Raw genomic sequence first — 285,934 nt, 5'->3', positions numbered from 1 at the left:
GTATTGTTCCAGAATGAAGGTGAACGGGACATTGGACAGACATGTCAATTGCAGGACAGTCCCGGGCAATCCGGGACACGTGGGCACCCTAATACTAAAAGTAAAAAAGTGACCCTTTCTCATATAGCATGTCAGGTAACCACACAACACCAGTGATGGGGGGCCCTTCTCCCATTGACACCAATCCCCATCTCTTCACTCTCCCCATGCATCCACCCCTTCACGGCAAGGTTCCCCTACACTCACCTCTCCATGGCATGGTCCTCCCACACCCACCCTTCCATGACATGGACCCCCCGCACTCGCCCCTCCATGGCACGGTCCCCCCCGCACTGAGCCGCTCCGCAGCTTCCTAGACTTCTCCTCCCAGCCAACCCGATCCGCCTCCTGATCTGATTTGCTGGGGGTAGAAGCCGGAAGGCAATAGCGAATATTGATTCGCTGTCATGGAAGGCGTTTCAGCAGTGTGCCCATCAGCAACAATAGCAGTGGGATCCAGGTCCAGCGCGTGTGTGGTGGCGCACGTCTGCGCGCGTGTGAACGCGCCTGGAGTGCGCGCGGCGCGATTGGCGGGAAGCGCGCGCGGTGATGGCACTTGGCGCCAAAATGCCCTATTTAAATAAGCCAGGTCTACCACTGTCTTGCTGTCCAGTCTAGAGCGTGTCCCTGGAGATTCCTGTTTGCATCTGATTACCTGACCTAGCTTTCCCTGACCACTTCTGCCTGCCACTTGTCCCAGATCCTGGCTACTAGGGATAAGCCGAACACCCCCCCGTTCGGTTCGCACCAGAACCTTCAAACGGACCGAACGTTTGCGCGAACATTTAGTTTTTAAAACGGTCGTTTTCTCTGGAGCAGCGATTTTAATGATGCTTAAAGTGAAAAAAAAAATTGAAAAATTCCTTTAAATATTGTACCTGCTGGGTGTCTATAGTAGTGGCACATGTTTAGAACTGTCCCTGCACAAAATGAGATTACTATAAGAAACAAGTAATTTAATACTGCTTGCGGCTTTAATGTACGGTTTGGTCCCTGCAATATGGATGAAAATCACTGTTAAAAACAGCATGGGTTTCCCCGTCCCCCTCCCCCAGGTCATTACAAGCCCCTTTGGCCCTATATACTTTGAACAGAAGTATACAGGCGGTGCAAACAAGACAGGGACTGTAGGTTTGTTGTAAAGTAGAATCTGAACCATGTCATACTTTGCTGCTGCATATTGCACAATTTCCTAAAGAGACACTCAACAAACTACATGACACTTGTGCCTGATGAGGCCATTGATGTTCCAGTGGCGGCCCGTGAGGCTGGCCATACAGGCTTGGCCCCCCAAAGCGCACGTGCTGTGCGGCAACAATATGTCGATTATTTTAGGGGTAGGGTGGGCCATTCCAATGCCAGATCTTGGCTGAATAAATAATTTTTTTTTTTAAAGAAAAATTCTAGTATTTTTCTTTGTTTGATTATTTTCTAATTTGGGTTTATTGTAGCTTTCTCCAAGGTTATCATAGTGCCATGTTTATTTTCCTGTACTAAATACTCATCATTGTCAATGTAAACACCACAAATCTAGATTTGTTCTTTTAGGCAGCATTGATATAATAATAAGCCACACATTGTTGAGTATCCAAAAATATTTATTGTTTCACATTTAAAATGTGTCATTATTATTATTTTTTTAATCCAAAAATATCTTATTAGAATTTTTTTTTTTTTTATTATCAATGGCTAGAAATATTTGTCAACATAATTTTTTTTTTTTAATAATGTTTTTTTTTTTTTTTAGATATCTTTTTATTTATTTTTTTCCTAGATATCTTTTTTTTTTTTGGCGTATTTTGTTTGAGAATCCCAAAATTAAATTTCTGGTTAAAACGCATGAACAATGAGCAACTTTTTAGAATTTGTTCATGCGTTTTAGCCAGAAAACTAGAGATTCCACGTTAAAAAATTTAAAACCAAACATGCATATAAAAACAAATAAAACATTAAAAGTATTTTTTTTTTTTAAACCCTCCCCAGAACATCCATTAAATTGTTTAGTCTTCGCTCCACCTTTTTTGTTTTTTCTCTCATCTGCCCCAAACATATGTGGATGTCCTCGATGTCAGCCCTGCAGGCCAATACCTCTCCAATTAACAGCTAGGCACTGTATGTATCCAAGCCATCACCAGCACAAAAAGGTCCTTAAATTTGAAAACAAACCATGTATTAAAATTATGCAGGCCTACATCTATTACCTGAAGCTGTGGTGTATGACAGTGACCTGTTGTGGTGGCAGTTTCCACTTCCTCCACATCCCGCAGGGGTGGGGCTAGGGTAGTATGTGTGGGGTTTCTCTGCTCCTGCCTAGAAGCTTGATTGCGCCCTATGAGATTGTAAAAAAGGGAAACATAATTCAAAAAGATTAGAGGCCTGAAAGAGGAATATGAATTATTCTTTTTTATAATGTATGGTACAATTGTCTGTTTTTACAATCCTTCTAAGCTGAACACAGGATTGTATCCATTACCAAAGCTGGTCAAGTTTCCTACATGAAAACCAACCAAGTATCCACTGGATTTAGGGTGTGTGACACCCTAAATAGGTTGTTCTTGTGGCCACATTTTTTGAGATGCACCAGTATACACATTTTTCACATTGCATGCACCTGACGTAAAAACTATGTCTGACAGTAGGTCCACTTTAAATAGTTGACTCTGTGGCCTTTAGTGAAAAAAGCAAAGAGCCATATTGAATGTACAAGAACCTATAGCACACAGTCTAAAGTTAGCTGTCCAAGACTAATGCAAAATACTATTATTAATATAGAGGATTTATAAAGCACCAACAGTTTGCGCAGTGCTTTACAAAATTAGGGCACTGTAGGGGATACTAAATGCAGGTATCCAGCAGGGATGACCAGATCAGTGGGCTACAGTGGTCAGCAAACCAAAAACAAAAACCCAACTATCATACCCTAAGTACACAAATGGAGGGGGCTCTGATGAACAGGGCAGGATCAGAACTGGGACTGGGAACAAGGGGAGCAGAGTAGGATACAGGGTACTGGGTTCAGGGTACAAAATACTGAAGGCAGGTCACAGGATACAAGGCACAGGATGAGGCAGGAACACAGCTCATAGGCAAAACCCTGAGTCACAGACATAGGCGTGCGCATGAAGTGTTCCGGTGTGCCTGATCACACCCTAGGCACCCCATGCTGCACTGATTACCTTTGTTACATGCCCCCTCCCCCTCGGTCCCCTTCCTCCACAGTGCTGTTGGTTTCCCTCCTCTAATTTCCACTGGCTGCTGCTGCTTCAGGCACACAGGGGGATGTTTCAGGATTAGAGGGCGGTACCGATTACTGTGTTCAATGATAACTGAAGCATAGCAAACTGTATTTACTATGTTTCAGTTTGTAAATGAACAGAAAGCTACTCAGTGCTGAGTACTTCTCATTCATTCACTGTCCAGTGCAGCTGAGGCTGCAGGGAAAGGGATTGGGGAATCTCTGTCCTCAGTCCCTTTCTCAGTTTCAAAGTGATTTATTCCACCAAAGCCTCCTAATGGGGTTCCTAAAGGAAAAAAATTATAATAATATTGTAGAAAATAATAATAAAAAATAAAATTGTAAAGAATAATAAAAAAACTAAATAACATACATGCACAAACACTGTCTACTGCCCTTCTGACAACAATTTCTGCCCTACTGACACAGCCTGCTGCTCTACTGACACCTTCCACTGTCCTACTGACACCAAACTCTGTCCTACTGACATAGACCACTGCTCTACTGACAGACACCATCCACTGTCCTACTGACATCAGCCTCTGCCCTACTGACACGTCCACTGCGCTGCTGACACCATCCATTTCCCTATTGACACTGTCTACTGCTCTTCTGCCACCGTCCATGTTTTAATACATTTTAAAATGTGTGGTTACATTTATTTATAACTGTGTGTGTGTGTGTTTATATATTGTATATAGATATGCACATACATGCATGTGTTTTTGAGCTTTTAGGTTGCACATCCTAATGCAATATGCTATGCATGCATATTATTTAAGGGAGGGATACTTTCCCCGCAGCCAGTATCAGGTGGAGCCTAATTACTAGAATTAGTTGGCTCTGGGAGACAACCGCTGGTGGCCTTCGGCTCTGAGAATAATAGTGCCACCAGCAGGTGATCCAAGTCCTGACACGAGCCCTGACAGGCAGACAGAACAGTTACAGTACAATTCAATACAAGAGGAATCAGATGATCCTGCTAAGATTGGGGTCAAGTGATACAAAAGGTAATGACTGTGGGGGCTGAGCTGTTGGAGAAAATAAAAAAAAGCAGTTTAATAATTTCCCGCCCATACAATAGCCGAAAGATGGCTACAGTGCGGGCCTTAATTACTGGGAGGGCATCCATGTACGACCTCCCGAGAATGCGCCCTGATCCCAGCCCCTAACCACGTGATCATTTGTCAGCCAATGACAGCTGATCACGTGATGTAAACAGAAGATCGTAATCGTCTTTTTTTTTCTCACGGTGATAGCGTAAAGAGAGAAAAAGTCGATAAGCGGCTTCTGTCAGAGGGGCATTGGTCTCGATTTGGAACCTTCTCCCGTTGCCTTTGAGGAAGTCCACTGTTCTTATTACCTTCAGAAAGGCTCTGAAAACTTTCCTCTTTGGGGCAAGTTGATTATGACCACGCCTAATTAAACAGACCTGGCCCCTCCTCCCCTCACCCTATGTCCCCCTCACTCCAAACCCCCTTGCTACCGTTTGTTTTTATTGTTGATATTTTATATGGTTTCTCTTTTCTTTTATGTACACGAGCCATCAGTTCGTCTACGAAGTCTTTTTTCTTTTTTCTCTTGGATTGCTTTTTGGTCCAGAATAGACCAGCGGACCTCCTTCCAGCGCTTAGAAGCACCCTTCAGGGTGTATGTGGCGCTGTAAAGAAATATTAAAATCAATCAATCAATCGATCATCGAGAGCCACTGCTGCTATGCATTGCCCACTAGTGCCACCTGCCAGTGCCCACCAGTGCCACCTACCAGTCCATTAAAAGGGCTGCCTATTAGCACCCACCAGTGCCACCTATCAATGCCCATCAGTGCTGCCAATCAGTACCCATCAGTGCCTCATCATCAGTGACACCTATCAGTGCTGCCTATCAGTGTCACCTACCAGTGTCCATCAGTGTCACCTATCAGTGCCCTTCATTGCCACCTATCAGTGCCCTTCGGTGCTGCCTATAAGTGCCACCTATCAGTGCCCACCAGTGCCACCTCAGCAGTGCCCACCAGTGTCACCGATCAGTGCCCATCAGTGCCGTCTTATCAGTGCTTCTTAGAGATGGGTTTTCAGGGATTGCCTAAAGGTGCATAGAGTAGCAGATAGATCTGAAACCTCATACACACGACCGAGGAACTCGACGGGCGAAACACATCGTTTTCCTCGTCGAGTTCCTTGTTAGGCTGTCGAGGAACTCGACAAGCCAATTTTCTCCATTCCCGTCGAGGAAATAGAGAACATGCTCTCTTTTTGGCTCGTCGAGTTTCTCGACAGTTTCCTCAACGAAAATGTACACACGACCGGTTTCCTCAGCAAAAAAATATCTCCCAGCAAGTTTCTTGCTGTTTTTTGCCGAGAAACTCGGTCATGTGTACGAGGCTGAGAGTTTTCAAATATCAAAATATTTTTTGCTTTCTGTGTCCCACTACAGAGATATCCTATCACTTTCTGTCCCGGAGATACAACAGGGAATAAGTGGAATGCTCTCTGAAGTGAACAGAATTTCCAAATGAGAGAGTTGTAATAGAAACATTTGTCTGCATTGGAGAATTTTCCCTCCCCTCTTGCTCTGATGACAGCTCAAAATCTTTTGGATTGACCTTCACTTTCTGTCTGGTCCAGTCCCCAGGATAAGTAAAGGGGTGAACTTTCTGAGGGGGGACAGAGATCGTAATAAAAACTTGACAAAAAGGTCTAACATTTCTCCACTCTATCCAAAGCAAAAAATAAATAAATGAAAATGCAGTTACGTACGCTTTAAAACTGTTTCACAAACATTTGCCTTGTAGTAATAAACAGATGTAATTAGAGGTAATTACCTTTACTGCCATATGCCTTCACCAAGCTTTTAAAAATGGAACCCGAGATCTCTTACAAGGTTTTCTGACACGTAGCATGCCAACAAGGAAGTGCTGTTTTACTGGCACTATACAGAGTAACTAGACTGTAAAGAGCTGGCACAGGTTATGGTAGATAATGCATGTCTAAAAGACAGGATAAAAGGTAAAAAGAATCTATAAGTCTATAATGGTTTATTTGCTGCAGTGTGATAATGGATGCTTTGTAGAAAAACTGAGAAAAGGTGTGTAGCACTACCCCTGTAGGAGCTGCTAGTTTCGTTTTGGGCCTTGCACGTTACCTCGTTCTTCGTTGTCTAGGGGATGAGATGAGAGTCTAAGAAACTTCAATGTCCACACAAGTTGTAAATCCCTTTTCTGTCAGGTTTTTATTTTCACACAGACTTGTATAGGTAGAGGGATGGAGGGTCAGGGGGAAGGTTCAGGCACACAATGCAGATCACTGGGGAACTTCTACGATTTCAAAAGTCAACTCACCACTTTCATCAGAGTGGGTATTGCTTACCCGGATAGGCCTCTCTCACTAGCCTAGCAGCCGGGATGATGCACAGACAAAAATAATACAGTCTCTGCCACAGACCTTTCTTTGAAAGTAGAAATAAACTGTTCCAGAATCCTCTGCGACAGGATTTAGTACCCGGATCTACAGCCGTGCAGTTTAGAGCCTTTAAGCCGACCCGGCAACAATGCAAGGCATCATAGAATACGGTGCATCCTCCAATAAAGTTACCAGGCCTCTCCCGAGATACCAGCCTTCTGCTTGGTCCTCTCCAGGACAGGTCCTCCCCTGGTTTCCTCCATTGAGTGGCTTCCTCCCGCAGGACAGACAGCACAGGATCACCTTCAAAGTACAGACCCCAGTCAAGACGACTGGGCCTACCTGAAGGAATTGCACCCTCGGGCCAATGTGGTCCCGGGGCTAAAAATGGACCATCACATACCTCGAGCCAGGAGGACCACGAGGCAAAAGGACCTAAGAAAATGGTGTCTGCCCCTTAAGTATCCTTCCACAGTATGCCCAGCGGGGAGACCACTCCCACTGGGCTGTTCCCATGGAAAGACACCCAATACACTCTGGCTTGCCTGTGTTCCAACATTAGCCTGTGGTGGTAATGCCACCTACAGGCAAACAATGGGAAAACCCTCCGAGCACAGCCATAGCGGGAACCGAGGCTGATTTAGTTTTAATCATCAGAGTCTGAGCTAACTACCAGCTCAGACACCCACTAAATTTAAACATCAGGAGCAGGGCGCTACAGGTGGTATAATGTGCAGATTATAGATCTGCACTTTACGAATATTTAACCTTTTTATCTGCTAAAAATGTTAAAAACATCTCACTTAGCCTTCCCCATTTAAAGTAGTTCTAAAGACAGAAGTTTTTTTTATCTCAATGCATTCTATGTATTAAGATAAAAAAACTTCTGTGTGCCTCAGCCCCCCTAATACTTACCTGAGCCCAATCTCAATCAGCAATGTTGCATGAGAGCCTTGTCTGTCCAGAACTCTCCCTCCTGATTGGCTGAAATAAAGCAGCGGAATCATATTGCTACACTCAGAGGTGCCTCTCTTCTATTTTGTACTCAGCTGTGACATGACGCTACTCTTATATCAAAACATCGCTTGCATATCAAGTCAAAATTTATTAAAAAAAAATTCTTGTCTTGCAAAACGCTCTCAAACCAAGTTACTCTCAAACCAAGGTTTTACTGTAGAGTATTCTTTTAAGTCCATAATCACTAGTAGACAGCTGTTCCTGAATTAGAATGTGTAAAGACAAAGCAAGCATATAGACCAGAATTGACACCTAGGCCCAGATTCTCTAAAAAACGCCTATCTTTAGGTGGGCGTAGCGTATCTCAGATACACTACGCCGTCGTAACTTAGAGCGGCAGGTTTTGTATTCAGAAACATCTTCCGCTCTAAGTTACAGCGGCGTAGCGTATCTGATACGGCGTAAGCCCGCCGATTTCAAACTAGGCTGGTAGGGGGCGTGTTGTATGTAAATGTTTTGTGACCCCTCGTAAATGACGCTTTTATCGAGCGGCACATGCTCAGTATCACGTCTATTTTTCAAATTAAATTGCGCCCACTCAATGCCTAGTCGACGTGAATGTAACTTACGTCCAGCCCCATTCACGGACGACTTACGCAAACGACTTAAAACGTGAAAAATTTGATGCTGTTCCGACGTCCATACCTAACATTGGTACGCCTCATCTACGCCTCATAGAGCAGGGGTAACTTTACGCCCAAAAAAGCCATACGTAAACAACGTAAAAAAAATGCGCAGGGCGCACGTACGTTCGAGAATCAGCGTATCTAGCTCATTACCATATTCGAAGCGTAAATCGACGGAAGCGCCACCTAGCGGCCAGCGTAAATATGCAACTTCATTACGACAGCGTAAGAGACTTACGCCGGTCGGATCTAAGACAAATCTATGCGAAACTGATTCTAAGAATAAGGCGCATAGATACGACGCCTCACACTCAGAGTTACGACGGCGTATCTGAAGATACGCCTGCGTAACTCCTACGAGAATCTGGGCCCTAGATTCCAATAAAATGCTCCTATCCTTGAAAATATAAATAAAGGTAAAACAAACTATCACCTCCCTGAGCCTCATAGGGAAGATTCAGCCAGTTCATCCACAAGTCCAGCAGGAGACAAGGCCTTTATACCCTGAAGGCCCACAAATGTCTACCTGTCATTGAGTTACAGTATGTCAGAGATCTGAATACATTTTATTTCTTTACAAAAATTTAGTTGCAGAGAAATGAAAATAATTGCTTCTGATCATACACATTTTGGAGTATATGTACATGTAAAAGTGTATTTGTAATGTATAAAGAATCCATGAGAAATCCACAAATCGTATGGAGTCTGATCTTGACAGTCAGGTGGTGATTGGTCTTACTGCAGACTGATGCCCTGGTGTGGAAAATCCTATCCTGGACCCAACCATTCACGGCCCATTTAACTCTAGTCACTTCAGATCACAGAACTGTCCAATGGACTGGGAAGGTAACACTCCCCAGGATTGAGAGGCCAAAGGCTATAAGTCCAGCCCATATCACAATAAATTGAGGAGCATGAGCTAGTCTTAATTGCACAAAGTAAGCTCCCCCTATTTTCATCCTACCCCAGTCAAGGGCTTCGCCCTGGGTTAGGTAGTCGCCACAGGCTTGCATCCTTGACAGCTGAAAGTGTGATTTTTAAGTAAGGGTGTATTTTGATGGCTATGTAGTAAGCCATGCTGTTATGTGGAGTGTTTTCAAGAAAAAAATAAAATTTAAAAAAATAATAATAACATTCCTCTAATTGTCTGTTTACTGTTGTATATGGTTACTATTTCCACTGAAACTACTAAAGTAGAATTATTATGAATGATGTAATTCAACCCACAAGACTGAGGACATCCAGTGGTGGAAAAGAAATACAGCGCCAAAGAGGAATTGAGTATTGCAGTCAGAGCTGCATTTTAAAATTTTAACACCAAGGAGTATATGTATAAAAAATAAATAAAAACAACACACACAAGTGGGGTGTAAGTGAAACTCCAGTTATAAGTACATATTTTAAATACTTATATGTTTACTGTTCTACCTGCCCAAAAAAATTTAAATTCTGTGCAAGTAATCTTTTTATTTACGCAATTCTGCCACATTTCACAGTCAGAGGGGCAATTGTTAATTTCCAGTTTTAGAATTGTAGTAGAACCAGGGAGTAGTAGAGTGATTACCTTGGCTGTACATTATATAAATAAATGTACAAAAGTAAAACATTCAGTTCAACTGTGTTTTTACCTATTTGCTTGATGTGCAACCTAACATATTTAGAACAAACCAAAAAGGAACAATGCAATATGTACAAACTGGCAATCAACAAACTCTTACAATATTTTGAACAATAAGGAATAGGGTGGGACTTTAAATGAGGCATGCACCCCAGGAGAGTAACAATAACAGTGGGATTTGGACAGGTACGTGATCCAGCAGAACCAAGCAAATAACATGAAAGCATTGCACGGATACAAAAAACAGTCAGTTATTTAATAGTATAAAAATTATATATACAGTAGATACAATAGTAGCATGGTAGATCTGTTACAATAATCAAAGAAAATTGCATACATTTCAACAGTTCATGGTAACAATGGTAGGAATAAATAAATATAATAGGTTCATGCTGGAAACGATATCAAAAGAGGCCAAATCACTGGAAAGTATCTCCATGATAAATGAATATTGATACGTTGGTACACTCCACTGGTGTAGAGAGGAAATTAGTTGGTAAAAGATATCATATATAAACCAGAGGGGCTTCTAATGGCTCCTAACAGTAAAAGTTAATGCATAGTATAAACATTAAATGAGATCAAATTCGTTGGAATAACTCCACAGTAATAGTGACCACAATCGATCATATAGTCGATGTGTATGATAATAATTAGTACATTAGCAACGGGCATGGGGGGGGGGGGCATCTGGTGGCTCCTCCATAGTAATAACACCCATAGTTGAGAAGTATATAAAATACAATCGAGCTGTAGAACGTTGGTAAAGGTGTAATGGCAACGAATGAGAGGGGGGGGCGTCTATTGGCTCAACGTGTTTCGTGGCTAGTGCCACTCCTCAGGAGCAGAGTATGAGGTAGATGTCTGTAAATATCAAAAAACATGATTTAAAATGAGGGTATATATAATAGATCCAGTTATGGAGAGAAAGGGAAAAGGGATCATAGTAGTAACTAATCCCCAAAGTACTTACGGGTGTGTCAAAACCGAAGGTACAGACTAGGAGGGCAGAAACGTAGCCGGGAAGGTAACAGCCCACGGGAGCTGAGGTGGGCCAACCCCACCACAAGGATGGAAAATGATCCAGTATAAAGCTAGATGTCCAAGATGGCGGCCTCATGGATACATGGAAGTAATGTGCCTTAACATAAGTATGATGATCTGTGAAAATTAAAAATTGTAGAAGCTGATAATAGCTATATCGTGAACAGTTGTAATACAAAAATATGAAAAGATGATAAATAAAAAATATAAAATATAAATATTAAACATGAAAAATTGTCTAAAGGTGTAGGGCAAGGGATAGTAGGGTTGTGATCGTGAAGGTACATAAGGTGCACTGTGTCCCAAATGTGGTAATAACCATAAAGGAAGGGCTGTGAGTGGACCCCAAACAATGGGGTGGTATGCCAAAAACAGAACCCAGTTATGACAGAGGGACAAAATGTAAGGAAAGGATGAGTAGTGGGTAAAATAGGGTATAACGGTCTAATTGTACATCTAGCTTTATACTGGATCATTTTCCATCCTTGTGGTGGGGTTGGCCCACCTCAGCTCCCGTGGGCTGTTACCTTCCCGGCTACGTTTCTGCCCTCCTAGTCTGTACCTTCGGTTTTGACACACCCGTAAGTACTTTGGGGATTAGTTACTACTATGATCCCTTTTCCCCTTCTCTCCATAACTGGATCTATTATATATACCCTCATTTTAAATCATGTTTTTTGATATTTACAGACATCTACCTCATACTCTGCTCCTGAGGAGTGGCACTAGCCACGAAACGCGTTGAGCCAATAGACGCCCCCCCCTCTCATTCGTTGCCATTACACCTTTACCAATGTTCTACAGCTCGATTGTATTTTATATACTTCTCAACTATGGGTGTTATTACTATGGAGGAGCCACCAGATGCCCCCCCCCCCCATGCTCGTTGCTAATGTACTAATTATTATCATACACATCGACTATATGATCGATTGTGGTCACTATTACTGTGGAGTTATTCCAACGAATTTGATCTCATTTAATGTTTATACTATGCATTAACTTTTACTGTTAGGAGCCATTAGAAGCCCCTCTGGTTTATATATGATATCTTTTACCAACTAATTTCCTCTCTACACCAGTGGAGTGTACCAACGTATCAATATTCATTTATCATGGAGATACTTTCCAGTGATTTGGCCTCTTTTGATATCGTTTCCAGCATGAACCTATTATATTTATTTATTCCTACCATTGTTACCATGAACTGTTGAAATGTATGCAATTTTCTTTGATTATTGTAACAGATCTACCATGCTACTATTGTATCTACTGTATATATAATTTTTATACTATTAAATAACTGACTGTTTTTTGTATCCGTGCAATGCTTTCATGTTATTTGCTTGGTTCTGCTGGATCACGTACCTGTCCAAATCCCACTGTTATTGTTACTCTCCTGGGGTGCATGCCTCATTTAAAGTCCCACCCTATTCCTTATTGTTCAAAATATCGGGGATGGAAGTGCTTGGCTCTATGCCTTGCGCCTCATTTAAAGTCCCACCCATTTAGTTTCTTGCATTTACAAACTCTTACAATAGTCATCATTTCTGCAGCAACAGGGGAACCCACAAGACCAATAGGCCCATTGGACTATATGTAACACATAACCAGGGCCGCCATCAGGGGGGTACAGGCAGTACACCTGTAAGGGGCCCGAAGGTCCCCAGGGGCCCGGATGGCAACCCCCTTTAAAAAAAAAAAAAAAAATATTTTTTTTTTTTAGATTTTTTTTTTTTTTTTTTTTAGATTTTTTTTTTTTAGGGGTCCGGAGGTCCCCCAGGGGACCGGAGGCCCACAGGGCCCCATATGGAAACTCCCCCTTTTTTTATTATTTTTTTATAAAAAATATATATATTTTTTTTAAATATATTTTTATTTTATTTTTTATTAAAGGGCCAATTTTTTTATTTTTTTTAGAGGTCCAGAGGTCCCCAGGGGCCCGAAGGCCCCCAGGGCCCCGGATGGCAACCCCCCTTTTTTTTATATAAAAAAAAATTCTAATATATATTTTTATTTTATTTTTTATTAAAGGGCCATTTTTTTAGGGGTACGGGGGGCCCGGAGATCCCCAGGGCCCAGGATGACAACCCCCCTTTTTTTTATAAAAAAATAAGTATTTTTTTATATATCTTTTTATTTTATTTATATATATATATATTTATATATATATTTATTATTATTATTATTATTATTATTATTATTATTATTATTATTATAGGGCCCAGAGGTCCCCAGGGCCCCGGATGGCAACCCCCCTTTTTTTTAATTAAAAAAAAAAAATTATATTATTTTATTTCTTTTTTTTCTTGTATATGTATATATATATATATTTTTTTTATTAAAGGGCTCAGAGGTCCCCAGGGCCCCATGTGGAAAAACCCCCTTTTTTTTTTTTTTATAAATGTTTATTTTATTTTTTTATTATTAAAGGGCCCAGAGGTCCCCAGGGCCCTGGATGGCAACCCCCTTTTTTTTAATAAATGTTTATTTTATTTTTTTATATATATTTCTTTTTTTATTAAAGGGCCCAGAGGTCCCGGATGGCAACCCCCCTTTTTTCTAATTTATTTTTATAAAAAAATAAAAATCTGAGGTCCCCAGGGCCCCGGATGGCTACCCCACTTTTTTATATATATCTTTCTTTATTTCTTCTTTTTTTTGTAAAGGGCCCCCCACGCTTCTCAATTCGCACCAGCCCCCCCCCCGCTTCTCAATTTCAGGCGGCACCCCCCCCCCCCCGGTTCTCTGCTCCAGGGGGCCCATGCCTGAAGCTGTGTAAGGGGCCCCATATTTCCTGATGGCTGCCCTGCACATAACCAAAGAGTAATGCTTATTTCGGATTGACTTCAAAGTTCAAAGTGCAGCGCTAAAGTTGACATTTCATGAAGTGCATGTATATAGCATGTGATAAACTGTAAAGTGAAAACGTGCAATAAAAAATATGCAATATCAACTATGACTGATATGCAATAACAATGCAAACATGTAAAAAGTAAGAAAAAGTTAACACAATCCATACAGTATTTAGCATGTAATGAACCATGAAATGCAAGCGTGCAATAACAATAGGCAATACCAACTGGGACCAATGTGCAATATTGAGTGACAGCATAAATGATGAAACGAGAAAAAGTTCATATATGGCTGATATTCAGTAAAAGAGATCCCATAAAAGATGTGGAACGTTGATCAGATACTTGGTAGTGTGATACCCATCACCATAGTGAGATAAAAGGCTTACCAGAAAGCCTGTGACCACCCTTACTCAGGGGGTCACAAAGTGCTTTGTTGGAACAAAGATCCACTGGAGAGGTAAGCGTCTCCCACCATAAGCCTCTGTATACACCAGAGCTATGGTCAAAAGCCTGAAGATCAGACAGCCCCAGCAACAGGATGTTTTGAATATACAAAGAGACAAGAGGCTCCAAATAGCGTAATATTGTCTCCTTAAGCGGTTTTATTGACAATACTGCAGTGCTGTAATGCTGCATACACAGGTTCAAACTCAGATAATATCTCCAAAGCAAACAAGCCAAAAAGCAATTCCTTGCAGGTTACAAGTCCATAAAAGTGATCGTGCAAAGCGTGTGTGCGTAGCGTCCAGACGATTGTTTCATCAGACTTGACGTCATCAGGAGTACGCCCACACGCCTACTCCCACGATGTATATACTCTATTAGCAAGACAAGGGAGCGATGCCATTAGTAAACAGAATGACCCAAGGGCACTCATTGGATGCTCAGACATGGCCCATCATAGATGAGACAAACAAACAATCTGGGCAGCCATTGGTAGAACCATGTATCCATCATCTCGGAAGCACAAGGCCTTGAATTAAACCACAATCCTACAACAATAGGAGTGCACATCGTCATCTTGTGGAAGAATAAAAAAATGTAAAACCCACGTAAAAAATTACATAGGCTTGCTTCCCTGTATTGCCAATAGATCTTATACTTATTTGACAATAAAAATAAAAATTACATTTTTTTTAATCAGGTAAAAATCTTTTTTTTAACACTGCTGTTTACAGAGAAGTTTATCTAAATGTATTAATACTAACCAAACATACAAAAAATATCTGTTTAGAACTGGTATTATGAACTGTAGTCGTATCTCATTATTTTAATGCAGTGAATGACATGAATTTTAGTTGATGCATATATAGACACATGGTACACAATTACTCTCACGCTGTGTAGCCCACCCAGTAAATAATGTTCACTGCTGCAAAGGCAGCTGGGAAAACTGCCCTTGAATAAACATCAATGGTATCTGCATCTATGGGCTTCAGAAAAGTCTTCTTTCGTCGGTCACCTTTTTGGTCAGGTTTCAGCTCACGAGAACACAGTTTAATTGCCCTTCCTGTACATTTGCGCCCACCTATTAGCCCTGAAACATTAAGATTCACTCCCAGTAATGACAAGGTGAGCAGGACTATGGCTTCATTGCCATCCTTCATTGACACCTAAAATGACACAAACAAATACTAAGCAAACGAATTCTTTATTGAAAGTGCATAAAAATACAGAACTATTTTAAAATATTAAAAAATATATAAATTTGTAAAGTGAAACACCACCACTGTGTAGTGCAAGTGCCTGTCTGGATACAAATTGATAAGGTAAATAAGGTAGGTCCTCATATTACATAGTGTTGGTAAATACAGTATAAAGTTGAGTGTACAAAAATTGACCCTTACAATGACCACCAAGCCAAAATGTTTGGGTGCTAGACCAGGATGCTCTAACTTACAGTTGGATAACGTATAAGGACCAGCTGTAGGGTTCGTAATTGTACATATTATATAAAATGTATAATCTCAACATAAATATTAAGTAGTTTACATAATGAATATAAATTATCTTCAATTTATTGGAGGACATATTTTTGCTCTAGATCATCACCTACTGGGCATAGTGCCACCAGAAAAAGTAGGATGCTAGTAAAACTAAAAAACATTAGACATCCCGGGGGCGGCTCCTGGTGGTGACCAAAACCCAATGCTGTTTATTTTGCATTTTGTTTTTTCCCACCCTGTTATGGCACTGTTTTAGAACATTCCAGTAGTTCTAAAGCAGGGTTGTGTTCTCCAAAGCAAAGGGAAAAAATAAGATTTTTTTTTTTGCACACTGGTTAAATCCTATTCTGTGTCTATTAAAGGATGTAGCACCTCTCTCTGGCTTTGATGCTGCAGGTGTGTTTAAATACTGCCCTGGGCTGTCTTTTGCTTTTTAGTTGTACTTAGTGTCGTACTCTGTACTTGGTGTCTTGCAGGTGGCACTATATCCAGTAGGTGTAAATCTAAAGTAAGGATCTCCAAACTACAAGGCATATAGGCCAAACCCAGCTTACTACAACATTTTATCTAGCCCGCAGCTAGGGTCATTGGCCTCTCACACAGGTCTTCAGGTCAGCCTATGGTCTCTGTTTCACCCCATTATCCACAACCCGCTTTCCCTACAATCTCCAGGACAGGTACCCTTAGTTGTGCTATCATTGTGCCGTTATTGGTTGCTAGGAACGTTGGGATCCTAGCAACCAATCACCTGCTTTGCCCAGCATTGATAAGAGTATGTAATTCCTTCTGTCCAGACCTGCTCTGCCTCCACCTCCTGCTACAGCCAAGCCCCTGGGTTCTCCAGGCTTCCAGCTACGCTGTAAGTGTGTATGTTAGGGGTGGACTCTGATGGGGGCATTATTTTTTGACCCACAAATATTAATAAAATATAAATGTGGCTCCTATCCTGAAGTTTGGAGACCCCTAATCCAAAGAAGAGCTGTGGCTGCCACTGAACCCAGTGAAAATTAATCCTTTGTTTTATGGTTCTGTTTTTTGTAACATGGCTCTAAATTTTGTGTTTTCCTTATTTAAAACTTTTCTAACCTTACGCACTGCCTTCTTCTTATTCTTCTTTGTGTAGTCCGCATTAAAGTGAGCAAATGCATACTCCACCAAGGCAGCGAACACAAAAACATAGCATATGAGGAAGTAGACATCCAGAGCTTTGATAGCAGACGCTCTGGGCAGAGAAGATCGAGCGCAGTCCATCAGAGTGGTCATTGTGAGTACAGTGGTGATACCTTAACAGAGAAAATCATTTGGTAATGTTTGTGTGGCTTTATACAATAAAGATTGTACAGAACAAATGACAGCTTTAATCAGTGATCCAGTGAATGATGTCAGAATTCCTGATCTGTATACTGTTCTTGTTTTTGATCAATGATAATCAGTGGTTAAAGAGATTTGAAAAGAAACACAATGAAAAGAGATGGATAATAAACATTTACTGAAAAGTTGATTATCTCACTGTTTTGAGACTCAGCCCACACTGGTGCGATGCGGAAACACTGCGAGTCCAGTGCAGGTTTCCGCATCCCACCTGATTCACACAGTGGTTCGAACTGAGATCTGCAAACCGCTGGGGGTGTCAGTGTAAAGTTAATGACACCATCAGATCGGTTCACAGATTGCAGTGCAAACTGTGAAATGGTGCAGGAATCGGATCGCATAGATGTGAACACCCATGCAATCTGATTCCAGTGCGGACCGAAAAAGGGTCCTGCACCATTTTGGTGCGAATGCGATGCAATTTTAGCCATAAAGCTTGTATGGGTGAAATCGCATCTCACAGGCATCGCATGTGTTCTGCACAGCAATGCAGTGTGAATCCCATGCAATGTCTGTCATCGCACTAGTGTGAACCGGCACTGGTCAAATCTGTTACAATGAGCAGTAACCTTTCAAGGAAATTTGACTTACTTGCATACAGTTTCATAAGGTTATCACACCGTGAATGTAATTTCTGCAGCCATTACCAATTACCTAGTGAAACTCTTGCAGGAACTGCCGACTGACTGATCCAGAAAGAGACCCATGACATGGTCACCAGTAAAATGGATGGAACATAAGACTGTATAATGTACATTCCTCTGTTCCTCTTCATCTGGAAGCTTAGGGTCAGCCGGGGAAACTGACCCGCTGAAAAATAAAACAGTCAACATTTTCTTTTCATTTGTAATTGGCTGCATCCTAAGAAAAGCAGATCTTGCTTCTCTTGATCTTTGTTAGAAAACATTTTCTAACAAATAGTAGGCATGGGAGGGTATGAAAAAAGAAAGATATCTATAATTGAATCATTATTAAGTGATAATAAAGGAGTATATATTCACCATACCAGTATAACATAAATGTATCAGATGTTCAAACTAATTTAATTGATGCAGGTAAAAGAAAGTCCCCATGATCATTTCATACTGTATAGCACACTTCATCAAACATTTTGGGAACTCCTGCAACACAGACAGTATGTGATACTGTAAAAGGCACTACCTTTTACCCAAATCAATACAGTCAATAACAAATAACATTTTGCTGCATTGATATGTTAATTACAGGATCCTTCAGTATTTCTTATGGATTCATTTTTCATTTTGGAACCAAACACCTCTGATTATTTGTCATTTAAACCAGTGGGCCCAAACTGCATCCCACTGGCTTTGGGTCACCATACAGTATCTAACACTTTGACCAACAATATGTCACTATTCCTCCCATTGACACCAACAACAAGTATTCCTTCCAATGATCCCATTGATGGTGCACTATTCCTTCCACTGACCCTATGAGGCATTATTCCTTCAGCCATCACTCCAGGTAATTTTTTGGATTCCCCATCATTTTATCCAGGTGACAATGGTCACAAGGCCAAAAAGGAGGATAAAACTCCTTAGCTCGGTCCCAAGCAGCAGTCAAAACCAGACACAAATACTGTACTTTAAACCTTTTTTTCAAAGACAGAACAGCAAAAACATGCTGTGCTGAAACTGTTTAATCTTAGGGGAGTAAGAACAAGATTTAGTTCGGTAGGGAGATAGTAAAAGGAAGGTATTTTGGACAGCCTGCACCAGAGGAGACAACAAGGTTTTTTTGGGGGGGTTTTGTCCCTCTCTTCCCATTTCTCCACGTATAGTGGAAATGGGGAGTGGAGGGGATTGTGGTCTCGGGAGGGGATAAGGGGCTAGGGAACGAGGAAAGGGAAACAGGGATTGAGAAAAAATTGAGTTAAGGGAAGAAGCGGCTAAAATAAGAGATTAAAATTAGGAAAATATATGGATTAATTAAGGCTTTTGGATGTAATCATAGGGGTAAAATAAATACAATTTGAAGAAGGAATAGTGATTGTGTTATTAATTGTCCTCTAAACTGGAATTCAAAAAGGCCTTTTGGATGTATTTTTTTTTTCTTGATGTATTTTTTTTATGTATTTTTTTATTTCGTTTTTTGTATTATATGGGTAAAAACAATATAATTTGAATAGTATATGAGATATTTGCCGTCTTCGAAACTGTAATGTAATATCTATATACCTTGTTTGTTTAAAAAAAAAAAAGAATAAGGAAAATAAAGAATAAAAAAAAAATTATAAAAATCTTAAAAGTGTATATTTTCTTTACAGTTTAAGCATTATTCCACCCTAGGCTCAATGGCGTTGGGGAAACTTTTTTTGGGGGGGGGGCGGCAAACAATATAAACCCCCCATTGGTGGGCATCACTAATCCCATTTCCAGCAGCTGCCCCTTGCTCGGCAGCGTCAGCGGCCTCCCATTCTCCTGCTCTCTATCACCGGCGGCCTCCCATTCTCCTGCTCTCCATCATCGACGGCCTCCTGTTCCCTTGCTCTCCATGGCGGCAGCTTCCACTGCTCAGCGGCCTCCTGTTCTCCTGCTTCCCATGGTGGCGGCTTCCGTTTTCGTCTCACACCCGCTTCTGATTGGCCAGATTGAGGATCAGTGTTTCAACAGCGAATATTCATTAGCTGTTGTAAAACACCTGGGGGATCTCCGATGGCATGCTCTGCAACCTGAACCCACCCGATTTTGAAGCCTATTAGAGCCGCTGTAATTCATGCGCCCAGTGCCCTGAAAGGGGCCAGACGCATGAATAGGGGGTGGATATACAGTAGGGGTAAAGTGGAGAGAAAGGGCAGCTCCCGGGCAGCCCTAATGGACAAACCACCACTGCCTAGGCTGATATTTTTTTGTAGAGATACTATTGTGCTGAATCACCCACCAGCTTGTTGCATCTCTTCAAAGTTCTGTCTCTGGAAGTGATAGCTACATCAACTGTAAACAGCCATTTATTTTGAACTACAGATAATGCATTAAGACCACGACTACATGAATGAGATGTCAGCAAAGCATTCCATAAACATTATCTATATTTGCTGAGCATTCATGTCAATTGAGAGGGTAGTTCAGGGTTTCTCAACTGGAGTTCCTCGGAAAACCCTAGTGTTGTGCGAGAAACCCCCAGGGGTTCTGAGACAAATCAACATTGTAGTGAACGTACTGTATATCCACCCAATGTTGTTTTCAATGCACACTGACAGTGAGTACTATTAGCACACATTGATGCCCGGTGTCCCCTCTGTAGTTCCAGCTTCTGTAAACTGAGACAGCTGCTCCTGGAGGAGTGGAGAGATCGGGAGCACATTGCTGAAGTAGCAGGTGAAATGCTGTGTATGGGGTGTGATCAAGGGTCAAGTCCTGGGGAAAAAAGTGTGGGAACTCCCACCCGAGATCCACTCCCCCACCAAGAAAAAAAAATGATACGCTCATATGCATAATTACTAAACCGCATGTTTTTTTAGAAAGAAATCCCACGATAACTTGCGGCAGACCTCCGCAATGTCTCCTGGGAACAATGACAAAAGCTCCCAGGAGACATTGCGGCATCGAGGAAGTGACGGTATACCCACACACTACCCGATGAATCCATATACAGGAAGCGGCCAGTAACATAAAGGATTACTAAGGTTCGCCTGCCCCTGACAGTGACTCGAGCCGGGCATCGCCGCTTAGTGAAGGATTGGCTCGGGCGGCTCGGCTGCTCTAGTCCTGTAAAGGGAACTGCGTTCCTGCTGTGAAAAAAGTGCAGGAACTCCGTTCCCACGCGTTCCCGCAGGACTTGAGCCCTGGGTGTGATGCTCTATATGTCAGCACTGAATGCAGACTGCAGAGAGCGGTAGCACCTTGCTGAAACAGGAGGTGACATCCTGTGTATGGCAGTGCTGAATGCATACTGTGGAGAGGGGGAGCAGATAGCTAGACCACGTGGCTGGATGTAGCAGGAGGTGACATCCTGCGTATGGCAGCACTGAATGCAGACTCCATGTTGTCTCCCAGGGGGCATTGCGAGGGGGGATGACGTGCTCAACGCTCAGGCCGCGGCTGGAGGATATCTATAAAACGAATAAAAATGTGAGTTTAAAAAAAAAAATATATATATATATATATATATATATATACCAAATTCTTTTAAGGGGACTGAGCAGCAGGGGATGAAGAGGAGTTGAAAAGGAGCTCCACTTTAAAGGTAAAATATTTGTTGTCCTCTCGTTTTACTTCCTATAAGGAACCCTGCTGTTCTAATGAAGAAGGAACTGCTGATCTGCTGAATAATGTGAATAATGAACAGCTCAGGATATTGATTGCAGAGAACTGATGTATACAGTTATAGGAGATGTCTGACAAGGGAAATTAGATACACATCTTGCAGATCTCACTCATGAAAGAAAGCCATCTCTTGTGCAGAAAATCTGAGCAGCTGTCAGGGCAAATGTGCTTGCTGTGATTCATTACTATTAAAATGTATTATGATATTAATATGTTATAGGCAGAGAATGCCTTCTGATAACCAAGAACACAAATGTACAAAAGTATTTTCCCCCCTTCTGATTTTTTATTTGTTTACATATTTGTCACACTTAAATGACTCAGATCATCAAACAAATTTTATTATTACACAAAGACTACCTCAGTAAATACAAAATTCAGTTTTTAAATGATGGTTTCATTTATTTAAGGCAAACAATCTCACCAAACCTGCCTGGTTTTATGTGAAAAAAGTAATTGCCCCCTTAACATAACTGGTTGTGCCACCCTTGGCGATAACAACTGCAATCAAGCGTTTGCGATAACTGACAATGAGTCCTTCACATTGCTATGGAGCAATTTTGGCCATATTGGAGGGTTTTCCAGCATGAATGGCCTGTGTAAGGACATGATACAGCATCTCAATTGGATTTAAGTCCGGCCTTTGACAAGGCCACTCTAAAGGAAAATGTTGCTTTGTTTTAACCATTTGAAGGTGGACTTGCTGTTGTGTTTTTGGATCAGTGCCCTGCTGCATAACCCAAGTGCACTTTAGCTTGAGGTCACAAACTGATGGCCGGACATTCTCCTTTAGGATTTTCTGGTAGAGCTCAGAATTCATGGTTCTATCAATTATGGTAAGTCGTTCAGGTCCTGAAGCTGCAAAGCATCCCCAGACCATTAGACTACCACCACCATGTCTGACTGTTGGTATGATGTTCTTGTTATGAAATGCTGTATTAGTTTTATGCCAGATGTAATCAGTCCACAGAATATTTGCCTAAAAGTCTTGGGGATAATTAAGATGTTTTTTGGTAAATGTGATTCTTTTTGGTCAGCAGTGGCTTTGGCCTTGGAACTCTCATGGATGCCCAGTATCTTTCTAATTGTTGAATCATAAACACTGATCTTACCTGAGACAAGTGAGGCCTGCAGTTCTTTAGATGTTGTTCTGGGTTCTTTTATGACCTCCTGGGTGAGTCGTTGTTATGCTCTTGGAGTAATTTTTGTAGGCCGGCCACTCCTGGGAAGGTTCACCACCATTCCAAGTTATCTCCTGTAACGGTCAGGGGTTAACGCCATTTACGATATTCCATTCGAGCCCAAGACAGCTTATCGACACTCCACAATCCGGCAGATGAACATGGCCCATACAGATTCCCCAGAAACGAGACACACAGCTCTGTTCTCTGGTTCAACAGGAATAGACACTTTAACTACTTGCCGACCAGCCGCCGCAGTTCTACGGCGGCAGGTTGGCTCCCCTGCGCGAGAGCCCGTAGCTCTACGTCGGCTCTCGAATCGGCCACTAGGGGCGCGTGCGATCGCCACCGGGCACCCGCGATTGCTCGTTACAGAGCGAGGACCGGGAGCTGTGTTTAAACACACAGCTCCCGGTCCTGTCAGGGGAGAAATGCCTGACCGTCTGTTCATACAGTGTATGAACAGCGATCAGTAATTTCCCCTAGTGAGGCCACCCCCTCCCCTACAGTTAGAACACACCCAGGGAACATACTTAACCCCTTCCCCGCCCCCTAGTGTTAACCCCCTCCCTGCCAGTGGCATTTTTATAGTAATCCAATGCATTTTTATAGCACTGATCGCTATAAAAATGCCAATGGTCCCAAAAATGTGTCAAAAGTGTCCGCCATAATGTCTGCGATTTTTTTACGAAAAATATGTAGAAGAATACGTATCAGCCTAAACTGAGGGAAAGAAATTGTTTTTTTATATATTTTTGGGGGATATTTATTATAGCAAAAAGTAAAAAATACATTTTTTTTTCAAAATTGTCGCTCTATTTTTGTTTATAGTACAAAAACAAAAAACCGCAGAGGTGATCAAATACCACCAAAAGAAAGCTCTACTTGTGGGAAAAAAAGAACGCCAATTTTGTTTGGGAGCCACGTCGCACGACCGTGCAATTGTCAGTTAAAGCGACGCAGTGCCGAATCGCAAAAAGTGCTCTGGTCTTTGACCAGCAATATGGTCCGGGGGTTAAGTGGTTAATGGGAAACTCAGACTTTTAGAAACCACAATGATCAATGACCCAACTCCACCCACAACCTAATACAATGAGCCCAATACACATCTTTTAGTCAGACTTTCTGGCACCAGGTCTGACACAATCCACATGAGCTAATTAGCTACAGCTGACAAGTCAGACATCATGACTAAGGCTTCTCTCACCTGCTATACAATACACATTCCTTTAGTATACATAAGTCAGACATCTGACCTTTAGACTGTGCTAACTCACAATACACATCTATCATCAATAGAACTTTCACACAATACAGTGTCAATTAGCATAACTCAATGAAAGGTCTTAGAAGCCAGACTAAAGTTAATTTACATGACAGTAGCAGACTTAATTACCACCTTAACAGTCTATGTTCCCACATTGAATGAGTCACTCTTCTATTGACCTGTTGGGTTCAGAATCAACAACCTGTAAATAGCTCTTGTAGACATTCTTGAATATATCGTGGATTTAAGACCCATGTTAAAACAATCCAAATATGTCCCTTATTTCCTGGCTTAATCTGTGTAAGAGCTCCTGGGTCCCACGGCCCTCCCGTTACATCTCCATTTGTGGATAATGGCTCTCCCTGGGGTTCACCAGAGTTCCAATTGCCTTAGAAATGGCTTTGAAACCCTTCCTAGACCGATACATGTTTATTACGTTGTTTCTAATCTGTTCTTGAATTTTTTTAGATTGTGGCATGATGTGTGGCTTTTTGTCATCTGTTAGCGTGCTTCACTTTGTCAGACAGCTTCTATTTATGTGATTTCTTTATTTAACAATTTTGAAGTAATTAGGCCTTGGTGTGGCAAGTGAAATTTAACGCAGCTTTCCAAAAAATTGTGGATAATTACAGTTCATTCATGATTCAGCACGGGAGGGGGCAATTACTTTTTCACATAGTGGCAGCCAGGTTTGAACAGTTTTTTTCCCTTAAAGTTTTCACTTTCAATGTAAGTGGCTAAGAGCGCTGATCGAGAGACGATAGACAGACCTTTTATGGTCATGACCCTTCGACAGAAGCCAGCCTGGCTGCCGTACACACGGGCCAAAGTTTGGCTGGCTTCTATTGAATCGGCTGGTGTCATCCGACATTCAGCCCATGTGTACTAGGCTTCAGTCACACACAAACTGACCACAGTTGATCAGCCAGTTTGGCCATGTGGCCAAAGCACAGAGTGTTGCTGCATCCAGAGTTCTGCTGGTGCTAGATGACTGCCATTGGACTTTGCACTGTTTTTTTTAATACGTACAAACAGCTCATGCCCTTACCAGATTTGAAGTTTGTCACCTTTTTGGTGAATTTATAGCCTGTAATGGTGAATTGCGCAAGCTCAAGTTTATCCAGGCCGTGGATCGTCTCCTGTTTCTCCGACCAGTGGTAGAGAATGTCCTCTGCTGAGTAGCCATCTGTTTTAGAGTAATATTAGTTTATTATGCAATGCCATATTCAAGCATTGTCAACAATTATTCCACATTTTCTATTTCAGTGAAGCACAATGCTGAGTAGTGACACTTTGATTCTACAGCTACATTCACGGTTTTGCTCCAGGTAAAAAAGTGCCACTTTCTCTCTGTCACACAGACAAATCTAATGAATTCAGCTGTCATTTATACACTACATGATGCTGAAACACATTTATGTACAAGCTGATTCCAATATTACTGCAATGTTTCATTTCCATATTTATGTTTTTTTATTACTATTAATAATAAAACAATTACACTTTGGTTTTTATATATAATTATTTTTTTCCTTGCTTGTCTTCTATCTATATCCTGGATCCTTAAAGGAAACTTGAACTGAGAAAGCATGGACGCTGTTCTGGGTAACCTCACCCTCCTCAAGTATTAGTTCCCTTAATTTCTTGCTGATCTAGTGGCTTCATTTTTGCAGTATGCAAAGTTTAATTTTCTAAAACTGGAGAGTGCAAAATCTGGTTCTCTGCACAGCTTCTGGGTTTCATTATCAAAGCCTAATTGAACAAGCTGCAGTTAGAAGCTGATTGGACACCATGCAGAGCTACACCAGATTTTGCACTCTCCAGTTTTAGTAAATCAACCTCATGGAGTTGAACTGCATGACTGTTCTGTCTCAGAAATGAATGGAACTAAAGAGAGCCAGGATAACAGAATTTTCAGAACCATGTCTCAGTGTGAAATGCTGCTACTATAATGATGCCCAGCTCTGCCCTTTTGTTGAGTTTACATGTAAATAACCATCATTCATATGTAAATAACGTGAACATGTATATGTAAATAGAGGCATCATTCATATGTAAATAGCGGAGGCCGGTGGCATTCATATGTAAATAAAGGTGGCATTCATATGTATATCATGCCCCTCTGCAGTAAAAAGATGATGTGCTGTAACCTCTTGCAACCAATCAGTGAGCAGTATTACTGTACAGTAATCTCTAGAAACCAATCAACAAGAAGAAATCATGTACTGTAACCTCTAGAAACTAATCAGTGAGCCGTAATGTGTGCTGTAACCTCTAGCAACCAGTCAGTAAGTGGTAATGATATGCTGTAACCTCTGGCAACCAATCGCAATCACTGCCTGATCTGTTACAGTAAACTGATTTTAATTCTAGCTGATATTTATTGTATGTCTCACAGCAGGTGGAGAGCAAAATTGCATGGGGGGGGGGGGGGCAAGAAAAATTTTGCCCAGAGGCGATTCAGTTCGCATGAGTAGCGCTATACAAGTCATTTATTCATTCAATCAACTTTAAAGACGGCCCAGACCTAACTTGCCAACTGTGCCAACAAATATCACTCTGATCAAGAAGAATCGCAAGCTGCAAAGAAAACTGGTAGTTCCAAGGGTTTCAATCTGCTTTGTCCCTCACAAAACCCAGAAGTTCCCCCTATAAAACCCAACCCAATATCACCACTATGTCCTTAGGTTCTAAATCACTTACAGCTCTCGAGGTCAAACAAGCACTCCTGCTCGTCCATTGGATACTTTGTTAAGTCCATGTCACAGGAAACAGTTGATGTTATTCTGTAAACCATAAAGGGCTTGACTTTAGCAATACCATTCTCTTTGTACAAGGTGGGTTTCATTTAGATCATGTCACAAAAAAATGATATTGATTAGGAATGAAAAAGCAATCATGTTATGAATAAAGAATGTCAGTTATGGCATTTTCTTACACTGGTTCAGCAAAAGATGGTCCAGCTTGATCCAATGTAACTATGCCATAGGTGTGCACAGCCTATTGCATTAGGGTGTGCACCGCAAAGCATAAACACGTTGTCAGTAGAGCAGTAGAGCAGTAGACAATGTTAGTAGGGCAGAGTTTGGAGTCAGTGGGGCAGTGGACGGTGTCAGTATCTTTTATTTTTACTTTTTTTTTTTTATTACTTTTTACTATTTTATTTTTATTTTCATTATTATTTATTATTATTTTTTTTTTAATAATTGTTTTATTTTTTTTTAGGAGCCTCATTGGGGGCTTTGGTGAAATATCATGGGTCTAAACAGGGGGCATCTGCAGCATACAAGGTAATTAGGGTGTACCCAGGCACACCTGGCACACCCTGTGCAAACGCCTATGCGTATACAATATTTGTGAGATCCCTAGAGAAGTTGGAAATCACTGTAAGCCTCCAATCACAGCAGTGCAACTTTAAAATCACGCTACTTCAGCGCGATTTCAAAGCCGTACACGTCAGTGCGATTTGCACTGCCAATTTCATTGTGGCTTGCGATTTCATTTAAAGGGGTTGTAAAGGTTCTTTTTTATTTTCTAAAAAGGTCCCTTTAACCTCCCTGGCGGTATGATTATTTCCGATTTTAGGTGCTGAAAGCGGTACCATTATTTGCAAGGAAATTTGGCGTTTTATACTGTAGGCCTGTAATTCAGGGTTTGACAAATTTGCTTGGAATCTAGGAGCCAGCTAAATAAGTTAGGAGCCAGAAAACGCACCCCTTCCCGACGGGCTTGCGCGCACAAGCGAACACATACGTGAGCAGCGCCCGCATATGTAAACAGTGTTCAAACCACACATGTGAGGTATCGCCGCGATTGGTAGAGCAAGAGCAATAATTTTAGCCCTAGACCTCCTCTGTAACTCAAAACATGCAACCTGTAGATTTTTTTAAACGTCGCCTATGAAGATTTTAAAGGGTAAAAGTTTGTCGGCATTCCACGAGCGGACGCAATTTTGAAGCGTGACATGTTGGGTATGAATTTACACGGCGTAAAATTATCTTTCATAATATTAAAAAAAATGGGGATAACTTTACTGTTGTCTTATTTTTTAATTGTAATTTTTTCCCAAAAAAGTGCGCTTGTAAGACCGCTGCGCAAATACGGCGTGACAGAAAGTATTGCAACGATCGCCATTTTATTCTCTAGGGTGTTAGGATAAAAAATATATATAATGTTTGGGGGTTCTAATTAGAGGAAAGAAGATGGCAGTGAAAATAGTGAAAAATGACATTAGAATTGCTGTTTAACTTGTAATGCCTAACTTGTAATACCAACGGCCACCACCAGATGGCACCAGCTCACAAGCGCCAGCGCTCGCGACCCACGGCTGGGCTCTTAAAGGGGAAGTATATATACGTCCATGTGCCCAGCCGTGCCATTCTGCCGACGTATATCGTTGTGCGGCGGTCCTTAACCACTTGCCCACCAGGTGAATTCTGGCACTTCTCTCCTTCATGTGAAAATCACAATTTTTTTGCTAGAAAATTAATCAGAACCCCCAAACATTATATATTTGTTTTAGCAGACATCCTAGGGAATAAAATGGCAGTCATTGCAATACTTTTTGTCACACCGTATTTGCGCAGCGGTCTTACAAGCGCACTTTTTTTGGATAAAAATCACTTTTTTGAATTAAAAAATAAGACAACAATACATTTTGCCCAATTTTTTTATATATTGTGAAAGATAATGTTACGCCGAGTAAAATGATACCCAACATGTCACGCTTAAAAATTGCGCCCGCTCGTGGCATGGTGTCAAACTTTTACCCTTAAAAATCTCGATAGGCGACGTTTAAAAAATTCTACAGGTTGCATTTTTTGAGTTGCAGAGTAGGTCTAGGGCTAGAATTATTGCTCTCACTCTAACGATCGCGGCGATACCTCACTTGTGTGGTTTGAATACCGTTTTCATATGCGGGCGCTACTCGCGTATGCGTTTGATTCTGCGCGCGAGCTCGTCGGGACGGGGCGCTTTAAAAAATTTTTTTTTGGTTTTCTTATTTATTTTTATTTAGTTTTATAATTTTTTACACTGAAAAAAAAAAAAAAAAAATTGATCACTTTTATTCCTATTACAAGGAATGTAAACATCCCTTGTAATAGAAAAAAGCATGACAGGTCCTCTTAAATATGAGATCTGGGGTCAAAAAGACCTCAGATCTCATAATTAGACTTAAATGCAAAAAAAAAAATAAAAAAAAAAAAATGTCATTTTTTCAAATGACAAAAAAAAAAATGTTTCTTTAAGAGGCTGGGCGGGACTGACATTTTGACGTCACTTCCGCCCAGCAGAGCTATGAGGACGGGTGAAGGAGATTTCTCCTTCAGTCCCGTCCCCGCTCAGCTGCCGGACACATCCGATCCCCTCCGCCGCTACCGACGGCTCCGGTAAGCGGCGGAGGGCGCGGGAGAGCGGCGGGAGGGGGGGGGGGGGCCCTCTCCCGCCACCGATAACGGCGATCTCGCGGCGAATCCGCTGCGGAGACCGCCGTTATCGTGTACACCACCGCCCCCTGAAAAGATGAATATCTCGGTTGTGGCAGCAGCTGCTGCCGTTATCGAGATATTCAACTTTAAAAAGAGGACGTCTTTTTGACATGGGGCGGTGGTCAAGAGGTTAAGTGGTTAAAGGAACCTATTTAGAAAATAAAAAACAAACCTTTAACAGAAATCTATGCAAGTTGCAATGACATTGGTAAAAAGTAGTGCAGGAACTCTTCATAATCGCAATGTAGTGCGACTTTTCATGCGATTTGGAAAAATCGCATGACAAATCACACCAATGTAAACGAAGGCTTATAGTCACTGCTACTCCAGTGATCTCCACTAGCTTCTGGGTCTCTTGTGAACACACAAGATTAGCTGCTCTGCAAGGGCAGAGAATGCTTTGCATTTTCTCAATGAATATGGATCCTATGACTTCATTGTTTTCTGAGTCCCTGCCTTGTAACAAGGAGTTCTAAATCCCCATACTTCTCATAACTTGGTTCCTTTAGAAGGGCCAGTAATTATTATTATTTCAATAGTCAGTAAAGAGTACTTCAAGTGCCGTTATCCCTTTTTAAACACCTGACATAGGAAGTTACATTGTTTGGATGATTAATTTATAACAGTGTTCTTAGTAGAGGTCATTAAAGACAATTGCTTACCTACTGCTGTATAGGATGACACCATCTGGCTGGAGTCGGATTAGCTTGTTTTCCACGGTCACATCATGAAACCAGGCATTCTTGGAATTTACAATAAAGGTATCTGGAAGCCAAAGTTTCTCAACAAATCTACTGTCAAAGCCAAGAGTTTTGTTGGTATGGTTGTAAGAAAGCCTTTCATCCCTCCAGCTCTGACGCAGGAAAACTGTCATTGTGTATTCCTAAACAATAACAAGACTGACTGATGGTTTCACAAAGCACTCTACAAAAAATTAACATTAAACATCATTTTTCAGGATAAGATCACTTTCAAAGCAAATGCAGGATAATATTCAAAAGGTGAAAGGCCTGCTTAACCTCTTGGCGCCGGCCGCAAGCAAATATGCGACCTCTCGGCAGATGGGCCTTGACACAGAGCGGGCGCATATTTGTGTGCATTAGTGCTGAGAGCGTGTGCCCTGCGTGCTGCTGTCACAGTTAGCGCCGGCTAACGGAAAGCTCCCAAGCGCTTTTTGCGATCAGGAGCTTTCTGATCATGTGATCGCCATGATCGGCGGTCACATGGTCATAAACCGGATGCCTGGAGGCGCCGGCGCCAAGGGGTTAAGAGCAGACATCACAATATGCCTCCTTGAGGTTGGGCTCACAGTTATGCAAATTGGATGCAGGTTTCCACGCATCCAATTCGCATGACAGGAGAGTGTGCCCGGTTCTAAATGGAGCCAGTTCACACATCTCTGTGGCGGCTGCGGAGTGGATTGCACAGAGGTCCTGTGCATTTTGGCTCTGTTTCAATGTTCTGTTTGAATTCAGGCAAAAACTTGGGCCTGATTCGTCCCTGAAACGGAGAACAGCAATGCCCCTGCTGTGAGTCGCTCCACACAGCAGTGTGAACCCAACCTAATGCCTTGTACAAACTATCACGATTTCCAACAAGAAAACAGTGGTTTTCTTTTCAGCAGGAAAATGGCTGAAATTTGTCTTGCATACACACAGTGAGGCCTCGTACACACGACCAAGTTTCTCGGCAAAAACCAGCAAGAAACTTGCTAGGAGATATTTTTTTGCCGAGGAAACCGGTCGTGTGTACATTTTCGACGAGGAAACTGTCGAGAAACTCGACGAGCCAAAAAGAGAGCAAGTTCTCTATTTCCTCGACGGGAATGGAGAAACTTGCCTTGTCGAGTTCCTCGACAGCCTAACAAGGAACTCGACGAGGAAAACGATGTGTTTCGCCAGTCGAGTTCCTCGGTCGTGTGTACGAGGCCTCACACTAATCTTGTTTGAAATTCCAAACGTCAAAAAAACGGTGACGTAGAACACGTACGACGAGCCGCGATCAATGAAGTTCAATAGGCAGTTTGGCTCTTCTGCTTGATTCTGAGCATGCGCAAACGCGATTTGCGACAGGAATTTTTCCTGTCACGAAAATTGAGATCCTGCTCTCAATCTTTTCTTGACTGAAAAATGCGATGGAGCATACTCACGGTCAGAATTTGCGACAAAAACCTCACATCGAACTTTTCTCTTCGGGAATCGCGATCGTGGGTACGAGGCATTAGACTTTACTTATAATATGTCCCTCTCTGATTTAATTTCAGTTTGGTAATGCAACCTGACTTTTTCTGACTTCCTCGCTAAGCCCTATCAACTCTAAATTCACTATCCAATAGGACTATTTGATTGGACAGTAATGTCACTCTCGTTGGAAGATTATCACTCAGACCTGCCTCTTGAAATCCTTGTCAGAGTGACTTCCACTATAGGTTCCAATTGTCTGCATCTTAACCTCATATCAGGTATCAGGGCTATAGAAATCTATTGGGGCACCTTGGGAGATCAATGATAGCATTTATACACCTGGATGGACTTTGGGGGTTATTTACTAAAGGCAAATCCACTTTTCACTACAAGTACAAACTACAAGTGCAAAGTGCACTTGAAATTGCACTGAAAGTGCACTTGGAAGTGCAGTCGCTGTAAATCTGAGGGGTAGATCTGAAATGAGGGAAAACTTGCTGATTTTATTATCCAATCATGTACAAGCAAAAATGCTGTTTTTTTAATTTTCCTTGCATGTCCCCCTTGGCTCTCCAGCGACTGCACTTCCAAGTGCACTTTACCCTTGAAGTTTGCACTTGTAGTGCAAAGTGGATTTGCCTTTAGTAAATAACCCCCTTTGTTTGGACTTTATTTTTTATTTTTTTTTGCATGAGATTGCGCACTACTAATATTTTTACGGAATTTGTGTGCTTTAGTATTCAGCTTATTTTTAGTGCAGCAGTCTCGCTTTAATTGTGGCCAAGCACAAGTTCCAGGAATTTTTTAACAATTTTTTTTCTTTACAATTTGTACTTGTGTTAGAGACTGATGCCGCATACACACGATCATTTTTCGGCATGAAAAAAAATGTTGTTTTAAAAAAATATCATTTAAAATGATCGTGTGTGGGCTTCACATCATTTTTCAGGTTCTGAAAAACGACAAATTTTTTTTCGAACATGCTGCATTTTTTAACGTCGTTTTAAACAATGTCGTTTTTCGGGTTGTAAAAAATGATCGTGTGTGGGCTAAAACGATGTTAAAAACCCGCGCATGCTCAGAAGCAAGTTATGAGATGGGAGCGCTCGTTCTGGTAAAACTACCGTTCATAATGGAGTAAGCACATTCATCACGCTGTAACAGACAAAAAAGTGCGAATCGTCTTTTACTAACAAGGAATCAGCTAAAGCAGCCCAAAGGCGAATAGAAGTTTCCCTTTATAGTGCCGTCGTATGTGTTGTACGTCACGGCACTTTGCTAGATCATTTTTTAAAAATGACGTGGTTTTAATGATGAAGTTGGAAAAACATAGTTTATGCTGAAAAATGATCGTGTGTACGCGGCATGAGCCTCCACATGGGTGGGAAAAAAGGGCCCGGATTTACGTAGATGCGCGTATCTTTGTGCGGGCGTAACGTATCCTATTTACGTTACGCCTCCTCAACTTTTACAGGCAAGTGCCGTATTCTCAAAAGAAAGTTGCGGCGGCGTATCGTAAATAGGCCGGCATAAGCTCGCCTAATTCAAATGTGGTAGATGTGGGCGTGTGTTATCAAAATCCCAGTGCGCATGCTCCAAATTAACCCGCAAGAAGCCAATGCTTTCGACGTGAACGTAAATGACGCCCAGCCCTATTCGCGAACGACTTACGGAAACGACGTAACATTTTCAAAATTCGACGCGAGAACATCGTCCATACTTAACATTGTTACGCCTCATGTACGCCTCATATAGCAGGGGTAACTTTACGCCGGGAAAAGCCTAACGTAAACGGCGTATCTGTACTGCGTCGGCCGGGCGTACGTTCGTGAATTCGCGTATCTAGCTGATTTACATATTTCTAGGCGTAAATCAGCGTACACACCCCTAGCGGCCAGCGTAAATATGCAGTTAAGATCCGACGGCGTAAGAGACTTACGCCGGTCGGATCTAATAGAAATCTATGCGTAACTGATTCTAAGAATCAGGCGCATAGATACGACGGCTCAGACTTAGAGATACGACGCCGTATCTGGAGATACGCCGTCGTATCTCCTTTGAGAATCTGGGCCTAGGACTTTATTCTACAATTTTTCTGGCAGTGCCTCCACTTAGTTGCCTCTTGTAGTAGCAAGTAGGATCTCTGATTGAGACGACCTTGGCTTCATGTAAATTCACTTACCCAGATCTTAAAACAGAAATTTACTCATAACACCTTGATAAAAAATAATGTTCTTTAGCAAGGAACATACTTTACACTTAATATTTACGCTACTACCGGTAAGATTAGTGTGTGCTGTAAATTGCCTCCAGCATTGCTCTTATTTCCATTTTGCTGAAGCCCAGAGTCCCTGAGCAGCAGTAAATCATAAAGCAGAACTAAACACATACATTTAACGGTTTCCAAAAACAATTACATTCCTGGATTGCTGTGATTGCCAACTGTCACATTTGCTTGTGTCCTCAACCAAACTGTCAAACCATCAAATGGCTGTGTCATAACTGATCACACGTGCAGCACCAAGGTAATTGCAGATCAAACAGAAGCAGCTTCCTTGGCTGTAAAGGATAGGAGGGCTTATTTCTGGTCAGCAAATCAGCCTCTACAAATTCGGCAGTGCCTAAAAATACCTAAAAATGGAGAGCACATGAGCAGCCAAGGGTAAAACAGTTCATTACTGGATTGTACACAGGATAGGCACTTATTTTTAATGTTTTACATACCTGCAAAAGGGGCCAGCCTGAAGTTATCTAGCAGGACTTAAAGCGGGGGTTCACCCTTAGAGGGCACTTTTTCCCCTTAGCTTCCTGCTCGTTTTCTCTAGGGGAATCGGCTATTTGTATTAAAATATGTGCAGTACTTACCCGTTTTCGAGCTGCATCTTCTTCCGTCGCTTCCGGGTATGGGCTTCGGGAATGGGCGTTCCTTCTTGATTGACAGTCTTCCGAGAGGCTTCCGACGGTCGCATCCAGCGCGTCACGATTTTCCGAAAGAAGCCGAACGTCGGTGCGCAGGCGCAGTATAGAGCCGCACCGACGTTCGGCTTCTTTCGGCTACGAGTGACGCGATGGATGCGACCGTCGGAAGCCTCTCGGAAGAATGTCAATCAAGAAGGAACGCCCGATCCCGAAGACCCATACCCGGAAGCGACGGAAGAAGATGCAGCTCGAAAATGGGTAAGTACGGCTCATATTTTAATACAAATAGCCAATTCCCCTAGACCGAACGAGCAGGAATCTAGGGGAAGAAAAATTTTTTTTTTAGAAATGGGTGAACTCCCGCTTTAATTTTCTGACTAAAGTTTCAGTTTAACAAAAGACAGCCCAGACCTAGAATGCCTTTTATATATTTATTGTAGAGCTTGGGGGATTGACTGGAGTACCAAAGGAGATAAGGTAGCAACAGTTTTGTTTCAAGTTGATATTCCCTGAATGAATGCTCAGTCTTCTATGCTCTAGGTCTGTGACTGCACAAAAAACCTGAGGAGGTTCTTGTGAAACTTCATTACATCCAGATCTAATAGAGCCATTTTATTCTGCAAGAATGCCCCAACATTGCCTGCATGTAATTGGATGCAAGTGCTCTCCAGCTGGAAATTTTCCAACAGGCTCCTTTGACAAAAGTTTATTGAACAGTTGACTATATTGAATCAAATGGTGTCGCCAGAGAAATACAGTACAAAACAGGCCAAAACTACGCTGTTCAATAAGAGTCAACTGTCATTGTATGTTGGCCAGTTTTCAGTGACAGTGGACTTCAACCAGTGGCTGAGCTAACACAGACAGATGGATCCCAGACAGAAATCAGAGCTCCTAAGTGCTAAGGACCCTTCCAAAATGCTGCATATACTTTTTGATTCTATTCCACCCCCCCCCCCCCCCCATGAATCTTCCACATAATCTAAAGCAGTGGTCTCCAAACTGCGGCCCGGGGGCCAGATGTGGCCCTTTGCTTGCTTTTACCCGGCCCGGGGCCATAATTCCCCCCCCCCATGACACCAATGAAAGGGCACAATTCATCCCAATGAGACCAACAATGGGGCCCAATGACACTCAATAATTGGGGCCAAATTCCTCCCAATGAGACCAACAATGGTGCCCAATGACACCCAATAATTGGGGCCAAATTCCTCCCAATGAGACCAACAATGGGGCCCAATGACACCCAATAATGGAGCACAATTCCTCCCAATAGGGCCCGGTGACACCCAATAATGGAGCACAATTCCTCCCAATGGGGCCCAATGACACTCAATATATGGGACACAATTCATCCCAACGAGACCAACAATGGGGCCCAATGACACCCAATAATAAAGCACAATTCCTCCCAATGGGGCCCAATGACACCTAATAATGGAGCACAATTCCTCCCAATGGGGCCCGATGACACCCAATAATGGAGCACAATTTTTCCCAATGGGGCCTAATAACACTCAATAATGGGACACAATTCATCCCAACGAGACCAACAATGGGGCCCAATGACACCCAATAATGGAGCACAATTCCTCCCAATGGGGCCCAATGACACCCAAAAATGGAGCCCAATCCCTCCCAATGGGGCCCAATGACACCCAATAATGGAGCCCGATTCCTCCTATTGGGGCCCAATGACACCCAATAATGGAGCCCAGTTCCTCTCATTGGGGCCCAATGACACCCAATAATGGGGCACAATTATTGAGACCCACAATGGGGCCCAATAATAGGGCACTATTACTCCCAATTAAACCAACAATGGGGTCTAATGATGGGGCCCAATTTCTCCCAATGACACAAACAATTGGCCCCATTGACACAAATGATGGGGCACAATTCCTCCCAATGGGACCCAATGACACTCAATAATGGGACACAATTCATCCCAACGAGACCAACAATGGGGCCCAATGACACCCAATAATAAAGCACAATTCCTCCCAATGGGGCCCAATGACACCCAATAATGGAGCCCAATTCCTCCCAATGGGGCCCAATGACACCCAATAATGGAGCCCAATTCCTCCTATTGGGGCCCAATGACACCCAATAATGGAGCCCAATTCCTCCCATTGGGGCCCAATGACACCCAATAATGGGGCACAATTCCTCCCAATGAGACCCACAATGGGGTTCAATAATAGGGCACTATTACTCCCAATTAAACCAACAATGGGGCCTAATGATAGTGCCCAATTTCTCCCAATGACACAAATAATTGGCCCCATTGACACAAATGATGGGGCACAATTCTTCCCAGTGACACCAAGAATGGGGCACAATCCCGCCCCCCTCCCCCACTGACACCAATGATGAGGCACTGAAACAAACGATAAGGCATTTTTTCCTCCTCACTGATGTCAGAACTTTTTCTACGCCCGATGGTCACAGTCCGGCCCCGTAATGTCTAAAGGACAGTAAACTGGCCCTTTGTTTAGAAACTTTGGAGACCTCTGATCTAAAGCCTCGTACACACGATCGGATTTCCATGGGACAAAGCTGTGGAATTTTGTGCGAAGGGCGTTGGCCGTGATGTTGTATTACATACAAACGGCAAAGAATTGTTGCCCAACATACACAAACGTAGTGACGTACAAGACGTACTACGTGGTTTTTCAGCTCTTTAGCGGCACCCTTTGGGTAACTTTTGCTAATGTTGTCCGACAACAATTGTTCGATGGAGCTTACAAACGGTCAGATTATCCGACAACATCCTGCCATCACACAATTTCCATCTGAAAGTCCGATCGTGTGTACGGGCCTTTAGATTTGCACATTATTAACAGAACTGTGAGAAAAGCTTAACCGTTTTTTTCATTGTTTCAAATTAAGAAAATACTATTACTAAAGAACCTTATAAACGAACACAAAAGATTAATCAAGGCAGCAGTGGGATTTTGAGACTTATTGAACATGTCAGACAATGCTATAATGAAGATTCCGTCTGTGTGACATTTGCAGATTTACATACCGTTTGCAGGTTGGGGAGCAGGGGAGACTGATGACTTTTCCTATTAAAAAGAGAATCACAATGGATCTCCTGAGATGAAGTCTTTAGGGCTAAATGATTGAAATAAATTACATGCACACTGTATAATGAATTAATTTTTTGTTAAGATGGACGAACACACTTATTAAAAAACACACCTCCTCTTCTGTTATAGGTTGATTAATGAGTCTACTGTTCTTAACCACTTAACCCCCGGACCATATTGCTGGTCAAAGACCAGAGCACTTTTTGCGATTCGGCACTGCGTCGCTTTAACTGACAATTGCGCGGTCGTGCAAGTGGCTCCCGAACAAAATTGGCATCCTTTTTTTCCCACAAATAGAGCTTTCTTTTGGTGGTATTTGATCACCTCTGTGGTTTTTAGTTTTTGCGCTATAAACAAAAATAGAGCAACAATTTTGAAAAAAAATAATATTTTTTACTTTTTGCTATAATAAATATCCCCAAAAAATATATAAAAATATTTTTTTTCCTCAGTTTAGGCCGATACGTATTCTTCTACATATTTTTCATTAAAAAAAAATCGCAATAAACGTTTATTGATTGGTTTGCGCAAAAGTTATAGCGTTTACAAAATAGGGGGTAGTTTTATGGCATTTTTATTATTTTTTTTTTTACTAGTAATGGCGGCGATCAGTGATTTTTTTTCGGTACTGCGACATTATGGCGGACACTTAGGACACTTTTGACACATTTTTGGGACCATTGGCATTTTCATAGCGATCAGTGCTATAAAAATGCATTGGATTACTATAAAAATGCCACTGGCAGGGAAGGGGTTAACACTAGGGGGCGGGGAAGGGGTTATGTATGTACCCTGGGTGTGTTCTAACTGTAGGGGGGCTGGCCTCACTAGGGGAAATGACTGATCGCTGTTCATACATTGTATGAACAGACGGTCAGGCATTTCTCCCCTGACAGGACCGGGAGCTGTGTGTTTACACATACAGCTCCCGGTCCTCGCTCACTGGGCACCCAGCAATCGTGGGTGCCCAGTGGCGATTGCGCCCGCCGGGCACGGGAGTCAGGGACGAGCCGGCGGCACACATACGCCCCTAGTGGCCGCTTAGAGAGCCGACGTTATACTACGGGCTCTCGCGCAGGGGAGCCGACCTGCCGCCGTAGAACTGCAGCGGCTGGTCGGCAAGTAGTTAAAGTGTAAGTAAATCCCCCTATTGTTTTTAGTCAAGGAAGCTGCCATCTTTGTCTATGTTTAATCTACAACTGACATGATGCTGCACATGTGATCAGTTATGACACCAGCCATTGAATGGTTTGACAGCAGTTTGGTTGAGAGCACAACCAATGAGAGTGTTACATTTCAGGCACTTGGCAGAAATGAAACTGTTTTATGGATAGGTTACTTCCGCTATAAATGGTAAGTTGTATCATGAGGAGGCATGAGTGACAGAGTACTGTGTGACACATAGGCACAGGGGCGGACTGACAACTCATGGGGCCCCCGGGCAATAGAAGATTATGAGGCCCCTGGGCCTACAGATAGCCATCACGCCAGGTGACGGGGCAGCTAAAATCTCAGGATTTTCACTTTAAAAGCATGTCTTTATCGGACATATCAGGGACAGATGTAAAAAAAACGGATTTTTACATACTGTCCCTGGTTTTACTGAGCCTGGCAACCCTGATGGGGCCCCCTAGTGGCATGGGGCCCTTGGGCAGTGCCCGAGAGCCTGAATGGTCAGTCCGCCCCTGCACAGGCATTAGATTGTCTATGGATCTGGTTGTTTTGAACATATACTGTATGTGATCTGTCTCCCAACACGTGTAAAGGGTAGTGAATCACAGGCTAGTCTAACTCTAACAATGCATAGGCCTCAGTAGTTTACATTACCATGTTTACTTCAGATATATGGTCAATGCTGGTGACTTCTATATCTACTGCAACAATTACAGGAGGCCCTGAAAAATGAATAAAGACATACGTAAATACAGCACAGTCCTGTTGTACAAAATGGAATTAGAAAAAGGGTGCACCGACTGCTATCAAAGTGCAAGGGACTCAGAAAGCGAATCACATCTTCTCATCAGTGTATTAACTTGGGTGTAAATCAGTGGTCTCCAAACTGCGGCCCGGGGTCCAGGTGCGGCCCTTTGCTTTCCTCTATCCGGCCCTTAGAACATTATTCCTTCAACTGACACCAAAGATGAGTCACCATTTCTCCCACTGACACCATTAATGGGACACTATTCCTCCCACTGACACCATAGATGGGGCACTACTCCTCCTGCTGAGACCAATGATGGGGCACTATTCCTCCCACTGACACTGTTATAGGGGCACTATCGCTTCCATTGATACCATCCATGGTGCGCTATTCCTCCCACTGACACCATTGGCAGGCACTATTCCTTCCATAGAAACCAACCATGGGACACTATTCTTCCTGCTAAAACCAAACATTTTAAAACTAATGATGGAGCAATGTTTACTCTCACTGATGCCGGCACATTTTCTACTCACACTGGCCACAGTTCGGCCCCTGTAAAGTTTGAAGGACACTAAACTGGCCCTTTGTTTAAAAAGTTTGGAGACCCCCTGGTGTAAAGTATATCTACGAATACTAATCTGTAGACATGAGTTGCATTTTAACACTGTGCAAATCAGCACTTAAAATATATGAAATCTTATAATTGTCCTTTTAAAATTGCGGTTTCATCCGTGTGGTGGCTCATGCAAAAAATGGGATCCTCATTGTGTAGTATTTACAAAAATGTGTATAATGCCAGCTGCTGAAATCCTCCTTTCTCCAAAAAGATCTCAAAATGTAAGTCCTTATTCCCAGCACTAGAATATGCACATGTGCAAAGTTCCTTAATGAACAATCCTCTTAGGCCCCGTACACACGTCCGAGAAACTCGATGGGCAAAACACATTGTTTTGCTCGTCGAGTTCCTTGTGAAGCCGCCGAGGATTTCGGCGAGCCGAAATTTCCCATTGAACAACGAGGAAATAGAGAACATGTACACACGACCGGGTTTCTCGGCAGAATACGGCTCCGATCGAGTTTCTGGCTGAATTCTGCCGAGAAACTCGGTCGTGTGTACGGGGCCTGAAAGTTATCTTCATGGCAATATCTTTAAAGCTCACCAGATAGTAGGACCCCTCTTGAATAATGAATCAAATCACACTTGTGCTTAACAAAGACGTGTGACGGGAACCGGAGGTTGCGGTGCAGCCATCTTTGAATGGATGTGTGATCTTTCCCTTATACCAGGGGTCTCCTAACTTTCTAAACAAAGGGCCAGCTTACAGTCCTACAGACTTTAAGGGGGCCGGACTGTGGTCATTGGGAGTAGAAAAGAACTCAATGTCAGTGGGGAAAAAGCAATGCCCCATCTTTGGTGTCAGTGGGAAGAATATTGGTGTAATTTCAAGGAATTGTGCCTCTTCATTAGTGTCGGTGGGGGCAATTATGCCCCATTTTTGGTATCAGTGGGTGAAATAGTGCCCCAAGGCCGAATAAAACCATGCAAAGGGCCGCATCTGGCCCCCGGGCCACAGTTTGGAGACCACTGCCTTGTACAGTATAAGTAAGCATATTGGAAATAACCAAATAAATGAATGTTGTCGAGCCTGTCTCTTTAAAATTGTGTGTTAATCATTATAAACATATCAATTCAAATGCATTATCATATATATATATTCAAATGTGACAGGGATCTTCTAAAAATCCCCCAAAAAAACATAGTTGGTAAATATATATATTATGCTCCATCCTATGAATAAAAGTCAATCAAAAACACAGTGAACAACATAAAAAATTGCAACTCTCAAACAGTCCTTAAAATTAAAATCATGTGATACAGTTCATTAGTGACTTCCCACCACCTTTCAACTTATGTGCTCACCTTTCCTTTTGACCTCTCTTACTAGGTCAATCCACCCTTCCCTCTATGTTGGGGGTCACGCTTCCCCCTATGTTGGGGGTCACGCTTCTCCCTATGTTGGGGCATGTAATATTGGACTCCTCTGTGCCCCTCTTCCTCCTCCTTTATGCCCCTTGGTATCCTGACCCTCAATCTGTGATCGGGTGTATGGCCCTTTAAAATTGCGGTTTCATCCGTGTGGTGGCTAATGCAAAAAATGGGATCCTCATCAGGGGCGGACTGACAGTTCATGGGGCCCCCGGGCAAAAGGAGATCATGGGGCCCCCTGTGTCTCCGCCCATGTGTCCCCGCCCACGTTAAAGCTACATTCACACAAAGTCCCACCTACATATTGCACTGCCCACATTGCAGGCGTTCAAAGAATTTCTCTACACACTGTTCAAAATAAATGTTTATTATAGGAATTAAAACATTCTTCCCACTGATGATCACCAATGTAAGGGACATTCTTCCCACTGATCACCAATGTAAGGAACATTCTTCCCACTGGCCACCAATGTAAGGGACATTCTTCTCACTGATCACCAATGTAAGGAACATTCTTCTCACTGATCACCAATGTAAGGAACATTCTTCTCACTGATCACCAATGTAAGGAACATTCTTCCCACTGATCACCAATGTAAGGAACATTCTTCCCACTGATCACCAATGTAAGGAACATTCTTCCCACTGATCACCAATGTAGGGACATTCTTCCCACTGATCACCAATGTAAGGGACATTCTTCCCACTGATCACCAATGTAAGGAGCATTCTTCTCACTGATCCCCAATGTAAGGGACATTCTTCTCACTGATCACCAATGTAAGGGACATTCTTCTCACTGATCCCCAATGTAAGGGACATTCTTCTCACTGATCACCAATGTAAGGGACATTCTTCTCACTGATCACCAATGTAAGGGACATTCTTCTCACTGATCACCAATATAAGGGACATTCTTCCCACTGATCACCAATGTAAGGGACATTCTTCCCACTGATCACCAATGTAGGGACATTCTTCCCACTGATCACCAATGTAAGGGACATTCTTCCCACTGATCACCAATGTAAGGGACATTCTTCCCACTGATCACCAATGTAAGGAACATTCTTCTCACTGATCACCAATGTAAGGAGCATTCTTCTCACTGATCACCAATGTAAGGAACATTCTTCTCACTGATCACCAATGTAAGGGACATCCTTCCAACTGACCACCAATGTAAGGGACATTCTTCCCACTGATCACCAATGTAAGGGACATTCTTCCCACTGATCACCAATGTAAGGAGCATTCTTCCCACTGATCACCAATGTAAGGGACATTCTTCTCACTGATCACCAATGTAAGGAACATTCTTCTCACTGATCACCAATGTAAGGGACATCCTTCCAACTGACCACCAATGTAAGGGACATTCTTCTCACTGATCCCCAATGTAAGGGACATTCTTCTCACTGATCACCAATGTAAGGAACATTCTTCCCACTGATCACCAATGTAAGGAACATTCTTCCCACTGATCACCAATGTAAGGAACATTCTTCTCACTGACCACCAATGTAAGGGACATTCTTCTCACTGATCACCAATGTAAGGGACATTCTTCTCACTGATCACCAATGTAAGGGACATTCTTCCCACTGATCACCAATGTAAGGGACATTCTTCCCACTGATCACCAATGTAAGGGACATTCTTCCCACTGATCACCAATGTAAGGAACATTCTTCCCACTGATCACCAATGTAAGGAACATTCTTCCCACTGATCACCAATGTAAGGAACATTCTTCTCACTGATCACCAATGTAAGGAGCATTCTTCTCACTGATCACCAATGTAAGGGACATTCTTCCCACTGATCATCAATGTAAGGGACATTCTTCCCACTGATCACCAATGTAAGGAACATTCTTCTCACTGACCACCAATGTAAGGGACATTCTTCTCACTGATCACCAATGTAAGGGACATTCTTCCCACTGATCACCAATGTAAGGAACATTCTTCCCACTGATCACCAATGTAAGGGACATTCTTCCCACTGATCACCAATGTAAGGGACATTCTTCCCACTGATCACCAATGTAAGGAACATTCTTCTCACTGACCACCAATGTAAGGGACATTCTTCTCACTGATCACCAATGTAAGGGACATTCTTCCCACTGATCACCAATGTAAGGGACATTCTTCCCACTGATCACCAATGTAAGGGACATTCTTCCCACTGATCACCAATGTAAGGAACATTCTTCCCACTGATCACCAATGTAAGGAACATTCTTCCCACTGATCACCAATGTAAGGAACATTCTTCCCGCTGATCACCAATGTAAGGGACATTCTTCTCACTGATCACCAATGTAAGGAACATTCTTCCCACTGATCACCAATGTAAGGAACATTCTTCTCACTGACCACCAACGTAAGGAATATATATAGGGAATAACACTCACTTAGGCTGGATTCACACCTATGGCATTTTTAGTGCATTTTGCAGATTTGCACTACAGAACGTGTTCCATAGGAAACCATGTTAAATGGATTGTTGTGCAAATCTGCAAAATGCACAAAAAATGCCATAGGTGTGAATCAGCTTTAGTCCAGGTTCGCACTGACAGCGGGAATGAAATTGTGCGAGACAGTTCAGCTAAACTCGCATGATTTCATACCCGCATATCAGTGCGAATTTGGCGGGTGATTTCAGAGACATCTGTGAGGGTTGCAGCACAGATGTCTATGGAAATTGCACCAAGAAGTCGCCAAAAGTTGTACAGAAACTACTTTTGGGAATCGGCGCCACAAATGGGGCATCGCACCGATTTGGTTAGTGCCATTGCCATGCGATTTGACATGTCAAATCGCATGGTAAATTGCTTCAATGTGAACCAGGTCTAAGTGCTATTCCCTATATATAACACTGATATCTACACACTGAGTGGCATTCAGTGTACCAGATATCAGTGTGCAGGGGCGGATTGACCAGTCAGTCGGTAACTGCCCGAGGGCACCGTGGTGGCAGGGCCCGGGCCGGCTCAGTCCGCCACTGGAGGTGCCCGCAACAGTGGCAGCTTATCATACACAATAAAAAAAAACTGAGTCTGTTCCCCCTGAGAAAGCAGTGCCTTGAACCATTAAATCCCACTAGCTAGGTTGATGTGGCTGTTGTATATGAGGGGGTCGGGAGGTATGAGCTGGCCGGTGTCCTGACGATATGGTTCCTCTATCTGATAGTTTCCGACCTCAACTGTGCATGCTCAGTCAGAGTCTACGGAAATCTCTGAGGCTGAACAGCTGTTTGTCCGCTGTAAATGGAGCATGCGCAATGCGCTCGCTCCCGACCCTTGGGGCTGGTTATACACGGCTCCTCCACTCGATGGCCAGTGCTTTTGTCAAAGGGGTGGATGTCATATTGAGAATATCAACAAACTGGGGGTGTGTGTAACCAGCACCAAGCATTGGGTCGGGAGCGAGCGCAGTGTTCATTGCATATGCTCTGTTTACAGCTAACAAACAGCTCTTCGGGCTTGGAGATTTTCGTAGCCTCCGACTGCGCAAGTGCAGCGCCTGCGCAGTCGAGGTCGGAACCTATCCGATAGGGGAACTATCTCAACAAGACACCGGGATGGATGGCTCAACATGTGCACTAGTGAATAGCCCCTGACATGACCTGCTACCTGGTAAATAAGCACAGACACAGCACAGGACAAGAAGGTAAAGAAACAATCAGCATGGGCATGGCTCTTATTACACAGATTAGACACTGTCACGGTAACTGCAATCACAGGGCTTTCATTATTTATGACACTGACCTGCTAATCTGCACACAACACAAGGCAGGTCATTGTGAATGCCATTCGTTCCTGTGTCTGTGCAATTCAGTCAGCTCTCCTCTCCAGTCCAGCAGCAGCAGCTCCTTCACATGCAGTCCTCCGAGGCAGTGACTTATGGCCCCGCCCCCTCAGCTGAAGCACAGGGGAGAGAGGTGGCCGGAGCGCCTGTCATAGTGTCACTGTACATCCCCACACGCACGGCTCACGGCTCTGATGAGCCATCCATCCTGGGAAGCTCATAACTCCCGAGCGAGCCTCTTATACAAGGCATCTCGGGGATACAGAGTACAGACTACGTTTTTTTTAATTGTGTAGAAGCTGACGCTGCTGCGGGCACCTCCAGGGACGGACTGAGCCAGCCCGGGCCCCCCCACCACGGGGCCCTCGGGCAATGACCGAATGACCGAATGGTCAGTCCGCCCCTGATCCTCATTGTGTAGTATTTAAAAATCAAATTTATCATAAAACGTAGTAACTTACATTCAAGGTTAAAAACTTCCAGCTCCTAAAAACTGACAGCAGGGCTCTGAGGTGGCCGTATCACTTCTGGTATTCGGCAGTGTCTTGGAGCCCGTTGTCAGTTTTTAGGAGATGGAAGTTTTTAGGGGGAAGCATGGATTGACCTAGTAAGAAAGGCCAAAAGGAGAGGTGAGCGCATTGGGATGAAAGGTAGTGGGAAGTCACTAAAGCACTTGCACTTTATTTTGGAAAAGTCTTTTGTGGATTCACTAATAAACTCATGATTTTAATTTTAAGGATATTTTAGGAGTTGCAATCTTTTATGATGTTTACTGTCTGTTTGATTCACTTTTATTCACAGGATGGAGCATAATATATATATTTACCAATTACCGTATTTATCAGCGTATAACACGCACAGGTATATTAAGCCTCGTACACACGATCAGTCCATACGATGAGAACGGTCTGAGAAGGACCGTTGTCATAGGTTAACCGATGAAGCTGACTGATGGTCCGTCACGCCTACACACCATCAGTTTAAAAAACGATCGTGTCAGAACGCGGTGATGTAAAACACAACGACGTGCTGAAAAAAACGAAGTTCAATGCTTCCAAGCAGTGCTTTAAGTGGGCCAAAAGAGGTGCCGGTACTCTATTAGGCGCCGGTGCGCCCCCACCCCCTTCCCGCGCCCCCCCCCCCCACCATCATTAAAAAAATAGCAGGTCCCCTCACCATTGCAAGCCAGTACCCCCCCCATCAAAAAAAAATAGCAGGTCCCCTCACCATTGCAAGCCAGACCCCCCCCCCCATCATCATTAAAAAAATAGCAGGTTCCTGCACCATCGCAAGCCAGCCCCCCCACCATCATTATCATCAAAAAAACATCAGGTCCCCCTCACTCAGCTGTGACTCACGCTCACGGCGGTCATCTGTCACGATGCTCCCCCACTGGGTTCTGGCGCGCTGATACATGTCCCGCCCTCCTCCTCTAGACCAGCTAGTGTGACAGACAGCGCACTGGCTCTATCACACGTCACAAGCTAGTCTTCTCTAGGAGGAGGAGGGCGGGACATGTATCACAGCGCGGCGTGCTCTTTTTTAAATTCTCTGCGGCCCGAAGCCGCAGCAAAGGTACAAAAGAGCCGCATGCAGGCTCCGGAGCCGCGGTTTGCCGATACCCGCACTAGACACTCGGCGGCGGCGGCGAGAAAAAAAAAAAACCTTGGTCATCCTGGGGCTGCGTTCCGGTACGGGAAACCCACGTACTGGGCGCACGGAGAGGTGCTGGTACTCTGAAGGGCCATTTTTGGAAGTGGCGGTACTGAGTACCGCCGCGTTCCGGCCCAGTTAAAGCACTGCTTCCAAGCATGCGTCGACTTGATTCTGAGCATGCGTGGATTTTTAACCGATGGTTGTGCCTACTAACGATCATTTTTTTTCCCATCGGTTAGGAATACATAGGTTAAATTTAAAGCAAGTTGGCTTTTCTTTAACCTATGGTTAAATAACCTATGGGGCCCACACACAATCGGTTTGGACTGATGAAAACGGTCCATCAGACCGTTGTCCTCTGGTTAACCTATCGAGTGTACAAGGCCTAAGACGCACCCTAACTTTAAGAGGGAAGTTTCAGGAAAAAAACTTTCCACAGCCCCCTGCGTATAACACGCAGGCACAGTTTTCCCTCTATTTTCAGAGTAAAAAAGTGAGTGTTATACGCCAATAAATACAGTATGTTTTTTGGGGGATTTTTAGAAGATTCTTGTCACATTTGAACAAATATGATAATGTATATGATTTGATATGGTTGTGAAAAGAGCTGCGCTGCAAAATGTGAAAAAATATCAACGTGACATTCAAATATAAATGGGTGCTACATGCACAAACCACTAGTGTAATCTGAGATAAACCAATGAATAGTGCAAAGTCCATATGAGTGGAAGAATCGTAGAGAAAATCAAAAGAAGGCAGAAAATTCTCCAAATGGGTGAAAAGTATCCTGGCAGTATCCCGTGAATCTGTAAGACAGATGATAGTGTCCTCCACCAGTATATCCTAGCTGCTTACCAGATAATTGAAATAATCAAGCATGTAGCCAAGTAAAACCACCGAGACAGTTTCCAGGATCTCCAGGGTACGTTTTTCACTTTCACAAATCAGACCACTCAATCTCCATAGTATAACCCAAAAGAGAGAAGGCTGACATAGTGTATTACCATAAAAAGGGTTTTTATTATTAAAAAGTATTGCACTTACAATTATGCAGTAAAATCGTGCGTGTAGTGTGTTTAGCCGGCCGGCTGTACTGTCCGCTCGTCCTTCCGGATAGACAGCGCAAATCGTGGTGACGTCAGCACGCCGCTCTTCCCAACGCCGTTTCGTCCAATGACTTCTTCCAGGGGTACGAGCGGCGTGCTGACTCACCACTCTTTTAAAGCAAAAAACAACGCCCAGGACCGCCCAGCTCTGAGCTTCGGTGATCGCGGGCGCAAGCCGCCATATTTGAATTGGGATCCTTGCCCTTATTACACGGCAATAGAAAAAACTCAAAGGCAGACATTAAAGAACCAGAAGGTATATTAACACCACATAATTCTTGTAATCTGAACAACTGAATGCTCAAACAAGCTAAATTGAGAAGCTAATTAAAAAAGGGGTTAGGTTATGTGAAAGGTATAACGCTCTACATAATATCCAACCCTAAAAAATCAAGAGGAAATATGAAATTAAGAAGTAAAAAATTACATCAATTATTTTATAATAAAAAAGAAAATCCACAAAAATATAAAATGAAAATACTAAAAAATGTGTATAAAAAAGACCCTCTATATATACAACATTATATACAACATTATTGCTGAATAGATAGCAGTTGGAATACTGCCATCTTGTGGCCACAGCAATAAGTTGAACATTAAAACTTTTTACATAGTAATAAAAACCTGGAAGGTCAAAAGATTAGAGCCTCTAATTAAGGAGGATCCAAAATGTTAACACTCAAGCATCAAGAGTTATATTCAATCTATCTGTCCCTGTACCGCGGTACATTTTAAAAAATGGATTATATAAATATCCATATCTTTGATAAAATCTTGGAGAAAAAATCAAATTAAAGGAGACCATGAAGACAATTTTGAAATATAAAAAGCCCAGATGTACCGAAACTCAGAGCTGGTTTACAAAGGATAATAATACAAATATCAGAATCAACCATTATCTATAAAGGCATTAACATCAGTCTCTATGTTTAACCCAAATGGGACATATGTACGAATTTTGTATATCCAGGCCATTTCGAGCCTGGATAGTTCTCTCACCAATGAATTACCTCTCCAATGGGGGTCGAACTTGTCGATCCCAATAAAAAGAGTGCCTTCAGGGTTGCAGTTATGGTATTGTTCATAATGGCTGGACACGGAATGCTGTAGGAATCCAGACCTAATATTGGTGATATGCTCACCCAATCTAACATTCATTGGTCTTGCCAATGTATTGCAACCCACATGGGCATTCTAAAAGGTAAACAACACCCGTCGTGCTGCACGTAATGAAAGGTTCTATCTTGTGTTCTTTCAAAGTGCTGGTTGAGACAAAAGATAGGGTTTTCTTAGATTTAATCTTGTTCACCTTACAAACTGTACAGTTTCTACACTGATGGTAGCCCTTAATGTCCCGTTGGAAAAAAGAAACCTTTTTGGTAGGGGGGTCCACAACATTGGGGGCAATCTTGTCCCGCAATGAGGGTACACCTCTATAAATCACATGAGGATTTTCTGGTAAAAAGGTATTGATGATCTTATCGTTGGATAACAGATGCCAATGTTTTTTTAACAATTTTTTTATGGCGTAGTGCTGGCTAGAATAGGTAGTAATAAATGGTACCAGAGGTCTGTCCCCACTCAGCTTAGCAACAGATGTCAACAGTGTGTTCCTATCAATTGCAGCAACTTCATTATAGGTGTTATCTAAGGTTAAAGGGTCATAGCCCTTCTCCAATAATCTGCCCTTAAGTATACCAGCTTGGGTCTCGTAATCCTTCAGGGTGGAACAGTTACGCCTCATCCTGATGAATTGGCTTTTAGGCACAGAATTTAGCCAATTCTCGTGGTGACAACTTCCTATTGGAATAAAAGCATTCCTATCTGTTTTTTTGAAAAAAGTTTTTGTCAAAAAGGAGTCATTCTCTCTCATGATGGTAAGGTCAAGATAATCAATAGACTTCTGACTAGCTTCAAAGGTCAGACGTATACCTCTCTCGTTGTTGTTGAGAGAGGCCACAAAGGAATCAAGTTGTATCTTGTTGCCAGTCCATAGGAGGAGGACGTTATCTATATACCTTGCCCACAACTTAATGTGGGGATGGGGATCAAGGTAGATGACGTCCTCCTCCCACTTGGCCATGAACAGATTGGCCAGGCTGGGTGCGTATTTGGCACCCATGGCAACTCCACGAATCTGTTTATAGTAATTATGATCGAACCAGAAATAGTTATGGTCCGCAGCATACTCCAATAGTTCCATAATATAATTTTTCTGTAAGGGTAATAAATCTGAAGAGAGATCCAAGAAATATTTCACAGCTTCCAGACCCAAGTGATGAGGGATGATGGTATACAAAGATTGAACGTCAGCTGTTACCATCCATATATCATGTTCAACCTTTATTTGGGAAAGCAGATTAATGACCTGCTTGGAGTCCTTAAGATGCGATGGCATTTTCTGAACTAAAGGCTGGAGGTAATAGTCAATGTACTTGCCCACCCTGGATGTGATCGAATCTATGCCGCTGATAATTGGGCGTCCAGGGGGGCAAGTAAGACTCTTATGTATTTTAGGCAAGCTGTACAGAATCGGATTTGATATGTTTATAATGAATGATTAACAAGTTTAATCAATAAATTATTATGCCCATTTACAGGGGGCCTACCAACATATCTTATGGGCATGTAAAATATTTCAGTTTTGTGTAGATGCTAATGAATTGATCCACACACAGACTAGTCCAAAGGTCCCCCACAATACATAACAAACCCTTATTGAGCGGCTAGATATTTTATTGGACCGTTGGGGTCTGTGTGCCATTTTTTTGTTTTAAAAAAATAAACCAGGAGGGAGATATCATTTTCTGGCAATTTAAAATGTGTTTTTCCTTTTTTAAATATCAGTGCTTTAAAAAAAAAAATCAGTGCTCCTGGCAGAATCTTTTGACATCCCTTTGCTTATTAGCTAGTTATTTTTAATTTGGCAGATTCAACTACTCTTGATTTCACTGGGGTTTAGCATCCAAACCTATTTAAAATTTGCCAGGCCATGCTTGAATCAAACCCAGGGCAGTTCCACTCACCACTAGAAAGAGGACCTGCCTTTGTTGCCTAGAGAAATCTATCAAATTTCCTCTTCTGTTTTATAACCTGCTTTAGAAATGTTTATTTCTCTGTCTGTTTCAGGATAATTGCCAGCATCCCTGGAAAAAATGTGGGTCGCATTCCAATGCATGTTGCTGTTGTAAAGATATGAGGCATCAAATATGAGGCATCAACTAACGCTCATTAGTACAAGTACACGCATGTAAATAATTCATAGTACAGTACCTCCGATCCCAGGCCTGAAGTTCCTTGCATATCCTTGCATTAGTCCATCTAGGTTGGGCACCCATGATATCTCTATATTGGACCCAATGTATTCCCCAATGTCTTCAGTATTGCTGCTAAAGTAAAAAAAAAAAATAAGCTACTAATAGGTTGTTTACTTAATTTTTTTTAATCAATACGTTTTTTATTTGTGAATTGCTCTTTTAATGCATACAATGACAGCAGTAGGTAAGTAAGGACAACATATGGGACAAATTGTCCCAGGTATAGACAAGGGGTGAGCAATAACAGAAGACAATACAAGTATAGTGATTTTTCAACTAAACCACAAACTAGCACTTAAGACCAGATGTATATCAGTATTAAACTATTTGTCAGCCAACGGATTATGCAGAGTCTAGTGCTTCATATTAGAACATAACATAACCTGTTTTGCTACCTCTTTCCCTCTCCCTCCCCCAGGTATTTTTGGTGGGTCACTACCGAAGGAGCCTATCCATCACCATTTGTGGTGGGGCAAGGCTCGGGTCATCTAGCCAGGGTTGCCAAATGAGGTCAATTTTCACACAGCATTGCGGCAACGGTAGGCTAGTTGTTCCCTAAGAAGAAGGGAGTTAACATAATTGATCCATTGTTTCCCTGTGGGAACCGTAGATTCCATCCATTATCGAGCTATACGTTTTCTAGCCAGGTATACCAGCCTGGTGGTCATGTAATACATTCCCTTCGGGTACATCTCCACATCAATTGCCCCTAGCAGGTACACCAGGGGGGTCAGGGGTACAGGTATCTGAACTAATCTGGAGATACAGTGGAATACCTCCACCCAATATTGGTGGAGTTTTGGGCAGATTCAAAGTGTAAAAAATCCCCCTGGTGCACCTTACATTTTGGGCATGGGGGGGGAGTCCCTCCGATCCCAACCATCTGTATTGGCGTCCGATAGGCCCTGTGCAACATAAACAATTGTGAAAGCTTATGGTAGGCCGAGACAGATACTGCGGGTATCGATTCTAAAGCCATGTCCCATTGATCCCAATCTATATCACCAATGTCCTCCACCCACCAGGTTTTACATTTTAAAGAGGCGTGATTCTGGACAGAGGACAACAATTTGGAGTATACTTTAGATATCTGTCCCTTCCGGGCATTTGCCCAGAGGACTTCCATCAGCAGAGAAGAGGACGACACAGCCAAGGAGTGCATTTGTTGTTGAGCCTGCAGGGCATGTCTAAGTTGGAGATATTGATAAAAGCCTTTCGAGGGTAGCATGAATTACATGCATAATTGTTCATATGTTTTCAGAATGGTCCCCTCGTAGATCTGTGGGAAGAACCAAATCCCCCTCTGCCTCCAAGAAGAGAATCCCCTCAGTTTATGGAGCTCTGGATACCTGGAATTAGTCCACAGAGGAGTAAACGCCAGTGGGCCTTTGATAGATAGAGCTTTCTGACATGCCCTCCATACTTTCCTGAGGAGGTCACCTGTTGGGGCAGAGGGAGGGATGCTCAATAAATCCATCTCCATATCGGTTAAAATCTTTAGCCATTTGTATATGCATACATAGCTTTATGTAAATATCTATCAATATAGGTTAAAAAACTTCTATCATATGTTCAATTTGCAAATATTTATCTATACAGGGGCAACCAGATATGCTCCATGTTTGCAGAGACTCTGCTTCCTGCTTTGCAGAACTATACTGTACAATAGTTGTGTTTTACTACTTCTCAAAATGCAATGCTTGGCCAACTTGTTTAAAACAATGCACACCATGTGCAGCTTTTACCTTATTCCAGCATCTGGCAATAGTGTAAACATTTTAAAAATACCACTTAAAGAATATGTAAACCCAACATTTCATATTCCTGATATGTGCCTGCTGTACCATGTCCTTGTACAAAAAAGGTTTCCTGTTCTCTTTGTATTGCTTTCTTTGTGTGAAATCCTTGGTATTCCTGCCAGTCCCCCTGATTTCCTATCAAAAACTGACCACACCAGGCATGAGAACACAGCCTGTTCGGTTCTGTAGCTATGCTGGGAACTCAGCCTGCTCGCCTCCGATGATCAGATTTGTCCTGACTCTGCCCCCACCCTGCACAGCCCTTCACTGGGAAGCTCAGTGTTCTGCTGTTTGTTCTCCCCCAGCTCTTATGCAACTGAGAACAGAGGAAATGTGATCACTTATAAAAAAGGGGAAAATAAGTATATTATAAAGTTTATTTATATATATATATATATATATATATATATATATATAAAACTAATGTTTTGCCGTTCATTTCTATTTTAAATGGAATGGGTTGTTTTACAAGGTGAGGGTTATCAATCACTTAACCTCCTTAGCGGTATCCCTGAGTGTGGCTCGGGGTGAATTTTCATTACCAAAAGCGGTAAACCAGAGCCACACTCGGGATCACATTGCAGGATCCATGTACAGGTTACTAACCTTAACCCCTGGATCCTGCCCACTGGGAGGAGCCAGTGACATTACCCATGGTGCTTGAATGTGCTGGATGTGGAAGGAGAGGGATCCTGCTGTCTGCACTGATCACTCTATAAGTATTACACCATGAAGTTAGGTTCAATAAGTATTTATTGTAAATTTTAGACAGGTATAACAGACATAACAGAAGAAATCTGATCAAGCTACCAAAAAAAGGGTGACACGATCAATAAAAGTAGAAACAAACAACAGTTACATTGCCATACCAAGTAGACAAAAAGGTACAAACAAATGTTTTGTAGGCATTTTGGTGATACAAACAGAGATATACAACGCAGCCCAGCGTCGGGCAGAGACTACCCGTGGCCTGGACGCCCCTTTGGGAGCCTGCTGCGGCCAGGAACCAGGACAGTAATAACTATGACATAAATAATGTCAGGGCTGGGATGCTACACCATGAAGTTAACCACTTGAGATCCGCGCTATGGTCGAAAGACGTCCATAGCGCGGCTCTCAAGTGCCGGGAGGACGTCCACAGACGTCCTGCCGTTGTTGTTCCCTGTGCGCGCCGCTGGGGGCGCGCAGCGGGGAAACAACGTGCCCGGCGCATCGCTCGGGAGCCGATGCGAGTGCCTGGCGGCCGCGATGTCCGCCAGACACTCGCGATCGTCGGGAACACAGCTGGTAACACGGCAGGACGTGGAGCTCTGTGTGTAAACACAGAGCTCCACGTGCTGTCAGGGAGAGAGGAGACCGATCTGTGTCTCTTTACATAGGGACACAGCATCGGTCACCTCCCCCAGTCACCCCCCTCCCCCCACACAGTAAGAACACTATGAGGGAATACATTTAACCCCTTCCTCACCCCCTAGTGTTAACCCCTTCACTGCCAGTCACATTTATACAGTAATTGGTGCATTTTTATAGCACTGATCGCTGTATAAATGTGAATAGTCCCAAAATTGTGTCAAAAGTGTCCGATACGTCCGTCGCAATATCGCAGCCCTGACAAAAAAATCGCAAATCGCCGCCATTACTAGTAAAAAAACAAACAAACATAAATCTATCCCCCATTTCGTAGGCGCTATAACTTTTGCGCAAACCAGTCGCTTATTGCAATTTTTTTTTTTTACAAAAATACGTCGAAAAATACGTATCGGCCTTAACTGAGAAAAAAAATAGTTTTTTTTTTAAAAAATTGGGATATTTATTATAGCAACAAGTAAAAAAAATATATATCTTTTTTTAAATTGTCGCTCTTTTTTTGTTTATAGCGCAAAAAATAAAAACCGCAGAGGTGATTAAATACCACCAAAAGAAAGCTCTATTTGTGGGGAAAAAAGGACCCCAATTTTGTTCGGGAGCCACGTCGCACGACCGCGCAATTGTCAGTTAAAGCGACACAGTGCCGGAAGCTGAAATTTCGCCTGGGAATGAAGGGGGTTTATGTGCCCAGTAAGCAAGTGGTTAAATGTGAGTGTAGCTATCCAAAGCTCCTGTTCCACTTTTCCATAGCAAACCCGCACAATGATGATGTCTTAATTTCTCTTTGAGAATCACTGCATTTGGAGAAGTCATGATACAATTATCCACTTTATATGAATAGTGTCAGTCTCTGATGTGAGTTTTCTATCTGGAGAACTACCCCAGGGATTTCTTTCTCAATCAAGATAGATGTGTGTGTTTTTTCCTTTCTCTTGGCAATCAACTAATTAACTGTTAGATGAGCAGTACACCCACTAATTGGTGGTGGTGAATAATTGTTTACATATTTGACTTTCATGGCTGTAATTTAATTGTACACCCATTGGGCCAGATCCTCAAAGAAGTTACGCTGGCGTATCTATTGATACGCCGCGTAACTTCTAGTTTGCTCCGGCGTATCTTTGTTTTGTATCCACAAAATAAGATACGCCTGAAGCTGGGCTAGATCCGACTGGCGTACGTCTTAGTACGCCGTCGGATCTAAGGTGCATATTTACGCTGGCCGCTAGGTGGCGTTTCCGTCGATTTCCGCGTTGAGTATGCAAATTAGCTAGATACGGCGATCCACGAACGTACGTCCGGCCGGCGCATTTTTTTACGCTGTTTCCGTAAGGCTTTTTTCAGCGTATAGTTACCCTGCTATATGAGGCGTACTCAATGTTAAGTATGGCCGTCGTTCCCGCGTCTAATTTTGAATTTTTTACGTTGTTTGCGAATAGGGCTTTGCGTAGAATGACGTTCACGTCGTAAGCATTGGCTTGTTGCGGGTTAATTTCGAGCATGCGCACTGGGATACCCCCACGGACGGCGCATTCGCCGTTCAAAAAAAATGTCATTTACGTCGGGTCAAGACGTATTAACATAAAACACGCCCCCATCACATCCATTTGAATTGCACGCCCTTACGCCGCCAAAGTTACACTACGCCGCCGTAACTTACGGCGCAAATTCTTTCAGGATAAGGAAAATACGCTGTAAGTTACGGTGGCGTAGTGTATCAGAGATACGCTACGCCGGACGCAACATTGCGCCATGCTACGTGGATCTGCCCCATTGTTTTTATGCCATTGGAATTTGTATAAGTTTATGTAATATTGGATGGTTGATTTTAGCGCATTATTACTTTATTTATTCAGCACTATATGGTGATATCAGTACACTTTTGAAATAGTTGCTTAAGTACACAATTTTTATATAGTTTCTATTTTCACTATATTATGAATACTGTTCTTTCTGCCTGTAAACCGTAGATTGTCCATAGCAAACAAAAAGTGTCCGTTTACGTCAAAAGTGCTTTTAGACCAGCTAGAAAACAGGGATAATAAATTAGAATCACTTGCAGAATTGAGCGATAGCAATTTGTGGGGAAATTCGTCATCAAACACTAAAAGTAATGACAGCGACAATTCTTCAACTGAGCAAATTTCAGTGTTTTCGATTTGATTACATTATTAAATAATTTGTATTATTATTATATTATTTGTTATAATTATTTATAGTTATTTATTATGTTATAATTTATGATTTTGTGTTTCAAACTTTATTATACCCGGGATGTCTACTAGACTCTTGTTTGGACAGATTTAGGTGAGGTATTTCTAAGAATTACAGGCCTACAATATACAACGCCAAATTTCCATGCAAAACAATTGTACTGCTTTCAGCATCAAAAATCTGACATAATCATACCGCCAGGGAGGTTAAATACAGCAAGTAAATCTGAAACTCATACAAAAAATGACTTTGACATGAACCCGTGCTTTCAGAGCAAACTGGTTTACTTTAATTCCCTCCTCCCCATCCTCTCATCAGTGGCAGGCCGTAATGCAGAGCGCAGGGGCGCCACCCCCCTAAGCCATTCGTCCAGCCCCCTAATCTGCACGCGGGATGCCTACCGCATGGATTCTAATGTTTTTGTTGTTGTTTTTTTAGAAGCATGTGATTAGAGCCAGAGGATCTAATAGGCTTCAAAAAAGAGCACTGCGCCCCGATCCTACCCAGTTGTGTGACAATAACTAATTAATATTCACTATTGTCTTCCAGATTCGCCAATCAGGAAGTGGGTCCTGACACCTTTCACCCGATTGACCGAGAGGAAAAGCGATCCTATTGGCCACCAAGGAGGAGGAGGAGACGCAGGAAAGCTGCCGTAAAGCACCAGGAGGAAGAGATGCCACCCGGAGGAAACGCTGCCCACGATCTAGATGCCTGCTGGGGCCCAGCCGCCACTGCTCCTCATACTCTTTTTTATTTGATCCCCCACAATTCTGTTTAGTTACCAGAAGCACCACTGCACCTACCATCCCCTCCTCTTGCGGCCACGGGCTGCCTGTCTGTGCGATCCCGGATGTCACACAGGCACAGCTGAGTGAAGCCGCCTCCCCCTCCTCTCTGTTTATGTGTAAACAGGGGGAGGGGAACTGCTGTGCATGTGCCGCCGCGCTGATCTGAGGTACTGAAGGGGGGGCTGCAGTGAATGGGGGGGTTCACTGGACGAGGGGGATACACTGAAGGGGGGGGACTGCACTGAATGGGGGGCTGCACTGAACGAGGGGGGCTACACTGAACGAGGGGGGCGACACTGAACGGAAGGAGGCGACACTGAACAGGGGGGCTACACTGAACGAGGGGTCTGGATTGAAGATGTGGATACACTGAAGGGGGGTCTGCACTGAAGGGGGGGTCTGTGTAACATCAGGGGGTCCAGAGCTGCAGGGTTCTGTGTAATGTAAAGGGGTCCAGTGATGCAGGGTTCTGTGTAATGTAAAGGGGTCCAGTGATGCAGGGTGCTGTGTAATGTAAAGCAGTCCAGAGATGCAGGGTGCGGTGTAATGTAAAGGGGTGCAGGGCGCTGTGTAATGTAAAGGGGTCCAGAGATGCAGGGTGCTGTGTAATGTAAAGGGGTCCAGAGATGCAGGGTGATGTGTAATGTAAAGGGGTGCAGGGGGCTGTGCAATGTAAAGGGGTCCAGAGATGCAGGGTGCTGTGTAATGTAAAGGGGTCCAGAGATGCAGGGTGATGTGTAATGTAAAGGGGTGCAGGGGGCTGTGCAATGTAAAGGGGTCCAGAGATGCAGGGTGCTGTGTAATGTAAAGGGGTGCAGGGGGCTGTGTAATGTAAAGGGGTCCAGAGATGCAGGGTGCTGTGTAATGTAAAGGGGTGCAGGGGGCTGTGTAATGTAAAGGGGTCCAGAGATGCAGGGTGCTGTGTAATGTAAAGGGGTCCAGAGATGCAGGGTGCTGTGTAATGTAAAGGGGTCCAGAGATGCAGGGTGCTGTGTAATGTAAAGGGGTGCAGGGGGCTGTGTAATGTAAAGGGGTCCAGAGATGCAAGGGGCTGTGCAATGTAAAGGGGTCCAGAGATGCAGGGTGCTGTGTAATGTAAAGTTAAATTAAAACAAATTATTTGTTACAAATATTGTTTTCCTCTTTGTGTATGTTTAGGTGACCAGGGGGCGAGGGGTGAAGATGGGGGGGGGGGGGGGGTGCCACAGGATTAGCTCGCACAGGGCGCCTGAACACCTAAGGCCGGCCCTGGTTCTCTCTCCCTTATGTAACAGTGCCAAGCTAATTAGAAAGCACCAGCACTGTCACATGGAATCCTCACATGCTTCTCTATACCTGAAAGTACTGATTTGCTCAAAAGCTCCCCTCCCTTAGCAGTACTCTGTATTGCCTTTTCTCCACCACATCTTTGTTCAACTGCCAAGAGCAAAGAAATAACCCACTGCCTAATAATATGGAGGAGCAAGCAACGCACCCCTTTTGACAGTGCTGGTGCTTGGGAACTGGCCCAAGACTGTCACTTTGGGGTTTATTTACTAAAGCTGGAGAGTGAAAAATGAGGCTCACTTCTGCATAGAAACCAATCAGCTTCTAACCTCAGCTTGTTCAATTAAGCTTTGGCAATAAAACCCAGAAACTGATTGGTTTCTATGCAGAAGTGAGCCTGATTTTGCAATTTTCCAGCTTTAGTAAATAAACCCCATGGTGACAGGGAGATAGCCAGCTTAGTACAAGCTCCAACTGGAGATACAACCTGAGCTTACTCTAGAATCTAGGGAATCCAGCTGTTGCAGAACTACAAGTCCCATGATTCATTGCAAACCACTGACAGTTACAAGCATGACTCCTAAAGGCAGAGGCATGATGGGACTTGGAGTTCCTCAACAGCTGGAGGGCCACAGGTTGAGGACCCATGCTGATTGTCTTTCACTCCTGGTAGGAGTTGGGGTGAGTGATATAAGGCCCCATGCACACGAGATGCTGGTAAACTCGAGTTCAGAGGCATTTGGGCATTTTTTTCAATTGCCCCTGAACACATTTAATGTTATCCTATGTGTCCATGCACACATTCACGTTTTTTTGCGTTTTAAAGCAGTTGGGTTTAGGCTCGTTTTTTCAGACGCAAAATTTTGGGTTCAGACGCAAACGTTTTTGCGTTTCAAAGCTTTGGGAGGGTCTACAATGTCTTTGTTATGAACGCTGATAGCCGCAAACGCGGTAAAACGCAGCAAAACGCCGTGAAATTCACGGGAAAAACGGGCGTTTTAAACACCTGTTTTTGCCTTTGAAAACTTGAGTTTACATGTGTTTGCATTTGCTTCTCGTGTGCATGGGGCCTAAAGGTGAAGGAGGAATAGGGAATTGGAGGAAACACTGCAATAATAATCAAAATGGTGGTCTTAAAATGTGCTACTGCAATAATAACCCAAAATATGGGTTCAGAATGTGCTATACTTCCTTTATAAACAGTGTAGCACACCCAAATAAATTGCTACAAATTCAAATACAACTTTACATATGACAGTGTAATAAGAAAGAACAGTCGGAGTTGGTTGCAGTGGAAATGACAGTTGAAGAATGGAAGTTTGAATAGAACAGAGTTGCTATGGAGCCCTTCAGATAATTCTAACTTCTGAATCTTTTATACATGGCAATGATATATCTATGGGTTACGTCAAAGTGGATAACAGTTTTCAGTCTTTAGGACGGAAGGTACTTGTCATGTTAAATCACTTCTTAGCCAATCACAGGTACCCTAACTGACAAGTGACCATTTGGACAAGAAGGTTATTGGTCCTACTTATCCTTAGCAGATATAAAGAATCCAACACTTAACTTTTTAACTTATTTAAACTAGTCTGAAGTTATTTGCATAATAAGTGCACTAATAACATATTAGAAAGAAATATAATAATTAGCAATTGTACATTACCTGCGGCATGTTATCTGTTGGAAAATTGTGACAGCAAAGAGCAAGGTGCGGGTGAAATATCCCATGACCAAATCCTGAAATAAATGGACACAAACTAGAGCAGAATTCCATGACAATGCTACAGATCCTGTTATAGGAGGTCTGTGCCGACGTTAGCTGCCAATACTCATCCCTGGATGCCAACGAAGAGCAGTGCCCAGTAGATGAACAGCTCAAAGCACAGGTTGCAGGACCATCATATCCGCGCTCTCTGCTGTGTTGACTCATCCGGTCCATACACGTGGAATTAAGTTCTGTACTCTTGCCAGAGAGCCGAATTATTTTCCACAGAAGTATAATCTGACACAGATTTATTCAATAATGCAAAAAGCTGTACAATCAACAAACCCGTAGAAGCCAACAGTTTATATTTCACAGATTAAACTCTATCATAGTTGCCAAGTGTCGCTCTATTTTCACGATAGTTCTCCATTTTTAAATTTGTCTGGCGTCTCCCATGTGCAGGGGAGGGCTGGCAGCCTTAGGCCTGGGGGGAAAGTCCAGTCAAGTGAGCCATAGAACGTGGAAAAATGATGGATCGAGGAAAACGGTCTAAGATTTTTCATGATCACAAGAGTCCGCACAGAGGCCCCCCTTACATCAGAGTCCGCACAGAGGCCCCCCTTACATCAGAGTCCGCACAGAGGCCCCCCTTACAGAGTCCTCACAGAGGCCCCCCTTACATCAGAGTCCGCACAGAGGCCCCCTTTACATTCAGAGTCCGCACAGAGGCCCCCCTTACATCAGAGTCCGCACAGAGGCCCCCCTTACATCAGAGTCCGCACAGAGGCCCCCCTTACATCAGAGTCCGCACAGAGGCCCCCCTTACATCAGAGTCCGCACAGAGCCTCCCCTTACATCAGAGTCCTCGTGTCTGTGCAGAGAGGGAAGTGGATGTCAGCGCTGGTGTGTGCTGAGGCTGAGCTATGTGTGAGACGAGACATAGCTCAGCTCTGCAGCCATCTACCTCGGAACTGACACAGGCACGGCTGCACAGTGGGAGGTGAGCAGCGGTCGTGACCTGTGTTAACAGAGCTCCAACAGGCATATTCCTGGCTGTGCACAGTGTCACCAGCCCGGGGGGAGATTTCCACCCTGCCAGCCCTCTCCTGCCCATATGCATACTATGCATGATCAATGCATACAGCAATGTCTAAGCAATCAACTTCTATAACTGGCAAAAGGTGGCACAGATGCCACCATTGCCACAGTCCGACCATATGGGATGCAACCAGTCCTAACAGCTCATAAGTCATTTGGTTTCTAAAGAACTCTGCATGAGCCTGTCGAGTTTTATAGTTCTCTTCTGATTTGTGCACATTGACTTTATAAACTGGATTGTTGATGTGCAGTAGTCCAAAGCAAGAACCAGACATCATCTGTCAGTCATCTGAATAGAATATTTACTGGCTGCTGAGGAATCAGCCCAGAACTACACGGGAGAAGCTTATCAATGATCTCAAGGCAGCTGGGACCATAGTCACCAAGAAAATAATTGGTAACACACTACGCCGTGAAGAAAGCACAAGTACAGGCCCAGCTGAAGTTTGCTAATGAACATCTGAATGATTCAGAGGAGAACTGGGGGAAAGTGTTGTGGTCAGATGAGACCAAAATGTAGCTCTTTGGCATCAACTCAACTCATAGTTGCTTTCTATGACCCCAAGAATACCATCCCCACTGTCAAACTTGTAGGTGGAAACATTAGACAGGACAACTTCATCGCATCAAAGGGACAACAGACGGGACCATGTACCGTAAAATCTTGGATGTGAACCTCCTTCCCTCAGCCAGGGCATTGAAAATGGGTCCTGGATGGGTATTCCAGCATGACAATGACCCAAACACATGGGGGTAGATTCAGATAGATTAGCGGATCTTTAGATCCATGTAATCTATCTGATTTACGATCCGCCGGCGCAAGTTTGAGAGGCTAGTGCTGTATTCAGAAAGAACTTACCTCAAAACTTGCGGCAGCGTATTGTAAATCCCCCGGCGGAATTCAAATTCCGCGGCTAGGGGGAGTGTAGTATTTAAATCAGGCGCGTCCCGGCGCCGATTTAACTGTGCATGCGCCTGCTAATTTTCCCGGCGTGCATTGCTCCCAATGACGTCGCTAGGACATCATTGGTTTCGGCGTGAGCGTAACTTGCGTCCAGCGCTTTTCTGAAAACGACGTAAAAATTCAAAACTCGGCACGGGAACGAGGGCCATACTTAACATAGGATACCCCTCACATAGCAGGGGTAACTATACGCCGGAAAAAGCCGAACGCAAGCGACGTAAAAAAAAAAAGGGACGGGCGGGCGTTCGTTTCTGAATCTGCGGAAATCGGCATTTGCATATTCGTCGCTAAAAAAAAAACGATAGCCATCGCCCATAGATCTGTAATAGAGACCTTAGAAGCCAACTCATTCTCTGTGAAAAATCCAACAGTAAAGATGGTGGTGAGAATATGGCAAGCAGTAAAATCAGCTTTGGGCTATAAAGGATTATCAGAATATTCCCCATTATGGGATAACAATAATTTAAAAGAAATATTGGCTATGGGGAAACTAAAAGAATGGGAGAAAAGAGGAATAACCAGAGTGGAACAGCTGTACACAGGTAGCACATTAAAACTCTTTTCAGAGCTAAGCAGTGAATTTAGCCTTCCAAACTCTATGTTTTTTACTTACTTACAGGTTAGACATGCATTACAAGCCCAATTTAAATCACAGCCGGTAAGCTGGCAAAGACTCACGAATCTCCAAAGACTTATTAAGACGGGGGTTCTGAAAGGTCTCATATCAGAACTATACGAACGGATTAGTGATCAGTTAATAGGAAAAGAGAAGTTGAGTAGGAATAAACAGAGATGGGAGGAGGATATTGGACCATTAACGAACGACCAATGGGATAGGATACTGGAACTAGGGATGAGGGTCTCATTAGCCCCGTCACAGCGGGTCTCCCATTTATTCCTCCTACATAGAGTCTATTATACCCCAAAGAAATTATATGGATTTGGTTGGAAGCTAGATGACAAATGTCCCAGATGCCAAGATACAGGGGACCTCATCCACATGATGTGGAAATGCCCAAAGTTGCATAGATACTGGGTTGGAATTCTGGACACTATAAATGCAACCTTCGGTACCACCCTGGAACTCGAAGCCAGGGTTTGCCTATTAGGATGTATTGAGAAGAGAATGGGGCAGAGGGACACATTAGAAGCAGTTATAAGATGCCTGTTTCAGGCGAGGAAATTAATAGCACTAAAATGGCAAGCACAAAACCCACCCACAGTAGAGGAATGGCTTAACGTAATAAATAGCACAATTGGGAAGGAAAGGGCAACATGGATTAGAAGAGGTAACCTTAAAAAATTTAAAGCAATATGGGAACAATGGTTATGTAAAATAGGCCGCTCACTTTAAATTAAGGAATGATGGGTAATAATCAAAGAAAAAGAACAGTACTAAAAACGTGTATGCACTTTAAAGTAGGATAGGGGGAGGGAGGGGTGGGAGGGAGGAATGGGACGAATGGTCACTTTTAATGTTTGTAGTTAATCTACTGTATGCATATGAAATGTACTAAGTATGGAAAAAAAAAAACGGATTTGTAAATTCCTTTTTGTATTTGTATGGAAACAATAAAAGAAAAAAAGTATTGAATAAAAAAAAAAAAACGAAGCGCCACCTAGCGGCCGGTGGGGAATTGCAGCCTAAGATCCGACGGTGTAAGTCACTTACACCTGTCGGATCTTAGGGAGATCTATGCGGAACTGATTCTATAAATCAGCCGCATAGATCCGACCGTCGTATCTCTATCTGAATCTCCCCCCATGGTCAGTTCAACAAAGGCGTGGCTCAAGAAGAAGCGGATTAAGGTCCTGGAGTGGCCTAGTCAGTCTCCAGACATTAATCCCATAGAAAATAATCCCATAGAAAATATGTGGAGGGAGCTGAAGGTTCGAGTTACCAAACTTCAGCCTCGAAACCTTAATGACTTGGAGAGGATCTGCAAAGAGGAGTGCGACAAAATCCCTCCTGAGATGTGTGCAAACCTTGTGGCCAATTACAAGAAAGGTCTTACCTCCGTGATCGCCAACAAGGGTTTTGCCACCAAGTACTAAGTCATGTTTTGCGAATAATTATTTCACTCATTAATGCAAATCAATCAATTTATCCGTTTTTTTAAATGCGTTTTTCTGGATATTTTCGTCTCTCATTGTTAATATAAACCTACCATTAAAATTATAGACTGATCATTTCTCTGTCAGTGGGCAAACATACAAAATCAGCCAGCGATCAAATACTTTTTCCCTCCCTGTATATATAATATATATATTCTAAGTTTTCCTTATATCAGTAGCCTTATAGCATGGATGTAGAAATTGCTCTGGTCCATAAGGGGTATAGAGAATAGTATAGCTACTATGAGGTCTGAATGCACAGATGGCAAGACTTCACTGCCCACTAATGCGGGGCTCTTATGTACATAGTTAATTGGCCAGCATTAAAATGAATAAATAAATAAAGTATGTTGAGTCATGCACTACAAATCCCAGCATATGATACCTCAGGCCAACGCTCTCTATACAACACTCAGCTCTCTGTACAATACGCTGCTGGAATGCTGATCCTTTTATACTGGAACAACCCATTCTGCAGCACGGGGGGAGGGGGGGCGTCGATTTCTGTGACAGTACTTGAAAGCCACTTCTTCTTCCTCAAATGTTTTTTTCGAAACACGACTATGCTTTTTTCTTTTTTTTTTAAACACTTTACAAAACGTGTACATAGCGCTTCTGTTTCCAGTAACGTTCATTACCCCTCCGTGTAATGGTTGTGTCGGTTTCCATGGTTCCGCGTCTCGTTGGTGTTTCTCTCAGGAGGATGAAGGGACGAGGCCTGAACTATTTCTAAGTTTTCCTAGAGCGGCGCTTCGGGGATTCACTTGTCAGCTGCAGGTACATGTGAGCCAGCCGAGGGCATAACCTTTCCTATAAAAACTCTGCTCCCATATATTGTGTATTGTAGTGTAAGTGTACTGGTTGGGGTACACATGTGTGTATTGTAGTGTAAGTGTACTGGTTGGGGTACACATGTGTGTATTGTAGTATAAGTGTACTGGTTGGGGTACACATGTGCGTATTGTAGTGTAAGTGTACTGGTTGGGGTACACATGTGCGTATTGTAGTGTAAGTGTACTGGTTGGGGTACACACATGTGTGTCTTGTAGTGTAAGTGTGCTGTGACAGACTGACCTGGCTTTTCACCAGCCAAACCGAACACTTTAGCAGCGCAAAGCAATTTTTTTTTTTTTTTTAAGTTTACACTATAGGATTGTAAAAGACTTGGGACACCTTTGGGTGCCCCAATAAGAGTAGTATTGCAGCGCATGTAGCATCCGTGATGAACAGTGGGTGTGGCCAAATTGTGTTATTATTGGGAGAAGCTAAAGGAGTATAGTTAAATCAAACAAGGTCAGTCTGTGCCCAGTACATCCCCCCCCCCAGGTCAGTCTGTTCTCCAGTATAATCCCCCTTTGATCAGTATGTCCCCCAGTATAATCCCCCCTGGTCAGTCTGTCCCCCAGTATAATCCCCCCCCAGGTCAGTCTGTCCCCCAGTATAATCCCCCCCCTGGTCAGTCTGTCCCCCAGTATAATCCCCCCCCCCCCCTGGTCAGTCTGTCCCCTAGTATAATCCCCCCCAGGTCAGTCTGTCCCCCAGTATAATCCCCCCCAGGTCAGTCTGTCCCCCAGTATAATCCCCCCTGGTCAGTCTGTCCCCCAGTATAATGCCCCCCCTGGTCAGTTTGTCCCCCAGTATAATGCCCCCCAGGTCAGTCTGTCCCCCAGTATAGTCCCCCCCAGGTCAGTCTGTCCCCCAGTATAACCCCCCTAGGTCAGTCTGTCCCCCAGTATAATCCCCCCCCTGGTCAGTCTGTCCCCCAGTATAATCCCCCCCTGGTCAGTCTGTCCCCCAGTATAATCCCCCCCTGGTCAGTCTGTCCCCCAGTATAATCCCCCCTGGTCAGTCTGTCCCCCACTATAATCCCCCCCTGGACAGTCTGTCCCCCAGTATAATCCCCCCCAGGTCAGTCTGTCCCCCAGTATAATCCCCCCCTGGTCAGTCTGTCCCCCAGTATAATCCCCCCCTGGTCAGTCTGTCCCCCAGTATAATCCCCCCCCCAGGTCAGTCTGTCCCCCAGTATAATCCCCCCCCCTGGTCAGTCTGTCCCCCAGTATAATCCCCCCCCTGGTCAGTCTGTCCCCTAGTATAATCCCCCCCCTGGTCAGTCTGTCCCCTAGTATAATCCCCCCCAGGTCAGACTGTCCCCCAGTATAATCCCCCCTAGGTCAGACTGTCCCCCAGTATAATCCTCCCCAGGTCAGTCTGTCCCCCAGTATAATCCCCCCCCAGGTCAGTCTGTCCCCCAGTATAATCCCCCCAGGCCAGTCTGTACACCAGTTAAAGCACCGCCCCCCCACCAATATAATTAAAGCTGACAGGAGGGGAGAGGGGGATAGGAGGATTGGTGCTGCAGGGCTGCCACTGATGTGTCCGGGTTTCAGATGGACTTAAAACCTGGACACAGGATCTAAAACCCGGACTGTCCAGGTGAATTCTGGACAAGTGGCAACCCCACTATCCAGAAGTGGACAAATCTGACAAGGGAGCCGCAGGGGCCTCCTGAAGCATGGGACTGGGTTGCAATTGCGACCCCTGCAACCTCTTTAGTTACACCCCTGCTGACCCCAGAATGATGTGTTAGTGGTCCTGCTACCTCATGGGATACTTAAATCACATCTCCCAGGGGACTGCGGCATTGGCACACAATGCAGCTGGGGGGTGAGCCCCACACATTAGCAGAGCTGACTCTCTGCACCCAGAATATGCAGCTAACTGAACAGGACCAAGATGGTGGCACTGGATGTGCTGTATGGGTGGCTATGGATTGGTAGCATATTGCAAAGGCTGGGTTCATAAAGCATATTCTCTTTTAGATCCATTAGGAAACAGAGGTGGAGAAATGGAGGATTCTATTGTTTCTGAAAGGCCAGAAGATGAATCAGAGATGCTGTTTTTGGAGGAAGAGGAAAATCCACCGGGATACATCTGGACTCAGGAAGAACACGTGAAAGGTAACATTACCAATACCACTGACATGACCTTGTGTGGTTGCTGTTGGATTTCAAATCTGGAACCTTGCTACCACCATTTCTTCCACCATTTCTTCCACCATTTCTTCCACCATTTCTTCCACCATTGCTTCCACCATTGCTTCCACCATTGCTTCCACCATTTCTTCCACCATTGCTTCCACCATTGCTTTCCATTTGGCCTTGTCTTTTACCAGGTTAATATATTGTCTTATGTCAGGGTTGTCTATCATTTCCCTGGATTTCCTCCTCCATCGTGTCCTTCTTTTCTCTTTCTTTACCATGAAAGTTAACATAACAATATATTTGACTGTGGTATATGCACAGTACATGAGCTGCAGCCTCTAATATTCTTCAAAATAAATCAGTTTGAAGGCATACTGTATATGCAAGATGCAGGCACTGAGACCATAAGTCAGTGTATGAGCTAAATGGGCCTCAAATGTGGCCCCTGACATCACCAAAGGACCACACATAGGGGAAGATTACTAAAGCTGGTGCAGCTGTGCATAGTAACCAATTAGCTTCAGGGTTTTAGGCCGGGTTCACACTGGTACGACACGACAGTCGTACGACTGTGGATTCGGCTTTTACCTGCAACTTAAAGTCCGACATCCATCCGACTTCAATGAACGGGGATCCGACTTTGGTCCTGACAATATCAGGCACTTTGTGTCTGGTATGACTCATTAGGGAAAACTCCACACCAAATGGGAAAAAAAAAACAGGCATGGGGTTCCCCCCCCCCCAAGAGCATACCAGGACCTTCGGTCTGGTATGGATTTTAAGGGGAACCCCAACACCAAAAAACTCAAAAATCCATGCCAGACCTTTATCCGAGCACTCAGCCCAGCAGGTCAGGATAGGGGATGTGGAAAAGAGAGGGGGTGGGTGCGTTGGTGCAGATTTACGTTGGCAGAATGGCACTGCTGAGCACAGGCACGTACCTGTACGTCCCCTTTAAGTGCCCAGCCGTGGGTCGCACACGGGCACGCGCCCGCAACCCGGTCCGTAGCTCTGCGGCCGCGAAACCCGTGGACCCGATCACCGCCGGTGTCCTGCGATCGGTCACAGGAGCTGAAGAATGGGGAGAGGTGTGTGTAAAGAAACCTTCCCCGTTCTTCACAGTGGCAATGTCACTGATCGTCTGTTCCCTGATATAGGGAAAGGCGATCAGTGACATCACACGTCCAGCCCCACCCCACTACAGTTAGAAACACATATGAGGTCACACATAACCCCTACAGCGCCCCCTAGTGGTTAACTCCTAAACTGCAATTGTCATTTTCACAGTAAACAATGCATTTTTATAGCATTTTTTGCTGTGAAAATGACAATGGTCCCAAAAATGTGTCAAAATTGTCCGATGTGTCCGCCATAGTGTCGCAGTCACGAAAAAAATCACTGATCGCCACCATTAGTAGTAAAAAAAAAAAAATATTAATAAAAATGCCATAAAACTATCCCCTATTTTGTAAACGCTATAAATTTTGCGCAAACCAATTGTTAAACGCTTATTGTGATTTTTTTTTGCCAAAAATATGTAGAAGAATACGTATCGGCCTAAACTGAGAAAAAATAAATTGTTTCTAGCTTTTTTGGGGGTATTTATTATAGCAAAAAGTAAAAAATATTGTTTTTTTTTCAAAATTGTCGCTCTATTTTTGTTTATAGCACAAAAAATAAAAACCGCAGAGGTGATCAAATACCACCAAAAGAAAGCTCTATTTGTGGGGAAAAAAAGGACGCCAATTTTGTTTGGGAGCCACATTGCACGACCGCACAATTGTCAGTTAAAGTGACGCAGTGCCGAATTGCAAAAGCTGCCCAGGTCCTTTACCTGCATAATGGGCCGGGTCTTAAGTGGTTAAGGCAGCTCTGGTGTGTCTTCTGATTTTCTATTTTCCCCTCTCCAGCTCTTCTCCCTCTTCTGGCGATTTCTTCTCCCTCTGCCGGTTCTCCTCCACTCTCCGTTGACTTCTAGCCCTCTTCGGATCTTCTCCTCTGTCTGCTATGTTCTTCTGCCGGGCCTCCTCTCTCTGCTGTTTCTCTCTCTGTTCTTCTTACAATGTTTACTCAACACTCTCTCCCGCTCTAATGCTTGGGCTGCCATGTGCCAATACTTATATTGGAATGGGGTGGGGCCACCTGCTGATGTCATTCGGAGGCCCTGCCCCTTGTGACATCACCGCCTGGCACATGATGGTGGCGGTGATGACACAAAGGGGTTGGGGCCTCCGTATAATATCAGTGGGTGGCTCCACCCCATGTCAATATAAGGTCCCACCCCATGCCTTTTGTTTTTCTTTTTTGGCTTGGAGTTCCCCTTCAAGATCCTCAGATAATGCCGAAATCAGATCAGTTAAGACGATGATCTGACTTTGATCTGCCTTCAATGATATTCAATGGGCTGAAATAGGATCAAAATCGGACCAGTTAAGATGGCTCTCATAGGGAGACATTGATTTGCATACGTCATGCGGCATGAGCTCCCACTGTTGGAGCGTTTGTCGTACAAGTGTGAACTCTGCCTTCTTGTCAAAGCTTAATTGCACAAGCTAAAGTTAGAAGCTGATTGTGACTATGCACAGCTGCACCAGATTCTGTGTGCACCAGTTTTAGTAAATCCCCGCCGTAATGTTCAATAAATGTTAGGGATGCACCGATATCGGTATTTTCACGAGTACTTGCGCTCATGAAAATGCTCCCGGTACCGAAACCGATACTTTGCGGTGCGATTTGTGTCCTTACAAAATGAATGGGCTCAAATCTCTCTACAAAGAATTGCGTGTGATTTGAACAGGAATGTAGTGTTATTCCTGTCCGAATCCCATGCGATTACCCCCACCTCACCCGTGTTTAAACCCAGTAAAGAAAGCAAAGCACCGTCTAGTACAGCAACGGGCAGTTTATTAAAACAACTCACAAAGAAAATATCTAGTCAAATACATATCTGCAGCGTCCCCATCCCACAGATTATAGCAAACCACGGTCGCTGGAGGTGCTCACAGGGCTAGGGGAGATGTCTGGCTGTCCTCCCCAAGCTCACATCACTTCCTCCTTATACCCATTGTAGTCACGGAACTTCTCCTCTACTCACCGATAAGAAAAAACGGTATTGGTCCCCACTTGCTATGGGGGCACTGGTGCGTGCTCACTCCCAAATTTCGGCTCTATGTGTCCATAAGACACATAGAGCTGTGGCTCGTCTGCGCCTGTTCATAAGACACATAGAGCTGCAGCTAGCCCCCGCCTCCAACTACCTCCTGCTGCTGTCTCTCATCCAGTGAGGAGAGAGAGAGACTTGGAATAGCCAAGCTCCCATGCACATCTCTGAATCAAGAGGGGGCTCAGGTGAGTATAAGGTAGGGGCTGGGGGGGAGCAGCACATAGAAGGTTTTTTACCTTCGTGAATAGAATGCATAAAGGTGAAAGCCTTTACAACCACTTTAAATCCGTTCTGTGTTTGGTACCCATGTACCCTTAAATAATAATTCCAGACATGTTTATATCCCAGATAGCAAGCAATTGTGCTGAAAGTTTGAAAATGACTTGCTCAGCTATTGCTAGTCTTGCGAGGCTTCACAAGTTTGTTGCACAATTGCAGCAAGTCTGCATTGCATGACTCCAGATCAACTTTCTTTGCAAACATTCTGCAAGTCTGCTGTAAGTTCTGGTTCAGTTATGTTGTGCAATAGTCATCCCACCACATGGGTCACTGTGGCTGAATTTTCATGCTGTAGACTTGCAAAGGTCTTGCTGTAGATCCACCACTGCAACTTTGCTCATGCCAGAGACTTGCCACGCAAATTTACCACAAATTGGAAAAGTGTCAACTAGAACTTGTGCTTCAAGTGCTCTGCAAGTGTACAATTTGCCAGTGAAAATGTGCAGCAAGTTAACAGACTTGCAATTCAAAACTGCCACAAAATTGTGGCAAGTTATCCTTACTATCTAGGATATAGTCACATTGGTCCAGCTTGGACCAATGTAGCTATGTATATAAACCATTCCTGGCCAATGTCCCCGGTAGCTGGAAATCACTGAAACAGACACTGCTACTCCAGTGATCACCACATGCATCTGCGTCCCCTGCTGCATGGCTGCACTTCTGCTTACTGAACACAGGGGGTCAACTGCTCAGCACGGGCACCATTCAGAGAATGCTTTGCATTTTCTGCATAAATGCAAAGTGTTATTTGCTTGGATGAGGCAGAGAGGTGGGACATCATGTCAAGTTCTCCACCTCGTCCAGTCAAGAATGCTTTGCATTTATTCAGAAAATTTTAAATATTCTCTAAATGGCACCTGTACTGAGCAGCCAACCTCCTGTGTTCACAAATGTATCGGGCTGGCCGCTCAGCACAGGAAGCAAGTAGACATCACTGGAGTAGTGGTTTCTGTTTTAATGATTTCCAGTTTCTTGGGGCATCGGCCAGGTATGAAATGTACATGGTTACATTGGTCCACTTGTAACTATATAAAAATAAACCATGCATGGGATTATTTTTTTAATGGTGCAGTTCTGTTTACCCTATATACTCGAGTATAAGCCAAGTTTTTTCAGCAAATTTTTTGTGTGCTGAAAATGCCCCCCTCGGCATATACTCGAGTCACCTTTTTGTGCCTGATTTCCCGGACTTTGGGGACCTGGTACCAAAACTTGGCACACATGTAGCCCCACTTTTCCTCTACAAGTATGCAAAGTTTGTTGTCCGGGGGACCTACGTCCGGGGAGCACCGATTTTTCAAACCTGGGCACCCCTTCCATAGACTCCCATGTTAAACGGTAATTTCTCCGGTGATTTGGGGGACCCGGGTTCCGGCCGATCGTAGGTCCCCTGGACCCAGAACTTGGCACACATGTAGCCCCATTTCTCCTCTACAAGTGTGCAAAGTTTGTCCAAAGGACCTACGGTCGGGGAGCACCATATTTTTATTTTTTTTCTTCAAAGCCAGGCACCCCTTCCATAGACTCCCATGTTAAACATCAGTCTAGTCATGGGCACAGTGAGGCATGCACACGGATACAATGAGGCATGCATATGGACACCCTAGGCTTATACTCGACACAATACGTTTTCCCAGTTTTTTCTGGTAAAATTAGGTGCCTCGGCTTCTATTCAGGTCGGCTTATACTCGAGTATATACCGTAATTAAAAGCTGTGTTAACGGAAGAGTTTCTGGAGAAAATGCTGCTTTGCAGAGACACTGGGCCATATTCTCGTACTTTCTGCGGCGGAATCGCGTAAGCTATTTACACTACGCCGCCGCAACTTACTGGAGCAAGTGCCGTATTCCTCAAGCACTTGCTCCGTAGTTTGCGGAGGCGTAGTGTAAAAGGCCCGGCGTGTCCATGCATATTTCAAAGGGGGCGGCTTATATTTAAATTAAGCGCGCCCCCGTTTCGATAGAACTGCGCATGCGCCGGGCTAAAAATAGCCCAGTGCGCATGCTCCAGTTCTCGGCGGAAAACGTCAATGACGCCGACGTGTGCGTCATTGACGTAAAGTCGTATTCAAGAACGACTTAGGAAAACGACGTACCCGACGGGAAAAGACGACGCGGACCTGACGCCATACTTAACATGGCATACGTGGGACTGGCGTAAGGTTACCCCTCATATAGCAGGGGTAACCTTACGCTTACGCAAACGACGTAAGCGACGGTTACGCGACGCAATTTTGTTCGTGAATCGGCGTATCAGGCTCATTTGCATAAACAAATGAGACCTGAGCGTAAACGCCACCTAGCGGCCGGCGGCAAATTACATTTAAGATCCGACAGTGTAAGTGACTTACACATGTCGGATCTTCAGCGTATCTATGCGAAAATGATTCTAGGAATCACTCGCATAGATACGCGGGTCAAAATACAGAGATACGACGGAGTTCCCTGAGATACTCTGTCGTAACTCTACTGAGAATATGGCCCATCGTCAGTTTGTCCTGCCTAGGCAAGGTGACAGTGTCTCTTTTAATGATGAAAATGTGAGTAATTTGCAAGTATGGAGTCTTACTGCAAGGGTTTTCTGTTTTCTATGTGTATTCACTGTATAATTGCCTTTGTGTATCAATGCATCCAGCGCTTCTTGTTTTTGCCTTTCAAGATGATGAATTTCCATATGGAGACACAGCAGACAATCTCCAGGATGACGATGTCCTTGATGTAATAAATGACAGTTTTGATTCTGACTCTGACTGGTAAGCACAGTATGTGACATCTGCCTGGCACACACAGTCTCTGCTTGTCATGTGTTGGCTGTGTTTTCAGCCTAGGTTTATGAAGCACACAGAAAAACAAAATGCATGCAATAACCATTTGGTCTGCGTTCAGTGCCATTTTTATGTGTTCTTCCGAGTAATATTCTGAACTGAGATGAGCCTGAATCTCCATAACTGCCTTTTCCGAGCAGTAGCATGTTTATTTATTGATTGTAAGAGAATAGAAAAGATAGAGTGTTTTTTTGCTTGAATTGCTCTGTGTGAGACAGATGATTCTTAAAGAGTATAAGAGAAGGTCTAGCAAGGGCAACAGCGCAATTTAAAGTGCATCATGTGGGAAAAAAATACATTTATAAAAAAAGCCTTTTACAAACCGCTGAAAAAAAATCCAAGTATAATAATATCTTTAAGCTCAGTCTGTTTAAATTGTATATTCTGCATCCCTTTTTTAAAAAAAAAACGTAATTTTAACGTTTGAAGACACATGACTGGGTTTCTGCAACAATCTGAATATCCAGTTTTAACTTTTTAACACATAAAACTGTGTTTGTTTGTTTTTAGAAAGCAGCCACAGCCAGAGTAGAAAAGCCTGTCCCCTGTCATCATGCGGCAGAGAAGGACCCCTGCTCTCTGTGTGGAAGCCGTGGTTTCTGCACATGCTCATCATGCCTTCTGCCAAGTCGGAGCTAAAGCTTTACAATCAGCAAGGAGCGTAAGCTTTGCTTATTGCAAAACTGTGGGTCTGACTCAGCAAGGGGGTGTGATGGACCTCTACGGTGAGACCACTGATTCCATACAGGGAGCAAAGGTCCATCTATGCAGCATGCTGGAAGGGAACAGGCTTCTCTATTCAGGATGTCCTGCTTTCTAAAGAAAAGACACTGCTCGGAATTTCCAACAAATGTTCGTTCGATGGGAGCTTGTTGTCGTAAATTCTGACTGTGTGTAGGCTCCATCCGACATTTGCTGTCGGAATCTCTGACAACAAAAATTTGAGAGCTGGTTCTCAAATTTTCCGACAACAAAATCCGTTCTGGTAAATTCCGAGCGTGTGTAGACAATTGCGACACACAAAATTCCACGCATGCCCTGAATCAAGTACGAGACGGAAGCGATCGGTCTGGTAAAACTAGCGTTTGTAATGGCGATAGCACATTCGTCACACTGCAAAGAGCAGTAACGGACTGAAAAGCACGACTCGTCTCTCACCAAACTTCTACTAACACAAGATTAGCAGAAGGAGCCTAAAGGGTGGCGCACTTGGTATTGAACTTCACTTTTATAGTGCCGTTGTACGTGTTGTACGTGACCGTGTTCTTGACGTTCGCAATTTTCCGATAACATTTGTGTGACCGTGTGTATGCCGCATGTACCTGGAAGTTATTTAACCGGTTTGAAACGAAAGTTCAGCTGGGGTTTAAAATACTACCACTATGGACACTTGTAAAAAATTTTTGTATATGCCCCACTACTTATTGTCAGGGTGAGAGGTCAGCTAAGGTTGGACAGTTGCTGCTGTTGCAGGCCAGCATTCATTTTAACCACTTCCATACAGGGCTTTTATACACACCTCCATACCGGGCCTATTCTGGCACTTCTCTCTTACATGTACAAATCATCATTTTTTTGCTAGAAAATTACGCAGAACCCCCAAACATTATATATGTTTTTTTAGCAGACACCCTAGGGAATAAAACGACGGTCATTGAAACCTTTTATTCTGCACGGTATTTGCGCAATTATTTTTTTTAAACGCCTTTTTTTTGGAAAAAAATTGTTTCATGAATTAAAAAAATAACAAAACAGTAAAGTTAGCCCAATTTTTTTGTAAAATATGAAAGATTATGTTACACCGAGTAAATAGATACCTAACATGTCACGCTTTAAAATTGTGCACACTCATGGAATGGCGCCAAACTTTGGTACTTAAAAATCTCCATAGGCAACGCTTTGAAAATGTTTACAGGTTACCAGTTTAGATTTACAGAGGAGATCTAGTGCTAGAATTGTTGCTGGCACTCTAGCGCACGCGGCGATACCTCACATATGTGGTTTAAACAGCGTTTACATATGTCGGCGGGACTTGCGTGTGCGTTCGCTTCTGCGCGCAAGCTACTGGGGACAGGGGCGTTTAAAAAAAAAATGTATTTCTTTTTTTTTTTTTTTTTTTTAAATATTTATTTCTTTTTTTACACTTTTTTTTTTTATTATCACTTTTATTCCTATTACAAGAAATGTAAACATCCCTTGTAATAGGAATGTGTGTGACAGGTCCTCTTTATGGAGAGATGCGGGGTCAATAAGACCCCACATCTCTCCTCCAGGCTGGAAAGCATGAAATCTGTGAAAAAAAATTCACAGATCTCATGTTTACCGTTGCTTAGCAGCCGCAATCGCGGCTTTGTTTACTTACGGGGACCCGGGCGTGACGTCATCACATCGCGCCCGGGTCCTCCAACGGTCATAGAGATGACTGGTGACCATCTGGTCACCAGTCATCTCTATGCTTCCTGCGAGCGCCGGACGATTCGTTCTCCGGGCCCCCGATGGCACGGGAGAGCCCGGAGAAGCACCGGATGGCGGCGGGAGGGGGGGATGTCCCCTCCCGCCGCCTGTAAGAACGATCTAGCGGCGGAACCGCCGCTATGATCGTTCTTACGTTGTGCAGAATCGCCGGCACAAGAGAAGGATATCTGAATGATGCCTCTAGCTGCAGGCATCATTCAGATATCCCCCCCACAAAGCCCAGGACGTCATATGACGTCCACTCTGAACGGCAGAGGTTCTTCGTGGACGTCATTTTACTATGGGCCGGTAGGGAAGTGGTTAAAGGAGCATTGCTCTAGTATGGAGGCAATGTGTTTTTATTATAATTTTATTCTTAATTTAGTGGAATGCGTCAAAATGCAAAAAACATGACTTGACGGATATATAAGGTATAGACCACGCGTGCCCAACCAGTGGCCCGCGGAGCCCTCTGATGTGGCCCGCGACCTCCTGCTCTGAAATGGAGTAGAATAGAACACTGTTATTAAAGGTCAGTTTTATTACTAAAATCACATGGCCAGATTCAGGTAGGGCAGCGTAACTTTGTGCGGGCGTAGCGTATGTTATTTACGCTACGCCGCCGCAAGTTAGAGAGGCAAGTGCAGTATTCACAAAGCACTTGCTCCGTAAGTTGCAGCGGCGTAGCGTAAATGTGCCGGCGTAAGCGCGCCTAATTCAAATGTGGAAGAGGTGGGCGTGTTTTATGTAAATTAACATTGACCCCACGTAAATTACGTTTTGAACGAACGGCGCATGCGCCGTCTGAGGACGTATCCCAGTGTGCATGCGTCGGATAGAATGCCTAAGAAATGTCGAACACTGCCTACGACGTAAACGTAATTTACGCACACCCCTATTTGCCTACGACTTACGTAAACGACGTAAAAAGATACGCTTGTTCCGACGTCCATACCTTGCATGGGCTGCGCCACCTAGAGAGCAGCTTTATCTTTAAGCCGGCGTATGTCTTACGTAAACGGCGTAAATAATTGCGACGGGTGTATGTACGTTCCTGAATCGGCGTATCTAGCTAATTTGCATATTCGACACAGAAATCAACAGAAGCGCCACCTAGCGGCCAGCATAAAAATGCACCCTAACATACGACAGCGTAGGAGACTTATGCCGGTCGTATCTTAGCAACAGAGAAGCGTATCTCAATTTTAGCATACCGCTATTTTAGCATACGACGGCGCGGATTCAGAGTTACGACGGCGTATCTACTGATACGCCGTCGTAACTGTACCTGAATCTGGCTAACAGTGTATATCTGGGCATTACTGTTCAGCAGTGGTTACTGGGCTGCTTTCAAACTGATCCGCAGGTGCAGAGCAGTTTACTTGCAGGTTACCTTCACTGAGCCATAGACTCCTGTTATTACCTGCGAGTTTAATGAGCTTTCTGAAAGTGCACCAAACCTGCAGAATATAATAGAAGTCTATTGCAAAGTGCAGGAAAGCCAAAGGTACACTGCAATGCACCAGCAGTGCGGGTAAACTGCAGCGCATCTGCGTGAAAGCAGTCTTAGGCCCCTTTCACACGGTCAGTTCGACCCAAATGAACCCTCCATTAACCTCTAAGGAGTGGCAGATGAATTCTACCTCTAATCCAATCCGCCAAAAAAATAAAAATAAATATACAGAGCAGACATGGACCTGTCATATGCCCGCTCCGCTCATTGTGGCCCGCGACCAGTTACCAAGTCGCTTAAGTGGCCCTCGCTCTTCAAAATGTTGGGCACCCCTGGTATAGACAGACCTTTGGAAGCATTTTGTGTGGAAAGGGCACCTTAAAACTATGACCTTCCTACGACCAGCATACAATAAATGGTACAGTTTTACATAGGAGGCTCACACAGCGAGCAGAACTGCTGGCAGAGTGTATGATACAAACAAAGATCATCAAAGGTACACGGAAAAAAAAAATAGATTGATAGCTCAACAAGCTTAGGAGAAAGAGCATAGGGGGTAGCAAATGTGTATGTACCATAAACAATACAATATAAATGAACAGTGCCTCCAGTAGGTCATACCTTTGTAGTAAACGCAAACCAAAAGCATTTTTTAAAATTTTTGGATGGAAAAGGTGGCATCCAGACAGGGAAGGGAAACAAAAATAAAGAGGGGTAAGTGAGGAGGGAAAGGGAGGAAAGTGAGGGGGGAGGGTAAGAGAGGGGACCACGGTGTGGGTTTCCATGATGAGGAGAGGGGAGACTAATTCAGAGGTATGAGAGGTATTCATCAGAAAAACAAAACTGGTCCCAATGGAGCCAGCGTGCATTGTGCTTCTCTGTTTTGTCCCTGTTTGTTTTTTACCAATGTCTGTGCTATTAGTCTAATGTCTTTCTTACACAGTGCATGCACAGTAGCGCATGTTTATTACAGTATGTGGTTCCATCTGCTGGCCTCTATGTCAGTACAGCACACAATAGGGACTCATTTGCTGCTGGATGTGACCACCACACAAAGCGGGGGGCAAGGCATTTAGCACACCTAGAAGAGTGTTCGATCCCGAAACACCTGCTGCCAGCGGCAGCTTTGTATTTCAAGAGAAGGCGGATTTACAGGAAAGGTAAGTATAAAGTTTCATACACACGATCGGATTTCCATCGGACAAATCCGTGGATTTTTGTCCGAAGGGTGTTGGCCGTGAACTTACAGATGGCAGAACTTTTTCAGCCAACATTCACGAAACGACGTGGTTTTTCTGCTCTTTAGCGCCACCCTTTGGGCAACTTCTGCTAATGCTGTCTTTATGGTTATCATTGGGTCAGAGCATGCACGTTTGTACTTTGGATTTTAGTCCGACGGACATGTGTACACACGATCGTATATTTAGACGGAACACATTTGTTGTCGGACAATTTGAAAGCATGGCCATCCAACATTTGTTGTCGGAAATTCGGACAACAATTGTCCGATGGAGCATACAGACTGTCGGATTATCCAACAAAACGCGTCCATCACACAATTGTTGTCGGAATATCCGATCGTTTGTACGGGCCTTAAGGATAAACAGTCTTTTTACCAGGTTATTGTTAAAAACATTTTTTACATTGGCAACAGAGGCAGGTTGAAACATGCAAAATACAAGATTTCAAAATCTTATTAAATGCCCTGCACTGGAACACATCGATACATGCATGCTTCTTTAAAATGAATTGCTTTTACACCAATTTTAATTTAGAAAGGAGTTGAAAAGAATGTCAGCAGATCCTAAAGTAGAAAAGGGTAGTTCTAGGCTTTGGGGTTGGGAAAAAGGAACTTCTGCACAGGGCCGGCCCTATGATGGGACCGGGTGGTACCATGGGTACCAGGCCACACTTTTAGGGGGGCAGCATACTGTTGCCCACCAGCCTGTTCCGCTACCCAAATAAAATTGATGTCCTTTTTTTCCCACAAATAGAGCTTTCTTTTGGTGATATTTGATCACCTCTGCGGTTTTTATTTTTTGTGCTATAAATCTATATATTTTTTAACTTTTTGCTATAATAAATATCCCCAAAATTTAGAAAAAACTTTTCTTCAGTTTAGGCCAATATGTATTCTTCTACATATTTTTGGTACAAAAAAAAAAAACACAATTAGCGTACATTGATTCGTTTGCGCAAAAGACATTGTGGCTGCCAGCAATTCACAGATCCCTTTATACTCCTGGATACATGTATAGAGCCATAGCAGGTCCTTTTATACGCCTATATGCATGTACAGAGCCATGACGGCCCTCTTTATACATCTATAGAGCCATGACAGGCCCTCGTTATACTCCTTTATACATGTATAGAGTCATGACAGGTCCTCTTTATACTCCTATATACATTTATAGAGCCATGGCAGGTCCTCTTTATATTCCTTTACATGTAAAGAGTAATGATCAGTCCTCTATATACATCTATAGAGCCATGACAGGTCCTCTTTATACATGTATAGAGCCATGACAGGCCCTCGTTATACTCCTTTATACATGTATAGAGTCATGTCAAGTACTCTTTATAGTCCTATATACATTTATAGAGCCATGACAGGTCCTCTTGATATTCCTTTACATGTATAGAGCAATGCCAGGTCCTCTTTATACTCCTTTATACATGTATAGAGCCATGACGGGTCCCCTTTAGTTATCATGATATAAAATAATGAATGTGGGGGCCTTTTGGTTGGCGTGATTTTATTTCTGGGGGGGGCAGCTTTTTATTCTTGGTCCAAGGCAGCACAATGTCTTGGGCCGGCACTGCTTCTGCAATATCTGTGCAATGAATTAAACTGACATTGCTTTTCTGAAAAATGACTGTTTTAGAGTGTGAATTTTCGTTTCTGTCAGGTCCAGTGAACAGCACACCGATCGATATGAGATAGTTAAAAGTTCCAGCTATCTAGATAAGGTTCAGATGTTCCGACTTCGCAAAAAACTGAACCAGCTGGACACCTTCCAACAGGATAAGGAATTAATGCTTCAGAAAATCAGGTATGTTTTTTTTACAGACTTCGCTAGCAAGAGATTTAGTCTAGCAGCAGTAAATATACATCATGTGCTTCCTTAGGCAGCGGCTCTGCAACTGCTATAATTAAAGTATCTGCACTTCAGTGTCTTGTGTATTAATTCTTGTTAAATGTTTATGTTAACATTTTTGGTAGAGAACGTAATTGCATTGAGTCTAATTATACTGATTGACAAATCTAGTCAAAGCACTCATTTCAATTATTTAAAAATACATATTTTTTGAATAGTAAAGTTTTAGTCTGGGACCAATATAAGGCTTGGATTAAATCATTTTTATATGTTTAAACGAAAAAATACTAAAAGCCAACAGCTACACATACTGCAGCTGCTGGCTTTTAATAAATGGACACTTACCTGTCTTGGAGTCCAGCGATGTCGGCAGTAGGGAACCCGGCAGTGTAGGCTTCATGCCGGGAACCCTACTGCGCATTCGCGAGGCCTGCTCCTCTCTCCTATTAGCCCGGTGGCCAGGGAAGGAGGAGGGAGCCCCGCGGTGACGTTACGGCTGCACTCCCGGAAGTGGGAAAGGATACCTGGGGCATCGGGGGGGGGGGGGGAATCCAATGAGTGGAGGTTCCACTTTAGGGTGATACTTTTTATTTTCTTTGAAAGAGTTTCATTAGAACTAAGAAAGCTACTTAGATGAGTAGTGAAAAATCTTCAACGTTACACAATAAGTCTAGTTGAATGTGAATGACTGCTACTATCTAGTTCCTAATGACCTAACTAGTACAGTGTTATGTGGCCTCCTCTGGTTCTATGTATGTCACGGGAAATCTTAGTCATTTCAAGCTATCTGATACATTTTTTTCCATGAGATTAGAGAACTGGGGTCCCTTGCTCATGGACCCAAGATTGGTGTCCATTGTGGTCAGAATCAATGAAATCATGCAATATTTATCTGCCATCAGCATTAGGAACATTTTAAAATTACTTGTGGTTAGGCTAGTATGTATTTCATTATTTTGCATGATTACATTGAAACAGATGAGGTATATTAATCTTAAATATATGTATGTTCTTTTGTTTCAGGGAGGAGCTTAGAGCATGCCAAGAAAGTATTGAATCTTTGAAACAACAGAGATCCAATGTGGAAATGGAGATTCAGATGGAACAACAGGCTAATAACATGTAAACACTCTTTTCGGGGACTACAGATTGTGTAAACGGGCAGTGCAGTGGTGGTCAACTTGTAAACTATAGAGGGCATCAAGTGCGGCAACTGACATTTCCAAAGGGCCGCAGAATAGCAGCGCATTTTTACGCATTGCATCAAGTTTGGGAGCACATTCAAAATGAATAGCCTATAACTTACCTCAGTGCACAGATATTTCAGTCCTACTGCACTTTTTACATTGTGTTGCAAACTAAAGAAGTTTGCGTACAATAACTCTAGCATTGGTTTCAGTAGCAGTAGTAACCCCCATCATTTGGTGTCAGTAAGTTTAATAATAACCCTCAACATTGGTGTCAGTGGATGCAATAATAATCCCCAGCCTTGATGTCAGTCTGTGCAATATTGACCGTCAAGCATTGGTGTCAGTGGATGAAAATACAACCCTCAGTGAGTTCAATAATAACTCCCAACATTGATGTTACTGAATTCATTATTAACCCACATTGATGTCAGTGAGTTCCGTAAGTGAGTGCAGTAATAACCCCAAATATTGGTGTTAGTGCAATAATAAACCTCAATATTGGCTCCAGTTGGCACAGTAATAACCCCCAACATTAGTGTCAGGGAGTGCAATATTAACTCCCAACATTGGTGTCAGTGAGTGCAGTAATAATCTTTAGTATTGGTGTCAGTGGATGCAATAGACTCCAGCACTGGTGTCAGTGAAGACAACAAAAATAACCCTTAACATTGGTGTCAGTGGGTGCAATAGTAACCTCACAACATTGGTTTCAGTGAGTTCTGTAATAACTCCCAACATTGATGTTACTGAATTCATCAATAACCCCCTACATTGACATCAGTGAGTGCAGTAATAACCCCAAACATTGGTGTTAGTGAGTGCAATAATAACCCTCAGTATTGGTTCCAGTGGGCACAATAATAACCCCCAACATTGGTGTCAGTGAATGCAATATTAACTTCCAACTTTGGTGTTAAAGGAGAAGTTTTGGTTTTGTTTTTTTGGATTCATACTTACCTCGGTGGATGGAGCATCAGACCGATGCTCCATCTGTCCCCCGGCGTCTGTGCACTGAGAACCGAGCCACCGAACATCGCCGCTGGCTTGGTTTTCACAGATCCCCGAGAGGAGAGCTGCTGACTGTCAGTCAGCCTCTTTCCTCTCTGCTTCTCCACGCTCATTGGAGTGTTGAGCCGTGGATAGGCTGAGAGAGGCTGTCACAGCATCTCAGCAGCTCGCTGAGACTGCCATCAATCAGGGCAGCTGGCGAATCCCGACTTGGGAAGTCGTCATGACGCGCTGCCCCGACTGATGACAGTGACGTCAGCGGATAGCGGACTTTAGAGCGCTCTCCGCTGAAAACGGGTCATAGGAGTGCAAAACGAATTGCACTCCTGAGAAGCCCAGCCTAAAAAGCTCAGGCTGGACTTCTCCTTTGACGAGTGCTGTAATATCCCTCAATATTGGTGTCAGTGGATGCAATAATAGCCCCAGGGCTGGTGTTGGTACTATTAACCCCCCCCCCCCCCTTACCCCACATTGGTGATGACTTGCAGTGAACTTCACAGAGACTGCTTTCTGAACTACAGAGGAGCTGAGAGGAGGAGTATTAGGAGGCAGAGTCAGTACAAGAATCACATTGTTGTTAGTAAGTGCAATAATAACCCTATAACCCTCATAACTGGTGCCACTTGGCACAGTAAAAACCCCCAATATTAGTGCCAGTGAATATTAACTCCCAACATTGGTGTCAGTAAATGCAGTAGTAACCTTCAGTATTGGCGTCAGTGGGTGCAACATTTACCCCCAGCATTGGTGTCAGTGAGTTTAGTAATAACTCTCAACATTGATGTTGCTGAATTCATTATTAACCCCCAATATTGGTGTCAGTGGGTTCCGTAATAACCTGCAACATGGGTGTCAGTGAGTTCTGTTATAACCCCCAACATGGGTGTCAGTGAGTTCTGTTATAACCCCCAACATGGGTGTCAGTGAGTTCTGTTATAACCCCCAACATGGGTGTCAGTGAGTTCTGTAAAAAAAACAACAACATGGGTGTCAGTGAGTTCTGTAATACCCCCAACATTGATGTTACTCAATTAATTATTAACCCCCAACATTGGTGTCAGTGAGTTCTGTAATAACCCCTGACATTGATGTCAGTGAGTTCTGTAATAACCCCCAACATTGGTGTTAGTGAGTGCAATAATAACCCTCAATATTGGTCCAACTTGGGCACAGTAATAACCCCCAACATTAGTGTCAGTGCGTACAATATTAACTTCCAACATTGGTGTCGGGGAACACAGCAATAACACCCAACATTGGTGTCAGGGAACACAGCAATAACACCCAACATTGGTGTCAGGGAACACAGCAATAACACCCAACATTGGTGTCAGGGAACACAGCAATAACACCCAACATAGGTGTCAGGGAACACAGCAATAACACCCAACATTGGTGTCAGGGAACACAGCAATAACACCCAACATTGGTGTCAGGGAACACAGCAATAACACCCAACATTGGTGTCAGGGAACACAGCAATAACACCCAACATTGGTGTCAGGGAACACAGCAATAACACCCAACATTGGTGTCAGGGAACACAGCAATAACACCCAACATTGGTGTCAGGGAACACAGCAATAACACCCAGCATTGGTGTCAGGGAACACAGCAATAACACCCAACATTGGTGTCAGGGAACACAGCAATAACACCCAACATTGGTGTCAGGGAACACAGCAATAACACCCAACATTGGTGTCAGGGAACACAGCAATAACACCCAACATTGGTGTCAGGGAACACAGCAATAACACCCAACATTGGTGTCAGTGGCTGCAATAATAGCCCCCAGTGCTGGTGTTGGTACTAATAAACTTAGAAACTGAAATTAAACAGAAAAGTTAGTGGGAATCCAGAAAGTTTTGGAAAGAAATGGACAGCAGATCAGTAGAACTCACAACATGAAAAGAGATTTTTCCAAGTAAGCTTATATTGGAGTTTTAAAAATAATTACTGCTTGTACTGTTATTACAATACTGATGTTATAAAATTAAAGTGCATGTTGTGACTATAGATTTTCATTTGAGCCCTTAATCAGTTTACTAGCTGAGGCACCTCAAGCAGTAATTATGTGTAGTAACTATTTAATTGATCTCTCATACCTTTATGATGGACAGGAGCACCAGAGCCTTCCAGCACATGTCTCTAGCCCACTGTAATGTAAAGCTTTATGCTGTTTGTAAAAGGATGTCCATTGTCAAAAGCGGACATCAAAGGCTGATGATTCAACACAGTGTCGCCAACCTACCAGATTGAAATTTATTGGCACGACACCCGAAATTTACTGGCACAGCCACGTTTTTACTGGGATTTCACAAAAGTTTAGGTGCAAATTTCAGTATTTAGGCTACAAACAAGTACACTAGGCAAATAGCAATGTGATTTAAGGCAGATATTAAGGTAAAAAAACATATTTTTGTTATTTTCAATATAATAAGGGCAAATTATTTAGTTACATCACCCCCTGCCTCCATCCCCCACTGCCACCAACACCCCCTGCCGTCACCCCCCTATGCGGTGCCACAATCTCCCCCTGCCTCCAATCTCCCCCAGGCCCCTGCCTCAAATCACCCCCTGCCTCCATCGGCCCTTGCCTTCATCCCCCTCTGCGGTGCCACCAACAACCCCTGTATCCATCCCCCACCCTCTTCGGTGCCACCAACACCCCCTGCCTCCAATCACCCCCTGCCACCAACACCCCCTTCCTCCATCCCCCTCTGCCGTGCCACCGCAGCCACCATCACCCCCTGCCTTCAGTCACCCCCTGCCTCCAGTCACCCCCTGCCTCCAATCTCCATGCGCAATTCCAAGCCAAACCGATCTCGGCTATTTTTACTGGCACATTCACGCAACCACCGACATTTACGAACGGGGGGGGGGGGGCAGTGCCTGTTTTTACGAACTGTCCGTAAAAATACGGACGGGTGGCAACACTGATTCAACATAATTTCTTTGCTAAGGGGGTGACATCTTCCAGCATTCCTACTGATTATCGGATAGCATAGGGGACGAATGGCAGTCAATATAAACCAATAAGTTTGCTTTATTAAGACAAGGAGAGACTTGTTGCCTTGAACACATCCCGTGTGTACTATCACAGAAATAAGGAGGGTGGCTGCATGAAGTGCTTAGCGGTAGTTTGTAGGGGGGGGGGGGGGCAGATCTGAAATATGCTTATGAACTGTGTCTGCCTATGGCTGGTAAATTCTGAATAAATACAGTGTTAAACATGTGTTGTAGTCATGGCTCCTCACTAACAAACAGATGCTACAGGTGATGTAAGATCTCCCTGAAGTCTTGGGCTATAACACATATTTAGCCTCAGCATCTGCTTTATCTTGTCGGAATAGAGCGCTCTGGAGGTAAGATGGAGATTTGTACAATATACTGCTAGGGAAACGCAACAATCTGTTACTGTACATCTCACACAGTGTTTGCTGCATACATCCATTGAATTATAAAACTCTATAGTGATTTTAGTTAATGTAAAACCAGGATACTGTTTGTTTTCTACTTCAATTATGTGTTTAGTCAGGGCTAGCAAAGGACATAATAACTGTACAGTACACAGGATGAGTCAATACATTACATTATACAGTAAAACCTTGGTTTGCGAGCATAATTTGTTCCAGAAACATGCTTGTAATCCAAAGCACTTGTATATCAAAGCATTTTTTACTGGGCATTAAAGAGAAGAGAGGCACCTCTAAATGTTGTACCTTCATTAAATGTAACCATATTGCTACATTTAGAGGCTCCTCTTTTCTTTTTTTATACTCAGTTGTGACATAACGCTACTCTTATATCAAGACATTGCTTGTATATCAAGGCAAAATGTATAAAAACATTTTGCTTGTCTTGCAAAACGCTCTCAAATTATTCTTAAAGCAAGGTTTTACTGTATACAGAAAAACACCACTATTTCTAAACAATGGGGGAAGGGGGGGAGGGGGTATTAAAAGCGTCCAGAATCTGGAGCAGCTGTAAATAATGACCAATCAGCATCAAGCTTCACCTTGTTCAGTTAAGCTTTGAAAATGAAAACTAGAAGCTGATTGGTTGTAATGCACAGCTGCTCCAGATTTTGTCTGTTCCAGTCTTCGCAAATTACCCTTCTTCTGTTGTGTTGGGCATGTTCAATAATCTCAATCTTTATGCTTTGAAAGAGAAGTATGGCCAAAGATTTTTCTTGTCATACTTCTCTTCTGGGTCACTGTAATGCACTGTTGGGCTCCTGTGACCCAGAGTCAGCGTGATTGCCCACTGTCAGCTGATGTCACAGGGCCGTTCCAGACCCTGGAAGAATTATGACCATATTGTCAGGATCCACCCAGCTGCCTGATTGACAGCTGGCTCCAGCTCTCAGCTTGTGGCCTAGAGCCAAAGCCAGCTGTTCCCACCTCCTCTCCAATCAGGCGCTTCAGTGAGTGCTGGAGGAGCAGTGTAATCACATGACTGAGCAATCACATCCCTGCTAATCTCTCAGCTCTGTCTTTTTGGAGCAGAGAGCAATGACTGACAGTCATCGCTCTCTGCTACAATAATACCAAGAGCTGAGCATTCAGCAGTTATGTGGTCGCTCAGTTCTCAGGCTTAAGCCCTGTACACACAGGCCGAATATCGGGCGGTATCAGCCGGTTCAATAGAAACTGGCTAACATTCAGCCCATGTGTATGACAGCCAGTCCAACAGAAGTTGGCCGAACGTCCGGCTTCTGTTGAAGAGGCATGACCAAAAAAAGTTTGCCGATTGGCATCTGATGAGCACACTCAGCCAATGGCTGAGAACGTTGATTGGTCGTTCTGGCAGGGGGCTGCCCCTCCTGTCAGAACACTTTTTCTCAGTGGTGGAAATGGCTTTTCTAACATCAGATTGTTAGTACAGGATCTCCTCCTGAGCTCTTCAATTTTTTTTTCGTCCAGCCCACTGGGTTAAATTAATACGGTAAATACCGATTGTGTGTACTAGGCTTTAGAGCTGACATGGGACATCTGCTGCATCACACCAATGCTTCTAGGTATCTTTGTTTTTTTTTTATTATTATTTATTCCTGTACTTCTCCTTTTTAGGTGGATTAACATCCCATTTAAGCTTTAGCTTGTTAATATACTTTTCACAAGTTTTTTGCAATCATTTTAAGTCTGCAGCATTCATTAAAATATCACTTGGCGACACTGCCATGAAGGTCTTTGTTCAAGTATATCCTGCCATGTCCCAGTTGTGCTCTAATTTTGTCACCATTTCAAATGTGCCAGTGGTGGAGACTACAAGTGGCCATGTGGTGATACATTGCACAGGCATGGTTCGCAGTCATCAATGTCCAGAGGTTGGTCCAGAGTAATATTTGCAGCTGGCATTAGAGCAAGTGCATATAGACAGAAAGTTGCTGAAAGAGACCAGCAGTAGATACAAAAAAAGGAGGAAAAAAGGTCATACTGTGATGTATGAACAAACAAATGCAAGCTTGATAGACTCTGCTTTAGCAACCTATGGGGTTGATTTACGAAAGGTAAAAAGACTGTGCACTTTACAAGTTCTGTTGCTTCAGAACTTAGTATATGAGCATAAGCTCTTGTGACTTCTACCATCCATGTACAAGCAAAAATTCAATTTTTTTAATTTTCCTTGCCTGTGATTAGGTACTCTTTGCAAAGAACTCTTTGCTTTACCTCATTTACTAAGCTCTGGAGCAACTGCACTTGCAGCGGGCAATTGCACTTTCCATTTTATACATTTCCATTGGTGATTGATTTGCCTTAAATTATTTTAAATGATTGTCATAAAAAGGTGAGCTGCACCTGTCTGTAAATTCTGAATAATCTCCAAAACAAATCAAACATCTCAAAATAATGCCAACAAAATAAGCCCGTTGACATACGCCTAAAAGGTGCTTATGTTTCCAGATTGCTTTGTGTGGCTTGTAGAAGTGTTGGAGCGTTGTGTCTGCAAAAACTACTTATACAGGCCTGTAGCTTTTTTTAACTACTTTAGCACAATTAATCATGGTTTTATGTTGCAGGGCTACTGTGTTCCGTCTTCGGGCGCTCCACAAGAGGCTGAACAGTGAGCTGATCAACGAGGAAGTTGTGGAGTCAAAGATTGCCAACATGCTGAAAGATAATGAGTGAGTCCACCTGCCATATGGCTGAGCCAGTTACAGTAGACTTTGTAGGAATCCTGCAATGAAATACAATCAAATCTCTGTTTTATTTTACAAATATCTTTAGAGAAATTTTACAAGTCAGGTAAGGACAAAGAAGTACACGTACAGTTGTAGGAAAAATAATTCTTAGATGGAACATTAAATGTGGAACAAAGACAAGGTAAATAATTTAAAGCAAAACAAGGTGCTAGTGAATATAACAAAGCATTTACAACGAAGAGTGAATAATAGTAGTTCTAACTCGAAAGAACGTAGTGCCAATAACAACTAAAACTGAGGCCTCGTACACACGACCGAGTTTCTCGGCAAAAACCAGCAAGAAACTTGCTGGGAGATATTTTTTTGCAGAGGAAACCGGTCGTGTGTACATTTTCGTTGAGGAAACTGTCGAGAAACTCGACGAGCCAAAAAGAGAGCAAGTTCTCTATTTCCTTGACGGGGATGGAGAAACTTGGCTTGTCGAGTTTCTCCACAGCCTAACAAGGAACTCGACGAGCAAAACGATGTGTTTTACCCGTCGAGTTCCTCGGTCGTGTGTACGAGGCCTGAGAGGAAAAGCCTGCTACGTCATTATAATTATTTTTTTGGGGGGGGGTGGGGGTAGACTAGAGAAGGTTTAAAACCCCTGTGAGTATATATTTTGCTGTATGTGTCCCATACGGTAGATTTAACTTCACCTCCTGTCCTGGAGCTGCAAAAGGAAGTGAGAATAAATCCCTAGCGGGCAGCTCTGGGAGTGGCCCTTTATTTTTAGAGGTTTAAAATGGTTGATTTCTTTGCTTTAAATTTATTATGCAAAGTTCGTTCTGTTTTTAAAACCATAAAATTGGATAAGAATTTTTACTCTAGCTCTTGTGGCAGCATATTGTTTCTTGTTTTATTGTTTCTTGTTGTTAATTACTGCAGGCATTCTTTACATTTAATTAATGTTTTATGAAAAGATGTTCTGTTCACATTGGTTGCATGGGTCTTTTGCAAAGTGACTCAGTTAACCAATTGTGAGCTGCTGTACGGTATGTTTATGGCTATTTGAGAATAGCTACTGTAGATGTGTCATCACTTATTATTCTCTAGACCAGGGGTCTCCAAACTTTCTAAGCAAAGAGCCAGTTTATTGTCCTCCTGACTTTTGGGGGCCTGAGTGTGGCCAGTGGGGGTAGAAAACACCCCAACATAAGTGCCTCCTCATTGGTTTTAAGGAGGGAGGAATAGTGCCCCATTGTTGGCATTAATGGAAGAATAGTGTCGCATTTATGGTGCCAGCAGGAGGAATGGTGCTCCATCATTGGTGTCAGTTGGTAAAATAATGCCCCAAGGGCCAGATAAAGGTGAGCAAAGGGCCACACCTGGCCCTGGGGCCACAGTTTGGAGACCACTGCTCTAGACCAGTGTTTCTCAAACTTTTTTCAGTTAAGGCAGCCATTAACTACTTCCAGCCCAAGGCCGTCATATGACGTTCTTGACTTTCAGTGTGAATATCTGAATGATGCCTACAGCTACAGGCATCATTCAGATATTCTTGTTTTCAGACGGCAATTTTGTGCACCATAAGAACGATCATAGCAGCAGTTCCGCTGCTTGACCGTTCTTACAGGGGACGCCGCTATCCGGTGCTTCTCCGGGCTCTCCCGTGCCATCGGGGACCCGGAGAAAGAATCAGCCACCGCTGGATGACGACCATAGAGATTTCCTGTGACCAGATGGTCATCAGTCATCTCTATGGCTGTCGAAAGCCCGGGCACAACGTTATGACGTCACGTCTGGGCTGCAGTTGTAAACAAAGTTGCGATCGTGGCTGGTAAGCATGAGATCGTGAATTTTTTTTTTTTCAATCTCAGGCTTTCCAACCTGGAGGAGAGATGTGGGGTCATCTCTCCATAAAGAGGACCTGTCACAAAACAATTCCTATTGCAAGGGATGTTTACATTCCTTGTAATAGGAATAAAAGTGATAAAAAAATAAAAAGTGTAAAAAAAAAAAAAAAATTAAATGCTCCTGTCCCTGGTTGCTCGCTCGCGCTCAGAAGTGAACGCATATGTAAGTCCCGCCCACATATGTAAACTCCATTCAAACCACACACATGAGGTATTGACGTGTGCGTTAGAGCAAGAGCAACAATTCTAGCACTAGACCTCCTCTGTAACTCTAAACTGGTAACCTGTAAAAAAATGTAAAGCATCGTCTATGGAGATTTTAAGGAACCGAAGTTTGGCACCATTCCATGAGTGTGCGCAATTTTTTTAGCGTGACATGTTGGGTATCTATTAACATCATCTTTCACATTATACAAAAAAATTGTGTTTAATTTACTGTTTTGTTGTTTTTAATTCCTGAAACATTTTTTTTCCCCAAAAAAATGATTTTTAAAAATAGTTGCGCAAATACAATGCGAGATAAAAAGTTGCAATGACCGCCATTTTATTCCCTAAGGTGTCTGCTAAAAAACATATAATGTTTGGGGGTTCTGGGTAATTTTCTAGCAAAAAAATATATGATTTTTTACATGTAGGAGAGGAGTGCCAGAATAGGCCCGGTAGGGAAGTGGTTACAATTCTGCACAATCTCAAGGCACCCCATTCTGAAATGCAAAAAACAAAACTAAGAGTTTTACAGAGCACAGTAACATCCATACACATAGGACACCCAATGTTAGAGGCAATCTAATTTCCCAAAGCAAATACACCTTTGCACACTGGCACTGACTAATACTCCAATTTTTCTCTTCTCTGTTTCTCTCCTTCACTCAACTAATATGACCCTAGTTGGAGAGGGACAAGGGAGGGGCAAACAAGGATTCCGTGAAAGTGCCCAACATCCAACTTATCAACTAATGACGTTATTGCAGGGTTAATTTTGTTGACTAAAACCGACTAAAACATTTTAGTTGACCAACTTTAATACTACTTTAGTCGACAAAAATACGACAAAGACTAAAACAATTGAGGTGACTAAAACTAAAATGCCATTTTAGTCAAAAGACTAAAATGGGACTAAAACTGAAATGCCATTTTAATCCAAAGACTAAAACTAAATCGAAATTTGCTGCCAAAATTAACGCTGCGTTATTGGTTGTTAGGACACTGGCAGGTGGAAGGTTGTAATGTTGTACAATGTAAACTGTGGCTTTGTGCAACTAAAAGGCCGGTATGATTCACCCACTGGTTTGTATATCATTTTGGAACAATTGTAGACATTTTGTCAAGGCACCCCCAAAGAAACCTGAAGGCACCCCAGGATGCCTTGGCACCATGGTTGAAAAAAGCTGCTCCAAAAAGATTCAGAAACAATACAAACTGTCAGATTAATTAATTTGCAATGTGCACATTGTTTAGCAAGATCGGTTGTCAGGAGCAAGGTCGCTATACTGTATGTATTTCACCATGCACATATGCAGCTAAATGTAAACTGGAACAAAGAAGGGAGAGGGTTTGCATAAAGTGCATTATAAAGTAAATTACAATAAAATATTGTGCAGCACTCACCTTCCTCTGCGTAAAAATACTTTAATAATAGTAGTGTCAAAAATAATATATGTCATAAATAAACGTTTATTATATGAAATCAAAATACAGTGCATCTTACATGCAATATATGGCAAAATTTGTTGTGACCACAACCGATAATGTGATGTGATAATCCCAATAGGACATAAACATTGTGTTCAATTGGAACAGGAACCATTATTGTAAAAAGAATAAAAGGCGCTAGCCCAAAGTGTAAATCAATAAACCTACAATAGTGAAAAAAACAGGCAATTTTTCAATGTTATTAAGACATCATACAGTCCCAATCACTGAAATAACTGTGCTTTCGTGTTAATAGTTCATTTAATGTGAATCCAATTACCAAATGATCCCCGAGTGAATACAATATAATGCCGGAAAGGGCTTGCTCCAAACCACCAAATGTGTTCCACCTCGTGCTAGTAGGATATTGCACTCACCAGATCGAACAAATCAACAGGCAAATAGATAAATGTTTGCCTCAAAGATAATCATCCCCTCTGGTGTATCCAATCCATTCCTGGTGGGTCCGGATGTTACTCAAGTCACCACCCAGTTACCCAAAGCCAGATACAAGTCCAAAGGAGAAAAGAGATTTGTGGTCCAAGGGCCTAGACTATGGAACGCTTTACCAACCAGCATTCGGTTGGAGGAGAATCACTTAGCATTCAGGAGAAAGATCAAGACTCATCTCTTTTGATACCAAAGGAGACAGGAACAACAAGCGCCCAGAGGCGATTAAATTCGCATGTGCTGCGCTATATAAGTTTTCATTCATTCATTCATTCATTCATTAATTCAAGTAATAAAATATACAGTAACTAACAAAAGTGAGTACACCCCTTACATTTTTGTAAATATTTTATTATATCTTTTCATGTGACAACACTGAAGAAATTACACTTTGCTACAATGTAAAGTAGTGAGTGTACAGCGTGTATTACAGTGTAAATTTGCTGTCCCCTCAAAATAACTCAACGAACAGCCATTAATGTCTAAAAACAAAAGTGAGTACACCCCTAAGTGAAAATGCCCAAATTGGTCCCAAAGTGTCAATATTTTGTGAGGCCACCATTATTTTCCAGCACTGCCTTAACCCTCTTGGGCATGGAGTTCACCAGAGCTTCACAGGTTGCCACTAGTGTCCTCTTGCACTCCTCCACCTTCTGTTTGAGGGTGCCCCACAGATGCTTAATAGGGTTTAAGTCTGGAGACATGCTTAGCCAGTCCATCACCCTTAACCTCTGCTTATTTAGCAAGGCAGTGGTCGTCTTGGAGGTGTGTTTGGGGTTGTTACCATGTTGGAATACTGCCCTGCGGCCCAGTCTCCGAAGGGAGGGGATCATGCTCTGTTTCAGTATGTCACAATACATCTTGACATTCATGATTCCCTCAATGAACTTTAGCTTCCCAGTGCCGACAGCACTCATGCAACCCAAGACCATGACACTCCCACCACCATAGTTGACACCATTAGAACCAAATAAGTTTGTCTTGGTTTTATCAGACCACAGGACATGGTTCCAGTAATCGATGTCCTTAGTTTGCTTGTCTTCAGCAAACTGTTTGCAGGCTTTCTTGTGCATCGTTTTTAGAAGAGGCTTCCTTCTGGGACGACGGCTCTGCAGACCAATTTGATGCAGTGTCTGGCGCATGGTCTGAGCATTGACAGATGCCCCCCCCCACCCCTTTAACATCTGCAGCAATGCTGGCAGCACTTCTACATCAATTTCCCAAAGACAACCTCTGGATATGATGTTGAGCATGTGCACTCTGCTTCGTTGGTCAACCATGGCAGGGCCTGTTCTGGGTGGAACCTGTTCTGTTAAACTGCTGTATGGTCTTGGCCACCGTGCTGCAGCTCAGTTACAGGGCTTTGCCAATCTTCTTATAGCCTATGCCATCTTTTTGTAGAGCAACAATTCTTTTTTTCAGATCCTCTGAGAGTTCTTTGCCATGAGTTGCCATGTTGCACTTCCAGTGACCAGAATGAGAGAGTGAGAGCGATTACACCAAATTTAACACACCTGCTCCCCATTCACACCTGAGACCTTGTAACACTAACGAGTCGCATGACACTGGGGAGGGAAAATGGCTAATTGTGCCCAATTTAGACATTTTCACTTAGGGGTGTACTCACTTTTATTGCCAGCGGTTTAGACATTAATGGCTGTGTGTTGAGTTATTTTGAGGGGATAGCAAATATACACTGTTATTCAAGCTGTACACTCACTACTTTACATTGTAGCAAAGTGTAAGGTGCGTACTCACTTTTATGAGATGCTGTAAAATCCCAACAACAAGGGGGCATATAGTATGAAACCACACGCTCACATTCTAGAAGTAGTAAAATTACCAGCATAAACAGTTTCCTCAGTGTCAGGAGCTCAGTCACACCGCTTGTATTTCCCAGAGCTGGCGTGACTGAGCTACTCACATTGAGCAAACTGTTTATGCTAGCAATTTTACTACTGGTAAAAGAAAATCAAACATGCAGATCTCTCACTTCAAAGGTTCACCCAAAATGCTCCTTTGAACCCCCATTTGTGTGAATGACTCACCAGACAATTTTGCCTCACATAATAATGCTGGGCAAACAGCGCTTAGATTAAACACTAGTCCCAGTATTTCATCTGGTTCATGGATGTTCCATGTACCTAAAACACTTCCCATTGAAGAGTTCATTAAATATCAAAAAAGCTCCCATTTGTAGTCATTTGTACAAACTGGGTTCGGTGGAGCACTTTGGGTGAACCATGAAGTAAGAGATCTGCACGTTTGATTTTCTTTGACACCAACTTCACCATTCTCTGTTTCTTTGCTGGAACTGTTTGGCACTTATAATTTATAGACACTATGATATTCAGCACCTCTGAAATCTATGAACTTTAAAGATTTCAAATTTTACCAAGATTAAATTAATAAGGAGGCTCTGGATAGGCTAACACTACTATTATTATTGTCTTGCATGTTGATGTGTAGTTTGCTGTGTTTTTTTTTTTTTTGGTTCACAGCACAGTGAGATAATTGACCCAGTAATACCAGACGTGTCTAAGTTCTCCCATGCCGGACTACAGAATTGCTTTACGTTATGGAGATGAGGAAAGGGGGAAGTGTTCTGTAGTTCAGCAGAAGAGAACTAGGACTGGTTTAATAGCACTGTTTAGGATTTTAGGACAGCAGATGCAGTGTTGTCAGGTCGTTGCAGGATGTTAGAACCCTGCTGGGTTGCTGCCAGTACCTTTTAGTACTTGCAACATTTTAAAATTTGCATACATTGCACGTATTTTTTTGTTTTGTTTTTGGCCATGCATATACTTTAAATGAAACTTCTAATCTACACAATTTGACACAAAAAAAGTGTTTTAATCCAATCTCTGTGTAAATAAATGTCCTCATTTGACAGGGTTGACCTCTGGCACATTGAAGTGGAGCAGGGAAAATTTGAGGATATCCGTGAAAGGCTTGAACAGGATGAAGAAGACCTGGACAGACAGAACAAAGACTTGGCAGACCAGAGGGCTCACAGGGAGAAAATGTCACTGACTCGGGCTAAGCACAGAAAACAAGCAGAACAACAGTAAGTTAATGGAGAGCAAGCCACAGCAGAATATTGCCCAGCACTTGGCTCAGAGGCAGCATAGATGTTTTATACAACACAATGTTCTTTTTTTTTTTTACTTTTTTTTTTTCTTTTTTGCCTTAGATCATTTTTTGATGTTTTAACAGCTACATTTATTTAATAAAATGTGCTATATGTAATTGCTTTTTACCCTTTTTTAAGTATTATACTTCCATTATTTCATGCTCACAGCCTTGACTTCAAATTGTCACAATATGGCCTTACCGATCCGTCTTTTCACACACAAGCGCCGCGGGGCCTCTTGAGGGCCTCCTCTTTCCTGCGCTCCACCAGATGGCTCAGTACAGAGAATTTGTTCTCAGAACAGGCCCCGCTTTCACTTGACCTTTGGAGGGTCAACCAGCTTTCTCACTTTCTCGGTTCACTGCCCAAGTCGGCCCACTTCCCCAGAGAGCTTCACCCTTTTGAGGAACTCTGTACGGGCGAGGGTCCGATCCGGAGGTCCTTATCCACCTCATACAAATCCTTGCTAGATCTCCATGCCACTGAAGACCCACCATTCTTGGCTAAATGGGAAAGGGACTTACACGTCACTTTCGCGGAACCCCAAAAAGACCGCATTCTCTTTTTCGCGCAGAAATCTTCACTTTGCAGCAAATACCAAGAGACCACATATAAAATAGTGACACGATGGTACAGGACCCCTTCGGTTCTGGCTAAGATATTTCCACTACAACCTGACCAATGCTGGCGATGCGGCCTACACGCAGGCACGCTATTGCATGTATTCTGGGATTGCCCTGTGCTCCAATCTTTCTGGCAACCGGTTCTTAAACTCATACAGAAACTCACGGATGTCCCCCTCCAGGATAACCCGGCTGCAGGTCTCCTTAACCTTACCCCCTTATCACGGAAGAGATACCATAAATCCCTCCTCAAGCATCTCCTTAACGCTGCCCGGGCCAGCATTCCACCTCTCTGGAAGCAACAGTCAGCTCCCACGGTGGCCCACTGGTTCGCAAGGGTGGGGGACATTGAACAAATGGAGGACCTGACCTCCGCGCTGCGAGACAAATCTGAGGAACATAGGGTTAGATGGATTCACTGGAACATCTTTCGCTTCTCTGACGAATTCACCCAATACATGGCTGGATCCACTGTATAGGATCACCAGCACCTGTTTAGCGTTATCAATTTAGGCTCCCGGGGGGTAATTGTCCCTCCCTTTCCTGTCTCCACCCACCCCACCCCTTTTTTTTTTTTTTTCTCCTCTCTCTCTCTCCCGTCTTTCCTACCATTCTTCTTCCTCTCTCTCCTTTCTTTCTTTCCCTTCTTCTCTTTCTTTTCACTCCTCTCAATAATAGGCAAAAAGCCGAGATGAGCACAGACGTTTGTTTATCCTGTATTAGACTTCAGCGAGCAGTTAGACGCTGACTATATGGTGCTTCTTGCCCGCCTGTAAGGGTGAGGTACGATCATCATGTTTCACATGCTCATTGCAATATATCGATACTGTGAAGTTGTATTTTATGCTTGTTTCTGTGTATTATCCTTAAATAAAGAATTAAAAAAAAAAAAAAATTGTCACAATAGAAATACCTGCGCTAAATTAAACAGGGAGTCGGGAGCTTCTGACAGATAGACTGTAAGGGTATTTAATTAAAAGTAACCCTGACAGTCTTATATTTTAGACACTGTAATCATCAAATAACACAAGTACAAATTAACAATTCTTTGTTCACAGCTTAGTTTCAATGGGTTAAAGATAAAACAACCTTGTTATTGGATAAATATAAAATAGTGAATTTATATCTTATGTTTTTGATCATTTCAGGCAGGAAATGAGCAAGATAAAAGAACGGGAGCAACGGTATCGTAAAGTGGTTGCAGATGCACAGAAGAATCATGAAAAAGCTGTTCAGTTCTTGAAGGAAACAATGACAAGGTTTTAAAGTTGTCAGTTTTCTCTAAAATAATTTGCTCGCTGTTGGTTTGGCCTTTGGCTTCCTATGTATGTGAGATCTACTGACTGAAAACCATCGAAATCTTTAAACACCTTTAATCACATCTGGCAAAATGTAATTCCAGTCTTCAGTCTTGATGTGCATAGGCTCCCTTTAGGCATGGCACTGGCCCACCGCGTATACTTGTTGTAGAAGACAATATGGCAAGAACAGTACTCTACCAAGTAGGCTATTTTTTAGCCAGACGATGCCCCTAGGATACATAGTAAACTAGTACTGATGATCCAATAGTCCCAACAGTACCTTTTTTTTTTTTTCACTTGACTAACACACACTTGCTTAAATTATATGAGAATTGATACAATTTGCATTTATTTAACCACTTCCCCTCCCTAGGACCTACCCATATTTATTTGGAACGTGAAGTTATACCAGGAGTATAGTTTCACTGCATTACTTCTGGTATTAAAATTTGCAGCTGGCGTTGATCTTTGATGTAAAAGTGATCTGAACAGCTCTACAGCCGCTCAATCACTTTTACAGGCCACAAAAAGGTGTCCTCCACTGGGGAGCCTGAACCCTGCTACACTCTGTCGGACCGGCTGCAGACAGGGGAGAAGGAGGAACATCTGTTCTCCCCCTTCCATTGTGACTAATGATGCCGGATGCAGTGCGTTTCCTTGCCAAACACACAACCAATATTGTTTAACCCATTGTAATAGCAATAAAGTTGAATAAAAATGTTTTTTAAGAAACAAAGCAATAATTCTAGCAGCAAAGTTCATATTTAAAGAAGAATTATGGGCAAAGCGCTTAGTTCTGCACTCCTGTGACACAGATTCAGCCGAAAGCAGGCTAAAGTATACTGCCAGCTGATGTCCTAGTGCAGGGATCCCGACGACGTTTGGTATTACAGGCCTACAATATAAAATGGCAAATGTCCATGGCAACATTCAAAACAATGTACCGCTTTCAGCATCAAAAATATGACATAATCATACTGCCAGGGAGGTTAAGGAGTAAAAACACCTGGATATCTTTAGAGTAGTCCCCACACCCCTGTCAACGGCAGCAACCACTTTCTCCCAGTGCTCACTCCACTTTTAACTATATAAAAATAAACAAATAAAGAGCCATCATGGTGCTTACCGATTATACGAATTACTAATTTTAATTTAATAATAAAATAACACTTGCATAATCTTGAGGACAGTTAACTGGTGCACTAGAGCATAAATCAACTTAAAGTGTTACTAAGCCCACAGCAGTAGAATTAGTGGGTTTACGCAGTAAAGCATGCTTGTTATACTCACTGTGGAACCTAAGCGGTTAATCATCTGCACTGGGTAAAAAGGCTGTTTTATCCTGTCCTCTCTGATCCACTTCCCTAGAAGGCACTCTACACATGCTCAGTTTGGTGTGTATTGCTAGATATTTTTTTTCTTTTTCATGGGGAGGGTGCATGTGATCAGCACAGGGCCAAACAGCACTGTCCAGACAGAGGGTCAGGGGTCATGCCGCCTAATACGACAGTCAGAGGAGAATGAAAACTCCTCCTACAAGCTTTAACCAGACACTGATAGAAATCACAAGACTACTATATACTGCTAATGAAAAAGGGAATTTAGCAGTTTATATTTACTAAAATAATTGCATTTCCATGTTCTGTGTACTGTGGGAGACCAGATATAGTGAATGCAGGGTCCTGGGCTTAGTGACACTTTAACTGGACAATGCCCCAATAAAGGGATTTCAGATCGGCAATCCAAGTATGTGATTCCTTCACCCACTTCAGGGTTTGCGCAATTATGTCATAGGCTCCAGCATACCTCCCAACAGTTTGAGATGAGAGTGAGGGACACCTACTAGCAAATATATGTAGGCATAGGACACGCCCTCTGCCACACCCCCTTAAAGCAGAATTAACAAAAAAAAAAGTTAAATAAAAATCCACAAGGCTTTTTTTATCACTAGTATTCCTTTTTATTGGCGTTTGAAATGTACAAATGCATCAATTTAGAAATTGGATGAAAGGCTTAGCACTGGGAAACATTGTTTTAACCACTTATCCATCGCCCGCCATCAAATGATGGCAGGAGGAAGACCTTATTGTTCTGGGCGGACGTCATATGATGTCACGCCTTCCAAAGCCACTAGGGGGACCCGATGCACGTGCCCGATGGCCGCTGGGCACCCGCGATAGCCCAGTGTAAACACACAGATCCACGTCCTGTCAGGGAGAGGAGACCGATGGTGTGTCCCTTGTACATAGGGACAACCATCGGTCACCTCCCCCAGTCAGTCCCCTCCCCCCACAGTAAGAATCACTCCCTAGGGAACACATTAACCCCTTGATCACTTCCTAGTGTTAACCCCTTCCCTGCCAGTAATATTTATATAGTAATCAATGCATTTTTATAGCAGGGATCGCTGTATAAATGTGAATGGTCCTAAAAATGTGTCAAAAGTGTCCGATGTGTCCGCCGCAATATCGCAGTCATGATAAAAATCGCTGATCGCCGCTATTACTAGTAAAAAAAATAATAATAAAAATGCTATAAATCTATCCCCTATTTTGTAGCTGTTATAACTTTTGCGCAAACCAATCAATATACGCTTATTGTGATTTTTTTTTTACCAAAAATATGTAGAAGAATACATATCGGGCTAAACTGAGGAAAAAATTTGTTTAAAAAAAAAAAATGGATATTTTATTATAGCAAAAAGTAAAAAAATATATATATATTTTTTTTTCAAACTTGTCCCTCTTCTTTTGTTTATAGCGCAGGAAATAAAAATTGCAGAGGTGATCAAATACCACCAATAGAAAGCTCTATTTGTGGGGAAAAAATTATAAAAATTTCATTGGGGTACAGTGTTGCATGACTGCGCAATTGTCATTCAAAGTGTGACAGCGCTGAAAACTTAAAAATGGATTGGACAGGAAGGGGGTGAAAGTGCCCTGTAGGCAAGTGGTTAAAGAAGAAAAAAGTGAATTTTATATACAACTATATAGATCAGACCAAAATGAGGGACAAATGAGGAGAAAAGAGGGACAGAGGGACATTGGTCCAAATCAGGGACAGTCCCTCAAAATAAGGGACAGTTGGGAGCTATGGGCTCCAGTGTTTAGCGTGGATTGGAACGTTGATTTAACTTTTTTTTTCATTCAGCCCATCTAGCCAAGAATGGTCAGTTGTAATATGGTAGGTGATACAGAAAGCTAGGAGGATGAAAGTTACAGAGCAGATGCTTCGGGATTTGCACTGCCAATGACCCTGTGAGGTGCTCTTGAGATTGTTGCTACAGTGGAACTCAGATTAAGATAAATTAAGTGAAATTGCTGATTTTAGTACAGCTGTAGCATTTGCTAAAAAGCGATGCTCATACCGGTTAGAAATGACCATAGTTTAGGTTAAATCTATTTAGAATGTACAGTATAAATGCTAAAACAAGGCAACATTCCTTAAATACAGAATGGCCGCTCTGCTAATGAGCAGCTGTTGTTGCAGTGAAACGTACAGTATCTACAGTTTTCATTGTGAGGTATGTGACTTGATATTTATTCACACCAACAGAGTTCGTGAGGAAGAATCTGAAAAAGAGAAGAAAAGCAGAGAAGAAATGGAGAAGAGGATGCATGCTGTCCTCTCTCTGAAGAAGAATATATCTACAAACCGGGTACAGTAATGGGGAGCAGAAATCACGTCTTCTGCACATATTAGCTGGGGCTGGTTTTGTTCAGGTCTGGGGCAGTATGGTGTATTGCCAATGCACTTTTTATACAATTGTATGTCCTCTATATTGGCAGAATTTTCTGTACCCTAGTTATCCACTTTAATACTTAAAGCAACTCTTTTGCTAAACTGAAATTGTAAATAAAAGCTCTCCCTTTAAAAAGATAATACTTATTATCCCACTGCTCTTTAGAAGTTAACAATTCTGGGAGTGTTGGTCTCCTGGTCTTCTGATTCCTCCCTCTATCCTCCACTCCGTGATTGGACTCAGTAGGGACATGGAAATTTGTGAGAGGTACCAAGAACCACTTTGGGGGACCAGAAAGAGCGAGCATCCAAAAAGACTTTCAGAGACTGTTATTCAATTCGTTTTGGCTCACACCCTGTATTGCGATGACCAAGTATCAGATGCAGCCACCAGTGATCGTCTCGTTTCAATTTCCTAGTTCATAAACTATAGAACAGTTACTAGGGGTATGATACCTATTTATTTCCCATTTTACTATGTACCGGCTTTCATCAATCAGCACAATACAATGAACTTGTTTTATAACAGCAGAAGCTGTGCACCATGGTAGATATCTGTACTGATATAGAACCCTGTATAGAAGCAATGTAAATGCCATAGCATAAAGATGGAATTAAATATTGTAATTGTGCATATCAATAGAAGGCTTCATTATGTCATTTTTATACACAGCAACAGCAACTGTGTGAGGGTCAGCTATTGCATGTTTTTTGTCTATAAATTACATTTTCCTAATCTTGTACAGGAAAACCTGCGTGTCGTGGAATCTCGAAACAAAGCACAGGCAGCTATCGCTAAAAAGCAAGAGATGCTGGAAAAAGAGGAGGTACTCGCTAAAGGTGGAGATGTTACAAAGTATATTATCCATCAGAAGCGACTTCAGGAATTTGAGAGACAGAAGAAGTAAGTGTGGTCTATGATAAGTTCACATTATTTTACATTTTTTTGCTCTGTCATTCTTATTACAGCTGAATTTGTTTGGGGAAAAAAACATCTATGATTTTAAATGTCAGTATTCCTCCAAAAGGAATTTTTTTGAGTTCCCTATACATTTTCCAAAGGTATTTTGCACTATTTGACAGGTGATTTTTGAAGTATTAGGCCCCTTTCACACGGGGCGGATCAGTAATGATCCACCTCCGTATGTCCGTAAGCTCAGCGGGGATCGCTCCGTATATCCCCGCTGAGCCGGCGGATGACAGGGCGGTCTCCGCACACTGTGCAGGGACCGCCCTGTCTTTTCTCCGCTCTCCCCTATGGGGGGGAGCGAATGAACACGGACCGTATGCCCCGTGTTCATCCGATCCGCTCTGCAGATGGAAGAAAAAATAGGATTTCCTTCCGTCTGCAAAATCGGATGTTTGCGGAGGCGGACGATTACGGGTGTCAGCGGATGTTCATCCGCTGACACCCGCAATCACATAGGGACCAATGTATGTCCCTTTTTCATCCGCAAATGGATGGATGAAAAAGCGGACATACGGTCCGCACGTGTGAAAGGGGCCTAAGGGTTTTCAGATATAACTGACCCTTAGGCCTTCACACAGGTTTCAACTTTTATAAGAGCAGTGTGTATAGCAAGTATTATACAGGTATCTGCACCCCCCTCCCCCCTGAAAGGTGCCAAATGTGACACTGGAGGGGTTCCGAAAAGCGGAGGTTCACTTTTTGTGTGGACCTCCGCTTTAAGCTTTAGCGCTATGTGAAGCTTGTTGAAAGCCTGCTAAAGATCACTAGCAGCTTCTGTACAGTTAGAGCCAGCACCCAAGATGGCATATCAAGATACGTATTTAATATTCCCAAACCTGAACTGAAGACTTCTTTAGCCCAGGTTCACACTGCTGCAGGATTGAAATTGTTCAGCTGAATTCTCACAATTTCATACCCGCATGTCAGTCCGACTTCCGGGCGATTTTAGAGACCTCTGTGCAAGTTCCTGCACAGATGTCTATTGAAATTGCACCGGAAGCCGCCAAATGTAATACAGAAACAAGTTTTAGGAATTGGTGCGGCGCCGCAAAGTTGGAGTTGCACCGATTCGGATGGTTCCATTGCCAGCAATAGCCGCCAATTTGGCATGTGATTTGACATGTCAAATCGCATCAGTGTGAATTCAGTGTGAATCTAGGCTTAAGGTCTCTTTCACACAGGCAATCGAGGGGGGCATAAAAACAAGCAGCAGGTTCAACAAAGTTGCTTTAAAACTTGCTAGAAGCTTTACATATGCTTTGTGGAAGCATGCTATGGGCATTTTGTACTAAGACAAGCTAAGCCTGTACTGCGATCTCCTGAGAATGATAGTTGACTGACTGGCTGTCTGTGGTTGCAGGTTCACCTTGTTCAGTTTATTTTTCTGGGACTAATTGCTGTGTAATCACCAGATGGCCACCTAGCAATGGATAAGCTGACTGCAGAATTCAGTAACATATTCAAATCTATTTAAAATCGAGTGGATTTCAGTCCTCTATGGCATCCATTATGAATGTTGTGATTCGCTCTTTTGGCAGCCTGTACTAAGTTCATTGTCAAGGATTTATTTATCTCTCAGGTTCAGCCAGTCTGGCATTTGTCACATATTTGTCACTAGGCATTGTTACAACATAAACTAATAACACATTGCCAGCGCGGCAACAAAGCAATGATTAGGAATTTAATATTTACAGCTATAATTGTGCTGGGCTCTGTATAAACTGAAATCTATTTCTACATTTTAGTCTTTTATGTGATTGTTTCATGATACACTGCACTGTGCTGTTAAAGAAAATTAGTCAGAAATTGAAAATTGTACAAATGTGAATCTTCACTCGTAAATGATTATTTTTTTTGCCAAAAAAATATTTTATCGATAATTAGAATATAAGTACAGCCGTGGCTCTCTGGGATACGTTTGAATGACGTTATTTAAAGTTTGTGATTAGAGAGAGGAAAAAAAACACATGCTCTGCACTACATGAGCATTTCCAGGTTTTGTCTCTTTAAAAACACTGCAGCTGCAGAAAAATATCTTGTCACATGTCTGGTGAGATCCTGGCTTGGGATTGCAGGACACATCTCATCAGGGCCGCCATCAGGAATTATGGGGCCCCTTACACAGCTTGGGGGGGGGGGGGTGCTGCCACCTGAAATTGAGAAGCGGGGGGGGGTTGTCATTTTATTTCATTTTATATATAAAAAATGAAATAAAAAAATCTATGAAAAAAATATATTTTTTTTATAAAAAAAAGGGGGGGGTTGTCATCCGGGTCCCTGGGGACCTCCGGACCCCTAAAAAAAAAAAAAAAATTGTCCCTTTAATAAAAAATAAAATAAAAATATATTAAAAAATATATATTTTTTTATAAAAAAAAAAGAAAAAAAGGGGTGTTGCCATTTGGGGCCCTGAGGACCTCTGGACCCCTAAAAAAAAAGGGGGGGTTGCCATCCGGGCCCCTGGGGACCTCCGGGGCCCTTACAGGTGTACTGCCTGTACCCCCCTGATGGCGGCCCTGCATCTCATACCTCCCAACCACTGTCCCCAAATACAACCAGCTGTCAGGAAAGAATAAAGCATCGGTCAAACGTGGCATGAAATGGCCGCGGCACTTTATTGGTGATAACATAACAAATAACATTAAACATTAATCTCTGAGGCATTAATCAGATCACAATACACAAGTTACTTCAGACTTTATTTTGGTCCAGTTGTCAGAACTCAAGCCATAACCAACATCATAACATTTTCCAAGACCCCCCTGACTTCCAGAGTGTCAGCACCACAAGTGAACGTGACGGGTGGGCGGGAGATTTTGTTCACGCTGAGAGGCACACTGACGCTACCGGGGGTTCTTATATAGGCTCCCAGCAGCCTTCCAGAATCTTCTGTGGGATCTGATTGAACCATCCAAATCCTCCATTACCATATTTAAAGGTCCAGGACCCCTAACTACCCCCACCTATTACTTTAATAAAAAACACCACCATACTAGCCTAGGGAAGGGGGTGGCCGCAATCCCAAGGAAGTGTGCCCAAATGTTCGTGGTCACATTAGCCATTCTGTAGTAAGCGGACAATGATGCCTTTGCTGCCCTAAAAAAACAAGCAGTTCTGGCAGTCTTGTCTGAGCATTTCCCAGGTGGACTACAAAGTACCCCCCTTATGTTACGGAGATGAGGTGAGGGTGAGAGGTTCTGAAGTCTCAGGCAGGATTGACAACGCTGCTGGGGATTTCAGTGTGCAGGTAAAACATCTAACAGTGCTGTAGTGCAATATATTGCGTAGGAGGTACCTAGAGAAGACCGTGTTTTTCTTTTTGCTTCAATTAGTACAACATACGGTACCTAAGCCCAGTTATTAACCTAATCTTTTTCCACTGTAACTTAAAATGCAGAAATCACCCTCTATTACACAGTACTTACCCAACAGAGGTTCTGTGCTCCCTCCAGCTCTTCTCCAGCCGCAATACCGTGGGCAGCCCTGGATTTGTGTACAGGAAGGGCTACAGATTAGCAGCTTAGGTAGAGGCAGTTAGTAATAATGAGATGCAGATGTGGTTAAACAGGTTTAGGTCTGCTATAAGGTCTGCTGTCCCTTTTTGTTAAATGGCACTTGTTTATTGAACTCAACAGTTGTACATAAGTATATACAGTGGATATAAAAAGTCTACACCCCCCCCCCCCCACCGTTAAAATGTCAGGTTTCTGTGATGTAAAAAATGAGACTGATAAATAATTTCAGAACTTTTTCCACATTCAATGTGACCTATAAACTTTTTCCACATTCAATGTGACCTATAAACTGTACATCTCAGATGAAAAAAAAAATGAAATGTTTTAGGGGGTGGAGTAAAAATAAAAAAAAATAAAGTAATGTGGTTGCATAAGTGTGCATACCCTCTTATAACTGGGAATGTAGCTTTGTTCAGAAACAAGCAATCACATACAAACTCTTGGTAAATAGAAGTCAGTTCACACCTGCCATCATTTTAAAGTGCCTCTGATTACCTCCAAATAAAAGTTCAGCTGTTCCAGTAGGTCTTTCCTGACATTTTCTTAGTCGTATCCTACAGCAAAAGCCATGGTCCGCAGAGAGCTTCCAAAGCATAAGAGGGATCTCATTGTTAAAAGGGATCAGCCAGGAGAAGGGTACAAAAGAATTCCCAAGGCATTAGATATGCCATGGAACACAGTGAAGACAGTCATCAAGTGGAGAAAATATGGCACAACAGTGACATTACCAAGAACTGGATGTCCCTCCAAAATTGAAGAAAAGACCAGAAGAAAAACAGGTCAGGAAGGCTGCCAAGAGGCCTACAGTAACTTCAAAACGGCTGCAGGAATATCTGGCAAGTACTGGCTGTGTGGTACATGTGACATCAATCTCCTGTATTTTTCATATGTCTGGGCTGTGGTGTAGAGTGGAAAGACGAAAAGAAAAACATCCAAGCTCGGTTAAATTTTGCAAAAACACTTCTGAAGTCTCCCAAAAGCATGTGGGAAAATGTGTTATGGTCTAATGAAACCAAGGTTGAACTTTTCAGCCAAAATTAAAAAAAAAAACTCTGCACGTCACCAAAAGAAAACAATACACACAGTGAAGCATGGTGGTGGCAGCATCATGCTTTGGGGTCGTTTTTCTTCAGCTGGAACAGGGGCATTAGTCAACGTAGAGGGAATTATGAACAGCTCCAAATACCAGTCTATATTGACACAAAACCTTCAGGCTTATGCTAGAAAGCTTAACATGAAGAGGAACTTCATCTTTCAGCATGACAACTACCCAAAGCTTTCATCCAAATCAACTAAGGAATGGCTTCACCAGAAGAAGATTAAAGTTTTGGATTGGCCCAGCCAGAGCCCAAACCTGAATCCGATTGAAAATCTGTGGGGTGATCTGAAGAGGGCTGTGCACAGGAGGTGCCCTCGCAATCTGACAGACTTGGAGAGTTTTTGCAAAGAAGAGTGGGCAAATATTGCCAAGTCAAGACGTGCCATGCTGACAGACTCATACCCAAAAAGACTGAGTGCTTTAATAAATTCAAAAGGTGCTTCAACAAAGTATTAGCTTAAAGGGGTTGTAAAGGTACAATTTTGTTTTCCTTAATAGCTTCATTTACCTTAGTGCAGTCCTCCTTCACTTACCTCATCCTTCAATTTTTCTTTTACATGTCCTTATTTCTTCTGAGAAATCCTCACTTCCTGTTCTTCTGTCTGTAACTCCACACAGTAATGCAAGGCTTTCTCCCTGGTGTGGAGTGTCGTGCTCGCCCCCTCCCTTAGACTACAGGAGAGTCAGGACGCTCTCTATGTTGCAGATAAAGGAGCTGTGTGTTAGTGGGCGTCCTGACTCTCCAGTAGTCTAAGGGAGGGGGCGAGCTTGACACTCCACACCAGGGAGAAAGCCTTGCATCAGGCCTCGTACACACGACCGAGTTTCTCTGCAAAAAACAGCAAGAAACTAGCTGGTATTTTTTTTTTGCCGAGGAAACCGGTCGTGTGTACACTTTTCGATGAGGAAACTGTCGAGGATCTCGTCGAGCCAAAAAGAGAGCATGTCTTCTTTTTCCTCGACGGGAATGGAGAAATTTGGCTCGCCGAGATCTTTGACAGCCTAACAAGGAACTCGACGAGCAAAACGATGTGTTTCGCCCGTCGAGTTTCTCGGTCTTCTGTACGAGGCTTTACTGTGTGTAGTTACAGACAGAGAAACAGGAAGTGAACATTTCTCAGAAGAAATAAGGACATTTAAAAGCAAAATGGAAGGATGAGGTAAGTGAAGGAGGACTGCACTAAGGTAAAGGAAGCTATTTAGGGAAACAAAATTGTACCCGTACAACCCCTTTTAAGGGTATGCACACTTATGCAACCATATTATTTTATTTTTTTATTTTTACTTCCCTCCACCTAAAAGATTTCAGTTTAATGTTTAATTGATTTGTACAGTTTATAGGTCACATTAAAGGCAAAAAAGATTCTGAAATGATTTATCTTTGTCTCATTTTTTACATCACAGAAACCTGACATTTTGACAGTGGTGTGTAGACTTTTTATATCCACTGTACCTCCATATATATTCATAATATAAGTACAAATATATTTCAGGAGGCCACCCTGAACTTATTGAGAGAGTAGACTTACACCATAGATCCCAAATTTTACCTAATTTTAGGAGACAATACATAATGTTTTCATAGGTGATAATCTGATTAACCAATGATTTCCACTGGGCTACATTAGGGAATGATGGACTCATTCATTTAATATATATGGCTTCATAAGCCATAAACAAAGTTTCTCGCCCAAATATTTCAGTATAGTGTGGCCAGTATTATTTGTCTAGTATACCAAAATAACAAACGTCAGGTGTACGGTAAAGAGGAAGTTGCAGTAAAGTGTTGAGCACAGTAACTGCTTACTGCCAGAAGTCACATATAATCCGACAACCCCAAATAAGTTACATTTATTCTGCCTGAGGCTCATTACATCTTCTGCAGTTGGGAGTGACCACATGTCCCATTTTCTGCAGTTGGGGGGTGACCACATGTCCCATTTTCTGCAGTTGGACAGAGGCAGACATGTGTTAATGGATACTTTAAGCCTGGTCATGCATGGAATGAAATTTTATCAGTGACTGGCCGAATTTCCATCCATGTATGGGTAGGCTGGTTGTACACATGTCCATCTATCTATGTGGGGTAATGCCCATTCTATAGGTGTAGGCGGCTATATATGTAGCTGGCTGAAAAACTCCCTGAAATGGCAGCATCCTCTCTTGCCTTGATGCTGGGATGTTGCTGAGGCACTCCCAGCTGATATTGATCACCCCCCCACCATCACAGGGGTGAGCTCCCATACCCCAGCATACATGTGGTCCATTATCTCAGTTGCAGCAGCTATGGGCTCAGATTTACTGAGACAGGGAAGCAAAAGCACACGTGAGGGAGTTTGAATCAGCTGGGAGTGTCTTAGCAATGTCCTAGGAGCAAGACAGGATGGGATGATGCCTTCTCTGGAAGTTTTTCTGCCAGGCTTCAAGAGATACATAAATGGCCCACATCTATAGCAAAGACATTATTTAACTTTGGTCAAAACTGCAGTTTGTTTTTATCCACAGGTTCCCCTTACCTGCATAGACACTTATGTTTGTTAAACAATATATTTCCAAATTCAGTTGAACCTTCATCACTGAATAAAACAAAAATAAAGGAGAAATATTATCAGAACTGGAGCAGACAGAATATGGAGCTGTGCATGGCAACCAATCAGCTTCCATTTTCAGCTTGTTCCATTAGGCTGGGTTCACACTGCAGCACACTCCGGCTCACAGCAGGAGTCCGGTGTGTCTCCATTCACAGTTTCAGGTCTGATTTCAGCACAAATTTGTGTCTGAATTCGGATCTGAAATGAACCAAAAGATGCACAGGACTCCTATGCAATTCGCACTGGAGATGTGTGAACCGGCTCCATAGAGAGCCGGTCACAATCTCCTGCTATGCGAATTGGATCCGGAGAAACGCAACAGTGTGAACCTAGCTTTAAATTTTGAAAATGAAAGATAGCAGTTGATTGGTTCCCATGCACAGCTATTCCAGGTTCTAGCTGCTCTGGTTTGGGTAAATGTCCCTGATAGTGCCTAATAGCATTAAATACGTGTGTTCTGTAACACTTAGTTCTGTATTTAAGAATATGTCTGCGCCCATGCGCGCAACGATTCCGGCGCAAGTCAACAGCTGTTTTCTATTTGTGTAAGTATGCTCTGTGTTGCAATAATTGTTCCTGCGCACGAAAATGCGCCAACATGTTCGTAAATCAGCCCCTTGGCCTGACAGAACTATCTGTTTTAGGCTGCATTCACACCAGAGCGTTTTCAGTTTTTAAAATGCTTGTGAAACGCCCAAAAAACGCCCAACAAGCCAAATCCTATTCATTTCAATGGCACCTGTTCACATCTGAGCGTTTTGTCACCGGAAGCAAAAGCCTAAAAAATGCCCTAAGCTCAGAAAAGAACATGAGCTTATTTGGGGCAGATTACAGGCATTTTTACACTGGTGACCTGAACAAAATTGCTGAAAAAAACGTTGCGTAATCCCGGTAAAAATGCAATAAAAATGCAGCAAATCGCAGTGAAAAAGCGCAAATTTAAAACGCTCAGGTGTGAATGCAACCTTAACCATAGCAGCTAATCAGTCTCTAAGCAAGATTTTCCAGTGTATGTGATTAATTTTAATTTATAGTTATATTTTTTAGCCAGAAATAGAAAAATAAAGCAATCTGGTTGGTTATCTTGTGCATCCCAGACACTACCACATTGCACAAGTCCATGATTTACCGTTGAATTGTTCTCTTTTTACCATAAAGTAATGGAATGAAACCTTATAATGTTGAGAATTGAATTACAGATTTTCAAAGATTTACCAAATTTAAACCATAAAAACAGGAAATTCATTTTTGCCACTTGCTGCGTTTCCCTATATACTGTGTATATATACAGCATAAAAAAAAATATATAATGTGTTTCAAGTAAATATGGTAATTTGTACTTTACTAATGCTTTCACACGCAGGGAATTTGAAGAGTCCCAAAAATTAAGAAAGCAAGAGATTATTAGTCGAATTTTACAAGAGGAAGCCAGCCAAGCGAAACAGAAAAAACAGACTTCGTCTACAGAAATGAGTAAAAGTCGGGAAAGCACGAAACTCCGAGCCAAAACCATACAATATATCCAGTCAGCCATTTTGACGGAGCCCGATGAGGAGCCTGTGGTTACAGTAAGTGCTCTCTTCTTGCACAGCCAGCTAATTAGTCCTTATAGCCCTTCCTCTGCATTTATGACCATAGATGCTACTTTTAAATGACATTTTAGTAATAAATCTAAAAACCCAAACTTTCTTTTTTAAGTTTAGGATAGAGTGGTGATTGGTTGGTGCCCCATGTCAGGTTTTGATTGCTCTCTGTGTTCCAGTTAAGGTGGCCATACATATAGATTTTTTTCACACAGCCTATTCCTCCATCCATGCTAGACAGTGCGGATGGACAAAATTCCAGCTGTGCCTATTGTATCTTGACAGCCAGCCCTGTCAGTTGTCAGAATATCCAAACAGCGGCTGACATGGCCATCCACCGAGCGAATTATAGCAGGTTCAACGGGAACTGCTCGAAATTTGAACAGTGTATGGCCAGCTTTAGGAAGATTTATCCTCTCTGTTCCGTTAACAACTTTAGCCTCTGTATTTTTGCTGATAATGACTGAAACTACAGCTGAAAGTGAGGGAAAATCCAAAATGTTATATTGTCATCACAACAAGAATAATAGGGAAATCTTCTGATGGGGACTTCTTGCTGAGTCTACGGGACAGAAATCCAAGGGAAATCTCCCTAGCAGGGACACAAGGAGCAAAAAAAAAAACTGAAGTTTTATCCATTTTCTACTGTATCCAAAATGAAAAACGTTTAAAGAAAACCTGTCAAGCATACAGTATGAATTTGGTAACATTCACAGCTGCATTTAAATACACAGGAAATCCTTATTGCTAGACTCATAATAAATGTTGCTTCAGCCACTTAGTGAGTGACTGACCTGGAACAAGCATGCAGCCAGCGAAGTGTTGGGAAAGTATAACTGCGGCTGCTAGTCCGTAAGCAGTTAAAGGAGATGTATGGAGGTGCTAAAGAAATAAGCATACATACTCGCCTTTATGTGATACTGCAGCTGTCCTCTGCCGGTGTTCTGCCGAAATGTGTCCCCCTGGCGGATAATGCCCGCTTTGGACTGCGCAGGTGCAGCTCTCTAGCTCTGAAAATTGCCGAACATGAAGAACTGTGCGTGAGCTGTAGACTGCGCCTTCGCAATAAACAGGGCATTGTGACGGTCGTTGCCGCACGCTCCCAATGCTCGCTCCACTCTGCAAGGGGGGCGGGTGTATTACTATTATATCGTGTAAGGGACGGATGGCACAAACTCGCCCACCAACAGTGCAAAACTCGACCTTCTTTTCAAACACCCGCCCCCCCCCTTGCTGACGATATAATAGTAATACAAACGCCCCCCTTTGCAGAGTGGAGCGAGCATCGTGAGCGTGCGTCAGCTTGGGCACAATATTGTGCTCATTGCGCATGCGCCGTGTCCAGGTGATTCACAGCTGTGTTGAGCTTCAGCTGTTTTTGGAGGTCCGCTGCGCCTGCGCAGGACAGAGCAGGAGGTCAGCTGTGCCTGCGCAGGACAGAGCGGGCAAAATCTGCCGAGGGATAATTCTCGGCAGGACACCGGCTCTAAGCCAAAGAACTGAATTATGACATGGCCGCTGATTTTTACGATCTCAGTCAGCTCTGAGCAGAGAGCAGAAACTCAGTCACCGCTCACCTCTGTGCCCCCCACCAGTTCTAACTGCAGGGCTAGACTGGAGAGACGGCACGGGCACTACTGGCTTTGGGTCTCAACCTTGCAATGAGAGCCAGAAGCAGCTGTCAATAAGGCAGCTGGTTGGATCCTGACACAATGGGTGAGATCATTCCAGAGCCTTGAGTGGCTTTGCGATTTCAACTTTAGCCCACTGTTGGCTGATTGTGGGTCACAGGAGAGCACAAGTAAGTAGTGAATCCATTTCTAATGCCGCGTACATACGGTCGTTTTTTGTGATGAAATAAAACAAAGTTTTTCATCATGAAAAAAAACAAAGTTTTTCTAACTTCATCATAAAAAACGACGTTGCTCACACACCATCGTTTTCTGAAAATGCTCTAGCAAAGCGCGGTTACGTACAACACGTACGACGGCGGTTGTTTTTTTTTTAAGACAAACGATGTGAAGCCCACACACGATCATTTTAAATGACGTTTTTAAAAACGTTGTTTTATTTCATCACAAAAAACGACCGTGTGTACGCGGCATAAAGGTATTTTTGTGTGGTGAGTAAAACTGTGAACTACAGAACCCCTCCTAGGGTGATAACAATTCTCCATATGAAAGAGCTTTGTCACCCTGGGACAGGAAGTGTTACTGTGAGGACCACCAGGTAAAAATAAAGGAAAAAGACCTTAAAAAAAAAAAGAAGAAAACTAATACAGCCTCTACATCTGAGAACTGCTGTGCTGTGATATCCTACATTTTGTTATTTATTTTAGATACATTGTGATTTTTTTTTTATTTAAAAAAAGGGAAAACTGAATGTTATTTAGGTAACTTTGTGGTCACAAAAGCATCCAGATCTGTTCTGTTTGAAATTATAATGAGCCATTGAGCTTTATAATAAAACTCACTTACATTTTTACTCTATCAATGCAAAATGCAATGAGGCTTCATAATACCCACTCAGTGTATGGTTTAATTATTTAATTATTAGCAGGCTTTATAGATGCTAGTTTTGATACAAACTGAAATGAACACTGCACCAATAGACTAAAAACTGCTTCTCGTTTTGCATTTCACTGGGTTTCAGTATAATCGTGTTATTCCACTCACTTCACTATAGGACAGATAAAGCCATGTGCAGATAAATAATTATTTCAAACACCTTCAGAAATTAAATCCTAACTCCAGGCAGATATAAAGACACAAATTGGTGCAGCTCTGTATTCATTAACTCTCCATTACATGTATTTTCTTTTTAAATGCAAACAGTGTAAGTACCTGAATTTGACCTGATATCAGCTTCTTGCGGAGCTCAGAGTGGACGAACGAGAAGCAGCAGAATGAGCCAGTCAGGAAAACTGCATTCTGAAAGGAGGAGAGAGGAAAGTGACAGAGAAATTAGCTCATCAGTGTGCTACTTTTTTTCATTGCACTGTACAGCGTGGGATTAGGGAAAAGAGCTGTAAGTAAAAGTAAGATTGCAGCAGAAAATGATCTGTCCCCCTTCCCTGCCAAGCAGGACTGTGCTGTGTAGCAGAGCAGTGTAACTATCAGAACTGAATGGACAGAAATACAAATCCTTTGGCAGTTAAAACAGTGTATATATACAGTATATACATTTATATTTATATTCTTCCAATTGTAATACTGACTATCCCTTCCTAAGGCCTCTTTGCCGGGCCTGAATACAGAAGAGACAATCATAGGAGAGTCTTCATCAGATAGCTGAACTCACCAAACACTTGGCATCTACGGATATCTTTATTTTATGTAGAATGTTGAGGCAATACAGCAAGATGTGGTAGACTTGTATAAGGCAGTCAATACAGAAAACTATAAGTAATACAAACAATAGTGGAGAGTGGGAACATAATCAAAAACAACTAACTAGCAAATGGAATAGGCTGTATGCACAAATGCAACTGCATTGCCATATACAGCTGGAGGCAGCACACTCCCCATTTGGTATTGTCAAATACCACTATATATTGTTAATAACATAACAATAGTTATGTAAATGCAATAAAAGCAAAAAATGGATATTGTAGTTCATCAAACAGATGTCTAATAATATGAGTGAGCGCTCAAAACAAGAAAAAAATGCAGCTAGCAAAAAGTGCAGTAATCAGCCAATCGTATATGCTGATATAAACAGTGACAGTGCAGCACTAGAAAATTCTACAAACAAATGGCATGCATAAATGAAATTCTGGAATTCATAATCATCAATTTAAACCCCCAAAAATGTAACATAAGTAAACAGTACATGGGTGGGGGAGGTTTAATTATCCTTAAAAAGTGCTGATAAAGTCCCAAAATTAGGTGCTCAAATTAATGTCAATCTTCCTCCTACGAAAATGATATTAGTGCAAACAAAGTCCCAGAAATAAGTGCAGAGATGGAATATCTTCCTCCTTAATAAATGTATATACAGTGTCCCCAAGTGCAGAAATAATCAACGTTGTCACCAGCAGTGCACTCACCAGATAGATGAAATACATAAGCAAATACACATCCAATTCATATATCGCCCGATATTCATCAGACTCCAACAGCTCAAGTGCCGGTGACCCTTTCTCTGCATATAAAGCTCACACTATGGAGTCCGCACAGAAAACGTAGTATTTTATTAAAATATGATCAATAGTACACAAAATAAGAAATATACATGGAAAGTATATAAAATGCAATAAACTCACTCCAGAGGCCACCGATCCGACTCGTGGACTCGACGGCACGACATCAGCATGTACAGGCCCCACTCTTTTTTTTAATATATATATATATATATATATATATATATATATATATATATATATATATATATATATATATATTTATATATATATATTGTAATATTTTATTAAAATATGACCAATAGTAAAATGCAATAAACTCACTCCAGAAGTCGGGGGCATGACGTCCGCACGTACAAACCCCACCCCACCCTAGCACTGCATCGTCACTTTTTATAATTTGTAGTTAATGGGCTGGATTCACAAAGAGTTACGCCGGCGTATCAGTAGATACGCCGACGTAACTCGGAATCTAAGCCCGTCGTAAGTTTAAGTGTATGCTCAAACTGAGATACACTTAAACCTAGCCTAGGGTGCAATTTTTCCGCTGGCCACTAGGTGGCGCTTCCGTTGATTTTGGCGTAGAATATGTAAATGACTAGATACGCCGATTCACGAATGTACGCTTGCCCGTCGCAGTAAAGATACGCCGTTTCCGCAAGAGATACGTCGCGTAAAGATAAAGCTGCCCCCTAGGTGGCGTAGCCAATGTTAAGTATGGCCGTCGTTCCCGCGTCGAAATTTGAAAATTTTACGTCGTTTGCGTAAGGCACCCGTGAATGGGGCTGGACGTAATTTACGTTCACGTCGAAACCAATACGTCCTTGCGACGTACTTTGGAGCAATGCACACTGGGATATGTACACGGACGGCACATGCGCCGTTCGTAAAAAACGTCAATCACGTCGGGTCACCAATCATTTACATTAAACACGCCCCCCTCATCCTCATTTGAATTAGGCGCGCTTACGCCAGCCCCATTTATGCTACGCCGCCGTAAGTTAGGAGGCAAGTGCTTTGTGAATACAGCACTTGCCTCTCTGACTTAAGGCGGTGTAGCGTAAATACGATATGCTACGCCGCCGTAACAATGCGCCGATCTACGTGAATCCAGCCCAAATGTCTTTAAACCTATAAGACAAGAAGTCTAAAAGAGTATATTACCTTAAAGTGGTGTTTCGGCCGAAATTATACTTTTTAAATAAAAATACCCCTATAATACACAAGCTTAATGTATTCTAGTAAAGTTAGTCTGTAAACAAAGGTCTGTTTTGTTCGTTTATAGCAGTAGTTTGTTATTTTATAAACTTACAGCAGGCCGTGGCCATCTTAAGTGTGGGCATTTGAAGCCAGACTGTATTTCTTCCTGGATCTCATCCTTGCAGATCTCGCACATGCTCAGTGCAGCACAAGCCGTGTAATAGGTTTCAGGTCAGGTTTCCATCGCAACGGCAGTGTCCGAGGAAGTTGCCGCCCCTTCCCAGAAGGCATTGCAAAGAGGAAATGATGCGATGGGCCACGACCAGGAAGGAGGAAGTGAAAAATGAATACAGCAAATATACAGTAGGCGCTGAGAAAAAAAAATATCCAATTAGTTTACAGTGCACAGTTTAGTGAGGGATGCTGAAGAGTTGTAAAAGGGGGTGGAACTCCACTTTAATGTAGGCAACAGCTGCTGTGGTCTATATGAATGCATTTGAGAAAGTATTCATCTCATTTCTCTGACATGCAGCAAGATAAATAGAAGTGTGGTATGTGAATCCTATCTAAGCCATTTAGAGATTGTTTTCAGGACATTTTATGTGGGTTTTTTCAGTTTGTAGTGGAGAGTCCCAGTCTTTAGTAGTCTTTGATAACTTAGTAAGAATTAGTCTTGTATAGTAAAAGGAGCTACAAATCCCAGTGGATAATGCAGACTGTTCACCCCTGAGAGAACACCACATTTGGTAAGTGGTTTGTCTATAGAGTAAACTTGAAAGCCATATGAGTCTCTTTAATAAGTTCCACTGTAAGACCAGACTTCTCTGTACAGGTGGTTTATCCACACCCATAGCCTAGTATACACTAGTAGTTTTTTTCATTCAGCCCACTGTGTTGAACGGAAAAAAAAAACTGACAGCTCTGGAGGAACTGCTGTACTAACTACCCAATGTTAGTACAGTGGTTTCTCCGACAGAACACTCTCAGCCATTGGCCACAGACCTTTTTCTGAATTCCTGCATTCATTAGGAGTTTCAGGGGGATCAGTGGGTCTGATTGAGGGGGGTTCAATAGTGGGGGTTTGTTGGTTGAGGTTTTTGGGGGGTGTATGAGTTGTGGGGGGGGGGGTGACTGGGGAGTGGAGGTTTAAGCGGTGGAATATCTACCCTGTTCTGCTGTTCATTTTCATTCAAAGAATCAGGAGGTAGCCTTTGGGTGTTCACATTTTTTTGTTTTGTTTTTAGGTGTTATATGCTCAGTGAATACACCCTGACCTCATTAGTGGGTGGCACCCCATCATTACATGCTTACTCGGGCTCCTAGCATTTTTTTTTGTTTTATTTTTGGAATATAATATACCACTTCTGTATGACATTGGAGGACCTCTGACCCCGAACATGGGGCAATTGTTCTTAATCCTTGAGTTCTTTATGGTAAAATACTGTATGCGAACATGTTCATTTTTGAATGTGACATACCATATTGTAAGTGTAATTGTTTATAATATGTCAAATATCTCTCTATAGAGTGGAAAACTCTAGGAAGAAGATTTATACAGCAATTAAATTGAAACACATTGGAATCTGAGCTGAGACACATATTGTCAAAAAGTTCTTGGCTGTGGTGTACTGTGTTCTAGTTCCCACCAATTGAATACAAGTTTTAAGTTTTTTTCTTGTGTGACTCAAAGAAATTAGATTTTTATGATCTTGTATTACTGTATATAATAAAATGTGTCCCATGGTGTCATTTACTTTTATTTTTCTCACCCAATCTTTTACTTATGCTGTGCTTTGCCCATTTTTATCTCTGTTTTGTGATTTTGTTTAACACTTTCCACTTGCCTGTTACAAGACACTCATTTGGTTTTCAGGCTTAATGTACATGGGACGTTTTACAATCTCTCCTCAACGATCTAACTTGACAGATAGTAACCAACGTTTTACATGCAGTGTTTTTACATGGTGTGTCTAGCCGCATTTGCGTTAAGAAGCATTTTTTTTCAAATAGTCAAAAATGTAAAACGCTTGTAAACAAAACATGACTAAATTTTAGTTACCGCGTTTACAATCTGTTAGCGACGTTTGGTGTTTTCAAATTCCTCTGAATATCCGTCCTGAATGCATTTTTTTTTGCTTTTCAAAAAATGCTTCTAAACTCAATTGACTAGAAACTACTAGAAACAACCCTGTGTACATGTACTGATAAGATAACATAGAGGAGAGTTCAGGAGCAGCTGAAAAAAACGCCAAACTGCTCCTAAACGTCCGTTTACCAGCGGCAGTGTACATGAAGCCCAATAGTGCAGCATTGTAAATTTTTGGTTTTCTTTTGCCTACAGGAGAAGAAGTGGAGGTCTCTGTCCCTTTCATCATCTGATGAAGAAGATGGCTCCCCCATTCAGGAGTCTTTTGATGTAGCACGAGAGATACCTCCTGTTCTAAAGGAGGAAAGTGGGAGCCTTTCTCAGCCAGAGTTCATGGGATTGTGGAATCAAGACTACAAGTCTTATAAGGTAATTGTGGCTGAGTGGTGATGGTGTGGGTGCTGGATATACAACCAGCCTTATATAATAGCATTCTGTGAAATACAGGGGGGGTGTTCATAAATTGCCTTTTTTATTTTGGACAGAGAGGGCAACATAACTGCCAACTGTCCATATTTGTTTCTTCACAACACTTGATTGGAGATGCCTCCAGACATCTGCTGTCCAACCTGAGAACTGAAACAATAATTTAATTTAATAAACACATTCATTGCCGGTTCACACTACAGCGACATGAAAGTCGGCACGACTTTGCGAGGCAACTTGAGGCAACTTCAATTCGCCTCCAAGACAAGCAACTTTGCCAGTGGCCAGTCAAACAATAATCAGCTCTGTGGGAAGGTGAGGTTTGCTTGAGAAAACTATTTTCTCTTCCTGTAAAGTTGCTTCAGTTAAGACACTGATTCAAGGAAACTTCCATTGAAATCAATGGGTACAAGTCACCTTAAAGTAGTACAGGAACCTAGAAGCTAGAAGTCACCTTAAAGTAGTACAGGAACCTTTTCTGAAGTCGGAGCGACTTCAGTAGTGTGCATTAAGTTGGCTCTCATTCACTTTAATTTCTCATGTCGCGCGGCTTGGGACGACACAAGTCGGATCCCAAGTTACGGTAGTGTGAACTGGCACTTAGGATGTTTGGAGATGCAACTAAGAAAATACCAATCAAAGATCTTGGTGACAAGAACAAACCTACTGAAACAGAAGTTGAGTGATGTCTCTACTGCTGAAGATGCTAATAAACAGGAAAGAGTCCATGTATGGTAACTTTTTAGCTGGCCTTGTTTGAGTGTAGGACTTCAAAATTTGAAGCATTAGGGGAAAGCAGCACAAGTGAGGTCTTAAAGAGACTATCAATGATCTAACCTCATAGTTACAGCACTCTTGGAGGAGTTTGTTTCCCGTAAATCAAATAAACAGTAGAGTTAGAAAATTACCGGTTACAAAGGGCCTTGGACCCCAAAAGAACAGATAGACAGACAGACAGTCTATAAACAAGGTAATCAAAATGATCTACTTCCACACTAAAGAACATAAAATGTAAGCTATGGCATCTAATGCTAGACTCGTTTACCAGGCTTCTCTATTCCAGATTTATCTGACATATATCTTTTTTTCACCATCCGAAGGAGCATAGCTCTCAAATTGCATTAACCACACAGAATTTTCTGCTTGAAGTGTCCTTCAATTACAATAATAAGTCGCACACTGCTTTAACACTGGAGAACCTGAAAACCCCTTTGGAATCTCTGTTCCTTCTCACTCCCCTGAGAGAACAACCTGGCCAACAGTCAATTGTCTGACTAAAGCCTGAGCATTTTGAAAGAAAGTGTTCATGGTAAAGCCTAAGCCAGTTGTGCTATGATTTCCACAAATAGACATCCTCCAGTTCTCCAAGGAGCAGACCATAAAATCACCTTAAAAACCTCCATTTATTTTGGTGGTATTTGATCACCACTGTGTTTATTTTTTCACTAGGAACAAAAAAGACCCACAATTTTGAAAAAAAAAAACAGTATTTTTTACTTTCTGCTAGAAAACATATCCAATAAAAAAGTGTTTTTTAAATTCGAATTTCTTCATAAATTTAGACCAATATATATTTTAATACATAGTTTTTTTCGGCAATAAAATCCCTATAGGGGAATATATAGTTTGGTTTAAACGAACATTATAGTGTCTACAAACTATGGCTCAGATTCACAGAGAGCAAGGCGCACATTACGCCGCCGTAGAGCACACAACGTACGCCACGCCAACGTAGAGCGGAGAGGCAAGCATTGCATTCAGCAAGCCAGTGCTCCCAACGTTGCGCTAGAGTAGCGTAGGTTTTGAAGGCGCACGCCGGCGTAGGTGGAAGTGGGCGTGTCCCCATGCAAATGATGGGCCGAGCGCCAGACAAGTACGTATCACGAACTGCGCATGCGCTGTGACATGGACGCATACACAGCACCCCCCTGCGCCTGCTCACAACCACGCCAGCACAACTGCCTAAGCTACGTCGGATCACCGTGTACGCCATGAACATAACATACGCCCAGCCAGACACACGTCCAACGCACAATACGCCGGCTTGTGTTCCCTGGTGCAGACCTGTGCATGTCTGTTGCCGGGTTGCACCTCATTTATGGGGAATAACTTTACGCCGGATGGACAACTTATGCGCATCTCACGTAGCATGCGCCGGGCACACGCACGTTCGTGAATCAGCGTATTTCCCTCATTTGCATGTTTGAATGGCTAATCAATGGGAGCAGCCCCATGCGTCCAGCCCATATGTGCGCCCCCACCCTACGCCGGCGTGTGAAAGCTACGTCAGTGGGGTGTAGCCTGTTTTTAGGTGCATGTTGGTTCGTGGGTCTGCCGCACACATACGCCGGCGCATATTGGCACTTACGTCGGCGTAACGTGTTATACGTCTGTGTAAGTGCTTTATGAATCTGGGCCTATGGTATATATTTATGTAATTTGTATTTATTTTTTATACTAGTAATGGCGGCGATCAGCGAATTATTGCGGGACTGTGATATTGTGCCAGACAATCAGACACTAACTGACACTTGGTTGGAACCAGTGACACTAATACAGTGATCAATGCTTAAAATATGCACTGTCACTGTACTAATGACACTGGCTGGGCGATTAAAGGATTAACTGTGTGGCCAGCCAGTGTTTTTTGTGTACAGTTTTTGCTGCTTTCACTAGGGAAATGGATGTATTTTAGTCCTTGCTTTGCAGGAACACAAAATCCATCCCTCCTTGTCAGAACAGAGATCTGACTTGTTTACATAAGCAGAGCTCCATTCTGAGTTTCTGCTGGATGAAATAGCTGGTGCCGGCGGACATCAGGTGCCTGGCACCCACAGATCAGCTTATGCTGTGAATAATCACAGCAGAAAGAGCCCACCTGTGTCACGTGTGCGCCCCCTACAGGCAAAAGTGCAGGATCACTTATATATACATGATCCGGTGCAGAGCTGCCGCCCTGTAGCAGTAAAACTGTTATAGGGAAGTCCGCATCAGCAAGTGGTTAACACAATATGAAAAATATGATGAGCAAGAAATGTATCTTTTATAAGCTAGCCTTCGCAGTTATATTAATTACATTTTGAGTTTTCAGATATCCTCTCTTTTAGTGGGGAGAAGATCTTTCTGGAAGAAGTAATATGTCTCCCACAACTGGAATATCAGTTTTAGGTGGAGGCGTTCTTTACTTATATATATTAATTATGTAATCATGTTGTAGTCATTATGTTTGTGTACATAGAAATCTCATAGGAATGTTTAGTCTGGCTGTTTTAATACAAAAGCTTCTTTAGTTGCTTGTGTTTTGCTGTTTACCTCTGAGGTCTGATTGGATCTGACTGGCTAGAGTAGAAAGCCCTTGTATATGTGTCTATACACTGATTCCCCACACAGGGGTGATTATCCTCTGCCGTGTCCTTCTGTCTGCCCTGTGCTCTGTTCTCCCTCCTCCTCTGTTCTGTCCTCAGCCACACATCACATTGTGTTTGTTGGCTCTTGTGATATACATAACTGAACATGACAGGCGTGCTGGCGAATATGAATTCGCTTCACGTAGGTACCGTATTTGCAATTCTATGAGCCTGCGGTATTTAATTAATTTTTTTCCTTCATGTTTAGCAGCCCATATTGACTATTTAAATTTGCACGCTGCCCAAATCACTGACTTGGCTCAGTAGGTTTATTGAAATGTTAGTGCTATTATGTTCCATGTTCAGCATGGGAATACCTTTGAAACTGATAAAATTCCTACAAATTTGTTGATTGAGTTTGTGTCTTGACATTTATACATGAAGCTGTCTTAACACACACCAGTTTCCATGTAGCATTTTTTGTTAGCAAAATAAAATATAGATACCTTTTATCTCTGTAATAATTAGGAATATACCGATACTGGTATCGCTATCGGCGCCGATACTAGCCATTTTTCATAAGTATCGGTACTCGCGGAAATGCTCTGATTCCGGAAACTGATATCAGAAGTAACGTCGCTTGCAAGAGGACCGCCTCCTCCTCCCCTCCAGACAGTGACATCCCCGCCTCCTCCTCCTCCCAGAGGCATCGCAAGGTACAGGCTCGCCAATCCTAACAGCCCACAAGCCCTGTCTCCTCGCTGCACACCACCTTCCTCCAGCTCTGACTTCCGTCCACACAGAGCACTGGATCTGGCCTCTCCCTGGCTGGATTCTGAGGAAGGGAACAGAGGGGCTCTGTATGAAGATACTCTATGGGTGGTCTCCTGTTGTACTGAGCAGCAGGGCTCTCTCCCTTAACCATGTCTGCAGTCTCAGTCTCTCTCCCTGTACCATGCCTGTAGTCTCTGGCTGTCTCCCTGTACCATGCCTGCAGTCACTTCTGCCTGTTGCCTCCCTCCTTTCCTCTACCAGCTCTCACCTCTGCCCCCATGTCTCCCAATAACTCTCCTATCCCCATCCTCTTCCCCCCAGCGATCACAGCCTTTTCCATCCCAACGCTCCTTCCCCACAATCCCTATTTCACCCCACTCTCAACTACCTTGCCCTCACTTACCTCTCCTCTTCCACCCTGCCATCACCCAACTCCTGAACAACAACCCCCTGCCACCTCCCAAACCACCCTTCTTCCTAGGCGATAGGTGTCGTAATTGGTATCGGAGAGTACCTGCTCTCCGGTATTGGTATTGGTGTTAAAAAAATGTCATTATTGCATCCCTAGTAAGAATCTTCTTAATATTAGACATTAAGGCGGGTTTGCATATATTCTGAATATTATATAAACAGGGCTGTCTTTTTAAAGGGGTCCTTCTGCTAAAAAATAAGTGTACAAGCACCCCACTGCCTCAATATAAATGCAGCCTTCACAGTGGATCGCCCCTTACCTAATTACTGCAGGGCTCAAATACCAATTCTTACCTGAAAGGGCAGTGAAAAGCTGGGGAGGGCATTAAGTACCCCCTATTGATCGCTGACCCCCAGATAGACCACCCCCCCCCCCATCTGATGTCTCTAGATCCATCTTATCAAAACCCTTCCTGCTTTGTTGACATGTGACATACCTTGATACCTCTTACAAACCGTACTGGGAGCTGCCACTTTGACTAAAAAAACTCACACCAGGAACATGTGCAGTTCAGATGGGCTGGTTCCATTCATACCTAGAAGGTGAGCTGTCTCTTTGCTCTCTCTCTCTCTCTCGTTAACAACCAGTCCAACATCCCATGACATTATATGCAAGAACAGACAGATCCCTGGAGCACTAAGTAAGAAGAAATTTACCCTGCTAATTTCTGCTTTGCTCTTTCTGATTATTATTTGTTTTATCTTTAGGTGCCAAAGGAAGAAGACATTAAGCCTATAGGAGGCAGTAAAATGGAAAAGCAGATTATGGCAGAGTCTTTGAGGAAGCTCCGGAGTGGAATAGTTGAGAAGCAAGTGGTTTCTGGACATGAATTTAAGGGTTGCCCATTTTACAGTAAACCAAAAGTTATTCATTTTAAGGTGAGTGCTGTAACATGGTAAGCATGGTCTGACAGTCAGTGTGTAGTGACTTTGTAAAATTACTTCTGAAGAAGTAATTTTCATTGTTTTGCTGAAGGCAGCCACTCTGAATATAATTGCACTGCCATAAACCAACAGCTATAACCTACTAAAACACTAATGAAGGGAGAGCCCTAATCCCCTGAAACATGTTGGATGTTTTGTGTCATAATAAAGTGATCATAGTTCCTCAACCGGCTTGAGTTTCCAAGACTTTCTAGTCGCATACAAAGCTCTTCACCCTACTCAACAATCTTCACCCGCTTTAAAGCGGTAGTAAACTGCCACTGAAAAAAAAATTAACTGGACAGACTTACCTGTAAAGCGAATCCCTCCCGCGGAGATTTGTCACGGATACCCGATGCTGCTATCGTCACCCAGTCTTCCTTCTGGGTTCACAAGCTCTGGCTTTGTGAATGGCCAGAGCTGCGGTGACATCATGGAGCTTAAGGTACAGCACGGGTATGCCAGCCCTTCAGAGTGCATGCACCGATGGCATCACCAGCAGCATTGCTTGTGAATATCTCCTAAACTGTGCAAATTTGGAAAATATTCGCTGTACGTACAAGTGAGCCCTATTATAGGCTTACCTGTAGGTGCAAGTTCAAAAGTGGAGTTTACCTCCGCTTTAAGGGATTCAATGCATGAGTCAAACCACCACAGACCTACCACTCCCCCCTTTCCCCTTGACAACTCTGGCGCTACCACACACATATACTACATTGCTAACAAATATGAACTGGAGCAGGTTTATGAAGCCTAAATCTTTCATGCATCAGTAAAGATATTGGCAGAGGATATGCTAAGAGGATGACTGAGTAACATCAAGTGTGCTAGGCAGAACGTTAATAACTGAAAATTTATTTCTATTTTTCAATTGCAATTTTAGGACCTTGATGTGGGCAAGACGTATAAGAAAAAAGTCACTTTGACAAACGCATCCTATACAATAAATTTCTGCAAACTAGTGGAAGTTAGTGATCATCTGAAGGACTTCATCAACATTCAGTAAGTAATTAACTGTAAGGATTTAATCAGAACTTGAAAGTGCCCCGACAAACATCTACCTTCATTAGGGATCAAAAGTTTCTACCTGTTTGACAAGTTTATTTGTAAATTGTGTCCATTGGTATTTTTCAAATTTTTTAGAAATGTTGAAAGAAGTGAGTATAAAGCCAAAATTTTGGGATAGTGAGTTTTTTTTTCCTGTCTATGTCCTACTGGTGGGATTTGCCCTTTCTTTGTTCTGGTGATCATAGTCTTCAGTACAAAGTGGTGAGAAATCCAAAATGTTCAAGTTATCACAGGAATAGAAAACAGAAGACACCTGGCACAGTGTCAACTGTTCCACGCTCTGGGGAGATTTCCTCTTACAACAATGGCATGAAAAAAAATTTGCTACTCTATCCAAAAGTAGGAAAAAAAAAAAAAAAGTTTTGACTTTACACACACTTTAAGTTTAACCGTTGACTATTACTTCTTTATTTTATGGTACAGTGTTGTACTTGTGTTGTGAACAGAAGACAAGGAACTGTCTGACAGTGAAGGATGAGTGAGGGGTAAAGAATGCTACAATGCATGAGCTAGTGGAACCAATATGTCATTTAACAAGACTGGATTATCATAAAATGTTTCTCTTCCAGCTTGCAGGTGGCATGGTAAGGATGTCATATGAAAAGCAATGAGGCTGCAGTGAATCCTATTCTGAGCTCTAACATGTTATATTTTTGGATGTTTGTGTTGTATTTACTACTATGAATGGACAAATGTTTTCTTGTAAAGTCATAAGGTTTTGTATTAAAACAAACTCATCGGTTTCAAAATACGGAAGCTTCCATTATTGACTTGCTTTTAAAGTGCAGGCTCCCTGTTCTTGGTTCACCAGCTAGTGAGTCACTGACTTGGAAAATATATGTTCAGGTGTTCTGACACTTCACTGGCTACGTGCTTGTTTAGGTGAGTGACTCATGGGGCAGTAAAGCCATGATCACTATGACAGCTGCAAGTTTTTGAACTTTGGAAAACGAGAAGCTCTCATATTTCCATCTGGATGGGTTTACTTTAAATAAACCTTTCTTGAGAGAAATAAATTGACTGGCGATACTCTCCTCTTGAAGGTGAATCACTGACACAGAGCAAACTAAGTCAGGTCTTCTGATCTAAATAAACGTTGCCAAAGGTTTAAAATATTACTACGCAGGTGAAATAAAGCTGCTTGCAATATCACAACAAAACCAATTGTGCAAAAACATGCATAATAAAAATTGGAGCGCTAAATAAATGAAGGTCAAAGTAAATTATTAAAAAATAGTCCATATAGTGCTTGAACACTAAAGTGCATAGTGGTGACAGATAAAAAAAAAAAAAAAAACACCCCTGATGTTTCTGAACTAACCACGCCGATTGAGCTTGTATACAAGTTGTTTTTATCGTGGGAACTACCATTTTAATCGCTGACAATTGACGTGATCGCTGTAAGTGTTTAGTAACCTTTTCTCAAAATAAAAGTGTTACGGTTTTACACTATGTTGACCCCCTTTTTTCTTCCTTATTGGTCACGTCTGAGGAACACCAGGGGTTTATTTGGCCAGCCTTTCCGAACTAACCACTGAGGGATTCGCTTTGAGTGCTGGATAATTTTTTAAACACTTGTCTAGACTCCTATAACATGGAGTCTAGAGATCTGGTAAGCTCACATCCTGTTTATTATGATGGTGAAGGCGCACCAGGTGGATATTCATCTAAACAATCAAATTTCTTTCAATATTACTTTTATTAACTTTTCTAATTTTTGTTTTCATCTGTCACTATGCACTTTAGTGTTCAAGCATTATATGGACAATTTTTTTAATGATTTACTTTGAACTTCATTTATTTAGCGCTGCAATATTTATTATGTAAATTTTGATCTAAATACCTATGTGTTGGATTTGACCTAAATGAGAACAGACTCTTTAAAATGCTGACCATAGACATAATAAGGTGATTGGATGTGTGGCCCGAAGTCCATGTTTTTTTAAGGCCTTGCACACTATGTTCATTCTATAATCGGGGGTGGGCAAGCCGTCGTCCGAGGGGAGCATCAAATGAATTGTGAACAGGGCTCTGCTTCCCCCCAGCCTCCGCCCCTCTCACGTTTACTGGAGAGTGAAGAGCGGGAGGCAGCATAATGCTTGATGGAGGGGGGGGAGCTGCCTCAGTGATTGATTGCTAGGCGATGTGGAGGGGACAGAGGACACTGGTATAGGGGGGGGGATGGGGGCCAGAGGACACTACCGTTGGAGGTGATGTGAAGAAGGACACAAGACACTACTGTGGGAGGTGATTTGAAAGGAGCAGAGGACATTACTGTGGGGGTTGATGTGAAAGGGGACAAAAGGCAATACTGTGGGGGTGATGTGAAGGGGGGCAGAGGATAGTACTGTGGGGGGGGGTGATGTAAAGGGGGTAGAAGACACTACTGCGGGGGGTGATGTGAAGGGGGCAGAGGACATTACCGTGACACACTATGGTGTTGATTTACTAAAACTGGATTGTGCCAAATCTGGTGCAGCTCTGCATAGTAACCAATTGGCTTCCATTTTTATTTTTTATTTGTCAAAGCTTAATTTAACAAGTTGAAGTTATAATCTGATTGTCCACTATGCACAGCTTCACCCGATTTTGCACTCGCCAGTTTAGTAAATCAACCCCTATGTGTTCTTCATGCTGTCTTTTTTTTTTGGGAGCCTGATAAAGGGCGCCACCTAGTACCCCCTAACCCCCCTTCCCCCTTGGATCTTTGATTTCCTCCATGTTATCCAGGTAGATCTCAACCTCTGAAAGGTTGCCTACCTTTGTGCTATATGGTGGATCAATATAAATATATGCTCCTTTAGAATATTTGCTGAAAATCAATATTCACTTGTATTTGGTTTTTTTTAGCAAGAATACACATATCTTTTGATTCTTAGTTAAAGCTGATTATTTGAGCACGATATAAACAGATGGTTGAGGATTGTAGGAAGTCCTAAAAACACTCACAGCTCAATGCTCTATGTACAGTGTGCCAAAACCTCATCCCTGTATTTGAAGCTCTCATTGGCTCCATATAAATTGTTCTAATTACTCTAGTGTGGATTTATCATCCTACTGTAAATCACAGATTATATATTTAACAGCAAGTCAATTAAAGAACATGTAGGTATTTCATTTAAAAAGCAAATAAAAAAACAATAGAAAATGTTTTAGGTAGGATTTACAGGATATGTATTAACTGTTTCAGCAACAACACTGGATGGAGATAGCATTGAAGATATTGTATCTGAGCATTTTAGGCTCCATGTATGTTTACATGCCTCATTTTGCAGCGTTTGCGTTTAGAAGCGTTTACAAATAAAAAAAATATTTAAATAGCAAAAAACGCCTATAAGCGAAACGCTGCTAAATGTGGGTTGCCGCATTTAGCCACATTTGGCATCTGAAACGTGGAAATCTTCTGCGTCTGAACCCATTTTTTTGCTTTCAAAGAAACGCTGTTAAACGCAACTGCCTAAAAACTGCAATAAATGAGACTGTGTACATGGTCACATAGGATAACATTGAATGAGTTCAGGGGCAGTTGAAAAAAGCGTCCAACTGCCTCTGAACATACGTTTAGCAGCGTCCCGTGTACATGGGGCCTTAGGGCTCGTCCACAGTGAGCCACGCTAAATGCACAGCCACTGGTGTTTACTGTGACAGTGTTTATGTGCCAACCCCAGCTCATCATACTGTTTCTTTTTCATAGAGGTTTATTTAAATCAAGTCAAGTTTTTTTTACTATAAACAAACACTGGAACATTCAGGGAATAATAAAGGAAATCCTGAAAGTCTCTAGCCAGCTGAGCACAGGCTTTCCAAATTCATTAAAGGGGTTGTAAAAGTAAAAAAAAAATTCCCTAAATAGCTTCCTTTATTTTATTGCAGTTCTTCTTCACTTGCCTCATCCTTCTATTTTGCTTTTAAATGTCCTTATTTCTTCTGAGAAATCCTCACTTCCTGTTCTTTTGTCTGTAACTCCACACAGTAATGCAAGGCTTTCTCCCTGGTGTGGAGAAAGCCTCTTGAGGGAGGAGGGGGTGAGCAGGAGGGTCAGGACGCTCTCTACTTTGCAGATAGAGAAAGGAGCTGTGTGTTAGTGGGCGTCCTGACACTCCTGCTCGCTCCCTCCCCCCTCAAGAGGCTTTCTCCACACCAGGGAGAAAGCCTTGCATTACTGTGTGTAGTTACAGACAGAAGAACAGGAAGTGAGGGTTTCTCAGAAGAAATAAAGACATTTAAAAGAAAAATGGAAGGATGAGGTAAGTGAAGGAGGACTGCACTAAGGTAAAGGAAGCTATTTAGGGATTTTTTTTTTTTACCTTTACAACCCCTTTAAGTATGCTGATGTTCTCTCTGAAACAATCCTGCAGAGGGCACCCCTGTCTGTGCATAGGACTCAAAGGACCCTCATCTGAAATCAGGCCAGTATACCAGGGGATTCTCTGAAGAGGTCTGTCTGATGGGACCAGGGCCATCGCACTGCTTCAGGCTGATCCGGTCTCTGAAGACTCAATTGCACAATGAATGCTGCAGCAGAAAGGAACTAGCTATGTAGAGGGATCCATTCTCTTTATTTATTTGCACCTGTGATAAATCAGCTTAGGGGCAGTTTGCACGCTTTTTTTACTTATTTTAGTAATTCATACATAACTCAAAGAGTTCAGGAAATGCAGCAACAATATCTGTCGGACCCTTCTCCCCCCACACCTGGAGGCCTGGCTGGAAGCCCAAAAGGTGCGTCATCAATTGCAGGTCTCTGCAGCAGAGCCAAAATGGTTCTTCAAAAAGCAGGTCTATTATGAGGAAGGTGAGCAGATTCACCAAAATTGTTAATGCACAACAGGGTGCGACCCCTATTTCTGGTTTACATACTGCTGCTGGGACACTGACTAATTTTCCCAAAGAGATTATGGATGAGTTAGTACCAGGGCTCAAGTCCTGCGAGAACTCGTGGGAACGGAGTTCCTGCACTTTTTTCACAGCAGGAACGCAGTTCCCTTTGCAGGACTAGAGCAGCGGAGCCGCCCGAGCCAATCCTTCACTAAGCGGTGATGCCCAGCTCGAGTCACTGTCAGGGGCAGGCGAACCTTAGTAATCCTTTATGTTACTGGCTGCTTCCTGTATATGGATTCATCAGGTAGTTATCGCGGGATTTAGAAAGAACTTGCTTGAAGTTCTTTCTAAATCCCGCGATAACTCGCAGCAAACCTCCGCAATGTCTCCTGGGAACAATGACAAAAGCTCCCAGGAGACATTGCGGCATCGAGGAAGTGACGGAATACCCACACACTACCCAATGAATCCATATACAGGAAGCGGGCAGTAACTTAAAGGATTTCTAAGGTACAGTGGATCGGAAAAAAAAAACATGCGGTTTAGTAATTATGCATATGAGCGTATCATTTTTTTTTTTTTGGTGGGGGAGTGGATCTTGGGTGGGAGTTCCCACACTTTTTTCCCCAGGACTTGACCCCTGGTTAGTACGCTTCTCTTCTGATCTATATCAATCCAAAACACAGGCCTCTCTGCACAAACTCACTCAAGAGGGCTTTGGACTCCCATATAAAGGAGGAGGAGAGTGTAGCAGCCATTGTCTCCTTCCCAAATTGCAAGGCCCTGGGGAAGATGGCATTCCCATAGAGGTATACAAACTTTACACAAAAAGTCTAGCCCCCATTACTTAAAGTGTAAAAGACGGCTCTGGAGAGAGGTCACCTTCTTGACTTCATGACCAGAAAACAGGCAAAGCAGCCACTGACCCAAATTTTAGTCATCCATATAGTGCTAATATTTTGTACATTTTTTAACCTAGAACACTGAATTATTTACATGAGACCCTACCCTCACCGAGCTTACAATCTATTAACATTATATCCTAATTGTACAGTAAAGGACACAGGCAACATATTCATACACTGTGGGATATAGGCACATATCCTAAGGTGATTGGACCCTGGCAAGATTTTGAAGATACGCCTTCCCTGGGGCTGCTCCCCTATAACCTTACCCCACTCAGTGAAGACTCTGTTTTGTGGTAGTGTCTGAAAGTGATGGACCTATTCGCCTTCGTAGGGAAATCAACATCAGTAGTTTAATATTTTTCTTTATTATTTTCTTTGATTCCTTAACACCTTACTATCTTCTAATGCCTACACAGAAGCAGTGTGTCTGGATCAGTGCAGCCTTTAGAAAAATGTAAAGGAGTTGTAAAGGCAGAAGTTTTTTTTATCTTATTGTATTCTATGCATTAAGATAAAAAAATCTTCTGTGTGTAGCAGCACCCCCTCTTCATTCCACAATGACTCACCTGGTCTTCATTTCCTGCTCGTCAGCTAGCTCTGCTAGCTATTCAAACTGAATGGATCAGATCTTCTGTGCCTTCGCCTTGGTCAACATATCAGGTCTCATATTTCGGATACCAGCAAAGATATGCTAGCAGCCCCAGACATACCCACTGAGCTGGAGAGGTTGATAACGGTTGCCATTCTCATTGACTCCGAGAGAGACCTTCCAAGAAATTGTCTCCTGCGGAATGCAATTATAAGATTGAGTTCTTAGCGATCATTTTAGCCCTTAAAGAATGGAGGCATCTCCTCGAAGGTACCACTATGCCGGTTCTTATTCTGACTGACCATAAGAATCTCACATTCTTGTCTGAGGCTAAATGCCTCTCTCCCAGAGGGCGCAATGGGCTTTTTTCTTGTCAAGCTTCAATTACATTTATTCTTACCCGGTACTAAGAATGTAAGGGCTAATGCATTGTCGGGACAGTTTTCCTCTGCTTCCAAGATGGAGTCGGTTCCTGTTCCTGTGATTCCTCCCTATCATATTCTGACTACGGTTCATAGCAGTCTCACTTCACCTTTTGGGAGACAGAATTATTGCTGCTCAGATCCATTCTCCTCCTAAAAAACCTTGTGACCGCTGCTTTGCGCCTGAGAGTCTCTTCACACTGCTGTACTCCAGACTTGCCATCCTCCCAAGACTACTGGCCATCCAGAGAAGAATCAACTCATTAGGGCTATTTCCCAAAAATTCTGGTGGCCTAGTCTATGTGCTGATGTATCTGCCTTAGTAGCTGCTTGTTCCGTGTGTGCTCAGAGTAAGACACCACGACACCTTCCTGTGGGCCTCTCCATACCCAATGGAGAGAGGCCTTAAACCCACCTGTCTATGGATTTCGTTGTAGAGTTACCCAGTTAACTCTCAGATCAACACAGTTATTCCTGACAGGACAGCTCAGTGCAGTATGAAAACTCCTCCTACAAGCTTTAACAAAGAACTGATAGAAGGCACAAGACTGCTATACCTTGTTGATGAGAAAAAATATTTAGCAGATTATATTTACTAAAATTATTGCATTTCATGTTCTGTGTACTGTAAGAGACTGGATATAGTGAATACAGGGTCCTGTGTTAAGTAACACTTTAAAGGGGTTGTAAAGGTACAAGTTTTTTCACCTTAATGCATTCTATGCATTAAGGTGAAAAAACATCTGCGGATTACCTGACCCCTCGAAAGTCCCACGCCGTGAATGCACAGGCTTTTCGGCCGGCTTCTCGGCTCATTCATTGGTTGATTGAAAGCCGCGCAGCCATTGGCTCGTGCTGCTGTCAATCACATCCAATGACACGGCGTGCTGGGGGGCGGGGCCGAGTAAGACAGTGAGCGGCTATGGCTGCCGGCTGTATCACAGGAGCGCGCCTGCAAAAACTCATCACCATGCCAGCTCGCTCTCATGAAGGTGATGAGTTCTTGCAAGGGAGAGCCAAGACAGCCGCCGAGGGACCCCAGAAGACCAGGTTCGGGGCCACTCGAGCTGCACAGTGGAGGTAAGTATAACATGTTTGTTATTTTTAAATAGCTTTTAGTGTTCCTTTACATTTTACCAGATGGATGTCCAGCATTTGATGCAGCTTTTGGCCACAAGGCTCTCGCAGCAGCACTCTGCACTTGGGTCTTTTGAACACTGTTGTTTATGGGCCGATTGGCACAGTTCTGTTTCCCTAGTTGATGCCCGTCCTTCGTATTCATTGCTTGGGGACATCCCATGGTTTATGAACACGTTGCCTGTGTCCTGTACTGCACAATTAAGATAAAAGGAATTTTGACTTGCCTGTATACTTCATATCTTGGAGTACAGTACAGGACACTTTTCCTTTCTTTCTTTGGTTTATTCTGTATTGCTTGCTTCAAAACTGAGCATTTACGGAGTGGGGTAGGGTTATATGGGGGATGCCTCAGGGGGAAATGTCCTTAAAAGCTTGTCCGTGTCCAATCACCTGAAGGTATGTGCCTATAATAGATTGTACAACTTCTACGACTACTAAGCCAAGCTCCATCCAAATGTCTTGCTATTTGCACAATAAGGATGACCTTAATGGCCACTGGATTGCTGTCACTGAATAGGGGAATGGGAGTCAAATAAGCTAGTTCACTGGTATAAAAAAAAGTGAAGCTGAATTTGAGATTTAAGAGATCCACTGTAGAGGATTTTCTTGCTAATAATTTGATAGCAAACACATTCCGGTAACCTTAGGGTGCAAAACTACTTTAACTTTATTTTTTCTTTTACAGATTTGACCCACCTGGACAAATGTCTGCTGGAATGTCATGTGACATGGTAGTTACATTTAAACCAATGGTAAGATAACTTAAACAGTACACGTCTAAAGTAGTTAAATGTGATTTTGTAGTTTAAACTGTATTTAAAACTCAAATCACATAACGCAGTAGATGAGAGTAAGGAGAAATGTGTTTGTTTTTTTTATGCAACCGGTGGGTTGCATGAACAAAAATAAAATAACACGATTCTACCATCCACACATACAAGGTGGATGGAGGAATCACTCCCATTGAGCTATTGTGTTTTGACAACGTGGGTTCTCCCCACCATCAGATTACACTGATCAGCGTTGCAGGCTATAGTCGGAGGTGCTGATCAAGTGGCATTTATCAGACAGGCTGCTTGTACATAGGTTGATCAGTGGATTGACTTCTTGATAAAGTTTCAACATTCTGCAGCCCCAACTTCCCAATAGTGAGAAATGACTGTTAGGCTGGCCATGCACCAATCACATTTTTGATGGTTCCTGATGCCTCCCTAACTGAAAATTCAAAGGGACCAGGCAAAAAATTGTAGGCTGAACTGCCGCTGCACCAAATCAGATGCAGACATCATTTGGGTATTCTGACAGCTGCTGGCACCGCTTGTCAGAATACAATAGCAGGAGCACAGCAGGGGATTCTTCCTTCTGCACTGTATAATCTGAACAGCCTTGTCTGCAACAAGCAGTCTTTAAGGGCATTTTTAGTCTGGATTCACACTGTTCCATATGCATGCAGTTGTGAAGGGACCCATATCAGTGGCAGCTGGTGCTCAAATTTTTTTGGGGGGTGCAAACAAACTGAAAATTTCAGGAAAAAAACCCTCATCAATTGCAGCCTCACTGTGCCCATCAAACACAGCCACTGTGCCCATTAAATGCTGCCACGGTGCCCCAAATGCTGCCACTGTGCCAATCAAATGCTGCCAATGTGTCATCCGCCAGCCCGGCGAGCGGTGTCCGGTGTCCTCCATGCTCTTCCTCAATGTCTTCTCCCGCCCGCTCCTCCCGACCTTTCCTATGATTGGACGCCTGATAGGCATCCAATCACAGCGCCTGTTGTTTCAGCCAATCAGGTGACAGTTTACAGACCTGAGCACCTGATTGCCGGAGAGGCGGTTCAGTGTTAAGAAAGTGAATTTTCATTCGCTTTACTAACACACAGCTGAGTGAACTGCGAGCGCCCAGCATGGCGCTCGCTGTTCACCTTTTTTGACACCTATTAGAGCCTATGGCTCTAATCAGGTGATTAAAACAAATTCCTGCCGCTGTAATTCAGGTACCCGACGCCCGAAAAGGGTTCGGGACGCCTGAATAGGGGGTGTCAGCAGTGGCCATCGATGCAATGCATGAATCTATCTATTGGTGATAGAGAGGTGGCAGGAGAGAGGGGGCAGCGCCCGTGCGTCCTTATGGATACACCGCCACTAACTCGTATAGTTAAACTTTTTTCTTTCACACTAACCTGCAGTGTAAAAAAGTGAACCAGCCATGTAGGAAAGAATAGTATTTGTACTTGCAATGCATTTTCAAGCAGCAAAAGTGTTGCTGTATCAAAACAGACAATTGTGAATAGGCTTGTATAGGCTCTTAAAGAGAACCTGTATGGAAGCTGCCATTACTGACCTGTTTACAGAAAAGCTAGTTGCCTTACAATGTCTGGCTTCAGCAGATTCTGAGCCAATGGCCTAAAACAATCATTCAGGCCAGGCAAGTCATATTAAAGTCAGAAGGCCTAATCTGCACACTTGTTTCAGCTTAGAAACTCATAAAATACTGAATCCACTGATTCAGCATGACAGCTAGCATTTTCAGAAGGAGAGTTCGGCAAAATCAGCCTCCATACTTTCTCAGTAAAATTATTCAAACAGATGGACAGCGTTTATGCTGTTAAGACCAAAACCATTCATTCTCTGGCATGTCATTTATTCACTATCCAATAGCATTTATATATACGGTATATACAAAATGTTAGTTTTTTGGAAAAATTTGGTTTTGTTGGAAATGAACGTGATTTTGTGCAGAATTCCCCTTTAAAGGCAACTTTAGAAAATGTTTAGCTAATACACGACCATAAAACACGACACCTGGACAGAAACCTTTGCTGAGAAAGTTTAGCAGTTGCCATTACCATCAACTCCTCCCTATAAAGATGCTGGCTATCTTACTGATCCAGTGCCATCAATACTTGCTTAGCCACTGATTTGGGATCAAGTATGGGATCAAGATTTCCAATTAACTGAATACATACTTATTCCAGGACAGTGACCTAGAAATTGTATTGGCATGATAGCAATACCGTATGCATATTTGCATATTTTTTAGCAAACGATTTCACTAAACTTAACCTATATGCAGAATAAAGCTGCACATAATTTGTCAAAAACAAATATAGGTCTAATCGGTTTGCAGCATAAACTAACAAAATCTTCTAATTTCTGGGTCCCATCCGTAAAAAGCTGTTCAAAGATGAAAATAAACATCTTATCAAATTCTAAAGCATTCATTTGCATTGAACTGCTGGTTGACAACATTGACTCTAAATATTCCTGTTAATTTTAATTTGACCTTTGGAGGGTGGAGTGAGTGAAAGCTTCTCTATGTACAGTATCTCACAAAAGTGAGTACACCCCTCAGATTTTTGTTTTATATCTTTTCATGTGACAACACTGGAGAAATTACACTTTGCATCCATGTAAAGTAGTGAGCGTACAGCTTGTACAACAGTGTAAATTTGCTGTACGCTCAAAATAATTCAACACAGCCATTAATGTCTAAACCACTGGCAACAAAAGTAAGTACAACCTAGGTGAAAATGTCCAAATTTAGCCCAAATAGCCAATTCATGTGACTCGCTAATGTTACAAGGTCTCAGGTGTGAATGGGGAGCAGTTGTGTTAAATTTGGTGTTATTGCTCCTACTCTCTCATACTGGTCACTGGAAGTTCAAAATGGCATCTCATGGCAAAGAACTCTGAGGATCTGAAAAAAAAAATGTTGCTCTACATAAAGATGACATAGGCTATAAGAAGATCGCCAAGACCCTGAGACTGAACTGCAGCACGATGGCCAAGACCATACAGTGGTTTAACAGGACAGGTTCCACTCAGAACAGGCCTCGCCATGGTAGACCAAAGGAGTTGAGTGCACGTGCTCAGCGTCATATTCAGAGGTTGTCTTTGGGAAACAGACGTATGAGCGCTGCCAGCATTCCTGCAGAGGTTGTAGGGGTGGGGGGTCAACCTGTCAGTGCTCAGACCATAGACCATACACCACACACTGCATCAAATTGGTTTGCATGGCTGTTATCCCAAAAGGAAGGCTCTTCTAAAGATGATGCACAAGAAAGCCTGCAAATAGTTTGCCAAAGACAAGCAGACTAAGGACACCTACTTACTGGAACCATGTCCCGTGGACTGATGAGACCTAGATACCTAGACCTAGATAAACGTATTTGGTTCAGATGGTGTCAAACGTGTGTGATGGCTACCAGGTGGGTAGTACAAAGACAAGTGTGTCTTGCCTAGAGTCAAGCATGGTGTTGGGAGTGTCCATGGTCTGGGGCTGCATGAGTGCTGGCGGGACTGGAGAGCTATAGTTCATTGAGAGAACCATGAATGCCAACATGTCCTGTGACATACTGAAGCAGAGCATGATCCCCTCCCTTCAGAGACTGGGCCGCAGGGCAGTATTCCAACATTATAACGATCCCAACACACACCTCCAAGACAACCACTGCCTTGCTAAAGAAGCTGGGGGTAAAGGTGATGGACTGGCCAAGCATGTCTCCAGATATAAACCGTATTGAGCATCTGTGGGGTATCCTCAAATGGAAGGTGGAGGAGCGCAAGGTCTCTAACATCCACCATCTCTGTGATGTTATCATGGAGGAGGTGAAGAGGACTCCAGTGGCTCTGGTGAACTCCATGCCCAAGAGGGTTAAGGCAGTGCTGGAAAATAATGGTGGCCCCACAAAATGTTGACACTTTGGGCCCAGTTTGGATATTGTTCACTTTGGGGTGTACTCACTTTTGTTTCCAGCGGTTTAGACATTAATTGCTGTGTGTTGAGTTATTTTGAGGGGACAGCAAATTTACACTGTTATGCAAGCTGTACACTCACTACTTTACATTGTAGAAAAGTGTTGTTTCTTCAGTGTTGTCACATGAAAGGCATAATACAATATTTACAAAAACATGAGGGGTGTACTCTACATGTGAGATACTGTACATGAAGATGTTAGCCACTTAATCAACAAGAGGGATTTAGAGCAGTGGTCTCCACAGATGTAATCAATAATTCAACTTTTGTAAATGGCTTAAATGAGATCATGCTTAACATTGGCCATATTTTAAATTTAGCGTCTTACTGATATCTGGGTTTTTGCAGTGAAGATACACAATTCCAGATGTTGGTGCAGGCAAATCTAGATGGCAAATGTGTTTAAAACATGTGTTCAATCTTCTGTAGGGCAAAAGCAGAAAATATCAGTATATCACAACAAAACTCAAGCCAAATCCATATTTAGTTCTGTCAACTTCTGTCGAGTTTAGTTTACTGGGTTTTCCTTGGGAAGATTTACACCCACTTCCATGCCCTGTGACACAAGAATACAAAATCGGGGGGGTGGGTATTGCCAGGACAGGAAGGTACAAGCAGCAACAAAATAATTATTTGGCTGGCATTGGTCTTTAAAGCTGAACTCAAGATTTTTCAAAATGCTTTATTATGGTTCGGTTTACACTGATGCAATATAGGATCCGACTTGTGAGACCCCAAGTCGGATGACATGTGAAATTCAATGTTTCCCTAGAATGCCGGTACACACGATCATTTTTCGGCTTGTAAAAAACAAAGTTTTTCAGCCTCCCGAAAAAACAGTTTTTTCCAACTTCATCATTAAAACGACGTTGCCCACACACGATCGTGAAAAAAAAATTCTCTAGCAAAGCGCGGTGACGTACAACACGTACGACGGCACTATAAAGGGGAAGTTCCATGCGGATGACGCCACCCTTTGGGCTGCTTTAGCTGATTTCGTGTTAGTAAAAGACGATTCGCGCTTTTCTGTCTGTTACAGCGTGATGAATATGCTTACTCCATTACGAACGTTAGTTTTACCAGAACGGGCGCTCCCGTCTCATAACTTGCTTCTGAGCATGCGCAGGTTTTTCACGTCGTTAAAGCCCACACACGATCATTTTTTACAACCTGAAAAACAACATAGTTTAAAACGTTGTTAAAAAATAGAGCATGTTCGAATTTTTTTTTTGGTCGTTTTTCAGAACCCGAAAAATGCTCTGAAGCCCACACACGATCATTTTAAAAAAACGACATTTTTTACAACCCGAAAAATGATCGTGTGTACGCGGCATAAGATCTGTCTTGCCTGACCTTAGAAAAGGTTCCTGTACTACTGTGGCCTTACTTTGATACAACTTCAGTGCCACAGAGTGTAAAAAGTGACATCAAAGTCATATTCCAAAGCTTCACTTAAAGCCATGTTACTTTAAAGTCGGGCTAGTGTGAACCAAGCCTTCGATTTCAGATACAGCAGAGAAGCAATAGAGCTTCTCTGAGCTTTTTATTGCTGTCTGCGTCCCTGCTGGGGACACAGATAATGATAACAGTTGCTTAGAAATTGAATTTACAAACACAAGAACAGATTTTTAATAGAATGGAAAAGGGTTAGGCCAGCCTTTCTCAATTTTTTTTTTACCATGGAGGAACCCTTGAAATGGTTTTAAGGTTTCAGAGAGCTACAACTAAAACTGTTAGACCTACAGCACATTATAGTTATTAGTAGGTTGTACAGAGTTTTAAATAAAATAACAAATAATGAGGTTTCCTTAATAATCATAAAATTAAATTAATAATATTAATGGCTTGAAAAGAAACGCAGAAAATAGTAGTGCCCTCTTACTTTGGTGGTGAGTGTTGGCAGGATATCAATATGCCACTACTCTATTATCATAGAACCCCTAGCAGATTATTATTGGTTTATAGTGGTTGTTTTAATATTTAAATCATTTTGTTTTGGACTATATTTTAGAAATATCTGTCAGTCTTCATGCAGTGCTTTGCTAAGTCTTGATTAGAGGTGGAGTGTATAGTTTTTCTGACATCTGTGGTTGATCTTTTTTGTTAGTGTGTCTTAATGGATCTTAATAATTTATGATGCAGATTGATGAAGATCTTGAAGGGGAAGTGAAGTTCCTGGCGCAGACTGGTCCTTTCACTGTTCCTGTAAAGTGTACCACTAAGAAGTGTGAGGTAATGCACAAATGGCTTCCTCTACTGTACTGAGATTTCCATGTATTCAGATTAGTTTCAGAGAGTGTTAAGCCGGCAGAACTGACTACAAATTATTTTTTTACAAACCTTCCTATCAGTATGCTGGTTTTTGAAATAGGGCTAAAATTTGTTAGAGAACATGCTCTGAACCTGAGCCTCAACCTAGCCTTTCTGCTGAGCTTAAAACGTATTCCTCCCTGCACCAAACTAAAGTTACCTTTCAGTCTATAGAAAACTAAACTCAGGAACAGGGGTGTAGCTCAGTGTGTGTGGTTAAACCCAGTGTAGTTTAACCATATTATATCCCCCTCACACTATCCAATGCACCTCCCCAACTCTCATCCACAGTAGTATACAGGGCTTTTTTCAGTGGCATTTATGTCGGTATGCAGCACTGACACCTCTGGGAGGCACAGGTTTTGACAAGAGGATGCTGTGCCACTCAGGGACAGTGGTGGTGTTTGCTATTCAGTGAGGCGTTGCCTCTTTCAGACATCTAGCCAACAGGGATTCACTGTGACAGACAGTTCAGCCAATTGCTTTTGTCACAAATATAAATGAAAACCTGGGACAGAAAAAGTTACACTCCTCACTTTCTTTGCCAAGCTGTGACTGATGGCATCATCTGATGCAGAGTGCAGCAGAGGAAGTGAGTCGTGTAAGCGTTCCTCTGAACTGGCTGTTTGTTTACATGTGACAGCAGTGATCATCTGAGCTGTTTGTCCTTGCAATCCCTGCAGCTCCACACTGACGGGAGGTCTGAATGGGACACAGCCTAACTAAAGAGGTCATGAACTCTCATGCGGGGACTGACAAGCTAAACTATTACTAAAATCAATAGAAGGTCCGCGTTGATGGAGGTCTGAATGGTCGAGATTATTCTACTAAGGTACAAAAATTAATCTCTTAGTACATGCCATATCCCATTCTGTATGTTCCCTATTTGCCTCTGTCTGATACCATATGTCATACTCGATGTCCTCTATTGTGCACCACCTCATTCCATATGAAATGCTGTACATTACTATTCCACACCACCTCATTCCACATACCAGGCTGTACATTCCTATTCCGCACCACCTCATTCCACATGCCATGCTGTACATTTAATACTCCACACTATCCCAATGCTGTTATTGAATTGGGTTATTCTCTGCGCAAACCTAATAGCCATATATTAAATCACTTAGTTACAGCAATCTGGTGTCATTTCCGGGTAAACACATTCACGTCACAGGTTCCACCGTGACACGTTTCGTCCCGTCCACGTGACATTATCAAAGGGTGTTTACGCCGCCTCGTTCCATATGCCATTATGTACATTCCCTATTCCACACCACCTTATTCCATATGCCACTCTATACGTTCCCTAATCCACATTGCCTCATTCCACACTCCATGATGTACAATTTCTATCCTGCACTGCCTATTTCCATATACAATGCTGTACATTGCTATTCCTCACCACCTTATTCCATAAGCCATGCAGTACATTGCCTTCTCTGCACCTCCTCATTCTGTATACCATGCTGTACCTTCCTTATTCCTCACCTCCTTATTCCAAATTGTTGCTGTTGGGGGTTATTGATGCTACTGCAGGATTTATTGTAGTTGCCGGGGAAGTTGATATTGTTGCTGCTGAAAAAAAATGTCTTTTAAGTTGTTCCAGAAAGAAATTGTTGTACAGTAGGCTTGATTAGAGACACACAGGGATTGATTTACTAAAACTGGAAAGTGCAAAACTATGGGCAGCTGTGCCAATTCACTTCTTACCTCAACTTGTTCAATTAAGCTTTGACAAAAAAACCTGGAGGCTGATTGGTTTCTACGCAGAGCTGTGCCAGATTTTGCACTCTCCAGTTTTTAGTAAGGCTGCTTTGATATACTGAGTCGCTTTACAGGCGCTCTAACGCTAAAAATAGCGCTTGTAAAACGCCTTGAAAAAGCCTCTCCTCTCACTCAAATGTGAAAGCCTGAGGGCTTTCATACTGGAGCGGTGCACTGTCAGGACGGTAAAAAAAGTCCTGCAAGCCGCATCTTTTCAGCGCTGTAGGAGCGGTGTATACACCATTTCTAAAGCGCCCCTGCCCATTTACATCAGTGGGCAGCGCTGCCCGAAAACCCCCCGCAAAAACAAGTGTGAAAGCAACCTAAATCAACCCCACAGTTTTAGTTTTGATATTCAGCACTTATTTTGGTCAACCTATTTACCATGGCATAGGAATACAAAAACGGCACTACCAGCAAAACATTTGGAGCAGCTGGTTGTGCTGGAGTTCAGTCCTACCTGTAGCCTAGCCGTTGTATCATCTTCCTGCTCATCTGTCTCCAATCCTTCCTACCCTGTTACTGGCTGCGGAAGTTGCGACTGATGCCCCTAATGTTACCATTAAGACTGCAGTCAAAACTGTGCAAAATGTTCCTCTGTGGAAGAGGAGGCTTAAAGAACAGATCAGCATAAAAAATACAATTTTAATACATCTCTGCAATACATGCACATTTCCCATGATTTTCCTCTTTAAAGTACTGAAAGTACAGAAAAATACATGCTTACCTGCAAAAAATCCAGTGTGCTTCTAGCTTTCTGGAATAAGTAAACAAAAACAGCACTGCTCACATTGAATCAATATAAGTACATGAATAGTAAATGTACATTTTTTCCACAGTGAAATATAAATATCAATAAATAAAAGTCACTGTGTTCATCAAACGTTAAATATTGTCTACTGTGCTTGTGCTCCAACGAAAATGATATTTCTTTCAAGTGGCACCCAGTGGGCATACTCCACCACCATACAGATGACACACTCACTAGAACAGCTGGACCTTTGTTGCTAAAGGTCAAACCTGCTTGTTTTGAAAGGTTCCAAATGAATATCGCCAGAGCATTAAATCATATGGAAAGGAAGGAAAGATATATTCATAATGTAAATAAAGATTTATATAAAAAAAACTGTTAAAAAACAAAAATACATTCACATGTTAAATGTTAACTGTGCCCAAAGCTTCATGTATGTCAGTGTAACAGAATAAACTACATGAGCACTCAAACCTTTGTCCTACCAGTGCCACTCTCAGCTTCTGTTTCCCAGTGAACTTCCAGTGAATGGGGTGAACAAGATATTAAATGTGCGGTTCTACCACCCATTTCAACACTTTTGACTTTGTTCACTTTCTGTTTTAACTGATAAGACAGTACCTCTGTTGTACTGAAATCCTAGCCTGTATTGTCACCCCTGACAAGGATGCAGGTAAAAGAAAAAAAGTGTTAGGACACGCTGTAGAGGGGGTAAATGTGGGTAACTCTTGGAAATTTACAAGGATCTGAACAGATGGTAGCCCTAACCCAAACCTAACTAAATTAATCAACAACATACTGTATAATCACCTGTAACACTTAAGCCTGCTACGTACCTTAAGTTTTTTCTTCGTTCAACCCAACAGGCTAAAAACAACGCCAAAAATGGAGAGGTCACCATACTAACTAGGGATGAGCTCTGACGTGTTCGCACAGTCCACGTGCAGAGCCCGCCAGGAAGTCTGCACGGCACTGCGCTAATCACAGGCAGGGAGACATATTCCTGATGCTCGGCTGCAGAGATCGGGAAATGTCTCCCTGCCTGTGGTTAGCACAGCAGCGTGTAAACTTCCTGGTGGGATCTGCATGTGGACTGTGCGAACACGCCGGAGCTCATCCCTAATACTAACTATTACTTTTTAGTTGCCTCCCCTTTTTATACTCGGTTAACACACAGTCAGCTTTTTCTTCCCCTCTCCAGTCATGTGATATGTCACATGACGAGGGTAGAGAGAATAAGAAGAGAAGTGTGCCCTCTGCTGGAGAGAGAAAAAAAAAGCCTAAATCCTTTCCTGCCACAGCCGGCAGCTCTTCTTGTGACAGGAGTGAATCACTTCTGTCAGTGATGGAGAGGCCCAAGCAGCTTAAGCCCTCCCTTAATACGCCAGCCGGGTCAGGTGGCTCTGCCCCTCCCTCCTCCTGGCCTTGCCTTGATTTCTCCACACACACACAGACTTCACAGCCCTGACTACGATCCTACAGCCGAGCTGCAGGTGACAAGTTACTCACTGTTGCCTGCACTTCCTGGAAGCAGATAGAGGTGGCAGCAGAGCCCGTGGTCACGTTAATCAATCCTGGAAAGTGGAATTTGTATTTATCAGATAGGAGGGAGATTTCATTGAGGAGATTAGAGCGGGGAGGGAGCCGCACACAAGCAGTGATGGTTGGTGGGGGTCAAGTCAGGATTCCCGCTTACAAGTCTCATTTAAATGCTCCGCTCCTGGAGTCTTGGTACCCCACCACAGTAAAGGAACTCAAGGGCCCAGTCACAAGTGGGACCTTTGTGACCCTGGTAGTTCCGCCAACCAATCTTTCTGGGAGTTAAATTCATTCAAACATATACCTGATCCCAGGTCCTAAAGAAGCAGGGTCCCTTGTGAAACACGTTGACATTACAACTTGATCCCAAGACTTTGCATATACAAAGCTTTGAAAGGCTAATCTGTATGGGGGGAAAAAAAAGATTTTTAATGGATATGTCCAAAATAAAGTGTTTGAATTTTAGAGCTGTGCTCTTACATCTGTTATACACCCTGGGTGGTACAATTTAAGTCCCAGATTTGTTCTACATCTATCTTTATAGATTATAGGAATGATACCCCCAAGGGCAGTAATTAACTGTATACCCCATCCCCATATACAATAGGACTTCCTGCTGAACTGGTCTATATTCAGATCGTGTGTACGCAGCATTGGAGTAAAACATGCCATTCCTCGTGCTATCCTATCTACTAGTAACCTTGCACAGAGGCCTTTGTAAGATTCTTTTATCTTATTCTCTCATGTTAAAGAGCTCTAGCAATCACCACACAGCAGCTGTGAAGACTCTGTGTAACATCCGCTTAACTTACTTTATTTTGTATGTAATTTTTTTTTTATCATCCATTCTTTTCCCATCAGCTGGAATTTTTCTTTCTTTTAGTAAATGTAATGCACTGATTCAACCGAGAAGCGACGATTCGCGGCGCACTTCCGCGTTCCAAGCTGAAACGCACTACGGCGCCAGGCGATGATGTCATTGCGCGAGCGCCGTATGCGTTCCAGCATGGAACGCATTACGCCGCTGAAAGCGCCTGTTATTACAGGTAACAGGTGGCGCGACGGCGCCTGTTACATGCACACATTTGCCTTGGTATTGTTTCTTGAGCCCTCACCTGTGTTCGCTAACCTGTTATCCTGTATCCTGTGATCCTGTGACCCTGTATCTGTTCTTAAACCCCTGCCCTGCTGCCTGATCCCTTCCGCCTGTTCCCCCTGTCTCCTGTTACCCTCTCCCTGTCCTGTCTTGTTCTCAACCCTCTCTGCTTGATCTCCCGTGTATGACCCTGGTTTGTTTACGATTACATTTTACTCCTGTATATACTCTTGGTTTAGGCAGTTATTTATTGTGTGTCACTGGGGTTGGTTGCTGGTTAATCATGGTTTATTATATTGGGGATGCATTTACTTTCCTTATAATAAATTATATTATTTTGACTTTACACATGTTTGGTTCACTCTGTTGCAATCCACACAGTTCTGGTCGCACCAGTCCATGACAGCGAGCTTGAAAAGACACAAGTCCGTCAAGTCCAACCTATGTGTGTGATTGTATGCCCGTATTAAATTGTATATCCCTGTATTTTGTGGTCGTTCAGGTGCTTATCTAATAGTTTTTTTTTTAATATAGATGCTCCCCGATCCGCGCTGAAACAACTGTTTGTATAAGAGAATTTAACATGCTAACCACTCTGATGAGGCGTACACACGATCATTTTGCGGGTGGTAAAAAACAAAGTTTTTCAGGCTCTAGAAGAAAAGTTTTTTTCAACTTGATCATTAAAACGGTCTTGCCTACACACGATCGTGAAAAAAAAAATGCTCTAGCGAAGCGCGGTGACGTACAACACGTAGGACGGCACTATAAAGGGGAAGTTCCATTTGGATGACGCCACCCTTTGGGCTGCTTTAGCTGATTTTGTGTTGGTAAAAGACGATTTGCGCTTTTCTGTCTGTTACAGTGTGATGAATGTGCTTACTCCATTACGAACGGTATTTTTACCAGAACGAGCGCTTCCGTCTCATAACTTGCTTCTGAGCATGCGTGGATTTTTCACTTCGTTAAAGCCTACACATGACCATTTTTTACAACCCGAAAAACGACAACGTTAAAAAGGTCGTGAAAAAATAGAGCATGTTCGAATATTTTTTTGCCCGTTTTTCAGAACCCGAAAAATGCTCTGAAGCCCACACACGATTAGTTTTTAATGACATAAAAAAAAAACGTAATTTTTTACAACCCAAAAAATTATCGTGTGTACGCGGCATCACAGTAAAGAACCCTCTACACAGTTTAAGGTTAAACCGCCTTTCTTCTCGTTTTAGTGAATCTATAAAATTACCTTTCGCAGAAAAGCTTTATCCATATTGTGGGGGTCTCCAGTACGGCATTTATACATTGAAATCATATCCCATCTTAAGTGTCTCCTCTCCAGAGAGAAGAAGTACAGTGCTCTTAACCTTTCCTCATAACCAAGGTCCTCCAGACCCTTTATTAGTTTTGTTGCCCTTCTCTGCACTCTCTCTAATTCCAGCACATCCTTCCTGAGGACTGGTGCCTAGAACTGGACAGCATACTCCAGGTGCAGAGTCCTGTAGAGTGGGAGAATTATCGTTTTATCTCTACAGTTAATCCCCTTTTTAATGCATCCCATTGGCTTTGCTTGCAGCAGTTGGCATTGCATGCCATTGCTGAGCCTGTCATCTACTAGGACCCCCAGGTCCTTTCCCATCCTAGATTCCCCCAAAGGTTCTTCCCCTAGTGAGTATATTGCATTCATATTTTTTTTCAAATGCATTACCGGTATTTAAAATGTTTCTACATTACAAGGTTCCCACATCCTGCAGAAAAGTTATTGCCCTGCTTTTAAATATTGGTGCTACGTTGGCTTTTCTCCAATCAGCAGGTACCATTCCAGTCAGTAGACTATTTATAAAAATTAGGGGCAATGGTCTGGCAATTACTTGACTGAGTTCCTAAGGACCCTCGGGTGCAAGCCGCCTGGTCCCGGTGACTTATTAATGTTAAGTTTTTCAAGTCTATTTCTAATTCTGTCCTCTGTTAGACATGCAGGTGCTTTCTTTTGACACGTCATGAGGATAAACATTGCATTTTTGGTTACTGAAGCCCCCCGATTCCCTTGTGAAGACTGAGTAGAAGAATAAATTCAAAACCTTTTCCATCTCTCCATCCTTAATAACCAGATTCCCTACATCATTCTCAATATATTCTGACCTCCCTTTCTTGCTATTTATGTACTTAAAGAATTTCTTGGGATTTTTTTTTACTCTCCTCCGCTATGTGCCTTTCGTCTTCTATCTTAGCCACCCTTACATTTCTTATTGCATTCTTTGTAAAGTTGGATGATCCCTCGGCCTTGTATTTTTTGCTTTGCTTTTATATGCAGTTTTACGTTGGAGTTAAGCCACCCAGGACTTTTATTAGCTCTTTTAAATGTATTTCCCATTGGGATCCACTGGCTAATACCCTTATGTAATATGCTTTTAAAGCATACCCATTTTTCCTCCATGTTTTGTTCCTAAGAGTATATCCCAATTTGTATCCTCTAGCAAGGATCGTAGTTTAGGGAAGTTGGCTCTTTTTAAATTCAGTGTCTTTGTATTCCCCTTATGTTTCTTATTTGTGTGATTTAAACTAAAACAAATTGAACTGTGATCGCTATTTTCTAAATTGCCCTGTATTTCCACATCCGTGATCAGGTCTTTATTGTTGGTAATCAGTAGGTCTAGTAACGCTTTGTTTCTAGTTGGTGCATTTACCTTCTGACCCATGAAATTGTCCTGCAAGACATTCAGTAACTGGCGTGCCTTAGATGAATGCGCAGTTCCTTCCACCCAGTCTATGTCTGGATAAATAAAATCCCCCGTTATAATGACACTTCCCATTCTTGCCGCTAATCCAAATTGTGATAGGAGGTCCACCTCCGCCTCTTCCCTCTGGTTAGGGGGCCTATAGCATACTCCCAGTATTACTTTCCCCTTAGTTTCCTTCCTTTGTAGCTCTACCCATAAGGATTCCACCTCCTCCCTTGCTCCCTTAGTGATGTCATCTCTCACATTCACTTGTACATAATTTTTGATATACAGGCATACCCCTTACCCTTTTTTACCCTCTCTCTCTCTGTGATATAGGGGATATAGGGAATACCCTTGAATGGTTGCCAGCCAATCATGAGATCTGTCGAACCAAGTCTCTGTAATTCCTACAAAATGCAAATCTTCCTCATACAACAGTAGCTCTAGTTTTGCCATCTTGTCCGCCAAACTCCTGGCATTGGTGAACATGCCACGTAGTTAAGACCAGTCACATCCTATCTCCTTATTGGGTGCTCTGGGGTTGCAAATATGACTTGTTACTATACTTACCTTGGGTCTAGGTGCTTTAGTGCCTAGTTTAAAAGCCCCTCTAAATTTTTGGCAGATCTGCACCCTCCTCATTTAGGTGCAGTCCGTCCCTTTTAAAGAGCTAGTAACTGACTGAGAAGTCTGCCCAGTTCTCCAGGAACCCAAACCCCTCCTTTCTACACCAGCTATATTTTATCTTTAAGAATGAAGCATGCAATGCTGAGCACTTTTTACAAGCAGGAATACTAAGATGCAAATGTACCAAGGGACTCCCAGTTCTAAGAATAGAAGGAATCGCATCTATTTTTGCCCTTCCCTCATTAGAGATGTTTTTTCTTGAAGCTAGCTAATGCAATTGATTTGAACAATACATTTCAGAATAATAGATCAGACTATAACATCTGATTGGTAGCTGTAGGTTACAGAACATCCAGCTGTGTGTACTGTGTTGTTAAGTAATGCCTTGTAAAACGATCAGAATTTCTGATGAAAAAAGTCTGACGGAATTTTTTCATCGGATATTCCGACCATGTGTGTGCCCCATCGTAGTTTTTTCCTTTGGAAATTCCGACGGACTTAGAAAGAGAACATGTTCGGAAATTCTGTTCGTCTGTATGGAACCCGCGACGGGGAAAAAAACACGCATGCTCAGAATCAAGTCGGTGCATGCTCGGAAGCATTGAACTTCATCTTTCTCAGCTCGTCGTAGTGTTGAACATCACTGCGCTCTTGACAGTCGGAATTTGGTGTGACGGTCTGTATGCAAGATGGCTTGAACGGAATTCCGTTGGAAAAATCCGTCTGAGTTTATCCCAACGGAAATTCCGATCGTGTATACAAGGCATTAGACTTTAAATAGGACATTAGGGGATTCAAAATGACATATCCACCATGCCTTAAGTCCTTGAGACTAATCTCTAATCTCTGAATCTCTTGCTAATCTTCTAGAAATATGTACAAAAAAAAATACTTTTTTTTTCTTTTACAATATAGTGGAATACCCGTGTGGGTGAGATTATTCACATGCTTGTAGTTACATTCTTGTTTTAAATTGTTTTTTTTTTAGTATGGTGAACCACTAATAAACAAAGTAATTAGGAATAAGGCCTGAGAACTAAAGTGAATGATTAAAAGTGGAGAAATATGTTCACATTTATTTTACGTTTTCCATAAAGTTAATTAGTCTGCTAGTTATATCCAGAATCTGTGTTGTGAAATATTAATAATAACCTTAATTGATGCTGACCAAAACCATTTCTTTTAGTTGGCCCTGGATAAGGAATTAATTGACTTCGGCATGCATGTCATTGGAGAGACAGCGACACTGACTGTGACATTAACAAATCAAGGAGCTCTCGGGACAAACTTCCATGTTAGGCCATTGACTCAGACTAACAACATAGGAAAGACACCTGTAGATGTCTTCTCTGAGCAAATGGTAAGTAATTAATAAAGCATAACAGAGCAGCTGTGAGCAAGAAGTAAAATCCTTCAATGCTCATGCAATCTGCTGACTTTATTTCAGTTTAAGTTTAAATAACATCCCTATAATCTCTCAGCCTCATGCTATGCAACTTTTCTGCTTACAACCAGATTCACACCATGTGTTTTACTGTGACATACAGTGACACAAAAACTGTGGTGCTGTCCATTGAATTGCAGGACACCCCAGCCTACATTCCCAAGGCACTACAGTGGACCTACATTTTAGCACACCATAACACATAGTAAACCGTGAAAGGAAAAATAGTGCATTTAAAGGTCCTTGGTTGTGCGTTGGCACCCCTTTTAAAACAAATGGGTTGCCTTATCCCAGCTAACGTTAATGCATGTGGTAACTTGCTGCAAAGATTTAAACCTGGCTTCCAAGGGACTGCTATTTGAAATGAACATTTAATGTAAATTTTTTTCTGAATGATTGCTACATATCTACAATGTGGCTTTTCTAGAATTCACATAATAGTATGGTTTGCCCATTAAAGACCTATTCCATACCAAACACAGCATTTGTTTCAATTCAAAGTTATGAGTGAATTTGGTAACATAAAATTTAAGCCGCGATAATGTTTATTTTTTTTTTTATTTACAGATAACTCCATTTTCGCCTGATCTCATACCTAGAGACACAAATACCTCTGTCTCCATGAATTCCACAAAGCAGGAACATTTAGAAACTTTAGACTATAACCAAACAGAACCTGCAAGAGAAGAAACAACTCTACCAGATGAGGGACCCAGAAGTGCTAATCTACAAAACGAAATAAACATTGGTAGGTTAAAGGAGTTCTATGGTCACAGCATACACTTTCATTTTTTTAACATCAGCATTGTAATAGTAATGCAAACAATAGTTATTTTTGACAATCCAGTATAAGCTCACCAGAAAAAAAATCTAAGGATTACAGGCCTATGGACAACATATGCCATGGTACATTGCTGCCTGCAAGTAGTAATTACTGCACTGACTCTACCTCCCAAAACTGATCTCAGCGTCTCTGTAGTTCAGAAGGCAGTCTCTGTGAAATGTGTGACACAGCAGTTCATAAACACAGGGCATAGTGGATACATGTCACAGAATTCAAGGAAGTATATGTGTGAGGATCTTCACAAAGTTTACAAACTTCAAGATCATTCAGAATAATAAGAATAGGCTTAAAATAGTTGAAATTCGATGTGAAAATGTATGGAATGATTTTAAATGTTGACCAAAGATGCACTTTAAATTACAATTACCAGCCTCTTTCCAGAAATGCAATATAAGTCATATTTTTATGGCTGCCTTGTGTTCCCACTTGAGGATATGTCTGTGACACCAGTGACCAGGACAGGAAACGGAGAGATCTCCCTAACGAAGATATAGATAGCAATAAAACCTATCAGAGGTTCCAACCCAATCAAAACTAGAAAAATATGTTCTGGCAAGGTTTTAAATTCTAGAATTGAGAATTCTCCTGGTCAAATGAAAGCAACCAATGCATTTCTCTCTTGAGGGGGTTACTGTAAACTTCTAATGCAACCAGTGTCATTATGTAATTACTTTAGAAATCCATCCATACAGCAAGGGAGAATAATCCTTAAAGGGTAATTCCACTTTCGTGCCGGAGAAAAAATAGGAAATCAAGAAAAAAATATATAGCTTATACAATTGTGACACATTTGAAAGAAGCAGAGATTTCCCCACGGGGCTTTTTAGCAGCAAAAAGCGAGTCAGAGGTTTTGTAAAAAAGATCACTGATTTTATTATGAAAGAACAATTGAGTCTAAGGCCCCGTACACACCATAGAATCCATCCGCAGATAAATCCCAGCAAATGGGTTTCAGCGGATAGATCCTATGGTGTGTACACGCCAGCGGATCTTTTTCCGCGTATATATCTCCCCTGGGATGGATTCCAGCAGATCGGATATTTGCTGACATGCAGAACATATCCATCTGCTGGAATCCATCCCAACAGATGGATCCGCTGGTCTGTACAGACTCACCGGATCCATCCGTCCGAAGGGATCCCCCGCATGCGTCGTAATGATTCGACGCATGCGTGGAATTCCTTATATGACAGCGTTGCGCACGTCGCCGCATCATAATCCCGGCGACGGCGCGACACGTCATCGCCAGAGGATTTCGGCGCGGATTTCAATGCGATGGTGAGTACACTCCATCGCAGAGAAATCTGCTGAAATCCTCAAGAGGATTTATCCGCGGAAACGGTCCGCTGGACCGTATCCGCGGATAAATCCTCCCGTGTGTATGGGGCCTAAGGCGTATACAGAAGTTAAAATATAAGCTCTGGTATATACAAGCGAGACAATTATTGACTAAGAAAAAGTATACATCAAGAGGTATTTCACTGTTGAAATTGGTGTTTACACCATCCGATGTATGGAAATGTCCCAATGCATTTCGACCTGTTGGGGTTTGGGTCTTTTTCAGGGGGTTCTTAAATTTCTACAAATACATCAAGAGATGACAGGTTTTAATATCCTCCATGTCATAATCTACGGTATCCAATACAGTCATATTTCATAAATGTACATTATCATTCGTTCTATTTCATAATTGCTGTGTATATACCCTTTTCTGTCAGAAGTGGATTGCTTAGACAAAGACTTCATTAAAAACCAAAAGATCCCCTCAAAAGCGATCCCTGACCTCACTGATGATGATTCCACTCCCCCAGCTCCAGGAGGACAACCTCAGTCTGTGGGTCTTATAAGTGGGTCACACAATGATAGGCCCCTCTCGGAGGGAACGCATGGGCAAGTACACCTGAAAATTAAAATTATATATAATATTAACATGTCGGAAAGTAAGGGCAGGCTTTAGAGGATACTACAGGAGGGAAAATACCCCCTCTCTGTGCTGCTGGGTGCAACTGATCTCCCATTATATTAATATTCTATTTGTACTCATTCTCAGTGCGGAGACCGGTCAGCTCATATCCGGTCCCGTGCACATGGTAACAATCCATTTAATGTATGATAGATTCTTTTCATTTTATTTTTATGTTCTATATTTTTTATTTATTTTTTATATTTTTACAATGTTCAACTTTATATTTAACAGGTAATAATGCATTATTAAAAAATGGTGGTGTTCATAAATGATCTGTAGATCGCCATGGTGAGGTGTTGGTGAGTGTGTCACCTCTCGTGTGGTGGTAGAAAATTATATAAGTGCAATGCATCAAATAGATGCATCTCATATAATTGTATGTGAGTGTGATATATTTCATAAAAAGGAAAGGGGGTGAAAAGAATTAAATAAGCAAAATTGTGACACAAGTTTAAATTTTTTTGCTTGCAGTTTTCTTGTCGGGAAAACTGCTATGGAGCATACACACGGCCGGTTTTCCCGACCAGAAGAAAACATGGCCGTTTTCCCGTCGGGAAAACCGATCATGTGTACGAGGCACAAAGGGATGCAGACCCTGCAGATTTCCTCATTATAGCCCTGCAGGTGCACACCTAATAGATATATATGAAACCACTCCCTCTAGACTCACTCATCACTAATGCCCCGTACACACCATCACTTTATGTGATGAAAAAAAATTACGTTTTTAAAAACGTCACTTTAATTGACCGTGTGTGGGGGAAAACGTCGTTTTATGTCTTCTAAAAAACGACCAAAAAAAAATTGAAGCATGCTTCAATTTCTATGTGTCGTTTTTCAAAACGTCAACTTTTACTTCACAGAAATTGACTGTGTGTAGCAAAAAACGTAGTTTAAAACGACGTTTTTTCATCCATGCATGCCCAGAAGCTACTTATGAAGCGAGCTTCAATGGAAAAATGTGGTGGAACGTAACCTCGCTTTGCTAGAACATTGTGAGAAAAACGATGGTGTGTAGGCAACTTCGTCTTTGAAAATTTAAGTTTCAAAAACATCATTTTTTACTTCACAGAAAATGTCGTTTTTTTTCATCACATAAAGTGATGGTGTGTACGGGGCATGAGGCTCAAAGGAACACACATGGATTACTTCAGAATCACAAAAGGTAGGAATCTGCAACAAAGGTTGTTATAATCGTTGCAAAGTACATAGATCACCCAGAGGGGAATTTTTTTTCTCACCAAAAGTGGAGTTACTCTTTAACCACTTAAGCCCCGGACCAAAATGTAGCTAAAGGCCCAGGCCAGGTTTTGCGATTCGGCACTGCGTCGATTTAACAGACAATTGCGCGGTCGTGCGACGTGGCTCCCAAACAAAATTGACGTCCTTTTTTTCCCACAAATAGAGCTTTCTTTTGGTGGTATTTGATCACCTCTGCGGTTTTTATTTTTTGCGTTATAAACAAAAATAGAGCGACAGTTTTGAAAAAAATGCAATATTTTTTACTTTTTGCTATAATAAATATCCCCCAAAAACATATATAACATTTTTTTTTCCTCAGTTTAGGCCGATACGTATTCTTCTACCTATTTTTGGTAAAAAAAATCGCAATAAGTGTTTATCGATTGGTTTGCGCAAAATTTATAGCGTTTACAAAATAGGGGATAGTTTTATTGCATTTTTATAAAAAAAAAATTTTTTAACTACTATTGGCGGCGATCAGCGATTTTTTTCGTGACTGCGACATTATGGCGGACACTTCGGACAATTTTGATACATTTTTGGGACCATTGTCATTTTTACAGCAAAAAATGCATTTAAATTGCATTGTTTATTGTGAAAATGACAGTTGCAGTTTGGGAGTTAACCACAGGGGGCGCTGTAGGAGTTATGTTTCACCTAGTGTGTGTTTACAATTGTAGGGGGGTGTGGCTGTAGGTCTGACGTCATCGATTGTGTCTCCCTATAAAAGGGATGACACGATCGATGCTACAGCCACAGTGAAGCACGGGAAAGCCGTGTTTACATACGGCTCTCCCCGTTCTTCAGCTCCGGGGAGCGATCGCGAGGGGGTGGCTAGAAACGAATAGCCGCCCCCTCATCCCGGATCGCTCCCAGACGATTTCCGACCGCCGCATGTACCGGGGGGGGGGGGTCCCGATCGGACCCCCGTCCCGCGGAAAGGCAGGGACATACATGTATGCCCATCTGCCTGTACGTGCCATTCTGTGGACGTATATGTACATGCGGCGGTCGTTAAGTGGTTAAAGTGGATGTAAACCCTCACATATACCTAGTGAAATGAACAGCCTCAGATGATGCACAGGGATGAAAAAAATATCTCTACATAACTTTTACATGTATATCTGCTGTCTTCCGCTTTATATACTGCTTAGAACGTTCAGATTGCGTTAAAAGTTTTTCTCCTCCCGGTCAGCACTGCAGTGAATCCTGGGCATACAGCCAAGACAGCTGATTGGGGGGGAAAGGCACATACCACACATCTCATAAGTAGAGACTTTCAGAGCTGATCGTTGAATAGTTCATCTATTTATAGAATCCTCCCCAACACAAAACTCTGGCTGCAAAACTCTTCACCAGAGCTTCACCGGTTGCCATTGGAGTCCTCTTCCACTCCTCTATGATGACATCTTGGAGCTGGTGGATGTTAAAGAGCTTGCGCTCCTCCACTTTCCATTTGAGGATGCCCCACAGATGCTCAATAGGGTTTAGGTCTAGAAATATGCTTGGCCAGTCCATCACCTTTACCCTCAGCATCTTTAGCAAGGCAGTGGCTGTCTTTGAGGTGTGTTTGTGGTCGTTATCATGTTGGAATACTGTCCTGCAGCTCAGTCTCCGAAGAGAGGGGATCATGCTCTGCTTCAGTATGTCACAGTACATGTTGGTATACATGGTTCCCTCAATTATAGCAAAGTGTAATTTCTTCAGTGTTGTCACATGAAAAGATATAATAAAATATTTACAAAAATGTGAGGGGTGTACTCCCTTTAGTGAGATACTTTGTGTGCCCAGCTCAAATTTAATGAATCGGGTTTACATCCGCTTTAACACTACCTAGTGAGCATTGCATTGCAGCTGTGCTAAAATCAAAAATGTACACACTTTACCTTATCCCAAGCTCTATGTAATTTATTATAGCTAGAATGTCACAGAGCACCTAACAGGGTGGGAGAATTGTTTACTGTAGCAGTCTCCAAATAACACAAAACCAGTTGGTGGTTTAAAGTATATCTTAAGCCACAACTATGTGCTCTAGTTTTTGATAGAGTAGTGAAAGTTTAGAACCACTGTCAGGTTTTTATTGCTATCAGTGCCCGTGCTCTGGAGATTTCCCCTCCCTGTTGGTCCAGTTGATTACAGCACAGAAAAAGATGGGAAGCGAGAGGTAAAGGGAAACTGGAACACTGGGGGGTTATTTACGAATAGTAAATCCACTTTGCACTACAAGTGTACTGCAAGTGTACTTGGAAGTTCAGTTTTCTGTAGATCTAAGGGGGACATGCAAGGAAAATAAAAAACAGCATTTTAGCTTGCACATGATTGGATGATAAAATCAGCAGAGCGTCCCCTGAGATCTACAGCGACTGCACTTCCAAGTGTACTTGTAGTGCAAAGTGGATTTGCCCTTCGTAAATAACCCCCACTGTGTTAGGGTTCTGGTACCACATCAAACCAACTACAACTTCATCTAAAATGAAATGATAAAAATGGCTTTGGATATACTTTAACCACTTCAGCCTTGGAAGGTTTTATCCACTTCCTGACCAGGCCATATTTTGCGATACGGCACTGCGTTGCTTTAACTGACAATTGCGCGGTCTTGCGATGCTGTACCCAAATAAAATGAATGTCCTTTAGGTTTCTTTTGGTGGTATTTGATCACTGCGGTTTTTATGCGCTATAAACAAAAAAAATACTGACCATATTTCCTGTTGCTATAATACATATCCCCAAAAAAATGTCTTCATCAATTTAGGACAATATGTATTCTTCTACGTTTCTTTGGGTAAAAAAATATCCCAATAAGCATATATTGATTGGTTTGTGCAAATGTTATAGCATCTACAAAATAGGGGATTGATTTAGGGACCTTTTAATTGTTTATTGTTTTTAATGGTAATGGCAGCGATCTGCGTTTTTAGCGGGTGGACAAATCTGGCCCCAAGTGACACTTTTTGGTGACCGGTGACACCAATACAGTGATCAGTACTAAACAAAATGTTTAGTGATCAAGGGGTTAAACGTGTTCCCTGAGAGGTGTTTCTAACTGTGGGGGGAGTGGATTCACTGGAGGAAAAAAGAGGTTGTGATTCAGCTTAGATGAAACATGATCTCACTTTTTTCCTCTCTGACAGAGCAGCGGTGTGCTTTGTTTACATCAGCTCACCACTGCTTTGTGTCTCCTGTCAACGATCGACGAGTCGTGGTAGCCATCGTGGCCGCCGGACCCGCTGATTGGCTCCCACTCTGTCCAATCACAGTACAGGTACGTAATTTTGCACTCCCGGGCCACCCTGCCACAGTAAATGTACGTGGAGCGATCCGGAAGTAGTTAAGAGAAGTACCTTATGGCCAAATCTGTTTTGGCCATACTTCTCTTGTGGATCAGAGGAGTGCCCTTACTTTTTTTTCTTCTGTCACCAGCGTCCGATCATAATGGGCTATTGCCCGCTATAGGCTGACAGAGCATGATCCACCTAGTTGCCTGGTTGACAGCTGGTTCCAACTCTCAGCACATGGCATAGAGCTGGAGCCAGGTGCACCTGCCCTCTCCACATCTTGTTGTTTCAGTGAGCACTGCCAGAGCAGATTGGAGAGCAGTGACTGACAGTCACTGCTCTCTGCTGTGAGCAGACTGTTTTAGAGCCAATGTGGAACAGTTGCAGCATAGAGGTGAGTATTGATGTTATTTTTTATTTGTTTTTGCCAATACTTCTCCTTTCACTCTGCAGCATAATAATACAATATGTGTGGACTAACTTTGGTATCTCTCAATTTTTGGATGTGTATCCATTGCAAGCTTTAAGTTTCCTTTAAAGCAGACACGGCTTCCTGAAACTGACTGAATGTTTGTTTGTAGAATATGTCAATGGGGAACCCCCTGTTGCTGTGGAAAACACACACAGTGGAGATGAACATCTGTATGGAGACACTCAGGAAGAAACCGCAGATATCAAGCTGGGTGAGGTATGTGTTCAAGGATAACTGCCAGAAACCCTTATGGTAGACTGCTGTATTATGCATATCAGTTTGAGAAATAATAAAAAGCCACAGAACTTTGGTACCTGATTTTTTGTACCTTGGGTATAATGCAAAACCTTCCATGGATATTTTTTTTGCCATTGATGTAAATGAAATATACAGATTTTTTTATAAGACTACTACAGGCTAAAATAGAGGGCAAAATAAATAAAACTGGAATATAATCTCTATGTTTAATGCTATGCTTTATAAACTGAATGTCATGGATATATCAGAAGTATACAGTATATTTGTAAAATAATAATTTTAATCAATGGAAATACATATTAAACATGGTTTATAAGCATGTAAACGTAAAGTGGAGTTTCCATCCCAATTTTCTTTTCATTATTGTGCTCATTAGACCTTAAAAAGTAAAAAAAATAATATATATGTTTTTTTTACTCATCTGGAAATGCCTGTTGCTTTGCAGTCCCACAAAATCTGCCTTTGAAACCATCTAGAATTCTGACATCATCTCCCTCTAATGCTCCTGGGAAATGTGTGTCATAATTTCCCAGGATGCAGTGCGCTGTCCAATTATTACTCCCCATCCAAGACTTCCAGGAAGTAAGTGCTTGTAGGATTCACAATGCCCACAAGCAAAATGACAACGGTGTAGACATAGTTTTATAACCTATCTTTTTTGAATATCTATGCGGATCGGCGGCGGATTGTAAAAAAGTAAGTGACCGGATTTATATTATAAAAACGCATGATGAAAGGACATACATTTAAAAAATGCTAATTGTGGTTGGAACTCCGCTTTAAAAAAAACTCTCCAAAACATTAAACATACAGAACATCTAGTGTACTTTTGTTTAATTAATAAGTTCACCTTTTAAAAAAATAAATGCATTTTAAAGGTGAAAAAAATTTGCATATTTTTTTTTCTACTAGGAGCCTGAAAAGCATTGCATCTGTGGTCAGCGTGCCATGTAGGACTCCTGCAGACTTGTCAGTGTATCTGTCTGCTTGTGCCTCGTATGAGCTGTCAGTTGCACTCTGACAGGAAAAAAAAATGAGCTCCCCGAGTGCTCAACAATGCCCTGGTAGTTCATTTAGAACTTCAAACCAATAGCCGCAAGGGATGCCGGCACTTGCAGTCTCCAAATCACAGAACTCTTGAATAAATGAGGCGGGCGGAGCCCCACACTGTTGCATTTTTTTTAAATAGTGACAGCGAGCGGGAGTAGAAGATCCCCCGCTTGCTATCCCTAGATGCAGCAGATCTCGGAGATGCTGCAGGAGTGGGAACATGTTACACATTCCACCATAAAAACAGGTGGAACATATAACATGTTCCGAAAGGTGAACTTATCCTTTGAATAAGGGATAACTGCCTGCGTGCTTGTTAGCAGCCTGTGTATTCTGGTGAGAGGAAGGAGTCTTTGGGCCAGATCCACATACAATTGCATCGGCGTAGCGTATCAGAGATACACTACGCCACCGTACCTTACCTGGCGTATATTCGAATCCTTAGCGAGTTCGCGCCTTAAGTTACGGTGATGTAGTGTATTTCTGGCGGCGGATTTGAAATTGGGCGGGTTGGGGGCGGGTTTCATTTAAATGAAGCGCGTCCCCGCACCGAATGAACTGCGCATGTGTCGTCACAAAATTTCCCGCGTGCATTGCACTAAATGACGTCGCTAGGATGTCATTTTTTTAACTTAGACGTGAGTTACGTCCATCCCTATTCACGGACGACTTACGCAAAAAAAAAAAAATTCAATTTTCGACGCGGGAACGACGGGCATACTTAACATGCCAATTCTATGTATACGCCGCAAAAAATACCAGCTTTAACTATACGCCGGAAAAAGCCGACTACAGACGACGTTCGAAAATGCGACGGCCGCGCATACGTTCGTGGATCGTCGTAAATCGCTAATTTGCATACCCGACACAGAAAACGCCACCCAGCGCACGCCGAAGTATTGCATCTTAGATCCGAAGGCGTACGAAGACGTACACCTGTCGGATCTAACCCAGAAGCCCTCGTATCTTGTTTTGAGGATTCAAAACAAAGATACAATGCGGGAATTTTGAAATTATGCGGCGTATCAATAGATACGCCGGCGTAATTTCTTTGTGAATCTGGCCCTATGACTCCCCTCCATGCCATGGTCTGTCTGTGGTAGAATTTGCCTGCTTTTCTGGTCTGTTTTATAGTGGAGCTGTCAACCAAGCTCCAGAAAGAAGTTGTTCTTGTTTGGAATAATCCACCTGTTGGCTGCATGTAGTAAATATGCATTATTGATGTGTGGTATTTCATGTTATGTCTAAAACTTTAAAAAAAAGTCACAGTAACTTTGCAAGCTACAGATCACTGACAATGCTAATCAAATCATTCACCTCCCAGTATCTTCTTCTCAGAATCATTGTTTTATGCTGTATTTGTTTTGTCTACTGTAATCCTTTTTTTTTAGGAAAGAGATGGAAAGATAGCACCTTTTACTTCAGTGAGAATTCCAATTATATTCACCCCAACATTCCCAGGAAAAGCAAGTGCATTGTTTGAGATCACTTTTGATAATCAAAGTTGTAAAGCTGTAAGTATTTTATATTTATAATGGTACTTTGTAAAAGTGGAAGCAAGACTTTAGTTCATTTTGCAACATCAAGTGGTCTGGAATATGACATTTAGTAATGCCGCGTACACACCATCACTTTATTTGATGAAAAAAAACGACATTTTTAAAAACGTCAATTTAAATGACCGTGTGTGGGGGAAAACGTCATTTTATGTCTTGTGAAAAACGGCAAAAAAAAATTGAAGCATGCTTCAATTTTATGTGTCATTTTTCAAAACATCGTTTTTTGTTTCACAGAAATCGACCGTGTGTAGCAAAAAACGACATTTAAAACAACGTTTTTAAACCTGCCCATGCCCAGAAGCTAATTTTGAAGCGAGCTTCAATGGAAAAAAGTGGTGAACGTAACCTTGCTTTGCTAGAGCATTGTGAAAAAACGATGGTGTGTAGGCAACGTCGTTTTTGAAAATTGAAGTTTCAAAAACGTCATTTTTTACTTCACAGAAAATGTCGTTTTTTTCCATCACATAAAGTGATGGTGTGTACGCGGCATAAGAGCTGAACGCCACTATTTTAGTCAAGAAGTTTGGTCTGATTACTTCAAAAGCTGGACGCTGATTGAAAAATGACCAGTGCAGGAAGTGTAGGCTGGTAATAGCAGCAGAGAGTTGGATCTTGAGGAATACATACGGTACGTAAGTAGAAGCAGGCACATTTTTTAGTGACAAACCAAAAAGTGCTGGTTTTGGTCACACCTTGCCAATAAACTCTAATATTAAGAAAGTTTAGACCTCACAACCAGCACAATATTCTTTCTTATTACCCCATTCTGGTTCTACTTAAAGGAGCTCCTGCTCATTTTTATGAGCTCTTTCACTAGTTGTGCTCCAGAAACAGGTCTATCTTGGCAAATTAGACACATGTGAGAGGTACATTGAAGCAAGGTTCACAGATAAATATTTGCCCATCTTCCACTTCTTCTTTTAGATTCCTATCATTGCCACTGGAGTGGCTATTGATGTTCCTGTGTATGTTCCAAATTCAAATGTTGATCTGAAGATCTGTACCTTTGATCGTCTGTACCAAGATAGTGTTGTTGTTAAAAACAGGTATGTTAGCTTTATAGAATTAATTTGGTCCAAAAGTTTTGAAATTTATGGTGCTCAGTAGAACCTGTTTAAGAATCTGGGGAACTTAACAGTAATTTGAGGTCCTGATGCACAAGTTGATTGCCTTTGGCCGGTATTGAGCTTTCTATAAAATGAAAGGATTTGAAGTTAAAAAAAACTGTGGGTGTATGAAGAGGGGCAATAGATTAGGCTCCATGTACACGGGACATTTTTACAACTGCTCTTAAATGATTAAACTTGACAGATAGTGATCCACCTTTAAAATGTCAGTTTTGCCACATTTACATGCCGTGTTTTGCCGCGTTTGCATTTTGAAGCGTTTTTTTTAAATGGCCAAAAACTAAAAACGCCTATAAACTAAACGCGAGTTACTCGCGTTTGGCATCTGAAACGTGGAAATCTTCTACATCTGAACCCATTTTTTTGCTTTCAAAGAAACGCTGTTAAACTAAACTGCCTAAAAACGGCAATAAATGAGACTGTGTACAGTCCAACTGCCCCTGAACGTACGTTTAGCAGCGTCCCATGTACATGGGGCCTTACACTATGTGAATTGAAACATTGTTAGTTGGTGGAACATTAATCTGGGACAAATATTTTCAGTGTGGTTGGATTTCGTGAGTTAAATCGCCTGTACCTGAGTTGTCACCTCTTGCGGCCTGCTATGGCCATTATAAGGGTGACAAGATGTTGCTCCAGGCACATCATGCATAACTTAGTTTTGCTTTATTTGCCTTTTGTATTCTGGAACATTTATATCTTTGTGACCATAATGACTGCAGTTTACATTTCATAAGCAATGAAATAATTGATTTACTACTGTAATTGGGGGAATCTGTATTGCTTGTCTTTGAGATTGCATCAATGGAGCAAAGCTAGGCATTTAACTGAGGTTACCTCCCTAACATATTCTGAGCCTGTAATAAAAAGGTGGTGGGTGGGTCAACACACTGACATCTATCCATCTAAACCTAAAGTATGAATCCTTGTATGATCTTTATGTAAAAACTGGGATAGGTAAATATGTTATCCATAGCAACCTGAGACTTCCTATCATTCTTAAACTCACTGAAAAAAAATGACAGCTGTATTCAGATTGGTTTCTTCCGATCATCAAAAATGCGGTGACGTACAACACTACGACAAGCCTAGAAAAATTAAGTTCAATGCTTCCGAGCATGTGTCAAATTGTCTCCGAGCATGAGTGTTTTTTCCGGAATTCCATACAGACGAACGGAATTTCCGAACATGTTTTCTTTCTAAGTCTCTCGGAATTTCCGACAGAAAAAGTCCAATGGGGCATACACATGGTCGGAATATCCGATGAAAAAAATTTGTCTGACTTTTTTTTCATCGAAAATTCCGACTGTGTATACACGGCATTAGAGTGGTGGAGATCTACCTGAACAACATGGGAGAAATCAAAAATCACCAGGCACAACACTAACCTAGCTAAACAATTAAAGGCAGTTTTGAAGAAAAATTGGGGCCAGTTCACTCCTGTGCATTTTCCACGTTTTTCCGGCATGGTGCATTTGGACAGCCCATTCATTTGAATGGGCTGCAAATCACACTGGAATGCAGAAAAAGCAGAAAAACTCCTGTTCTGTTATTGCTAAGCTAATGCATGCATTACTTTTAAAAGTACGCTGCAGCAAACCGCATGGTACTGCAGAACCATGCGATATGGTGCCCACAAATGCAATGCATTTGTGATCTGCATTTGGGGTGCTGTTACCAATACATTGGCACCTGCATGCAGATCGCAAAGGCAGTGTGCTCACCGGCAGTGCGGGAAACGTGCGTGGAATGCACGTTTCCTGCACCACATTATTTTGTGAACTGGCCCTTAGAAAAATATAAGAATACAAATGTCAATGTAAAAATATGAACTTATCCAGGTCAGGAGTAACTAAAGTTTACAGGTCAGGAGTATATAGCGCAGGACCTGGAAATGTATTTCTCCAGCATAAAGATAACAAAGAACAGAGATTTAAGGATGTTGAAACTAGGAGGAATGACGTGCACTAAATATGAAGTGCAGAGCAGCAGTTTAAGTGATTTTAGTAAGGATTTGGATGATTGAGACCACGGGCTAACTGCAAGAAACCATTCATATATGTATTATGCATGAACGCTGTTAATCTACTCGACTTTGATGTCTGCAGAGCAGAGGTTAATACCACCCAAACCCCTCCAACTTAATTGGTGCAAAGAGAGAGGCAAGTGTGCCAATTACAGAGACAGAGAGCTGTACAGAGCTGTAACCTTCCATTATATTAAATATTTCAACTTCATATGTCTGAGTAGCAGCAGCATGAAGATAATCCCCATAAGGAAAGAATCAAAAAATACTTATGGAAAACCATGCTGCACATGAACTGTACACCCTGCAAAGCATTTACAAAGGAGACAATTTAAAAACAAACTGTACTGAGTGGAATATTAAGGATGCCATTGCTGATCTCCTTCTGAAAATACTAGTTATCTTCATGCTATTGACCCAGACAGTACAGAAGCCATTTGACACTACAACCAGATAACTAGTATTTCCACAATAGGTTGGAACAGCAGTCAAAAATAAGCAAGTCTATTAAATAGAAATATGTAGGATGCATTACTGACCATATGTAAATGTTCGTTGCCAGGTAAGTGGTAAAAATAATGTTTATAGCAAAGTCTATATCAAAATATAGAGTAATTCTATTAACTGTTTTAACTATTATTATTTTTATGTATTGTGACAAGTTCGGGAATTTGTAGCTCATTGGTAGCACCATAGGTGTGTGCAGCCTATTGCAGATTAGGGTAAGCACCCCAAAGCTCAAACACACATGCATATTTCTGCAGCCTCAGCTGCACTGGACAGTTAATGAAGGAACTGCAGTCTGCTCACATAATTTGTAATATTGATATTCTGAAGCTTCCCTCCAACCACTATGAATATTATTTTATATATACTGTGATTCTGTATTTGCCAAATATGCTACAGAAATCTCCCTCCACTATGTCTGGCTTCATCCATTTTAACTGTGGGCAGCTGAAGCTGCTGCCTGTTTACTTCCTGGATTTACACAGACACACAGAAGTACACCTCCAGCTCTGCAGCTCTGATTGGCCTTCTTATGACTCATCACCCCTCCCTTCCTCGAAACTCTCACAAATGAGAGAGAGCTGTGCATGATGTCAAAAGCCTATGCTTTTTACCACACAAGAAAGAGGAAGTGGGCTGTATAAGGTATTTACTGGCAGAAAAATGTTTTTTTGCTTTAAGCATAGTAAACACTTACTTATTAAGTAAAACACTTTATTATGCTTCAGCAATGAATGAACACAGTGAGTGAGTATGTTCACTGTGTTCATTTAGAAAAGGAAGGGGCCAGTAAATTACTTATTGTCTAGCTCCTTCCCCTGCTCTCCTTGGTTCAAAATCCTTTGTTGGTAATGACAACTTCAATACGCCTCCTGTATGGAGAAACTAGTCCCATGCATTGCTCAAGGGTGATTTTGTCCCATTCTTCCACACAGTCTTCAAATCTTGAAGGTTCTGTGGGCCTCTTCTATGAACTCTGATCTTTAGTTCTTTCCATAGATGTTCTATTGGTTCAGGTGAAGTCAGGTGATTGGCTTGGCTATTCTAGCAGCTTTATTTTCTTTCTTTGAAACCAATTGAGAGTTTCCTTTAGCTTTTGTGTTTTGGATCATTGTCTTGATGAAATGTCCACCTTTGTTTCATCTTCATTATCCTGGTAGATGGCAGCAGATTTTTATCAAGAATGTTCATTTTTCCATTCATCCTTCAATGACATAGTTTGCCAGTAGCGTATGGTCTTAATCGCCCCCACACCATAATGTTCCCACCTCCAAACTTCAATGTTGGTATAGTGTTCTGGGGTGATGTGCAGTGTCATTTGACCTCCAAACATGGTGTGTTGTATGGTATCCAAAGAGTTCAATTTCGGTCTCATCTGACCACACTATATTCTCCCAGTATTTCACAGGCTTGACTAAATGTTGTCCAGCAAACTTTAGACGAGCTTCAACATGCTTTTTCATCAGCAATGGAGTGTTGTTTGGTGAACATGCATATGGGCCATGCTGGTTGAGTGCATTACCTATTGTTTTCTTTGAAAAAATGGTACCTGCTAATTACAGATCTTTCTAAAGCTATTCATAAGTGGTCCTTGGCCATGGGACAACAGTTCTGGTAATTAATTTCACTCTGTCAGAAATCTTGCAAGGATCACCTGGTCGTGGTTGGTTTATGGGGAAATTATGTTCTTTACACTTCCGGACTATGGCCCCAACAGTGCTTACTGGAACAATAAGGTTGCAAAGGTCTTGAGAGAGCTCTTTGCGTTTACCCATCATGAGATGTTTCTTGTGTGACACTGTGGTAATGAGACTTTTTTATAGATCGTTGGCTGAGACTGAACCAGCTGATATTTGTACTGACAAGGGGCAAGGTTGCTTTATAATTACTGATAGATTTGAGATGGTGTCTTGGCATTCTGTGCCTTTTTGCACCTACCTTTCTTCATATGTTCAATAATTTTTCCCTGTGTCATTCCATTTTATTACACATAACTTGATTTCTGAACTTATTTGTTTTGGTTTCTATGTATGTATGGATTGCATGGGTTGTTACTGACATGTGGTGAAAACTTCATGTCAATAGCACCTTTAGAAATATATTTACCTAGAAAAATGGTAACATGTTCAATATGTATTTTACCCGCTGCATATACAATAATATAAATATATATATACTGCCCCAAAAAATAAAAGGAACACTTTTTAATCAGAGTATAGCACCAAGTCAGTGAAACTCCTGAGATATTGATCTGGTCAGTTAAGTAGCAGAGGGATTTGTTAATAAGTTTCAGCTGCTTTGGTGTTAATGAAATTAACAGGTGCACTACATGGGCGACAGAGAGACCTCCAAAACAGGGATGATTGTACAGGTGGAGGCCACTGACATTTTTTTCCTCTACTCATCTTTTCTGACTCTTTTTCACTAGTTTTGCATTTGGATAGGGTCAGTGTCACTACTGGCAGCAAGAGGCAATACCTGGACCCTATAAAGGTTGCACTGGCAGTCCAACTCCTCCAGGATGGCACATCAATACGTGCCATTGCCAGAAGTTTTGCTGTGTCTCCCAGCACAGTCTCAAGAACATAGAGTAGATTCCAGGAGACAGGCAGTTACTCTATGATAGCTGCACAGGGCTGTAGAAGGTCCTTAACCCATCAGCAGGACCGGTATCTGCTCCTTTGTGCAAGGAGGAACAGGATGAGCACTGCCAGAGCCCTACAAAATGACCTTCAGCGAATGTCTCTGACCAAACAATCAGAAACAGACTTCATAAGGGTGGCCCGAGGGCCCGACGTCCTCTAGTTGGCCCTGTGCTCACTGCCCGACACAGTGGAGCTCAATTGGCATTTTCCCTTGAACACCAGAATTGACAAGACTGCCACTGGCGCCCTGTGCTATTTAAAGATGATGTTATTGAGTTGCTGCAATAAAAATTCAGCAAAATTTAACTAGCCTGATGCATCTTTTTTTCACTTTGATTTTCGGGGTATCTTGAATTCAGCCCTCTGTATGTTGATAATTTTAATTACCTTTAAATGATGTGCCATCCTTTCATTCCTAACACATTACCCAGTCCATATCAGTATCAATATTTGAGCAGTGTATATACCGTATTTATCGCGGTATAACGCGCTCCCGTGTATACCGCGCACCCCCAAAGTGACCCCCAATCCTACGGAAAAAAAGTTATTTTTGTACTTCCAGTTTTGGTGTCTTGCGCGGCATCCATCGGCGGCCTCGTCGGGTCCAGCGTCCTTCTGCGGCTTCGGGTGTCCTCTTGGGCGGGTCCGGCGTCCTTCTGCGGCTTCGGGTGTCCTTCTGCGGCGGGTCCCGTGTCCTCTTTGGCGGGTCCAGTGTCCTCTTCGGCGGGTCCGGCGTCCTCGCGGCATCCTCCCCGCTCGTTTCCCGCGCCTAATTTTGAATACTGCGCCAGCATATACCGAGCGCAGTACACTCGGGCAGGCTCGGCAACTGTCGCGCTCACGTCCTGACCGCGGAAGAAGCCGAGACTGGCCGACTATACCCGAGCGTACTGCGCTCGGTATATGTCGGCGCAGTATTCAAAACTCGGCGCGGGAAAGCGGGTATAGGCGTATATCGCGCACCCACGATTTTGCCCCGATTTTCAGGGCAAAAAAGTGCGCGATATACGCCAATAAATACGGTACACATACGCTGTGGTTTTGGAGTTAAAGTGGTTGTAAACCCACTTTTTTCACTTTTACCTACAGGTAAGCCTATAATAAGGCTTACCTGTAGGTATAAAGAATACCTCCTAAACCTGTACGGTTTAGGAGATATTCCCCTCGCAATGCGCCGCTGATTGCAGCGGCGCATGTGCAGGGGGGATCCACGGCGAAAGGACCGGCAGCCGCCGGACCTTGCCGAATTTAAATCTCCCGCGCGCACGCGCGGGAGTGACGTCATCGCCGCTCCAGCCAATCACAGCGCTGGAGCGGCGATACCCGGAAGACACGCCGGAGAAAGATGACATCTCGCTCTGCGTTGACCAGGTAAGTGTTCTTCACCTCGTTCCGAGGTAAGTATTTCATAATCAGCCAGTATGCGGTGCATACTAGCTGATTATGCCTTTTGCCTTGCAGGTTTGAAAGAAAAAAAAAAAGTTTATGCGGTTTACAAGCGCTTTAAGTTCCATAGCCATAGAGAAGAAATAGGATGGTGTATTGAAGACACATTTCATTCCAAGGCCATAACGGTCATTCTTACAAAGATCTGAGATAAATAGGTGTCACCAGAATATTGACCTAGATTAGCTAGATAGCTAGTGCCTTGACTTTTTCAAAAAAAAATCATGTTACAACCAAAAATGTAAATGTATTATATAGGGATTGTATGTGATAGACCAACACAAAGTGTGTAATAGTATATAAAATTCTTGTGTCTGATTTTCAGAGCAACAACTGCCCTTCGTTTAAAGTTTGAAGTTTGCAAAAAACTAAGAAACCACATGGAGCTGCTTCCAAAGACTGGTTTCATCCAGGCTCAGTCATCCTTCAGCGTACAGCTCAAGTTCATACCCAGGTATGTCCTCCATCAGTTCTTAGTACTTCAGAAATTACATATAGAACTTCTCGCCACAGCACCCTGGGACGTATTGCCAAAATAACACACACAAAAATTACAAGTTACAAATCAAAATTAGTCTGTACAGTATAAGACACTCCATATTTAAAAAAAAATCCTCTGATAAAAAGAATATGGTGTACATCATAAATTAGGATTATAGATGTTTCATCAGTCACATTGTTGTTTGTCTACTCTACAGGATGGCCACCTAGTTTTGCATGTTCCTATGATTCATTAGGTACAAACAATATGCTTATTCATTGATCCATACTGTAACATATTCTAGGATAACAGTAAAACATAAATCATCATAAATGTATCTTGCTCTCAATATAGGTAAAAGAATATATCGCCCCAAAGTAAAATAACAATAATAAAAAAAAAAAAAATTCTACAAATGTATATTACATAAAGACATCTAAAAAGTTAAAAAAAAAAATTGTATTATTCCATCCATGCACTTAAACAGATCTCTGAATGATTTATACATGCAGTGTGGAGACAATCTTTGGTGCCTCTCGGAGCAAACAGTCAAGTATTAGGTTTCATTCTCCAAATCTCATTATAACAATTACAGCTGGATTCCAGTTGCTCTATCCAAGGGGTTAGCCTGCTGTACTGGTAGTATACTGACTGCCACATTACTATGATACAGAGTTGCTGACCCTTTTATCTAGTGTACCAATATCTGATACTGCTTATTTGTCCCGCCCCTGCAGAATGGGGGGTGAACAAAAATGGAGATTTTATGAAAATTTATGATTACCCATCAGTAAGGTCAGCAAATGGCAGTGGATATAAAAGCTGACCATACTGGTAGCAGCCTAAGATGACCTCTAGATTTTAGGAGTTGCGTCTAAGTATCTTGTGGAGGTGACCCTTGGTATGCAGAGACTGGAATTTATTCCCACATTACTAATGAAGAAAAAAATATTATAGATACAGTTGTGCTCATAAGTTTACATACCCTGGCAGAATTTATGATTTCTTGGCCATTTTTAACCACGGAATGACGGCTACAGCGCTGACCCCAAATACAGGGAGGACGTCTATAGACTCCCCCTGCAGGGCGCGCTGTGATCACCCGAGTCACTGAGACTCGGGTGATCACAGATCGGAGTAAGGTTTAGAGGGGGTCAACTATGGCAAACACAGCTCCTCAGACCCTCTTAAGCAAAATATTTTAATATTCAAAGCAAACTCCCTCCTGCATTCATGTCTCCATGTTTTATTTTGTTGAGAAATCACTTTGAAGAACAACCCCCTTGCATTTTTGTCCGTGGCCATCTTGAACAAGGGCAAATGATTCATATAGCATTTACTTCCTGGAATCCATCTGCCCTTTGCTCAAGCATGCATACAGAAGAGTGTGCTTGGCTGTGAAAGAAAACCTCTCCTCCCCTCCGGAAGACTCCTGGGATGTATGACATCATTTGACTAGGCAAGAAACCAGAAGGTAACTAAAGAAATGTAAAAAAAAAAAAAATTCAAACAAGTTAATATAATATACTTTCCTATCTATTTATTAATGTTGGCAGCATGAACATTAAAAATATTCAATGTTGATTGGGAGAGTGAATTTCCACTTTAAGTTATGCTGTGTGAAAGAAGGAAGTGTTATCCCACTGTGGCTGCAAAATTGAAAATACTCTTTAATTTTTTTTTATATTGAAATCTATAAGCACAAAGTCCTCTTCTGCAAGCAGGTGTCTACAGATAAAACTCTGCAGCAGTTGTGGTGAGCATTGTTGGCAATGAGACAGGAATTGTTACCCGTGATTGATTACCTTGCAGGTTTTTTTCCTGTTCCTATTTGTCTAATTTTACAGTGTAAAATGGTTCTGCTCTGTTATGTTCTCAGAAAATATGTACCAGTTCTCACTCAGAAAAAAACTGTCTTTAACCACTTGCTGTCCAGAGCATGTTTTACTTTTTCACACATATGGTAAAATCAGCATTTTTTGCTAGGAAATTATTTTATTGAAAGCAGAGGACCTGTAGAATAAAATTAGTGCCTTTTGCAATTTTTTTTTATGAAGCATAATATTGGCACAGTCGTTTATCAAACTCACACACCTTGTTCCCATTGGGTGAGTACATATGTGTCCCATGCTTTACCGTGTTTGCACAGATGTTATGTGGGGGCCTTCTCAGTACTGTAAAAATAATTGGGCGGCTGAAAAGCCACCTAGATCACTTTCACTAGATATCTGATCATTGGCTGTAGAAAAAAAAACTATTGCAGCTGCAGCTATGATCTTGTCAGGTCACCTGAGGCCAGGTTATAGATGCACACCTTTGGGGTCAGGAGTGCACCGCTATGATAGTGGACCCTACGGCTGACTGCTGTGGATGGAACCCTGGGTGGTGCAGAAAGGCAGGTCTACTGGGGTGCCAACACAGATCCCACAGGGAGCTATAACATAAGATTCCCCAGGGCGTGGAGTCTAAGAGCCAGCAGGTGTTCACCAGAGCTTCTAGTGGTGAGGATGGACTACGCTGCAGCTGACTCCAGGTCGCGGCCCCCAGGGTCTCCCAGCTCACGCTCATGGTAGGCTATAGGAGGATAAGCTAAAGGTCGGGGCGACTAGCAGACAAGGATAAACTGAGAACAAGTCAAAGGTCAAGGGTCACAAGCAGGCAAGGATAGTCGAGAACGCGCCAAAGGTCTGGGTCACAAGCAGGCGGGGATGGTCAGAACATGCCAAGATCGGTAACAGAGACAAACGTAGAGCACATGGCAAGCAGGAAACAGGAAACCAAACACACAATAGATTAACAAACAGCGTTGATCAGCACGGCTGGCTTGCAGTGCACAGGTTTATATAGAGTTCCTTGATGAGCCTGGGGTGGAGCCATGCTAAAGGAGAGATTTCTTAAGCAGCCAGGTGAGAGTGGCTGGCCTCTAAGGTGAGCACAAGGAGGAGATAAGCTGACAGACAAACATTACTGCATATCCATGACAGATCTTTAGACATGTGCCCTGCTGAATTTGTTTGTTTCCGTTGTATTTGTTTGTTTGTTTGTTTTTTCGGAAATTTGAAAATTCGTAAATTAAAAAATTCGAAAATATAAAAAATCCAAAAATAAGAAAGGAAAATACGAAAATTAGAAAGAACAAAAATCCTAAATAATAACTAACTAATAGTAACAAACTATTAAATTATAGGTATTGGAATTTACTTTCAAATTTGGCTCGTCAGTGAACATAACGAATTTATCTGAAGTTACGAATTATCCGAAATAAAGAATGTTGCATCTAAACAAATGGAACAAAACTAAATAATAATAATAATAAGTTTGTATTATTATTATTGTTATATATTAATTTGTTACATTCCATTTGTTTAGATATGGCATTCGTTATTACGGATAATTCGTAACTTTGGATACATTTGTATTCGTTCTGTTCCAATACCTATAATTTAATAGTTGGCAATAGTTAAGTTGTTATAAGTTAGTTATTTAAGATTTTCAGATTTTTGAATTTTGTGATTTTCATTCTTATTTTCAGATTTCTGTTCTTTTTGAATTTTTGGGATATTCATTCTTTTTCGAATTTCCGATTTTTTTCAAATTTCCAGATTTTTGGATTTTTTTCATTTCCAAGTATTCGTAAAAATTCGGATATTTCCGAATGAACAAATTTGTCCAAATTTGTTAAACGAATTTGGAACTAAACGAATTGCACATGTCTAATGATCTTGGTATAACCACTTGCTGGCAGGCTGCATAAATACATACGGCAGTCAGCAAGTGATTAAAGCGGAGCATCACTACTGTTGTAAAAAAATAAAGGTCAGCAGCTACAAATACCATAGCAGGTGACTTTTAACAAACAGGTACCTACCAGCCCAGGAGTCCAGCTCTGTCTTTACCACAGCAGATTCTTCGCCAGGCTACAGATCCCCAGTAGCACCATTTTGGATGTGGGAGCTGTCTGTGACTTCCAGATTACTCCCAACTGTGCAAGTGCCAGTAAGACTAGGTTCCACATCCTCCTGGGAGGTGTGACATGATGGGAGTAGGGAAGGATAATCAGACATCAATCATCCTCTCCTAGGTGAGGATTGGTGAAAGTGGAAGCAAGTACCTGTCAAAAAAAATACTTGTTCCCTAAAGAAAAACACTGCAGATTGGGGAAGGAGGAGGATGAGCAGTACTTTCACTTTTCAGTGAAAGTTCTCTTTAAATTTCAAACCTCCAGTAGTTCCCGGTAACATGTTGCACACTACAAAATGATAGGTGCATTCTCCAGGACAATATATTATTGTTCCTGAAAGGTTCATTTTTTTTACTATCACTTAATTTCTGTACATGCTATGAGTCTGTTCTGGGAGAATTGTACTAAATATTTGTCTGGTTTTGCTCCTATAGAATAAAATAGTGGCTTATAATACTGCAGTTAAACTGCTTAAAAGGAAAGCCAGTGTTTCATCTCCTAAATCATTGCAGAGCTTTCTGTCTGTTAACATTAGCCAGATTAACATTTTTTTTCATACAAATTGAGCATTTATGGGCTTTAAAGCATTACCCAGCAATACTCTGAAGTTTTATTAAAACGCAAAGATAAACGACAGTGCAATAAAATGAGATCCTAATCACACATTGTACAGTTCTCTTAAAAATCAGGTTTGGTTTGCAGGGAGAGTAAATCAACTTTCACTTTATTAAATAGCTTTTGAATGGTTAAGCAGCAATGTTTTATGCTCATATTGTATATTAGACATCAAGGGAAAGGAATATGAGTTTCTGAACTATGTGTTTGAGTAAGCTAATATGATGGTAAGATTTACTGATCAAAAAAGAAGAAATTCAGGAATATGGCCTTCTAGATTTAAAGGGAAAGCTTAGCAAAACTAATGGTTCGGTTGTGTGGGCGATGTTATGCCTTGTACACACGAGCGGAATTTCTGAGGAAAAAGTCAGACGGAAGCTTTTCATTGGATATTCCGTCCGTGTGTATGCCCCATCAGACTTTTTCCGTCGGAAACTCTGACGGAATTAGATAGAGAACATGTTCTCAATTTTTTAGATGAAAAAAAATGAATTTCCGTTCATCTGGATGCATGCATGCTCAGAATCAAGTTGACGCATGCTCATGAGCATTGAACTTTTTTTGGCTCGTTGTAGTGTTGTAAGTCACCGCGTTCTTGATGGTCGGAATTTGGTGTAACCAAAAAGCTTATGTATAGGCAAAACTTTTATAACCCCTGTTGGTTTATTTTGTGCAGTTTGTGTCCAGTTGTGGAGGTTTTCCTTAAACACATGTCCCAGAGACACAACAGGAAGTTGAAGCAAATCTCTACATTATCAGTGAAAGTTGTCACTGGAACAAGTATCTCCACTGGAAAATTTCTGCTCAATTCATTTTCTGTTGACAACTTCAAATTTTGGATTTTCCCTCACTTTCAGTCCTGGTGACAATGACAATACAAGGACACAGAGGGCAATAACAATTTGACAGGGGCTCTAACTCTTACCTTCCATATAAAAAAAAAAACTTTTGGCTATACATACTGTACACTTTAATACCCATCCTTTTCAAAAAAAATAAAAAAACTCTTGTAGTGAGATATCTTCAGCAGACTTGTGAATCAAGCTGGGCTTAGAGGGATCAAATTTGGCCAGTTCAGCAGGGATCCATTTTGATTGATTTCGATCCATTTATGGCCAATTTTGTTTGAGAGTAGTTAAACTAATAACTCACTGCTCTCAAATGGGCTTGTTGGAAACTTTGCTTCGATCAGCACTGTAGCCAACCGGTTATTATTTTATTTATTTTTATGGTTGAACTAGATGGACTTGTGTCTTTTTCCAACCTGACTAACTATATAGCTTGCAAGATACTACTATGTAAGTGTATTTGAATACAGTGCAATTGATTTTACATTCACACTGACCTGGCACCCTACCTTTTCTGTTTTCTGTTTCTCAATGAACGAAAGAGAAAATATAATTGTACTTACTGTAAAATAACTTTCTTTGAGGTTATTCAGAAACACCACTCTTGCCCCTCTACTTAGATATTGGGCCTGTTGCCAAGGTTATTTGGTTTTCTCTTTTTGCTCTGCTCACTGCCGTGTCCTGTCGAGAAATGCCCCTTATTGAGAAATGTCCGGTCAGAACTGCGCATGCGCAGAGACCCGCCAAGCATCTGAATTTACAAACCGCTGTAGACTGCTCCTGCGCACAATAGCCGACATTGTGCCATGCGCTCCCGATGCTCTTGCAAGTCTGCAAGGGCCTTTTTTATTCATGATAGGCGCATGTGAGGGGCGCATGCCTACATGAAGAGGGGCGTATTTTGTAATGATGGGCAATGCTTCTAAGATGGGGGCGGAATTTTTTCACGAAACTCAAATACATCTCCTAAACAAATGCATCTCTGCTAACATTTAAAAACCCGCCCTTCAGTTGGCTAAACACGCCCCGCAAATACGTGTAGGAAGAATAGAAGAGATATATTTGTTTAGGAGATGTGTTTGAGTTTCGTGAAATATTCCGCCCCCATCTTAGCACCACTGCCCATCATTACAAAATCCGCCCCCTTCATGTAGGCATCCGCCCCTCACACGCGCCCATCATGAACAAATCCGCCCCTTGCAAACTTGCACGAGCATCGGAAGTTAACAGAACACCGGCTGACATTCTCTGACAGGGATTTACCCACCTTAAGGAGCTGTCCTAGCTGCTTGTTTAGTTTGTCTTGCGCCTAGCATTCTGCTGGAAATGGCAGCAAAACCTACTTGAATATGGTTGATCTTCAATCAACAGCTGTGTCTCTCAGTGAACTTAGAGAAAATGATTTGTAGCAACTACAAAAATGCTATTTCAAATGCAGAACACAATAAAGTTAATTGTAAATGTAAAAAGTATACTTTTTCTAGCAGTGAATTGAAAACCTACTAAGGAAAATGTGCACGATTTGCTTGATAGAGCATGAAAAAAAATCACTTCTGCTTACACTTTTCACATTTGTATAGGAACATGATCTACAGTCTCAACTCTTCCCTGACTTTGCAGGTCTTAATGCCAATTTATAAAGAAAAAGTATTGTTGCCTAGGCACACAGGGGACCTGCGTTTATTTCAGCAAGCTCAAAGCTTGGGTGAAATACCATCACGATGGATTACTTTGGTTTCTTGGCTCAGTTGACAGCTTTCCACCTAACTTTTTTTATTTAAAGACTCATCGAGCCGTCTCACATAGGGAGGATATTTATGGGGATCCAGGGTGTTGTGCAGCAGGTACTTTGGTGATTAATACAGGTCGCTAAGTGACAACTCTGCAGCTTTTCAGGATTGTTTGCTAGTCACTTTCCTAAAAATGCTGGATCCTCAGAAAACGTAAAGTTTATAGCTCCGAACAAGAAATAAAGCTGGTGCTGCCGGAACTTGTTTCTCTTCCCGATGAATTAACATGCTGAATTTAAACATGTTGCAGTAATTTATACAGTAGCCTGTCTTCCTTCCATGGCTTTCAAATGACATGCTTGTTGATGGCTGGTGTAATTAACAGAATGCAACCAATCAAAGATATGTGGTGCGTAAAGGCAATTTGTTTACTTTGTAGTGTTTTCACTTTTTTGTACCTCTTACAATATATTAGCATCTTCTCAATCAGTTATAATTAAAAATATGTAGTATTGGGTGGAGGAGGTTATTTATACAAGGATTTTTTAATATCATTTCTCAGTGGACATCGTCCCTCAACATATGAAAAATTCAAGAACCCCTTACAGCCAAAAAAAGGCAGGAATAGGTAAACAGGACTTTATATGTGCAACAGAGAAATCATACAAAAATAAAATATCAATCTTTTAATAAATAATTATAAAAATAAGACAAAGGACATTACTAAAAACAAATTTATGTATGTAACCAACTGGGGACATACAACCCCCAAATCGGAAAATCTCTGCCAACCAATAAAGATATCATAATTGCCACAATACATGCACCATATTTACCTCTTTAATAGCCTGCGTTTCTTTCCTAGCAGGGAATCCCATGTTCATATGAACCCATTTGGAGAATCAATGATGTAAAAGCAACCTATGTTTAAAAAAAGGGGGGGGTAGGGAACAACAAAATTATAAAGAGCATGGATCCTGAGGAAGCGAGTCCTTCATGAAACGCATCGGTTCTAGACACCCAATATCACAACAATGGTTATATATATACAATTTTTATTATTTTTAGAAATGTCCCTTGTCTTTTTATAATTATTTAATATAAGATTGATATTTTGTGTGATTTCTTTGTAGCACATATAAAGCCCTACTTACCTAAAAAATACACAAGTATTACACATATTATATGTATGGAAATTTGCGGACACCTGACCATCACAAGTAGAGGAGCTTGCTGGACATGCCATTCCAAATCCATGGGCATTCATGTAGCGTTGGCTCCTCGTCCACTTTTTTGGTATTGCTTCCTATAAAATTTTGGAAAGTGGTGGAATTTGTGCTCATTCAGAGTCAAAAGAGCATTGATGGGGTCAGCTACAGTTGTTGGACGAGAAGATCTGGCTCACAATCTGTTTCCTATTCATCCTAAAGTTGTACGGTAGGGTTGAGATCAAGGCTCTGGTCAGGTTACTCAAGTTGCTCCACACCAAACTCCTCAAACCATGTCTTTATGGACCTACCTTTGAGCCTAACCATGCTGGAATAGGAAAGAACCCTAGAAATTAGTTCAGCAGCCTACATACAAATTAAAGGATTGTGTTTCAACACCCAAAATGCTACAACCCAAATCAACTGAATCAAAATGCATTACAACCCATGTGGGATCGCGCCAGGGGGTGCGCACGGAGAGACAGGATACCCCAGGCGCCAGGTCGCTAATTCTTGTCGCAATTGCGATCTGGTGCCCGGCTTTGTCGAACCCTGTATATGTGTGTATATATATATATATATATATATATATATATATAGATATATAGATATATAGATATAGATATATATAGATACAGTGAGGAAAATAAGTATTTGAACACCCTGCTATTTTGCAAGTTCTCCCACTTGGAAATCATGGAGGGGTCTGAAATTGTCATCGTAGGTGCATGTCCACTGTGAGAGACATAATCAAAAAAAAAATTCCAGAAATCACAATTTATGATTTTTTAACTATTTATTTGTATGATACAGCTGCAAATAAGTATTTGAACACCTGTCTATCAGCTAGAATTCTGACCCTCAAAGACCTGTTAGTCTGCCTTTAAAATGTCCACCTCCACTCCATTTATTATCCTAAATTAGATGCACCTGTTTGAGGTCATTAGCTGCATAAAGACACCTGTCCACCCCATACAATCAGTAAGAACCCAACTACTAACATGGCCAAGACCAAAGAGCTGTCCAAAGACACTAGAGACAAATTTGTACACCTCCACAAGGCTGGAAAGGGCTACGGGGAAATTGCCAAGCAGCTTGGTGAAAAAAGGTCCACTGTTGGAGCAATCATTAGAAAATGGAAGAAGCTAAACATGACTGTCAATCTCCCTCGGACTGGGGCTCCATGCAAAATCTCACCTCGTGGGGTCTCAATGATCCTAAGAAAGGTGAGAAATCAGCCCAGGACTACACAGGAGGAGCTGGTCAATGACCTGAAAAGAGCTGGGACCACCGTTTCCAAGGTTACTGTTGGTAATACACTAAGACGTCATGGTTTGAAATCATGCATGGCACGGAAGGTTCCCCTGCTTAAACCAGCACATGTCAAGGCCCGTCTTAAGTTTGCCAATGACCATTTGGATGATCCAGAGGAGTCATGGGAGAAAGTCATGTGGTCAGATGAGACCAAAATAGAACTTTTTGGTCATAATTCCACTAACCGTGTTTGGAGGAAGAAGAATGATGAGTACCATCCCAAGAACACCATCCCTACTGTGAAGCATGGTGGTGGTAGCATCATGCTTTGGGGGTGTTTTTCTGCACATGGGACAGGGCGACTGCACTGTATTAAGGAGAGGATGACCGGGGCCATGTATTGCGAGATTTTGGGCAACAACCTCCTTCCCCCAGTTAGAGCTTTGAAGATGGGTCGAGGCTGGGTCTTCCAACATGACAATGACCCGAAGCACACAGCCAGGATAACCAAGGAGTGGCTCTTTAAGAAGCATATCAAGGTTCTGGCGTGGCCTAGCCAGTCTCCAGACCTAAACCCAATAGAGAATCTTTGGAGGGAGCTCAAACTCCGTGTTTCTCAGCGACAGCCCAGAAACCTGACTGATCTAGAGAAGATCTGTGTGGAGGAGTGGGCCAAAATCCCTCCTCCAGTGTGTGCAAACCTGGTGAAAAACTACAAGAAACGTTTGACCTCTGTAATTGCAAACAAAGGCTAATGTACCAGATATTAACATTGATTTTCTCAGGTGTTCAAATACTTATTTGCAGCTGTATCATACAAATAAATAGTTAAAAAAATCATACATTGTGATTTCTGGATTTTTTTTTTGATTATGTCTCTCACAGTGGACATGCACCTACGATAACAATTTCAGACCCCTCCATGATTTCCAAGTGGGAGAACTTGCAAAATAGCAGGGTGTTCAAATACTTATTTTCCTCACTGTATATATAGATATATGCAGTGTACTAGCCTATACCACCCCAACACAAACTGTAAATACAATTAAGACAAAAAAAATATAGAATAATAAGGGGTAAAGGGGGAAGCCACATCCGTATTAATGAGAGGAAAACATAGAAGATTACTCAGAAGGGGTAACCAATGGTCAGACTTTAAAGGCAAAACAACAATAGAAATAGCTAAAAAGTATGTTTATTACAAAAAATAGACAAATCGATACAATATTCAAAAATAAAAACCATACAAGATATTGAAAAGTATGAATTGGATCCCTTGTACGTCTACACGTTTCGCCGTGAGGCTTCTTCAGGACGAGCAACAAGAGAGCAAAAACAGAACAAATCTCACTATCTTGAAATGGACAAGATCCAGTATCTATATACATCTGAATATTGGAGACTCTATATAGGCAGAAAAATTTCCATGGGAAGTATAGTACAAATGATATATGTGAGTACATCAAAGGCTCTGCAAATAGATGGAGTATAGTATTATTAGGCAAAAGAGTTCCTTGTGCAAGGATTTTTCCATCTCTAAGGCCCCATACACACGAGAGGATTTATCCGCGGATACGGTCCAGCGGACCGTATCCGCGGATAAATCCTCTCGAGGATTTCAGCAGATTTCTATGCGATGGCGTGTACACACCATCGCATTGAAATCCGCGCGGAAATCCTCTGGCGATGACGCGTCGCGCCGTCGCCGCGATTATGACGCGGCGACGGGCGCGACGCTGTCATATAAGGAATTCCACGCATGCGTCAAATCATTACGACGCGTGTGGGGAATCCCTTTGGACGGATGGATCCGGTGAGTCTGTACAGACGAGCGGATCCATCCGTTGGGATGGATTCCAGCAGATCGATTTGTTCTGCATGTCAGCGAATATCCATCTGCTGGAAATCCATCCCAGGGGAGATTTATCCGCGGATAAATATCCGCTGGCGTGTACACACCATAGGATCTATCCGCAGAAACCCATTTGATGGGATTTATCTGCGGATAGATTCTATGGTGTGTATGGGGCCTAAATTGCTGGCTAGCTAGCTTATAACGAGGGGGGGAGCACATCTAAAACGTATCTATGGTTTAGTCAACAGTGGCCAGTTTTGAACAAATTTTTTTCTCACGCCAAGTCTGGAGTCACATCGGTGACAAGAGCTTTGTTACAGAGTGGAATTTTAGCAAATTGGCCAAAGGATAGACATCTATAACATTCTTCTTAGGACAGTACCTTTCTAATTTGGTTGACCCACTGGCACTTTTACCTTAAGACTAAGCAATACACTTATATTTAAATATAGTGGGCCAGATTCACGTCCGATCGCGTATCTTTGTGCGGGCGTAACGTATCTGATTTACGTTACGCCTCCGCAACTTAGATGGGCAAGTGCTGTATTCTCAAAGCACTTGCTCCGTAAGTTGTGACGGCGTAGCGTAAATCGTCCGGCGTAAGCCCACCTAATTTAAATTTGGAACAGGGGGGCATGTTTTATGTAAATGTTGTGTGACCCAATGTGATTGACGTTTTTCCCGAATGGCGCATGCGCCGTCCGTGGAATTTCCCAGTGTGCATTGCTCCAAAGTACACCGCCAGGACGTCATTGGTTTCGACGTGAACGTAAATGACGTCCAGCCCCATTCACGGACGACTTACGCAAACGACGTAACTTTTTCAAATTTCGACGCGGGAACGACGGCCATACTTAACATTGTTACGCCGCACTTATGCCACCATATAGCAGGGGTAACTATACGCCAGGAAAAGCCTAACGTAAACGGAGTAACTTTACTGCGTCGGCCGGGCGTACGTTCGGGAATTTGCGTATCTAGCTAATTTGCATACTCAACGCGTAATTCGACGGAAATGCCACCTATCGGCCAGCGTAAATATGCAGTTACGATCCGATGGCGTAAGAGACTTACGCCTGTTGGATCTAACTGATATCTATGCGTAACTGATTCTAAGAATCAGGCGCATAGATACGATGGCGTATCTGGAGATACGCCGTCGTATCTCGACTCAGAATCTGGCCCAGTGTGTATTAGCATTCATAGGAATATGTCCTATTTCTTACAATGCTCCTTACTTTATTAATTAAAATATTGTGATAACCTGACAGAACAAAATATTTACAGTATATTCCTACTGATTGTTATTTCCCTCATGACTTTGGGACAATTGCTTATTCCCTGTAAACCCTGCGGAGGTCCTAATAATAGATATGCTTGAGGTCGAAAAGAACAATTGTTGTATCAAGGTGACATATGGACAGAGAAATAGCTGACGAGTTTGGAGTGCAGCCCCCAAGAAGGAGAACAGCTTGTAAATGTTGGGCTGGCGTATGTGTGTTTAATTAACTTTGGATGCAGGTTAAATTTGTACATCAGCTTTAGCAGGTGGCATAACAATTGAAGCCAAAATGACTGTTTTTAGTTTCATGTTCTGTAAATCTAAACACATAAGGTATGTGTGTATCAAGTTTAGCTAGAGGAATTTATCACTTAGCACTAGGATTTTTCTTAGTGTAGCACAATGCAAAGATAACTGGGCAGAGTATTTAAAGTAGAAATAAAGCCCAAACTTTTTTTTATTATTATTTTGGATAGGGTTAGAGGAGGGGAGGGTTATAACCCCTCAGTTTTTTGTTTGTTTTTTGCCATCTGTGTCCTATTGGGAGGATTTCTCCTAATTTTTCTGTCCTGTAGCCCAGGGGTCATCAACCCTGTCCTCAGGGCCCACTAACAGGCCAGGTTTTATGTATAACCTTGGAGATGCAGATGACTAGAATACTGCAATCACTGAGCAGCAAATGATATTAACTGTGATGTATTTCAGTTATCTTGCAAACCTGACCTGTTAGTAGGACCTTAGGACAGGGTTGACAACCACTACTGTAGCCACTATAGAAGGTGAGAGGAAATCCCTGCAAAGTTGGGGAAATTTCTAGTTGTTACCAGGGTCACTAGAACTAGTGTCTCCATTGCAAGAGTTCCCTATCAGGTGGCAACTCAAAATTGTCTTTTACTTTTATTCCTTTTTATAATGGTCACCTGGAGTCTTCGCAATGGGGTTAAAGGGGGCTGCAATAAAGACGCTGTCTGTCACCTTGATAAAGGGGCTGCCGTGGCTCCAAAAGAGATCGGTGGTGTATTGTGCCTATTATTGCACATTTTGCTATCATTATTTCAGTATAACCTCATTAAAATTGTTGGATCTACTAACTGAGTGCTGGCTTTTTTGTGTTTTTATACAATATCACTGTTGGCTGTGTGCTCCCAATATGTGGAAGTAACGGTTGGGTGCTGGATGGATTTGTTACAACTAATAAAAACCTGACAGGTGTTTTGATCCTTCTCCACCCTATCCAAAATGTAAAAAAAAATTGAGCTTTACTTCTACCTTAATGAAATGGATGTGGAAGTGGGTTTTGCTTTTGGCTAATTCCCATTGTCATATTTGTCCGAATTAAAATCCAGACAAAAAGGTAAATAAATAATTGAAATATATATTTCTAAAAATGTTTTTTAACCCTTTTTTGAGCTCATTAATAGCTCCCCGCTAGCAAAAGCGGCGCTAAAACGAGCAGCGCTTTACCGCGAATGTGGCTGCGGCCCCTTTGTGAAAGGGGTCTAACTACTAGCCTGGGGATGTCTAAAACGTTACTTCTGGCTCTGAGCATGTGTGAAACGCAGTGAACCCATCACGTAAGCCAGAAATCTTTCTAAGGGCATGTACATGAAGCCTGCAGAAATGTGTTATTTAGCTTTCAAGGTAGTCAATTGTAATTTTTTGGTTGTTTTAGAATATCATATGTTGCCACAGATTGAAATGGAAACATTGTTTTTAATAATGATAAATTACAAAATGTTCTGTGTGACAAATCAGTAAATCTATGAAAGATGACTTTTCATAAAGCTGAATTAAATGCAAATAGCTAAAAGAAAATCAAGATAAAATTGTTATATGGGAGTATTTTGAGGGCTTGTGTTGTTGAAAGTTGTTTTTCTGCATTTGACAATCATTTGAAACACATGCCAAAGACAGGTCAGCAAAATGCCATTGACTTCAATTGAGGAGTGCACATGGCAGTTCAGAGGCTGTGTCTGGCCTGTTTGTGTTGAATTGTATTTCTTTGGACACTGAGGGCCAGATTCAGAGACATCTGCGGCGGCGTAACGTATCGCATTTACGTTACACCGCCGCAAGTTTTACGGTCAAGTGCTTGATTCACAAAGCACTTGCCTGTAAAGTTGCGGCGGCGTAGCGTAAATCCCTCTGGCGCAAGCCCGCCTAATTCAAATGGGGCGTGGATCATTTAAATTAGGCGCGTTCCCGCGCCGAACCTACTGCGCATGCTCCGTTTTGAAATTTCCTGCCGTGCTTTGCGCGAAATGACGTCGCACCGACGTCATTTTTTGAACATAGACGTGAGTTACGTCCTTCCCTATTCACGGACGACTTACGCAAAAAAAAAAATTTAAAAATCGACGCGGGAACGACAGCCATACTTTGAAATGGCAAGTCTAACTTTAGGCCACAAAATGGCAGCTTTAACTATACGCCGTGAAAAGCCGACTAGCGACGACGTAAGAGAATGCGACGGCCGCACGTGCCTTCGTGAATCGCCGAAAAAAGCTGATTAGCATACCCGACGCGGAAAACGACGCAAACTCCACCCAGCGGGGGCCGAAGTATTGCACCTACGATCCGAAGGCGTACGAAGCCGTACGCCTGTCGGATCGAAGCCAGAAGCCGTCGTATCTTGGTTTGAGAATTCAAACTAAAGATACGACGCAGCAAATTTGAAAGTACGCCGGAGTATCAGTAGATACTCCGGCGTACTTCTTCTGTGAATCTGGCCCAGCATGTCTTATGAAAGTGTGTTTGTAACTTTCCTTGTCATACGTTTTAGCATGATGGCAAAGATAGAGCATAGGTTAGTATGGCAAGCATGTAAAATCTAGTCAGTTAGCAGCTATATATGATTCTAAAGTTTGTACACTTGTTGGTGACATATAATTTATTTGTTTTTCAGACACTCTCTTTTTGAAGATGCTGGTGAATATTTTGATAAAGAGACTGGAGTATTGGAGGTCCCTGTGACAATATCGGTGGTTGATCAGGTCAGCTCAATAATGCATTTTAAATACAAATTAGGGTTTTTGTACAAGGGCACAATTATTATTGCCGGGTTCTACTGTATATGCTCTGTTCTTCAAAGGTGAGTAGATTTCTGAAACTCGGTCAGATTTTGTGTGGCAATTGGTAACATTTCCCCTCACTTCAAATAGAGCAATAAACAGCTCTACCCATATGCATCTTTACTTTGCTAGGTTTAAATTGATTTGAGCAGTTCCCATTTTTGCTGTGTTGGATTTGGTGCAGGCACACACTGAAGGTCTTCACCTGCCTTGAGTGAGTCAAACCATCCAAGGTGAGCCCTTTTTCACTGTATCCAATAAAATATATGTGCTAGGGAGTAGAGATGAGCATGGACATTCTTCAAATTGACAGCCTTTATTTACCCTAGGCTCTGCGGGCCAGGCCTGAGCGCAACTCTACTGGGGAGTTCTATACTATATTTCCAACAGGGACACAACAGTGTTAATAGGATTTTAGCAGAGTGGTGGAAAAGCTAGAACCTATATTGGCTTCCCTGTTGGGGATTTCTGCTCACTTCCTGTCACAAGGACCACATTGGCAGCATTGGAAAGCCCAAAACCTGACAGAGGATCCTTTTTTATCCGAAACTAAACAAAAAGTTTTAGCTTGAGTTCTGGTTTAACTTTCTTTCTGGAACATTTTTTTTCATTGCTTCAAGTAATTTTATTTATTTTATAAGATAATAAAGAGCATAACAAAGTAAAAACAAAATTCCAAACACCGGGACCAAAATAAAAATTAACTCCAGCTTTTGTGTGCCCCTTCCTTGAAGCATATACTTCCATCTATTATGGAAAAGAAACCTCAGACATACTTGAAATCCTAAGGCCTTCATACTGGTGTCACATGCCCCCCTTCTTCTATTTTGTCACGGTCCTTACTTTTGGACAGCAATTTGCTCATGTAATGATGTCTGAGCACTGTTGTGTTCAGAAGCACTGTAATGCCGCATACAGACGGTCATTTTTTTGTGATGAAAAAAAATGTCGTTTTTGAAAACGTCATTTAAAATGATAGTGTGTAGGGAAAACGTCGTTTTATGTCTTCAGAAAAACGACCAAAAAAAAATTCGAACATGCTCGAATTTTTTGTGTCATTTTTCAAAATGTCGTTTTTTGTGTCAATTAAAATGAGTGTGTGGGCAAAATGACGTTGAAAACGACGTTTTTAAACCCGCACATGCTCAGAAGCAAGTTATGAAGCGAGCTTCAATGGAACAGAGTGCCGTCATACGTGCTGAACGTAACATCGCTTTGCTAGAGCATTTTGAAAAACGATGGTGTGTATGCTACATCGTTTTTGAAAATGAAGTTTCAAAAATGTCGTTTTTTTTTCATCACTTCAAACGTCATTTTTTTTTCATCACAAAAAATGACCGTCTGTACGCGGCATAAGCCCAGGCCAGCTTGATGACACCCTCCATGGTTGTTTGTCTATTACTGCCTGGGCTTACAGGAAGTTGGTCGGATGATGATGAACACCATTCAACAGTGTGTGTGCCCCTTCCCTGAAGCACATCCTCCAATTTATTAAGGAAAAAACTAAATACTGTGCATACTTCAAATTATAAGGCCTTCAGACTGATCATGTAATTTCACAGTTCTGCGATGCGCCGCTAATTACACCACTGCTCGGACAGAGCAGCTGCCTGAGACTAAGTTAGTTACATGCTGCAGCCTGCCGAGCATGCAGATGCGGAGTGAAACCAGTGTCCGGGTGCCCCTAGGTAGCAGTGTGCCCTAGGCGGCTGCCTAGTTTGCCTAGTGGTAGCACCGGCCCTGGATTCACCAGAAGCCCAGGCCAGCATGATGATGCGCTCCATTGGTGTTTGTCTGTTACTGCCTGGGCTCACAGGAAGTGGGTCGGGTGATGATGAACATCATTTAGCATGGAAGATGAGCGGCAATGGACTTCAGAGCAGTAAGTCTATAAGGGGCATTGTTGGTAAGAAGCTGAGTATTGCAGTAAAAACTGTTCTTTATATTTCAACACATGCTTTTTTTTATTTCTTATTTAAAAAGTTGGGCTTTAAGAAAAAAGAAATGCCAAACAGAAGTGATTGGTAGGGTAACCACATCAAATCATATAATTTATAGAATAAACCTGTTTCAAAGCTTATATAGAATGATAAGGTACCAGACTTCGAAGGTCACCTACAATTTTCTGAGCAGTGACATTTTTCACAGCTTCATTTGCTTCAGCATGCTCAGATTTTAGAGATATTTGCTTTGTGATTCAGTCATAAGTATTGTATGATTCGAATCACCAATTTACAGTAACATAATAGCTAATATCCAGATAATTAACTCAGGAAATCCATTGCTATATTTTGTTACAGTAAAATCTGGAATCCTTCCCGATCTCATTAGTCCTCTCAATTAACACAGTCATGATAATTCTAGGTTTTACTGCTTCTGTCGACAAAGAAGAGGTTCTCCATTATGTTTCTGTATGGATTCTAGCAGTCACTGAAATGAATTGAATCAGCCTGTGGGTAGGATTAATCCTTCTTGGATATTTATCTCCTAATAGACAAGCCAGTAAGGCTTTTCTGTAAGTGAGTAAGGAAAAAATATCCAAAGACATTTCTGGATATTTGTGATCAGACAGTAGACATGAAGTATAATACTTTCTATATGTTGTAATTAGTTTTATCTTCCTTGTTGCTTCCAACAGAAATATGTAAGCTTCTGGTATATGTTGTGGACAGAAACCAACTCCAGTCATGCCCTTTAAAGCATTGTTTCTTAACCCGTGGTACATGCACCAAGGGCAGGGGGTACGCTGCCTGTACCGCCACTATGCAGTGCTATGCCTGCAGAGTTGCAGTGGTATGAGTGTGCTCCTGCATGCATTCAACACAGTCACTTTCCTCTCCACTCAGCCTGACAGGAGCTTCCTAGGTCCTGCCCGGTGTGACATCATTCAGAGGCCAAGAGCCAGTATGGAAGAGGAGCAGTGCGGCCGCTTCAACCTGCAGCAAGGCCACTACCTACCGCGAGTGAGTGGGCACACAGGCTGCATGGCTTTTTATTTCTTCCTTTTCATACATTCAGGGTATGCCCTCTTTCAGGCATACTGACCAGCTAGGCCAAGGCACACCTCAGGCCTTGGTAGTTAGGGTATCGCATTTCCAATGAAGACTCTGACCACTATTTACAGGGCCGTTTGAAGGAATTTGGGGGCCCCAAGCAAAATGGACATGGAGGCCCCCCAACCCCCCACACGTTCTTTTTACTCCCTCCCCCCCAATGTTTTTTTTACTCCCCCCCTCCCCCTCCCTATGTTCTTTTTACTCCCCCATCCCTACCGGGTCCGTACCGCGCGGTAGGAGATTCAGTTTCCTGTTCCCGGCCGGACTAACAGGAAGTGAGCACTCAGTGTGCACTTCCTGTCAATCTGGCCGGGAACAGGAAACTGAATCTCCAGTACCGCTGTAACGCGCGGTACCCGGCCAGAGTCCAGACTGACAGTAGGAAGGAAAAGGAGCTTGGCCATGCTACAGAGAAAGGGAAGTGACGACTTGAGGCAGCAGTGCTGCAGGCTCTCTATAGAGCGCTCAGGCAGCTTTAGGAAGTGCGGCAAGGGCCCTGCTTGGGGCCCCAAGCAATTGCTTGGTTTGCCTGCCTTGTAGCGACGGGCCTGACTATTTAGAACAACTCAAACTTTTGCACCTATGTTCTTTTTACAGTTTTATACAGTTATATACAGCAGTCTGACCAGTCATCTACGTATAGTGAATACGATTAAAACTTTTTAATACTGTTGGTGTTTCACACTTCATTTCTCAGAGAGTTGATTAAAAATTGGGTGATCTTCTTGATGGGCTTTTTTAAGTTACTCATAGAGCCCATTATCATTATCACTGCATCAAGTAGCCTTAACCTGTCTTATATCTTTTAAACATTGCATTCTAATACCAAAAGTTGTGAATCGTATGGCAGTTTTATGAGAGAAAATAGGCAGGTCTATTAACAAATGATACGCTTGCTGAGAGCTAAGTACTCGAGAGTTTGAGAGTTGATAGAATAATTAAATGCATAAAACAAGTAAAATTTCTGTTATCACTTTGCAAGAAGTACTCTCAAGAAAAGCTGGCTTAGGCATGCATAGCCTTTTTTCTGTCGATGTTGGCAAAATCTCTTGTCACTGGAAAGAACCAGTGTATGCAGAGGATAGGGGTTTAAAGCAAACCTGTTGCTTTGCCCTGCCCTAAATAGCATTATATAGCAATAGGCTTACCTACACTTTAAAGTGACACTAAACTCAATTTTTTTTAGTTTTTTTAAAATAGCAAGTCTACCATGGCTCTGTTTGTTTTTTGTTTGTTTTTTCGTTGAAAAAGTCTCTTACCATAGTTTTCAGCCTCTGTTCACACTAGTGCAATTTCAGATGCGACTTGCGTTACATAGAATCTCATGACAATGGAAATCACATTGTTTTCAATAGTGCCTGTTCACATCAATGCAACTTAGCTCAGTGCAATTACTACCTTGGTGCGATTCTGGCACAACTTTGGCCCCATAGAATATGCAAACCACTTGAGTAGCATCCAAGTTACAACACATAATCATACTGAAAGTCTGATCAAAATTTGATCACAGCCGTGTGAATCTAGCCTCTTGTTTCTTTTTTCTCCTGTGCACGCTCTCTATCCTCCACTATTGCATGTCACAGCTACTAGTGTAGAGTGAACAGTGCTGTCTTTTTTGGTCTCATGCTCCGCTCTGTATATACTGGAATTCCCATAGAGCTGAATGTGTCTGCAGGCACTTTAAATATGTAGTGCATCTCAGCGGTGAGCAGGAAAGGGTGGCTACGTTCACAGACACAGAAGGCATGGAAAGCCAACGTAGCCACCTTAGAACAGGAAGTCTGAGAACAGCAGAAAAAATCTTGTATTTGAACGATGACATAAAATAAAAGGGAGATAAAAGGTAAAATCTGGTTAAATTTAAACACATTGGGCCAGATTCAGAACGGAGATACAACGGCGTATCTCCAGATACGCCATCGTATCTCTGAGTGTGCGTGGTCGTATCTATGCGCCTGATTCAGAGAATCAGTTACGCATAGATTTCCCTAAGATCCGACCGGTGTAAGTGTCTTACACCGTCGTATCTTAGGCTGCATATTTACGCTGGCCGCTAGGTGGCGCTTCCGTATAGTTACGCGATGAATATGCTAATTAGGTATTCACGCCGATTCAGAAACGTACATCCGGCCAGCGCCTTTTTTTTTTCGTCGTTTACGTTAGACTTTTTTCGGCGTAAAGTTACCCCTGCTATATGAGGCGTAGCTAATGTTAAGTATGGACGTAGTTCCCGCGTCGAGTTTTGAAAATTTTACATCGTTTGCGTAAGTCGTTCGCGAATAGGGCTGTACGTAAGTTATGCTCACGTCTAAAGCAATGACGACTTGCCGCGTAATTTCGAGCATGCGCACTGGGATTTTTTCACGAACGGCGCATGCGCCGTTCGTAAAATACGTCAAATACGTGGTGTCACAGTGATTTTACATAAAACACGCCCACATCATCCCCATTTGAATTAGGCGGGCTTATGCCGACAAACATACGTTACGCCGCCGTAACTAAGGGCGCAAGTTCTTTCTGCATACAAAACTTGCGCCCTAAGTTATGGCGGCGTACCGTATACGTTACGCCGCGCCGACAGATACTGCAATGTATCTGAATCCGGCCCATTGCATTTATTTTATTTTATAAAAAATGGGCGTTTACTGTCACTTTTAATTACCAATACGTTGTCAACTCCCACTGTGTTTGGACAGTGATAGAGCTTTAAAAGATTGATGAGGTCATCCCTCTCCTCTCTATTCTTCTGTAAACATATTCCTTGTCAGTTTATGTGCAGTGCAGCAGTTTTTTAATTAGCTTAGGACATAGGTCCACCCTCTCCTTGTCTGACTGCTGTTCTAAGGGGATATAAAGGGCATAAGGCCGATAATAGGAATCATGGCAGTTGCTGCCCAACATTCTGACTGAGCATATTGTGCCCCTCAGAAGTAGGTTATGTATGTGTTTTTAAGTCATCTGTCATCTCTAGTGAACGCCAGTAAAGTGCTAAAGGGTGTTGGATGGGTGTTACTGGCGCAAATGGAAAAATATTTATATTTAAAAATACGTTCTATATTGTATGGTTTGCTGCAATCTAAGGGTGCAAGTCACTCTGTGTCGGCTCGCCCAAAAATGTGAATAGTATAGTATAAGGATTGCGCTACCTTAACTGGTGGCCTAATTCAGCCTCACCTTATAATGTGCAAATCTATTTAACACCTATGGGTGTCCCCTTGTGCCTCCACAAGGCTGTGCTCCTCTGTGTGAAACTATATATGCTATAAGTTTATTAATAAATGACAACACCCACCAACAATATGTATATGTAAGTAACAAACCCTCATATACTTTTTTGTTTACCCAGTGCTTATATGAGGTTTTAAAAAAATAATATATATAAATGCACGTGTTGATAAATTATCTAATGGTGTTTTCTAGTCCGCAAAAGGTATCCACAACTCTATTACGGATTCACCAGAAATGTATGTTATGTCTCAAGACCACAATTTTAACCAAAAAAATATATGTAAATATAAGATAAACCACATGAAAAACGGGGGATTTACTATATGGATCCCTTGCTCTTTGTTTAACAGTCCTAGTGAATAACCAAGTGCTCCAAAACAATAAATATTCGTCCTGTGGGGTATTCAAATCCAACGTGATAATCCCATCACCTTCAGAAATGGCCACTCACCAGATCCTGCTTAATTAGTGCCTTTGGTTCATTCCCAGGATAACCAATCCTATTTTGCGCCAACGCAGCTGTCACTTTTCTTAGATGTATTATTATGGCCTCTCTTTCTCTACAAACGCTCATAGGAAAGACATGGCCATCATAGTGTAGTAGGTAAAAGAATTTATTGATTTGCCTCTATGCCGGCACCAAGCTTCTCCAGCGTGTATGCAAAATTCGGGGGTAAAAGGTACGTTTCTCTATCGCGTTCCCCCCAGGCCTTTCCTGCGAACAGTGTGTTGTCTCGTGGGTTCCAGCAGCCTCTACGCGTTTCCTGATGACGCAAGAACCTTTGCGAAACGCGTAGAGGCTGCTGGAACCCACGAGACAACACACCGTTCGCAGGAAAGGCCTGGGGAGGAACGCGATAGAGAAACGTACCTTTTACCAACAAATTTTGCATACACAGCTGGAGAAGCTTGGTGCCGGCAAAGAAGCGCATAAAAATGTGAGTGCAATATTTTTTTAATTTTTAAACCAATAAATTCTTTTAGCTACTACACTATGATGGCCATGTCTTTCCTATGAGTGTTTGTAGAGAAAGAGAGGCCATAATAATACATCTAAGAAAAGTGACAGCTGCGCAAAATAAGATTGTTTATCCTGGGAATGAACCAAATGCACTAATTAAGCAGGATCTGGGGAGTGGCCATTTCTGAAGGTGATGGGATTATCACGAAGGTGGTGAAATCACGTTGGATTTGAATACTCCACAGGATGAATATTTATTGTTTTGGAGCACTTGGTTATTCACTGGGACTGTTAAGCAAAGGGCAGGGGATCCATATAGTAAATCCCCCGTTTTTCATGTGTTTTATCTTATATTTACATATATTTTTTTGGTTAAAATTGTGGTCTTGAGACATAACATACACTTCTGGTGAATCCGTAATAGAATTGTAAACACCTTTTGTGAACTAAAAAACACTATTGGATAATTTATCAACACGTACATTTATATATATATATATATATATATATATATATTTTTTTAAATCCTCACATAAGCACTGGGAAAACAAAAAAGTATATGAGGGTTTGTTACTTACACATACATATTTGTTGGTGGGTGTTGTCATTTATTAATAAACGTATAGCATATATAGTTTCACACAGAGGCGCACAGCCTTGTGGAGGCACAAGGGGACACCCATAGGTGTTAAATAGATTTGCACATTATATATAAGGTGAGGCTGAATTAGGCCACCAGTTAGGGTAGCGCAATCCTTATACTATACTATTCAAAGTGCTAAAGGGGTTGTAAAGGATTTTTTTCCCCCCCTTAATAGCTTCCTTTACCTTAGTGCAGTCCTCCTTCACTTACCTCATCCTTCAATTTTGCTTTTAAATGTCCTTATTTCTTCTGAGAATTCCTCACTTCCTGTTCTTCTGTCTGTAACTACACACAGTAATGTGAGGCTTTCTTCCTGGTGTGGAGAAAGCCTCTTGAGGGGACGAGCAGGTGTATCAGGACACCCACTAACACACAGCTCCTTTCTCTATCTGCAAAGTAGAGAGTGTCCTGACTTGCCTGCTCGCCCCCTCCCTCCTCAAGAGACTTTCTCCACACCAGGGAGAAAGCCTTGCATTACAGTGTGTAGTTACAGACAGAAGAACAGGAAGTGGGCAATTCTCAGAAGAAATAAGGACATTTAAAAGCAAAATCGAAGGATGAGGTAAGTGAAGGAGGACTGCACTAAGGTAAAGGAAGCTATTTAGGGAAAAAAAATGTTTCCTTTACAACCCCTTAAGCCAACCTTTATTTTTACCCCAGAGGAACCCTTGACATAACTTCCACGTCTTGGGGGAACCCTGGCTAAAATGTTATAATTGGGGTCAGAGGGAAGAATGTTTCCCATATAATGGTGATTCTGATGCTACCCTTAGACAGGTAAAAAGATGTTTGACGTCTTGCTGCTAAGTGGTGTTTGTCTTGGAGTTATGCAGACACGATTAGGTTACAGGTCAATCAGCCATAGCTCAAGGAGTCCCTGTCTACCTCTGCAGGAACATACAAAAAGAAAAAAAGGTAGATCTCGGGAATCCCACTAATAAGAGTACATGGCGGTGCTATCCACAGTAGAAATGGATGGGTGTCACCAAAAACAAGTACCAAATAGAACAACAGAAAAATGCTAGGACACCACAGCGGCTACCATCCCAAAAGATATTGATAAAAAGTCACAGCAAACCTTACATCTTAAAGAATAAAGAAAAATAGTACTGGTACACCATATGGGATGAGTGTGATCACTCAAAGGCTCTCTTCTCGAAATATCCACTGACCAAGGCAAACCCACAGAGAACCCTGAATGAGAGTATCTAGCACCTGAGGATAACCAGACCAGGAGTAGCAGATGGTCCATAATCTCCTGGGGAGACACAACCAGTGTCCCAACAAAAAGGAGTATCCACCAGCAGGTCTATGAGATAATTGTAGCCAACACAGTTGATCCCCAGTAGTTGACCAACCATCTGAAGATGGAAATTAGCTCAAATATGGAGGTCCTATAGACAATCACATAGGAGTAAGGCAAATCTCTCTCATATGTTTGTGCTATCCAAAAGTTTGCTAACCAGTCCATATAGTCCACGGTCATATGCATACATGCAAAGTAACACATGTATGTAGTAACGCAAAGCAATTCAATGATCCAGATGTATGAACAAAAAACTGAATGCAATGGTGACTCCTCAATGATTGGCATGTGTGTAAGGATGACAGGGGCTTGCAGGTAAGCACTTTTACAATCCACAGCCGGTGACTAGGATGATGAAGATTCCTCACTGTAATGCATAAGTGCAGACATAGCAGGTACTTGCAAGTATGCTAGTGATATGTGGACAGTCCTACATCCCTAGCAAGCACGAAACTGTGAGATTCAAAGACGTAGGCAACATCAAAGCACCAGGACTGATGTATGTAAACTGTGGGGGTTAAAAAATAATGAAGCGATGACAGCTAAGATATATTAATGTTTTCTTAAATTTTTTTTCTTTCAGACCCGACCGGTTATCTTTACTGTTCATGCTATTGTGACCACATCAGACCTGGAAATCAACCCCACTGAGGTGGATTTTGGTTGCTGTACTATCTTTGAATCCGTTCAAACATCCATTCAATTAACAAACAAGTCAATCCTGCCCCAGGAGTTTGGTTTTGTGGGAATCCCAGAGGTAGGCATTTGGAACAAAGTTATATAGGACTGGCCATAACATATGAATGTTGATGCAGGTGCCCTGTTAAATATCTGAAAAAATGTAGTACCAAAACATCTACCATATATTTAAATGACATGATTGCAGCATTCATCTTCAAACCTTGTCTGTGTGTACAGCTGCGTCACCCCTAACCAGGTCATTACCAAGGATGGAACTCCTTCATAATGCCTGTGAACAGTAGTCACAATGGCTGCTGTAATCTACATCTCTTGATGCGTATTGGTTGGCTGCACGATTGAGCCCACCCCATTAAACTAAATACTGATTTACTGATGATAGTCTTATCAAAAGCCTGCTACTTTGCTTATTTCTCAGCAAGGGGATAGCAAAAAAACACAATATGGTTTATTTACTAAAGGCAAGCAGGCTGTTCATTTTGCAAGGTCATTTTTCCCAGAGATGAGTGAATATCGTGAAATTTCATTTTGCAAAAAATACCCAATCACATGAAAGAAAAGTAAAAAACTGTATTTTGTTTTTTATTGGGCGTGATTGGATGATGAAAGTCTATACTATGTCTATTACATGCAGACAATACATACTAGATCATTATTAAATACTTACCTTAGAACGATGCCCTGAAACGGATGCCTGCACACCGCTGACAGGTCCGACATCTTTTGTGGAGTTACTTCCGTGTTTGCGGGCTCTGGTGCTGTGATTGGATGGAGCCGCGATGATGTCTCTCCCGCCAGTCACGGCATGAGCGAGTTTAGGAGACATTTACAGTACCTATAGTACCCAAAGGGAAGCCTTATTACAGGCTTACCTGGAAGTACAATTAGAGAGGAAGACTTTACTTCCTCTTTAAAGTAGATCTAAAACCAATCACTAAAATCTGCACGATAATGAGAGCAAGTCCTAAGAGCTGCTGGACATTCCTGAACTTTTTTTTTTCCACTTTTTTTTTAATATTTTTGATAAATGCCTTACTGTTAATGTGTTTTACTAGGTATCTAGTGGAGATCTGCTGTTTATGATATTGTATATCTTTATTCTAGTGTATATCATCATTGAGTTATGCGCAGTGAGCTTAAGCAATTTTGGCTTAAAGAGGAAGTAAAGACTCCATAAAAAATAAATACACCCTGCAAGACAAAGGCATAATGAGCTAGTATACAAAGCATACTAGCTCATTATGAATTACTTACCTGAGATCGAAGCCCCCGCATCGGTCCTTGTTCCCCTCCTCCGTCACCATCTCTTCCGGAGTGACTTTCGGGTATTGCGGCTGTGGCCAGTCACAGCGCGCGGGAGCCGCCAGTCACGGCACGATCACCATTAGAAATGGCACGCTCGTATGTAATGCATACTATGCCTTTATCTTGCAGGTCGTTTTTTTAAGTTAGGTGCAGAAATGTATTGCTTGTTTGTGACTAAATATATAGTTCTCAGTCTAACAAGCAATTTGAATTTTAAATTACAGTACGTAGACATTCAACCCAATGATGGTTTTGGAACTCTGCTTCCCTTGGAGACAATAACACTGGATATCATATTCAGAGCCCCAAAAGCCGAAGAATACAGCTTTGACCTGACATGCAAATCGGCTATCAATAGGTGAGAAAGGATTATTTTTCTGACCATTAATTGTAGAATAGACAATAAAAGTTCTGATCATGCCCATTAGCTTGATCTTTTTTTTTTCTTATCTCTAGTATTCATGAATCGGACCCATTGAGGTTGATTTACTCAAGGCAAATAGGCTATTCAATTTGCAAGAGAATTTTCCCCAGAGCTTGGTGAATGTGGTGAAATGTATTTAACAAAGCATACCCAATCACATGTAAGGAAAATAAAAAGTATTATTTTTGCTTGCACATGATTGGATGATGGATGTCAGCAGTGCTTTACCTCATTAACTGAGCTCTGGGAAAACTTTTCCTTGTAAAATGTAACTTCCTTACAAAGTGAACAGAATCTAATGTTCTCTAGTGAATCAACCCTTATCCCAAAATATTAAAGGGCATTTCAATAAAAAAAATGTGTATAAATGTTAAGGCCTTCTGATTGTAATAACTGTCAGCAAAAGTAAAACATGCTTTTATTTATGAGAGCAATAAAGCCAATCATCTTTTCTGGCAAATTAGGAAATTGTAGAAAAATAAAGGAAAACATGCAACAAGTGCATGGAAGGTGCCGCCCCTTTGAACTTTACATGCAGACAATAAGAGTAAAATGCAACTTTGTGCCAATTTTATTAAGTTCAAAAGATAATGGGCTAGATTCAAGTAGCCCGCCGTAAGTTTGTGCGGGCGTAGCGTATGTTATTTACAATACGCTGCCGCAATTAACATGTGCAAGTGCAGTATTCACAAAGCACTTGCTCCGTAAGTTGCGGCAGCGTAAATAGGGCCGGCGTAAGCGCGCCTAATTCAAATGAGTATGAGGGGGGCGTGTTTTATGTAAATAGGTGGTGACCCGACGTGATTGACGTTTTTCCCGAACTGCACATGCGCCGTCCGTGGAATTTCCCAGTGTGCATTGCTCCAAAGTACGCTGCGAGAGGACATCATTGGTTTCGACTTGAACGTAAATTACGTCCAGCCCTATTCGCGAACGACTTAAGCAAACGACGTAAAAAATTCAAAATTAGACACGGGAACGACGTCCATACTTAACATTGCGTACGCCTCATAATAGCAGGAGCAACCTTTCGCCGAAAAAGCCTAACGTAAACGACGTAAAAAAATAGCGCCTGGCATACGTAAATTTGTGAATCGGCGTATATAGGTCATTTGCATATTCTACACCAAAAACGACGGAAGCGCCACCAAGCGGCCAGCGTAAATATGCACCCTAAGATACAACGGCGTAAGTGACTTACGCCAGTCGGATCTTAGGCTAATGTCGGCGTATCTTGCTTTCTGAATACAGAAAGAACATACGCCGGCGCAGCTTTGAATTTACGCAGCGTATCTATAGATACGCCGGCGTAAATCAATGCTGAATCTAGCCCAAATTGTATAGAAATACCATTAAAATGTAGATAGTATACAAAGGAACCATTGATACAAAAATACATATTTCAAACCCAAGTCTAATGATCCAGGTACTGCCAAAGTATAAACTGTAGTCAGTCCATAGTGATTAATAGCTTGCATCCCGACATGTTTCGGAAAATTCATTGCATATGTATTTTCCTTCATCAGGGAAAGTTTTGCATTTGGGTAAATTTTAGTCCCTGTCTGCAATATGAATATAATTATATAGCATTCATATCAAAGAATACAGAGACCGATATTGTTGCATAGTAAATTGTGTCCTAAACATAGGACTACTTACATCTGAGGTTCATAGAGAGGCTTAACAGGTAAGGTATAAAACACAGTTTATGGGAACTACCACGCTGGCTGAAGCAGACCACACAGATGTACATTGATTTTTTTTTAATTCACTCATCTAAGTCAATGGCGAAAATTTACTTTGCAAAGTGAACTTCTTTTAACGGAAAAAAATCTTTTGTTGCTGCTTTGTTGAGTAGCAGTTTCCCAGGTGTACGTAAAAAGAGAAGAAGGGATATCTCCTTTATTGCTGCTTTCACACTGCAGCCACTGCGGTAATGCTTTAGGGGCGCACGGGCGCCGCCCCACTATCCATGCAAATCCGGCCCCCTGATCTACATACAGGGATGCTGGATGCATGGATTCCAAAGGGAGGGGGTGTTTTTGAAGCATGTGATTATAGCCAGAGGCTCTAATAGGCTTCAAAAAAGAGTGGGCTCACCCAGTTGTGTGACGATATCGAATGATAACAAATATTCATTATCATTCACCACACTGATCCTCCTCCCGATTGGCTGAAAGGACAGGCGATCCTATTGGATGTCTAGCAGGAGGAGAGAAGAGACGCACAGCCGAAGCTGACGTGATCTAAGAGAGGACACAGGAGCCACTGCCTGACCCACAGCTTTCCACCCGTCACCCGCTGCCTGACACACAGCTCGCTGCTGTCACCCACTGCCTGACCCGCAGCCCGCCACCAAGATGGGGTAAGTGCCGAGCAGACAGCGAGCAGGTGGGGGGGTTAATGGGAGTGCTGGTTAAGTGCTGTTGACCGCCCAGGGGAGGGGTGCTGGTTATGTGTCGCTGGCTGCCTGGGGGGGTGGTTAAGTGCCGCTGGCAGCCCGTGAATGGGGGGGATGGTTGCTTGCCGCCTACTATTGAAAGAAAACATTTAAACTCTTAAACCCAGTCAGGACTGTTTCTTTTTATTGTTTGCGGACATTATTATTCACATGCACCATTGTTTATTCATTTACTTGACTTCTGTTTACTCAGACAATTTAAGGTCTCGTGTAAAGCCATTGGGGTCCATCCGCCTCTGGAACTGTCTCATTCCTTGGTCCAATTTCCGGGGACAGCCTTAAATGATGTCTCCATTGCCACCTTGTATGTCACCAATTCCCACATTAGCTGCAATGAATTCACTCATCCTGTACCAAGGATTGGCAAAGGAGAGATTGCACCCGTTGGACCTACATCATTTCAATTTATGGTACCTGATGATTCAGCTTTCACTATATCACCATCGGTTGGCTCTGTTTTTCCAGGCAAGGTGAGGTGAAATGAAAATTTAAGGTAAAATTACTCAATGTAATGTTTTGACAAAAGTAAAGATTATTATGTAAAATTGGATGTAAAGTTATTTTTTGGGTTTGGGTAGAGTGAGGATTAACCTTTCCACTTTCAGGTTTTCTTTACAGACTGTGTCCCGAATGGGGAAATTTACATTCTATATTGGTCCTGGTAACCATTTTCTTCTGTATAGAAAGTAAAGGGAAATCAAACATTTTACATACAGTTTAACTTATAACAGTATTTCACAGATATCTGCATTGCATCACATATGATAGATTTTCTTAAGTGTGACTATTTAAAGTCATTCATGATATTTCACGTTTGGGTGAGCACTGATTAATCCATCACCAACTACATGTCAACTATTTAAAACACAGCAAACATTTTTGGGTGGATTTTCCTTTTGTCTGTAGAGGCATGGACATGTGCAGTTTCCCTTTGCAAGTACATGCTTTAGAATTTAAAGCCCAATAAGAATGATTTTGAGATTTATTAATCAAATGAGCCAAAGAGTGAAATCTATCAAATTTTGTAATGAACTTAAGTAGGATGTACTGTGGATCAAGGTTAAAAGTTATGTAGAACTGTCTTTTCCAGAATTACTAGTGTTTCTGTCTGATCTGGACCTTTCTTCCATTTTCTGTGTAACATTGTGTTCTGGATCTGGCATACTTGTTTTGCTTTTTCTTAGACTGCGCACAGAATATTTATTTGGAGATTACTCTTTTCCTTACATGCTCTAAAATTTTTGGAGGCATTAGACATACAAGACAGATCTTATTGTTTCTCTTTCAGAGGTGCCTAATTCAAGTTTCTTTTAAACCAAGCCTTCATGATAAAGAGATCAGAGAGGAAGCAATAAGGATGCTGCATCGGGCAGTGGAAACAAGAACACTTCTTAATAAAGAAGCCCCAACAGCAGTGGAAAATGAAGACCAGGTATGGCAAATCCTATATACTCAGTGAGGCTGTTGGTGCTCATGTCCAGGGGTCTCCAATCTTATCAAACAAAGGGCCAGTTTACTGTCCTTGAGACTTTAAGGGGGGTCGGATTTTGCCCAGTGGGAGTAGAAATCGACCCGATGTCAGTGGATATAACCAATGCCCCATTATTGCTATTCATGGAAGGAATAGTGCCCCATTGTTGGTATCGATGGGAGAAAGAGTCCAAATCATTTGTGCAAATTTAAGGAATAGTGCTTTGTGTCAGTGGGAGGAATAGTGCCCCATCGTTGGTGTCAATGGATGGAGTAGTGACTTTTATAAATGGTAGAAATAGCCTCAATGGCCTGATAAGGGTAAGAAAAGAGACACATTCGGCTCTTGGGAAGCAGTTTGGAGACTACTGCTCATGACCATAGCAACTGATCTGATCTCTTGCTTTTTCCCTCGGGCCTTGACGTAGTTATTTCCTTGCTACCAGATAACCCCTGCTTCTGGAACTAAGGCCCATCCCAAAATCCAATTAGAGCTTCATTTTATTTAGCTGATAATATGATCACAGTTGGCAGGATTTAACTCTGGGGTGTGGTTTATTATGGAAATCAGGCAGGTGGACCCTAGATATAAAAGCACACATGATTGGGCACATGTCTACTGTGTATAATGCAAAAGTGTAATAGTTTGAGCTTCATGGACAAAAATTATTGCATTTAAAAAGTTTAGACTGTTGGGATCTCAGTCATATACATAAGGCATGATTCACAGCAAAGACCTCATCAACCTGCTGCTCCCTTATTTTCTAATAATAGGCTTAGGGAGGAGAGGTAACTAAGCAATTTCCTATATCCCCATGACATATACAGGTGAAACTCGAAAAATTTGAATATCGTGCAAAAGTTCATTAATTTCACTAATGCAACTTTTTTTTTTTTTTTTTTATTATTTTTATTGAAGTTTTCAAACAATACAAAAAGAAAAACACATCAGACAAGACGTAGAACACAGCTCAAATGCATACATTGTATAGATAAGAATACGTGGCACAGTATAGTGTAACAGTGAGCTTCCGTTGGCAAATGCACAGGAATGGGGGGGGCAGGGGAGCATCTAATTACAAACATGACATACCCTCAGTGTGCCGGCACACCAGCTCGGCATAAACCAATATCAGGACACAGGCCACAAGACAGACATAGCATTTACATGGTATAATCAGCCAGCAGTTTCGGACTCACTAATGCAACTTTAAGGTGAACCTAATATATGAGATAGACTCATTACATGCAAAGCAAGATAGTTCAAGCCGTGATTTGTCATAATTGCGATGATTATGGCTTACAGCTCATGAAAACCCCAAATCCACAATCTCAGAAAATTAGAATATTGTGAAAAGGTGCAATATTCTAAGCTCAAAGTGTCCCACTCTGAGCCTAGAATAGGAGGGAAAGCCTCAAAAGGTAATTGCAAAAGAAGTTGGATGTTTCCAAAGTGCCGTATCAAAGCACATTAATAGAAAGTTATGTGGAAGGGAAAAGAGTGGGACACTTTGAGCCTAGAATATTGCACCTTTTCACAATATTCTTATTTTCTGAGATTGTGGTTTTGTGGTTTTCAAGAGCTGTAAGCCATAATCATCACAATTATGAAAAATCACGGCTTGAACTATCTTGCTTTGCATGTAATGAGTCTATCTCATATATTAGTTTCACCTTTTAAGTTGAAATAAATGAACTTTTGCACAGTATACAATATACAGTATCTATCTAATCTATAAATCTATGATAGCTGCATTTTTTTTTTCAGTTTTTATGTGAATGTGAGATATTCAAATGAATGTGTCACTGTTGCAGAGCAAAAAAGTAAAGAGAAATGTATCTTCAAAGAAGGACAAACGAAAGCAGCTGGTATCTCCTAAGCAAGTTCAGAAATCCCTCAAACCAGCAGAAACTCTTATTCCAGAGATACCCAAGATAGAAGATATAAAAGAAGAGTAAGCACACAGCAGTCTTTATATTCTATTTAATGCATACACTAACAAACGAATACTTAAGGGAGCTATAAAATGTTTATTATAATTTTTTTTTGCTGCTGCTTTTTTAAACTTTTTTTCATCTTTCTTGAGTCCAGAGAGAAGTGTGCTATGAAGCCAAAGCTTCATAGCACAGGTTAAGAGGTCCAGACTGTCTGTCTGGGTGGCGGAGGAAGAGGATTCCCCATTGACTAGTCTGTTCTTTCTTGTAGATTGCTCATCTCCAGTATGTCTGTACTGACATCTGCATGATTCTGGGTCACCTCTAGGGGTAAATAGCTCCTCCTAGATCTTTAAGGCATCAGTGGTCACCTGGAACTTTTCCAGCCGCAAGTCCCCATACGTCAGATGAGCCTCCAGACTATGGACTTTGCTTATCAGGGCCTTGTTGATTTGCTTGGCCTCCTTGGTTTGATGCAATCACAGTTGGAGCTCATTTATATCCACTCGTACTCCTTATTGAGCTCCCCATTCTCCCAATGCAAATACTCTTGCTTTTGGGTGATGGCCTGCAGCTTGTCACTCAGTTCCTGTTTATGCTGTTTCTTGGCATCATAGACATAAAATAACATTTGCACAACCAGAATATAGGCATATTTACTTTCCTCAGCTAATTTGTAACTTTTCAAGTCCAGACACCCCTATGTCAGACCATATGGAGAGCCAGCCATTGGTACCCCTTATACCTCCTAGGTAAAGTAGACATCTGAGTCCTGTCGTATTTATATTTTAAAGCAAATTCCACACTGGACCATAATATAGATGATGTTAACAGTTTGTAAACAGTAGATACTCAGAGATATGAATACTTATCACAAACTGTACCTGGGACACGGCCATGAATGTGGTGACCACCCCTCAGATGCTTAATTGGTCAGTGGCCTCTGTCATCACCACTTTTATCCCCCCCCCAAAAAAAGTAATGCCAGGACAGTTTGACAGTTCTCATGTACCATCAAACCAGGAACATCTGTCAAGTTTGAGAACCGATAATACTTGGCTCATCGACTGAACTAGAATCCAAACTAGAGGATCTCGAAAACATATCTAGATGCAATGATTTACAAAATATTGGCATTCCTGAGTGTATTGTTTTTGTTTTTTCCTTGTCAAATATTTGTATTAGAGTTTCATGTGGGGAACAAAAAGGAAAAGGGAAGGGGAATATATAATTGGTTGTGAATGTCACCGGCGCAAAAGAAAATAAATAAATAAATGTGAACTGTGATCTGCTGCAGTACTGTGTGCCCTTAGTGGGGGTCAATAGTGCATGAGGAAGAAAAGTGTTACTGCGCTGATCTAATTATCCAGAGGTATTAAATCTCTGGGAGTATGGACATAAGTGAAATATCAGGGCCACAATGTACCCAATCTTAAATGTGAATAACCTGGATACAAACAATATATAAAAAAATATGAGAAATATATGAGTCATACAAATGTGACACAGTGATTTCAAACTTGAATCGTATATCTAGATCAGTGTGTCAGCATTCCTGACGAATGTGTGTCAGTGTGTCAGCATTCCTCTCCTGACGACGCAATTAGCGAAACGCGTAGAGGCTGTTTGGACACGCACATAGAGGGTGCAGCACACCAGCGCGCCCGGACCCCTTGTAGCAATACATGCGGAGCACAGCGGGGCAAGCACACCTCTTAGGACGCCATTTAAATGCTGGTCAGCGGCTTTTAACGGTTCACACTGCCAAAGACACTCAGTGCCGGTCAGAGGCACTTTATATTGTAAGTGTTATTTTTTTACCTTTTTTAAATAAATACATATTTTAATATACTACACCATGATGAGCCCCTTGTTTTTGAGGAATTGATGACACCTTGTAAAAGGGAAAAGGAGGCAACACCCACTGACGGACAAAGAAAAGACACCACTTTGGAGCCTAATAATATCTGGGGTCTGGTGAGTGTTGATTTTAACCATTGGTGATGGTGGCACATCTTTGTCGGGTGGAAGAGATAGCGGCACTTTCCTCTACACAGTACTACCAACATTGAACCTTGTGTTTGCTGGAACCTATTGTATAAGCGCAAGATTGCCTGCCATTTGGACTATTTTTAAGTGCAGTCAGCACCTTGCACATTTGTATGGTTGTTTGATAATTATTTCACTTTTTTGATATTTATTTTGTTCCAATATCGGTTATTGGACAACTCACGGTGCAGTTGGCATACTGCATATTGTAGTTTTATACACATATATACACAATATTTTTTGTAATATCTTTCGTATTGTTTTCACTATTTGGTTGGTCAGTAGCAGCAACAGCCATTTTTCTCATAGAAGCACTGTGGCATATGGATTGTATGCTGACACACTGATCTAGATATACGATTCAAGTTTGAAATCACTGTGTCACATTTGTATGACTCATATATTTCTCATATTTTTTTATATATTGTTTGTATCCAGGTTATTCACATTTAAGATTGGGTACATTGTGGCCCTGATATTTCACTTATGTCCATACTCCCAGAGATTTAATACCTCTGGATAATTAGATCAGCGCAGTAACACTTTTCTTCCTCAAGGGGAATATATAGAAGTACATAGTCCAATATACAAGGGGTACATACAGATTTTGTTGTATCATGTACTAGTACATTATCTATCACAATTAATAACTTACAGTAGTTAAAATGCACTGACTGTAGTTCAGGGAGAGAAAAAAATAGAAATACCCGGGGTGGTGGTCTGGCTCGCTGTTAACAAATATATACATGCTGAATACTAAATTTTATATATCTTAGTTCAGGGACAATAAAGACTGGTCAAAGTCAGTACGTTTTTTTCAACACTGATGTCAGTTATTCTGCAAAAACTTCTTGTCTTTTCTAAAGAGAATCTCCATGTTTGGCATTGGATTGACCCTCCTAGAAACGACTTAAATATTTAAGGTGTGATTGCTAAATTTGTGGTCTACAATGAAAAAGCTTAACTTTCTACATAAATTCAAAAAGCAGGACCTATTAAACTTAAAGAAAGTCGGATTCTAGTTGTTTTCGATTTCTCGTATACAATGTCTCAGAAAAGGAGAGCATTTTCTATGCTTTGCACTGACCTTGTATGTGCCAATATTACATTTTCACTATCTGATCCCTCTATTATCTATTATCGTTTACATTTATGCTCCTAATAAAAGCAAGTCCGTTTTTTGTATGGGTCTAAAAGACCTTATTTCCTCCATAAATGAACCAATATTGGTTGGTGAAGCTTCAATGACCTAATGCATTTTACCTTGGATAGATCGCCTGTCGCACATTTTGCTTCCCATACATCATCAAACTTGGCTCATTGGGCTTTTAATATTTGTCTTTCAGCATACTGTAGAAAAGGATTTTAGTTTTTACTCCCATTCCCACTCTATATTCTTTTTTATCAACCATTCGCACTAAAGGTGACCATTAGCAGAAATCAAAAGGCAGTTCAAAATCTTACAGTGGTTACTGTTACATGATATGAAGGGAAATCCCTCAACGGTACCCTGTTTTTTGGTGAACTATGAACGGATTTCCCATCAGTTTGGAGAGATTTCCTCTAACTTTCTGCTGTGTCTCTGGTACAGAGATCTCGGAGATACAGATAATAAAACAAAACCTGACAAATGTTTTAACCATTTTCTACTCCATTTAAAACAAAAACAAAGGCCTAACTTTAGATAATTAAATTGTTGACATTTCACAACATACAGGGTGATCACTTTAATACCCTTAAACAGGTTGACTATGCAAAATTGCAAATAAGGTTAAAATATATATATATATATTTTTTTGCTGTTGATGTTTTTTGCAGCTCTGATGAATATACAGCTGCCAGACTGTCCATCTACAGAAGCTTTATGGGCAAATTTGACAAATATATTATACCTTGCTGCATTGCTAGTTGTGACATTGGTAAACGGAAAGAAGATGAAAGCCTTAACTTCAGGTATGACCGTGACTCATGAATGTGGCCTCTATTGTTTGTCATTTTATACATATCTTCTTTGACCAAACATAAAATGACATAAAATGATTAAAGGGGTTGTAAAGGTTTGTTTTTTTAATTTATATATAGGTTCCTTTTAAGCTAGTGCATTGTTGGTTAACTAACCTTTTCCTTTGATTTCGCTTCTATATGTTTTTTTTTCTTTGTTTTCTTTGTCTGAATTTAAGCTGTTCTGGCTGACTAACCCCCAGCCAGAACGGCTTGGATGATGGGGGCAAGCTTACTGAGGAGAAACAGGAAGTGAGAGATTCAGACAAAGAAAAAAAAACATTTAGAAGGGAAATCAAAGGAAAAGCTTAAAGGAACCTATTTAGAAAAAAAAATGAACCTTTACAACCCCTTTAATTGGTTGACCGCTGCAGCTACATACCTAAACCGGGCAACAAACGCACATTGATTTCCTCCTTATTTTTATGCCTATTTTCACAGCACTAGACCAGATTGTGACACCTATTAAAGTAAATGTAAACCCAATTACTAATATCTTATATAAACTTTAAAGTGGAACTGAATTGAAAGCGTGAAGATTTACTATTTTTTAAGAAACATTTGGAAATGCTAATTTTAGCTAAACAAAACACACACAAAAAAATGTGTCACTTTGATTTCCTAAAAAAATAGCAGAGCAGTTCCTGGCATGTGAGGAGGGGGGGGGGGCTTCCTCCTGCACCAAAACCCTAACCACTATATATGTGTATATCTGCAATGTGAGATCTAAGGCACTGCTACCTCCAACTGTTAATTTCATGAGATTTGGAGTGGGGTCGGTTTATGGCTGTAATGTGCTGTTCTCTGGTGTTGTTACCCTATTACATGATCTTCTGATGGAAACTTCAACTGGGCAATCACAATGAAAACAAGAAAAAAGTATCGCTTATAGCATTTAAGTGTATTTATGCGGCATTGTCTGCACCAAGGATAGAAAGTTATACGCTTAGTAGGATTAAGAGGTGTGGCAAACTCTGTTAACCGTGAAAACATCACCCCCTCAACAATCCGTAGTTTGTGGGCGTAAAATGAAGGATGGATGGCCGCACTCCAAACCAAACAGGTTGTCTTTATTTAAACGAACAGCAAAACATACCAGATCACAGCAACAGAAACAGGAGGATAACCGACGTTTCGCACTGACTTAGTGCTTATTCATGGCCATGAATAAGCACTAAGTCAGTGCGAAACGTCGGTTATCCTCCTGTTTCTGTTGCTGTGATCTGGTATGTTTTGCTGTTCGTTTAAATAAAGACAACCTGTTTGGTTTGGAGTGCGGCCATCCATCCTTCATTTTACGCCCATGCTTGCCTAGTGCACTGCCAGCACCCTTGGAATCCTACACCTGTGTATGACCCTATAGCAGACCCACCTTGAGCGGTGATTTTCCTTCTTCTATTGCTTTTGGATTTTGCAATCCGTAGTTTGTGTTTTTATATTTTGTATACATACCCCTTTAACAATACCTTTTTAAATGTCTTTCCACAGCCCATATAACACCCTGTACCTCGAGCTGCACTGCCCTGCCATTGCACCTCCTTTGATTGTCACTTCTGAAAATGGACGCCATCTCATCAATTTTGGAGCTGCTGCAATAGGTACTCAATCACTTGAATGAGGCAGATCCCAGTTAATGGCCATGCACTTCCCTCCACTTCATTATAAAATGACCAGAATAGCTTCATTTAACATTACTATCAACATTTTATTGATAGCTACTGGCTCTCTTTAGCAAGTAAGCTTCTAACAAGCCAGACACTGTAAATGTATATAAATTGCACTATGGCTGTGTCTCTCCTTCTGTATCAGGAGGAGAAAGGAGGGGATGATGTATTTATTTGATATGCAGTGTTTCTTCCATAGATTACCATGTTTAATGGATTTTCAAATTAAGAGCTACGAGCATAACTCCGAACAGCTCAATTACATTTTATGTTAGCGTGCCTTAGCTTTAGTAGAAAAGATTTTGCATTGAGCAGGACTGATATTTTTCCTATGTCGTGGTTTGTAATATACTATCTCCTGTAATTCTGTCTTACTTTTCCCAAAAACATCATATTTTACACCTCTAGAACAGCACAGAAACTGGAAACGTAACTTTATTATTATTATAAATCACATAATGTATACTTCATTGTACGTTGTATGTCTTTGTTTGAATAAAGAGTTGGCTCATACATATCTTTTATTTCATTTACGGATAGGCACTGGTGGGCTGCATTACCCACTAGATCCAACGACGTACCAACGGGGGAGTGGGGGCGGCAATTCGCCCCTGGGTGGGGGGGGTGTCAGGCGAAAAGCAGGGCCAGAACAAGGCAGGGTGGGTGTAGGGGGTGCTCTGTGACTTTGCTGGCTCTCTATATGCGTGTGGAGCAGCATCTGCTGCTCTGTGTCATTGAGTTCACACTTGGCTCTTTACTGCCACCTCTGGCTGCTTCCTGTATGTGCACTTCTCATGTGTGCTGCTTGTACTGTATTGTGGATTACAAGTGGGGGCTGTGAATACAAATGAAGGAAGGAAGCTGTTTGTGTACAAGGGGGGAGGGGCAGAGCTGTGTTTGTTTACAGATGTGCATGTGTGGGGGAGGGGGGGCTGTCATATATACAGATGAGAGTGGGGGGGGGGGGTGAAGCTGAGTGTGTACATGTCACATTTCACCGATGGAAAACAAACCGATGGGGCCCACACATGATCGGTTTGTTCAATGAAAACAGTCCATCGGTCTATTTTCATTGGACAAACCGATTGTGTGTACAGGGCTTTAGTGGTCTATTTACCTGTTTATTCAATGGTATACAGTATATGCATGTGTTTTCTTTTTTTGCCAGCAAATTTGATATTCAAGCCTATATGTACTTGTTCTTATTTCAGGTCAAAAATTAGTGAAGACAGTTTCATTGCAAAACATTTCAGCTGAGTCCTTGGAAGTATCCTTCAAGTCTTGATACAATAGGTTTCATTAGAAACGTTGGGATGAATTCATTTTAGCCTTGTTATTAGAACTGTATCCTGCATCGCCAAAAATAACATCTGTTGCTATTTATAAGTAATGTTGAAAAACTATTTCCTAATTAAGTTTGCCCTTGTCATCCCCATAATGCATTCATGGATAGCAAATAACAGAAGACATTATACTCAAAATTGTTAATTATGAATACTCACAGGCCTGTATAAAAGTTTTTAGAATATAAATATACAGCTGTAATGCATTGTGGATACATGATATACTGTTAGGTAGTGGTAAAGCAAAACCTCAGGCAAACAGCTAAACATATAGCTTAAAGCGGTATTTAATACCCCCCCCCCCCCCCTCCCCAAATGTATATACTGCTGCTTACCAATTCTTAGATGTGGTGGCAGTGTTGCCAACCTACCAGATTGAAATTTACTGTCATGACACCCATAATTTACTGGCACATCCAAATTTTTACTAACATTTCCAAAAGTTACAAAATTACAGTTTTAAGTACACATTTCAGTATTTAGGCTACAAATAAGTACAATATGCAATTAAAATGTGATTTTAAGGTAGATATTAAACACATTTCTTATTTTATTTTTGATATAGTGAGTGGCTCAGGGACAGGACACAGGAGGGGAAGAAATTAGAATGGGCGCACACACATGAAACTGACTCACAGTGACACTGACAGCAGTGTGCAGCAGCACAGATCACCAACACGCTCCCCTCCTGAGTCACAGTGATGGCCTCTCTCCACACCAGGGAGTCCCTCCATTCCAAACACCACTGACAGTCCCGCTTCCAGCTTGCCTTGCTCTTGTCCCGCAGACCCGCACATGAGGCTCTGTCTGCTCAACTTGGCTCCCTTGCACCATGACATCACATGACACGTTCAGGCACCAGTCCCAGGCCCCTGCCGGCACCAACTGAACACTGTAGCAGGCACTCGGCCAGGTGTCACAGACATATTTTTTTCATGGCAACCTTTTCCTCTTACTGGCATTTACTGGCAGGAGAAAAGTGACCATTTTTTACTGGCTGCCAGTAAAAATACTGACGGTTTTCAACAATGTGTGGTGGCTACATTTGTTTTCCTTTTTTTCCATGTTTTTTTTCTTTTACCTGTTGATCTGGCCAGTAAATCTATTATTTTTCAACATCCTTTAACAGACCAAGCTTACAGTAGTCAGTTTTTATTCATTTATATAAAACCTTTATCCCAAAAGGTCAAAAATGCTGTTGCTGTAACTGGTGTTGGCTGGAGTTCAGCTTTAATTGGCTAGTCAAGCCCAAATCTACTAGTGCATCTAAAACTACCCCTACCCAGAGTGACAGTGCTGCTGTCCAAAGGTGTCTGTTGCTTCACCAGTGGAGCGGAGTGAAGTGGAGTGGAGTGGAGACAGGAAATGTATTTCTGGCCGAATCGCTGGTAAATAAAGTAAAATAATGCCTAAAAATAGAAAACAAATGCAGTCATCACATTTAAGGACTGGCAAGCTGCAATATATTACAATTTTGCTGTTGAGTTTAATACCACTTGCCAACCAGATCACACAGAAATACTGTGGCAGGTCGTCTCTTCTGTGCAAACCAATGTACCTGTACGTCGGTCCCTGCAAAGAGGATAGCGGGCGTACGCTGCGGGACTATGCCTGCAGGTCCCGCAGACTCGGGGCCAGATTCATAAAGCACTTACACAGTTTTTTTGGTAGATGCACGGCGTAAGTGCAGATTTGCGCCGGCGGATCGCTGCGCCTTACCCAGAGAACCAGATTACGCCTCCAAATAGACTTCATCGCCTCGGTGTAACCTTTCCACGCCGGCGCGGCGTTGGTGCAGATTTACGCTGGTCCGATCTGGTGTGGCCATGGTTTTTTTGTTTTAAATATGCAAATTAGGTTTTTGGGCCGATTCATCAACTTAAGCTTGTCCGGCGCAGGCTACTCCCGGTGAGCGGAGCTGAAATTTCCGGTGCAAAGTTACCCCTCATAAAAGCAGGGGTAACTTTGCACCAAACTTGCAGAGGTCAGCTGGAGAGCAGCTAAAGCAGCAGCATTACAAACGAACTGAGCAACAACACTTGCTGGACAACACATAGAGGCGGTCCCCATGTTGGGAGAGGCCCTCAATAATTACAGCCCTCTCCTCTGGGCTGAAATTGGTCATCCGCCCACCTGAGGATTCCTCATCAGCCATAACTGCCCCACCACAATGCAAACGACCTAGCTTAGAAAAAAAAAAGCTTCAGTACATTTGCACCTGCAGGGCGGAAGTCTGGGCTGATTCATGGACTGGGCTTTGGTAGTGGGTCGGCGTAGCTCAGGGATCACGCCGGGGCGCAGTTCTGAGCATGTGCAGATTGGGGCATTTACCCCTGGATGTCACTGAGCATGTGCGGTCTAAGATGCGCCCCGGCGTGACCCCTGCGCCACGGTCGTCACTTCATTAGCATAGGGTGACTCCCAGTTGGCCTTACCCCGCCTTACGCCATCTAAAATCCGCCCCGCTGGGGCATCGTAGACAAAAAAAGTTTCTAGAATCACCTAACTGCCTCTCCGCGCTGGACCGGTGTAGTCTAAAAATGATGCACCACGCCGGTGCAAATATGCACCATTGTATATGAATCTGCCCCACGATGTCTATCAGTGACCCGAGATTGCAATGAGGAGAGGCAGAATGGGGAACTTCCTATGTAAACAAGGCGACTCCCTGTTCTGCCAGATGACATGACAGAGATCTACTGTTCCCAGTGATGGGAACAGTGATCTCTGCCATGTTCCAGTAAGCCCATCACCCCGACAGTTAGAACACACTTGGGGAGCACACTTAACTGCTTGATCACCTCCTAGTATTAACCCCTTCCCTGTCAGAATAATAAAGAAACCCTATTTATTTTGTCCAATCAGGGCAAAGAAACATTTCTGTGTAAAGCTCACAACCTGACCATCCTACACTATCATCCCATATTGCAGCTGCCACCAAAAAGCCAATATTGGAGCTAAGCAGGAGCAACAATGTCACCCCCTCCACCACCATGTGACATAGCTCAGGGCTATGTGGTAATTCCCACTACCCAAAATCATAGGGGGGTTGCAACAGCAGTAGTGTGCTAAAGAGGTAAATATAATGTGATCAGAGGGTGGGCTTTACATATACTATGTCACTTTGCTCTGAAGGGACAAGGTGATAGGGTCCCTTTAAGCTAAGATGACCATATTTTTAAAATGAAATCCGGGGACATATTTTTTCTTTACTAGTATTGGCAACAATCAGCGACTCTCTGCCCGTCGCTGCCCGCCTCACAGCCTCTCAGGTCTTACTCTTCGGGCCCCGGCTACTACTGGATGGGGAGCGCAGGAAGATCACTCGGGCAGGGAAGGCAAGGAGATAGGCAGGTGGCTGGCCAGGATTTGAGCCAAGGTAGAAGAACATGCGAGCGGAGCTGAATGGGCATGCGCCTGAAACTGAAGAAATATTCCCTCCGCTACGACCAGCACATGATCATCAGAAAGGGGCACAGATAATGGGAAAAATACAACCCCCCTATGCTAGTAGGCACGGCGGAGGGGGGGGGGGGTGTAATTCAATTTTTTTTATTTTAATTCTGCACTGACTGTCTTTGAAATTGCCCCTACCCCTATTAAATCCAATCTGGGGACAAAACCAGGGACAGACTTGGTCCGGGGACAGTGTCCTTAATCAGGGGACTGTCCCCTGAAACTGGGGATGTCTGGTCACCCTACTTTAAGCTATGTATTTAGTTGTTTGCCAGGGTGCCTTGAGGTTTCTTCAGGTGTGCCTTGGGAAAATGCCTAAAAATGAATAAAAAATTGTATACATGCCAGCAGGTGGATCAAGCCTGCCTTTTAGTTACACACAGCCACAGGTTTTTATTATGCACCATTATGACTTTCTCGACATTGGAATTGTAGTCACCAATGACATCATTAGTTAATAAGGAGGATGTCTGTAGCCTCCACAGTATCTTTGTTTGACCCTCCTGTGCTCCTCTTCCTCAGTATTGGGGACACATTAGCAGACTCATGGAGAGAAATTGAGGGAGAAGAGAAACATTGGAATACTAGACAGTAGCAGTGTGCAAAAGTGTATTTGCTTTGGAAGAATAAATCACCTGCTGCATTATGTAATGCTATTTAAATTGTTTTTTACATTTTAGCATGGAGTGCCTCGAGACTGTCCATAATTTTGAAGGGTGCCTTGAGATTGTCTATAATTTTAAATGGTGCCCTGACTAAAAAAAGGTTAAGAAAAACTGGCCTAGAGTTCTGCTGGGCAAAGTGATAGGTTCTCTTTAAACAAATCTCTGTTTATTGTTTTACACTCCAAGTTATATGTAGGTCTGTGCTGCCAGCTTTATAATTTACAAACCTGCATATAATTTTACCTTCTTCAATCTGCAGATTGTTTTGATGTATATTTCTTACTGAAGGTAACCTCTATTTATGCAGTTTTTCATCATATTCTCAGTTTGATTTGTATAGGTTTGTGACAGGTTTACTTACATTGCACCAGTAACTTTTTTCTGAATATAAGTTCTGATTTGACTCACATTTTTACACGTTCTATATTTTACAATCTAATAAATAAATACAAATATGTAAATGCTCCCCCTAGTGGTTATCCGTTTATAAGTTCATTTGATTAGCAGCTCTAAACTGACAATATTAGTCCCCCTCCCAGCCCCTTTGTCACCAACACCCCTCAAGCACTTACCTGTTGACATGTTCAGGGCCTCCATGTACCAGCATTATGTATCCAGGTCTATTTTATGACCAGGAGCAGCATTTTTGTGAGGGAGAGGCACTGATTGCTTGCTCAAGCAGAGGCAGTGCACCTGAATCACACAGATTCTTCCTCCCTTATCTGTGGCTTATACCTGGAAATTTTGGGGAAGCAGCAGGCCACAGTAAATAAACTGAGCTTGGTCCTGCAATCAGATATATATTTTAATGGTGTTAGTGGTCATCTTACAAAGGGAGCTGCATCTATGTTACCGTTTTAAAGTATACCTGTCAAGTGAGAACTGCAGTGGCTACCATTACGGCCCTCCTTTTTTTTCAAATCAGATAATTTGTATTTGTTTTTTCCAATTTACAACACTTAAAGCATACAATACATTCCCACATAAAAAATAAATAAATGATGCGCCTTCTAGATATGCTTTTACTATTACTTAGGACCAACATGTCATATTTTGTTAATACATTCTTCCTGTCTGAAGTTGGCAACAGTATGAAACTTAACCAGTATATTCAATTTAATAATTACACCTTGACAGCATACAGTGCTTTAAAAAAGTATTCACACCCCTTGAAATTTTCCACATTTTGTCATGTTACAACCAAAAATGTAAATGTATTTTATTGGGATTTTATGTGATAGACCAAAAAAAAGTGGCACATAATCAAGTGGAAAGAAAATGATAAATGGTTTTCAAAAATGTCTACAAATAAATACTGTATCTGAAATTTGTATTCAAACCCGTTTTTCTCTGATACCCCTAACTAAAATCTAGTGGAACCAATTGCCTTCAGAAGTCACCTAATTAGTAAATAGAGTCCACCTGTGTGTAATTTAATCTCAGTATAAATACAGCTGTTCTGTGAAGCCCTCGGAGGTTTGTTAGAGAACCTTAGCAAACACACATCAACATGAAGGCCAAGGAACACACCAGGCAGGTCGGGGATAAAGTTGTGGAGAAGTTTAAAGCAGGGTTAGGTTATAGAAAAATATCCCAAGCTTTAAACATCTCACGGAGCACTGTTAAATCCATCATGCGAAAATGGAAATAGTATGGAACAACTGCAAACCTACTAAGACATGGCCATCCACCTAAACCGACAGGCCGGGCAAGGAGAGAATTATTTAGAGAAGCAGCCAAGAGGCCCATGGTAACTCTGGAGGACCCGCAGAGATCCACAGCTTAGGTGGGAGAATCTGTCCACAGGACAAATATTAGTCGTGCCTTGGAACAGTGGCAAGAAGACAGCCATTGTTGAAAGAAAGCCATAAGAAGTCTCGATTGCAGTTTGCGAGAAGTCATGTGGGAGACAGAGCAAACGTGGAAGAAGGTGCTCTGGTCAGATGAGACAAAAATGCAACTTTTTGAATTTGCAAAAAGCAAAACACGCGTGTGGTGGAAAACTAACATTGCACATCACCCTGACGACACCATCCCCACCGTAAAACATTGTGGTGGCAGCATCATGTTGTGGGGAAGCTTTTCTTAAGCAGGGACAGGGAAGCTGGTAAGAGTTGATGGGAAGATGGATGAAGCCAAATACAGGGCAGTCTTAATGAAAACCTGTTAGAGTCTGCAAAAGACTTAAGACTGGGGCGAAGGTTCACCTTCCAGTAGGATAAAAGACCCTAAACATACAGCCAGAGCTACAATGGCTTAGATCAAAGTATATTCATGTGTTAAAATGGCCCAGTCAAAGTCCAGACCTAAATCCAATTGAGAATCTGTGGCAAGACTTGAAAATTGCTGTTCACAGACAGTCTCCATCCAATCTGACAGAGCTTGCGCTATTTTGTAAAGAAGAATGGGCAACATTTTACTCTCCTAGATGTACAAAGCTGGTAGAGATATACCCAAAAAGACTTGCAGCTGTAATTACAGCGAAAGGTGGTTTTACAAAATATTAACTCAGAGGGGCCGAATACAAATGCACCCCACACTTTTCAGATATTTATTTGTAAAAAAAAATTAAAACCATTTATCATTTTCCTTCCACTTCACAATTACCGTATTTATCGGCGTATACCGCACACTTTTCCCCCCTTAAAATAAGGGGAAAATCGTGGGTGCGCAATATACGCCGATACCTGCTTCCTGCGCTGTGTTTGAACGCCGCCGCCGACATATACTGAGCGCAGTACACTCGGGTACACTCGACCAGGCTCGGCTCCGCTCGCGGTCACGCCCTGTGCCGCCTCCTAGCCTTTATGCGAGAGGAGCCGAGCGTGCCCGAGTGTACTGCGCTCGGTATATGTCGATGGCGGCATTCAAACACAGCGCGGGAAGCGGGGATCGGCTCAAAAACAGCGTGGGAGAAGCGGGGAGGACACCACCAAGGCCGCAGACGGATACCGGACAAGGCCGCCGATGGACGCCGGGCAAGACACCGACGAGAGGCATTTAAACTGTAAGTATTTTCTTTTTTTGCCTGAAATTTTCCTTCTAGGTTGGGGGTGCGCGCTATACGCCGGTGCACGCTATTGGAAGATAAATACGGTATGTGCCACTTTGTATTGGTCTATCACATAAAATCCTAATAAAATATATTTTATACAAAATTTCAAGGAATATGAATACTTTTTCAAGGCACTGTATATTTATACAATGTTCCCACTCCAGAAAACTATCTAATTATTGACTAGCCACCAAGATTTTCAGAATTTTTTTTAGGGCTTTTCCTATGTTTGTATGTCAATTCCTCCCATAAGTTGAGATTAATGGCTTGGGACCATTGAGCTATTGTTGGCAGAGAATTTAATATCCATTTTTGTAATATAAGGTTACTGGCTAAATACATAGAGCCACATCACTAATATATCATCTGGGAGAATATCTTCCGATACAATCCCTAGCAAAGCTATTTTTGGATAAGAATAAACGTGTACAACATAAGGTATTTTAAGGTATCCAATACATACTTCCAATATTGATGCTATTTGGTACATCGCCACAGCATATGTATAAGTGTAGCCATATCAGTAAAACACCTTGGACAATTTGGTGTAATTGCTTTACCCCAGGAATGCAGATGTGGAAATATGGGGCAATTTAGGAAACTTGTTTCAGCATAAATCATGCAAATAGGAAACATGAGGGTAGTACAAAGACACTGAATTTCAAAAGCGCCAACTTTCCTAAAATGCACTCCTTGCTAGATATTAAATGGGATAAAATCCTAGGAACAAATAACTCGGAAGAAAAATGGGAGTGCTTTAAAAGCATATTAAATATAGGTATTGACCAGTGCAACCCCAATGGGAAATGCATTTAAAAGAGCTCACAAAAGTCCTGGGTGGCTTAACTCCAATGTAAAAATGCATATAAAAGCGAAGGAGAAGGCCTTCAAGAAATATCAGGCTGGAAGGGTCATTGTCATCATTCCTACTTTACAAAGAATGAAATACGAAATTTAAGGGTGCAATCAGGGCGGCTAAGATAGAACACGAAAGGCACTCAGTGGAAGAGAGTAAAAAAAAAAAAAAAATTATTTAAGTATATAAATAGTAAGAAAGAGAGGTCAGAACATATTAGTCCCATAAAAGATGATGAAGGCAATCTGGTTACAAAAGACAGAGAGATGATGCAGGTTTCGAATTTGGTCTTCACGAGGACGAAGACTACAATGTTTATCCTCATAAAACGTCACAGGAAGCACCCTCATGGCTAACAGAGGATAGAATTAGAAACCGATTTGAAAAACTTAACATTAATAAGTCACCAAGACCAGATGGATTATACCCGAGGGTCCTTAAGGAACTCAGTCAAGTGATTGACAGGCCATTGTTCCTAAGTTTTATGAAAAGTCTACTGACTGGAATGGTACCAGCTGATTGGAGCAGAGCCAATGTAGCACCAATATTTTAAAAAGGGCCAATAATTATCCCTGGGAACTACTGGCCAGTTAGCCTAACATCAATAGTTTGCAAGTTCTTATTTATTTTTAATGTTTAAAATTTGAGAAATAAATAAACCTCTTATATAGGCTTTTAAAGAATCCCAATAAACTTGCAGAGATACAGAGGGCTTGTTGACAGCACTGAATGCCAAATACCAAAATGCCAAGCAGAATGTTCTCCTTTGATGGAAAAAGGTCAAACCCATAAGTGTTCACTTTCTATAAGATGCAAATCTGGGCAGAGTACAGAGTTAACTTGAGAACCAGTGGAGAGTGATCGGATAGCCATCTAGCTAAATTACATCAGATATCATGGCATTGTAGAAGTAACCAATGCCAAGTCTATTCTAGAGAAGGGCATATGGTTGCTGGAGAAGCAAGAAAATATTTTATCATATGGGTATAACACTCTCCATACATCCACTAGACCAATCTCCTGAACAAAACCAGCAAAGGAAGTACATGCAGAAATTGACCCATAGCCATGCCATATTTATCTAAAAAGGGGTCAAAATAATAATTAAAGTCCCCTGCTATTAATCAAGGAACATCAGATTTGGTAATTCGGCAAAGTGGAGGCGCCTGGAGCAACAGCAGGAGACACAAGAACAGGAGGTTTGGGGCCACTCTGTGTTATTGCACAGAGCAGGTAAGTATAAACCTGTTTGTTATCTTAAAAAAAGAGCATTTACAATCCTTTTCAATACTTTTTGAGTTCACAGACATAAAACGAGCATGATGTAAATGAGTGTCAGAAAAATTTCAAAATAACTTGCCTGTATACTTGTCACTGAATGGTGACTCAGCTTTCCTAAAAAGTATAGGTCAGTATTGTCATTCTGTTTTGAGAAAATTACATTGTCTGCATGTGTATACTGTGGATGTTTTACTACTTTTCTCCATTATGAACCTTGACATAGTCATTGTAGCCCTGTTTTTCAATCTTGAACCCGTGTGGTTCTTTTTCGTTGCTCAATCCAGTTGGTACTGTGGAGCCTGGAGCAAGTTGCCATCTGTTTATTGCCTTTGAACCTGAGGAGAGTAAAACCGTAAGTACTCTGACAGTAAATAATTGCATTTGTGAATGGTTACATGTTAAATATACATACCTAAAAGCAGGTGGCATAATTATTTCCAAAGGCTAAGTGGCAAACTAAAATACTTTCTACATAAAAAGACCTTGCTTAAACCCCTTTGTGTAGAAACAATATACGCATTCCCATATTTGCATGGTAAACCGTTTTAAGGCCTTCGTATTAATCTTGTCACGTTTCTTTCAGGCTAACAGGCCTGCTTAAAGAGGATGCCCCGCGAAAAAAAAAAAAAATATTAAAAGCCAGCAGCTACAAATACTGCAGCTGCTGACTTTTAATAAATGGACACTTACCTGTCCAGCACGCCCGCGATGTCGGCAGCAGAAGACGAGCAATCGCTCGTCTCTCTGCTGCCCCCGCCGCCTTCCTCGGTGCGGTTATCGGGAAGTTAAGCCTTGCAGCTTCACTCCCTGGTTCCCTACTGCGCATGCACGAGTAGCGCATCGCTTTCCTAGTGGTCCCCGCTGTCTCCCGGGACCAGTGTATTTCCTAGAAGGCAGCGGGGGGGAGGGAAGTGGAGTGACTCCCGTTGGAGCCATTCCCGGAAGTGGGTGCAGATACCTGTATTATACAGGTATCTGCACCCCCTCCCCCCTGAAAGGTGCCAAATGTGACACCGGAAGAGGGGGGGGGGTTCCGAAAAGCAGAAGTTCCATTTTTGGGTGGAACTCTGCTTTAAAGTGAACTGGTCAGGTAAATCGGTGATGGCAGATTGTGTTAACTACAAGCTACTTTTAAAGGGGAGTTACAGCTTTTTTTGAAGTTTATTAAAAGTCAGCAGCTACAAAAAGTGTAGCTGCTGGCTTTTAATAAACAGACACTTACCTGCTCCACGGCTCCAGCGACGCGCCGGCCGGGGCTCCCGCTCCTTGCCTCCCCTCGCCGACCGGCGTCTTCATTCCTAGTGTGGGCACCCGGCAGTGACAGCTTTCGGCTTCGCGGCCGGGCACCCACTGCGCATGCGCGAGCGGCGAGGCGCCGTCCGATTGGACAGGCGCTCGCCTACAGGGAGGGGCTGCAAGAAGGCGATCAAGCTAATCGCCTTTCCAGACCCTCTGCAGAAGGAGGAAGTGGGACAGGAAGTCCCCTTCTCCTGAAGCCCCCACTCCCCCCCCAAAAAAATTACATGCCAAATGTGGCATGTAAGGGGGCGAGGAGTGGGTTAAGCGGAAGTTCCATTTTTAGGTGAATTTTGACGCGTGTGTTTATCCTATGTTTGTAAGTGCATTGATTTTATTCACTTAATTTCCATTAAACAAACACATAGTTGCCAACATTGTAAAAAAAAATATAGGGGCACTGTTTTGTCTGTGGGCGGAGTCTTCTTATTAGGGAATCTTCATTTGTAGGTGGAACGAAGTGGGGAAAGAAAAATGTGGCGTGCAGCATTGAAAAATGGGCGTGGTTTAAGCATAATATTGGGCGTGGCTTAGAGGGGCATGACTCAAAGGGGTGTGGTTCGAGTATGAGATGAACAAGGGATGGAGGAAAAAAACAAAGGGAGAAAGAGAGAATAGGAAGGAAAGAAAGATGGATGGAGGGACAGCAGGCCCAGATCCTACACCACAATAGAAAGTTCAACTTACCATAATGTAGAATCAGTGGGAGCCCTGAGTGTGTCACTTGTCACATCGCCTGCCACCAGATGCCATCAGGTGTCCCCAGCGGAGCCCCTTCTTACATCAGGCGTCCCCAGCGGAGCCCCTTTTTACATCAGGCGTCCCCAGCGGAGCCCCTCCTTACATCAGGTGTTCCCAGCGGAGCCCCTTCTTACATCAGATGTCCCTAGCGGAGCCCCTTCTTACATCAGATGTCCCTAGCGGAGCCCCTCCTTACATCAAATGTCCCTAGCGGAGCCCCTCCTTACATCAGATGTCCCCATCGGAGCCCCTTATTACATCAGGCATTCGCAGCAGAGCCGCTCCTTACATCAGGCATCCGCCGCGAAGCCCCTCCTTATATCAGATGTCCCCAGCGAAGCCCCTCTTCCATCAGATGTCCCTAGCGGAGGAGCCCCTCCTTACATCAGGTGTTCCCAGCGGAGCCCCTCCTTACATCAGATGTCCCCAGCGGAGGAGCCCCTCCTTACATCAGATGTCCCCAGCGGAGGAGCCCCTCCTTACATCAGGTGTCCCCAGCGGAGCCCCTCCTTACATCAGATGTCCCCAGCGGAGCCCCTCCTTACATCAGTTGTTCCCAGCGGGGCCCCTCCTTACATCAAATGTCCCTAGCAGGGCCCCTCCTTACATCAGGCGTCCCCAGCGGAGCCCCTCCTTCCATCAGATGTCCCCAGCAGAGTCCCTCCTTCCATCAGATGTCCCCAGCGAAGCCCCTCTTCCATCAGATGTCCCCAGTGAAGCCCCTCTTCCATCAGATGTCCCCAGCAAAGCCCCTCTTCCATCAGATGTCCCCAGCGAAGCCCCTCTTACATCAGATGTCCCCAGCAGAGCCCCCTTACATCAGATGTCACCAGCATAGCCCCCTTACATCAGATGTCCCCAGCAGAGCCCCCTTACATCAGATGTCCCCAGCATAGCCCCCTTACATCAGATGTCACCAGCGGTGCCCCTCCTTACATCAGATGTCCTTGTAGCGGTGTCTCCGCCGCCATTACAGAACAGAGGCCAAGGGGGAACAAAATAGAGGTGGAGTCGGCCACATGGTTACAATAAAAATTGAGCTGCGGCACCGCTCACCCCCGCCCCTTTCCATAACAGACCGGCAGTGGGGCGGAGTGGGGCGAGGGGTGGGCGCCGCTGCCGCAGCAGCTCAATTTCTATTGTAGCCACCCCGCAGTGTTCTACTTCTTCTAGTCTTCTTAAAAATGGTGGCTGGCAGAGACATTGTCTCCGCCGGCCGTGGACCTCTAGCGGCGGCAAAAAATCTGGAAAAAAAAAACAGGAAACGATAAAATCGGGAAAAGGGTCTAAATCCCGGGAATGTCCCGGGAAATTCGGGACAGTTGGTAAGTATGCAAACGTTATTGCACCATGAGCCTGTGCTCTAATTTTTCCTTTGTTTTCATGGCCATACATTTGGCAATTTTATTTTAATTGTGTGTGCTTTTTATCAGCTTTCACTCAGTTTTATGAAATCTCCAGCTTCACATAACCAAATGGTTGAAACTGCAGCTGAAATCAACCAAAACCACCAGCTAAAGAGTACATTCTATCAATTTATAAACTAGTTCAATCATTTGGTCACATGAAACCAGAAAATTATTGAAACTGGGAAAAGCCAATTATTAAAGTTGAAAGCTTCCAGCAAAATGGCCAGCTTTGGTTTACAAGCCTATGGGTTCAGGTGTAACAGCCTTGGACATAATAGGCTTTCAAAACCACAGCTTTTTACTATGTGTACAGGACCACCTTGAACCTGTTTGTGACATTTGTCGTTGTAGTTCTTTGAAAATCTGGAGGTTCGCACTCGGCAAGCAACTCTGTCATTAGGTATTAAAGGGCAAGGACTGGCACCTTCTCTGACATGCTCAGTAGATGGAGTATTAAACCTGGGCTATGTACTAGCTAAAGACAGCACCATAGCATCATTTAAGGTAAACTGCTTCTTCCTGTCTTTTGAAGTAAAAGATTGAATTTTTTTATGTTATGATGCATTATCCAAGTGCAGACATCTTGTAACAGCACCATCAAATAAATATGCTGTTCGTGGTATGGCTCTTTGCTATCTCAAAGCCTATACCATCGAACAGCATATTAACTTGATGGTCCTATTAGAGAATATTAAATAGGGGTGAGTGTTTTTTGCTAAAGTCTGCTGATCGGCTGTGTTCAATCACACACAGAACTTGGTGTTTACAAAAACACAGAACTCTGTGTACATGGAACAACGATCTAGCTGTTTCTTCTCCCTGAAAAGCGAGAAGAAAAAACAGCCAGATAGTAAAGTAAAAGCAGCACACATTACACATTGTTAGGCACACCGTTAACCCTTTGATTGGCCCTAGATGTTAACCCCTTCCTAGCCACTGTCATTAGTACAGTGACAGTGTTCAATATTGGCACTAATAATATTAGCACTAATTGCTGTATTAGTGTCACTAATATGTCACTTGATATCAGTCGGTTAGTGTACTTTCCAGCCAGCATCAGCTAGTGCCAGATTGCCCATCACACTATTAGAGTCCCACTATAAGTCACTGATCACAGCCATTACCAGTATAGCATCGTAGCTGTGTAAATTCCAGTGTATATATAATATAATTTGCAGACGCTATAACTTTTGCAGAAACCAAGAAAAGAAATCCAGCATCCGATCAGCGCTGACAGCCAATGACTGCGAGCGCTGATCAGTGTCTTCTGGTGGGGGGGGTATAGTCCCCCTGTCAGAACACAATAGCTCAGTGGAGAAATCACTGCATTAACATTATATGTGTTAGTATGGTGATCTATAAGTTTCATTTGTTTAGCCTTCTGGATTGAACGGAAAAAAAACATATAGTGTACACCCAGCTTTACACTTCTCTTCCCCCAAACTCACAATGCTGCTGTTCAAAGGTGTCTCTATTGCTTCTCCAGTGGCGTGAAGACGCCCAAAGACAGGAAAGTGTGTCATTGGTCAGATCACTTGGTGAAATTCACAGTGTCACAGTCCCATCATAAGTCGCTGATCACCACTATTACCAGTATAGTGTCATAGCTGTGTAAATTCCAGTATACAATGCCTTGAAAAAGTATTCATACCCTTTGAATTTTCCACATTTTGTCATGTTACATCCAAAAACATAAATATGAACACGAATACCATCATGACTGCGCAATTACCAGTTAAAGTAGCGCATTGCTAAATATAAAAAAATGGTTCTAAATATAAATGGGGTAAAATCTTCAGGAGGTCAAGTGGTTAAAGATTAGTAAACTGCAATATATTTAATTGTTGTTTGTGGCGGTATTACCGCTTTAACAAAGCTTCACCATGATCATTAAACATGAAGATTTCTTAATTTTACAAATTTACAAATTTTACAAAATTACTGACAGTATTGTCTTTTTTTTTACAGTTACATAACACATCAACAATTCAGGCAAAGTATTGCATTAAACAGGGGAGTCTGTCTGTAACTAGATATGAGGAGCTTCAGAAACTTCCAAGTTTTATTCATTCAGACAAATCCACACCCAGCTTTGTCGGTAAACATATTTATGATCTGCACTGGAGAATCAAGCTGTTTTCACTATTATACATGTGCTGTCTATTGGACATTGTTAATAAGAACATTGCACACAAAAGCACACAAAAGTAAAAAGTGTATTGTTGTCCGTGGAACAAAGTACATAGCTGCTAAAAAATCAGTAATACAGCAATTAGTACACAGCTATACAATAAAAAATAGATTTTGTTTTTGTTTCAGTGCAGTAATTTACATACATATACGTGCGTATATTGCAACACTGGCAACTAGAAGAGGATGAAGAAGTATTTGTTCCGTACATATGTAGCAGTACCCCCGTAGGAGCCACTTAAAGTGGAGGTTCACCCAAAAAAAATTCTAAGATTACATCCAGCATACTAACGACATGTAAAGTATGCTGGTATTTTTTTCTCCGTACATACCGTGTAATTGTTATTTTCGCCCAGGCTTCCGGGTTCTGATTACTGCGGGACTGGGCGTTCCTATTGAAAGCTTAGCTGATTGACATCTGGTGAAAATCTTCCCATGTCGCATAAAGCGCGTCACCAGTTTTCCGTAAATAGCTGACATTCGAGTCGGCGCTATACGGCACCTGCGCCCGCCGTGTAGAGCTGACTGCGCAGGCGCCATATAGCGCCGACTCGCGGGTCGGCTATTTACGGAAAACTGGTGATGCGCTTTATGCGACATGGGAAGATTTTCACCAGACGTCAATCAGCTAAGCTTTCAATAGGAACGCCCAGTCCCGCAGTAATCAGAACCCGGAAGCCTGGGCGAAAATAACAATTACACGTTATGTACGGAGAAAAAAAAAAAAAATACCAGCATACTTTACATGTCGTTAGTATGCTGGATGTAATCTTAGAATTTTTTTTTTGGGTGAACCCCCGCTTTAAGTATGTTTAAATCTGTACTATGCCTCTCGACCCCAATAACAATCTCATCCCCCTCTGGCACACCTGGCAATCGTGTAAGTGCAAGGACCAATGGGAAACACACACATTATGATAAAACACAAAAATTGTCTTTACTAAAAGGTTTCGGTGGAAAAGTAGGAGACAGTAACAATATACAGTAAAACCTTGGATTGCGAGCGCAACTCATTCCGTAAACATGCTTGTAATCCAAAGCACTTGTATATCAAAGCAAATTTCCCCATAAGAAATAATGGAAACTCAGATTCGTTCCACAACTATTTATTCATAGGTCTTTCAGTTTAAAGTCCATATAAAAAGATTATAGCAATGCGATAGGTTGTGTAACCATAAAATGTCCATCCACAAATGGCATCCTCCACAAGGGGATTAGAAGCAAAATCCTGCAGGAGCTACAGAGTATAAAAGAGAAAAGAGGTGCCTCTAAGTGTAGCAATATGGTTACATTTAATGAAGATACAACATTTAGCAACTCACATGGTTGATGATTAAAAGAGGCACATCTAAATATGCAGGCATCCGGGTTAAAGCTGTCCACATAGACTGTCCTCCACAACCCCGTCTCTCATCGCTGTCGGTCTGCAATCATGACCGGGAAGACTACCCTGAAAGCGAGGCTTGAAGTGCTCGTGGAGCGCAGCGTGGAAGGGATGACATCGATGGCGGTGAGGAGGACGGTCTATGTAGACATCTTTACCTTGGATGCCTGCATACTTAGATGTGCCTATTTTAATCATCAACCATGTGAGTTGCTAAATGTTGTACCTTCATTAAATGTAACCATATTGCTACACTTAGAGGTGTCTCTCTTTTATTTTATACTCAGTTGTGACGTGAGGCTACTTGTATATCAAGACATCTCTTATATATCAAGTCCAATTTTTTTTTTAAATGTTGCTTGTCTTGCAAAATGCTCTCAAACCAAGGTTTTACTGTAAATAGTGAATCAACAGAACAGTAATAACTAAGACCAAGAGCAATATAGCTCAATACTATATTCAGGCTGTTTTCAGGGGATTCCAAATCTGAGAATAACCCCAAAAGCAGAGGCAAACACTTCAGCAATGGCAACTCTATATTCAATTGGTTACCTCTACATGAATTGGCTCTGAGTCCAGGCAGGAGGAGAGCAGAGCAATGACCCTCTCTTATGCCAGACCTCTGTCTTCTGTCCACTGACACCACAGGCCCAACTACAAACACTGTACCCAAATTAACATTCAGTGGCTTAACTCCCAAGGTAAACTATCCCGCACACCCACTACATATACAGAGCCCTGAATATGTCTGTGGCCCGTATGGCACCAGAAACTCCAGTCCCTTAGACGAAGGATGAGGCTTTTGGATCTTTGGCTAACCACTTTAGTTGGTGCACTTAAACTTCTGCATGGCAAAGTGTAGCTGTGGTATGCTGACAGTATCCGGATAACAAGGCAGTCACTGTGACTGCTTGACAGGCCGTTAACGAGACCCAGGTTTTGGTAAGTGTAAGCAAAATTCAGGCAACTCTGTCTATGTGTAGTGTCCTTGTTTCCTGCAGAGGGGGCAAGTGCCCTCTCACCAATCATGCGACCAAGGCCCAAATAAATGTCTTGGACCCAGGCTCTTCTGGTGACCCAACTGGTCACCTCCCACTGTTGTCAGTGCAAGTACGCCTGGATATGCACCTGGGATCCCCCTCTCTTTGGCTGGATGCCACTGACCAGCCGCTGAACTTGTAAATGAGCTGGGGAACTGACCTGGGAGGCAACACTTCTCCCTTGGGTCCTGCCTCTTGGTAACTGAATTCCCTCAAGAAAACAAGATGGAGTCTTTGGTTCTTTTTCCCCAGAGCATTCTGGTTCTTGTAGTTCCTGCCCCATACAAGACTATGGGACCGTTTTAGATGAGGACTACATGTCCCAGGATACTTTGCAGCTGCTCATGCTGCTGTTAAAGTCTTTCTGATTAGCTCCCTCTAATTGGCTCCTACTCCTCCTGTTAATAGGAACACAGGAGAGGGAGCAGAGAGTGGGTGGATGCCTGTGTGAGCGCCGCTAACATTGACAGAGTCAGTGAGGAGGAGAGGGAGGGGAAATCCCCTGCAGGGACTGACAGGCTTTCTCTCTCACTCTGTTGAGAGCCTGTGCAATGTCGACCAGCGGGAATTGAGGGGGCTGTGGGGCACCCGCTTCACATACAGGCATACCCCACTTTTAAGTACACAATGGGACCAGAGCATGTATGTAAAATGAAAATGTACTTAAAGTGAAACAATACCTTGTTTCACTTCTAGGGTTTAGTAGGGAGTCAGGGGCTGTATTTGTGGTGTCAGGAGCTGTAGTTGAGGTCTCAGGTGCTGTAGTGAGGGTGTCAGGAGCACACTGGAACAGGGTGGACTATGCTCTTGAAGCTTCAGCTCCTTCTAGTGCGGCTGCAAAATGTCTGTACAGTACTTGTAAGGCACTTTACACTCGGGGGTATGTCCTTACTCGCGAGTGTATGTAAAGTGAGTGTACTTAAAGCGGGGTATGCCTGTACATGTATACGATTTATGCAATATTAGGATATTTGCCCTTGTTTTACAATTTGGGATTTTCTTTCGACAATAACAGCAAACAGAACAAATAGAGAGGGTGAAGATTCCTAATGGGGATACAGACAGCAATTCTAATCCCTCTCCACTCCACAAAGTTTTGCCTTTTGTTATACTTTTAAGGATTCATGTACACGGGATGTTTTTACAAACTCTCCTGAACGATTTAACTTGGCAGGTAGTAACCCACGTTTAAAACATCAGTTTTGCCGTGTTTGCATGCCGTGTTTAGCTGCATTGTGATGCGTTTGTTTAGAAGCGTTTTTTTTTTTGTTAATGGGCAAAAACAAAAAACGCCTATAAACGAAACTCTGTTAAACGCATTCGGACGCGTTTGGCGTAGGAAACTTCGGAGTCTGAACAATTTTTTTGGCCTTCAAAAAAAGGCCTATAAACGCAACTGCCTAAAAACTACAGTAAACAAACCTGTGTACATATACACATACGATAACACTGAATGGCCCAGATTCTCATACATTAGCGCTGCTCCTGGGCAGCGTAATGTATGAGCTCTACGTTTCACTGCCGCAGGTCTACAGGTTTAAATCCTGATTCTCAGAACACTTAGGCCCAGATTCTCGAAGGCGTTACGACGGCGCAACACCATTAGCGCCGTCGTAACTCCTCATCTGGCCCCGGGTATCTATGCGACTGATTCTTAGAATCAGTTGCGCATAGGTACCCATTAGATCTGACAAGCGTAAGGCTGTTACGCTGTCAGATCTTAAAAGTAATTTTTTTTCCCGCCGCTAAGTGTCGCATCGTCGCTTTTCCCCGTCGTCTATGCAAATGAGGTAAGTACGGCGATTCCCGAACATACGCGAGGTCGACGCAGCGAATTAACGTCGTTTGCGTAGCGTACCCGACACGTAAGGTTGCCCCTGCTATTAGCCAGGGGCAACCAATGTTAACTATGGGCGTCGTTCCCGCGTCGAATTGAATCAAAATTACGTTGTTTGCGTAAGACGTCCGTGAATGGAGCTGGACGCCATTTACGTATACATCTAGGCAAATGACGTCGGGGCGACGTCATTTAGCGCAATGCACGTCGGGTAATTTACCCGACGGGGCATGCGCAGTACGCTCGGCGCGGGAGCGCGCCTAATTTAAATGGTGCCCGCCCCATTTGAATTGGGCGGGCTTGCGCCGAGCAATCTAAAGATACACCGCCGCAAGTTTACAGGTAAGTGTTCTGAGAATCAGGATTTAAACCTGTAGACCTGCGGCAGTGTAACGTAGAGCTCATACATTACGCTGCCCAGGAGCAGCGCTAATGTATGAGAATCTGGGCCATACCTGTAAACTTGCGGCGGTGTATCGTTAGATTGCTCGGCGCAAGCCCGCCCAATTCAAATGGGGCGGGCACCATTTAAATTAGGTGCGCTCCCGCGCCGAGCGTACTGCGCATGCTCCGTCGGGTAAATTACCCGACGTGCATTGCGCTAAATGACGTCGCCCCAACGTCATTTGCCTAGATGTATACGTAAATGGCGTCCAGCGCCATTCACGGACGTCTTACGCAAACAACGTAATTTTGATTCAATTCGACGCGGGAACGACGCCCATAGTTAACATTGGTTGCCCCTGGCTAATAGCAGGGGCAACCTTACGTGTCGGGTACGCTACGCAAACGACGTTAATTCGCTGCGTCGACCTCGCGTATGTTCGGGAATCGCCGTACTTACCTCATTTGCATAGACGACGGGGAAAAGCGACGATGCGACACCTAGCGGCAGGAAAAAAAATTACTTTTAAGATCTGACAGCGTAACAGCCTTACGCTTGTCAGATCTAATGGGTACCTATGCGCAACTGATTCTAAGAATCAGTCGCATAGATACCCGGGGCCAGATGAGGAGTTACGACGGCGCTAATGGTGTTGCGCCGTCGTAATGCCTTCGAGAATCTGGGCCAATGAGTTCAGGGGCAGTTGAAAAAAGTGTCCAATTTCCTCTGAACATCTGTTTAGCAGCAGCAGTGTACATGGGGCCTTAATCTACATTGCATGAGATTGTACCATCTTTTTAAATATTTATGATTCCGAATTTCCTCTGATGCTGGTATTTTCAGGGTGGAGTAAAACACAAAAAAGGTTTTGGTTTTCAGTACAAGCATTCTATTGTGCTGCTGAAGCCTACACTTTATAAGACGGACAGCAAATATTATTTTCCCTTTAAAGGGGTTGTAAATTTACAATTTTTTTCCCTAAATAGCTTCCTTTACCTTAGTGCAGTCCTCCTTCACTTACCTCATCCTTCCATTTTGCTTTTAAATGTCCTTATTTCTTCTGAGAAATCCTCACTTCCTGTTCTTCTGTCTGTAACTCAACACAGTAATGCAAGGCTTTCTTCCTTGTGTGGAGTGTCGTGCTCGCCCCCTCCCTTGGACTACAGGAGAGTCAGGACGCCCACTAGCACACAGCTCCTTTCTCTATCTGCAACGTAGAGAGCGTCCTGACTCTCCCATGGTCTGCACTATGGTAAAGGAAGCTATTTAGGGAAAAAAAATTACCTTTACAACCCCTTTAAGAGCCCTTCAGACCTTTTATTGACCACATGCGCATTATCCCGCAGTATTTGGTGTGTTGGCTTAATGCAGCCCATTCATTTTGAATGCAGTGCCAATACATGACAACAGCCTAAAAATGAGGCCTGCAGCAATCTTTATTGCTGTTCGCCATAATGCACAGCATGTGGGTTGTGGTGCGTTGCAGTGCAGTCTTTTTGCCATGTACTGTATTTGTGCATTGAAGTGCAATGCTAAAAAGCACTGCAATGTACTGCACAAAGTGCCATGTCTTACCATGCTTTGAGATCTAAAGGGGCCCCCAAAAAATTGCAAGTTAACAAGTATCTAGGAATGAAATTGTAAAGAGTTAAGTCTAGCCATCATTATTCTTTTCTTTTTAAATATTTTTCTGTATTATATTGCAAATTCAGTTTGTTTTCTTACTAGTACTCATTTACTGTTGGTGTGCTAACAATTACTTTCCCCAAACTCTCAAAGGACCTCAGAACTACAATGGACAAAGTGTTTTCAGTGCGTCGCCTGTAGAGGGCACCATCCAGCCTAACAAAACTGAAGAGATCACAGTTTCTTTCTCTCCAGACCATGAGAGTGTGAATTTCTCTGACATCCTCATGGTGGAGCTCTTCGGCAAGGTAAGGATAACAGTACAAACGATAGATGCTCGATTTTGGTAGAAATAGATCTAGGCCAATTCAGTTCTTAGAAAGATAGCATATATAACAGTAACAAATTGTGGCTTTGTACACCATATATACTCTGTTGCAACTAGATACAGCATATCAGAGATGTCCTAGTTTTCTTACTTAGCTTGTCATATATTATTATCTGGAGCTGCTCCTGTTATTGTACCCACGTGAAAATGATACATAAATGCATAATTTGCCTGCTCCTGACCCAGTTGCTGGTAAACCAACTATATAGTTAGAACTTACTTTTAACCGCTTCAATACTGGCCATTTTCACCCCCTTCCTGCCCAGACCAATTTTTAGTTTTCAGCACTGTCACACTTTGAATGACAATTGCGCGGTCAAGCAACACTGTACCCAAATGAAATCTTTTTTTTTTTTAAACACAATATTTTTTACTTTTTGATTTAATAAATATCAAAAAAAAAGTTTCCTCAGTTTAGACCGATACGTATTCTTGTACATATTTTTGGTAAAAAAAAAATCACAATAAGCTTTTATTGATTGGTTTGCACAAAAGTTATAGCTTCTACAAAATAAGGCCCCGTACACACGATAGAATCCATCCGCTGAAAAATCCCAGCAAATGGGTTTCTGCGGATAGATCCTATGGTGTGTACACTCCAGCGGATCTGTTTCCGCGGATATTTCTCCCCTGGGATGGATTCCAGCAGATCGAATATTTGCTGACATGCCAAACAAATCCATCTGCTGGAATCCATCCCAACGGATGGATCCGCTGGTCTGTATAGACTCACCGGATCCATCCGTCTGAAGGGATCCCCCGCATGCGTCGTAATGATTCGACGCATGCGTGGAATTCCTTATATGACAGCGTCGCGCATGTCGCCGCGTCATAATCGCGGCCACGGCGCGACACGTCTTCGCCAGAGGATTTCGGCGCGGATTTCAATGCGATGGTGAGTACACTCCATCGCATTAAAATCTGCTGAAATCCTCGAGAGGATTTATCCGCGGAAACGGTCCGCTGGACCGTATCCGCGGATAAATCCTCCCGTGTGTATGGGGCCTTTGGGATAGATTTATGGCATTTTTTATTTATTTTTTACTTTTATTGTGACCGTGACATTGCGACGGACACATCAGACACTTTTGACAAGTTTTTTGGGACCATTCACATTTATACAGCGATTAGCGCTATAAAACTGTACTGATTACTGTGTAAATGTGACTGGCAGGGAAGGGGTTAACACTAGGGGGCAATCAAGTGGTTAATATGTTCCCTAGTGAGTGATTCTAACTTTAGGGGGAGGGGACTCACAAGGGGAGGAGACCGATCTGTGTTCCTCTGTACTGAGAACACACATCGGTCTCCTCTCCTCTGACAAGACATGTATCTGTGTGTTTACAATCGCAGGTGCCCGGCGGACATCATGGCCACCGGGGCACGCGCACCAGGTCCCAAGCGATGCGGCAGACATGCGGGCCCCCTAGCCGCCCGGGAAGCCCAGAACGTCATATGACGTCCACCCGGAGGGAGGGAGGGTCCTGCCGACGTCATTTTACAATGACTCGGTAGGGAAGGGGTTAAACAGTTTATTTCTGACCCTGCTTCACTAGCCAGTGTGTATATAAGTGAACCTGCCAGCACAGCGTCACTTGAATGTAAAACATACCTGCAAAAGGAAGCATAAACTTACCTCTCTGGCTGCCTGTTCTTTGAAAAGCCGCTGCATCACTGCTCACCCTCCTCTACAATTATTTGACTGTTTGGAGGAGTTGAATACCTGTTTTTCCTGCAGCCTGTACGAACCAGCAAGATGTGTGTAAGCAATGAAACTGTGGCTTTTCAAGAAACGGCCACCAGAAAATGACCTATATGCAGTGTTTTTTTTACAGGTATGTTGTATATTCAAGCAGTGGTGGCCGCTCCATTAGGAGGGCAGGGGCACCGCCCTCCTATTCATGCGTCTGCCCGCTAATCTACATGCAGGGAGCTGGACACATGGATTTCAATGGGATTTTTTTTTTTTTTTAAGCACGTGACTAGATCCAGAGGCTCTAATAGGCTTTAAAAAAAAACTTTTTGAATTGACCCTTTTAACGCACAAAACAAAAATTTGCGAAAGTGACACTTTCTTGCAGCCTATTTTTTTAAACACTGCTCCTTTAATTCTTATTAGCAGCCAGTGGCGGTGCGTCGATAGTGGGCGCAGGAGCGCTGCACCAGTGGCTCTGATAGGCTTCCCCATTACAGCCTATGGGCTGTAATCAGCTTCCAAATAGTTAACCAGGGGACGCACGGGGTGTGCGTTCCCTGGTTAACACTGACACGCATCTCAGCCAATCAGTTTCACCGGGTCTGGTTACCGGTAACCTGATTGGCTGAAGCGTCATCGAGGGCGGGAGACGACATCAAGGGACAGTGGAGGGAGGATGGCTGACCCGAGAAAGGCAAGTGCTGGACGGGGGGGCAATCTGGCAGCATTTTACAGGGCAAACTGGCGGTTTTTGAGGGGGCACAGTGGCGGCAATTGATGGGCACAGTGGCGACAGTTGATGGGCACATACCGGTGTTTGTTGCAGTTCCATCACAAGGCCCTGGCTGGGGTTTACTGCGACGTTTATGCTTGCCATCTGGTAAGCTTGCATCCCTTACGGTGATCTCCATTGGTGGTGGTTTATCAGCATATGATTCACATTGGAATTATTCATTGCACCTTTATTAGGACTTTCTGATCAATGAACATTTTTATTGTCTCCTATTTTTGATTCACTTCATTGGATATTGTATTTTTTCACTTTTTCACATGTTATCTAATTTTTATAGCGCAACTACATTTATTTTCCTTGTACTTTGGTGTGTATATCACTTTTTAGTTGCAGCTTACATAGGGCTTTGGCGCGGTATTTTTTCTTTGTTAACAAAAATTTGAGAGCTGGTTCTCAATTTTTCCGACAATTGTCGGAAATTCAGATCGTCTGTATGCAATTCTGATGCACAAAAAAAAAAGCATGCTCGGAATCAAGTCGACGCATTCTCGGAAGCATTGAACTTCTCAGCTCGTCGTAGTGTTGTACGTCACCGCGTTCTTGACTGAAAAAAAATCCACGGTTTTCTTGTCGGAATTACTGATTGTGTGTACGCAACATTAGACTTCTTATGATACAAGAGTCTAAATAAATGAAATCTGAGCTTTATATGTTCTGCTTTTGGTGTATTCCTCTTTGCACATGCAGTAAATGATTTATCATTACAATAAGTGTCCGCACAGTCAGTGAAAACTGTGATCTGGCACCTTATGGTACTTACATTCCAGCAGAAGACGTTATTATTTTTACAAGCTAATTTTATAAAGATTTGATGTGGCCTCACCATGGTCATCCCGCTGCAGTGGAAGGAATCAGTTATATGTAACTGGGCTGTCATATTATCCACACCACAGCCGGGGTTTTATGAATACTTTTTATAAACTGACCCAAAACAAGTGTAAAAACCTCTGTTTAGCCATATCTATTATAATACACTACTAAGTCATTGTGTCGTATTGTACCCTGCATTTTTATTGGAAGCATGTAATAAAATAATATGGAGGCTGTCATTGTTGATATCTCTTACTAAATTGCCATTTGTCTGGTTGTCATTGCAGTCCAATATCTTAAATACTTTTTTAGTCACTGACCCAGAACAGGCATGCAAATGAGAAAGTCGGTGAACGCAGAATTTCTGATCTGTATGCTTGTACAGCATCAGTGTCTTAGAATTTATTAACACTAATGGATCAAAACAACAGCCAACCAGCACCATTTTAAGAAGACTGTTCCTATAGTTTATATACACATACAGATTATATACACACAAAAATATGTTTCAAATATGCTGTTTATGTGTCCATAGCACATAGCTCATTCCATCCAGCTTAGAGGTGCCTCCAGAAAGCACATCATGTACATCGAAGGAGGAGATTTACTGGATGTCTCGACAGAGTCACTCTGCTCCATCCCAGCAATAGAAGGCGGTAAGATTGTTCTGCAAAACATTTTTAAAAACCAGACCTCTACAGACATGAATGAATGTGGTGTTGGTCACTTGAGTCTCATCAGTATGAGAATGTTTCCCGGCCAGTGGCTGTTCTTGTGGATTAATAACTCATAGGTAGATTCAGGTACATCGGTGCAAACCTGTGGCGGCGTAGCTTAGCCTGTTTAGGCTACGCCGCCGTAAGTTAGCTAGGCAAGTACATGATTCTCAATGTACTTGCCTGCTAATATACGGCGGCGTAGCCTAAAGCGGGCGGGCGTAAGGGCGCCAAATTCAAATGTGTGGAAGGGGGGCGTGTTTAATGTTAATCAGGCTTGACCTTACGTTTTTGACGTTTTCTTGTTACTGCGCATGCGCCGGGCGCCTACATTTCCCAGTGTGCATTGCGGCTAAGTACGCCGCACGGGCCTATTGATTTTGACGTGGACGTAAATCGCTATTCGCGGACGACTTACGCAAACAACGTAAAAATTTTGAATCTCGCGGCGGGAACGGCGGCCATACTTTAACATTGCTATTCCACCTAATAGATGGAATAACTTTAGGCCTGATAATGCCTTACGGAAACGACGTAAATCTACTGCGGCGGCCGGGCGTACGTTCGTGAATCGGCGTATCAACTCATTTACATATTCTACGCCGACCGCAATGGAAGCACCACCTAGCGGCCATCCGAAATATTGCAATCTTAGATATGTTTAAGCGTATCTCTGTTTGAGCATACGCTTAAACATAGGTCGGCGTAGATTCTGAGTTAGGTCGGCTTATCTACTGATAAGCCAGCCTAACTCTTTCTGAATCTACCTATATCTCTGCATCACACTCCGAAGTTCTGAAATATCAATTACACTGATCTTATGGCCTGCCCACTCATCCCCATATTGTAAAGGCCAGTCCTTTTTTTCAGCATGCTGCTGCGAGGACAGGAGGAATGTTATAGTGGGCTTGAAGCTCCACCTGTCTATTCTTAGATTTTATGAATCAGCTCCATTATGAATGCATGACAATATAGACCCTTATCCTTGGTAATAAAGACTTATACATGCAGGCAGGTATCAAAATGTGACACACAGCATATACTGCTGACACCTACTAAGTACTCCTTGGCAATCGTGACAGAAAGGCCACATTTTTAGGCATTTTTTTTTTTTTTATACTGATCTAAATGCAGCCCATTGTTTTAATGGGTCTGTACACACAGGCACATAAACAGGTGCTGCATATAGTAAAAGAAAAATACAAAAATCTGCATTACTGAATAGTATTTTTTGTTCCTACGCACATGTGTGTGTTTTTACGACACAACCCAAGAAAAGCTAAAGGAACTTTTTATGTGTGTGTACGAAATCGCACAAATATGCCCATTTACTTTACAACTCATCCTCACGTCTTTACACTGGGACTATATGGCAGAAATCTGACGTTCATACATCAGTACTGTGTACAAGTGCCCAAAGTCTGATTTGAGCTTACACCATCCAATAAGTGCAAGCACTCAAAGTTGTGTTCTCTTTATGTTCTGCTTCTCCAAACTACAGCACATTTGCCATATGTACCCTGCTACAGGATATAACCAGCCTGCAGCTAGGGTTACCACCTGTCCTGTATAACAGAAGATCGTCCCTTATCTGAAGCTAACAATCTGTGTCCCATCCCACGTTTGGAGACTGTTGAAGTTAAGTTCATTTCAGTTATAACAATTTGGGGCAGCTGTAGAGGCTTTTTAGTTTTCTGTACACAGATAACTCTCTCAAATTGGAGACCTATGGGTAATGCCATGTTTTAGTTGGCAACACTGTATGTCAATACCCCAACAACTGGAAGGTCAAAGGAGAAGTAGGGCCAAAGCTCTATTGGGATAGTAGGAGTGCCCATTGTTCTGAAATCTTGACTCGTACATATGTAAGCTTTGACCCGTATTCAGCTGACAGGGGACTACTGTTGGAATACTGATGAGGGACACTGGACACATTTGCTGCCATTGTGCTATATGCTGGGCTTCCAGTGCGCCCCTGTGCCTTTAAGGAGGGGTGGGCTCCCTCCAGGCTCACCTGCCCTCTGCCTATCCATTATAATGCATATGCTTCTACTATGGAGGTTCTAAAAATTTAGAGTTAGGACTGGGGTGCAGTATAATACTGAGGTGCTGTGAAGTGGCTCTGCAGCGTACACACGTGTTTGCAAATGTGTGCAAACTAGACCCCTGTTTTTAACGCATACTATTAGATGGGATAATTTGGTTTGTTGCATGCTGGTCGGTAAGTTGAGCTGGGAATTTTTCTTTGGTTTTGTTTGATCTCGAGAGATCTTGACTTTAATGTTAGGATCCACCCAGAGGTTGGAACCAGCAGCTGGCTCAGCCTCTCAGCGAGCGCCCACCCCCTCCAGAGTCACACCTTATGGCGCGTACACACCATCACTTTATGTGATGGAAAAAAACGTCATTTTCTGTGAAGTAAAAAACAACGTTTTTGAAACTTCAATTTTCAAAAACGACGTTGCCTACACACCATCGTTTTTTCACAATGCTCTAGCAAAGCGAGGTTACGTTCACCACTTTTTTCCATTGAAGCTCGCTTCATAACTAGCTTCTGGGCATGCGCGGGTTTAAAAACGTTGTTTTAAACGTTGTTTTTTGCTACACACGGTCAATTTTTGTTTGTCGTTTTTCACAAGACATAAAACAACGTTTTCCCCCACACATGGTCATTTAAATTGACGTTTTTAAAAACGTTGTTTTTTTTTTCATCACATAAAGTGATGGTGTGTATGCGGCTTCACTGAAGGCCAAGGACTGAGCAGTCGGCTCAATTTTTGGTGTAGAGGCAGCGGGGACAGATGTAATATTGGATCGATGCTGCATCCACCTGGGTGAGTTTAAATGTTTATTTTTTAATCCGTGCAACCTTTGGTGAACCACATCATAGACTCATGTGCAATACTTTGTTTTTTCTCATTAGCATGGGTCAGCATGTAAAGCAGCAGAGAAGTGCCATATTATATACTCTTGTACAGTCGCTTGCTTTCTAAAAGTGGAAAACCTCTTTTAAAGATATTCTGTCGCCAGACCCTTCATTTTTAACAACAATCTTCTCATAAGATTATATGCATTTTATGTGTTAAATGAAAGTAATCTAGACCCAGACGCAGTATTGTAAAACACTCTTGTTAAATTTAATATTAAACTGGCTAACTTCCTTATGCACAAAACAAGCACAAATAAAATCCAAACCATGACATCTGGATGACTTTGTTTGACTAGAGAAACTTATTTTTGCCTCTTAGTTCCACCTATTATATTATGCTGAACCTTATAATTAGAGAACATACAATTCTAATCCTTCAGGGTAAACAGGGAGGGGTGTTACCATCCATTACTAAAATAACATTTGATCCTGTTCAAGACAAACTTTATGATTGTAATTTACTTAAGATCCCACTAAATATAATACCATATACTGTAAGTAACATACTGTCTGACTATATATACAATACATATTAAAATTAGAGGGCCATAAACACAGGGTAAGTCATAGTCTTTTATTGGTAAAAATATATAATGACGGTCAAAGCAGAGTCTGTTCAGATTTGGTAGATTACCAAAAGATATTTAGAATAAAGTGGAATAGTTAGAGAATAGAGAATAGAGTTAAAAATTATATTGCCGCGTACACACGATCATTTTTCGGCTTGTAAAAAACAAAGTTTTTTAAAAATGTAATTTAAAACGATCGTGTGTGGGCTTCACAGCATTTTTCAGCTTCTGAAAAACGACCAAAAAAAAATTTGAACATGCTCTATTTTTTATCGACGTTTTAAACCATGTCGTTTTTTGGGTTGTAAAAAATGATCGTGTGTGGGCTTTAACGACGTGAAAAACCCGCGCATGCTCAGAAGCAAGTTTTGAGACGGGAGCGCTCGTTCTGGTAAAACTACCGTTCGTAATGGAGTAAGCACATTCATCACGCTGTAACAGACAGAAAAGCGCGAATCGTCTTTTACTAACACAAAATCAGCTAAAGCAGCGTCATCCGAATGGAACTTCCCCTTTATAGTGCCGTTGTACGTGTTGTACGTCACCGCGCTTTGCTAGAGCATTATTTTGTGTGGGCAACGTCGTTTTAATGATGAAGTTGGAAAAAACATCGTTTTTTTCTAGAGGCTGAAAAACATCGTTTTTTACAAGCCGGAAATTGATCTTGTGTAAGCGGCATAATTCATGGCTTTTTACAATAACATTGAAAAGGAAATATAATTAATTCATATAAAAGTAGGTAAGCTCATTTGAAAAGGTACAAAAGTTTCAGATCTCGCTTCCAAGATCTGAAACTGTAATCCAATAGCTGCAATCACCGGCTGTAAAGCAGCCCCTGCCAAGGCAAAAGATGTTTGGAACAACGATTCCAGATGTTTGTCAGAAGCATCTTTGCAAAGTGAACTGTCATCCACTGGGCAAATAAGATTGTTGAGATAACAAACTGCTGCATCAACCAAAGGCATATGTCACTTCTTACTGAAATCTCCCTTTATTGGTTGTTGTTGAGTGAATCTCTTCATTCCTTGGTACGTGCCTTGGTACAGGATATCATGCAGATTGTCCCTCTTGTCATGAAACCTTTGACTGTCTGATCTCAATTTGCTACTCTTTGTTTTCCAAAAACCTCTTTAAGACCTTCCTTTGGTCCTTTTGACCAGGAAAGTTGTGTTTCTGGTAGCTATCTACTCAGTTTGTAGGGTTTCAGAACTGAAGGCCCTTTCATGTAAAGAGCCATTTCTTGTGCTCCACCAGGACAAGATGGTGCTTCCACCTCAACAAACGTTTGTGCCTTAGTTTGTCTCAGCTTTTCATCTCAATCAAAATATAGCCTTTCCTACCTTTTGTCTTAGGCCTCAGTCGCTGAGGGACAAGGCTCTCTCCACACTTTGGATGTGGTCTGGGCTATTCGAATTTACCTGAAGTAGACTGCAGCATTTAGGCACTCGGATTCCCTCTTAATGCTTTTCTAGGGCACTAAGAAAGGTCACGCAAGCTTCTAATTCTACTATTTCTCATTGGATTTGTCAGCTTATTGCTGTAATTTGTGATCTGAAAAGAAGACCTCTTGCATTGCCATTGGAAGCTCATTCTACCAGCAGTGTAGGTGCTTCTTGAGCTTTTCATCACCAAAGTTTTGTTGCATAGGTTTGCATGACCACTGCCTGGTCTTTGGTTAACACTTTTACAAGGTTCTACCAGGTAGATGTTAGATCCACTGAGGACATATTTTTGTTTTCTGGGCCACTGTGTGAGATTCTTCTTGTTTCTGTTTATAAATTTTTTTGGCATTTGCATGTTGCCCTTAGCTCATTTAAGTGCTTTGGGACATCCATTTTAGTAAGGATTACTAAGCTGCTTTGTGTGCTGTGATGTACGATAAAGAAATTAGGATTTTGACTTGCCTGTTAAATCCATTTCCTGGAGTACATCACAGGATGGGACCCAGAGATCCCTCCCCTCTGTGTTTTTTGGATTATGACTTTCTGGAAGGGGAGGGGTTATACCTAAGAGAGGACTTCCAGTCTTTTTCTTGCCGGTGTCTATTCACCTGTAGGCGGCGCATTACCTTGATAGTAAAGATGACCAAGCTGCACTGTGTCCCATAATGTACCCCATAAAATGGATTTTACAAGTAAGTCGAAAATCGAATGCCAATCCAATTATTACAGTGTGCCTTAATAGTTCACAGTTCCTAATAAATATATATATATATATATATATATATATATATATATATATATATATATATATATATATATATTACACTGTGCAAAACTTTTAGGCAGGAGTGAAAAAATTCTGTAAATTAAGAATGCTTTCAGGAATAAAAGTGTTAATAGTTTATTTTTACCAGTTAAAGCGGAGCTCCACCCTAAAGTGGAACTCCCGCTGATCGGAACCCTCCCCCCTCCGGTGTCACATTTGACACCTTTCAGGGGGAGGGGGGTGCAGATACCTGTCTAAAGACAGGTATTTGCACCCACTTCCAGCCACACAGTCTGCGGGCAGACTGTGGGCAGGACGTCACCTCCCATCCCCCCGTTGTGTTCTGGGAACACTCGACTTCCAGAGCACAGCGGGAGCCAGTCAGCAGGCACAGCGCGACTCGCGCATGCGCCGTAGGGAACCGGGCAGTGAAGCCTGGTTCCCTCACCGAGGGTGGCGGGGGGGGCAGCAGCGTGACGAGCGCTCGCTCATCCTCTGCTGCGGACGGTGCTGGACTCCAGGACAGGCAAGTGTGCCGATATTAAAAGTCAGCAGCTGCAGTATTTGTAGCTGCTGACTTTTAATATATTTTTTTTCAGCGGACATCCGCTTTAACGAAATGGGAAGTATATTAACAGAAAAGTAATCCAAATCAAATCAATATTTGCCATTGCCACCCTTTGCCTTTAAAACAGCATCAATTCTAGGTACGCCTTTTCAAGGAACTCGGCTGGTAGGTTGTTCCAGACATCTTGGAGGATTAACCACAGATCTTCTGTGGATGTAGACTGCCTCAAATCCTTCTGTCTCTTCATGTAATTCCAGACAAACTAAAAAATGTTGAGATCAGGGCAATCGGGCAAAACCGGGGCAAAGATCAGGGCAAAACCATCACTTCCAGGCTCTTCTTTCCGCTGAAGATAGTTCTTAATGACATTGGCTGTATGTTTGGGGTCATTGTCCTGCTGCAAATTAAATTTGGGGCCAATCACATGCCTCCCTGATGGTATGGCATGATGGATAATTATCTGCCTGTATTTCTCAGTATTGAGGACACCATTTACCCTGACCAAATCTCCAACTCCACTTGCAGAAATGCAGCCCCAAACTTGCAAGGCACCTCCACCATGCTTCACTGTTCCCTGCAGACATTCATTATTGTGCTGCTCTCCAGCCCTTTGGCGAATAAACTGCCTCCTGCTAAGGCCAAATATTTCAAGTTTTTGACATCTGCTGCTATTTTTCTGCAACCCAGTGCCTATGTTTTTGGGCATAGTTTTGTTTCCATAGAGGTATAGCTTTTTGGCCACAGTTCTTCCATTAAGACTATTTCTGGTAAGACTTCTCTTGACAGTAGATGGGTGTACCTGAATCCCAGTGGTTTCCACCATTTCTGTGCTGATGGCACTGCTGGGCGTCTTCCGATGTTGAAGGGAAGTAAGCACGATGCGTCTTTCATCTGCTGCATTAAGTTTCCTTGGCCAACCACTGCATTTACAATTTCCGATCGTGTGAACGCGGCGAAAGAGTTTTAATTTGTATGCAATCAGGCAGGCCCTTGCACTACATGGTTTTGGTAAATCTGAAGACAAAAATCTGCAGAAGATCTAATAGTGTGTATGGAGCTATAGTATACACCTGCCTCAAATCCTACAAAATCCCTGACTTTGTGCAAGTGTAAGAATTTATGCTGGTTTGAAGCCAGAGGGTAGTCACACCAAATATTGATTTGATTTGGATTTTTCCACTGCTTGCTCACTTTACATTTTTTAAATTGATAAAAAAATAAACAATTAAAATATATATATTTGAACGCATTCTTATGTTCTAGCATTTTTTCTCACCTGCCTAAAACTTTCGCACAGTACCGTGTATAAATATAAATATAGTCATACTTGCCAAACACATATGCAGGCTTTGCTTCCTTCATAACAGTGCTGCACAATGGTTGTGTCTTGCTTGATGAACTCGGTGCGGGTCTACCAAACAATAGATTTATTAAAAATCATAGGTTTTCTTCAGTTTCTAAAAATATGAAACATCCCAAATGCATCTGGTAGCCAGGGATCATGGGCCAAATCCTCAGCCAGGCGGCGTAACTTAACTTTTTCCATTTAAGTTACACCGCCGCAAATTTCCCAAGTTAGTGCCCGATCCACAAAGCACTTACCTGGGAATTTGCAGCGGTGTAACTTAAATTCCGCCGGCGCAAGGCGTTCCTCTTCAAATGGGGGCGATTCCCATTTAAATGAGGCGCGCTCCCGAGCCGGCCGTACTGCGCATGCTTGTGACGTCATTTTCCCGACGTGCATAGCGCGAAATTACGTTACGCTGTGCTTTGTGGATCGCGTCGGGTCAATAAAGTTGCGGTCGGGAAAAAAAAAAGATACGGCGGGAAAAAAAATAAAAATCGCGTCGCTGGACAGAAGGGTCTGCTTTTACATGGTGTACTAACTTTACACCTTGTAAAAGCAGCCCTAATTTTGCGTATGCAAACTAAAACTTACGGAGAAAAAACGAAGCTGAAAAGCTTTGTGGATCTCTGTAAGTGCTAATTTGCATACCCGAGGCGGCATTTCGACACAAAATGCCCCCAGAGGCGGATGCAGTACTGCATCCTAAGATCCGGCAGTGTAAGTCCCTTACACATGCCGGATCTTCTGCCTAACTATGGAAAACTGATTCTGTGGATCAGTTCCATAGTTAGGAACAGGGATACGACGGCGTAACAGCAGTTACGCCGTCGTATCCCTTTTGTGGATTTGGCCCCATGTCCGGTTTGCTTTGGCTTTAGGTGAGATGTGTGTGCAAAGGGGTGGGGTCTTTTTATTCATTGCAAGAAATGGGTACATTTGCAGAAAAGCATTTAGCCTTGATTCGCAGCATTTTACTTCCTTTTCCCAACTTTAACTTTCTTTTAATATGTCTTTTCAAGAGTGTGAAAACCTATTCTTTACTTTATGTCATTTTAATACTGTACTTTATGCTTTTATCACCTTGTATTCAAAACCTGCTTGCTGCTGTAATACTAATGCACTGGATATGTTCTGCTCCATATATTTTATTTCCCTTCGCTCTTAGTAGAGGAATGAGATGTATATCCCTATTGACGTCAGTAAAGAGCTCTGTCATTGACCAATTTGAGTTGCTGTGCAGCATATAGAAAACGCTTTTCTTTCCCATGAGTGAAATATGTTTTCTCTGCAAACACTGGAAACATTTTACATAACGCCATGCCACTTATGCCATGGACTGAGCTTTACTGCACGGCTGAACCTGTCTAGTACCAGGAAAGCTTTCAATGTCTCAGTGTACTGTGGAACATTTTCTTACTAAGCCATGTTTGTTAAGATGCAGATGAACCAGCAAATACACTTCTCGTGACCCTGCAGTGTGCCCAGACTGAGGAGGAACTGAGGCCGGCTGTCAGGGAGCTGCACGTTGGCTGTATACGCACAATGTTATCATCAGCTAAAAAGGTAAACAAGTGCAATGACTGGGGGAAAATCATGGCCAATGTAACTAAGCAGCAAGAGGTCCTAGCATGAGACGTCCTAGTTAGCTACGTGATTTAATAATCCTACGCACATGCTATAAATAAGCCAGATGCATACACCAGTTCACATATTAGTATCCATAAACTTTGTTACACTTACATTTTCCATTCCTTCTTTCCATAGATTATACATATGATATATCGCCAGCATTAAAGCGTTACCAAACCCAAAAACAAAAGTTACATTTATTGGATGTGGCGGCTGCATTCATTTCCTTTTTTTATAAAGTGGTTGTAAACCTCAGACATGAAATATTAACAAGCATATTCGTCTATAATGTGTATTTGTCTCAAGAGCACTAAGGCCCCATTCCGCGTCTGAGGCTGCATTCACACCTGAGCGTTTTCAGCTCGTAAAACACCCGAAAAAACAAGCAAAATCCCATTCATTTTTATGGCACTTGTTCAGAGCGTTTTGTCACCTGAAGCTCAAAAAAGTACATGAGCTTCTTTTTTAGGCAGATTAGAGGCGTTTTTCTGCTTTTTACATTGGTGACCCTTTGACCTGTACAAAATCGCGGTAAAAATGTGCAACTTTCTGCCTGAAAAAAAAATACGTTCAGGTGTGAATGCAGCCTGAAGTTTAAAAGTTCTGGAGCTTTTTTCGTAGCTCAAATTGGGTAGATTTGCTCTTTTTTGGTGCGTTTTTATCCCCATTGAAATGAATGGAAACGCAAATTTGTGTGTTTTTCTGCGTGTTCACGTGTTTTCTCATGCGTTTTTGCGCAATTTTCTGCTCATATGCAAAAATGTAAAAAACTAAAATAAAAAAATACATTAAAAATAAATACACAAATAACTGAAAATCAACATAAATAAATAATACATAAATAAAATAAATTAATAATATGTAATAATAAATAAATAACCCCTAGCCTTAAAAAATATATTAAATGATTATTATTATTAATAATAACAATAATGAAATAATACACCCAAACATGAACAAAAAATAAAAATAATAGAATAATAATAATGTATTATTTATTATTATTATTATTATTATTATTATTATACAGCATTTATATAGTTTGCGCAGCGCTTAAAGTGGAGGTTCACCCTTTAAAAAAAATTCTGACATCACACGGAGTCGAGCCATCCTACCGACAGAATGCCGGTGGTTTTTTTTTTTCTCAGCACATACCTCGTTATCAGGATTTTCACCTCACGGCAATCCCGCGGGAGTGGGCGTTCCCAAGCACTGCCTGTGATTGACAGGCTTCCGAACGGCGCATACTGCACGTCACAGGTTGCCGACAGAACCTGAACATCGGTGCGCAGGCGCCGTATAGAGCCACACCGACATTCAGGTTTTTTTGGCAACCTGTGACGCGCAGTATGCGCCGTTCGGAAGCCTGTCAATCACAGGCAGTGCTTGGAAAATCCTGATAACGAGGTATGTGCTGAGGAAAAAAAAAAACACACCGGCATTCTGTCGGTAGGATGGCTCGACTCCGTGTGATGTCAGAATTTTTTTGGAGGGTGAAACTCCACTTTAACAAAATGAAGGCAGACATCACAGTAACATTACAATTTGGAACAAGAGGAATCAGAGGGCCCTTCTCATTAGAGCTTACAATCTAAAAAGGGAGGGTCAATTGATACAAAAGGTAATAGCTGTGGGGGATGAGCTGATGGAGGAAGTAAAACAGTGTATTAGTTAGAAGCAGGATAGGCTTCTTTAAAGAGAAGGGTTTTCAGGGATCGTCTTAAGATGGATAGATTTGGGGACAGTCAGACAGATTGGGGTAGGAAGTTCCAAAGGATGGGAAAAGCTCTGGAGAAATCCTAGAGGCGAGCATGGGAGGAGGTGACAAGGGAGCTTGGGAGGACCGAAAAGAGCGGCTTGGTTGGTATTTTGAGACTAGGTTAGTGATGTAGCTGGGGGAAGAGTTATGGATGGCTTTGTAAATTATTGTTAGTACATTGAATTGTATTCGTTGAGTGAGTGGAAGCCAGTGGAGGGATTGGCAGAGAGGGGTGTAGGACACTGAATGGTTGGCAAGATCGATGAGTCTGTAAGGGCATTCGTTATGGATTGAAGATGGGATAGTCTATTTAAAGTAAATCCAGGAGGGAGTTGCAGTAGTCAAGACGAGTGAATGTGAAGCTTGGTGGTGTCATTAGTTAAAAAAGGGCATGTTCTGGAAATGTTGTGGAGGCTAAGGCGGCATGGATTGGATGTGCGCCTGAAAGGACATTTCAGAGTCTAAGGTTACCCCTAGCACCCTGGCATATGGGGACGGACTGATGTGCCATATTATTATTATTAATAATAATAATATGATTATTATTAGTATTAATTTATGTATTTTGTATATTTTATTATTATTTGTATTTTATTTTATTTTTTTACGGGTTAGGGGTTAATTCATTATTTATTATTACATAGTATTCATTTATTGTATTTACTATTTATTTATGATTATTTTTATTTATTTGTGTAGTAGTAGTAGTAGTAGTAGTATTAACACTCTAACCCTAACAAAAATAGATAAATAAGAAGACCATAAATAAATAAATTATTAACCCCTAACCTGAACCCCTAATCCTAACCTGACTCTGACCCCTTACCCTAACAAAATAAAATTATAATAAGTGACTAATAATAATAGTAAAAAATAAAAGCTGATGGAAAAGCAAAAAATCTGAAAAACGTAGCAACAAATGATGCAACAGATGATTGTTTTCTCTAGCTAATAAAAAACCGCCAAAGCTCAAAAATGCTGTATAACAAAATCACGTGAAAAGCGCTGGAAAGACGCTTAAAGACGCTACGCACAGGCGTGAATACAGCCTAAGTGTTCTCTTTGGCTGCTTTTGACAAGTTTTCTTAAAACAAAAAGAAAAATGGTGACAGGGGAGGGAGCACCAGCTGATTAACAGCTTCAGCTCTGTTACCGTTTGCTGTGTGGAGGAGGGTGTGTCTCTTCCCTCCAATCAGTCCTCAGAGCTCTCCTCACTGAGCTCTCCAGAGTGTAATTTCAGCTCTATGCCCCCTTTTTTTAATATTTTTTATAATTCAGCACTTTAAACAGATGTAGAGAGGAGAAGGCCGCAGATAGCCAGATACAACTTATGTAGGAGGATTTGTTTCATATCTGTGTAACACCTGAGGCCAGTCCCTTCACTGGGTATATGTAAGGATTTACAACCACTTTGTCTTTTTATTTTCCTGTGGTAATCAGCCAGTAACACACTTCCTGTCTTAGGGTGGCTACTTTCACTTCTCCACTGTATCCGAGGAGGAGCAACGTAGTCACCCTTGTAACTATGTTATGGGGGGACTTAGAAAAAACAAGACTGCTGTGTTAATGCTACTGACAGCCTATGTCAGATATGTCATGTTTGAATTTGACCATTTTAAGGGGCCAGTTCAGTTATATTTTTTTGCTAAGAAAAAATGTTAGTTCTGATTCAGGCTACATCAGTCCTCATCAGTCTGTAGAACAGGGGTCTCCAAACTTTCTAAAGAAAGGGCCAGTTTACTGTCCCTCAGACTTTAGGGGGCCGGACTGTGCCCGGTGGGAGTAATCAATGCCTGATCTTTGGTATTAGGGGGTGAAATAGCTGGTATCAGTAGGAGGAATAGTGCCCCATTTCTGTTTTTTAATTGAAAGAATTATGCCCCATCACTGGTGTCAGTGGAAGGAATAGTGCCCTATTGTTGGTGTCATTGGAAGGAATAATGCTTCAAGGGTGGGATGTAGGCAAACAAATGGTGGCAGTTTGGAGACCGCTGCTCTAGAGGGATGGGTTTTTTAGATGGGGACTTGGATGTGCACTGTTCAATAAAGTTGTTGAAAGATAAGATGTTGTCAGAGTGCAGCTTTTCTCTGTATAGCATATTTACCGATATCGTTACATTGTCATCCATGACACAACTATGTATCCAAATAGTCACACACAGTAATATGAATTCTGATTTGCATTTCCATGTACCTGGCAGTTAGGGGCATGACCCATACATTTTGGCACTAGTACATTTTAGTTTGGAATAAACATTTAATACGACATGTGTTCATAAACATAAGATGGCTACTACCAGCTCGCTGATTATAACCAGACTAGGAAATGATCATGTGTCTTTTAGCATTCTGTGACCTCTGTAGCCAATCTATGTATTACTGCTTATTATTGCAGTATAATAAATGTATATGAACAGCTATTATCATATACCAACACCCATATACACCTGCTCATTAGGCCATATTAATTTTAAGCTATGAATCACTGTGCCATGTGTCTCAGCTTTGATGTTGGGTACATAGCACCATAAAGCTAGTCGAAATCTTCTTCTAACAAAAATAGAGATGCATCAGAGATTGAGAAGGGTTAGATGGCCTAATATACCTACATTTGGACATATAGCATAGCTGGCTTTGTAATTCTGCTATTACGATGCATTCAAATGTTTTCTTTTATCTCTAGAATGTGGAATTCTCATGGGACAACATACAGCTCCTACAACAGAAAGGATTCACCATCGAGCCAGTGAAAGCCTTAGTGGATGCTGGTCAGAGGAAACCCATATCTATTAACTGGATTCCACCTGCTGGATATGATGTGCGTAAGGCGGATATACTGTATGTTATAACAAATGTTTAATACTTAGGAGTATACCTACAAAGGGCCACGCACAGGACCATGCCTGCCATAGGGCAGGCATGGGACAGGAGGACAAACCGCAAAAGAAATGGGAAGCAGCATAGATAACATGAAATGAGCACTGGTCAGTGTTGTTAATGCATAGAAAAAAGCTTTGCCACGCCACTAGCCAGGTGCTGAGTGGGCTATAGCAATTCTAAATTCCCACATGGCTCTGTTATATTACATGTAATGGGACAGATGTTTTACTGTGCAGCCCACAATTACAAGGTGCCCACCAGGTGCATTAAAGCAAATGACCTTGGATTGTAAGTCTGTCAAGAAACTCATAAGTAGGAAACTAAGGATTATTTAGACCAGGGTTTCTCAACCTTTTTACCTTGGAAAAATTCTTGGCAAAAATTTTGAGATCTTGGGGAGCCCCTGAAATATTGTTCAGATCTACAGCTCATGGAGCATTGATGTAATCAACGAGCTGTTGAAATAACAACAATTATTTTTAGAAATAGCATTAAATAATATAATCGATATTAAAATGTACCTTTTTAATGCATTTTGCTTTTTTTCTGTGCAGATGGTCAATTCTGGGTCAAACTTTAGATAAGCAGTATAAAAGGGGCAGCAGGACAGGGTACAGTAGGTCAGCACAGCAGAGCACAGGGGGACAGCAAGGCAGAGCATAGTGGATCCGCGGGGCACAATATATGGGAGGGCAGCAGGGCACATTACATGGGGGGGGGGGGGGGGACAGCAGGGCACATTACATGGAGGCATCAGGACACATTACATGTGGGGCAGCAGCAGGACCCATTACATGGGGGGCTGCAGGGCATGTTACACTGAGGGCAGCAGCAGAGCACAGTAAAGGGAAGGCAACAAGGAACCTTACATGGGGGTCAGCAGCAGCTGGTGAGATGGCGTATATTGTACAGTAGCGGTGGTTTTATTTTCATGCAGAGCTGTGCTAGGAAGCTGCTGGAAGTTCTGTTGTAGCGTGCTGTTCCCCGCCAGCAACTCCTCATCACTCGTCCATCCCAGGTGATGTCACATACAAGTACCTGGGACAGACAGGAGGGGGTGAGGGACTGGTGGGGAACAGCACGTTACAACAGGAATCCCAGGAGCTTCCCGGTGCAGTCCTGCATGAGGAGTAAATGTGGGGATGTGATCTACCCATCAGCTGCCTGTGACTTATGGTTAGAAACATGCAGACCCCCTGAAGACTTCTCGCAAGACCTTCTCGCACTCCTTCACATTTTCGGTAAAAATGCAATCACAAGGATCCTCAGTAAAATTTTGAGAACAAGTGTCCCCATTGGGTGTTTGCCCCTTTACTGTTTTAGTGACAACTCAAAATCTTGGATTTTCACTCACTTTCAGTGCTGGTGAAAAGGATTATAAAGGCAAATAGAACCAGTAAATCTGTCTAAATGGGACACAGACAGCAATGAACAGTTGATGGTTAGATAGGAGGTTCTAAATTTAGAATTGCTCCTAAATGGACCTTGCATGTTAAAATATTTTAAGGATTAGTCCTTTGATTTTCCATTTAAACTCCCCTCTGTAGTCCTTGAGATCACAGAAGTGACATCACAAAGTTACCAACGCTGATGCTGGGCCAGATTTCAATTACCATAGAATCCCACCTAGTAAAGCCTACCCTCCAAGCCCTGCCTGTAGTAGACACGCAGTGTGCATACCAAGCCAATATACTCTGTTTTGTTTCTATAGCATGATACTTTTTACCTGGGTATTGTGCTAGCAGCTTTCCTTTAGTGCATGAGTTTTTCTTTTTTTTTACTTGTTTACTAATATACTCTTGCACCCTGCAGATAAAATGCTTGTACATTTTTTTTATTAACTATGTGCAGATTTCACCATAGCCTCCCACAAGCTACTCAAGTCCAAAAAAACTCATAGGACAAGTAGATTCAGGAAATTATATAGCTGCACACCAGAGCTTTCTCCTGGTGCTTTAGATCTGCAAAAGGCTAAAGCTGGCCATAGACAGTTAAAAAAAAGATTCCTCCATCCACTCAAACTGGGTGGATGTAGGAATCCCCCCACTGGGACATTATATTCTGACAGTAGGACCAGCAGTTGTTAGAGTACACCAGGGATGTGCAGTCAGGGGAGGCAGGTGAGGCACTGCCATGAGCATTAAAAAAAAAAAAAAAGATCGACTTTGAGGGTCGTAGCTAGGTGAACAAGGGTCACATAGACCCCAAATCAGTGTAGGTAGCTAAAGTCCTACCCCACCACTGGTCAAAATTTGGGGATCCTATCATCTATGTCAGGGCTCAAAATTTCAAGTCTTGAGCCACTAGACAGGCCTCAAGGGTTACTCGCCACAAGTTGCCCAACCCAACCCCTACCCTGCTCCGCCCCTAATTCTGACGCTAATATCGCCCTCACTTAAAATGTTTTATGCAGATTTAAGTTACAGAAATAAATATTAACAACTTCCCTCAGCACAGCCTCACCTGTGCTCATCAATGCAGCCTCACTGTGCCCCACATTGCAGACTCATTGTGCCCCACATTGGAGACTCATTATGCCCCCCCATTGCAAACTCATTGTGCCCCCCCATTGCAGACTCACTGTGCCCCCCACTGAAGACTCATCATGCTCCTATTGGTGGCCAGATCATGACAGGATGAAGAGGAGAGCTGCGGATCGCAGAGCGGTATAGCCCGCTGTTAGAACTTACATTGAAATTTCCTCCACTCTGCTTGCTCACACAGCCCCGCCTCCTCCTGACCCCGCGCCTGTGATAGACAACACATCCCAGCACTGGACCCGTATTCTGTCTATCACAGGCGCAGGGTCAGGAGGAGGCGGGGCTGTGTGAGCGAGCACAGCGGAGGAAATTTCAATGTCATTTCTAACAGCGGGCAATACCACTCTGCGATCCGCGGCTCTCCTCTTCCTCTGTGCTCTCTGCCATTGGGGCGATCATTGGGAGAACAGCTCCTGATCAAGACTGCCTGCCGTGGTGCTCACCCCCCAGCTCCTCTCCAGACCTCATTTTGCACTCACAAAATGCAAGTAGGCGAGTGGAAAATTTGAGGTCTGATCTATGGTTCTGGAGATACAGGGCTCCATGTGCAGCCTGTCAGAAGCTAAATACAGAGCAGCCCGTTTAAAAATACAAGCTGGCACACTCTGTTTGCAGCAGACAGAGAGGATGAGCTCACAGTGCCTTTTCTCACTTCTTGTCAGAGGCCCTGAGCTCAATGAACAGCTTAGAGTCTTTGATCAATGGTAAAGTACCATTGGCCCAAGCTGTGTAATAAAAATACTGCAGTGGAGGCATGCCTCTCACTGCAGTGTCATAGAGGGGGGCATGTGTCTAAAACAGTGGTCATCAACCCTGTCCTCAGGGACCACCAACAGTCCAGGTTTGCAAGATAACTGAAATACATCACAGGTGATATCATTTTTTGCTGCTCAGTGATTGCAGTATTCTAGTCTGCATCTCCCCAAGGTAATACATAAAATCTGGCCTGTTGGTGGGCCCTGAGGACAGGGTTGATGACCACTGTTCTAAAAGACAAATACTCTCTTCCAGTCCAGCCCTCTTAACTACAAGGAAAAAAACATGTGTTTATGGGTATAAGATTTACCCACAATCCCATGTTTTTCTCACACAGTTAAGAGGGAGAATGAGAAGCTGCTGAAAAGGTACAAGCTAAATAATATATTATTATGCTGTATGTTATAATATAATAATTTATTAGTTATCTATTTACTGTAAATGCGTAGGGAAAAATTGCGCTAATAGTGAAAATTATAAATGGCTGCTAGCATCAACAATAGGACATATTATGAACAAAAACTAGAAAAATAAAAACGGTAAAAAAAAAAAATCCAACCCCAAAATCCTAGTAATCGGGAAAGAAGTGGGTGAACGTGTGTCTAATACAAACCATACATTAATATGCAATAGTACATATAAAACTATTACACTAAACCTTGTGCTCTCATCCCAAGTGAAGAATTAGGGCACCTAGGAGATGCATATATAGTGAATAAACATACAGAACACATGTGTACACCGTGTCACAAATAATACAAAATGTGCAGTGTATATAGTCCGTGAAACAATGCTGTGTAACACAGATCATAAAATCCAAAGGGAGTGAATCATATATAAATGTTCATTAAAATGTTCTGTACTCCAAAATAGAACACTAAGATGTTAACATTCCTGTGAACATGGAAGATATTCAACAAATGTGACACCCAGGATAGTGACTCCAACATCGGGGGGGGGGGGGGGAGATTGAATACTCTTACCCCATAACTTGGACCCACACGCCGACGGCAGTGAGTCGTAAAGGCAATGATTAAACCTCTCAAGTAGATGGGAATTCCTGTGAAGGATGACTTCCTGTGTCCACGCCACGCAAAGTGGATGTTGAAGACTGCAGTGTCACAAATTCAAAAATAACAGTACTTCGGAAATCCAAACGCAGATATAAATCATAAAAAAAGGAAGAAAAGAAGGCCTCCACATAGTGCAGATAAATCCAATGGTTTGATGTAAAAAAAAAGTTGTATTTATTCCAATAAAAGCAAAATAAAAAGATACAGGCGTCATAAAAATGCTTGTACGAGATCTCAAAGAAAGTTCAGTCAGGGCGTGGTATGTAGAGCTTGAAGCAGGCTATGTACCCGACATGTTTCGCACGAGTGTGCATCAACTGGGGCATAAACATGCTTATGAAATACCACGCCAATATATAGTAAGTAATATTAAAGTGGATGTAAACCCAAAACATTTTTTTTTTATGTCACAATGTAGAGCAGGGCTCAAAATTTCAAGTCCTGAGCCACTAGCCAGGCCTTAAGAGTTACTCGCCACCAGCTGCCCCACCCAACACCTCCCCTGCCCCACCCCTAAGTCCGCCCCTAAACACGCCCTTGTAAATTATCTCATGAAATTACACTGTTAAATATTTTAAGCAGAATTAAGTTCCAAAAATAAATATTAACAACTTTAACAATAGTATCATAAAGCATATCAGTACCCATCTGTGCAGCCTCAGTGTGCTCGTGAACGCAGCCTTACTGTGCCCCATCACTTGCAGCCTTACAGTGCCCCATCACTTGCAGCCTTACAGTGCCCCATCACTTGCAGCCTTACTGTGCCCCATCACTTGCCGCATTACTGTGCCCCATCAATTGCCGCATTACTGTGCCCCATCAATTGCCGCATTACTTTGCCCCATCAATTGCCACATTACTGTGCCCCATCAATTGCAACATTACTTTGCCCCATCAATTGCCACATTACTGTGCCCCATCATCACTTCAGACTCACCTCACACAAACACTGGCGCGCTTTGAGCCGAGGCTGCAGCGCTCTCCTCCTCCTCTTGTATCACACACACAGGCCCAGGTTTACTCCCTTTGCCGCCCCCGCCCCTCCGCACACACACCATCAAATAGGGTGATTCTGAGCCCCCCCCCCATGTGATAGAAATTTGTTAAAAAATAAAAAATAAAATACATTAAAACCCCCCACCAAAAAAAAGAAAATACTTGTGATTTGCTTATTGTGTTATTGAAGACATTTCTAGTGTATTTGTGTACTGTTTTTTATACAATAATAAATATATGCATTATGCAGCATACCCTTCAAGGAATTAAATACCTTAAATACCTTGAGTCAAATATTCTGCTTGGCACTGTAATCTCGTCCTGGAGGGGGCCCAGAGGCAGAGCAGGGGTGATGGCGCTTGGCGGGCAGACATTCGCTGAACGGGTGAACAGGCAACTTTAGTGGGGACACTGATATGAAGAGGGAATTCTGATAGGGGAACAAAGAAATTAAGGCAATCTAAGGCTCCATTCACACCTAGGCGTTTTAACGCCTGAAGCCCGATGCTATTGCAGCCTAAAATACGCTGGAGGGGTGATTTAACATTGTTCTCTATGGAGATGGTTCACATCTCCACTCCGAAACGCCTGAAGCTCAAAACAAGTCCCTGACCATGTGTAAATCAAGCCGACAATGTGTAAATCACCCCTCCAGCGAAAACCGCGGTAAAAAACGCTGCGCTAAGGTGTGAATGCAGCCTTATGGAGGGGACCTATGCAGCCTTGTTACTCCCACACACAGCCGGTCATTATAGGGTAACAGACAGCAGGCTGTGGCTGGTTTCATACAATGACTTCAATCGGACATAATTGGAGGAAGATCAGAGAACACTGCTCACTCCGGCTCGTCTACATTTCTGCACAGACATGTTTATCCTGCCCGGCTCCTCCCTCCATTCCATCCCCAGTTCTCCTCCTGAGGACACCTGTGTGCAGAGGGCGGGACGGACAGGTAGTCTCAGCCCCTCCTACTAGGACTTTCCCAATAGGATGGCCTCCTGCTTCACCCCTTTCAATCACCCCTCCTACAAGGGCGGCCTTCCCTTATTCGCCGATCCGAATAGGGCTACCTTCCGCTCCTCCCTCCCACTAGAGAGGGGTTTCAAGTCTGGTACGAAGGCTTACCTCGTCTGCTCCGCCCTTCCTACTAGGACATCCTCCTCTCCTGCTCCTCATCCACTAGGACAGCTTCCTATCCTGCGCCCCTCCATCTAGGCGGTCCTCTGGTCTCCGCCCCTGCTCCGGGAAGTTAGCTGTCAGTGAGCGGCGGCGGCCGGCAGTTCAGTTCGGTGATCGAATGTGTTGTGTCGCTGGTTATAATTGTGGCAGTGCAGTATAGTATGACCGCAGCCATGGCCGAATCACACCTCTCAGAGATGTCCTGGGCAGTACCCGCTCCAAGTGGAATCCGGCCCTGCACACACACAGCGTGCATCTTCCCCTGTGTGTCATGGAGCGGGGTTTGTGTTTTATAAGGTCCCGAACCCCTAGACGGCTAATGTGATAGGCAGAACACCGATTCAATCTACTATTACATTAGCTGGGGGGCGAGACCTTGTCACATCGCGCCGCCAAACACAGACCCCGCTCCATGACACACAGCGGAAGATGCCCGCTGTGTGTGATACAAGAGGGGGAGAAGGAGAGCGGTGCAGCCCTGCCGCTCTCTGTGTCCTTCGGCTTACAGTTTCCTGGCTGATCGCTTCAGCCAGGAAACTGTCAGTCTGGTTCACCCCAGCTCCTCGCTCGCCCTGGAATAAGTTCCACTCGCAAAATGCGAGCAAAAGAGTGAAATTTTGAGGGCTGGTGTAGAGTATAAGATTTCTTATCATCTGTGCCCAGTCTTGCCACACAGAGTTAATGTTTATCATAATATGAGGTGATCCACAGTTCATTGTATATTACCAGGATGTGTTATGTGTGGAGGGGTGGATTTCTCACTTTTTATACTGTGGATCACCTCATATTATGATAAACATAACATAACATATGATAACATGTCCAAGCTAGATATGTAAATAACCTGTCACTCAAAGCAAGGAGAGAGGAAATGACTTTTTATTTAGACAGGGTTTTATCTGGAAGTCTGTTAATTTTCACTGAACAATAAAAGAGGATTGCTCAGAGCTGGATTAACTCTGTGTGGCAAGACTGGGCACAGATGATAGGAAATCTTATACTCTACATTGGGACATAAAAAAAAAAATACAAAATTTGGGTTTACATCCACTTTAACTCTGCAGGGTGCCCAAACTTTTGCAGACGTCATTTTTTTGTTTTCTGTAATTTTGAAAGTGTACATGATGGAAATAAAATCTAACTTTTTTTGACATATTATAAGAATGTCTAATCTGTAATTTGATGCCTTTTGGAGATTTTTCCATCTTTCCTTGGCTTCGTTATGCACATTAATACAAATGTTTACCTGGGGTGCCCAAACATTCGATCCCCACTGTACATTGATATGTATGTTAGAGAAATGCGTCAGTCATGTTTGCATCAAATATATGGTAAATGTGACATATAAATTGGATGGCATTTAAACGTGGCATACAAATCTGTTGAAATTTAAATGTTACATATAAATGTGATGAAAAACTACTGTACACCTTTGTATGCTGTACCACAATTGCAAATTGGCAAATGTGGCTTAATCATGCAAATTTGTAGCTAAATCTGGAAAATGATTTGGATATGAAAAAAAATCCAACTATTAGTGAATATTTTTCCTCAGTAGATGGGACAGAGTAGGAAAATAGGAACCGAAAAAAGATGCAAAAATGCAAACAGGTACTTGGGTAAGGTTTATTTGATGATCACAGCCCAATGTTTGCTGCTAAATGAAATCCCACTCTGCAAAGAAAGTTAAGAGTCGTGTTTGTGCTTTATTAAGCCCTTGTGTCTTTGTGGATGTGTTACCATAGCAGGACTGGAGAGGCAAGAGTATCTGCTCTTTTAGGGCTGCTGGCCCATTACAGGTGACAATGGAAAAAGCCCTGCAGCAGTGGCTGAATTAGAAGTCAGAAGCAATGCCAAAAGCGAATGGAATTTATCTGTTGAGAATATTAGTCACACAAGGATGTTCCACCAATCATGAATTCTGCAGAGCAGTGTGACACTTGAATACTACAAATGGCTGGTTAGAAGCAATCTGTCAATGCAATGCCTGTAGTCTGGACTCTTGTATCAGACTGACGGTATGCCTAGTGTAAATGGGGAGCTACAGGTGGTGTGTACAGCTAACCATCATCTACAATGATGAGTGGAAAGAATTTCTTTCTGAGTTTTAGAAGTAGCAGGTAAATACACCTTTTTCCAAGCTTACTGCGGCAATAACCCAATCTTCAATAGAAGCAAATAAAGTAAGTGGTTAGAATACAGATCTCCCAATGATTATCGATGTTGTGCCCATTAACTGTCTGAAAAACAAATAATCTGTCTAAATGACCGAATTTCCGTATAGTGTGTGGCCAGCATTAGTCCCACCAACAATAATGCAGTACAGGTGTCACCATTGAATGCCTGGACTCTAGAATGTTCTCTCTCACAGTGGCCAGGAGAACAAATAGAGAGGGCAAATCTACGCAGACAGATATAATAACCTGTCCAAAACGTAACCACTTGCCACCAAATCGCATACCTGGTACGTCATTTGACAAGTGGTTGTACCGGCATAATATGCAACTGCAGGCATCATCCCGGTACTGTTTTTTAGAACCGATGGTTGGCTCTCTTGTAATACCAATTGGAGAGTAACTAACTAGCCACTTGGGTGCTATTACAAGCAATGGGCGGAGACTCTTCCCTCCCCCCTCACACAGCTCTCACAGACTCCCCCATCCACCGGTTGGCCAGGTCAGCTGGTGTATACACTCCTCTGTCTGGAATAGCCAAGTGACAAGCTGGAATGTGGCAAGTTTTGAATTTTTGTATTGGCTATTCCAGACAGAGGAGTGTGTGTACACCAGCTGACCTGGCCAACCGGTGGATGGGAGAGTCTGAGAGAGCTGACTCAGTACCCCCAAACATTATATATATATATATATATTGTTTTAGCAGATACCCTAGGGAATAAAATGGTGGTCATTGCAACTTTTTATGTTACACAGTATTTTTCAGACACTTTTTTTTGGAAAATAAACTGTTTCATAAATAAAAAGAAAAAAAAACACTAAAGTTAGCCTGATTTTTTTGTATACATTGGAAGATGATGTTACACTGAGTAAACGGATACCTAACATGTCACGCTTTAAAATTTCATTTTAAAACTTCAGTACTTAAAAATCTCCATAGGCGACGCTTTAAAAATGTTTACAGGTTACATGTTTAGAGTTACAGAGGAGGTCTTGTGCTAGAGTTATTGCTCTCGCTCTAATGCACACACACGTCCGTTTTTCGGGTTGTAAAAAATTATGTTTTTAATGGTCTAGAAACAACGTTTTTTTTTCAACCCGATCATTAAAAGAGCCTTGCCTTCACACGATCGTGAAAAAAAAATGCTCTAGCAAAGCGCGGTGACGTACAACATGTACGACGGCACTATAAAGGGGAAGTTCCATTCGGATGGCACCACCCTTTGGGCTGCTTTTGCTGATTTTGTGTTAGTAAAAGACGATTCGCGCTTTTCAGTCTGTTACAGCGTAATGAATGTGCTTACTCCATTACGATTGCTAGTTTTACCAGAACGAGCGCTCCCGTCTCATAACTTGCTTCTGAGCATGCTTGTTTTTTTCACGTCGTTAAAACCCACACACGACCATTTTTTACGACGTTAAAAACGACAACGTTAAAAACGTCGTGAAAAATTAGAGCATGTTCGAAATTTTTAATGCCCATTTTTTACATCGTGAAAAATGCTCTGGTGCCCACACACGATCGTTTTTAATGACATTAAAAAAAATGTAGGCAGCATAACGTTAGTGCCGTATGTAACCTGTGTGTGTCGGCTCTGATACTAGCCAGTACCTGACCAGCCACTGACCTCGCCGCACGTCCCTGTAGTACACTAATCAGTGGCTGCAGTTCCTGATCACCAAACGTTTTCCAGCACGTCCCTTCAATCACCTTCTGCTGAACAAGGATGGCCACACCATACTGAACTGGCTGAATTTCAATAAGTGTACAGTATGGCCAGCTTTAGGAGAGAATCAATGACATCATATGGATTTCAAAAATTGTTTTATGGCTATAAAGGCAAAACATATAAAAAATAACACTGCAGGTACAGTGGCAGCTGTAAATAACATCATACTTAGGGGAGGGAGTATATCTTTACGCTAAATTATTATCCCACATTTTCCTTTTTTCCACAGCCAAACAAACCTGAAACCACCACAGCAAAACTGACAATGAAAGGTGATATTACGGAAACCTACCAGATTATCTTCTGCACGCAAGTTGTGTCATTATAGAACCTTCTCTGAGTAACTAAACACCAAAGTTGAGTCCCAGTGTTCTGTAGGTGTCACTGCTAATGATTATTGGTGCTACAAGAAACACAAATGTAACATGATTCCTGTAAAAATAAACTACTGATTCTTCTAACAATGAGAATGATCTGATATCTGTTCCACCCAGCACTTCACTCACTACTAGAGGAACTATAAAGAAAATTGAACACTCTGGTCCGGATTGACGTAGCACTTACGCCGATGTATCTCGAGATACGCCGCGTAAGTGTAACGATGTGCCGTCGTATCTGTGCGCTGTGCCCATAGAACTAGACACGCCTGAAAATAGGCTTCTTACGACCGACGTAACTTGCCTACGCCGGCGTATCTTGGGCGCATATTTACGCTGGAGGCATATGGGAATTTCGATTCCCATATGCAAATGAGTGAGATACGCCGATTCACGAACGTACTTGCGCCCGGCGCATTAATATACGCTGTTTACGTAAGTCGTACGTCGTTTACGTAGTAGTACGTGAATAGGGCTGGGCGTAGGTTACGTCACGTCGTAGGCAGTGATTCGACGTATCTTATGGAGTATTTTCGACGTGATTCTGAGCATGCGCACTGGGATGCGTCCACGGGACGGCGCATGCGCCGTTCGTTCGGCCCATTATTTGCATAGGGTCACGCTTAATTTAAATGGATCACGCCCACCTTCCACCTACTTTGAAAAAAAAAATGTATATATTTTTTGGGGATATTTATTATAGCAAAAAATAAAAAATATTCAATTTTTTTCAAAATTGTCGCTCTATTTTTGTTTATAGTGCAAAAAATAAAAACTGCAGAGGTGATCAAATACCACCAAAAGAAAGCTCTATTTGTGGGGAAAAAAGGACGCCAATTTTGTTTGGGAGCCACGTCGCACAATTGTCAGTTAAAGGGACGCAGTGCCGAATCGAAAAAAGGGGCCAGGTCCTTTACCGGGGTCTTAAGTGGTTAAAGCAATGTGTCACTCTGCTTTATCTGGCAAAGCAGTGTTCAGGTAGCACTGCCCTGTAATGTGATTAATGTCAAATGACAGTGGTTATTATCTGGTAGCAGAGTTGGGTATCTCCCATCTCAGTCACCTTAGCTGTTGTGGGATAGACAGTAGGTAGACACCAGGACTGCATTGATTTCCACTTATTTCTAGATCCTGTAACAATGCACAAATGCACAGTTAAAGGACCCAGCTCTCCATCTTGTTCAATCAACTCTTTGCATTCATTCGGAAAATGCAAAGCATTAACTGAAGGACACCCATACCAAGGGGCCAACCTCTTGTGTTCAGTAGGCAGGAGAGCAGCCACTCGACACGGCACCCGAAAGCAGGTGGAGTCATTTCCAGCTTCCAGAGAACTGTGGGACCAATCAGAAAGAGCAGCATGATTCGTGCATGCTTTGGATAAACAGTTGGGCTACAATTCAATCAAATATAAGTGCAGCGCTATTATGTATAAAGAAATCAATAGTGACTTCAATCTATACACTACACTTTTTTTAAGCACATAGCACTTTAGGTAGGTGGCACTAATTGTTCTTTATACGCGAGTTGGGCTAATATCATGTGACATTACAAAAAGTGAAACTGCCACAACTTTATTTCCATGGATACCTGTTTTCAGAAAATATATAATATTTGGGGGGTTTCACTAATATTCAGGCCTAAAATGTGCATTTTAACTTTCACAAAAAAATAAATAAAAAATAGTTCTGATAGCAAAAGGGTTAAAAGGTGGAATTGTAAGGGTAGATTTAGAAATCTCCCTTGTCTGATCCCTGCTCAGATTGCCCTCCAGAGTCTACGGACAGGTGATGAGGAAGTGATGAAAAGCCTTCTCACCACCTGTTTTAACGCTATTTTTGCAGAGAAAGGCGCCAACAACCGCTTGCTTTCCCTTTCATTGACTTGAGTAGCAATTGGCAGGCTTGCCACTGGCCAATCACTGCAAATCAGGTTAAATGTAAACACCTGCCTATTGCAACTTAAAGGGGGGGGGGGGGGGCAGTTGGCGAGTGCCAAAAAGTATAAAGGCCCCATACACACGATAGAATTTATCCGCGAATACGGTCCAGCGGACCGTTTCCGCGGATAAATCCTCTCAAGGATTTCAGCAGATTTTAATGCGATGGAGTGTACTCACCATCGCATTGAAATCCGCGCCGAAATCCTCTGGCGATGACGTGTCGCGCCGTCGCCGCGATTATGACGCAGCGACGTGCGCGACGCTGTCATATAAGGAATTCCGCGCATGCGTCGAATCATTACGACGCATGCGGAGGATCACTTCGGACGGATGGATCCGGTGAGTCTATACAGACCAGCGGATCCATCCGTTGGGATGGACTCCAGCAGATGGATTTGTTGTGCATGTCAGCAAATATCCGATCTGCTGGAATCCATCCCAGGGGAGAAATATCCGCGGAAATAGATCCGCTGGAGTGTACACACCATAGGATCTATCCGCTGAAACCCATTTGCTGGGATTTATCTGCGGATGGATTCTATGGTGTGTATGGGGCCTTAGACTCACACTTTAATGGGAGCTGTTATATTTATTGTGGCTTTATCAATGTAATTCTCTGTATGAAATTCTATGTATAATTTAGATAATTAGTCTAGATCACTTCCCTGGCAATGGGTACAGCAAGAACAATGTGTAATGTGCTGCAAAGATCAACATTCTACCAAAGCCATAATTGTAACTGTATAAGACCAGTGAGGTAGAAGGTGACTGATTAAAACAATTGTTGGTTTGTCCCCTGGTTATCAAGCAGTTTTTTACATAATGTACAAATACACTTAAGCTGTGCTGTAATCTTGGAAAGTACACAAAATTTTGTTCTTAGTTTGCAGTTGAAAGGTGCAAGAGTTACACCCTTAAAGCTAAAGTTTAGTTAAGAATAAAAAAATGATCTACAGATGAATTTACAGTACTTACCTGTAATGAAGTGTGTTCCACAATGTGCAAGCTGCTGAATTCTGCCGAAACCTTCACTGCAGGGCTGCCTTGTCCTCTTCCAGCTGCTTAACCTTTGGCTCTGTGGGGGTAAGTGTCAGGTGCCAGAGCTCAGCTGCACTAAAGATGCTCCAACAGGGACACGCCCCCCCCTGCCCTCTCCTCCATTCAGAAAAGTTCTTTCACCGATTACGCTGTAACACAATCTGTGTAATCCTGCGATTGATTAGACTCTCCCCTCCATTGGGTGCTAGCAGGGGTTAAAACTGCACCACTAGCGGCGCTATACTGCCACCGCACCTCCCGCCCCAGTGTGAAAGGGGCCTTGACCTCCAATCTGTCAAATGTTGGACCTAGATGACCCTGGAGGTAATTCAATGTAAATATATGCACAGCCATTTCCATCGGCCTACCCGTAAAGTAACATGCAGTGTCTGATCAGATTTGCCTGAAAAAAACTGATAATTGGAGCAGATCGGACCTTTTAAGTGGGGCCTTCGAGTTTACATCTGATCAGATACCATGTAGGAACCTTTTACGCAGTAATTAAATCTTTTTCCAATCAGCATGAACCGTCTGCCCCCCCCCCCCCTTTATGGTTGGCTTAGCCTCTCTAGCTCTCTGTCTTGAAGGATTAAGAATTCTTGGAAAACTCTGTTTATCAGATCATGTAAGAGTAATGGTAGATCTCAGAAGTACTGTACTCAGTACATTTGCTAAATCAAACAGAAATGACTGATCACTATTCAAATACACCAAAACCCATTCTCCCACACATGGAAACAGATATATTACAAAACTTCATACAGAATGTCTACTGCAGGCAGATATAGACACATCATTTTATCAGAGTTTTTATTAATATATCACTAATTTTAGAGAAAGTTAGGCCCCGTACACACGAGAGGATCGATCCGCTGAAATTGATCCGCGGATTGGTTTCAGAGGATAGATCCGCTGGTGTGTACGATCCAGCGGATATTTATCCGCGGATATATTTCGGGCCGACCGATTTCCAGCGGATATAAATTTCTTAGCATGCTAAGAAATCTATCCGCTGGAATCGGCTCCAGCAGATTGATCCGGTGGTCTGTACAGACTCACCGGATCGATCCGTCCGATTCCCTCCCTCGCATGCGTCGTAATGATTTGACGCATGCGTGGATATCCTTATATGACAGTGTCGCGCACGTCGCCGCGTCATCATCGTGGCGACGGCGCGACACGTCACTGCGGACGGAATTCCGCGGGGATTTTGATCTCCTGGTTAGTACAACCAGGAGATCAAAATCCGCCAGAGGACCGTTTCCGCGGATAAATCCTCTCGTGTGTACCCGGCATTAGTGTAAATACAGCAAGACTCTGATAGAAAGAGGAAGGGGCAGCACCGCAAGACAGTCAGACACACTACTGCATTGCAGAGTGCTGACAATTTAACACTGGGAGCTTGCAGGCAAAAGGACCAAGCAGACTGATGGCCCCATGATGATGATGATGATGATGATGATGATGATGATGATGATGATGTCTGCCAAGTCAACAGCTTGTTGACAAAACTTGTTCCCCTGAACTAGAGAAAAGAGGCGTTACTGGCTAGCTATGCTGTGTGGTGTGTGCCAGGATCAAAAGACCAGCAGCACAAATCTACTGGCAGGTAACACCACTAAGGCCCCGTACACACGACCGAACATGTTTGCTGAAACTGGTCCGCGGACCAGTTTCAGCAGACATGTTCGGTCGTCTGTACAGCCGAGCGGACAGGATTCCAGCGTACATTTGCCCGCCAGACCGTTTTCGAGCGGGCAAATGTTTCTAAACTTGCTTAGAAACATGCCTGCTGGAATCCTGTCTGTCGGACATGTTCGGTCGTCTGTACAGACTTACCGTACATGTCCGAGTGGCCGCCATCCCTCGCATGCGTCGAATCACTTCGACGCATGCGTGGAAGCATTGAACTGCCAGGGCCAGACCATTTTCAGCATACATGCCCGCCCGGAGATTTCTGTATGATGGCTGTACACACCATCATACAGAAATACGCGCGTACACGATACGAGGCCGCGCCGTCGCCACGTATCGTGTACGCGGGGATTTCTGTATGATGGTGTGTACAGCCATCATACAGAAATCTCCGGGGCGGGCATGTACGATGAAAACGGTCCGGCGGACCGTTTTCATCGTACATGTTTGCCCATCTGTACGAGGCCTAACATGCATTTATATTAGCTACCTGTTGACTTTACAGCAAGGCTGAGATTAGGTGAGGAAGGGGAAGCACTGCCAGCCAGTCAGGTAAACTACTGCATTGTAGAGTGGTGGCAATCTAACACTGGGAGCTTGCTGACAGGAGAACAAAGCAGACTGAGTAGGATGATGACTTTATCCATATGATGATGCTGTCTATCCTGCCAACAGGTTGCTTTTTTGATCACCCAAATGATGAATGGAAGTCGCCATGCATACACGAATAGGCATACATAAGGATGCATCGCCATGCAGTTTGTTAGGTAGAATGCACCTTAACACACACAAACGATCAATTGGTCTTAAATTGAATACTTTGTATGCAAGGGTGGATTGTGTAAAATGCAGTCACTTCTGTTAAAACAAAACTACATATTACATATAGTAATGAAGGGAGCTCATATTCATCTACTTGCCGGATCACACTACTGCGACTTGGGATCCGACTTGTGTCGCCCCAAGTCGCGCGACATGAGAAATTCCGTTGAAGTGAATGAGAGCCGTCTTAATGTACACTACTGAAGTCGCTCCGACATCAGAAAAGGTTCTTGTACTACTTCAAGGCAACTTCTAGGCAACTTGTACCCATTGATTTCAATGGAAGTTGCCTCCAAAGTCGGATCTCTGTCTTAACTGAAGCAACTTTACAGGAAGAGAAAATAGTTTTCTCAGGCAAACCCCTCCCTCCCACAGAGCTGATTATTCTGTGATTGGCCACTGGCAAAGTCGCCTGTCCTGGAGGCAACTTGAAGTTGCATTGTAAGTCGCGCTGAAGTCGTCTCGCAAAGTCGCGCTGGGAGACGTGTTGCCTCTGTGTGAACCGGCACTTAAAGTCATTTGTTGACTTTTAGGGGCCTTATAATTACACTTGTTTTGTTATTATGTTTATTGTATTATTTTGTTTCCCTTTAACAATAATAATGTAACCATATTGTAGATGTTTTCTATCTGAAAATGAAATAATGTTGTGCTACTACCGGTCACCAGTAGATGGCAGACTTGGTACTACATTCCAGATTTCCTGCACCTACAAGGGTTCAATGAGGTTTTTACATACTGCAGGTTCTTGTTTCTAGTGTAGATTACGAACTGGCAGGGGCGGACTGACCATTGAGTCACTCGGGCACTGCCCGAGGGCCCCATGCCACTAGGGGGCCCCATCCGGGTTGCCAGGCTCAGTAAAACCAGGGACAGTATGTAAAAATCTGTGTTTTTTTTAGATCTGTCCCTGATATGTCCGAAAATGACATGCTTTTAATGTGAATATCCCAAGATTTTAGCTGCCCGCCTCTGCACTACCTCCTGGCGTGGTGGACATCTGTAAGCCAGAGGGGCCCCATAATCTTCTATTGCCCGGGGGCCCCATGAGTTGTCAGTCCGCCCCTGCGAACTGGTTATACTACGGACTACACTACTACTTTTTCTTTACTGTGTTTTTTTGTAATATTATTTTTATTTTATCTTACAAGAGCACAGTTGAATACAAATTTAAAAAAGACTGCAAACAAGCTATAGAGAAATCTGTCAACACAGCTCCACAATTTCTGTTGGCCATAAATAGAAAGGCTGGCTATAGATGGGTAAATATTTCCCCAAGAAAAGAGGAATAGAGATTTCTATCTGACACTCAAGCAACAACAAAATTACTTTCTGTTTTTTTTTTTTTTTCTTTTGAAGACTCCACTAAACAGAAATTCATCCCATGCCTGGCTGTAAGAGCCATCAAAAGCAGGGGTGACCTGATCTTTGTAGTTGTATAAAGGAAGCTGGAAGCAAATTAAGTGTAATTATATAAGGATTTAATAATAACAAGCTCTCAAATTTTTGTTGTCAGAAATTCCGACAGCAAATGTCTGATGGAGCATACACACGGTCGGATTTTCCGACAACAAGCTCACATGGAACATTTGTTGTTAGAAATTCCGACCGTGTGTATGCAGCATAAAACATACCGAGCCAGATTCTCAAAATAATTCATTTAAATACAAGCCGCCCCCTTTTGAATTAGGCGGCCATACGCCGGGCCATTTACACTACGCCGCCGCAAATTACGGAGCAAGTGCTTGGAGAATACGGCACTTGCTCCAGTAAGTTGTGGCGGCGTAGTGTAAATGGCTTACACTACGCCGCCGCGGATTCTATGTGAATCTGCCCCTTGAAGATTCCCCTCTCCTGTTGTACGAGGAATTATTGAGAAATTTTGATTAGGAATAGACTGAACTAGAGGAGCTGGTATGCAGGGCTGGTGCAAGGATTTTTGACACCCTAGGCGAAACCTCATTTTGCCACACCCCTTGGCTCCACCCCTTTGTCCTGCCCATTTATACCCCACCTTTTTAATGAAGCACCCATCAAATGCAGCCCACCAGCAACCATCAATACAGCCTCTCCAGCACCTATCAATGCAGCCGACCAGCACCCATCAATGCAGCCTACCAGCGCCCATCAATGCAGCCTACCGGGGCCCATCAATGCAGCCTACCAGCACCCATCAATGCAGCCTCACCAGTGCCCATCAATGCAGCCTACCAGCACCCATCAATGCAGCCTACCAGCACCCATCAATTCAGCATCACCAGTGCCCATCAATGCAGCCTACCAGCACCCATCAATGCAGCCTACCAGCACCCATCAATTCAGCCTCACCAGCGCCCATCAAATGCAGCCTCACCAGCGCCTATCAATGCAGCCTCACCAGCGCCCATCAATTCAGCCTCACCAGCACCCATCAATTCAGCCTCACCAGCGCCCATCAATGCAGCCTCACCAGCACCCATCAATGCCACTTCAACAGCGCCCATCAAATGCAGCCTCACCAGCACCAATCAATGCAGCCTCACCAGCACCGATCAAAGCAGCCTCACCAGCGCCCATCAATGCAGCATCACCAGCGCCCATCAATACAGCCTCACCAGCACCCATCAAATGCAGCCTCACCAGCACCAATCAAAGCAGCCTCACCAGCGCCCATCAATGCAGCATCACCAGCGCCCATCAATTCATCCTCACCAGCGCCCATAAATGAATGTTTGCTTGATTCCGTTCATTCGGGAGTCGGGACACAGACACAGTCCTCCGCCCCCAGTGCGCCTCTGACACTATGTGCGAATGGAGCGATGGATGTGTGCTGATGCTGAGACTTAGTTAGTTGTGGCAGAGAGAAGAGAGTAGGAACACCAGTGGCCAGGCGCCCCCTAGGCAGCAGTGCGCCCTAGGCGGCTGCCTAGTTTGCCTAGTGGTAGCACCGGCCCTGCTGGTATGAAAGGTGTAGTGCTACCCCCACAGGAGCCGCTTCGTAGATTGGGTTCTCTGTTCTCCTGCCTCGACTCTCAGAACAACCTCAATCCCACTAACAGATCAGGTTAAGCAAATGCTACTGCTACTGTGAGCACAAATATAGATACCCTGCACACAACTTGCGAATTGCGGATATTAATTTGCTATTGTCACACAACTAGGTGGGCTGGACTGCGCCCTGAGCGCAAGCTTTTTTTTAAACAAATTAAAGCCTTTGGCTCTAATCATGTACTACTAAAGAAAAAATGCGTCCAGCACCCTGCATGTAGATTAGGGGCCAGGCGCATGGATTAGGGGGGCGGCACCCTATATGAACGGGCTGCAAATGGCCAAGTAGAAGATTACAGTATTTACATATGCAGTGAAGGCAAGTAGGCTCTTCTAGTAGGCTCTGCCCCCCCCCCGAACCTTATACAACACTAGAGCTTTGCAGCTTTCTTAAGGCCCGTACACACGATATGAAAATCTGAAGGAAAAATTTGTACGACGAGCTGTCTGCCGATTTTCGGATTGTTAGTATGGTGCTTTCGACAGCCAATTTCGCTTTTTCGTCAGACAAAAGCTGGATTTGCAGACTATAACATTTTTGTCGGATGTGAACGCAACATCCAATTTTCATTTCATTAGTATGTTTTTCGTACGAAAAAAATTGTAAGAGCAAGACTACACATGCTCAGAAATAAAAGAATACATACAAAACTATTCAACACATTACATCACTTCTGACATTGTATGGTGGCTAGCGGTTACGTCACGTACGTGACGTAACATCGTAGGGATTCGGGATCACGTGACACCACCGCTAGCCGGAAGCCACCAGAGCAACAGTAAGACGGCGCTGACACGCCGCGTCCCACAACTTATTTTGCTATTGTTACATCTATTTCATGTACGAGTCCACTTTTATTATTTAATAAACACCTCCATTTTTAGCAATACTTCACTATCGGAGCAATCTTTTTCTTTCTCCCATATGCTTATTGAGCATTGAGCTTTTAGATCTGCCACACACTCTGGGATCAGTATTAGCCATAGCAGCAAGAGCTCATCGCAGAGGACATCATTGGGAAACATCTTGGTGCTCATCTCTGGATACGCTCACACCCATGCTACATGCCTGTATTTCATTGCATCAAGGTGAGAGTTTTGGGAGACTAGTGTTGGATACCTCTTCAATTGCACTGTGATCCTTTATAGCCATCGCTTGACAATACCCATTGATGCCCACTATCGGTTTCCTAGATTGAAAGACATTTCTCCTATTTAGGACTTTGCACATTCCTTTGCATTTATTGGGTCACCTGTGCCAGTTCACAGTTTTGCATTAATTGTCGCACTTGTTATTGATTGTTTCACTAGTTATTTATTTTCATGTTATGTGTCAGTCTTCACGAGATATTGCCTATCTACTAGTGGTTTCTAGATTGTTAGGCAGTTGTGTTTTTTTTTAAGTTGATCGGATTGGAGATAGGCGGGTGTAAATGGACACTCCTGCTCGCCCCTTCCCCCCTCAAAAAGCTTTCTCCACACCAGGGAGAAAGCCTTGCATTACGGTGTGTAGTTACAGACAGAAGAACAGGAAGTGAGAATTTCTCAGAAGAAATAAGGACATTTAAAAGCAAAATCGAAGGATGAGGTAAGTGAATGAGGACTGCACTAAGGTAAAGGAAGCTATTTAGGGGGAAACAATTACCTTTACAACCCCTTTAAGTCTCAGAGAGATCATAAAGTGTTTAAACAACTTAAAGTGGGAGTACAGGTACTGAAGAAAGAAATATATCTACCATTTTATATAGAATGACAAGATTGAACAGTTGAACCGCCATTTGTTATACTTTATTCAACACGTGTTTGTACATGGACTGCCTGCTGCTAAATAGTCAGTGTTATATATGAAGAAAAGCTAAAGTTAATAAAGAAGTTATCTCAAGAGTTTGGTGTGCTCTTTAAACCTACTGCTTCAATAGAACGGCGCTAGAGGAATTATAGAGTAACAGATAGTCTTGTTTGGACTAAAAGATCAGAGAAATCAAAATTCTTCTATTGCCACAGCGCATAAAGGCACTTTATAGTGCTGTGCCTGCCACAGTGGGTACTGCTGGTGGGTCCTGCTGGTCGGTACTATTGGCTGGTACTGCTGGCCGGTACTGCTGGTTGGTTCCCAACCCACCATCCCATCAATGTGACAGGAGCCGACACTAGAGGAAGCATGCCGGTGAAGTAGAGAGCATAGGTGATTCCTTATGTATCGCTCCTGTCACAGGCGGGATGCATTTGGTATCACTCTGCCTGTGACAGGAGCCGGTGTAGTGTCAGTTTGCTGCCTATCCTAGAATGCTGCGGAAGTCACGTTGGGGCCAACTGCGCATTCGCGATGCTTTCCAAACGCAAGTGCGATGCGTTCCAATGGATTTTCGACAGTACACACCAGCGAACCCGGAATTCAGGGCGACGTGGATTTAGAGGAAAGTGGCCAGTCGGCCTCACGTCCTCGCTTCGCTTGGACGGCTCGCTCGGCCTCCTGGCTCTTTTTTTAACATCCTCCAATCCACTGGGATGTTAAGGAAAGAGCCTGGATGCCGACCGAGGTTTCACTGGTGTGCACTGTCGTGAATGCATTGGAACGCATCGCATTTGCGTTTGGAACGCATCGCGCATGCGCAGTTGGCCGCCACGTGACTTCCGGAGCATTCTAGGATAGGCAGCAAACTGTAACAATACACCGGCACTATACAGGAAGCATCGACTCTGCTTCCTCTAGTGCTGACTCCGTTCTTTACACTGATGCTCGGGGATGGCAGGTTGGGACCCGCAATCTGGGCTTGCCAACCTGCCATCCCAGAGCAGGAGGTGGCCGGCCACACCAGAGGGCGCAGCGTTTGGGCACAACAGTGAGCCAGACTGAGAATCATAACTTCAGTAACGCAGTACAGAACGCAGCTACTTTTTATTATTCTCATAAATAGCCTCCCCCCAGCGAGGTCCAGAGAAGCTCTGGTAAACAGCAGGAGGGGTCCAAGCACCACCCCACTGGAACTGGAGTACTCAATAGCAATTGGGCAGGGACCCTCCACAGTAACTGGGTGTTTTGCAGAAACAGCATGCTATTAGGCTCTGGTTTAGATGCCCTCACACTAGTTTTGACAGTGCTCACCTAGCTGCAGATCACTTACCCAGCTACCTCTGCCCTGTCAAGTGTGGCCTCTTTAAACAGCAGAGGGAGGGAAACAGAGAAGCACATTTTCCCTGGGCTTGTCCAGGAATAAAGAAATGGAATTAAAGAAAGCTGTACCTGCATCTGAGCATGGTGAGTAAATGGGCACTTCACCTGCATCTGACCATGGTAGGAACTCCAGCTACAAAAATAAAATTGCTCAAAAAGTATGGAAAGTTTATAAATAATTGAACGTGAACAAGGGAAAGAAGATTTTATAGTTGTAATAGTTGTAGCCACAATATAATGAGGGGAAACCCTCCAGAGGGTCACTTGAGCCTTTTCCATGGCCTGCTAGTAAGCTGCATAGATTCCTATTCCTACAGCTATTTAACTATCATTCATATCTCCAGAGGAGATATGGGAGTTTTTCTGCCAGGCTTCAGGGGTAGTGTATATGTCCTACAGGTATGACAATTAGGGCTAATTTACACTTGCTTCGAAACAAGGCTTCGGACACACTTTGTTAAAACTCTCTGAACGCCAGTAAAAAGCTCCTGTCACTAAATAAAATGGTTAGCTTACAGTCCTGATTACACCTTGCTTTTGCTTGGTGCTTTTGTGGGGCTTTAATGAGGCTTCGATGGGGCTTTGATAAGGCTTTGCTGGAGCTTCGATTAGCCTTTGGTGGGGCTTGGATGAGCCTTTGGTGAGTCTTTGTGGGGCTTCAAGCGAGCTCCATTTTATTTAGTGACGGGAGCTTTGACTAGCGTTCAGAGAGCTTTAACAAAGCTTGTCCAAAGCCTTGTTTTGAAGCAAGTGTAAACCAGCCCTTAATGTGTGTTGAAACCAACGCAAGTGTAAATTAACCCTTACAATGAACAACATTTTTCAAACAGCATAGTGTAGTTTTACATGTAGTTTTAAATGTGAACTCTGCCTTTAAAAGGACCTAGACAGGTGAGGCTTGTGGTCAGGGCCGTCTTTACCATAGGACAAACAGCTGCCCAGGGCCCTGTCACTGTTGGGGGCCCAAAGCAACCCCCTTTTTTTAGGAGTCCGGAGGTCCCCAGGGGCCCGGAGGCCCCCAGATGGCAACCCCACTTTTTTTTATAATAAAAAAATATATTTTTTATATATATTTTTATTTTTTATTAAAGGGCCAATTTTTAATTTTTTTTAGGGGTCCCCAGGGGCCCGGAGGCCCCCCCCTTTTTTTTTTTTAAATAAAACATATATTTTTTTTTTAATATATTTTTATTTTATGTTTTATTAAAGGGACAATTTTTTTTTTTTTAGAGGTCTGGAGGTCCCCAAGGGCCCGTAGTTCCCCAGGGCCCTCGGATGACAACCCCCCTTTTTTTTATAAAAAAAAACTTTTTTTATATATTTCTTTATTTCTTTTATTTTTTATATATACGAAGGGATGGCAGCCCATTCAAATCAATGGGCTGCTGTGCCTGCACAAAAGAGGGCCGCCAAACCACATACATGTGAACCATCCAGGCCCAAAATAAGCTGGAGGGGGGCCCAAAAAAAATGTTTGCCCAGGGCCCAAACCATATTAAAGACGGCCCTGCTTGTGGTGGATGAGGTTGAGACTGGCTCACTGTAAAACTTGTATGCTGCTTGTTAAATATATGTAATTAGTTCCACATCCATAGTCTGGGCATAGGTGCAGTTAACATACATTCTTCCAACATATTTCAAATTAACACCAGTGAATGGAATCCTAAGAGAGTCGCACCCACAGTCTATTTTTTCGAAGGCTGACTCAACAGCAACGTTTTAACTCTTAATGAAGAGAAAATGCACCATGCAGTGATTGTGCACCAGATGTAAAAAAGGGATCCTTTAAGGATCTAGGACTGATCAAAAGCTGTTTGGTACAAATCAGTCAAACATGAACATTTGCCATGTAAATAGACACGGGAGGTGTACAGACTATGATACTGATTTTTATGTGGGCACTGATTTTCTGCACCAGGCTGATCTACAAATCCGTTCAGTTGCTGGTAACTGGATCTCCTAGAGCTCCCTGTTTTCCAGGCTGCATTTCTAAAGGTCAGGAAGTCCTAAACTGCCAACTCTGAAAACACAAGCTCAGCATATACAGTATTCTGACATGTGAAGATGATTTCATTCTCTGAGAGGTTCATTTACAAAAACAAATTTAGACTGTCCAGTAAAGTGAATGTTCTCTGGGCTTAGTAAATACTGTACGTTGAAGCTATGTTCCCTGGAATTGTACAATCGTGTGCAAGTAAAAAAAAATAAGGGCCAGATCCTCAAAAGAGATACGACGGAGTAACTGCTGTTACTCCGTCGTATCCCTGGTCCTAACTATGGAACTGATCAACAGAATCAGTTTCCCATAGTTAGGACGAAGATCCGACATGTGTAATTGAATTACACTGCCGGATCTTAGGATGCAGTACCGCATCCGCCGCTGGGGGCATTTCGCGTCGAAATGCCGCCTCGGGTATGCAAATTAGGACTTACGGAGATCCACAAAGCTTTTCAGCTTAGTTTTTTCTCCGTAAGTTTTATTTTGCAAACGCAAAATTAGGGCTGCTTTTACAAGGTGTAAACTGTTTACACCTTGTAAAAACAGACCTTTCTTGCTCGCGACGCGATTTTTTTTAAATTTTAAAAAAAATTTTTGGCGCCGTATCTTTTTTTTTACCCGACGCAACTTTATTGTCCCGTCGCAATCCACAAAGCCCGACGTAACGTAATATCGCGCTATGCACGTTGGGAAAATGATGTCACGAGCATGCGCAGTACGGCCGGCGCGGGAGCGCGCCTCATTTAAATGGGAATCGCCCCCTGGAGAAGAGGATCGCCTTGCGCCGGCCCGATTTAAGTTACACCGCTCAAAATTTCTAGGTAAGTGCTTTGTGGATCGGGCACTTAGTTAGAGATTTTGCGGCGGTGTAACTTAAATGGAAAAAGTTATGTTGCGCCGGGTTTTTGAGGATTAGGCCCTATGTTTTTTTATTTCCTTTACACATAATTAGGTACATAAATCAATACAATTTTGCCTAAATTTACTAAGCTAAAATAAGGGAGCAGTCTAATCTTGCAAATACATATTGCTCCGGATCACAAGGAGAGAGGGTTAGGGTTAGGTCTCCAGTAGCAACCAGACTCCATTACTCCAAAGTGAAGCCAGGATTCTCTGGTAGCAGACACACCAGTCTCCCTCCAGCAGCCATCCATCAAGCTAAAGAATTGCCAGGATTTTCTGATAGCAGAAACTGAACCCCCCTCCAATAGACATCTATCATGCTCTTCTATCTCAGAAGTGTACCCTCCACAACCAGGCAGCTCAGTCCATCCTGTGCTATGCCTAGGCTAGAATCAGTCCTACACAGCACAACATTTGGCACATGTTCTCCCCAGGCCGCAGCCTGGGGGAAAGAGCTAACCACTCTACTCCACAAGCTTTTATAGCCTCTCCCAGCTTGCATCACTGCAGAAAAGTACTAGTGGGAGCCAGAGGGGACATAAATGCTCAATAGCACAAGATTTGCTTCTGTCCCCTAACTATATGTAGCAACGGCTTAGTATTGCCTCTGTAATATATGCAGAGTATTGCTCTCTGAAACATTGCATTGCATTTTCTGGCTAAACTAATAGCAGGAGGAGAGACTCTATTGGGTACAGTGGGTGGCATTGTGCACAGAGAGACGAGAGGGATCCACCCAGCCTGGTCTGGACTGGACATATCAAACACACTGGGCCGAGGCCGCCAGGCCACTTCTCCTGGAGCTGGATGAGTCCAAAGTAAAGAGGCTCCTGCAGCCCGCCAGCATCTCCGCAGCCAGCAGCCGGAGCCCGGGGGTGGAACCGAATGATCAGCTGATCTGAACGGGGGGTGGAGCTGGAAGAAGTCTCTCGTGATCCTGGGACTGGTGACAACGACTGACGCCCACTGCTTGACATGTGGAGGGAGCTGGAAAGAAGTGCCACAAAGTAAGAACTTGTCAGGTGGTGGGGGAAGCGCAGGGGATGAGGGCTTCCAGTCAGACCCTTTCATTGGTGTGTGACCCCCTCCACTTGGCTGCATCCCCCTCTCCTTTCCACCTGACTCCATCTATCCATCTGGTATATGCCCCCACTTGGCTCACCCCCCCCACCTGGCTCATCCCCCCCACCTGACTCATTCATCCACCTGGCTCATCCCCCACCTGACTCATTCATCCACCTGACTCATCCCCATGCCGGACTCATCCATCTACATGACTCATCCATCCACCTGGCTCATCTACCTGGCTCATCCCTCCACATGGCTCACCCCTCCACCTGGCTCACCCCCCCCACCTGACTGCACCCCCTCTCCTGTCCACCTGGCTCCATCCCTCAACCTGTCTCCATCCCTCCACCAGGAGTTCTGGTGCTAAAATGATTGTATTTATTCATTGGTTTGGGGGGGCGCAATTAGCTGGTCTCGCCTAGGGTGCAAAATAGTCTAGCACCGGCCCTGTATGTGCCCCTCACCCCTCCTAATCAGCAAGTTAAGTCAATGCACAGTACTTCTAGATATATGAGAACACGTGATTCTCTCTCACCAGTCACCACAATACAGCCTTGGGTGCTCAAACAGCATAAGATAAAGTAGAGTTGTAGGGGTAAGAGGGAGAAACCACTGAGCACAGTGGAGTACTGCCCAAAATACCAAACACTAGTTAGATTAATTGCTTTACAGCATAATGTTATACCACCTTATGTGGTATTGTACCTAGGGATGTCCATAGGAACCATGTTCTGTAGAACTGATTCTCTAGAGTCCCAGTACACATAAAAAAAAACGTCCCCTCATTGTTCAGTCAGTGCCTAGTGTGGATGGAGGAATCTATTTTCTTTGAAGGTACATTGTGATATACTGTAGGTAGCACAAACCAGATCTCCACCCTTGCTGGAAGTACCTCCTGTGTCCAATAGCATTGGGTACCTGTGCCTTCAGAGGAGTGCCTGCATTTGGAGATACCCTGATGCTGTAGGGCATGGTTGCTGGTATCAGCATGGCAAAGGATGGCATGTGCATACCAGGCCACATGCCTGGTATTAATAAAAAAATGACCTTACAAGTGTCAGTTCTAGGTAAGCATTATGGACACCAGGGTTTTATAGGCAATCCTAAAAAAATATTTACATAATTTACTGTACATTGATATGTATGTTAGAGAAATGCCTCAGTCATGTTTGCATCAAATATATGGTAAATGTGACATATAAATTGGATGGCATTTAAATGTGGCATACAAATCTGTTGAAATTTAAATGTTACATATAAATGTGAAAAACTACAGTACACCTTTGTATGCTGTACCACAATTGCAAATTGGCTAATGTGGCTTAATCATGCAAATTTGTAGCTAAATCTGGACAATGATTTGGATATGAAAAAAAATCCAACTATTAGTGAATATTTTTCCTCAGTAGACGGGACAGAGTAGGAAAATAGGAACCGAAAAAAGATGCAAAGATGCAAACAGGTACTTGGGTAAGATTTATTTGATGATCACAGCCCAATGTTTGCTGCTAAATAAATGCCACTCTGCAAAGAAAGTTAAGAGTCGTGTTTGTGCTTTATTAAGCCCTTGTGTCTTTGTGGATGTGTTACCATAGCAGGACTGGAGAGGCAAGAGTATCTGCTCTTTTAGGGCTGCTGGCCCATTACAGGTGACAATGGAAAAAGCCCTGCAGCAGTGGCTGAATTAGAAGTCAGAAGCAATGCCAAAAGCGAATGGAATTTATCTGTTGAGAATATTAGTCACACAAGGATGTTCCACCAATCATGAATTCTGCAGAGCAGTGTGACACTTGAATACTACAAATGGCTGGTTAGAAGCAATCTGTCAATGCAATGCCTGTAGTCTGGACTCTTGTATCAGACTGACGGTATGCCTAGTGTAAATGGGGAGCTACAGGTGGTGTGTACAGCTAACCATCATCTACAATGATGAGTGGAAAGAATTTATTTCTGAGTTTTAGAAGTACCAGGTAAATACACCTTTTTCCAAGCTTACTGCGGCAATAACCCAATCTTCAATAGAAGCAAATAAAGTAAGTGGTTAGAATACAGATCTCCCAATGATTATCGATGTTGTGCCCATTAACTGTCCGAAAAACAAATGATCTGTCTAAATGACCGAATTTCCATATAGTGTGTGGCCAGCATTAGTCCCACCAACAATAATGCAGTAAAGGTGTCACCATTGAATGCCTGGACTCTAGAATGTTCTCTCTCACAGCGGCCAAGAGAACAAATAGAGAGGGCAAATCTACGCAGACAGATATAATAACCTATAATAAACGTAACCACTTGCCACCAAATCGCATACCTGGTACGTCATTTGACAAGTGGTTGTACCGGGATAATATGCAACTGCAGGCATCATCCCGGTACTGTTTTTTAGAACCGATGGTTGGCTCTCTTGTAATACCAATTGGAGAGTAACTAACTAGCCACTTGGGTGCTATTACAAGCAATGGGCGGAGACTTTTCCCTCCCCCCTCACACAGCTCTCACAGACTCCCCCATCTACTGGTTGGCCAAGGACTTGTACAAATCCGGAATCGGCTTTGATTGGGTCTCTGCTGTGGTAACCCGGAAGCAATGACATGACATCACTTCTGGTTTACCTGACTGTTAACGGACAAAATGTTTTAAAATCGAAAGTATTCAAAAATGTAAAGAGTACCTGTCACATGTCAATTGCTGTCAAAAGGATGTTTACATTTTTTTTTAACAGCTGTAAAAGTGATAAAAAACAGTAACAGTGTAAAAAAAAAATAATAATAAAAAAAAATTAAGTGCCCCCTTCCCCCCGGGCTAGCACACAAAGCACATATGTGTCGGTCCCGCATGCAAACATTGATCGTCCCACACATGTGAGGTATTGCCATGAACATCAGATCATGGGCAGTAATTCTAGCACTAGACCTCCTCTGTAGATACAAACTGGTCAACTGTAAAGGCTTTTAAAGCATCGCCTATGTCTGGTAACATTTAAAACGTTTGTTGCCCGTTGCGTGGGCATGTGTGACATGTTTAGTATCTATTTACTTGGCATGACATCATCTTTTATACTTTTGGGTTATCATTGTGTTTTGTTTTTTTTGCATTAACATTTAAAAATTTATTTTTTGCCATAAATTGGGTTTAAAAGACCGCTATGATTAAGTAGCGTTGTCCAGCTACGCAACGCGTCAGGTGAAGGAGAAGTGCCATTGGTGACGTCATCTCCGCTTGCGGCCGAGAGCGGAGATCTGCTACCCATCCACAACATTCGCTGGAACCATCTGCATGCTGTTCACAGCCATTTTAAATTGGTCTGGATGAACCTGTGATTGGAGGATCGGAGCAACCTGAGCTTTCCTGGATTGAGAGTGTGTGCTGCTGGGCTTCATCCATATTAAACAGGCTTGTTTTGATTTATTCTGAGGTGAGAGGCTAGCATTTTCCATATCTTGTGTCTGCACAGCTACACTGGAGGATCGTGCGGTGGAGTGCAGCATCTTCTGTTTAAACAATATTGCACCTTTGGGAAATTCTGAAATTAAGCACCTTATCAACTTTATTCAATATACACTATTTTGCACGTTTGGAATATTCCATCCAGCGTTGGAATTCACTTTAAACACTTTATGAACTTGAACTATTTATTTATTGAACACTTTAAACACTTTATGAACTTGAACTATTTATTTATTTATTTATTTATGCTTGAACACTATTTATCTATTTCACCTTGCACATTTTTTGGTGCACATTTTTTCTATATCTATATATTTTTCTCTTTTTAAACACAATTTAAAGTATCTCCACTTTGTGTTTTTTTGGATTTTTATCATTAGTCACAGCACTATTTTTTTGCCTATTTTGGTAACGGTTCTGGAGTCTATTAATATTGCAATTGTTTTTCACATTATTCAATGATTTTTATTATGTCATTGTAATCTTTATTTTATTTCATTATTCTCACTATTCCTACCCTTCACATCCTAGTTGTGGATGTTATGAGGGGGCTTCAAGGAAACTAGGAGTGGAACACAGTTTTATTGAATTTATTGATCATTATCCATACGTTGCTGTGCGATATTTGATATTTACTTACTATATTTTAGCTTCCCACTGGCAAGCGCCATTACACTCCCCGCTTTATATACACAAATAACGTGTGCCGTAAAAAATTGCAAAACCCACCTATTCTATAGGGCCTCTGCTTTTAAAAAAATATATAATACAAGTAATTTTCCAGCAAAAAAAAAAATAGATTTTCACATGTGGCAGAAAATAAAAGTGGTTAAAACAAAACAAAAAAAAAATACCAGTGCATATACTTTAAAAATAGTAAAACAACACTGGGCTTTACAAGGTTTGGATTAAGTCATCCTTTATAAAATAACTACATTGAGCCTCACTGATCACAATGTCCAAAATGTGAAATCTCTGCAATGCAACTCTGAATCTGAATGGGATGTATTGCTGCAATGCAGACAGTTCTTGTTTATGTGATCCACTGTGGCGGTTATGGTTACTGTACAGTATATGATTGTTGGGTTCATCCAGTTCATAGCTGAGTAAATCCATTAGCTAGGCCTGATGATGGGTTGTGAACTCTGTGAATCTAAACGAGAGGCATTAGTACTAAAGAGTGAGACTGATCCTGCAGCTACACTATAACAGATGGCTGATTATGATAACAAAAGAAATATGAGATTAATTAGCCACAAACCTAATAAAGACAGTATTCAGTTTTTCACAGTAGCCTGTTTTTCCAAAGAAACCCAGTGACATTAGATGCCTAGTCATTCCATGCCAAAATCAGCAGGCATCAGCCATTGATTGCGTTTAGAGTATACTTACTAGATCTCTTTGCTCCAACGTTGCCCTAGTCTTCTACTTACTGAACGACTAGGGCCACTGATGAGACAATAAACGGATGGAAGCTACTTATCCTTAACCCATTCACACCCTCCTTTAAAAAGTTTTGAATGCCCAGCAGGGGGGCGGGAGTTGGCAAGGATCAGTGATCTCGTGACCAGTCCTGGAGGCTACTGATTGTTAGTGGGGAACGGGAGCGGTCTTTGACAAATCAGTCTGTGCTGGGAACGTGCAGTGAGCGCACTCAGCAGAGAGACATCGGCCGCCCAGCGATTCATATGTGTGGCGTGTTGGCGTTAAAGCCCACCTGCCGTATGTGTTACACAGGCACAGGTTAAAGTGGAGTCGAAGCATAATCAAAAAATGACATTGAATCATGTGAAACTGTAAATACCCCCCCCATGGTGATTGCTGACTTCTTCCACATGTTTGAACAGGCAAACATTAGATCTTTATACAAACAGTTCCCACGGATAAAGGTTACATACTTGAATAAAAAAAGCATTTACCTTTTCAGTTATTTAACAAAAATATTAATAGATGCAGTGGTGTGCTGTGGAAAAAATAAGCACAACCTTGACCTCAGAAGCTAATGTAGTCTTTACAATGCTGTGTTCCTAAACCTTAGAAAAAACAGGTATCTATCCCTAGAATACATAAAGAATTTCCACAAGGGAGTCACTTCTGATAAGTTCTCTGACACATGAGATAACAGGAGCTGAATAGTTGTGTCGGAGAGGGAGCTTATAGGGAAATAAGCAGAGAGCTTGTCTATTCAGAGTACAGCTCTGCATGTTCCTTCAGTCCTCTGCCTATGTCAGGGGGGGTGGGTGTCTTTCCTCCAATCAGCTCTCACACAGTGTAAGCCCAGATTCCCCTCCCACTACTGAAAGAGGAAGAAACATTTCTAACACAATCTGCACTTTCCAAAGGGTGTAGAAAAGGGAAGACAGCAGATATACAAGTACAACTTGTGTAGGGAGATTTGTTTAATCTCTGTGTATCATCTGAGGCTGTTTACTTCACTGAGTATAGGAGGGGGTTTACATCCACTTTAGGTCAATCTTTTAACACAATATTGATCTGAAGTACACTAAAATTCAAATGAATGTCTCAAAAAGAAGAAATGGAGACTTATGGACTGACCAAGTTGAAGCCCTGATTTGAATCCTATTCAAATGTTGTGGGGGATGTGAAAGGAGCAGTGCATGCAAGGAAACAAGCGGTCCGTTTCCACCGGATTTCCCCATAGAGGAGTGCGGGACTGTGTCCGCTCTGCACAGTGGAGCGGACAGGACCTGTCATCTGCCTGCTCAGCGGGGATCAGCGGAGCAATCCCCCACTGAGCAAGTGGAATCCATGAACGGGGCCTTAGTATTTACAATTAATTTGTTAGTGTTAATCTAAATCTGCTAATACATTTAAAATTATACCCCTTCTGAGACTGACAATGCTGTTGTCTGCTGTGCCTCGTGTTCTCATCCAGAAGGTGTGTTACTGGCCAGATCACCAGGTGAATACAGAGGGAAAGAAAACAAATGCAGCCACCACATCCAAAGATTGATAAGCTGCAATATATAATATTTTTGGTTTTGGGTTTAATAACACTTAAAGGAATTTTACATGGAGAAGTGGTCAAACATTTCATAGACTTGATATAAAAACCTGGTGGGTAGTTGTAGAAAAAAGCTTACAATATGTATTCTGCTAAGACTTTGTATGTTAGTACTGCTTGGATGGGGGCCCGCCCTAAAAAGCTTGTCCAACAATGTTAGTGTAAATAAAAAAATATCATGACAGTACCCAAGACATTGTGCTGCCTGGGTCCAAGAATGATGATTGGCTATGTTGAAAAGGAAATATTCTATTCTTAAAACGTGTAGCTTACCTTAATAAAACAATGGAAAAAAAGCAATAAACAGAGAGGATGAATACATTTTTTATAGAACCATTTAAGAATAGAACATTGCAAATCAACAGGTGTTTGTAAAGAGTTGAAATGCCTGGGGACTGGAACAAAAAATACCTGGACACAAAACATAATGAGCATTAGCCAAGCCTGCGGCATGAGATACCTGCAGTTCCTGAATGTGTTGAAGACTTTCACTGTGTCTTTTCTTTGTTTGATGAATTACAACTAGAAGCTGTACATAAGCACAACCAGTCACCACTGGTGCTCAAAATTTTTGGGGGGGGCGCAAACAATGAAAAAAAAAAAAACTTCAATTGCAGCCTCACTGTGCCCATCAATTGCCGCCACTGTGCCCATCAAACGCAGCCACTGTGCCATAAAATTGTCGCCACTGTGCCATGCCATCAAACGCAGGAAAACAGTCTAAGATTTTTCATGATCACAAGAGTCCGCACAGAGGCTCCCCTTACATCAGAGTCTGCACAGAGCCTCCCCTTACATCAGAGTCTGCACAGAGCCCCCCTTACATCAGAGTCCGCACAGAGGCCCCCCTTACATCAGAGTCTGCACAGAGGCCCCCCCTTACATCAGAGTCCGCACAGAGCCTCCCCTTACATCAGAGTTCGCACAGAGCATCCCCTTACATCAGAGTCCGCACAGACCCCATATACATCAGATCTGATGTAAGGGGTGTTCTGGGAAACTTGATTTAAGGGTGCATGCTGTGGACTTATGTGTAAAGAGGGTCTCTGCTCACCAAAGCCTGCCCCCCTCCCCTTTAACAAAGTCCACAGAGCACCCCTTTTTATACACTGGGAGGCAGGAGAGACTAGGAAGGGTGAGCTTACCAGGATGGAGGCTGAGGCGCAGGCAGGATGTCTGATGCTTTTTTGGGTTCAAACTTCCTGTCCAGTGCCCACACATGCCCGGGGTGTGTGGGCAGGGCAGACTCAGAAGGAGGAGGAGCAGATGAGCTTTATCTCTCCTTGTGTCTGTGCAGAGAGAAAAGGGGATGTCAGCGCTGGTGTGTGCTGAGGCTGAGCTATGTGTGAGACGAGACATAGCTCAGCTCTGCAGCCATCTACCTCGAAGCTGACACAGGCACGGCTGCACAGTGGGAGGTGAGCAGCGGCCGTGACCTGTGTTAACAGAGCTCCAGCAGGCATATTCCTGCTCTGCAAAAACAGCATTTGGTAGTGGCGGCTGGTGGTTGTGCATAGTGTCACCAGCCCGGGGGAGATTTCCACCCTGTCCCCCCTGCCAGCCCACTGCCATGCCATCAATTGTCGCCACTGTACCATGCCATTGTCACCACTGTGCCATGCCATTGTCACCACTGTGCCATGCCATTGTCACCACTGTGCCATGCCAAACGCAGCCACTGTGCCCATCAATTGTCGCCACTGTGCCATGCCATTGTCGCCACTGTGCCCATCAATTGTCGCAACTGTGCCATGCCAAATGCAGCCACTTTGCCATCAATTGTCGCCACTGTGCCATGGCAAAATGTAGCCACTGTGCCATGCCACTGTTGCCAGTGTGCCCATCAATTGTCACCACTGTGCCATGCCATTGTCGCCATTGTGCCTATCAATTGTCGCCACTGTGCCATGCCAAACGCAGCCACTGTGCCCATCAATTGCCGCCAGTTTGCCCCTAAAATGCCGCCAGATTGCCCCCCCCCCCGCCTGGCACTTACCTTTCTCCGTCAGCCATCCTCGGATCGATCCCTCAGGCTGTAACCGGAAAGCCTATCAGAGCTGCTGGCTCCGATAGACACTTCCAAAGCCAAGGTGTCAGTTGCTGGAATTATGCCCCATTGTTGGTGTCAGTGGAAGGAATAGTGCCCCATTGTTGGTGTCAGTGGAAGGAGTAGTGCCCCATTGTTGGTGTCCGTGGAAGGAGTAGTGCCTCATTGTTGGTGTCAGTGGAAGGAGTAGTGCCCCATTGTTGATGTCAGTCGCAGGAATTATGCACTTTTGTTGGTGTCAGAGGTAGAAATAATGGCTCAAGGGTCAGATAAAGGAAAGCAGAAGGTCACATCTAGCCCTAGGGCTGCAGTTTGGAGACCACTGATTTAGAATAATATGTGTCCTAATTGTAGGTGTGTTTTGCATGTATCTGGCCTTTAATAAACTGTTGTTGTCCTGAAGATAAAAGTTCCAATGGAAAAAGGCTTGAGGATGTTCTCTTTTGAAACACTTCCCTGTCTCCTAATTTTCCAATAACATGAAGATTCTGCCAGTCAAGTCTTACACAATGTGTAAAGCAAGTTCAGTGTCAAACCCAAAGGTGCAGTACATACTAATGATACAATAAACAAGGGTGATGCACTATATTGCCAAAAAAATTGAACATGAACTTTAATGGCATCTCAGTCTTAGTCCGTATGGTTCAATATTGAGTTGGCCCACGCTTTGCAGCTATAACAACTTCAACTCTTCTGGGAAGGCCGTCCACAAGGTTTAAGAGTGTTTCTATGGGAATGTTTGACCGTTCTTCCAGAAGCACATTTGTGAGGTCAGGCACTGATGTTGGACAAGAAGGCCTGGCTCACAGTCTCCGCCCTAATTCATCCCAAAGGTGTTCTATTGG

The 285,934-nt window shown here is 42.5% G+C and overlaps 2 protein-coding genes across 5 annotated transcripts; one reads left to right on the top strand and one right to left on the bottom strand.

The window, feature by feature from the left end:
* Positions 1–14,412: 14,412 nt before the first annotated feature.
* Positions 14,413–60,722, bottom strand: GABRD (gamma-aminobutyric acid type A receptor subunit delta). 2 transcript variants are annotated; one of them, XM_040325890.1, is made up of 9 exons: positions 60,491–60,722; positions 51,343–51,458; positions 39,406–39,473; positions 30,041–30,261; positions 26,593–26,675; positions 24,938–25,075; positions 17,810–17,965; positions 16,871–17,067; positions 14,413–15,451 (listed from the first exon to the last, which is right to left on the bottom strand). In XM_040325890.1, exons 1-9 carry the CDS (start codon positions 60,553–60,555, stop codon positions 15,173–15,175), a joined length of 1,323 nt encoding a protein of 440 aa, XP_040181824.1. In that variant the 5' UTR covers positions 60,556–60,722; the 3' UTR covers positions 14,413–15,172. The 2 variants fall into 2 exon arrangements, with proteins under 2 accessions (XP_040181824.1, XP_040181825.1); XM_040325891.1 differs by having other exon boundaries at positions 51,343–51,455.
* A 4,654-nt stretch (positions 60,723–65,376) lies between these two features.
* On the top strand, positions 65,377–260,988 carry CFAP74 (cilia and flagella associated protein 74). Of its 3 annotated transcripts, none has more exons than XM_040325888.1 (39): positions 65,377–65,486; positions 67,529–67,666; positions 73,794–73,887; positions 80,776–80,919; positions 81,988–82,086; positions 89,188–89,292; positions 96,241–96,414; positions 98,252–98,362; positions 101,960–102,062; positions 102,892–103,049; positions 111,684–111,888; positions 119,586–119,759; positions 125,117–125,287; positions 126,216–126,334; positions 134,966–135,032; positions 141,178–141,267; positions 151,035–151,208; positions 151,860–152,040; positions 159,204–159,310; positions 161,794–161,916; positions 162,886–163,007; positions 170,038–170,166; positions 185,852–185,939; positions 195,795–195,968; positions 197,440–197,573; positions 200,294–200,570; positions 201,389–201,532; positions 203,386–203,525; positions 207,373–207,507; positions 209,044–209,153; positions 210,431–210,486; positions 220,108–220,227; positions 223,673–223,825; positions 225,290–225,419; positions 231,937–232,091; positions 236,006–236,126; positions 245,250–245,371; positions 249,880–250,014; positions 260,754–260,988. In XM_040325888.1, exons 2-39 carry the CDS (start codon positions 67,555–67,557, stop codon positions 260,850–260,852), a joined length of 5,055 nt encoding a protein of 1,684 aa, XP_040181822.1. In that variant the 5' UTR covers positions 65,377–65,486; positions 67,529–67,554; the 3' UTR covers positions 260,853–260,988. The 3 variants fall into 3 exon arrangements, with proteins under 3 accessions (XP_040181822.1, XP_040181821.1, XP_040181823.1); XM_040325887.1 differs by having other exon boundaries at positions 245,244–245,371; XM_040325889.1 differs by lacking the exon at positions 170,038–170,166 and having other exon boundaries at positions 245,244–245,371.
* Positions 260,989–285,934: the final 24,946 nt, after the last annotated feature.

Source organism: Rana temporaria, chromosome 10, assembly GCF_905171775.1.
Source record: "Rana temporaria chromosome 10, aRanTem1.1, whole genome shotgun sequence".
In the NCBI taxonomy this organism is placed as follows: Eukaryota; Metazoa; Chordata; class Amphibia; order Anura; family Ranidae; genus Rana; species Rana temporaria.
This window is presented reverse-complemented; position numbering and strand designations above follow the sequence as displayed.

Excerpts from the sequence above, each read along its gene's own strand:
- GABRD (XM_040325890.1), bottom strand. The coding sequence starts at position 60,555 with ATGGGATATTTCACCCGCACCTTGCTCTTTGCTGTCACAATTTTCCAA. Across the intron at positions 17,966-24,937 it reads GGTGACAAACTTCAAATCTG|CGGGTCAGTTTCCCCGGCTG; the intron begins GTAAGGGCATGA and ends TTTATTTTTCAG. Across the intron at positions 15,452-16,870 it reads AGAAGAAGGCAGTGCGTAAG|GTGTCAATGAAGGATGGCAA; the intron begins GTTAGAAAAGTT and ends GTGTCATTTTAG.
- CFAP74 (XM_040325887.1), top strand. The coding sequence starts at position 67,555 with ATGGAGGATTCTATTGTTTCTGAAAGGCCAGAAGATGAATCAGAGATG. Across the intron at positions 125,288-126,215 it reads CAAAAGTTATTCATTTTAAG|GACCTTGATGTGGGCAAGAC; the intron begins GTGAGTGCTGTA and ends TTGCAATTTTAG. Across the intron at positions 245,372-249,879 it reads TGTTATCATCAGCTAAAAAG|AATGTGGAATTCTCATGGGA; the intron begins GTAAACAAGTGC and ends TTTTATCTCTAG.